Genomic DNA, 288358 nt, shown 5'->3' with positions numbered 1-288358 from the left:
AATATGATGAGATCTATAAAATACTGGGTAGTCATGAATCACTTGTTTACTCTTTCCCATAATACAAGGACTAGGGGACATGCAATGAAGCTGCTAATTAGTAGTAAATTTAAAACAAATTAGAGAAAATATTTTTTTCACTCAATGTGCAATTAAGTTTTGGAATTCACTGACAGATAGCATAGCAGAATTTAAAAAAGGTTTGGATAATTTCCTAAAAGAAACGTCTTTAAACATTATTACAATGGACTTGGGAAAATCCATTGCTTATTTCTAAAATAAGCTGCATAACGTCTGTTTTACTCTTTTGGGATCTTGCCAGGTACATGTTTATTGTTATTGTTTATTTAAATTTGATAAAACCTCATTTATCACTAAAGCAAGTCAAAGAGGTGTACAATAAAAATAACATAAATGAAAATAACACCAAAAATAAATAGGAAATAGAAACATAGAAATTGACGGCAGAAAAGGGCCACGGTCCATCTAGTCTGCCCACACTAATGACCCACCCCCTAACTTCTTCCGTGAAGAGATCCTACGTGCCAATCCCATCTTTTCTTAAAATCTGGCACGCTGCTGGCCTCAATTACCTGTAGTGGAAGATTATTCCAGCGATCAACCACCCTTTCGGTGAAGAAATATTTTCTGGTGTCGCCATAAAATTTCCCACCCCTGATTTTCAACAGATGCCCTCTTGTTGCCATGGGTCCTTTAAGAAAAAAGAGATCTTCTTCCACCTCGATATGATCCGTGACATATTTGAACGTCTCGATCATGTCTCCCCTCTCTCTGCGTTCCTCAAGTGAGTATAGCTGCAACTTACCCAGCTGTTCCTCATACGGGGAGATCCTTGAGTCCTGAGACCATCCTGGTGGCCATTCGCTGAACTGACTCAATTCTTAGCACATCTTTTTGATTATATGGCCTCCAGAATTGTACACAGTATTCCAGATGGGGTCTCACCATGGATCTGTACAACGGCATTATGACCTTGGGCTTATGGCTGACGAAACTTCTACGGATGCAACCCATGATTTGTCTAGCCCTGGATGAAGCTTTCTCCACTTGATTGGCAGTCTTCATGTCTTCGCTAATGATCACTCCCAAGTCACGTTCTGCTACAGTCTTTGCTAGGATCTCACCATTTAGGGTGTAAGTCCTGCATGGATTTTTTCCCCCAAGGTGCATGACCTTGCATTTTTTGGCATTGAAACTTAGTTGTCAAGTCTTTGACCAATGCTCCAGCAGGAGTAGGTCCTGCATCATACTGTCGGGCATTGTGCTTTTGTCTATTGTGCTTTTGCCTACTATGTTGCATAGTTTGGCGTCATCAGTGAATAATGTAATAATGTAATTTTACCTCAAAGCCCCTTAGCCAAGTCTCTTATGAAGATGTTAAATAGGATCGGGCCCAAGACCGAGCCCTGCGGCACTCCGCTGATCACCTCTGTCGTATCAGAGAGGGCACCGTTTACCACTACCCTCTGAACTCTACCTCTAAGCCAGTCCCTAACCCATGCAGTTAATGTTTCACCTAATCCCATCAAACTCATATTGCTCAATAACCTGTGGTGTGGGACGCTGTCAAACGCTTTGCTGAAGTCTAAGTACACGACGTCCAGGGACTCCCCTATATCCAGCTTTCTTGTTACCTAGTCAAAGAAGCGGATCAGATTTGATTGGCAGAACCTTCCCTTCGTAAAACCATGTTGATGGGGATCTCGAAGATTCTCCTCGTCTAGGATCATATCTAATTGGCGTTTGATTAGTGTTTCCATAAGTTTACTCACTATCGATGTGAGACTCACCGGTCTATAATTCGCAGCCTCTGTCCTGCATCTCTTTTTGTGGAGTGGAATGATGTTAGCCGTTTTCCAGTCCAACGGGTCTCTTCCTGTACTTAAGGAAAGATTGAAGAGCGCGGATAACGGTTCTGCCAGGATGTCACTCAACTCCCTGAGCACCCTGGGGTGTAGTTTGTCTGGTCCCATAGCTTTGTTCACCTTGAGTCTTGTTAGCTCATCGTAGACACTGCTGGACGTAAACTCGAAATCTCGAAATGGGTCTTCCGAGCTTTCCCTTGTCTGCAGCTGAGGGCCAGATCCCGGCGCCTCGCAAGTGAAGACTGAGCAGAAGTATTCATTTAGAAGTTTGGCCTTATCAGAGTCCGATTCTACATAGTTCCCGTCGAGTTTCCTAAGGCGTACTATCCCATCTGTGTTTCTTTTTCTGTCACTAATATACCTGAAGAAGGATTTATCGCCCTTCTTGATGTTCTTCGCTAGATTCTCCTCCATTCGGAGTTTGGCCTCTCTGACTGCTGTTTTGACTGGTTTTGACTTGGCCAGATAGTCTTCCTTAGATTCTTGCTTCCCTGATTGTTTGTAGATGAATGCTCTTTTCTTCTTTTTTATGAGGTCTGAGATCTCCGCAGAGAACCACTGTGGTCTATTGTTTCTTCGCCGTTTACTTACCGATTTTATGTAGCGGTTGGTTGCTTCGTGTATGGTTAATTTCAGAGTTGACCACATTACCTCTACATTATCTCTTTCGGCTTGGTTTTGCAGTGCCCGATGGACGAAATCTCCCATGCTTTCGAAATTTGTGCCCTTAAAGTTGAGGACCTTGGTTGATCCTCAACTTTAAGGGCACAAACTTCGAAAGCATGGGAGATTTCGTCCATTGGGCACTGCAAAACCAAGCCGAAACAGATAATGTAGAGGTAATGTGGTCAACTCTGAAATAATACAGTCGTTCAAAAGAAAATGCAACCAAACTTGATAATAAACAAGAATTGTATGCCTATCTCACAGTGATGTCCCTTTGAAAAATAATTAAGAGAGGTTGGGTATAAGTGTCCTGAAAGCCGGCAGCCACCTTAAAAACAGCTGCCGATTGTGTGTCAGTCAAGCAATGATGCCATTTTTAGAATTGCAGCTTTGGAAAAGGTAAGCACTGGAAATGTAGGATAGGGTTTTCAAGGCTTACATTTTTGGCACCTGCCTTATACATGAATCACACCTAAGGAGGTGCTTTATGACACCTAACACCACTTTTGTACTATTTTGAACTGCCAAAAAGACATTTCAGATCTGAAATAAGGAGGAAGGGAATTCCATAAAGAAGAAGCTGTAAAATAAAAGGCAGAATTACAAGCTGACTCCCAATAAGCTTTCATGGGGTTGGGGAGAACAAGCCTATGGTCATTAACCTGCCCTTTTACAAAATTGTAGTGCGGTTTTAAGTGCCTGCTGCGGTGGTAACAGCTCCGAAGCTCATAGAATTCCTATTTTTTTCGAGAAGTATGAATTTTGTTTTGTCTGGGTTCAGTTTTAGTTTGTGGTCTTTCATCCAAATTGCCACTGTTTCTAGAGTTCTGTATGGTGTGTCTGTCATGGTGGGTGTTGGCTGATCAAAAAGAAGGAGAATGGTGATGCCATCTGCATAGCTATAGGAGATTAAGCCTATTTTATCTAGGCAGGTGCCGAGGGATGCAATGTAGAGATTGAAGAGTGCTCGAGGCCCCTACCTACCTCAGCTTCAGAAAGTTACTCAAAACGCACCTATTCCGCGAACAGGACCTTTAACCCCCGTTCCCTCCGCAATAATCCCAACCCCTGCCCTTCCCCCTCCAACTGCTCTCCCCCTTCCTCCCTCCCCTTATTTGGTTTCTTGCTCTCTCTCTCTCTTACCTTCCAACCTAACCTTTGATGTTGCTGGTAATTCTGACAAACTCTGTTAAAACGTCCCCTCATACCCTTTTTTGTTGCTTGTAACTTTGACAAAATGTTGTAAATCCGTGTGTCATCACAGATCTTAATTAACTGATGTGAACCGCCTAGAACTTGGGTATGGCGGTATACAAGAATAAATTATTATTATTATTATTATTATAATGGTGATCCTTGGGGTATGCCACAGGGGTTGGACCATGGTCCTGATTTTTCTTTGTTTGTCTTTACTCTAGGTCCTGGATTGTAGGAATCCTTGAAACCATGTGTGTACTCTGCCTGTGATTCCTATTGTATCTAGTATTTGTAGTAGGATGTCGTGGTCTACCAGGTCAAATGCTGCGGTGAGATCTAGTTGAATAATCAGCATTTTTTCGCCTGTGCTGAGGTGTTGTCTGTGTCCAGAAGGGAGCCTAGTAGTGTCTCAGTGCTGAAGTTGGTTCTGAATCCAGACTGTGTAGGGTGACGATGATTTCGGAGAGGTTTTGTGGGAAAAGGCCATCTGTGAGTAAGGTTTGTATCCATTGCATGAGGAGAGTTCGGAATTTTAGGCTGGAGGTTTTTAATAGGTATGGAGGGCATTGGTTGAGGTCGCAAGATGCGTGGCTGTATTTTTTATAGAGTTTGTTAAGGATGGACCATTGTATTGTGGAGAAGTGGGACCAGGTTATGTTACGTAAGTTGCAAGCAGATCTTCCACTGCAGGTAATTGAGGCCAGCAGCGTGCCAGATTTTAAGAAAAAATGGGATAGGCATGTGGGATCTCTTAGGGGAAGAAGTTAGGGGGGTGGGTCATTAGAGTGGGCAGACTTGATGGGCCGTGGCCCTTTTCTGCCCTCATTTTCTATGTTTCTAAGGTATGTGGGGAACACAAAATTCAGGTAACCATGAACTGATAATAGTTTGCATAAGGAAAAAAAAAAACAACTGGCTTTGACTACTGAGGAAATTTGAACTGAAAATGTTCATTTAGAATCCAACCATACCCCCAAATAAAGGAATTTCTCAACTGAGGTACTAGAGAGATTCAGCTCTGCTTTCAATTCACTTTCTGCTTCTCATATTCAAACGCAAAGCTAAGTCAGGGGAGGAGTGTGGCTGGAGATCCAAAATTTTCTTTTCAGGATTGAGAATGAGATGATGTTGAACTAACCAAGACGCTACTTGCTTCAAACAATCCTGCAAGGGGGAGATGTCAATGTTATCAGGAAAGGTGTAATGAATATGAAGAATATCGTTCGCATAGTAGAAGCCACTAATGCCTGAATGTTGGACAAGGGATACAAATGGACTGAAGAAAAGATGAAATAAAATAAGGGAGAGACTAGACCCCATGGAACACCATGAGGAAGTGGGAGGAGAGATATATCAGAACCTTCGGTAGTGGAAATGATCATAAAGATCTGCTATGTAAATAAAAGCTAAACCATTTATGAACTATACCAAAAATACTTACTGCAGTGAGTTATGAGAGCAAACGGGTATGGTCAATGACATCTAAAGCAGCTGAGAGATCCAAAGAAATAGCCAATGTGATATATCCTTCACCTAATTTACTGTAAACTTCACTTAGCATTGCTGTGAGTACTGTTTTTGTATTGTATCCACTCTAAAACCAGACTGAAGAGGGTGGAAAACAGATAGCATAGCTGGTTTTAAGGAAGGTTTGGACAAATTCCTGGAGGGAAAGTCTATAGTCTGTTATTAAGACATGAGGGAAGCCTCTGGTTGCCCTGGATTGGTAACATGGAATGCTGCTACTCTTTGGGTTTTGGCCAGGTACAAGTGACCTGGATTGGTCACTGTGAGAACAGGTTATTGGGCTTGATGGAGCATTGGTCTGACCCAGTAAGGCTATTCTTAACATTGAATCAAGATGAGATTGTAATTGTAATTAAACAGTAGTCTCAATCACTTTGGTTATAAACGGAAAGTTTGAAATTGGTTGGTAACTTGAAGGAAGGCTAGGATCAAGTGATGCTTTTTTTTTTCTTCTTTTTTTAAACCAGGTGACAACTGGTTAAAGAGTTGGGTATAAAGCCTTCCTCAAGGCTGAGAACAACGAACTGGTATAAATTAGGAAGTAGATCTAAGTGAGATATTCTGCACCAGTATGAAGGAATAAGATCTAATTTGCAAGCTGTAATATTCATATGAGAGAGACATTTTTCAAAAGAGTCAAATGATGGAATATTGAATGAGTTCCATATTGAACTCAGAGTAGAAGGTTTTAGGGGAGAGGAAGGATTACAGTCAAAGCCTCAAATTTTGAGACAAAATACTAAGCCAAAACATTTGCTGGAGAGGTGATAGACAGCTGAGGGTCAGCTAAAGGTCTAGACATGTTTGACAAAACATAGAATAATTCATTATTAGATTTATCAGCCAGCTGAATTTGGTTGGAATAGTAATTGTGTTTAGCTTTCTTGAGTTCAAACTTATTGGAAAAGTGGCTATTCCTTACGAACCTGAAAGAGGTCAGGAGTGTTACATTTTCTCCATATCTGCTCAGTCCTTCTAACCCAGGGATAGGGAACTCCGGTCCTCGAGAGCTGTATTCCAGTCGGGTTTTCAGGATTTCCCCAATGAATATGCATTGAAAGCGGTGCATGCATATTCATTGGGGAAATCCTGAAAACCCCGACTGGAATACAGCTCTCGAGGACCGGAGTTCCCTACCCCTGTTCTAACCTGTCATTTAAGAATGGTGAGACCTTTATGCTTAGAAGTTAGTTTCGAGATGTAATGCCATGGAGAAGGAATTCCAAGCTTAGGCTGGCCACTGTAGGAAACAGGATACTGGGCTTGATGGATCTTGAATCTGTCCCAGTATTGCAATGCTTGTGTTATGTTCTTACAGATATTCAATGGCAGGCCTAATCTGTGCCCAGCAATGACTATCTAGGTCATAGGCAGCTGTCGGAAGCCATCAAGTACTGGTGATATTCAGATTGGTACCCAAGAAAGTTGCCGCATTTAGTTAAGGAAAAACATTTTGCTGTCTTAACATTATCCAAGCACTTACCCAGTTTGTGAACTAAATATATTACTGGGCAAATCCCAGCCCCCCCCTACCCTGTTCCAGACTATCCTGTCTCTAACTGGATAGTGCCACAGCAGTCACACCAGATTTTCAGAGTTAGATGCTGCTGAGAATTCAGAATGGCCCTCTCAGTGCAGTTTAATCATGCAGGAACCTCTCCTGTCTGGTTAGATCATTCTAAATATCTACCCCTAATATTTTGTTGGAGTTAATACAGCTTCTCTCATGTTTCATCTTCTTATTAACCAACCGTACTCCGATTCCCTCTCCAAAAGTACATGAGAATATAAGATGTGCCTTAGTGGGTCAGATGAAAGATCCACCAAGTCCAGAATTCTGTTTCCATTCCAAGTCAAAAGGACTCAGCAATATTCCAGTTCTTTCCTTGTTATTTACACTCATGGATAAGCAGGGGCTTTGCCAAGTCTACCTGGCAAATAATGGTTTATTGACCTTCTTTTCAGGCAGGGCTGGATTAAAGGTTAGACCTAATAGGCACATTCCTCAGGCCTGAAGAGGTCAGGGGGGGGGGTCCTGATGCACTGCTCCAATGAGATCACTTCATCTGTTGGGTCCTGGGCCCCATAGCTCCAGGGACTCCTGCGTCCATCTGTATCTCCAAACTAACTTAACTAATTTGGCTAATCTGGCACTGTCTACTGCATTGCACACCAGGGTCGAACATAGTATATTGCTTCTTCCCACGCCTTCATACCCCTACTCATGGCAACCCAGTACCCTTATGCCTAAACCTCCTGAGAAATCTTCCTGCATCCCTAATGCCCTGTTCATTCTTTCTAAGCCACGTAAGAGGGAGCATATTGGGTGTCCTCAACCCATTAGCAGCTGCCTCACCTAAGTCATGAGGTTTGGACTCATAATGGATATAGGAGAGTCTATGGGGCTCATAATCGAAAGAGAAAAGCGTCCAAAAACCGGCCTAAGTCAACACTTGGACGAACATTTCTCAAAACCGTCCAAGTGCCGATAATAAAAACGGGTTTTGGACGTATTTCTAAATGACCTAGGCCTTCATAGTCCCGCTGAATGACCAAAGCTAAACAGGGTGTTTCGGGAGGCGTGTCAAGGGCGGGAGTTGGGCGGGACATGGGCCGGCTTAGACTTAGTCGTACAGCATGTATAGCCAAAAGTTATATAGCCCACCTAAAGTCACCAGATAAGCACTGCAAACACATAAAACAGACCCATACACACTACCTCAGTGATCACCAACCCCCCCACCCCCATAAAAATTTTAATCATAACTTTAAATTTCAGCCTCCAGATCATCATCACCTGGCCGCTTGGCATAGGAAAGCCTAGTCGTGCTGCACAGAGGCATCTTAAACTGTCTTGGGGTGGGTTAGGGACCCATGGAGAGGAGGACCCATGCCCATAAGCCCCTGTAATCATTGCATTGATATTGAAACATGTGCACTCCCCTATACACCCCCAAAACCCTTTTGTACTGGCATATAAGTGGCTCCTGCAGCCATGAGGGCTATTGGGGTGGTAGATAAGTGGATCTAGGGGATTCTGGAGGTGGTTCGGGGGCTCACCGTAACCTATAAGGGAGCTGTAGGGAGGAGAAACCTCATCTGGAATATTGTGTACAGTTCTGGAGGCCACATTACCAAAAAGATTTGCTGAGAGTCGAGTCGGTTCAGCGAATGGCAACCAGGATGGTCTCAGGACTCAAGAATCTCCCGTATGAGGAACAGCTGGGTAAGTTGCAGCTATACTCACTCGAGTAGTGCAGAGAGAGGGGAGACATGATTGAGATGTTCAAATATGTCACGGGCCGTATCGAGGTGGAAGAAGATATCTTTTTTCTTAAGGGACCCACGGCAACAAAAGGGCATCCGTTGAAAATCAGGGGTGGGAAACTTCATGGCGATACCAGGAAGTATTTCTTCACCGAAAGGGTGGTAGATCATTGGAATGATCTTCCACTGCAGGTAATCGAGGCCAGATTTTAAGAAAAAATGGGATAAGCATGTGGGATCTCTTCATGGAAGAAATTAGGGAGGTGGATCATTAGAGTGGGCAGATTTGGTGGGCCGTGTCCCTTTTCTGCCTTCATTTTCTATGTTTCTATGAGAAGCCACGGCACCCTTTTTGTGAAGTTCACAGCAGTGCCCTGTAAGGTAACCCACTGTTTAGGTGGCATTTCTGGGTGTGCAGTCCATCACTTTGCAGACCCCTCCCACGTCCAACAGGGCTTGTTCTAGGCATTTTGGACTTGGACGGAAAGTTGGACGAAAATGTGGTATAAAGATGGACGATTTAGTGGCTTGGACAATCAGATCGGAAGGGACGTATAATTAGACGATTTTCGAAACGAAAAAAAAGTTGGACGTATCTTTCAAAAATGTGTCTTAAGCTCTTTTTAACTTTGGACGACTTGCGAGATGGACGTAAACGGACTTAGACGTCCCTTTCGATTATGCCCCTCTATGAGTCTATGTTGTATTATTATTATTTATTTTGTATGTTGTTTTGTAAACTGCCTAGACTTTAGGCAGTATATCAATTTTTAAATCAATAAATGAGAATTGCTTATCTCCACAGCCATGGAGACAGTATGTGCAGGATAAGGGAACCTGCTGATACAGCAAAATATGAATATGTAATATTGGAGGTGAGAGATAAGCATCATAGAATGACAAACTGGCTACCACAGGCTTGCCTTCATTAAAAAGTGTAGGGAATGTCAGCATTCCTGCTGGCTACTACTATTAAATATTTCTATAGCGCTACCAGACGCACCCAGCATTGATCAGAGTGTCAGCAAAGGATCCTGGGAAATTATATTACACTATCTGATCCTTGAGAATTTTTTTTATTTTATTTATTTATAAAAAATTTTTTTATATTCCATATATCCCACATTCTATGCAGATTACAGTAAAACATCCAGAATCATGAACATACAGGTAACATATTGTGAACTTACATTAATAACATATGAAAAACTTAAAACAACATAACATCACATAAAATAAAAAATCCCAGTCATTGGTGCCTGCTTGTATCCTTCCCAGAACAGAGCCCCGAGACAGTATGAAACAGTCTGACAACCTCCAACGGAGAAGGCTGGCTCCATAATATCCTATAGTGCTGGGTTAGATAGAAAGATTCATGGCCATTTTCCATGTCTTGGGTAGATTTATGGGATTAGAGTGTGGCAAATCCTTGCTGTGTTTCCTTTGCTCTTAGTAACTTAGGCCAGGATTCTCAAAAATCCACGTTAAAAAGTAATGGTCTGCTAACGCAGCCGTTTTGATAGTGAATCCAAAAAAGCGAGACATTCTTAATAAATCACGCATGTAAATGAGGTCGGTGGACAGGAGTGAAGATTCGCTATATTTGTATGTGCCCATCGCTGGTGATAGTGATGGCCACATGTGCCAAAAAAAGTGCCACGTCAAGAACCCCCCCCACACACAACAGCAGGAAAGATGTCCATACCCTCCCACTGCCCTGAAATCCTGGCCACCCCCCCAGCTTCCTGCAGCGGGAGAGATGCCCACTCTCCCCCACTGATAAATGATCCCCCTGCCATAGAACACCTCCCCTTACCTCCAAATTGATGCATGGAGTGATGCAGACTCCCTCCTCCCAGAAGTCTTGCATCATCAAAAATGGGCATTCCACTTCCCAGTGCATTCTGGTTATAGAATCATGGCTTTGGGGAGTCCTTGTTGCTCAGCTGATGGGGGAGGAGGAATTCCCCTGCCATGATCATCTGAGTGCGGCTGTGGCAGGGAACCCCGGATCCCCAGCATAAATCAGCCAGCAGGAGAGATGCCCACTCCCTCCTGCCGCAAATCCCCGCTAACCTCCCTGGCAGAAGGGATGCCCTCCTTGAGACTACGACGGGAACTCCCTACAGCCATTTCCTATTGGCGATCTACACGGGGCAGGAGCGAAGGAAGATCGCTCCTGCCCCGAAAGTCCATTAGACCACCAGGTAAGGCCGGGATGCCAGGGGGAAGGCAAAAATATGGTTTGTTTTTTCCCCCTTCCCCATAAAAAAAATCACGATTATGTGAAATCGCGAGTGCGGAAACCGCGAATGGGGAGGGGGAAATAAAAAATAAACTATCGTCTCATAGCAGTAGTCCATGTTGATAACGTACCCCCCATAAATCTCTGCACCTAATTTACCTCCCATTTTTTTCATGCAACTTAAAATGTGCTGCATGAGAAGTGCGAGAGCAGAGGATGAAATTATTCATTGAACAGTGATAGCCAAAGCTGCGAACTGGAGAACTCTCTGGAGAACTTGGGCAGAAAAATCGGTGTCCTACGTTATATAGACAGCTATCCAGATATTGGTGCTGGATATCAATTCTAGCCTGAAAGCTATGAAGGTTGACAATCTATCCAGATCCAGATAACGGTCAGTGTGGACTATCTTGGAATATTTGTAAATGAAATGCCAACCACAGGGCTCCTTTTACTAAGCTGTGATAGCGGTTTTAGCGTGCACAAAATTGCTGCGCGCTAAACGCTCAATGCTGGCGTTAGCGTCTAGCATGCGCGCTAAAACCACTATCGCAGCTTAGTAAAAGGAGCCTACAGTTTCAGGATTCATCAGTTATTGTGTTAAAATCCTATCTGCTACTTTTCAATAGTAAAGAAAAAAAAAAATCTCAGGGAGGAACATTTATCAAAGTTTGGGAAGGAGTCGTAAGTAAACCTGGTGCAGATTTTATGCTGGGGACAAATTGCCCACAGTTTGTATGAATTTAATGGCAGAATATGGAGGGGAAAGCCATGAGAAGATGATTAGGATTGACACTGCCACATACCCATGGTCAAATTTTCTTTTCTAGCTAAACTGGGCTTGGTTCATCCAACCTCCAAATATTTCTATCCAAAGTCAGCTGCAGCACCACTGCAGTCTGGGGAAAGCAGAGTGACCATAACTGTTCAGTTGTGTCATTTCTAAACTATCACAGATGGTTGTTAAGTTCCAGTTGTTCTTCAGATTTATTGTTCAGCAAATCACCACAGCGTTACTACTGAAACAAAAGTATGAAATATTAAGAGTGCAGATCACTGGAGACTTTAAATTTCGCTTCTAAAATGAATTGGTCTCTAGCAAAGTGCCAGGTTCCACTCTTGTGATCAGTTAAAAGCAGCTGCAATTTAGTTAAATGATTCCTGCAACTAACACTTTCAGCCTGGATGCAGCGACATCCAAGAAAACATCTGTGTGCCTCTCTAAAACAGGCTCTCAGATCCTGCCCCCAATAGCACACAAATGCCAACACACAGATTTGCACCTGCTCCAAAGTTGGCATAAACGAGCAAATTTATACACTTGTGCGCACAGTATTATGCTTAGCTGGTAAAGTTTCACACTTACGGTACAGAATAGTGTCAGTAACGTGTGCATAATTAATTTAATAATTAGCTTTAATTAACATAACATAACTTTATTTTTCTATACTGCCTCAATCAAAAGAATTCTACACAAAAGAGAAACAACTGGACAATCAGTGAAGTACAAACTATTAGTAATAAAAATACAGCATATTAACTAAAAGGTCTATAAAAAATTTGAGTTAATATAGTAAAACTATTATGTTAAGGATAAAACATCGAATTAAGAGATAAATTTATCAAATAGTGCTGTCTTAATTTCTTTTCAAAAGGCACCATACAACAATATAATTACCCAACCAGGACTGTTGTTTACTTGCTTGAAATGCAAGCATCCTGTCTAAGAAAGACCTAACTTTACAGCCTAAAATCTTCGGGTATGCAAATAAGTTACAATTCCTGGTTACCCTCATGGGGTTATATAGCACGAAACGAGATAACAGGTAGGTAGGGGCCACCCCCAAACCAACTTGAAACAAAAGCATGAAAATTTGAACATTACTCGTGCTTCCATCATGGGTAACCAGTGTAGTAATCGGTAATAAGGACTGATACGATCGCTTTTCTTCAGCCCAAATATCAGGCGAACAGCCGTATTCTGCACCATTCTCAATTTTCTCACCACTTTCTTTGGTGAGCTCAAATAAATAATGTTACAGTAGTCCAATATAGAAAGTACCAATGCCTGCACCAACAATTTAAAAGATAGAGGGTCAAAATATTTTTTGATGGTCTTTAATTTCCATAGTGCAAAAAAGCACTTTTTCACCACCAAATTCGTATGTTCTTCCAACCAATTATTGGCGCTAATAGACAGTGATCTGCAATTACACGTATAAAGGTTCTCAGGATTCTACAAAGTAAGGCCCTGATTCTATATAGTGTGACCAAAATTGGATACGCAAATCTATGTTGTTACAAGCCCGGCACTAATACCAGCCTTGTGCCAGGAAGAAAAACCCAGTAAGCTTGACAGGGCTGATCAGTGTGGATCTGACATACACAGCATAGCCCACAGAGAATTTGAAGCCTGGAAGCCTCAGTTGGAAAGGCAGCCCAGGGAAACAGAAACACTTGGAGAGGCTCCTGAGATACTGTAGACTGAAGATGTAGTAAGGCAGGAACCTGAGGAGGAGACACAGGCATAGGCTCCATAGCCCAGGATAGGGCTATGGAGCCTATGGAGGTTTTGGACTCACCTAAACCACTTTATGAGGAGACAATGGAAGTGAGTTGATTTTCTGATTTGAACAGAACTGTTAGTGCGCTGCCAAAGATAAAGGGCTCCTTTTACGAAGGTGCGCTAAGGCCTTAACGCGTGGAATAGCGCGCACGCTAGCTGCTACCGCCTCCTTTTGAGCAGGCAGTAGATTTCCGGCTAAAACCGCTAGCACATCTTCGTAAAATGAGCCCAAAGTCTTTTCTGAGTTTGGTGTGGAAAGCTGAGTTTTTCTGTTGTGAAAAGTCTATGGACAAATGAGAAGACAGGAAAGCTGACTGGAAGGGTGCGGCTCAACATCTTTTGCTGTTGCTGAAGAATGTGTTTTTGGTTTCACCCTGTCTGCTGGGCAGTACACAATATGGCTGCCATAAGAGAAGGCAAGTAATGAACTCTTCCAGCAGAAGATGAAAGCTGGCTGATGAACTTTTATTATTTGAGGTTCAGCTGTGTTGCCCTTTTGGGCACAGCTGAAGAAAAGGCCATGTTGGTTCAAGTGGAAAAATTTCCTGTATTCTTATTTTGTGTTTTCTGGACTGTTTTTGGAAAGTTTGTGTATTCTTTCATGTGAGGAAATGTTTCACGGACTATGAAAAGGATTAAACCTCACTTGTACTGAAAGGAAACTCTAAGGAGGGCAAGTAAAGCCCAGAGGTTCTGCTAGGCCAGAGCACTGAACCTTTGGTGAACATCCTAATCTAATCTAATCTAATCCTTAGGTTTGTATACCGCATCTTCTCCTCGTTCGCGGAGCTCGGCACGGTTTACAGGAGATGTAATAGGAAGGAACTACAATAAAGGGTTAGAGGTCGAAGTATGAAAAGTATTTAGAGAACTTGGGATGCCAGATATGAAGAGATTTTGAGGACTTGGGATACCAAAATTGGAGAGAGGCTTACATTTTTGAGAAAAGCCAGGTTTTCAGATGTTTGCGGAAAACTAGGAGAGAGCTCAAGTTCCGAAGAGGGGAGGTGAGGTTGTTCCAGAGCTCAGTGATTTTGAAGGGAAGGGAGGTCCCTAGCTTTCCTGAATGGGAAATGCCTTTTAGCGAGGGGAAGGAAAGTTTTAATTTGTGGGAGGGTCTGGTGGTATTAGGGTTTGAAGAATTCCAAGACAGAGGGAGGATACCGTGTAGGATCTTGAAAACTAGACAGGTGCATTTAAAGTGGACCCTGGCGATTATCGGAAGCCAGTGAAGTTTTGACAGGAGCGGAGAGACATGGTCAAATTTACTTTTAGCGAAGTATCCTGAATATTTTTGGTTTTGATCAGCTTGCTTTTTTTCTTGTTGAAATTGCAGTATTCAATAAATTTGACCCTGTTGAATACTTACCTCTTGATACTGCCTGTATTGATATTGAAATTAAGAATTCCACCTTAACAGGGACTCCCTCCATCTTGGGGAAGCACGTTGGAGCCTATATGAAGTGGCGTGTGCCTGTCCCTAACGTTGCCCGAGAGACGGCCACTATCCTTTAATGCCTCGAGGCTTGCTACCACCAGATCCGCCCACAGACATAAATTATCCTTCCCCTCTCTACACGGTATTCTGGGAAAATCCCTTCTCTTCAAAATCACGGGCCTTTGGAACGATCTCACTACCCCGCTGCGGAACCTGGGCTCCCTCCAATTATTCCGCAAACAACTGAAAACCTGGCTTTTCTCTAACATATAACTTTATTTCCCTGCTTATATTCCCTCTATTTATATGCTCCTGTAAATCTCTCTCCTTTCTCTTCTTATATTTTTAAGCTTTGTAAACTGTGCCGAGCTCCACTTCCGTGAAGAAGATGCGGTATATAAACTTAAGGCTTAGTTTAGTTTAGTTTAGTTTACAATACGCAGTACTGATTTGCGTGCACAGCTTAATTGTTTAACAAGCTAATCAGTGCCGACAGCAAGTAATAATTGGCACTAATTAGAATTAGAAGACACAACTTTCTAAATGTATTCTATAAAGTGTTGTGCACAAATTCTAGTGGGTGAATGTCAAAAGGGGTGTGTGGCCAGAAGAGGATCATGGGCGGGTCGGGGGTATTCCTAAAACTTAGGTATACTGTTATAGAATACTCCTGATCTATGCATAACTTAGGCACAGGTATTTAGGCTTAGCTTTCATTGACTTAAATGGGTATATCTAAATATTAATCACCAAGCATGATTCTATAAACTGTGCATAACTTCAGAGGCATTTAATAGAATCATAAGAACATAAGAACATAAGCAGTGCCTCCGCCGGGTCAGACCATAGGTCCATCATGCCCAGCAGTCCGCTCCCGCGGCGGCCCAAACAGGTCACCTGTCTGAATCACCAGAAGGGGCCCCCTTGCCACCCTGGTTTCCCATTGAAGTCCTATCTTCCCATCGAAGTCCTAACCCTCCGGTTTTGCACATGCACGACCTGGTCAGGATTCTATACTTATTTCCTGGATACTTCTCTCAGTATCCCACGATCCCTTTATCCCTCAGGAATCCGTCCAATCCCTGTTTGAATCCCTGTACCGTACTCTGCCCGACCACTTCCTCCGGCAGTGCATTCCAAGTGTCCACGACCCTCTGGGTGAAAAAAAACTTCCTTGCATTTGTTTTGAACCTATCTCCCTTCACCTAGGCGCCATCCTTACTGGTGCCGATTTTTTTAGGCATCATATATAGAATATGGCCCTGAGTGCACAAAATCCATAACATGCAACTACATATAAGGGAATATGGACCTGGGAAATGCATACGCAGGGTGGAGGCATGTCTAGAACTTATATGACAGCAATTAGGTGCAGGCATTTACAACAGCCTTTGAACTAGCATAAGTGCTTACACCTTATGCTAATATTCTATAACAGTAATGATGTGCAATGGTGTAGCCAGACCCAGAATTTTGGATAGGCCTTTACATACCCCCTCCTGGAGATATAAAAAAATAAATAAATGTGTTTTACATTCATCCAATATCTCTCCTCTCTCTTTTTCACAGCATCTCGGCATCTGCCTTCCTGTCTCTCAAGCCCGTCCCTCCATGGTATCCCTTACATGCATCCCTGGCACCTGCAGTGACTCCCAGAAGGCTTTCCTCTGCCACATCTCATCCTCGCTGACATCACTTCCTGTTTCCTCTCTGGTGGGTCACAGCAGAAGGAAGCCTTTGGGGCCCAGTGTTGGCAGCAAAAATGAGTTGCTGCAGGCGCCGGGGACGCATGTAAGGTACACTGCGGAGGAACGGGCTTGAAAGACAGGAGGGCAGATGCTGGGATGCCTCAGAGGAAAGAGGGACGAGGGCAGTGTGGTGCTCCTGCTGGCCACCCAGGCCTATCCATAGCTATGCCATTGATTATATGCATAATTGCTGATATAGATTTGTGCTTAGTGTGCATCATTTCAGAGCATAACATAAGTGACCTTTTGAGAATTACCTCAAAAGGAGGTAATTCAATAAACAATGCCAAAATTTAGGTGCTAAAAAAACTCTACGCTAAGCGTTATTCTTTGAAGAATGTGTGCCTTATATAAAATAGCATTGAGTGTGTTTCCCATGCCTAACTTTTGAGTGCCGGACTTACATTTGCTGAAACCTGGTGTAAATTCTGATGCCCAAGTTAGGTACAGTTAGGCAGTATTATATAATTTTGTATACAACCTTTGGGAGAGAGTATGACAGCAGTTTAGAATTTAAGAATGTACCCGGAGCAATTGCAGAGTTGAATTTTTGCCACCATACAATACAGATAAGTAACAATCTTCTTATCTATGTAGAGTTTGTAGATGTAATGAGAAGCAGGTGGCAGAGACAGTGAACATGCTATGACGGTCTCATTTGCAACTGGCTCTGTGAAAAATCACTAGAGTTCAGGTTGTGGGTCTGAGCGTTCACTTAATAGCACTTTTTGAAGCCAGTTTGATAGTATAATTTTACTATATATATATATCATATTTATTATTATCTATTTAAAGTGATCAGTGATAGAGCAGGCATAAATTTTAGACACAGATCAGGTGCCTAAACTTATATGCATAAAATTAAATTAAAACCAATTACTGCTAACAATTGCTTGTTAAGAAGCCATTATCAGCATTATTCAATGCAAATTGGGCACCATTTATAGAATTCGGAGGATGCTGGCATTCTGTTCATTTACACGTGTTCTTAATGCCTGAATGTTGATGACTTTTTAGAATTACTTTTTGAGTGGCTACACTTAAGCACTTAAAAAAAGCACTTAAAAAAGTGGGCTGCTCTGGAGTAGAGAGTTGCACGGGGACAGAAATCCCACCCATCCCCGCTCGTCCCTGCCAGGATCCTCTCCGTCCCCACCTGTCCCCGCCAGGATCCTCTCCGTCCCCACCCGTTCCCGTCAGGATCCTCTCAGTCCCCACCCATCCCCACAAGGAATTACCTCCAATCCCGCCCATCCCCATAAAAAGCAGCAATTACTTCTGACAGGATCATCAATTCCAGTTTCTTTTGTGTTTGCACTGCTGTTTTCCTTGTGGAATCTCTTTGGTGGAACCATTTTTTTGTTTTCTGTTCAGGTAATTAACTTATAAACCCCCTCTTTTACTAAGGCTGACGTGTCCATTATATTATATGGATGAACCCTGCTTCCAAAGCTTTCCATCCCCATGGGAGTCCCATTGGCTAGAGGGGGGTCCCGTGGGAGTCCCATGGGTTAGGGGGGATTCCCCCGATCCCCGTTCCCGTGCAGACCTCTACTCTGGAGATGTTCCTGGGATTTAGGAAGAGTTTGGAAGGGGAAATGTAGACCCTTATTAGCAAAGATGATCAAAATCAAGCGAGTCATTTTCAGAAGCATTGTGCAGGGAATGCAATGCATTTTGGACAGAAATAGTATAAAATTATACACCCAAAGTTAAATGTATACAGCCTGTGCGTGTGTAATATTCTCTGAACTGAGAGGAAGTATTTCAAGTGGCGGGGTAAGGGAGCAGTTTCTATTTAAGCATATACATTTTAAAATCTGGTCATATGCATGTAAATTAACAGAAAAATGTGTATAGATGTAAACACATAATTTCCTTGGACAGTATTAGAAAATTATTACTATTCCTTATGACTAGGAGTGAAAAAAACAGTTCAAAAGTAATTGCCTCACTTCATGAAGAATTATCTCTTAACAATAAGTTTTCATTAGTCAGATCACGTTGGATACTGCAGACATTTTGACTTCTGCACTACATAAATGCAGTCATTTTTTTTTTCAACTTAGCCATTGCTAGGCATGTCCTTCCCTATTGTTGAATTCCGTCCAAGAATTCTTTCTACATCAGCAGATCCAGCCAGACGACAGCACAGAGAACTGGAGGATTCACTTGTAAGAGGCTTTGCAGCAATGCCTCACAGTACAGAGCTGCAACGGGTCGCACTAATTCTGAACAAAAGGTTCTAGTGTCCTCAAGTGATCCAGGACTTTCGACAGATGATTTTTCTGTAAAATATTCTTGTTTGTATTATTTTCTGTTTTGCAATTTTATTACTGTTTCTTGTTTTTAGTAAGGCATATCCATTATCTACTACTGCCACACCTAATGCTTGCAAAAAAAAAAAAATAAATAAATGAAGGGGTCGATATTGAAAGGGATTTAAGCGGCCAGAGGAGGTTCCTGGCAACTTAAATTTCCTGTCTGTGGCTAACCAGGGCTATTCAGTGGCTCTTAACCAGACAGTGCCGCTGAATATCCCCTCTGACTGCCCTTGCGAAACCAGTTAGTTTGTGGTGGTGTGGAGACAGGGTGGTACGGAAAGCTAACAGTTTTAAATCTGCTAACTGGCTGAGCAACCACTTAATGTTAGGACAGTAAAAGGGCTGTCCTTATTTTATGTGGTGAATGCAAACGGGCACCAGTGTGAATATTGGCTGATACCCTTTGCCAGGCCATTGGCAGCACTCAAAGCCCCCACCCCCGGACCTCCCTGAAATGCTCCCTCTTCCACCCCTGGCCCAACAACTTAATTACCTCCCTCCCATCCCTCATCCCTCCCTCCAGGCCTACCTTCTAGTCCTGTAGGCAGTCATCCGGCACCTGTGCCTCCTCTTCTCGTGGGTGCCTCTCCTGCTCCAGCACCCCCCACTGGCGGCTGAGGGCCCTCTCTGGATGGCCTTTGCACATGTGCAGAGGTCAATGTGATGAATCACACATGCACGTGACATCATCGCATTGACGACCATGCATTTACGGGTGCCCTCCAGCTGTGACCCAGAGTTTGCTGTGCCGCCGAGTAAAAACGTTTGTGGGACACTGGACTAGAGTATTGGGCAGATGCATGGGCAGATGCAAATTGACACCAATTATCCCCAATTAATGATTGTTAACACCTTGTCAACTAATTAATTTGTGTGGGGGGGAGGGGGGTAAACACCTTCTGGAAAAGGGGAAATTGGAGAAAAGGAAGGAAGGAAGAAAAAAAAAAACCTGTGCACCTCATGGGGGGGGGGGGGGTGTTAAAGGAGGGAAGGAGAGAGATGAAGGTGAGGAGGAAGGAAGATAGTGAAAGAGAGAAATACTGGACACTATGGTGGGGTGAGAATAAGGGAAAGAGAGCGATTCCAGATGTCATGGAGGGCTGATGCTAGACTATGGAATGGTAAGGAAAGGAAGGGCAGATGCTGGAAATGGAGGAGGAGAAAATAGGTGCTCTTTGGCAGGTGGTCCCGGTGGCCAGAATTGGTCAAGACAGCATTCTTGGATTTTAATGTACATTCTTGGATTTTAATGTACATCGCTTAGTATTTTATGTATAAGCGATTCATCAAATTTCGAATAAACTTGAAACTTGAAGCTCCCACCACTCGGCAAGGGATTTCAAGGTACTGGGAATGGTAAAGGGAGGCTGGGGACTGATAAGGGGGCAAGTAGGAGGAATAAGCCAGGGCATGGAGATGAGTCTGATGTAGGGGCTGAGGTTGGGAATGGAAAATAGGGGCAAATGCTGTGGGTGGCAGAAGGGGGCTGATACTAGGGCTGGGAGAAGGGTCTGATGTTGGGATTGTGAGATGAGAGCCTAGAGATAATATAGGGACTGAGGATATGGGTTGCAGAAGGGATCTAACGCAGGGCACGGCTGGGGACTGACAAGGGGGCAGATGGGAGAAGGGGGCTAGAGGTTGATGCAGGGGATGTAGTGAGAAAAGGAAGAAAAGTACATACTCGATATAAAGGGTAGGAGAAGCAAGGGCATAAGCAGGAAAAAATGAAGATAGAGGGGTTGGGCTGAGGGCAGAGCTGGGCTGGGGACAGATCTTGAGCCCTCTAAAGAAAAAAAGTGTCCTGTTGCTCCTGGGCAGAGCTCTCACTTGCACTCTTTACTTACAGAATACTATCAGTTACTCATGTCCCCGCCTCATTTGTTCAACGGCAGTTATACCAGGACTGTGGCTGGTGTAACTGCGGTTGCATATATATTAGGCACACCAATACAGAGTTGGAGAGGAGGCGTGTCTTAATGGTTAGTATGGTGGGTAGCTCCTTCAGACTTTGGGTGAGTCACATGACCCTCTCATGCTCCAGATACAAAATCTTAGATTGACAGAGAGAGTACCTATGTGTATTACCACAGCAAGCCTATATATTACCTATATATATAAATGGCGGCTGGGGAAGAGGACATACCCTGAGAAGCGTGTGAGAGAGCTGAGGCTAGAAGCTAGCTGGTATGTTCAGTTGCACCCGCCGGCTCATCCTCAACCTCCCTGGGTCCTTCATTGGCTTCGCCAAGGCCGCCTGTACTTCGGCGATTCCTGGGTAAGAGTGGGGAAGCCCTGGTAGCTGCAAGATCATGGCAGGAGAGAGAGATTCGCGTGCATGTGCACTCCTACCTGAGGTGCCCTACATCTCACGGAAAACGGACGCACGCAAGTGGGAGTGCACATGCGCGGCTTAGTCTTTTATTATATTAGATAGCAAGCCTATCTCAAATACCTATATATTGTATCTATATGTAATACCACAGCAAGCCTATCTCAAATACCTATATATTGTACCTATATATACCACAGCAAGCCTATCTCAAATACCTATATATAATACCAGAGCAACCCTATATATTACTTATATATTGTATCATAGCAAGCTATTATATCAAATTCATGACCCCACCCCTTTACACTTGCGTTCTGCAATGGAATTTGAGTGCCCAGATGCCTTTATAGAATAGGATCTCACTGCATAGCACTGGGGCTCCCACTTATAGAATTGCCTCATGTGTGTACCCATATGTTTTACAAAAAAATGCACATATATCATAACTCCATCTCTGCCTAAACTACTGCCTAGAGAATGCCTACTCTCTGATTGTATAAAAATAGGTCTGCTCTTCCCATGTGCCCATTTGTTACGCTATATTAAATAGGTTGTACGCACAAAAAAGAGCTTTATAAAATGATCTTTTAATATGAACTCATATCTACTGATTACTGAGGGAAAAGCTGAGTATGGGAATCTTGAAAGATGGTTTCTAAAAATATGAAAATACTTCAGGAGGAAAAATGTGGGTTTAATGCTGACTGAATTCTTCTCAGTACATTAGTCACCCTTCATCCTTTAAACTTCAGCCTGCATGAAAATTTGACTTAATGAACTTTTCAGTTTCAAGGGTCACAGAAACCATTGTGATTTAAGATATTCATTCCTCTCTGAGAAATTGGCATTTGGTGCTTGTGAGAGAAGCATTAATGTCTCAGTTGACATCTTGTTAAAATATGGGACATCACGAAATGATGAAGTTGGTGAGGGTAGTCAGGATTGTGTGTTTCTTCTGCAGTGTAATTAATAGTGTGAAGATTAAATATAAAATCCGTCCCGGCCATTAATAATTGAGCTGCAGCGCAGGGTTCATTATAGCACTGCATCATATCCTCACCAAGCGTATTGCATAAAACTCTTGTCAGAAGCTTTTCCATCTGTCTCAGGATTGATAACAAACCCCTTCCTTTCTTTAGAACACCCATCATTAGAAAGAAACCTTTTAAAAGCCAGCATAGTTCTTGCAAGTGTTTGATGGGGGACGGGGGCACATTATTAATTTTAACTTATTAACTCAATGTAATATCCTGTGAAAGCAGCCAATGAAACAGTGGGGCTTAGACAAGTAGTCTTGGGCATATGCCACATCATTTTTAAATGTTTATTATTCTACAGTACAATATATGGGACTCGTGTTTTTCCTTATGATGCTAGTGTAGAGCTCATATACCTTAATATTTATTTATTAAAATTTATTTACTACCTTTTTGAAGAAATAAACCCAAGGTGGTATACAGCAAGAGTAATCCAGCCATAGGCAAAAAATAGACAATTTCAGCAGTGAAATTATTCAAATAAGAATGCACAATACATTGTGGCACAATGGGGTCTTTTTACTAAGGTGCGCTAGCCGATTTAGCGCGTGCTAAATGCTAACACGTCTATTATATACTATGGATGTGTTAGCGTTTAGCGCGTGCTAAGTTGGCTAGCGCGCCTTAGTAAAATAGGGGGAATATGTCTCTTAGTAAGTCACCACAATACACATTAAAACACCTTAATAGACAGCATAGGATATAGAACTCCTTTTACTAAGCTGCGCTAGTGGCTTTAGCGCATGCGGCAATGTAGCACACGCTGCATTGCCGCGCTCACTAGATGCTAACGCCACCATTGAGTTGGCGTTAGTTTTTGGCGCATAGTGCGCGCTAAAAATGCTAGCGCACTTTAGTAAAAGGAGCCCATAGGGTAAGCCAGTGTCTCTCAAACTTTGTTAGCTCTGGCACACTAAACGGAGCAAATGGTTTTTTTTGTGGCACATTATAATTGAAATTATAAAACCAACAAAAAAATAAAATTTGAGAGTTATTTATTTAAAGATGCTTTTAATCTTAAAAATTTTTTTTTACAAACTGTACAATAGTTACGCTCTAGATATCTAATATTCCTTCCCTATTGGTTTTCCCATATATGGTTCTCTTCTCTACTTTAAAACAACAAATTGTAACTTTCTCTCTCCATTCCTTGTGTATCAATAAATCTGTAAATTTGTCAGTCTAACCAACTAATTTTAAATTATAAATATTATGTTCAGTTGTATGTTTATTATTATTTTATTGTAACTGGCTTAGTAAATTTGAATAAGCGATTTATCAAATCAAAAATAAATTTGAAACTTGATTTAAAGTTCTTTAAGCTATATATGGGTAATTGTAACAACAGTGAAACTAAAGTAGATAGAATAGAATTGCTAATCAACGCGATGGATGTACTTGTTTTTGAGTGCAAATCAACTCAAAATGCGGCTCAATAGTCGACAAGCAAACATGCATATTTCATCATCCCCCATCTGCAGTCACTCTCTTTTTTCAATTTAATTTCTGTCAGCTGAAAATCCTAGTTCGCAAAGATAAGAAGATCTGAACGGTAACAAAGCCCCGGTTGTTTTGTTGCTCAAGTTAGGATAACTACTTCATAAAAAATAAAAATAAAATTACATGCTGTTAGTTTTCAGGGACCAATCACAAATCAAATCAAAGAATGATGCTTGTCTGGGCACACAGATGCTCATAACAATGACAGATTCTTGTATACGTGACGCCCATGTCATCTATTCTAGTATATACTTATAAAGGTAGTATTTTTGATAGCATTAATGAGTATTATATTGTTTCTTTATTATCTTTTATATTTACATATGAAATTCAAGTTTTGATGCATTGTATTGTATGGAAATTTTAATAAAAATTATTGAACTAAAAAAATAAAGTAAAATTCTGGAATCTCGCTTGGCATACCCAGAATCTCTTCAGGGCACACCACAAATTGCACATGGAGTCAGAAAAGATACAGGAAATTGATTTCAACTAGGGTAGGAGTGGATAAGCAAGTCCTGCTATAATATGTGCAGCTGATGTTAGTCCTTCTGTATATCACGAGCTAGTTATTTACTTCATCCATTAAAAGCTTGGGAGATAATTGAGTTAATTGAAGCCTTTCTGGGAGTGCATTCTAAAGTGTAGAGACACACCAGAGAAGGCTCATTAGCAAGTGTTATGTTGCATAATTTCCTTTGGAGGAGGTATGGTTAGGTATATTTTTGGGAGGACCTTAATGATCTTGGAGATGCATAGAGGGAGATTCTATTATTCAAGTTCTCTGGCTGCCAAACTTTTATATTATGTTATTGATGCAGATATCTTCTCTATCCTTTATATCAGTGTATCTCAAACTGTGTGCCTCCTGAGATTCCAAGTGTGCCGCGGCACACTGAGGAGGAAGAGAGGCGCCTGCCAGCTGACTTCCCTATATGGTACAGCGACAACGCTGTCTGATTCGCCGAAGGCCTGCATGTTCCCCCCTTCTCTCTAGCGTCTTCTGGCTTCACCCCTGGCCTCCCAGTCTCACCTTTAAAGCTAATTACATCAGCCTGCAGAGGATTGCCCGTAGGTAAAATGATTTTATTTTCAATATAGTGATTGAAATGTGTCAGTTTTGAGAATTTATATCTGTTGTGTATATTGTGTGTATATGAGAAATGAATGGAAAAAATTGCATTACAATTAGTAAAGGGATGGGATCTGAAGCAGAGCTTGGGTGGGCCTAGGGAGGTCTGTGGTTGGGGTACTCAGCTGATATTTGTTAGACTTAGGGGGTACTTAGCTTGAAGTAGTTGAGAAACACTGCTGTAGGCAATCAGCTGGCGCCAGTGCCTCTCCGTCTCTCCTGGCCCTCTTCCCTGCTGGCACCCCCTACTGGCGTCTCAGGGCCCATCTGGAGAGCCTCTGCACATGCGCGGATGTTGACGTGATGATGTCACGCATATGCATGATGTCATCATGGTGACGTTCGCGCACATCTGGGTGCCTCAACTGTGGCCACTACCTTTAGTGTGCCCCGGCTCAAGAAAGTTTGAGAGACACTGCTTTATATGGTATTACCAAGTGGATTAGCACTATACAGAGATAAATAAGAGAAAATCCTTGCTCCTTGGAGTTAAGACAGATGGACAAGACACACAGACAAAAAGCAGTTAAAAGGTTTTGAGTTAAAATATTGAGGCTGTGGCTGTGATTGGGAGGAACTAGATTGGGGACTGAACTGAGGAAGAGGCAGTTTTGATTTAATGAAGCTGCAGGGCCTGAAACTTTTGATATCTTCTCTTTGGTAGAAATCTAAACCAAAGAAATTTGGGTTCTTGACTAGGTGAACACCATGGCTTGAACTGTAACAGCTGTTTTCACCAGTAGGAGGTGCACCTCTTTCTCATCCTGTTTTCATCCTTACCCTAGAAGCAATGCCATTCTCATGCAATCAGGTTTTGCTTTAGCACAGAGATCTCAAAGTCCCTCCTTGAGGGCCGCAATCCAGTTGGGTTGTCAGGATTTCCCCAATTAATATGCATTGAAAGCAGTGCATGCACATAGATCTCAAGCATATTCATTGAGGAAATCCTGAAAGCCCGACTGGATTGCGGCCCTCAAGGAGGGACTTTGAGACCCCTGCTTAGCAAGTTGGATTTCCTAGATATTGTTGCCAGTCGCTGAAGATGTGTAAAGGGTAGATCTGTTTACTAGTGCTGGAGTTTTCTTAAGAGCATAAGAATTGTCGCTGCTGGATCAGACCGGTGGTCTATCGTGCCCAGCAGTCCATTCACACGGCAGCACTCTGGTCAAAAACCAGCACCCTAACTGAGATTAGCCCAACCTACGTACATTCTGATTCAGCAGAAACTTGTCTAACTTTGTCTTGAATCCCTGGAAGTTGTTTTCCCCTATGACAGACTCCGGAAGAGTGTTCCGATTTTCTACCACTCTCTGGATGAAAAAGATCTTCCTTACGTTTGTACGGAATCTATCCCCTTTCAATTTTAGAGAGTGCCCTCTCGTTCTCCCTACCTTGGAGAGAGTGAACAACCTGTCCTTATCTACCAAGTCTATTCCCATCAGTACCTTGAATGTTTCGATCATGTCCCCTCGCAATCTCCTCTGTTCGAGGGAGAAAAGGCCCAGTTTCTCTAATTTTTCGCTGTACGGCAACTCCTCCAGTCCCTTAACCATCTTACTCGCTCTTCTCTGGACCCTTTCAAGTAGTACTGTGTCCTTCTTCATGTACAGTGACCAGTGCTGGATGCAGTACTACAGGTGAGAGCGCACCATAGCCCAGTACAATGGCATGATAAACTTCTCCGATCTGTTCATGATCCCCTTCTTTATCATTCCTAGCATTCTGTTCACCCTTTTCGTAGCCGCTGCACATTGCGCGGACGGCTTCATCGACTTGTCAATCAGAACTCCCAAGTCTTGTTTCTGGGAGGTCTCTCCAAGTACTGCCCCGAACATCCTGTATTCGTGCATGAGATTTTTGTTACCTACATGCATCACTTTACACTTATCCACGTTGAACCTCATCTGTCATGTCGATGCCCATTCCTTGAACCTGATTATGTCATGTTGCAAATCTTTGCAATCCCCCACGTCTTCACTACTCTGAATAACTTCGTATCGTCTGCAAATTTAATTTCCTCACTTGTCGTACCAATGCCTAGATTGTTTATAAAGATGTTGAAGAGCACGGGTCCAAGTACCTAGCCATGCGGCACCCCACTAGTGACGCTCCTCCAGTCCGAGTATTGTCCATTTACTCCCACTCTCTGTTTCCTATGATCCAGCCAGTTTTTAATCCACGTGAGTATTTCACCCTCTATTCCATGGCTTGCAATTTTCCGAAGTAGTTGTTCATTCGGAACCTTGTCAAATGCCTTCTGAAAATCCAGATTTACAATGTCGACCGGGTTGCCTTTGTCTATCTGCCTGTTTACTCCTTCAAATAAGTGCAGCAAGTTCGTCAAACATGATCTGCCTTTGCTAAAACCGTGCTGAATGGTCCTTATCAGCCCATGTCTGTCAATGTGATCAATGATGCGGCCCTTTATCAGCGCCTCTACAATCTTACCCGGTACCGAGGTCAGACTCACTGGTCTGTAGTTTCTTGGATCTCCCCTCAAACCTTTCTTGAAGATCGGCGTAACATTTGCCACCTTCCAGTCTTCCGGAATCTTTTCCGATTTGATCGACAGATTGGCTATTAGTTGAAGCAGTTCAGCTATGGTCCCTTTCAGTTCCTTGATGACCCTTGGGTGGATGCCATCCAGTCCAAGTGATTTATCGCTCTTAAGCCTATCAATCTGCCTACATACCTCCTCTAGACTGACCATCAATACTGTCAGCTTTCCGTCTTCCAGATCAAACACCATGTCTAAGGTTCAAGCCTGCAACAGCAGCATAGTTTAGCTATGCATTTATGGGGCTTCATTTAACGGGACAATGTGAACAAAAGAGCAGCAATATTTTCTTGAGCTTAAGCTGATCTGAGATAAAACTCATCAATCATGTTATCATTAGGTATAAATCTCTATATGTCTGGAGTCATAGTTCAAACCTAATATACAATTAAATCAAGTAAAGCAGGCACAGCATTAATAATATATTTTAAGTAAATGTATTTAATATATTCCCAGGAGGACCTTCATCAGAACCCTATGGGAACAAAATGTCAACTCAGTTTATACTTATATTTTTTTATTTATTTTAGAAGTGTTAAGTGCAATTTACATAGGTAAGAAGATGATTTACATATTTAAATCTGTGCTTGTTGCAAGATACACACAGAAGTAGCACTTGTTCAGCCTTTGCTTTTCATTCTGTCACTTAGGTATGCAATTGGAATGTCAAGAAACACAGCTTTCAATTTTCAAAGTGCATTACATTGACGATCACTACCTTGTAATGGTCCCTTGTGTTACAGGACTTAGTAATAGCTTAAGAATTAATTGTTTCTCCTACTAAAGCTTCTGTAAGCACTCCTAAGATTAAACCTGGCTCTTGTATCTATAAAGTGAACGGATTCTCTATAGGGCACTGATATCAGCAGTCGCCTAAAAAGCGGCCGTCAATCGTGTGTCAATCACATGATGGCGCCCAACAGAGAATCACGCCTCCGTGAAAGGCGCCGGAAATGTAGGCCAAGTTTCAGGGTTTTCCAGGCCTACATTTCCGGTGCCTATCTTTGCCATGAATCACACCTATGTAAGCGCTTTGGGCCGCCTAGCACCACTTCCGGCATTAGGCACACCCATAGTGGCATTAGGTGGCCTAAAATGTCTACGCAGGTACAATTCCAGCAGACGTATCCAGTGGACTTGAACTGTATTTCTGAATTGATCATTTAGGAATGGCTCTGGGCTTAAGAGAGACATGCATTATTAAATTATTACTGGTTAGGCCATTCCTTTAGATAAGCTCAAAGTTTTAGGTAACATGGATGTGTATTCATTTTCAGTTAATTAGCATGGTTTAAAATTTTTACTGCCTGCAAAACTGACCGAGAGTAAAATGAATTCATCTGCATACATTAAAAAGTTCTAATGCATGTTATTAAACAGAATATACAAGATAAATTGAAAACATTGAAAATTGAGAACATTTCTGAAAATTTCAACAACGAACTGAACATTTTGGTGTCAGGTCAAAAGCGCGCCGGGACAAAAGCGCGCGTAATTGAGCGCAGCGCGGAGGTGCGCGTCGCAGAAAATTACTGTTTTTACGGCTCCGACGGGGAGGGCGTGGGGGGAACCCTCCCACTTTACTTAATAGAGATCGCGCCGCGTTGTGGGGGTGTGGGGGGTTGTAACCCCCCACATTTTACTGAAAACTTCACTTTTTCCCTGTTTTTAGGGAAAAAGTAAAGTTTACAGTAAAATGTGGAGATTTACAACCCCCGAAACCCCCCCACAACGCCGGCGCAATCTCTATTAAGTAAACTGGGGGGGCTCCCCAACAAAAACCCCCGTCGGAGCCCCTAAAAACTGTAATTTTCTTCGGCACGCGCCTCCGTCTTGCGCTCAGTTGTCGGCGCGCGCCTTTGTCTTTCACGGGGTTGTCTATGAACCGAACATTTTTGCCCATACACATTTATTTATTTTATTCAATTTTCTATACCGTTCTCCCAGGAGATCTCAGAATGGTTTATATGAATTTATTCAGGTACTCAAGCATTTTTCCCTTGCAAGCTTTGCCTACAGAATACCCCTCTTTTCTTGAAATATGGAGTTAAAAGAAAATGGAGGGTTTTTTTTTCATTGGATGCAGACCTTGTGTCTAAATTATAATAATAATAATAATAACAGCTTATATACCCAATACCGTGAAGTTCTATGCGGTTTACAAAGATTAAGCAAAGGTACAAATTGATTGACTTTAAGAGGGAGGGAAGGAAGAAAGAGGGTTAATAGGACAGGAAATCCATTTTTGAGTGATCAATAGAACAAGTTAATCGCTATAGAGGGGAGAGAGAAGAGAGGATCAGTTGTCTAGATACTTTAGGAACAGGTGTGTTTTCAGACGTTTCCGAAATTCCTCATAAGTAGTGGGCGAAAGCAATTGTTCTAGGTCTTTACCCCATGATGCTGCTTGGTGCGAGAGAAGATGTTCATGGTGTTTTTTCAGTTTACAACCTCTCACTGGGGGGGAAACGAAGTTGGAATGTGAGCTTCTCTTGTGTCTGTTGGCTGAGAAGACGAAAAGGTCAGTTATATATTTAGGGGCAATTATGTGAAAAGAAAGCTCTAACACTAGACCTGGAGGTCTAACCAGGTTCTGTGATATTGCACCAAAATGAACCAGAGCAGACTGGATGGATCTTATAGGCCTTGATTGCAAAGCCAGTGCAAGGGTGGTGGGTGTCCTAGGTAAATCTTCAGCCTTACAGCCCCCTACATTCCTCTTGAATTAACTCTCAGTCCTCTATCCTGTACCCCCTTCATTTTGATCATTAAGCTCAAGAATCATGATCATCACACAAACACCCTACAAACATGCAGGTTAAAATAGGTGCTGATGCCTCTTTGAGTTTGTGTGGCCATCAGGGCCTATTGTTTTGCTTTTGACGCCACCACGAAGCTGCTGCCCTAGTTGACTGCCTAGTCTTACCTAATGGTTAAGCTGGCCCTGCTTGTCCGTGTCATATTTTGTTACTATATTTACCAGTTTAATAGTAAGAACAAAAGAGAGCAAAATAATGATTCATCAAGACTTAGGAAAAAAAGTTCTGAAGCTCTGTGCTTTGTTGTCTCAGATTTCTTTTCTCACCTTCCCTTTTCAATGCAGCTAGAACCTGACATAATGTAGTAGTAGCTGGTGTAGTGGAAGGATTAGCAGTTAAAAGCAGGGCTGCACTATGGCGTTGTTCCAGTCTAGACTGGGAGAAGACGGTGCCTTGACTATGCTTCAAACACTCATGACAGACACAGTAGTCATGACTATTCTCGTGGGGCCAGCGAGTGCAGCCACCCCCCCCCACCACCACCACTTTTGTTTTGACATCAAGCTTTGCGGAGAGAAAGTGCATGCGTGGATCGCCTCTCCAGGCAGAGGATGGTCTGCACATGCATCTGGATCACTCTGCAGCGATCCATGGCGTGTGTCCGATCAGGTCATTTACATGGGGACTGTTTAGTGAATCGATCGCCTGGTAAGACTCAGTCATGGATCGCCCACGGATCGGATCAGAAAGGTGAGTTTAGTGAATCTAACCCTTTATCATGAGATAGACTGTTAGTTGTCTATATTATAAAGAACACATATATATTGTGACTCCACCCATGAGGAATTCAAGCAGCGCTCCTGAGTATAGGTTTGCACCGGCTTGCACTGCACCTACTTTTAGGTGTACATTTCTCCCTCCGTATTTGCGGTTTCAGCATTCGTGGTTTTGATTATTTGTGGTTTTTAGCTTGCTAGCTCCTCCCCCCCAAACTACATCAGCTTGCATAGAGAAATCGCTGATTCCAAGCGTTTACAGAGAAAATCGCTGATTCCCAGCACTTTCTTCACCGTGCTTTGCCTCTCCTTCAGGAACAGGCCAGGTCTCCCACCATGTTATTCGCGGTTTCACCATGGTTTTTAATAGAAAACAGCGAACAACATATGAAAAAGTTATTCGCAGTTTTTCTGTAGTCACGGGTCTGTTAATTCCCTATCACAGCGAATACGGAGGGAGAAGTGTAACCTAATTTTATACGAGCCCATTTAGGTGCATAAATCAGCTATTCATATGCAAAAATGGTTAATAAGACTACTCTCCATATGTTCTAATCACCTACTTGAGTGTATGCACTGAGGCCCTGATTCTATAAATGGTGTCTAAACTTTAGGCACCGAGGAACATGGCGCATAATGCCTGTCAATCTTCAAAACCTGCGCTACGCGTTAGTAAAGGAGGGGGTTAATTCATTTTAGGTGCACCAAACATGCATTTATTTATTAGCATTTGATATGTGTGGTAATTGACTGTGCCAGTTTTCAGCCAATTAAAAAACAAAACAAAAAAAACAACCCAAAACATTAATTGAGTTTGGCACCGAACTCTTAGGATGCCTAGTGATGCCTAGTGGAGGCGCCCTCCCATGCCTAAGGATGCATAAGGATACTTATCTGAAAAAGTAGGCGTGGTTATGGGGGCAGAGAATAATCATGGTTGAGTTAGGCATCCGACATAAGTGCTGCTAAATTAGCCCCTCCCCTTTTACAAAACCGTAGCACGGTTTTTAGCACCAGCCACAGCGCTATCAGCTCCGATGCTCATAGAATTTCTATGAGCATCAGAGCTGTTACTGCCGCGGCTAAAAACCATGTGCCTTAGTAAAAGACCCTCTTTATTTTAATTTAGTTAAATTTTTATTAAATTATCATGCTACATGCAACAAAAGAACTGAATATCAAGAAAAAGAGCCAAAAGATTGAAAATAACCCCCCCACCCCCCCAAAAAAAACAAAAAACAACCTAATCAAACAAAGAAAATAAATGCTGACTTATTTTTCCTTTTCTTGATCCAGGTGGACTAAGTTATTAAACTAAATAGAAATAGATTTACTTGGAAATGCTGAAAATTGTCTACTGCACTGCCTCCCCCCTCCCCCTGGCCTCAAGGAAATTTATCAGCTGTTTAGGTTCAAAAAACCCAAAATGTATGCTCATTGAGTGTCACAAAACATCTACAGGAAAGATTTCATCAGGAATACTGTATTCACAGCGAGAACTCTTGCTTTTAAAGCCAAGAATTCCTTATGCCATTTTTGCATATCCCTAGAAAAATCATAGAACAATGCTTAGCATCAGTTTCCACACCCAGGTCTGGGCGCCAGATTTAAGCCTGCAGAAACCTGGAGAAAATCCCAGCGCCCATTAGGGGTAGAGACTCATAACACTTCAGGCAACTTTTGGGAAATGACCCTGACCTGCCCAAGTTTATTGTATTTAATATCCCGCCTAAAAACCTAAGCAGTTTACGTAAAAACAAACTTTTATACAAAAGTTTGAGTAAGTAAAAACAACAAAGGGAAATTGAACATAATCTAAAACTACAATGGATATCACAAGATACAGAAGGAAAAAAATGGGAAAAGGATGCATTGTATAAAATAAAAGGATGGGGAAGAGGATAAGCAAGACGTACAGAAGAGCCCTAAGAATGAAAGAAACTCTAGGGAACAGGGGTTGCTTTAAACGTGGAAAGCATCTTGAAATAGAAAGGTTTTTAGGCCTGATTTAAATTTGGAAATAGAGTAAAACCTTGGCGTGCAAGTAACTTGGTATGCAAGTGTTTTGCAAGACAAGTAAAACATTGTATTAAATTTTAACTTGATATACAAGCAAGGTCTTGCAATACGAGTATATACAGTATACAAGCGTCACATCATCAGAACTGAGCCGATGGTTCTTCTCTCTCTGACGCTGAGGGAGTGTAGTGTCTGTTCTAAATGAGCAAAGTCTTGCAATACGAGTATGTACAGTATTTTGTACTAAAGTTTTTGGGTTGTGGAACGAATCGTCTGAGTTTCCATTATTTCTTATGGGGAAATTCGCTTTGATATACAAGTGTTTTGGATTACAAGCGTGGTTTTGGGACGAAGTATGCTCGTAAACCAAGGTTTTACTGTACAGTGTTCTTGCCCTAGATAAAGAGAGAGTGGGTTCCACAGGGATGGTGCAACTCCTGAAAAGATGGTGTTACGAAAGGTATCATAAACTATTTGGCACATGGGTTGTGTGCTATAGAATTTGAGCAGCCAGATGCACATGCAAATCCTAATTGGTGCTAATTAACATCAATAATTGGTTGTTAGCATTCAATCATTGCTATTTAATGGCTCATGAGCCAATTAAGTGGCATGTGTATCTCAGAAGTGCATTCAAATCCGTGCGATAATGACCATTCACCATCAGTGGAAGGTTTAGGTCTTGCAATGTTCCATTCGGATTCTCCAAACTGGCCTGGTTCTAGAGAATGACATGGGGACAAATTTGTCCCCATCCCAGCGGGATCTATCTCCATCCCTGTCCTGGCCCCACGAGTTCTGGCCCTGCACCATCCGTGCAAGCTCTGTCCTCATCTGCACAAACCTTGAACACTTTAAATCATAAGGGGTTTGAGGCTTGTGCAGACAAGGACAGAGCTTGTAGGGATGGGGCAGGGATAGGGCAGAACTCGCAGGGACAGGATGGGGATGGAGCCAGATACTGCAGGGACGATGTCATTCAGACCACAGCAGGGATGCAGCATATGCAGCATAAGGGAACATTGCCCTCACCTCTGCCTACAGGAACCGCTCTGTGGGTGCTTGAGAATCCCCGATATTGAACAAACTCCTTGAGTGTGTCCAGAGGGAGGTGATTTCCATTGGATGTAGAACATAAGAACATAAGAAATGCCTCTGCTGGGTCAGACCCGAGGTCCATCGTGCCCAGCAGTCCGCTCACACGGCGGCCCAACAGGTCCAGGACCTGTGCAGTAATCTTTTATCTGTACCCCTCTTATTCCCATTTCCAGTAGGAATTTGTCCAATCCTTTCTTGAACCCCAGTACCGTCCTCTGCCTTATAACGTCCTCTGGAAGCGCATTCCAGGTGTCCACCACACGTTGGGTAAAGAAGAACTTCCTAGCATTTGTTTTGAATCTGTCCCCCAATCATTTTGGAAGTAACATACATAGAGCAAATGTTAATCAAAAGTTGTATTGTAAACTTAACAAATCAACATATTTTCTCCTGGGGCAGGTGACCATCCTGCTTTGTCCTTGCTATAGTGTTTGGGTTATCCTTAATTACAATGAGCTAAGTTACAAATTCTGGGCAAACTGCACTTTTTTTTCTATCTTCAAAATTACCGGTATGTAGCCTATGGTTTTCTTAGCAATAAAATCTCCACAATGAATGCCAATAATAGTCAGAAGAAGTTATGAAAATGTGTGTATGTTGGGGAGGGGGGGGAGGGGGGACTCCCATTACAAATGATTGATAATTTAAAACTAAACCACAACTGGCATGGCTGGCACTGAATGTACCCCAAATAATGATGGATGGATGTCCCAGTGAAAAGGATTCATTTGATTCAAATTCTTTTTGAATTAATTCTTCAGACTTAAAAGGGCTAGAGGAGCAAAGAGAACGATTATTAATAATGCCTTCAAGAGGCATAGATCTCCTGATAAAAGTGTCTAGACAGTAAGAATACATAGATTTGGCGTGCAGTGGTCCCTTATGGGAAGTAAGTGATTTGGCTGTATGCTAAACAGAGCTCTGTATCAAATTATGAATAATAGAGTAACAGCTTCAAGCAACAGTGACATCTATATTTCTCAATAAACCAGTGTGTCCAGTTCTCAGCTTGCTTGCCTCCTCTGATGGGTTTTCTCCTCGTGTCCCGGTCTCTTTTGCTCTAACACGTTTTACTTGCTTTCACATGTCAATGGAATAAGAGGTATGCACCCTTTTTATGGTCGCTGCTCCTAATTTAAAACTATCCTCAAGTCCATTTATCAGTGGCTTGCAATTTACCATGCACGTAGGGTGTAGCTTTCCTATAAGAGGCAACACATTCTTGCAACCTCCTTTTCTTGAACATTCAGAGAAGTGAGAAGCAAAAGATGCTTTCAAATCCGCCGATAATTTAACGATGAGATGTCAGGGTGTTTGCATTGAAGCTCAACTGATTTTTTAAAGCTAGGGGAAAAATTTTTTGTGGCTGCTTTGAAACTTTCCTTTCACCCTTATGTAGGAAAAGGGATTTATCTTAAACTAAGGCCCCAGCGTTCTAAACCTACCGTTGTGGCCACCGGGCCACAACCTACCGTTGTGGCGTGCTGCTCGATAAGGAGACAGTCCCCACAGGCAAAATATCAAAACAGTCAAAAGGAAACCAGGTAATTGGTTCAATTCTAACCAGGTTTCCTTATTCCACCAAAACAAAATCAGAATGGCAAATAAGAAACAAAAAGGAAAAACTCAAAGCAAAAATCCTGGTCAGCCAATCAGGATATACAAACACTCTGGTGCCTCAGCAGTACAGCACAGCTTTCTGCAGCTAGGCCCCACCTGTAGGCCTCGTTCTGGCCCTAGAACTGGGCCTTGCTCAAAAGAGAGTTAAGTTCACTTAGCACAGTGCAATAACAAAACATAAATGCAAAAGAAAAACATTCAGGGTGCTCTCAGTTCTCTGCTTCTGAGCTGGGGCAGGAGAACTGCCAAGTTTGCCATCAAGCTTCACATAACATTCAATATTCCCACCCGAGGTCTTGACAAACTTCTCCCTCACTTGACCAGTTCACAGTCCCTGTACATTGCTGCATTTCAAACCAAACCAAAAACAAAACATTTCTCTAGCAAAACAAACTGTGAAAGCACCAGCCATAGTCCTTTAAACATTGCAGCTAAAGAGCCCTGCCCCTGCCTGGGACCTTGCATTGAGCCAAAGTAGAGCTGTGAACCCAGGAGAAAGTTAAAAAAACAAACCTCTTTCTCCCTAAATTGCAGGCTGCAACACAAGCCCTAGTAATTGTCCATAACCTGCTGATAAATATCCTCAACATCTCAAAACTTCAGAAACCTCAACATGTAACCTCCATTTGTAACAAGAAACCTGCTTCCTTCAACGTTACGTAATTTTCTTTTGTAACCTGAATGTTATGTTATTCTCTATTGTAACCTGAAATATTCTTTCTTCTTTGTTATGTAATCTCCTGGATATGTCCAGATATCTTCTAATGTAATTCGCTTAGAACCGCAAGGCACAGGCGGAATAGAAATCACTAATGTAATGTAATTCAAAAACAGTTCACTTCAAAACAGTGGCTTGCTTGGAAAACTTCACAAAAGAAAACAGGCAATACCAATTTCCATTGCTTCATGTTCTGGAAATATCTGTTCACAAACCTCCATTTATTCCACTTGAGGTATGGCCTCAGCTTCCTGGCATGGAGTTAAATTATCCACTTCCATGGGTTCTAGGCTATTCAGTTGCTCTGGATTGGCTGGCTGCTGAACCCACGAGAAATGACCTTTTCCCTTCCTTAGCCTCTCTGATTCTGAAGGGAAAGCAGCTGGCTTTTCAGGGGGAAAGCCACTCCCTGCTCTCAGTGTGCCTATGCTGTTCTGAGGCTCTCTTGGGCTCCCCCTGTGGATGTTGTGGTAACTGCAGGGTTTTCTCACAGGGGCATTTTGCCTAAACCTAATATTCACAGGTTTGGGAACAAACCTAGCAGAGCTGGGCTGAGTTTCCATGTCCTCAGCTTCTGAATACTCAGATAGGACCTCATCTTCAGTGGAATCCTCCCTGGTGTACTCAGGGAACCTAGGCTGCTGGGCTCTGCGGGACTTAGGAACAACTTTCCTAGCCCTGTCTCTGCCTCTCCTGCGGTTTCTAGCTGGGAATACGTCAGGCACAGAGTCTGATTGGTCACACCATGCATTTAATGATCAACGCTAAACCAGTTCTAACTGGTTTAGTGTCAAAGTATTTTATCTATCGATGCTCATCATGGCTCACCGCGGTCTTTTCCATGCTTCGTAGCAGCCTCCGACTCAGTAAGACAAATGTAGTACAACGAGGTCATTAATATTAAAATGAGCATTCCGGGTGATGCCCTAACATTGCCTGGTGATGCACTAAATGAAGCGCTGACCTTTAATGAACCCAAAATGACCAACAGGTTTGGAGGTGCCAGTAGTGTGTTAAAAGCACATGTGTGTTAAAGGCACATCTCTTGTGCACTTGCGTCAAAGTGTACATCGGCAAATCTAGGCTGCACATTCTAGAAAATGAAATAATAGGATTCATTTTTCATAGGGAGGGCCTTATAAGCATACATTATAAACACGTCTCAAGCATGTGTTTTAAAGGCATGTGTGCTCATTAAAAGCTGCCAATTGTATGAGATTTGGAAGTTCAAAAATAATTGGGGGGGGAGGGGAGGTGAACGACAATATATATGTGCTATAGAAGCAGTATAGAAAAAAAAGCATTTGCATTGTTTGCTGGTACTTCTCTGCCTCTTCCCTTCCCTCCGCCTATGGCATGGATGGACACGAATGACGTTCATTGGCAGTTACTTGCTTTTTAAATCGCTTTTGTGATATGAGTGCCTAACAGCTATAGATGCATATGATGCGTGCCCATTCCCCTTTGCTGTGGAACTCTATTCCAGCCCAGTTACATGAAGAATCATCATTAGATCGATTTAAATCTAAACTAAAAGCATTCCTATGTAAAGACGCCTTCAACCTGTAATTTTTTTTCACATTAAACCTTTATTCTATCAGACGGGCCCCCTTTTCATGTATCACCCCTAAAGGTCTTCCTTTCCTATTTTGATGATGTAGTTCTTCTCTCTCTTTCCCTCTTGTTTTCGTACGACTGTGTGTCTTATTTTATGTCTCAGCCCTATTTTAGATTTTTGTACGCCACTTAGAAACCTGATAAGCGGATTATCAAATTTTTAATAAACTTGGAAAGTTGGATGTGTGCCTATGACATGCAACTATAAGGCACGCCTATGATTGACGCTGATGTGTAACTATGACGTAGCTTTTCCTGGCAAATGTGCACATTTGTGCCTCTGTCCTTAAACTGTTCTGCACATTTGTCAGTCGCTTTCTCCTATGACCAATCAGATGGGATTATGGTGGATCTCTGCAAAACTCATTTGCGTGTGAAGTTGCTTGAACATCGATCATTGTTTCCAAATTAGACAAGTTACTGACACCACAGCGACCCGCTGGATTTAAACGACGATTTTAGAGCATCGGGGACTAAATCCTTCAAAAAATGTCATTCTTCCCTGAGTAAATGAACAAGTTTGCAGTCAGGATGTGATAGTTGACATTAGTGAAGCCTCTGGGACTCTCACACATCATAGGACTGGGAAAGGTCAGAACTGTATTAGAACAACCTCATCAATGGGGTGTGAAATGAGATGTCATTTGTCGAACATCTTAAAATACAGCGTAAATAAGACCTCATTTCACACACACCTTCAGTGGTCCTGCATGATGCATTTGGAAACAAATCACCTTTGCTTAATGTTCATTTTGCAATGATTATGATACTCTGTAGTATTAACATACATATATATTTCATTATATACTTCATCGTTATTTTCATGTATTTTGTATTCATTGTCATACCAGTAATTTTATGTTTGGAGGTAAGCCCTGTATGCCATAGAATACATTCTCTGAAGGTGTTATGCTTAGAAAAAATACATAATCCCATTTTTTTCAGTCAATCCAGTACATAGTTGGGGAGTTCTAGCCCATATTTGTCGTGCACATCAATCTCCGTCTCAAATATCATACTTGGCAGATTCCATTTTACAGTCTCAAAATACAGAGTGATGTCTTATCTGACATAAGGCTAGATGCACTAAAGTCAGCGATCATCGCTAAATCTGTTATCACAGCTTTAGAGATGATCACTTTTACCGACCGGATGCACAAAACGTCTTACCCCCATGTTTTTCCCCTCCATCGCCCATGTTTGATCCGGCCATGCAAATTAGCTAAAACCCCATGCAAAGTAACCAAGCAATTGATACACTAACATCGCTTGGCTATGCAAACCCCCCTACCTCCCAAAAAAGCAGGTGTTTTAGCTATTGGAAAAAAATGACAGTTCTAGTAGACCTGTCGGTAACTGCGTTACTGACAGGTCTGCCTGATTTTTTTCATTTTTTTTTTCAATGGCACAGATATTTTGTGTGTTACACATGCAAAATATCTGTCCCATAAAAAAAAGGTCCCCCACTTCTGATGAAGGCCCTCTCCAATGACCCTCTGATGAACGCGGCACCGAGAATCCCCCCCCCCCCCCCGCATAAGAGAAAATTGGCAGGAGTAATGCCTACTCCCTCTGCCAATGAAGACCCCCCCTTCCTCCCGAAAAAAAGGCAGGAGGATTGCCTACTCCCTCCTGCTATCTGCTGTTATCACATCCTCTGGCAACAAGTTCTGAAGCTTAACTGTTGTATTTGTTGAGTGAAAAAAATATTTCCTCCTGTTTGTTTTTAAGTTATTTTCATTATTGAGTGTCCCCCTAGTCTTTGTAAATTTTGAAAGAGAAAAAAATCGATTCACTTTTACATATTCTACACCACTCGGGATTTTGTAGACCTCAATCATATCTCCTCTCAGCCTTCTCTTTTTCCAAGTTGAAGAGCCCTAACCTCTTTAGCCTTTTCTCATATGAGAGAAGTTCCATCCCCTTTATCATTTAGATTGCTCTTTTTTGAACCTTTTCTAATTCTGTTATAGCTTTTTTGAGATATGGCAACCAGAACTGGATGTAACCAATAAATCTATATAATTGTCTGACCAAGTGGTCCAACGTTACTATAAACTAGAAATATCCACAGTGGAGTTATGCACTACTGAGATATCTACTCTTTGTCCATGTTTAATTATATTTATATAATTACATTCTTAAGGGGTAAAAAAAAGCCTCAGAGCATGGAGCAGTTAACTCAGCTGGGTTTTCAAACGTGATCAAGTCAGTAGCTCCCAATCAGATCATAGACAAAAAAGCCCTACCTATCCTTTCAGACTTAGAAACCTTAATATAGTGGTTTTCATTGCAAGGCCTGCAACTAATGGCGGCCTGCACAGCATCAATCCACCCACGGGATCCAATGTTTCTTCCTGGCAGCCGCTCTTTCACTCTTTGGACAGCCAACAGCATGAGTGAACTAAATATGCTGCCTTTGGCGGCCCAGAAGCTTACCATAGTCTCTGCTACTGCTTCCTGTCCCCATATAGGCAGAAGCAATAGCAGAGGGAAAGCTTCTGGGCAGCCGAAGGCAGCATGTTTACTTCACTCATGCTACCCGTGGCTTGAAGAGCAGCAGCCAGGAAGGAGAAGGGTGAGAGATTACCAGATCCAATGGGGGGAGGGGGGCAGGGAACACAGGGGGAGTGGTTATTAGAGAGATGCTGGACCGTAGGGATGAGGAGGAAAAAAAAAGAGAAAAAGATGCCAGACCACTGGGGGAGGGAAAGGGAAGGGGAGAATTCCTAATTCCCACTCAGCAGTGCTTCTATCAATAAAGTGAACTTTGAACTTTACACCCATGGCTGATTTATTGACATCTCATCCTCACGACTCCTTTGTTGTGCCTTCTACCCAGAACATGCCCACTTTTTGATAGGTGCCTTGGACTAGGCACCTACCTGAAAGTCATAGGCACCTACTGAGTTAGATGCCTAACACCCAATTAATTTTAATTTAAACCAATTATGAGGTGCTAATTGCTTGTTGGTACTGATTAAGCTTTTCAAATAATTAAATTAGGCACCTAGATTGGCTAGGTGTGCCGATCTAGGTGCCTAACTTTAGGCATCTTTTATAGAATCAGGGCCTAAGGGAGTAATTTTATAAGGGTGCCTATTTTATTCCTTTATAGAATTCTAGCATAGCAGGGTGATATATGTGCTTATCATTTAGGTGTGAGCACTTATGCTAGCCTTATGTGGGGCCAATGGCGTATCTAGCATATGTGACACCCGGGGCCCATCATTTTTTGACACCCCCCCCATCTATATGAAAAATATGATTTTTAGTAACAATCCACATATCGCACAACAAGAGTGTACCTAGGAAAAGGCAGCATCTTAAACACTGCAGTGAGCACTAGAACACCAACACATACATTGTAAAACTAAACAAGCCAGATCCTGCACAGACAACTGATCCTGTACAGTCGATGCTATCAGAAAGCCATGTCCCTTTCATACACACAGACAGATATACCCTCGCCCAATATGCAATAATCACAAACTAAAAATAGAAATATGTAGACAAAAGTTAAACTGAACCGCCAAGAAACCAGACTCTGCATACAATGCAACACTACAACATCACAAAAACAGTAATACATGTCCTCTAATACTGTGCAAAATATAAAGACAGTAGATGTAAATTTGAAAAAACTGATACATAACAATCACCACTTTACAAATTAACAAATAAAAATAAAACAAATAATGAGAAATAAGAAAATACCATTTTATTGGACTAATCCATTTTTCAATTAGCTTTCAGAGGCCAAATCTTTCTTCAGAACAGTACTGTTATGGTATCCTGTCCTGACCTGAGGAAAAGAGGGTTTAGTCCAAAAAATTGCCTTATTTCCATTTCCTATTTATAAAATTTTATCAATACAGTTACAATACTACTTGATTCTAAGTAAAGCAACAAAAAAATCTTTCTATCTTTTGTCGTTTCTGCTTTATTCAACTTCTCTTTGCTCTCTTCTTTCTATACAGCTTTTGCCCTCTCTCCCTTCCATGCAACATCTGCCCTCTCTTTGCCTCTTCCACCCAGCTTATATCCTCTCTCTCTCTCTACCCCTTCCATCTACTGTCCACCCTCTCTCTGCCCCTTGCATCCACTGTCCACCCTCTCTCTGTTCCATATGGCATTTTCCCTCTTTCTATGTCCTTTGAATAAACTGTATATCCTGTGCACTTTCTCTCCATTGTACATGATTCATTTTGGCTTCACCCCCTTCCCTATGCTCTGGCATCTCTCTCTTCTCCTTTCCTTCCTTCCTTCCTTCCTTCCCACTCCACTCCATGGTCTGGCATCTCTATCCCCCTTCTCTCCCCCCATGCCCTGTCATCTCCCTCCTATCTCTCCCTCTGGCACCTCCTCTCCTTTCTTTCCATCTGGTCTGGCATTTTGTCTCCTTTAGTTTCCCTTCCTTCCCCCCATGCCCTGGCATCTCTCTCCTCTCCTTCTGTCTCTCCCTCCCACTCCATTATCTAGCATCTCTTCTCCTTCCTTCCACCTGCTCTGGCATCTGCCTCCTCCCCCTCGACATCTCTCCCCCCCACGGTATGGTAGCTCCTTTCCTTTCCTCCCATGGTCTTGGCATCTCTTTCCTCTCCCTTCCCTGGTGTTCCTTCTCCCCACTTTCTCTTCTCCATTTCCCTTCAGCGTCCTTAGCCCACTCTCTCTCGCTTCATTGAGCTTGTTCTTCAGTTTAGATAGGCGCCTATCTAGTTGGGCACCTCTGAAATAGGTACCTAACTTTAGGCACTGGTTACAGAATTTGGGCCTTAATCCTCTAGTGCCTATCATTTTGAATGTAAGCTTTGAAATGCCAAAGCCACAAAGAGGCAGTATACAAGACCCCTATTCCCTTTCCCATATGTATGTCTATCAAGACTCTGTGCAATGTATATATTGATACTGATAACCCAATAAAACAGAAAAGTGACTTAACTTGAAAGTGCCATTGCTGGTGATATATCATGAATCCCACCAACTATGGCCAAAGTTGTACCATGGCTGCTTCAGGGTATGATATCCATTTGTCAGCTCATTCACACTGCTTCATTCTCAGTGTCACTAGGTTCCCCCTTTTTGTGTTTTACTCTCTGGCATGCTGTATGTAGCTTGAGCTTAATTGATTGTTAAACTTTTATCAAATATTTATTTGTCAGCAATACTATATAAGTTTAGCACTTATTGGCAGAGTAGCGCTCAAGTATCATACTGGCATAGATGTATGTATGTGCACAAGGAAACCACTGAAGGTTTACAGAATCTTGCTAGAAAGTGTGGAACTTGCCAGAATTTCTGGAAATATGTGGTCTCCTGCTGCTTCTGTTGCTGACAGTTTTCTATTCTAATTTTCATGGTTAAATACACAAAGGACTAGTGCTAAGACAAATTCATTAATGACACCAACTGAATTCCCTTTTCTAAAGATTACAACAGCTGCTAATGTGGTTGCCATTCCAATAGGACAGTCTGGTATCCCTGTACAGTTTGTGGGAGCTTCTTCATTCCATCATTCTTTATACCTCATATATTAGTCATGCAGAAATAGCAGATTAACTTGCAATTAATACCCTGACTGAGGCCCAGATTCCCAAAACTTTAATGCTATCGCTAAACTGTTTTCTGACGGTTTAGCCTGTACACATTGTAGCAACAGATTATCAAAATGGCTTATCCCAGAAACGGCATCCCAGAATGCACCGGGGAGGGGAAGGCTCATTTTGGAAGAGGTGGGACAGCTGGCCGGAGGGAGTAGGCATCCCTCCAGGCAGCCATCTAATTAAAGATACGGGGTCGAGGGGTCGGAGGCGGTGGGGGTGGGAGGTTGTAATGCAAAGGGAAAGAATAGGCATCTCTCCCGCTGCGGTGGAGGTGGGGGTGTTGGTTGGCTGTTGTGTTTTTGCTTTTGTTTTTATTTTTGCATTTTTTTCTGCACATGTGCCCATTGCTACCACCAGCGATGGGCACATGCAAATTTAGTGAGTCTTCACTACTCTCCGCCAACCTCATTTACATGAACGTTTTTTGGAGAATGACTTGCTTTTTTAAATTCGCTGCCAGAACGGCTTCAATAGCAGCTCGTCATTTTTTAAGAATCTAGACCTGAATACAATGGTTCTCTTGGGTCTTTTACATCAAAAGGGCTTATAACCAGCAGCCTGTTACAACTGGGTGCCAGGGTTACAATGAAGACATTTGGACATGAAATAAGAACTTAACCCCGAATTGTGAAATGTATCAAAGGAAGACTTTAGAAAACTGGAAGATTGGGCATTCAAATGGCAGATGAAATTTAATCTGGAAAAAATGCAAAGTAATGCACATTGGAGAAAAATACACCGAATCATAGTTACCTGATGCTAGGGTCCATGTTGGGAGTCATCAGTCAAGAAAAAGATCTAGATATCATCATAACACTATGCTAAAATCTTCTGCTCAGTGTGTGGTGGTGGTCAATAAAGCAAACTGGATGGTAGGAATTTTTAGGAAAGGGATGATAAATCGTCTTATTTATGGAGTGATACAGAAACATTATAGCATTCTTAGTCTTAATACTATAATGTCTCTGTATCACTCCATGATGTAAGCTTACCTTGAATATTGTCTTCAATTCTGGTCACTGTAACTCTAAAAAGATGCAGAATTAGAAAGGGTTCAAAGAAGAGCAACCAAAGTGATAAGGGGATGAGGAAAGGCTAAAGAGGTTAGGGCTCTTCAGCTTGGAAAAGAGGCAGCTGAGGGGAGATATGATTTAGGTCTACAAAATCCTGATTTGTGTAGAACAGGAAAAAGAAAATAATTTTTCACTCTTTCAAAAAATACAAAGACTCAATCACGTTACATGAAAATACTTTAAAAACCAATAGGAAGAAATATTTTTCACTCAAAGAATAGTTCATTGCCAGAAGATGTGGTAACGGCGGTTAACATAGCTGGGTTTAAAAAAGATTTGGACAAGTTCCTGGAGGAAAAGTCCATAGTCTGCTATTGAGACAGACCAGGGGGAAACCATTGCTTGCCCTGGATTGGTAGCATGGAATGTTGCTACTAGTTGGGTTTCTGCCAGGTATTTATTTTAACCTGGATTGGCTACTGTGGAAACAGGATACTGAGCTAGATGGACCATTGGTCTGTCCCAGTATGGCTATTCTTATGCAACTCTATAATGGGTACTAAAAATTGGGAGTGCAATGGATGCACAGAGGTCATTTATATGTATATATTAGCTAATTGTTGTTAAATTAGCATCAATAAGTATTAATTGACACTAATTTACAGTTCCACAACAGGCTCCAGGGTCTGCAGAAGTCAGTGTATGTGAATTGCTGTCACTGGCTTGCAACCTCTACAGAGAAACACTGTTTTAAGGTGAGGAAAGGGTTTCAGAAACAGAGGAGCATAATGGATCACCAGGGCTCCACAACTGGAAAGGTCAGCCCTGGCTAGGCCCAAGGTATTTGACACCCTAGGGCAGGGGTAGGCAATTCCGGTCCTCGAGAGCCGGAGTCAGGTCAGGTTTTCAGGATATCCACAATGCATATGTATGAGATAGATTTGCACGCACTGCCTCCTTGAGATGCAAATCTATCTCATGCATATTTATTATGGATATCCTGAAAACCTGACCTGGCTCCGGCTCTCGAGGACCGGAATTGCCTACCCCTGCCCTAGGCAAACCTTCAGCAGTGCACCCCTCTCTACTTCGCTCCATGTGGTTAGCATCTACCCTTCTTCCCTGTCTATTCTTCAGCTTCTCCCCATCTTTCATTGCTCTTGACAGACCTGCACTGCTCCTCCCTCTTCTGGGGTTGAGTGGTCAAGTGGATTCAGCACCAATGCAGGCCGTTAACCAGAGGCCTGTGCTTCAGTTCCATTGAGTTCCACTCCCCCTCTGAGACAGGACTTCCTGTTGGAAGGGTGGAGGTAGTTAAAGACCACAGTGCCAGTGCTGCATCCATTCATCGCTTGGACCTAGAAAGAGAGATAGTGACAGTGGCAGTGGCAGTGGCAGTGACAGAAACAGGGGGAAAGGAAAAGAGGAAGATGAAATGCTGCTGGCCTGTACAGTTGCCTAGATGATCTAGTGGTAGGACTGGCCTTGTCTGGCCCCTCCCTTCATGAAGCTAAATAGTCAATAGTAGACAATACACCAGTTGATGACTGAGAAGGAGAATATGAAGGATGAAGGATGATGAAGTAGAATATGTTCCCAATTTTGGATTTAATCTCCAGAAATTGTTAGTAATTCTTACACCCAAACAAGCATTGGTCACTGCTCCTGTATCATAACACATTGCACAGTCTATGGGCTGTGCCTTGATCCATCTTTAAGGAACAAAACATGGTGAGGTTGGTTTTTATTTTGAGATAGAATCCCAGCAGGACAGCCAATCAGCTAGTTTCTCTTGTAAGTAATATACACAGCTAGAAAATAAAGGGTGAGATATCAGCGTCCGCAGTCCTAGGCATAAGATATGTAAACATCTTGCTTTTCAGAACTAGAAATTACAGAAGAACCTATGTTACCTGACCAGAATCCTCTGTGATAATAAATACTAACTGCTGATTCAACTCACACCTTCCCGCAGCAGTGCCCAAGGCAGGTTACAACAAAATGATAAGCAAATGTTACCACTCTAGAGAGCTCTGCTTGCCTAAAGGCTCACAAATGTACAAGCAGGCATAGGGGATAGGGAAACCATGATTGTAGTATTGATTAGCATGACATAGAAAGGCCTGATAGACTATCTGATCATCACAGAGGACGAGGAGCACTGATGCAGAACACATCCCAAAGGTCAGCAGTGCAAAAGGCTTATCGGGATCAAGCTGGTGGGCAGCTGGTGTTGACTCAGTCAGCGTGCCTCATCTGTCAGTTTTTAAGTAGAAGCGAAAGTGATTCCTAATGCCATACACAACTGTAATCAAAAAGGGGTTCATTTCATTCTGAAATCTCATGTTTCTTTTGATGAAGAGATAAAACACTGTGATTTTGGGTAAGTTACTTAACTGCTGCCTTAGGTACAAACCTATTATAAGCTTTCTGGGAATAGGGAAATATCTACGGGTCGATACTCAAAGTGATTCAACCAGCCAGAAGCAGCTCTTGTCTGGTTAAATTGCTTGTTTGGGGCTAACCACTCACATGATGTACTGGGGAGGGGTCTAAAGCCCAGTGTCATCACAGAGGAGCCAAAGCAGGAGGTGTTTCCAGTACCTCCTGCTCCCAATGTCAAAGGTACAGCAGCCTGGAGGGGGAGCGGGACCTTGGGTGGCAGGAGGGAGTGAGCATCCCTCCTGCCTTTTTCTTTGGGAGGAAGGGGAGCTATTTGCAGGGAGGAGGGAGTGGGCATCCTTCCTGCTATTTTTTTTCGGGGAGCAGACAGACACCTTCGGGTCAGGAGAGTGTGGGCATCCCTCCTGCTGTTTTTTGGGGGCAGAAGCGGGCAAGCACCTTTGGGACAGAAGGGAGTGGGCATCCCTTCTGCCTTTTTTTTCATGGAGGATGGAGGTCTTTTCGGGCATGAGGGAGTGGGCATCCCTCCTGCCATCTTTTTGGGATTTGGGGGAGGTGCAATGGCTCTGGAATGCTAGCACGGGTGGCTTTTTTAATGAGACAGATGGCATGCAGAACATCTGTTCCATTAAAAAAAAAAAAGCTGAAGCCCTGACAGCTGTGACAGGAGGCTGCTTCCCCTGTCACTACTGTTAGAGCTCTGCATTGTGTCAATCTCTCACTGAGCGACTGAATCGGTGGGTTTACATGCAAATGATTTGCACCTCCATGCAAATCATTTGCATGCAAACTTGATAGTGAATCAATGGCTGTTGGATAATCGGCCAGAGAATTGGTCAACAGCTATTGAGTCGCTATTGTTAGTGAATCTAGCCCAAAGGGCCTTGCTCAACAAAGATTTTTTTTTGCCAATAGACAGGGGGGCATGCAGAAGAACTCATGGTACAGCTATATGGGGATGTCTGAGCACATAGCTTCTACCCTGAATGCAATATTGTGGCATGCAAGAAGTTAATTGCATGTAAATTTCTTGCATGACAAAACTTGTACAAACTTCTTCCGCTTATATAAGACAAAAACAGCACTTAATTGTGAAAGATTGACAAGAAATCCTCCCCACAAAACCTTATATGCCACCCTTGACTCTCACAAAATATTCTTGCACTTTTATACACATAAAAAATGGGTGGCATACCCTCTGCATTATACGAAATACCTTAGTTAGATAGCATACTTTTAGATAGCATACTTTTTTTTTTTTTTTAAATTAAAAAAATTTGTATTGAATTTTAATAATAAGGTGAACAAGAAAGTGGAAAACTGCATATAGAATATACATGACACGATGTGCATATACAAGTTATACAGGAGTACATATTAATAGCAAGTACCAAGCATGTGCACATTAGAGCAGAGGTTCCCAACCCTATCCTGGAAGACCACCAGGCCAGTAGGGTTTTTGGGATAGCCCTAATGAATAAGCACGAGAGAGAGTTGCATATAATGGAGGTGACAGGCATGCAAATCTGCTCCATGCATATTCATTAGGGCTATCCCAAAAACCCGACTGGCCTGGTGGTCCTCCAGGACAGGGTTGGGAACCACTGCACTAGATGACATTTCAACAGCAAGAACCTTGTAAAACTGTGCAAAACAGTAATATGTTATAAGGCCTGAGTGCCCTAATAAGAGATGCTAAGTATCAGTGTATAGCATTGAACAGGAATACTCTCCTGTGATACTAATAAAACCTGATTAATAGGAGTCGGTAAGTTTTGTTCAATGAAGGTGGCGAGATCCTCGGGATTAGTGTAATCCTTTGTTTGATTGTTGTGGGTTACACGCATTCAGGGTATGGAAGGCCAAATTTTGGGTTCAGTTCTTTGAGCTGGGGCCTATAGGAAAGGAGTTGTTTATGATGTTTAGCTGTATTCTTGCTGCGGCACAAACATTAAGGTAGCTCCCTCGTATTTTACTGGGGATTTGATATTGGCTCTTTGCATAATGTCTGTTACTTGTTGGTATCTAAGTCATTTGATAACTTCAGGCCTGGGGTACTTGTCATTGGCATTGCAGTAAAATGGAATGCAATGGGCCCTCTCAATTTCAAAGTCTTTTTGGAAAGTGAGGTCTAGGATTATTGGTAGTGTGGCTTCCAGGAATTTAATGAGATTTAATCATTGTGACCTTCCAGTAATCCCAGCAGTCTGAAATTACATCAATGGGATCTGTGGTTACTGTCCTCCAGCACTTTTTCTAGTGTGGATATGCGCTGTGTCTGACGCCACAAATCAGCCACGTTTTGTGTAGTCGCGTCCATCTTGTGCTCTAAGGTAGACATACGTGTCTAAAGAAGAGTAAATTCTGCATTCTGCATTCTGGTGAGTTCTACTTTTATCTTTTCAGTGTCAATTTTGGTATCATCCATGAGTGTTTTCACCGCTTTCAGTTCCGTAAGGATTTCGCGATTGCAATCATCTGCGCTGGGCAGGGGAACTTTCGAAGGTGAGGTTGGTTTCAGTTTATGTCTTTTACCGACTTTTTTTCTCGGACATAATGGAAGAGATGTTATACACAGTTGTTGCATATCGTTACAGGTTCCTTCATAGAGATAGAGATCAGTCCGAAATGTAGTTTTCAATGAGTAGTTATTTATTTTGACGAACGGGTGCGGGAGCTCTGAAATCAGACTCAGTAGCACCCCCAGATAGCATACATTTCAATGCAATATGTGCTATGGGGCTCATAATGATAATAATAATTTAAAAAACGTCTAAAAAGTGGCCTAAATGGCCACTTGGACGATCAAAAAGCCTGATCGTCCAAGTACCCATAATCAAAGCAGGTTTTAGACGTATCTAAAACCAGCTTAGACCTTTCCCCTGCCTCTAAACGCACAGAGAGAAAAGAGGCATTTTTAGAGGAGGGGAAAGGGCAGGCGGTGGGCGGGAGGTAGGCCGACCTACACCTAGGCGTACAACACATATAACCAAAACATTTGACAGGTTGCCTAGTCGGCACTTATACGTTTTGACTTAGACCAAGTCAAAACAGGTATAAGGACCGAAAAAGGGGCCACTAAGCTGATGGCTGCTAGCGTGATCAGCTCAGCGGCCTGGCAACCCCACCGCAACCATCGGGGCAGGAGAGATGGGTCATCTCCCCTGCCGCAATAGCGATACCACCAAGTGCCGCCAAACACGGCACATGGGATCGCTAAAGCGGCAAGAGAGATGACCCATCTCTCCTGCAGCGATCCACCCCTCCAATCAGACCAGGAGAGAGCCCAAGCCCTCCTGGCCCTGCCGAGTCCGACGGGTCCAGGAGGGAGCCCAAGCCCTCCTGGCCCGGCGATCTCCCCCCCTCACCCCCCACCACACAATCCGGCCAGAAGGGAACCCAAGCCCTCCTGGCCCGCGACCCCCTCTAACCCTCACCCCCCACTAAAATATGGGCAGGAGGGATCCCAGGCCCTCCTGCCCTCGACGCAACCTCTCCCCCAATGACCGCCCCTCCAAACCCCCAACTGGCCCCCCCCCCACTGACCCGCGAACCCCCCCCGCCATTGGAGGGTTGTGTCGAGGGCAGTAGGGCCTGGGCTCCCTCCTGGCCAGATCATGTGGTGGGGAGGGGGGAGATCGCTGGGCCAGGAGGGCTTGGGCTCCCTTCTGGCCGGATCATGTGGTGGTGGGGGGGGGGAGATCGCCAGGCCAGGAGGGCTTGAGCTCCCTCTTGGCCAGATCGTGTGGTGGGGGGGGGGGGTGAGGGGGCGAGATCTCCGGGCCAGGAGGGCTTGGGCTCCCTTCTGGCTCCAACGGATTCGGCATGGGGGGGTTTGGGGTTCATGGGGCAAGAGGGCTTGGGCTCCCTCTTGCCCCAATGTCATCGGTGGGGGTTGAGGATCGCGGGGCAGGAGGGCTTGGGCTCCCTCTTGCTCCATCGAGTCGGGGGGGGGGGGTGGTGGATTCTGTAACCGGTGTTGTTTTTGACAGACACCGGTTAAAGAATCCAGCTTTTAGGCGAAGGACTGGCTCCTCCTTCGCCTAAAAGCCCTTGTTTTGGACGTTTGGGGCTTAGGCTTTTTTTGGGTTGATTATATGGTATAAGTTTAGATGTAGTGGTGGTCTGGGCGTTTAAACAGCTGAACGTAGAGGCAGGCCATTATCAAAAAAACCTTCTTTTGGATGTTTTTTTTTTATAATGGACATTTTCCCTGCTTCTACTTTCAACTTTTAAGGCCTTAGGCCAAAAGGGGACTTAGATGTTTTTTTTGATTATGCCCCTCCACGTCTTTTCCCAACTGAACTAACTCTCATGCACAGTTCCTCTATACTCTACATCATTCAGTGCATACAATCCACATTTAGCCCACGGGAAACCCACAGCTAAGTCTGTGGGCAGTTTCTGCATTGGTCCCAGAATTGGGAATAGCTCCAATGTAATAAAAAGGCATGTTAGATTTGTTACAGATTTTAGTTCTAAGAAAGCCAATAATGCAACTTTTTTTGCAGAGCTTAAATTTCCTGTGTTTTCACAAAATCACAAAGAAATACGACAAGCTCTTTGGAACTTTTGGGGAGCAGAATGTAAAATGCTGTTTGTGGATGTATCACCTTCTCATATCAGCAAAAAACATCCCTGAAAAGATCAGCTGATGCAGGAAGTGGAGGTTACCGGTAGTCTGCATTTACCCGAAAATCATTATCCTTTGTTTATGTAATGCATAACTTCTAGAGGATTTCAAGCAGATCTGACCTTTACCATGTCTTCAAATAAAACATATCACAACAATTCAAAAACACTGGGCCTAGTGTTCAAAATGATTTAAGTAAGCAGGAAAGGCTGCTGATATTCAGCAATCTAATCTAATCTTTCGTTTTATATACCTCATCATCCCTGCAAAAGAGAGCTCGATGTGGTTTGCATTAAGACTTTGCACAGTATATTAATTTAAGAATTTTGTGTGAATTATACTATTCAAAAAAACCCCAAACCTAATCTGAAATAGCAGAAAACAAAGTCTTTAATCTTCTTCGAAAGATTTGATAGGTAGTTCATGACCGCAGACTGATGGGTAATTCATTCCATAAAGTAGTAAATTAAAAAGAGCAAGAATGGAAGACTTGACTCCTTGATTGAACATGTTTAAATGATGGAAAAGGCAACTTATAAGCAGTAGAAGATCTACGGCCGCTTTGTCATGGCTGACCTAAAGGAATTTAACTGGGTAGTGCTCCTGAATACTGGCAGTAACCAGCCATTTCAAAAGTGGGCAAGAGAGAGGTGTTCTGCAGGCAGAGTAGGGTCTGGAAGGAAGACTGATTATCATACATGTTCTATGTCTTAATAGATGATTGTATTCGATAAACTCACTTTTATCTCAGGTTGATGTGTACTGTCCTTTTCCCCACTTTTTTTCTTTGTTATATTTGTTGAAGGGCATTTGCCTTGTTTCTTGGATTGTGTTAGAGTTGGGGAGGAGCCAGGAGTTACACGGTGCTGCAATATTCAGTACTGGTGCCCACATAGCTAACTAGGCATGCAAGGCTGCATATATATCAGTATATAGGTGCTGGCACCTTAATAACTACCAGATAGCAGCCTGCAGCTGATCCCCCTCATTCCTGCCCTTCCTCCCCTGCCAACAAGGTCCAATCCTTCTCCCTTTCACACCCCTTACCAACAAAGTCCTCTCCATCCATTTCCTGACCCCCTCCCCTGCAATAAGGTTAAATTATCATCCTTCTGCAACAAGATCCAATCACCCTTCCCTGATGCCTCCCTTGCCAACAAGGTTCAACACTTCTTCCAAATCCCCAACATTATCCAACTCCCTTCCCTATCCCCCAGTAGCAGATTCCTCACACTTGTCAGCCCCACTGAAAACAGACTTCCCTTCACCTAGGCACATGTAGGCCCCTCGAGCTTACCTTGAGCTCTGTGGTAGTCTATTGAAGTAGACTGGGCAGGAGTGAACCCTACTTGCTTCTATCACTTACTCTTCCATCTGTAAAATGGCTACCATTATCTCTTGTGGGAGTCTTCAAGTTTCAAGTTCAAGTTTCAAGTTTATTTGAAATTTGATGAATCGCTTATACATAAAATACTAAGCGATGTACAATAAAATCCAAATTTGAATGTAAAATAAAATACAGAATAATGATAACAAATAAAACACTAAGCGAATTACTATAAAATCCAAATTTGAACATATATTAAAATACAAGGTAATAATAATAATAATAACAATAAATCAAAATAAAAAGGGGATTTGACCTACAGACCAACAAACTCAACTGGAAGGAAGGGAAGAAGGAATCAGGTTACAATATTAATCATTTTAAAAAGAGAGAAACATAAAAGGAAAAAACAATAGGAGGGTTACTTTTTTTTTATTTTTTTTTTGAGGTTTTAACACTAGAGGTTGTGGCAGCCATTTTACAGATGGAGCCATCAGGGTCAGGAGTGAATGGGATTTTTCTCCTGCCCTGCCTCTCCCACTAGACCACCAAGGAGCTTAAGATAAGCCAGGGGAGTGGGAGGGTAAGGGGAAAGAGGAAACCTAAAGTTGGCTAGGTGGGTCACTCTGCTATTGGGGATCAGGATTCAAAAAAGTAGTCTGTTCTTAGGTTCACAAGGGGCTCAGAATTTGGAGGATGGGGAGGGGAATGAGTGATCCCCTTATTTATTTATTTGAAACATAGAAACATGATGGCAGATAAAGGCCAAATGGCCCATCTAAGTCTGCCCATCCGCAGTAACCATTATCTCTTTCTCTATCTGAGAAATCCCACGTTCCTATCCCAGGTCCTCTTGAATTCAGACACAGTCTTTGTCTCCATCACCTCTTCTGGGAGACTATTCCATGCATCTACCACCCTTTCTGTAAAGAAGTATTTCCTTAGATTACTCCGAAGCCTATCACCTCTTAACGTCATTCTATGCCCTCTAATTGCAGTTTCTTTTCAAATGAAAGAGACTCAACTCGTGCACATTTACATTACGTAGGTATTTAAACTTCTCTATCATATCTCTCCTCTCCCGCCTTTCCTTCAAAGTATACAGATTGAGATCTTTAAGTCTGTCCCCATAAGCCTTATGATGAAGACTACATACCCTTTTAGTAGCGACAACTCCATCCTTTTTATATCTTTTTGAAGGTGCGGTCTCCAGAAAAAAAGATATAAAAAGAATGGAGTTGGTCCAGAGGATTTATTATCTGCCTTTTTCATGAAGAGATTCACCCAAAGTGGTTTACAATACACTGAATAGTAATCCCATCTGATTTTCAACCTGGATCTGCATAAGTTTCTCTTATGGATCCTGAACATGGCCCAGCATTGAATATGCAGGTCTAATTTAGCTGCTGACAGTGCATAAAAAAATTCTGACCGACACTAGCTAAATATTGACTGGACTGTGTTTGAACAGTTGTGATGTACACATGGAAGGCAATTCTATAAAGAAACACCTATTCAAGGTGCTAAGAAGGTATCTGTTCCACAACAAAAGGAAACTCTCAGAAATTTAAACTGTCTTTTCCATCTTTAAAAGGAATAAAATCTATTGGTAATATTACTTGATCTTTCTCATATTGTCCCTCTTGTGTCAGAACTCTTTTCTCCTTCCAGATTTTCCGTAAATCTAGAAAACACTGTTATTTCAACAGTTCTTAGAAAATTGTTATAAGGAAAATTAGTTATTTTTTCTCTAGGATGTTGGATGAGGGTCATTAATAAGTTATTTTCTCTCTAATCTAACTACTTTCACTTCGATTATCGATTTTGATGTGAACCGAATTGAGCTCCTTTTGGGAAGATGACACGGTATATAAATCCAAGATTTAGATTAGAGTAGACTGGCATAATAGTGTAAATAAGTGTTAATAATTTAGGCACAACCACTTACATCTTCATACAGCTGGTGTAAATGCTCATGCCTAGATTACTAAAAAAAATAAAATGTAAATAATAATCTCTAATTTACCTGCATAACTGTACACCTCATCCACACTCTGCCTAGACTCTGCTCATGAATACATACATCTTGAAGCTATGTGCCATAGCACTTAGGTGCCATGTTGGGTTTTTTTTCCTAAAATGGTCAATTTCATATATTCATTTATACTCAGGAGTTATAAGGTAATCAATTTATGATATATCCACCAAGTCAATTTCAACCTCATATAGCTTTCTCTATATATATATTTTTTGGCCTCAGTTTCACCACCTCCACCGCTTAACCATAATCTTTTAGTGGGGAACTTCGGGTGTTAAATCCTCACTGGCTATCAAATAATTTAATCTAAAACTTTAGAATTAGCCCTATTTTGCATTTTTTAAGAATAAAGTTTTAACTTATCTCAGTTTTGCAGCTTCACTGCTAACCATAATTACGACCTGGGAGACATAGAGTCCAACATGTTTCGCTATCGCTTTTTCAAAACATAACATTCAAAATTACTTTACAAACATTAACCAACTTTATTTTAACTGATCCTAAAGTCTTCATTCATTAGCTCTTTAGGAAAGGCAACAAAGTTGCCTACCAGTGCCGCTTATATCACCCAACTCTCCCTAACTCTCTGAGCAAGATGGCGGTGGCGTTCTTACCACTATTTAAATATCTGATTGTTAACGTGCATTTAAAGAGACAGCTCTCGAAAAAACCCCTGGGAAAACCTGGCCTGGCCCTACTGGATTAAATTAGACTAGCCCATTCCACCTTAGCATTCAGAAACAGAACAGAAACCGGCGCTCAGTCCTGTTCAGAAAAAGAAGTTGGTTGAGGGAAAAACCATGAATTACTGAGTCCGCTAATTTGGAACCGCAAATTTGCAAGGGTATATAGGGTACTACCACATGGTAAAGGAAGCCAACAGCAGTTAACCTTTGGTCAAGAACTGGGCTAGATTGCAGAGGGAACTGAAGTGGGGATATTCCCAGGGATTTAAAATAATAAATGGATAAATCCCTTGGGTAGTTATAAATGAAATATCATGGTGTAATTACTGCTGTAGAGATCTTTTGTAATTAATCAGGAAGCCTAGAAGAGAAGTGGGAAGAGTGTGGTGCAGTGGTTAAAGCTACAGCCTCAGCACCCTGAAGTTGTGGGTTCAAACCCACACTGTTCCTTGTGACCCTGGGAAACTCACTTAATCCCCCCATTGCCCCAGGTACATTAGATAGATTGTGAGCCCAGGACAGACAAGGGAAAATGCTTGAGTACCTGAATAAATTCATGTAAACTGTTCTGAGCTCCCCTGGGAGAATGGTATAGAAAAATAAATAAATAAAAATGAGCAGGAGGGAATCACAAGGTGACAGGGAGGGATCGGCTCTGCTTCTGCCCCTCAGAGCCCTGTTTTCCTCCCAGCCTCTGGGGATCGCCGATTCAAAAGGTTCCTGCCTGTGCAGGACCACCCGGGCTGACTCTGCCCGCTTCTCCTTTGAATTCTCTCCAGCGCCGGATTCATCTTCAGCCCTCCGAGGGCCGCCGAAAGATTCCAGCATCGGATTCATCTTCAGCCCCCTGAGGGCCGCCGAAAGATCCTCCCCCCAGCGACTTTCCCAGGCAGAGGAAGGAGGAAGCTTTCCTCCATCTTGTCCCTCCTTCCTCCGCCCGCCGCCGCTTCAGCGAGAGGGATCGGCTCTGCTTCTGCCCCTCAGAGCCCTGTTTTCCTCCCAGCCTCTGGGGATCGCCGATTCAAAAGGTTCCTGCCTGTGCAGGACCACCCTGGCTGACTCTGCCCGCTTCTCCTTCGAATTCTCTCCAGCGCCGGATTCTTCTTCAGCCCTCCGAGGGCCGCCAAAAGATCCTCCCCCCAGCGACTTTCCCAGGCAGAGGAAGGAGGAAGTTTTCCTCCATCTTATTCCTCCTTCCTCCGCCAGTCGCCGCGTTAGCAGGAGGGATCGGCTCTGCTTCTACCCCCTCTGAGCCCGTTCCCTCCAGCCTTTGGGGTCTGCTGGAAAAGCTTCCCGCCTGTACAGGACTGTTCCCTACCCATTTCAGCACTGGAGCCCCGGATTCCCCCTTAGCTCACTGAGGGCGGACAAAAGCTCTCCCTTCAGTGACTCCTCTAGGCAGAGGAAGGAGGAAGCTCCCTTCCAACCTGTTCTCTCCTTCCTCCACCTCACATCTCTTAAACTTGAAGGATTGTTTTCTGATTTACCTCAAGGAGACCTCATGCTATGCCTGACCTTGTTCACAGTTCTTACTAGCCACTATCCAGCTGCTAAGTGCTTTCACTGCTAAGTTCTCTCCTACCTAGGCTAAGTTCCACCTTGCCTGACCTTTGCCTGTCCCTGCTCACAGTTCTTACTAGTCACCATCCAGCTGCTAACTGCATTTATTGCTAAGCTCTCTCCTACCTAGACTAAGTTCCACCTTGGTTATGCTAAGTTTGTCTAAGTCTTCCCCCTACTCGGCTGTCTAGATTCTCCCTGGCCTCACTCCCCAGGTAACTACCAGATATCAGCTGGGCATATTCCTAATTTTTCACCCTGATTAGACACCCAGCCCAGGCCCCCCCACAAAACAAGGGAATTTACTAACTTCATTCACCGCCAAGGATCGGGCTCTGTTGCTTAGCTCTTCCTCCATCCTAGCTTTCTTAAAAAAAAAAAAAAAAAAAGGAAGAAGTCATGCCTCCCCATTCCAAAGGCTCCCCAATTCTCACCTGCCTCCCCACTCACAAAGGCTTCCCAATCTCTCACAATGAAGCCACCCTCGTGGCTCCTTCTCCTCCTACTCTGCTCCTCGCTCAACAACACCCTCTGCTTATTACCTCCCTCTCCCAACCTCCTCAATTCCGCAAGTGTCAGTAATATCTGCCCTGGTTTCAGAATACACACCAGAAACCATCCCCCCAAGAAAAATCCTCGATGAACCAACCTTGCCTCTCTAAAGCCTATTCCCCCTGCCAACCTCCCAAACCTCGCCTCCGACTCTCTCACCCCAGTCCCAACACTTTATTGCAACGTCAGATCCGCATGCAACAAGATCCAAATTTTGAAGGATCTACTTGAGGATTCTGACCCCGGATTCCTATGCATCACGGAATCATGGATCACAAAAGATGACCAATTTACTCAAAACGAACTCTGCTCCCACAGCTACCATGTCCTCTTCTCTCCCAGAACTAACCATAAAGGAGGTGGCCTGGCATTACTCTACAAATCATTCTTCGATGTCCAGCTCCTCGAAAAAGGCAGTCACACCTCACTAGAATACATGCTAGCCTCTGTCAACGATGAAATCCACCCTCATGCACTGGGTATCCTGCTTCTATATCGCCCACCTACCCCTTGGAACAAATCCTCTAAACTCGTCCTCGAGACTATAACAAATGCCTTCCTCAAATTCCAAAGACTACTGATTATCAATCTCCACCTAGACGACCTCACCAGCAAGGACACAACCGAATTTATTAGCTTCCTCACCTCCCTTGGCTTCCCCCCCTGCCCCATCCCCAACCCATGAAAAGGGGCACACACTAGACCTCATTAGTTTCCTCGATCTTACCGCCCACAAAACTTTAGCCGGTGACACTCGCTGGGATCATGTACCCTGGTCAGACCACCTCTTAGGGACCTTTTGTCTCCCCATTTTCATGTCGCCTTTTGGGGCCCCACCCTGCACTTCCAATTCCATTACCTTCCACAAAAAAATTACGAACGACCTGTTCTGGACCAAATTTCTCAACCTATTCTCCTCCATTCCTCAGCCTGCAGACCCAGAATCCAACTGGCAAAATTGGGTCACATTCTCCCAGTCCACCTATCTCTCCCTCGCCACTCTTTCCACTAAAATCATCTCCTACTCCCGTAAGGCCTCTTGGTGTCTCCCCTATCACAGAGAACTAAAGCAGAAATGAGCTCTGGAGCACAAATGGAAAAAATCTAAATCCCCTATAGACAGACAGTCCTGGAGGGTCAATATCAAGTTCTACAATACAGTTCTGAAAAAAGCAAGACAGAACTTCTACAGAGATAAAAATCACCAGATCCAACAACCAGAGCAGTACTCTATTCAATATCTGGCATTCCTTAACTTCCAAAAAAGGCTCCACCTTGGTCCCCTCCTCTCCCTCAGCTGGTGTTCTGGCGAAATTCTTCAATGATAAGATCACTACCTTGAGATGCTCCTTCCCACCTACAGTCCCCTACAACTCCCTGGTGCCCACTGACTCCAATTCTACCCTAACGACCTCCAACCCCATCCCAGTCGACAGATCCTGGTCCACCTTTGAACTCGTATCCAAACCCATGGTCCTCAAACTTTTCCTCAAACTGAAATCCTGCATCTGCTCCTTAGACCCATTCCCCTCCTACCTATATGAGAAAATCCCCGCGCAGGCCATCTCTTCTATTATCGAACTTATTAATTCTGCCTTACACTCGGGCCTTTTCTCCCTAGAAATAGGTCATATTGCCCTGACCCATCTACTGAAAAAATCTGACCTAGACCCCTCCACACCATCCAGCTATCGCCCAATAGCAAATATCCCTCTATTAACCAAGTTGCTCGAGTCCATCATAGCCACCCAACTCGCATCATATTTAGAGAGATTCTCTATTCTCCTACCTTACCAATATGGATTTCGTCCCAATTTCAGCACCAAATCCCTACTGACCTCCTTAATCTCAAAGGTCCAACTACTCCACTCTCGAAATAAGTTCGCCATCCTCCTTCAATTCGACCTTTCCGCTGCTTTTGACATTGTTCACCATGACATCCTAGTCTACCAACTCTCTGAGATAGGCATCAACTCCACAGTCCTAGACTGGTTCTCAAAATTCTTACGTTCTCATTCTTACACCGTCAACATGAATGGCACCTCATCCGCCCCCTGGAAACCAACTTGTGGAGTCCCGCAAGGCTCTCCTCTTTCCCCTATTCTTTTCAACATCTATATGTCCTCCCTTAAACTCCTCCATCTATCCCCCCTAGAAACAATTTACACTTATGCTGACGATATCCTAGTCCTCCTCGAGACCGACCCAAACCTTACCAACCTCTCGGAGAACATATCCTCCTGTATAACGAACCTTCAGTCCTGGGCCCATACTGTCAAAATGAAACTGAACGAGTCCAAAACTAAACTACTTTGGCTCGGCCCAAAACTAGACCAAATTCCCACCTCCATCCCTCTGTCCTCTGGCTCCACTCTGCAGCTGGAGTCCTCAAGCAATGTTTTGGGCATCATCATCGACTCTACTTTGTCTTTCAATGACCACCTCAATTCCTTGGCAAAAAAATGCTTTTTCAGCCTTCACATACTGAGGAAAGTAAGATCCTATTTCCATCAAAATCACTTTACCGTCCTCGTCCAATCCATCATCCTGTCCAGATTGGACTATTGCAACTCAATCTACCTAAGCCTTACCAAGAAAAACCTTCATAGACTTCAGCGGATCCAGAATGCCGAGGCTAAGCTTATCTTCGCAAAAAGTAAATTCGACCATGTCTCACCGCTCCTGTCCAAGCTTCACTGGCTTCCGATTAACGCCAGGGTCCACTTTAAATGCGCCTGTCTAACTTTCAAAATCCTTCACGGCATCCTCCCTCTCTTTATCCCACTTTCCTGGAACTCCACAAATCTTAATACCACCAGACCCACTCACAAACTAAAACTATCCTTTCCTTCATTAAAAGGCATTTCCCGTGCAGGAAAACTAGGGACCTCCCTCCCCTTCAGATTCACTGAGCTCTGGAACAACCTTACCTCCCCCCTTCAGATCCTGAGCTCTCTCCAACTCTTCCGCAAACATCTGAAAACCTGGCTGTTTTCAAAAATGTAATACTTACTCCATCTTTGGCATCCTAAGCCCTCCAAATATTCTTCTCACTATATCCTTTAACCTTCATTGGAGTTCCTTTCTCTCCCAACTCTTGTAAACCGTGCCGAGCTCTACGATTGTAGAGAGGATGCGGTATACAAGCCTAAGGTTTAGTTTAGTTTAGTTTAGTTTAGACAAAGTAAAGAAGATGCTCCATTTTTCTCATCTCTACGTTGTCTGCCCTTAGACTACAAGGGATTTTTAAAAAAATATATTGCCAATCAAATGTAGGATTTCCTATGCCAGGACTGATCTGTTTCCTGCCAAATCCATGCTGTTTTAGAGCCTGCTACATTACCTCAGCATTTCCCTATTTACATATTAATGTAGGGCTTAACCAATGGGAACCAGCTTGAACAATTCAGCATCAAGCTGAGAATAAAGTATTTATGTTTATCAACTAAGGAATAATATATTTGGGATTTTTTTTTCTGCCTTAAGACAGAGATCCAATAAAATGTTATATTTCTGTTGTGCAGAGACATTCACAGCACAGTGTCACAGTGAGCTAAGTTTATATCTGAGGAGATTTTAGCACTGTCTTGTGGACTTTACAACATGTGGTATCATTTCACAGCACACTGCATGCGTTGGAATCCTAATGCATATTTCATGATTGCTCAGTCCCAGCAAGACACACACCACCGCAGTCATAAGACAGTCCTGCAATTGTGTGGCTTTAATAAGACAGTCTGACATAACACTACTCCCCCTCCTTTTCTTCCTACCATGTCTTTCCTGAACAGATTATAGCCCGGTATAACTACATACCAGTCATGGTTCTCCATGAACCACGTCTCCATGATCGCCACTATATCCAACCCCTCTTCTTCTATCACAGCTTCTAGATCCCGAGCATTAGTATATATTGCTTTCCAGACATTGCTCGCTTTTCCCATCCCATTCAATGATTTACTTACCTGAGGGCTTATACTCACCCAGGAGCTTTGATCACTCTGCTCCATCATATCTAGTTTAAAGCCCTCTTCAGTAGTTTAGCCAGCCTGCCAGCAAAGACACTTCTTTCCTTCTTTGGTAGATGCACACCATCACTGCTCAGCAGCCCTTGGAAAATCATCCCATTGTCCAGGAAGCCAAAACACTCTCGACACCATCCACATAGCCACGCATTCATCTCCAGGATGCTAGCTTCTCTGCCCTGACCTTTACCCTTGACAGGGAGGATGGACAAGAATATCACCTGCGTACCTGACTGCTTCACCTTCTCTTCCAGAGCCACAAAGTCACTTTGACATGTTTGTAGGGCTGGCAGTATCGTTAGTGCCAATGTGGATGAGCAGCATCAGATAATAGTCATCAGGCTTGATGAGTCTCAGCAAGCTCTCCGTAACATCTTGGATTTTGGCACCAGGTAGACAGCATACCTCTTGTGACATCATGTATGGTCTGCAGATGGATGCCTCTGTACCCCTTAGAAGGAAATCGCCAACTACCACTACCTTACGCCTCCTAGTGGTCACGGATCCAGTAATTTTTGGGATCTCAAGCTTTGGGCCTTCCTCTCCTTGGGATGCTTCCATCTCCTCCACTTCCAGGACAGCATACCAGTTCTTCAGTTCAAGGACAGTGGGAGTAACATTACCAACCTTGCAGTGTTCCGTAATCTGAGTCCAGCTGCCTTCCCTCAGCACAGCCTCTTCTTCCCCTTTGCTGGAAATTTTTGACGCCTCATGAACCATTTCATCGATGAACCTCTCAGTCTTGCCACTTCCTTCATGAGTAGCCTAGTGGGTAGTGTAGTCAACCCTAGAGATGGGGACTCAGTCCCATATCCCACTCTAAATGCTACATGGTGGCATATATGAGCCTTCCAAAATCCACTCAAACCCCACTGTACCTACATATAGGTGACACCTACAGGCATATGGGCTATTGTGGTATACAGTTGAGTCTAGAAGGTTTTGGGTGGGTTATGGAGGACTAGGGTTACCAGACGTCTGGATTTCCCCGGACATGTCCTCCTTTTGAGGACATGTCCGGGGATCCGGTCGGCCTTTCAAAACCCGACACTGTGTCCGGGTTTTGAAAAGCTTCTGGCAACAAGCGACATCGGGACGGCCTTCACGCATGCTCAGATGCAACGCGGTGCCATCACGTGCATGTGCGTGACATCATTGCGTCACACCCAACGCATGCGTGAATGATGTCAGACTTCGCTCGTTGCTTGTGAAGGTCGAGGGGGGCGGGGCCATGGGTGCAGATTTTCCATTTGGAAAATCTGGTAACCCTATGAAGGACTCACCATACACTATAAGGGGTTTTTGGTGAAATGTGTAACTAGGCCTTTTTATGTGAAGTTGGAGCTATTTTAGAAAAGGCTTTGAGTTGGCAATCCCTTTATAATATGCTGCCAGATTCAAGTACTTTCTGACTTGGACATCTCAACTATGATAACAACATAGGAACATAAGCAGTGCCTCTGCTGGGTCAGATCAGAGGTCTATCATGCCCAGCAGCCGCTTATGCGGCGGCCCAATATGTCCAGGACCTGTATAGTAACCCTGTATCTATACCTTCTATGTTCCATGTACCTCTAAATCTTCGCCAGTGCTAGTAGCTTCTGCAGCTGTTCCTCGCGCCAGAGTTGGATTTCCCTCTGATGTCACTTCCTAGCCCCATGGCCCGGAAGTAATTCAGAAGGGAAACAGGCTGGTGTGAGCAACAGGCAGAAGTTGTTCATACTAGCGAAGATAATACAGAGGTATGGAGTGGGGGCAAGGGATGGCGCGAGAATGGCATGGTGTGGCAGGGTGGGGCAGAGAGGTGCCAGTGTCCTCACCGACTCAGCACCCGGGGCAGTCTGCACCCCTCCATACTCCCCCTTACTATGCCACTGGTTGGCGTGTCCTCTAATGTCACTTCCTAGGGGCGGGTCCAGGAAGTGACATCAGAGGAAGAGCCAACACTGGCATGAGCAGCAGGTTAAGGTTGCTGCTTGCTTAGCGAATGTTAGAGGTATAAGGGAAGGGGTGCATGTACACGTGGTAGTGGGGAAGGGAGGGGAAGGAGCAGGGGGGAGGCAGAAAGGAGGATGGGTGCCAGCGCCCCACCAAGACAGCACCTGGGGTGGACCACCTTCCCCACCCCTCCTTACTATGCCACTGCACCCATGTCCCACCAACTGTTAAGCCATCTTTGCAGATCTGCAAGGACATAAAAACACTAGTCTAGAAATGGGTGTGTAGGTATGTTTTTTTTTGGGGTTTTTTTAAGCAACAAGAGAAACAAACAAAGTACATAAAGAAAGTAACAAAGCATGGCAGCATCAAAGAAGAATACAATGGTCAACAGCAAAGTCATGGAGAATAGCAATAAGATGCAGAGATATCAAAGAGCAAAAGCAGTCCATTTCCCTCATCAGCTCCACAAATTTTTCATTACAACATTACAACATGCTCACCCCAGGATTCCCCCCCACAAGGGACAGCACTCACACCACACTAATCAAACCAAACACACCTACTCACATACACCACACACAGACTCCCAGTCAATCACTCCCCACCCCCCTACCCCCAAGTCTGGAAACCAGAGGTAACCGCAGGAATACCTTCCAGAGGGCGAAATAGGCCAGCACCTCAGGGTTGGAAGAATGCTTATGATAGCAAAGCTCAAAACGTGCCAGGTCAATCATCTGATGAAACCAGCAATCCAAAGGGATAGGCCCAGCTTGACGGTTAAACGCTTGATCCTGTAGGTATGTTTTTGAGTGGATCTGTTGTTACTGCCCCTTTTCAGCACCTAGAATCAATTAGGACACTTTTCCATGCCCAAAACTTGGCGCAGAAGCAGTGCCTAACATGTGTATAACTCATAGTAATCTATAAGTTGTGTGTGTAAACTGGAGCATTATAGAATAGCCCAAAGTGAATATACATGCATTAGTTCTGCTATTCTGTATACTTACATGTGCAAGGGATGTGTAACATGCAGCCAGTTACAGAGCTGTTCTTCATGTGTATTTGCGCTTGCCCACCTCCACACACATCTCCACTCCTCTCTCCCTCTGCTTCCTTCATGGTGGTCCTATCCTTTTTTACCTTCACCTTTCTTCCCTCCTAACCTGGATGGATGGAGTACTGCTAGACTCTCCCAGCTTTTTATCGGACCCAACTGGAAATGCAGTTATTCTTCAGTCCTCAAATAGCTTTTTGCCCTAGGTAGCTACCCTTCCCACCCTACACGTTATAACCCCGTTTGTAGATTGCACTTTCTTTAAGATTCAGTGGCATTGTTTCTGCTGTGCTGTTTCTTTTGCAAACTTATAGCCAAGACACTAATTTCCATTCCCTTGTGCTCCCCATCTTCATTCCAGTAATACTATTCAAGACATGGTACTAATGGATAACCGCAGTAGAGAATGACATGGTGACAAAATTCATCACCATTCCTGTCCCCGCGGATAACTGTGGAAAACCATCCCGTGACATTCTTTAGTGTCTATCGCAACCTCAGTCTTTCTACACCAGCATTCTTCAATTCAAGGCTTGAGGGTCAGTGGCTTACTCTGATTCTTATGTGAGCCAAGTACAGGATAATGAAGCTATTGTGACATCACTGATGTGATTGGCTCTTAGGCATTGGTGGAATGAGGCATTATGACATCACAATATCTGCTCTGGATACCAGAGACTGTCATTCTTTCGTGTCTATCTCAATCTCAGTCTTTCTACACCAGCATTCTTCAATTCAAGGCTTGAGGGTCAGTGGCTACGCCCATTCTTACTCTGATTCTTCCCTCTCTCCTTAAAGAATGACATGGGGATGGTCAGGGCTGGATTTAGATGAAAAGAGGCCCTAGGCTATTCCACTTATGAGGCCCTTTCACCTCCCATTTTTAAGTTTGTAAATTACATGAGAGATAATAAAATACATCATTACTGTGATATATATCAATATGTTAAATGAAACATGTTGTTATTGGTACTAACCTTTATAAAAGATGTGACACGATCCATGTTTTGCCTCTCTCCCCACGGGGCTGGGCTTTGCCCAGCTGTTTACGGACTGACATCTTTCCCTCCCCGATCCTCCTCCCAGGGCGAGAAAAAGAAAGGGAGAAGCCGAGACGGCGCCCCGTTGCGGCTGGAGCCGGTTCCGATCCCGAAGCGGAACCAAGGTAACTGGGGAGCGGCTAAAACCTGAACCGGAGGCAGGATCGGACCAGGGACCGGCGCGCGCCCCAACCCGGGGCTGAGACCGATTCCCCTCTGGAGCCGGGAAAGGGGTGGGGGCAGGGAGAGAGGAGCAGCGGGATCCGATCCGGAGCTGGAGCACGTGTGCAATTTGGATTCCCCACCTCTGGCTGAATTTTGATGAGTCGCTGGCACAGGCGCCGTGAGGAGTGACACAGAAACACACCTCACGCCACCAGGACTCACGATATTTCAACAGCGCATGCGCACTCTAGGATTTTATTATTTATGATATAATCATGAAAATATAAAATAAAGCACGTAATATACATTTTAAAATATGCAAATTAAAACATATGTTAAGAACTTACTTAGAATTCCGCGAAATGAAGATATTGTCACAAAAAAATTTTTCAATAGTCTATAAACACTTCATTAAAGTATTGAACCTACTGAACTCAAAAGGCGAGAATCAAATGATCGTGTACGCAATCCTAAAATAAGAATCTTTTCTAATAACATTAACACGTGTTTCATATTATCGAAATAACACGAATATAACCGAACGTCGGGATATCAATAGGTCTGTTCGTTTGTCTGTTCCAATCTACACTTTATTTATGCAAGAACAAACCAGAGCTTAGTAGCATAAGACACGTCAATATTTGCCATAGCAATCAGTGAACGTATGAACTATACTTTGATGCAATCTATTATATACAAACGAACAGATCCAATGAGCCGAACGCGTTGATCTTAACCAATACATTTTTATGTTTGTTTATTAGTCATATGCGTAGAATTTCTCCTTATTTTCGGTTCAGTGTTTTAGTGTTCACTGTTTTTAGAATAGTGTAATTTTAATTTTGCTAACAACTTGAATGTAGGCCCCTCTTGATCTTGAGGCCCTAGGCTGAAGCCTAGTTAGCCTATAGGAAAATCCGGCCCTGGGGATGGTTTCCCACTGTTATCCATAAGGACGGGAACAGTGATGAATTTTGTTATCGTGTCATTCTCTAAACCAAAGATCTTGATGTAGAAATTTGTGTTATCATTTCTCACCAAATCAAGTAGGAATTGACCTGCCAAGTTTTTAGGATTCATTGATTATTTTAGCATCTGCATTGGTCTCTCAAAAGTAGGATAGAATCATATTGTGGATTAATCTGCCTTTTAAAAAAAGAAAAAAAGAAGAAGGAACGGTACAGATCTAAATTATATTGTCTTCATTTTCATCAACTGATCTGATTTCATTTGTAAAATTAAAGGAAGTGTTTTTGTTCCACATGCTAATGTTAAGGGGAACTGCCAAATTTGTCTTATTATAGACCATTAAAATGCATTCAGGTCAGCTTAACCCATCTTCCTCATTTAAGAACTTGCACATCAGAAGTGTTATTCCTTGACTGGGAATGAGAATTTACTGAAGAACACCTTGTTAATTAATTGTTGAAGATTATCGCTTTCTCGCTTTATAAATAGCCTGGTGGAACTGAATGTGCTGAAGGTGAGAGAAGGTGCTAATGGCAGGCATTCATGAATGGGACTCTAGATGCTAATCTGATTTATAATATTGGATGAATTAGTTTATTTAGCATTCAATAGGTAGATTTTTTTTTCTGTTACAGCTACTTTTATCATATAGACCTTGAATTAGCAAAGTTCTTCAGCTACAGTATATAAATGGCACATATCTGCAAATACTGAGCTTGTAGACTATCACTGACGGTGTTCTCCTGCTTCTTTGGGCTTCTAAGGTAATAGAGGAGTAGCCTAGTGTTTAGAGCGGCAGGCTGAGATCCAGTAGGCCGATGCTCAGAACCTAACGCTGGTGTTAGAAGCAATTAGAGCCAGACTAGCGTTGGCGTTAGGCTGCACACATGTTCAGAGGGCACCAGCACAGGGAACTGCGTGGGCTCTGCAGATCAGTGAAAATAACATGCAAATGTTAGTCAAACAGATGTAAACAAGGTGCTTATTATTCCTCCTGATGTTCATAAACAATGCACGAGTCAAACTCTGCCCTTTCTACTGGAAACCTTAATGCCAGCTCTGAGCTGGCATTAGGAATAGGATTTTTAGAGAACAGGGGAAGTCAGAGTTGCCTTGCTTCTGCCCATGGCCTCCTCTTTCTTTTCAGGTGGCAGTTAAATCTCTCCAGTTCCTTTTCCTCATTCTCATTAGCCTGCATCAGCAAGGGGAAAGAGCAGCTGCATGCCATCAAATTAGTTAAAACTAATAAGACACGTTAGCATGTGCACACATACAAACTTACTTGTGCATACATGCAGTACAAACAAACACACAGACATAACCTGTTCACAGGGATAAATATAATTCTGGTGCACAGGGCATATGAGTGGGTTAACTCCTTTAACCACTTGCTGTGCAGAAGGCATCATCTACAATTTCTTCAGTTCCGCCTCCTTCCTTGGTGGGCTGTACTGACTCTCTTCAGTTTTTCCTTCTGCAGGTTAAGGTATCTTTCTGATCTGCTCAGAGTATGTATTTTATTATTTTGGGGTTTTTAAAAAATCTGAATCTGGAGGCTTTTGATGCTCAAGAGATCCCCAGTAGCCTAGGGCATCTTTGCCTGAGAAAAGACACAGACTCAGCAGCAGTCTGCAGCTAACAGAGCGACCCTTCAGGGAACCTGTTTAGCCAGCCTGCATTTCCATTTGTGGAGCTTGGGGTCCATTCCCCTGGAAGCTAGGCTTGCCCCTGATTGATCAGGCGCTTGAGCACAGGCTATTTGGCTCATGGCTATTTGGGACGGGCTTTAGCATGTGTCAGCTGTGGTCCCTTCACCCGTTGCATCTGTGCAGGTCTGTGGAGGTCTGATGTCTGAGGCCTGTTCGACTGGCAGCCCAATGATCGCAGTGTTGTGGACCCTTTCATATGCTTGTTTGAGACTGTGGTTTTCTCCAGATTTTAGCTGCAGTGTGAGCTGAAGTAGGCAATAAGCACCAGTACAGCACAGTGAGTACCATATTTCCCCATATAGCCGCGAGTCTCACGAGTTCCGATGGCAAAGGCAAGTTACACATGTAACTTACATGCGCAAGTTACATGTATAACTTACAGTCGAAAACGCGCAGGACAATCGAGCGCCGACAATACAGAGCAGACAATCGCACACAAGACATCAGCACGCCAGACTTAAACTTAATTTTAAAGTGCTCCAAGGGGGGGGGTATGGGGAGGGAACCTTCGTAGTTAAGTTAGTACTGTTTGCGCTGCCGTTGAATGGGGGTGTTTGGGGGGAATGCCCCATTATAGAGGGAAGTTGCTCCGGTTAATTTTAAGGCCAGTTTACTGCTTTGGATCAATTTTTTATTATCTACACTACAGGGATGTTCCCTGAGAAACTTGGTCAAATTGTGATTACACCGATTAGAAAAAATATTAAAGAATCTTCTAGCATTGCATCTAATTTTGGACCTATAGCTAACATTCCCTTAGCTACTAAGTTATTGGAGGGGTTGGTTAATTTTGAATTGGTTACACATTTGAATAAGTTCAGTATTTTGCATGACAATCAATCTGGTTTTCGGTCAGGTTTCAGTACCGAAACTGTTATGGCCTTGTTGTTAAATTACCTACATTTATTATTTAGCCAGGGTACAAGTGCTCTTATCTTCCAGCTTGATTTGAGTAGTGCATTTGATTTGGTTGATCACATTATGCTCTTGGACTGTCTAGAATCCATTGGAATTTCGGGAAATATCTTGAACTGGTTTCGCGGTTTCCTGGGTAAAAGATCGTACCAGGTGTGTAAGGACGATATTTTGCCATTTCACTGGGAAAATGTCTGTGGGGTGCCGCAGGATTCCCCTCTCTCCCCTATTTTGTTTAACGTTTATCTTGTTTCTCTGGGAAATTTGTTACAAAGCTTATAGCTTAAATTCTACATCTTTGCAGACAATATTACTATAGTCATTCCACTTGTCTGTCTTCTGAATTTATAAATTTTCTTACAACTATTATAAATCAGATTGAGCTTTGGATGACGGTTTTTAAATTGAAATTAAATAAGGAAAAAACTAAATTCTTTTTGGCAACACCTAATGATAAGCTCAGAGAAACAAAGATACGTGTGAATGGGTTGGGCTACAATATAGAACAATCCATTAAAATATTGGGGGTAATGTTGGATAAACACCTTACATTGGAGAAACACACTGATTTACTTATTAAGAAATGTTTTTCAGTGCTCTGGAAGCTTCGTACCATCAAGAAATATTTTGATGAAGTCTCTTTTCGGTTGTTGGTGCAATCTTCTATTTTAAGTATACTGGACTACTGTAACGTTGTACATTTAGGGTCATATTCGAAAATTCTAAAGAGATTAAGGGTAGTCCAGAAAACTGCTGTTCGCCTCATTTTTGGTTTCAAAATATGGGAGCATATCACCCCTTTCTATCAGAAATTACACTGGCTGCAGGTGGAGTCTAGAATTTTGTTTAAAGTTTTCTTGCATCTGTTACAAAGTAGCATTTGGTCTGTCACCAGGTTATCTTCTTTCTCATTTTTCTTGGAGTCATTCTAATAAAAATAAACGGAGAGCGCAGTTATTTACTTATTCTTCCATAAAATCCTGCCGTTATAAGAGGTTCCTTGAGAAAACTTTTTTCTTTTCAGGCCGCTAAAATGAATATATGGCTCAGAAAAATGATGTTAGAAGCTTCTTCTTACTTAGATTTTAGGAAATTACTGAAGACTCAATTATTTAAAAGGCTGATATCGTAATGTCTTTGTCTTATGCTTTTCATTTTAACCATGTTGCATCTTATTCCTACGTTTCTTATCTGCATGGTTTGCAACTTAAATTTTGATCAATTTTACTGAAATGTCTGTACTTTTATTCTGATCAATTTTATCGAAATGTATGTATTGTCTTTTTTGCTATATTTTATTAAGACTTTTTATTGAAATATATATATTGTTTTTTTTCATGCTGTGAGCCACTTAGAACCTCCCCGGTATGGCGGCATATAAATAAATTATTATTATTATTATTATTTTTCCCTTTTTTGGGAAAAACATCAATTTCCTCTGTAATGTGTGTGGGGGGTACCCCCTACACACCCCCAATGGCAGCGGCAACAGTACTAACTCACACACACCCTTGGAGCACTTTAAAATTAAGTTTAAATCCAGCGGGCTGATGTCCTGCGTGCAATTGTCTGCTCGGTATTGTCGGCGCTCGATTGTCTCGTGTGCTTTTATCCTGTCACCTAAATTACACATGTATTTGTGGTATTTAGGTGCTAACACACTTGCTCTGTCTGACACCTAACATATAAGCACGTATTTAAGCTGTTACGCTAGTAGCATGTAAAAAAAAGTAGGTGCCTTTACATAATAGATTCCAATCAGATGCCCAGTTGTAGAATTGCTCTTCATGTGTCTTTTATTTTTTGCTCTATGATAATAGTTATTTTGAGTCTCAAGACAACTTTAAAAAAAAAATCTTATAGTTCAGAACCCCATTTCTGTCCTGGACTGAGTTATTGAATACATGTGTAAATTACAAGCGCAAGTTACATGTGTAACTTATAGATATACTTACATGTGTAATTTATAGATGGTTATACATGTGTAATAGTTATTTTGAGTCTTAAGACTTTTTTTTAAAAAATAATCTTTTAGTTTAAAGCCCCATTTCTGTCCTGGACTGAGTTGAGTATGTATGTAAGTTACACGCGCAAGTTACACATGTATGGTTATAAATTACGGTTCATAGTCAAAAACGTGCAAGACCATTGAGCGCTGACAATGCAGAGCATACAATCACATGCAGGACATCAGTGCGCTGGACTTAAATTTAATTTTAAAGTGCTCCGAGGGGGGATTTGGAGAGGTGGGGGTGTTGGGAGGAACCCCCCATTATAGAGGGAAGAGGCATTTCTCTCCTTTTTTAGGGAAAAACGTCAATCTCCTCTGTAATGTGGGTGGTTTCCCCCACACCCCTAATGGCAGCGGCAACAGTACTAAATTAAAGTTCCCCCCACACACCCCTTGGAGCATTTTAAATTTAAGTTTATGTACAGCGGGCTGATGTCCTGCGCGCGATTGTCTACTCGGTATTGTCGGCACTCGATTGTCTTGCGCGCTTTTGTCCTGTCACCTAAATTACACATGTATCTGTGGTATTTAGGTGCTAACACACTGGCTTTGTCTGATTCCTAACATTTAAGCATGCATTTAAGCTGTTATGCTAGTAGTCTGTAAAAAAAAGTAGGTGCCTATCTTCAGTTGTGTACTAAGGGGGGGGGCAGGGGGGCGGTCCACCCAGGGTGCATGCCCCAAGGGGGTGCACAGCTGGCCACCCACCGGGGAATAGGCTGCCACCGGGGAAAGGCTTCCACTGCCGTCATCGGGAACAAGCCGGCCGAGTTCTCCCTTCTTTTCTTCCCTGCGGGGCCGACCAACTCTCGCCGCCCGATGTCAATTCTGACATCAGAGAGGACGTTCTGGGCCAGCCAATCACTGCCTGCTGGCCCGGAACGTCCTCTCCAACGTTAGAATTGACATCGGGTGGCGAGAGTTGGTCGGCCCCGCAGGGAAGAAAAGAAGGAATATAAATAATTAACTTTTTCTCTGCGTACAGTGTGCTTTGTGTTTTTAAAATTTTATTGTTGGTAGATCATTTTGACTTGGTCACGAAGGTAGGGGAGAGGGAGGGAGGGGAGCTGCTGAAAGGCATCTAGTAATCCTTGCAGGGAATTATTTTTGTATAATCATGTTTTGTTATATGACTTCTCAAAACAAAAAAAGGCACCAAGATTTCGTTATCAAACAGTAAATACCAGTTCACCACTATTCATGTGTTCAAATCACATATGTTCCTCAGAATGCCACACGATAAAATTGTGTGGTAGCCGTCCTCATTGGAACTTTTTATAATGTGATATTTTTGAACTAATGTGCAATTATTTGCAGGATATATTTTATAAAGTGTCAGTGCTTATCTAAAAGTAGACATTTTAAGATAACAGCTTTTGAACCGGGTCTGCCTCATTCCCCACCGACGCGTTTCAAGTTTTTCTTCAGGGTCAGGGACATGAAGAGCTGAGGTACTTAGCATGGACATTGCAACGACTGTGCTTGACCAGCAACCATGCACCATGATCCCTTCCAGATACTTGCAATCATGAATCCTAAATTTGGCCACTAGGTGTCACCATTACATGATGACTATGATTCAGTCCCTCTGCATTCTACCCCATGAGCTGTGAGCACAGTATCTACAGCATCCTCAGGAGGCTCATAGATTGAACCAGGCTCCCTCTACACGAGCCAAAGGACCAACCAGTCCACAGGATTTTATTTGGTACTAAAAAAGAAAATAAAAAGAAATTTTCAGGCCACCAGAAGGGATATTTATTTAGTTTTCTCCCATAGAGACTTATTTCTGTGTATTTTCCAAATTTCACAGACTACTAGAGGGCTTAGTGTTTTCCAAAATAATAGTCTTTACATTTAGGTTCCTACAAAAGTTTGACTTTATTTTAAAACCTACAAGTTTTAAAGTAATGCTGCTTAAGGCTCATGACAAATGGAATGGTGGAGGGAACTTGCAGTGAATTCCTTTCGTGAAAGAATGTAAACTCAGTATGTTCCAGGAATGTACAGTGTCCCCATTAGTCCATATGAAAATCAGGACCAGATCTTGGTCATACTGATTAACAACCATGTAGTGGCATCGCAGCTGCCTCACTTTGTAGCTATGAGAGTGGTAAGAGAAATGTCTCAGTTGGCTTTATTTGTGCTTCTCTGCAGAAGTTTTTAACTCATCTTAAATATGTTGAAAGGAGATTGGCTTAAACATAGTGAATGCTTCTTAAAATCCTATCATATAAAACTAGAAGCTTGAGCTCTTGGATATATGGAATACGGATTGGCAGTCAGTGATATACATTATTATGATTGCCTACCTCTGACATCAGGGATGCACAGCCAATGAACAAATTCATGTGTTACATGCAGACTTTGTGGGTATATAAGGTGGGATGTCAGCAAGTTCCCAAAATAGCAACCATGGCTGTCATGGGGAAAAAAGCATGAGCTCCTTATGACCCTGGATGTTACTTAATCCCCTCCCATTGCCCCAGGTACATTAGATAGATTGTGAGCCCACCAGAACAGACAGGGAAAAATGTTTGAGTGCCTGAATAAATTCATGTAAACCATTCTGACCTCCCCTGGGAGAAAGGTAGAGAAAATTGAATAAATAAATACATTTATTAGATATTGAAAAAGGTATGATCATCGTCTACCGGGTCAAGGACAACAGCATTTCAGAAGCAGTGGAGTTTGTGAACTGTTCATGGGCTGCTGTGGTTAAAATATACTATGGGTGGACAAATGGAACCTTTTCATGAGCCGGCGTGGTAACTGTGGGGCAGCATAAGTCATCGATGGGAGAGATGACTGTCAGCTGAACAAGTTAGTGCGGGCTGATTGGCACACCACCATGGAGCAACTCACCGTCCAAACAAACCAGGGGGCTTCCAGAAGTGTGTCCAAAATGACTGTGTAGTGAACCTTATTGCAAATGGGGCTCTGGAGCAGACAGCTGATGACTACACCCATGCTCTTGAAGTTTTCATCGCAAAAAACGGCTGTAATTTGCACAGGAATACCAACATTGGACTTGCACCAACTGGCAGAGGGTTGCCTTCTCTATGTCATGTTTTGAGCTCCATGAAACGGATGGATGCTGGCATTTCAGATGTGAAACCACCAAGAACAAACCATTGTTGGACATACACAAGCTGGTGGTGGCAGCATTATGGTATGGGGAATGTTTTCTTGGTATGATCTGGGTCACTTGATAGCTCTGGAAGGCACTCTCAACTGATTTGAGTATCTCTCCATCCTTGCTGATCAGGTACACCTGTACATGTTGATGATCTTCCCTATGCTGATGGGATCTTTCAACAGGACAATGCGAAATGTCATACCACCAGAATTGTTTGCGAGTGGTTTGCAGAGCATGACCAAGGCTTCCATCTACTTGCCTGGCCTCCGAATTCCTCAGACCTTAGCCCAGTTGAGCACATTTGGGACCATCTCGATTGACATGTTTGGTGACTGGATCCACCACCACGCACCCATCAGCAACTGTCACTGCAGTCTGCATATCTCCAGATACCTCTAGCAACCTTTCAGCATCTTATTGAGTCACTCTCATGGCGTCTAGCTGCCATCTGTGCTGCCAGAGGCGGTTATTCTGGATATTAGCAAGTGGTTTGTCCAAATATCCCCAAATAGTGACACTCCTGTGTGAATCGAGAATTAATTGGATTTTTGGTTTCTCTCTGTATATTGTAACATCATTGTGAAAAGAATGTTCAAAAACTGTTAAAAGAGAATACCTTAGTTGAATATTTACAACTTACACTTGGGCTCTCGCTGTTCCTTTCACTTTTTTTTTTTTAGTCAAGGTTTATTTATTGGAAATTTTTGAAATAACAAGAAAACACCAGTAATCACATAACAAGCAATGTGAGAAAGAAACATAATATGAGTACTGGAGTACTGGAGTACTGGCACTCAAACTGGAGTACTGGAGTATAGGCACTCAAACTGGAGTACTGGAGTACTGTGTCCAGTACTGGTCACCATACCTCAAAAAGGACATGGCAATGCTTGAGGGAGTCCAGAGAAGACCAATTAAATTGATAAGAGGTATGGAAAACTTATCTTATGCTGACAGGTTGAAAAAACTGGGGCTATTCTCCCTGGAAAAGCGGAGACTTAGAGGAGACGTGATAGAAACCTTCAAAATCCTGAAAGGCATAAAGAAGGTAGACAGGGACAGATTCTTCAAACTATAGGGAACCACAAGTACAAGGGGGCACTCGGAGAAATTGAAAGGGGACAGGTTTAGAACAAATGCTAGGAAGTTCTTTACTCAGAGGGTGGTGGACACATGGAATGCACTCCCGGAGGCTGTAATAGGGCAGAGCACGCTACTGGGGTTCAAGGAAGGTTTAGATAAATTCCTGCAGGATAAGGGGATTGAGGGGTACAGATAGACATAGAGATAGGTTATAGGAAAGTCAGGGACCACTTCAGGTCATGGACCTGATGGGCTGCCGCGGGTGCGGACCGCGGGGCGCGATGGACCTCTGGTCTGACCCAGTGGAGGCAATTTCTTATGTTCTTATGATACATGGTAGAGCATAGTAGATGAACATGGCTGCAATCCATGGGTACAACAAGAAGCATAAAAAGAAATCTCACATGTGCGTAACAATTTCTAAAGAAAGGAAAAAGCCACTAACGGAACAGGAATCTGTACATGATTCTAAGGCTTATACATAAAAGGCAAAGAAAAATAAAAGAAGAAATCAAGAGTTCCTTTTTCTTTTTCTTTTTTTTTAAATTAATTCTTTATTCATTTTCAAAAATACATTAAGTGTTAAATATATTCATTCATATTAACAATAAATACATCATTTACAAACAATCATTGATATATTTCATAAATTCTTATCCCTTCCCCTTTCCCATCCCTCCCTCCCATATATTCCATTATCATATAAAACATAATAATAAACTTCCCCCCTCCCTATACCTTAAGTTGATAAATATAAGGGAAACAAATTCAAATTAATCTTTAAAATACTTTGTCAATGGTTTCCACACATCCTGAAACTTCTTAAAATATCCCCGTTGTAATGCAATAAACCTTTCCATTTTATAGAATTCCACCAGAAGTTGTAATTTAATCTCCTCCAATCCTTCCAATTATATGTAATTTGCTGAATGGCAACACCAGTCATTATAAGTCATTATTGTTATTCGCAGAAATCTGACTTTTTGCTCTCATTTCCATACCAAATATCACAGTATCATAGGATAATGCCACTGGGTTATCTAATAAATTATTAATTTGGTCCCAAATTGATTTCCAAAAATTCATAATACATGGGCAATGAAACAATAAATGATCTAAAGTTCCTACTTCTAGATGACAATGCCAACATCTATTAGACAAAGAACTATCTAATTTTTGTAACCTAACAGGGGTCCACAACGCTCTATGCAACAGAAAAAAACAAGTTTGTCTCATAGATGCTGACAACGTACATTTCATCCTCGAAGACCAAATTCGTGGCCATTGAGATGCAGTAATTTCATGCTTAATCTCAATGCTCCAGTTTTTAATTTCTTTTTATTAAATCCACATAACATTTTGTACCACTGGGCGGCCTGGTGACCCAAGAAGTCTGTCTGAAAACACAGAAACTCCATACTATAATGATTATTAAGGTTTTTCCAATCAGGGAACCCCGCCTGAATGGCATGCTTCAGTTGCAACCATCTAAAATTATCTGAGTTTTTAAGACCAAATTTATGTTGCAACTGTGAAAATTCAAGCATAGTACCATTAGAAATAACATCATCCAATATTCGTATTCCTGCTACCATCCAATGCTTCCAGACTAGCCTTTCTCCGCCAATTTGGATCTTGGAGTTTACCCATATAGACTGTTTTGTAGATTTAAAAATTGGAATAGATGTTAAATTACTTATATATCGCAATGTTTTCCATGTATCTACTAGTATTCTATTATCTTTACTGTAGCTAGGCATTTTGATACTGAGTACATGGCACAGACGCAATGGAGATATGAGTTGCCATTCTAACCATAACCAGTCAGGGAGTTTTTCCATGAGTTCTGGGAGGACCCAATACATACCTTGGTGTAAAATATAGGCTTGGTGGTACCTATAAAAATTTGGAAAATTTACCCCCCCCCTCTGAAATTGAACTTTTTCTAAAGAAGCTTTTCCAGGCATCTGCTTAGATTGGAGGAGGAAAAGATTTGCTTTTTAAAGGGTATTTCTAGCATGTATATCTTTTAGAAAGTTTTTCATAGGTATTTCCTCTGTAATTAGCTACAAGATGCAAACTTAATAAAGTGTAAATACAAAAAACAATGGCGACATACTGGAAACTGCCTCATAATGTTTAGATCAGCTTATAGTTTAATGATTTAAATGGTTTTCAGACTGTATTGTCTGGCCCAACAGTTTCTTTCAGCAACATTAGAACCAGCATATTATGGACAACTGCACCATGAGCATTCACCTTGCCTTGACTTTCTGCCATTCCTAGCTCTTCTTGACCCACTCCAATCAGGCTTTCGCCTCCTACACTCTATGGAAACTGCCCTTGCTTAAATTCATGGACCCACCAATTCCTCTTACTCCTCGTTAGTAGAATCTTGCAACTAAATTGCTTGCTTAAATTCAACACTACTTATGAGACTGATTTTGTGGTATATTGTATTGTGTGCCCCTGCTTTAAATTGTATATTGGTCAGACCTCAAGGAAATTTCGGCTCTCAATGGAATGGAGCATCAGAATTCTTTAATGAGGGGCAATGTGGAGGCACCCATAGTACAGCATTGTTTACAATATTCACATGCCTTTGAACAACTGAGATGTTTCATTTTAGATCACATCCCAGCCATGGAGCGAGGAGGTAATTGCCAATTCACTCTTCAGAGGAAGGAACATTTTTGTATATATACACTCAATACTCTTTAACCAACAGGTCTAAATTTTCGTACCATTGATTAGTTTTATTTTTATGAAATATTTAAGTCATAGTCAGCATTGAAATATGATAGGCTTACTGCCATGGTTGTCAGTCCAATCAGAAGTGGTTGAAGATGATTGACTGATGGGACATTAAAATGCCAAGGCACAATATTGAATGAACTGAGTAGGGTACAAATTGAAGCAATGGGTACTCGATATGCATAAGTAAAGTACCTGAATAAATGATTAAAGAATGATGATTTATGAGCATTTACTGAATTCTATTTTCACAAGTTTCTAGATGCCCTGAAGCAGCGGCTTGTACGCCGTGAAACACTGGCCACCATCAGAGGGATCCTACCTATGCGGAGATAAGCACATTTTTGCATTTTTGAGTGGAGTGTGTGAATAACATGGAAAGAATTCATGAGGGATGGAGGAGTATGTAGCGCAGTGGTTGGAGCTACAGCCTCAGCACCCTGGGGTTTTGGGTTCAAACCCCATGCTGCTCCTCATGACCCTGGCAAGTTACTCAGTCCTCCATAACCCCAGGTATGTTAGATAGATTGTGAGCCCACCAGGACAGATAGGGAAAAATGCTTGAGTATCTGATTGTAAAACAGTTTTGATTATCTTGATAGGCGGTATATAAAAACCTAATAAACTTGTTTTTTTTTTGCCGATGATGTTGAAGTTGAGCAATTTTTTTGACTGAGCTCACTTTTCATGGTAAAACACTGTTTGCTTTCTTTGAGGTCTGAGGCATTTTTTCTCCATATTCTCCAATAATTATTTGTAGAGTTATACAGTAACTCATGTAAATAGAGCACTCCTAAACTGAAGAGATAAAACATTTTCAGTGAAATATGCCAAGAAATATGTTCACTTATGCACAGGCTTTTACTTCAAGCCATTGAGATTTTCTTTTTTTTTTTTTTTTTGTAATTTTTTATTGATTTTTAAACTAAAACAGTGCAATACAAATAAAAGAACAATAAGTACTACATACATTGCACTATTAACTGTACAGGTAATTTATATATGATTAAATTCTCCCCTTTTTCTTACTTTTATTAAAAACATAACATATGACCTAATATGTATTGATAAAAATAAATTACCCATGTGTAACCATCAAAATTATATCCCTCCCTCCAACCCCCCACCCTGGATGTGTATAGGTAAATGAGCAGAAGAAAAGAAAAGATAAATAACATTATTATAATTTCACAAATTTAGTCAATGGGCTCCATACTTTATTAAATGCACTACTAAGCCACCTATATTCTGCGTTGATTCTTTCATCATAATAATAATAATAATAACAGCTTATATACCGCAATACCGTGAAGTTCTATGCTGTTTACAAAAGATTAAGCAAAGGTACAAATTGACTGACTTCAAGAGGGGAAGAGGAAAGAGAAGTAATTAGACAGGAAATTCATTGTTGAGGAGAAAAGTGATCAAAAGGACAGTAGGTCGCTATTGAGAGGAAAGAGATAAGTGGATCAGTTGTCAAGATGTTTTAGGAACAGGTGTGTTTTTAGACGTTTCCTAAATTCCTCATAAGTAGAGGGCGAAAGTAATTGTTCTAGGTCTTTACCCCATGATGCTGCTTGGTGTGAGAGAAGGAATTCATGGTGTTTTTTCAGTTTGCAACCTCTCACTGGGGGGGGAAACGAAGTTGGAATGTGAACTTCTCTTGTGTCTGTTGGTTGAGAAGGAGAAAAGGTCAGTAATGTATTTGGGGGCAAGTCCGTGTAATGCTTTAAAGCAGAAACAGGCAAATTTGAACTTTACGCGTGCCTTCATCGGCAGCCAATGTAGCTGCCGGTAGTAGGGTGTCACGTGGTCAAATTTTTTTAGTCCAAAGATTAGTCTGACTGCCGCATTCTGCAACAGTTGTAGGCGTCTCATATTTTTTGGGGAAATTGCCAAATAGGCGATGTTACAGTAGTCAAGCAGGCTTAGTACGAGGGATCACCTTAGTACACAAATTCACCCACCAAATAGTATAATTTAGTCTGTCATGGTTTTTCCAGTTACTCGTGATCAATTGGATAGCTACACCTGTCATAATCATAAAAAGATGGCTCTTATTTTTGTCTAAAGTGGGTTTAACATGTAGTATCGTTCCACATATTATAGCTTCATATGTTAGTGGAACATTTGATTCAAGAACAAGATTTATTTGTCCCCATATTGACTTCCAAAAAATAAATATCAAAGGACAAAAATATAACAGATGATCCAAAGTCCCTATATTAATATGACAATGCCAGCATCTATTAGACTTAGAGCTATCTATTTTATTTAAACGAACAGGGGTCCAAAAAATCCTATGCAATAAAAATAACCATGTTTGCCTCATAGATGCTGACGTTGTGCACTTCAGTCTCCAAGATTTTCAATATACATTATCCTACTGCGTTTTCCAACCCAACTACTTCTTGAAAACACCCAAGAAAGATTAACATAGGATTTTTTTAAAAAAATGTAAATCTTTTGTTTTGGTTTCCAAGACTTCTTTTATACATCAACAATAAGGGCCTGTTCTGTAAATGGTGCTATAAGTTAGGCGGTGGTAGGTACCCTATTGCCATCTAACTTAATTGTTTTAATTAGCTTTAATCAGCAAGGTAATTAACTGCCCCATAAAAAATCAATTAAAAAACTCATTAAAAAAGGCGCCATAATCACATCCACAGCGAGGTGCCTAATGGCACCTGAGGTCAAAGTAGGTGTGGTTAGAGTCAGCATTATAGTATTATTTCTAATAATTTGGTTATCTAATTTTGTCTCTTAATTGTAATCTTTAAAATTTTTTGTAAACCATATAGAACTTTACAGCCCTGCGATATATAAATTGATTATTATTATTATTATCTTAGGCACCTGTAATGTAGGCCAGTAAAACCCTGGCCTACATTACCGTTGCCTAAGTTTTCTGATAGGTGCAGTTAGCCACGATTCTTTAAACAATGCCTGAGCATTAAACACACGGCCAGCGCCATTTTTGTGTGGCTTGGCTGTGGTTCTGATTTGGTTTGTCTGTCAAATTTCACAACTTATCCACCCCCCACCCCCAATCTTAGAAACATAGAAATATAGAAGATGACGGCAGATAAGAGCCATAGCCCATCAGGTCTGCCCACTCTACTGACCCACCCCCAAGTCTACTATCCTAGGGATCCCACTCCTAGTGACAGGTTCCCTTGGCTTAACCCTCTAAGGGATCCCACATGGGCATCCCATTTGCTCTTAAATTCTTGCACGCTGTTTGTCTCGATCACCTGCACCGGGAGCTCGTTCCAAGGATCAACCACTCTCTCGGTGAAGAAATATTTCCTGGTGTCGCCATGAAATTTCCCGCCCCTGAGTTTGAGCGGATGCCCTCTTGTGGCTGAGGGTCCTTTGAGAAAGAGAATCTCTTCTTCCATCTCGATACGACTGGTAATATACTTAAACATCTCGATCATGTCTCCTCTCTCCCTACGTTTCTCGAGTGAGTACAGCTGCAAATTTTTCAGCCTTTCCTCGTACGATAGATCCTTGAGCCCCGAGACCATCCTGGTGGCCATCAGTTGCACCGACTCTACTCTCAGCACATCTTTTCGGTAGTGTGGCCTCCAGAATTGCACACACTATTCCAAATGAGGTCTCACCATGGTTCTATATAATGGCATTATGACTTCAGGCTTCTGGCTGACGAAACTCCTGCGGATGCAACCTAACAACTGTCTTGCCTTAGATGAAGCCTTTTCCACATGATCAGCAGTTTTCATGTCTGCGCTGATGATCACTCCCAAGTCTAGTTCTGTTGAAGTTCTAGCTAAGGTCTCACCATTCAAGGTATAAGTTCTGCACGGATTTCTGCTGCCGAGGTGCATGATCTTGCATTTCTTAGCGTTGAAGCCCAGCTGCCAGGTTGAGGACCAAAGCTCCAACAAATGTAGGTCCTATGTCATACTATCGGGTGAATTGCCGTCTCTCACTATATTTCCACTGCAACAGGGACAATGTATCAATGGAGTCAGTAAAGACACTAAATTGAAATTGAGAAAGACTGACTCAGTAAATAACACAACCAATGAGAAGGGCCCGCTGTACAAAAACTCAGCTCAGAGACATAAAACTCTGAAGAGGGAGAGATAACCCCCTCTTAGGAAAAGAGTTTATCATCCAATCATCGCTTGATCAATGTTAAAAGCAAGTCCAGCTCAAAGGTGTGAAAAAATCTCTTTAACTGTATATATATCTCTTAATTGAAGTACTGTATACAATAAGTTCAAAAAGCTTTTGCACTCAGGTTGACACTGGAAACTAAAAAACCCCACTTAGCTTAGTTTGAAGGAAAGCTCATCGGGGTCCCAACGTGGCCCCGTTTCGGTGTCTTCTTCAGGAGACCCCGCCAACTGGAATTTTAATTCTGCTGAGGAGTGATACCGTGTGAGATTCAAAAATAATCTGAAATGCAAAAACAATCATTTCATTTCAGTCTCTCACTATATTGCATAGTTTGGCGTCATCAGCGAATAACGTTATCTTGAACTGAGTTAACTAGTGCATATCAAGAATATTCTTCTCCCTTGGGTGGGAATGGACCAGCTTCAACAGAAACATAATTATAATCAAACCTTCAAGCTCCAAAGAAGAAAGGAAGACCATTGCTGTTTAGGAGCGCTTTAGGAAATACTGTTCTTCATATCACCCAGTCCTAATGGTGTCTTATGACTCCACTCTGTTATTAAATGTTTTCTTGAGAAGTATGTGTATAAATAAGGCATGTCATGGTGTCCTCTAAACGCAGAGACAGTGATGGTTTCTCTGTGCTGATTTATAGCTCTGCTCAGTCTTTATTTATGCAATAAATCTGTTCCTCTTTCTTGGTCTGCAGTGGCTACAGATGTGAGAAAACTGTAATGCTCTCTCTAGTGTTGATGATACGTTCAGTTGCAGAGTGGTCCTATGTGCCCATTGGCGTAAAAGTCTACTTCTACTTGTGGGTTGTTACTGCTTTCTTTTTACTATTACCTGGGTTCTGAAGATGGACTGGGGCTTGCTGGACAGAAACAGCAAAGAAAACAAGTTTCTCGGGGATGAAACTGTTTACCCAAAGAAAGTAAGGAACATAAACCTTATCCATGAAATAATCGTGTGGACTGAGCTGCATGAGAATTGTCACACCTGCACCCTGAGATGCGCAGTGAGTCCACGGGATCGTGACAAAACTTCTGGCCTGGCGTGTCCCTTACAACCAAGGGACCCTTCAGGACTGTATCTGGCTAGTTAATAGCCTAACATGGTCATGCAAGTAATGAGTCTTAGTCAGAAATGGCTTTATTTCAGCCACTGGCCAAATAAACCATAACACAAGCTTCAGCCCTGCGGGTTCAAGAAAAACACTCATTCCATGAAATCATATTTTCCATACAGAAATAAAACACCAAAATCAAAGTTTTCAAGTTTGTCAGTAATGGCTTAAACACAGTCCCCTGCTTCTGGATTTTAATAGTAGATTATAACACAGTCCTCTTTACCAGAGCAGTTAGTTGTGTATTTTAGGCTTGCAATGTTCACTTAGTTGTTTGTTCAAAAGAGCATCACCAGTCCTTGGCCAGACAATGAACAGAGAAAGAAATCTTACAGCAAACTGAGTAGCATAGCATGCAGGTATATTACATTGCTTCACTTCAGCATAACCTTTCCTTAAATAAGCTGCTTCTTTATAAGCAGAACTTGTGATTAGAAACACAGGCACTGTAAGGGAAAACTTACAGCCCAGTATGTAAAGAAGTTTAATTCAGTTCTGGTTAAGTGCAGAGATTCTAAGGATGTTTCCTTCTGAAACATTGCTGTAGCAACTACACACAGCTGTGAGAGAGGAACATGATTGCCTAGCCTGGCTGCTAGCAGGGAAAAACATACAAATGCTTGTTTGAATCAAAAACAATGCTTTAAGGCAAAAATTCAAAGTCCAGAATTCTAGGAGAGGAAAACTAAACTCTCCGCAAAGAAAAAATAAAAACACAGCTTATCTTGCAGCTCAGCGTCTGCAGGCAGAAAACAAACACATATGTTTCACTGCACTTCCATGTCCACAGGAAAAGGTTCAGTTCCTACCAGATTCTCCTGAATGTCCATTGCTTCTCCTTGGTCCTGCTCACCAATTCCAGAGGGAGAAAACATCTCCTCTGCATCTGCCTTATACCAGTCTGTTTCCCCAGCCTCCTCTGGCTGGTGAGAGAGTCTCACTCTCTTCCTGCCTCTTCTCAGTTCCAGCTTGCCTCTCTCCTTTTCCTACTCTGGACTACCTCGCTTTAAGCTGTGGAGAGACCCTCCCCCCGAGCCTGGATGGGGGAAGGGCTCTCCACACACTAGCTTTGTCCGTTTGTCTACCTACAAGTTTTTTCCTAGCCCTGGCTCTTATAGGAACAGGCTGCTGGAAAGGTAGTAATCTTCTGGCAGTGTCAGGGACAGGTTTAAACTGGGTAAAGCTTTCCGGCCTGTCCTTTTCCTGCCATTCCTCATCTGATGCAATCTCTCTGTCTAAGTAGTAGTCAGCTAATTCTGTAGTCTGAGTTTCAACTTGATCAGCTCTCCTGCATCGGGGTTTAGTGAATTTTCTCCCCATCTTTGGAACAAAACCAGAAATGGACTTGGGTTTGTCACAGAATTTAGTGAGAGTATTACTGCACAGACTGATATTTGTATTTATTTATTTATACCCCGCCTTTCCCAAGGCGGTCACAATAAAGTACATAAATAAGCAGAATCACATACATTACAACAGATAAAACATCAATAAGACATAATAATGATAATGTAAAGCCTCCTAAAATTACAGAGGCTACCAGCGCCTCTTTTACTGACGCGTAGTGTAAGTTTTAGCGCTGTCAGTGGTGGTAACTGCTCCGACGCTCATAGAATTCCTATGGGCATCGGAGCAGTTACTGCCGCTGCTGGCGCTAAAACCCGCACTATGCATTCGTAAAAGAGGGGGGTATAAATCAAGTTCCATATTTCATCCTATAGAAAAGGTATTTCTTCAACATTTTCTTATAACTACTCAAACTTGAAACTAGATGATATATGAGCAGTCCTAGAAAGTCCAATGTATGGATCTAGTAGCATTCAGGTAGCATGACAGCTACAAGATGCCGCACACACAGTATTCCCTTGTTGTACTTCACTAAAGAGAGTGCAGGAAAGAGTAGGGATACCACAGAACTCCAGAGAAAGGAGGACAGATTGAGACATCCGGGTTTTACTTCCATTGAAAGGAATGGAAGTAAAACCCGGATGTCTCAATCCGTCCTCCTTTTTCTGGAGTTATGTGGCAACCCTAAGAAAGAAGCCAGAATGGCGGGAAATTGATCCTATGAAAACTAGACACACACAGCAATATAATTATACTGGAATCATCACTAGTATTAACTGCAGCATGTTCAGGGGCCTATATACATGCGCTAACAGCTAAGAAGGCACCTGCAATTTCTGCACGCTAATTCTGGCACTAATTGCAAATCCTTATTAGATCGGGCCGGGATAACATTAGGCAAAGAATGTGATCACATGGGATAGTGGCTGTTGGGGTGACGGCAAAGAGCAGCTACAGTCAAAGCTGACTAAGGTCCCAAAGCTCAAAGTCTGATGCTAAAGCCAAGAGTACAAGAACAGTGTTGAAACTTATCCTGCCAATGCTCAAAGCAAATGGTATTTAAATTATATGTATGGCTATGAAACCAAAACCAAGACAAAAGAATGTGCTTGGAGCATGTGTAAATGAGTTTAAAGGTAAGCACAGCTCTTGTGCGTAAACTCAGGCAAGTACAAGCACACATCAGTGCCATTCTGCACCTTTAAATATAAACATTTCAATTTTTTTTCATTTGAAAGGCTCAAATTTAAATGTAGAGGTGTCAGTGTGTGCTTGTACTTTTTGTTTTGCTCAGACTTGCACACCCGCGGCTTTGAGCAGGGGAGCTGTCCAGAAGCTGAACAACCGCCGGATTGAGCACCCGTGGACACCCCTGTTTACTGCCGCTGCTGCTGGTTAAGGAAAGCAGCAGCGGCAGAATAGGGAGGGTGGCCGGCTGTGTACCCCCTTGGGGCATGCACCCAGGGTGGACCGCCCCCCCCACCCCCTCCTTGGTACGCCACTGCAACTTCCTAAATTCTGAGCGTTATTTTGCCACTGAACTGAAAAGAGCGTTATCTTATTTCATTAAATGCTAATTTGCAGAAACGAAATTCTGTGTTTTGACATGGTTTCAGATGATTGATTGAACCATATCCATGTCATTCTCTTCTTGGTTGGGCTGCACACTCGGTTGGGTTGCACACTTTTTCAACTCTATGTTAGCTTGTCACCAAAGCACTATTCTGTAAATATGTGATTATCTTGCAGAGGGAAAACATACAAGGGAGGGTGAGGAAAAGCAAAATGTAGGAAAAAAGTGATGGTGGCACAAAGGATAAGACTCAACATGACCATGAAATCCAACAATTATGTCACCTAGGGCTAGTAGTAAGCTTCTGACGGTAGTTGATACAAGTCAAAACAAACATTAAAAAAATATTCGGTGTGTCAGCCATCGACCAGATTTTCAATTATGTCTTCAATCGTAATCTGGCTGACAGCTGAAACACCAAAGCTCCTTTTGCTCATGTGACCCTCTTCTGCGTTGGATTTTGGTTCATTGTTTTAAGTTTGAACAATTTCTTTTTGCAAGGAACATTTTCCATTTCTGCAAAATAAAAAGGAATTCACACCATGCAGCCAGTGATTAATGTGTTGAAGCCCTGAAAATCAAAGAGCAGAGCACAGATCTGCTGATTAAAATATCGGCTTTGAATGTTGCATGAGCTGAAAAGAGCCTGTTCTGAGTAACAGCTTCATTTCGGGCCCATAAGTAATCAGTTAGTTTGATCTGAGTCTCTTTTGGCAGTGGAACAGCACCTTTAACGATTATCCCTATCTTCTGGCTGGGAAAACTCTATAGCTCTTTAACCGCATGCATACCGCTGATGCCCCACTTCAATTTAAAAAAGCAACTCTTAGACTGTTCCTAAGAATCTCCTCACCTAGACAATGTTTTGCTACGGAAATAGCAACCATGGAAAGTTTGATGTTTGTCATGCTGTAATGTAAATGATGCTAGAGCCACTACTTGATTCTGTTTCTGGAGTGAGGCTTTAGGCCAGGTCTGTTTTTTTGATCTTGCATTCTACTACATTATGACATTTTTAAGCTAGTGTCTTTCGTGGGAAACCAGCGCCATGAGTGGGGCATTCAAAAGTTGGAAATGACTTGTGAACATCCTCCAGTGTCACGTCCTTCTCTGTGCAAATAAAAACATGTCATCTCTCGTTCTTTGTAGAATTTATAAGTTTATTTAAAATGTGATATTCTGCTTATTGAATTTCTAAGTGGAGTACAAGTAGATTTACATTAAAAACTAAAATCTGGGGGACACGAATGATATAACAAACTAACATACTTGTACACTAGGTAAGAGGGGTAGAACTACATAGCCTATAGAAAAGAGAGACAATAAAGGGGAGAACAATTGGATGGGACTCTTCTGTAAGTAATAATCATAATACAGGGAAGAAAAAGTAAATGTGAGTATGTTAAATTAAAGCTCGAAAACGTCTTTAAATTAAAATGTTTTTTAATTTTATTTTAAATTGTTCCAAAAATGATTCCTCTCGTAGGTCTGTGGGCATAGCATTCCAGAGCATGGGAGCTATAACAGAAAAGATTGATGATCGATGCATACTAAACTGGCGTATTGATGGGATGTGTAAGAGGCAGTGGCGTAACAAAGGTGGGGTGGGAGGAGGGGGGGGGGTGGACCACCCTGGGTGCACGCTCTAGGAGAGTGCACAGCTGGCCGGATCCGGAACCTCCTGGGACCAGCACTTCAGCGAGGCTGCCGGTCTACCCCTGTGGCCAAGAAAAAGGCTAAGAAGTCGGCGGGAGCAGCGAAAGCGTCCTTTAAGGACCACTCTCCCGATCTGGCTCTATCCCATTCCCTTCGTGATGCCACCAGACAGCATTCTCAGCCATTGATTGACCTCGCCTTAAAGGACGCTTTTGCCGCTTCTGCAGGCTTCTTAGCCTTTTCCAAACCATAGCAGTGGTGTACCAAGGGCGGGGGGGGGGGAGGGGGGGGTGCCAAAAAAAATGATGTGCCAGGGGTGTATCAAAAAATGATGGTCCGGGGGGATGTCACAATTGTTGGGCCCCGGATGTCACATACACTAGATACACCACTGGTAAGAGGTGTTGGACATTAGATTTCAGGGTTCTAGCCTGGGTATAAGGGACCAAAAGTCTGTTTAAGAATTCTGGAAGATTTGTATTGCTTGTTTTAAATGTCAAAAGTAGAATTTTATATGTAACTATTTTTTTAGCCCGTTACATTAGCAGGTGCTAGAATAGATGTGTAGACTTAGGCATTTCTTTCTTTTTTTCTCTTTCTTTCTGTATGTCTGTCTTTCTTTCAGTCTCCCTGCCCCCATTCTTTCTTTCTTTCTATCTTTCTTTCTGTCTCTCTCCCTGGCCCCCTGTCTGTTGGTCTGTCTTTCTTTCTTTCTGTCTTTCTCCCCCTGTCTGTCTTTCTTTCTGTCTCTCTCCATGCCCCTTGCCTGTCTGTCTTTCTTTCTGTCTCTCTTCCTACCCCCCTGCCTGTCTGTCTTTCTTTCTGTCTCTCACCCTGGACCCTGTCTGTCTTTCTTTCTTTCTCTCTCCTTGCCCGCTGTCTGTCTTTCTTTCTGTCTCCCCCCCTGTCCAGCAGTACCCCTTCCCTGCTCTCCCTGTCCAGCAGTAGCCCTTCTCCCTTCCTTTTACCTCCCCCTTTCAAGCAGCACCCCTTCCCTGCTCCCCCTGTCCAGCAGTAGCCCTTCTCCCTTACTTTTACGTCTCCCCTGTCCAGCAGCACCCCTTCTCTGTTCCCCCTGTCCAGTAGTACCCCTTCTCCCTTCCTTGCTCCCCTGTCCAGCATCCACTAGCCCGGGCAGCCTCGGGGCTTTTGCTAGGCCAGCCCGCCTCGCACTATCAAAGTGGGCCAGCCTAGCAAATGCCCCGTGGCTGCTTAATGAAACCACAGCTGCTGCCACTGCTGGTCTGGGGGTGAAAATAAGAGGCATCCCGGCAGCGACAGCGTAGTCAGAAGGCAGAAAGTCAACCAGTGTCAGAGATCGGGGCAGGAAATCAGCTGAGGCAGGAACTGCGCATGCGCGGCAAGGAAGCACGGAGCACAGAGACACGCAGATTGAAGTGCGCATGCATGCTAAGGGTTTTATTATAGTGGATCTTGTATGTTACTGGCAACCATTAGTGGCTAGGGCAGTTGCCTGAGAACCTGGAAACAGGGTTTGATTCCTACTGATGCTCCTTGTGACTCTGGGCAAGTCATGCAACCCTCCATTGCCTCAGATACAAAATAAGTACCTGTATACATAGGTGTCGGAATGGGAGGCCACCAGGGCCATGGCCTCCCCCCAAATTGGCAGTCGCTGCTTGGTGCCCACCCTCCCACCTATTTCCCGGCGTTGTACTTTAATGCTTTGGGGCAGCGTTAATGATCATGCCTGCCCCGGAACTCTTCATTCTACTTCCGGGGGCAGGCCTGCTTGTTGACGCTGTGTGGCGGCTGCCACGAAGATTTAAAGTACAATGCGAGGAGGAGGTTGGGGGTGGAGTCAGGAGCCGTGCATCAGGGTTCCGCCGGGGCTAGGGCGGAGCATCTGGGTCTTCCCAAACAGTGTTCTGCTGCCTATGCCTGTATAGAATACAAGGGGCTGCTGAAAAGTTCTCAGCTCAGCCAACAAAGTCGGGGCAGTCTCCATTGAGGGCTATATACTTAGTCAAGTTTCAAGTTTAATAAAAATTTGATTAATCGCCTATCTTAAATTCTAGGCGATATACAGTAATAAAATAGGGGCATTACAAATTTAAAATACTGGACAAAAAACTAATAACAAAGACAGATGAACGAGAAAACAAAAGGGAGAAGGGTGAACTACAATAAAATCAAGAAAAGAGAACAAAAAGGGAAAAACAAGAGGAAAGGGGTGGGGTTTCATTCAAAGCTGCCTTTATGGATTCGAGGAAGGGGAACGAGCGTCAGTGCTCAAAAGCGTCTCTATATAGGAAACATTTTAAAGCTCCTTTAAATTTATCTAAGTTTGTTTCCTCCCTGAGGTAGGGGGGCAGTTACTGGAAAAGAAGTTGTACAGCGAGTGCTGAAAATCTTGAATGAGGGGACAAAAAGAGTAAATTTGGGGAGGAAGATCTGAGAACTCTAAAGGGAACATGAGGGATGAATAATTTGCCGATGAAAGCTTGTTCTCTGATTTTATCTAATCTAATCTAATCTAATCCTTAGGTTTGTATACCACATCATCTCCATGTTTGTAGAGGTCGACGCGGTTTACAGTAGGAGAAATAGGAAGGAACTACAACAGAGGGTTAGAGGTAGAAGTGTGAAGAAAATTTAGAGGACTTGGGATGCCAAGATATAAGAGTTTTTGATTCCTAAGTTGGAGGGAGACTTACATTTTTTGAGAAAAGCCAGGTTTTCAGATGTTTGCGGAAAACTTGGAGAGAGCTCAAGTTCCGAAGAGGGGAGGTAAGGTTGTTCCAGAGCTCAGTGATTTTGAAGTGGATAGTTTTATGTGTTTTAAAAGTGAGTAATGCAATTTTGCAAGTGATTCTATGAGGGATGGGAAGCCAATGGGCGTTTTAAGTGACGTGATCATATTTCTTAGAGTTTTTTCTTCTGTATTTGTCCGTATATTTTAGCTCTCCTATAGAAGGCATGACAGTGCTAAATAGCAAGACCCCCATTCCTGTTGGGCAGCAGAAATAGTCAGTCCACTATCCATATTGCTATCCAAGAGTATTCTTACTCTTCTCAAGCACTCTCTGAATACTGCCAGAGAGGTCTGTAATGATTTTCAGTGGCACTCTCTGTATAGATATCCAGAATGCCTTTATATCATACCAATACTCTCTGGGAGACTGCATCAAAATGGCAGATGACGTTTAATGTGAGCAAGTGAAAAGTGATGCATGTGGGAAAGAGGAACCCCAAACTATAGCTACATGATGCTGGATTATATGTTAGGAGTCACTGCCCAGGAAAAGGATCTACATGTCATTGTTGAGGACACGTTGAAATCCTCAGCTGAATGTGTGGCGGCAGCTAAGAAAGCAAATAGAATGTTAGGAATTATCAGGAAAGGAATGGAAAACAAAGATGAAAATGCTATAATATCCTTGCATCGCTCTATGGTACAGCTCCAGTTTTGGTTGCCCTATCTTAAAACAGACACAGCGAAATTAGAAAAGGTACAGAGAAGGGTGACAAAAATGATAAAAGGGATGGGATAACTTCTCTATGAGAAAAGGCTGAAGCGGCTAGGGCTCTACAGCTTAGAGAAGAGATGGCTCAGGGGTGATTTGAAAGAGGTCTATAAAATACTGAGTGGAGTGGAAAGGCTAGATGTGAATTGCTTGTTTACTCTTTCCAATAATATTAGGACTAGGTGGCATGCGATGAAGCTATTAAGTAGTAGATTTAAATCAAACTGGAGAAAATTTCTTCACACAGAATGCCTTCATATCATACCAACCAATACTCCCTCTAAGGATTGACTGGATGCATGCAAATTTTTTTTCATGTGAGCAGGGCCGGATTTTCCTATAGGCTAATTAGGCTTCAGCCTAGGGCCTCAAGATCAAGAGGGGCCTACATTCAAATTGTTAGCAAAATTAAAATTACACTATTCTAAAAACAGTGAACACTAAAACACTGAACCGAAAATAAGGAGAAATTCTACGCTTCGGGATCGGAACCGGCTCCGGCTGCAACGGGGCGCCGATTTGGCTTCTCCCTTTCTTTTTCTTGCCCTGGGAGGAGGATCGGGGAGGGAAAGACGTCAGTCTGGAAACAGCTGGGCAAAGCCCAGCCCCATGGGGAGAGAGGCAAAACGTGGATCTGTCAGGACAGGGCGGCCCAGACTGGCATCGGGGGTGGGTGGAGGGGTGGGGGGTTTCAGTGGAAGGGGGATGGGAGGCAGGCAGGCTGGCATCGGAGGAGGGGTGGGGGGGGGGTTAATGGAAGGCAGGCAGGCAGGATGGCATGGGGGGTGTTCAATGGAAGGGGGATGGGAGGCAGGCGGGCATCGGAGGGGGGTGAGGTGAGGAAGGATGCACTGGGGCACTATGGACATAGGAAGGGGCAATGTTGTGTGTTATGTTTGATTAGTTATTGTTACAAGTACTATATATGGTGCTGAGAATAAATGTCCAAATAAGTGTTCTCGACTTTTTTTTATTTATTATCCGTGTCACATTTTTTATAAAGGTTAGTACCAATAACAACATGTTTCATTTAACATATTGATATATATCACAGTAATGATGTATTTTATTATCTCTCATGTGATTTACAAACTTAAAAATGGGAGGTGAAAGGGCTTCATAAGTGGAATAGCCTAGGGCCTCTTTTCATCTAAATCCAGCCCTGCATGTGAGCAACAAATTCTAAAAACCAACAATTTTTGATCCCATTATTAGCAATGCTTTTCTATATATAGTACAAAAAACTATCACATGGCAGTAAAGATGCTTCTTTTCATGAACCGGATCAATTCTAGTCTCAAATTTTGACAGACCTTGCTCCAACGTACCTTACCTCAGAATACCTGTATCTGCTAACCAGTTCTTCTACCATTCACTGCAAATATGTTAATACCCATTCGTGACTCTATGATTAATTTTCTTAAATTCTGCAAAGCATGTGTTCTTAGTCATATTCTCTATAAGTTATTGATTCTATAGCTTTGTGTTTTGATTCTGTAGCATGTTATTGACTCTGAAATGTATGTATCTATGTTCCTGAAAACTTTGTGTATGTATCCTTGTAACCCGTTCTGGGCTCCTGGGGAGGATGGGTTATAAAAATGAATGAATAAATAAATAATAATTGATTTAGCTTAGTAATTAATTTTTTATAATTTTGTTTGAAAGTAAGGTTGGGTCAGTATTTTTGTGAGTGACCATATAACAACCAGATAAAATGTGAGCGATTGCTCGTATTCTCTGCTTACAGGGAACTGATATATCAACAGTCTCTGGAAAGTGCCAGGGCAGTCTGTAATGATTTTCAGAGTGCTCTCTCTCTCTCTCCATTCCAATACTCTCTGGATGGTGCCAGGGGATCTGCAATGATTTTCAGTGGCACCATAGCTATCCAGAATGACCATGCTTCACCCTGACACTCTCTGGATAGTTTTAGAGCACTCTGTAATGATTTTCAGCAGCACTCTCCATATAGCGCTATTCTGACATTGCATTTTGCCAGGGCAGTCTGTGATGATTTTGAGGAGCACTCTCTGTAAAATATCACCCTGACATTCTCTGGTTAGTGCCAGGATTGTCTGTGCTGATTTTAAGTGGCATTCTCTGTATAGCTATCCAGACTGCCCTTGGTCCACCCTGACACTCTTTGGCTAGTGCTAGGGTGGTCTGTAAAGATTTTTAGCTGCACTCTCTGTAGAGTGCCACTGAATATTTACAGGGTCAGCTAGGACACTTATTTGGATATGTACCTTTGATATTGATCTGTGCTATGAATTCCAGTTTTGGACGTATATCACTCAGTAAAATTTGAATTAGAAGTTAGACTATAGACAATGTTCACAAACATTTTAGTACGAGGGTTCTCCAAAATGTTTCCGCGCTTTCATATTTTTGCGGGAAATGGTTGGGGTGGGAGAAGTGGTAAGAGGGCGTGTCGTAGAATGTCATGTGACTAGTCAGCCAGGCAAGTCGGCTCACCTTGCAGGTAGTGCCATGGAGGTGCTTTTGAGATTATTTAATAAATAGTGTTTAAAAAAAAATAAAAGTGTGGAAACTTTTTGAAGATCCCTTGTGTGTGCATGCCTTCAAGTTGACTACCTGAAGCAGTGGCGACTTTGCCACGAAACAATCGTCGGCCCTTATCACTGCTACCTATGTCAAAACAGAGTGGGGCTCATAATAATTAAAAAAAATATCTAAAAGTGGCCTAAATGGGTACTTGGACGATCAAAAAGCCTGATCGTCCAATTACCCACAATCAAAGCTGGTTTTAGACCTATCTAAAACCAGCTTAGGCCTTTCCCCTGCCTCTAAATGCACAGAGAGAAAAGAGGCGTTTTTAGAGGAGGGGAAAGAGCAGGCGGTGGGCGGGAGGTGGACCGATCTACACCTAGGCGTACAACACATATAACCAAAGATTTTGACAAGTTGCCTAGTCAGCACTTATACGTTTTGACTTAGACCAAGTCAAAACAGGGTTAAGTGCCGAAAAAGGGGCCGCTGAGCTGATGGCGGCTGGCGCGATCAGTTCAGTGGCCCGGCAACTTACCCATCCACCCCCCCCCGGCAACCATCGTGGCAGGAGAGATGCCTTATCTCCCCTACCGCGATGCGATCACCCCTCTACCCTAACTGCTGCGACTCGCGGCAGGAGAGATGCCCAATCTCTTCTGCCGCGGGTTGTGGCAGTTCAGGTAGAGGAGTGATCGCATTGTGGCAGGGGAGATGGCCAATCTCTCCTGCCACGATACATCATCCCCCCACTGCCATCGGGGCAAGAGGGAGCCCAAGCCCTCTTGCCCCGCGATCTGCAGCCCCCTCCTCCCCACACGATCCAGCCAGGAGGTGCCACGATCCAGCTCACAGGTGGGGCTTGAGGTGCCTGGGCCAACCGGAATCGGCCCAGTTGTCGTAGGCCCCTCCTGTGGGCAGGGCCTTAGGCACATGGACCCAATCCTTCTACAAATACTAGACTCTATTGGAATCACCGGCAAGGTACTATCATGGTTCAAAGCATTTCTACAATCCAGAACCTACAGAGTCAAAACAATATAAAATCAGAACCATGGCCCAACCCATGCGGAGTACCCCAAGGATCACCTCTATCACTCACGCTATTCAACCTATACATTGCCTCCCTCAGCTTCCACCTAGATAAACTAAACTTAACCTCTTACAGCTATGCAGACGACATAACCATCCTCCTTCCTTTTGACTAACCAATATCCTCCATGGCAGACACAATACACAGAACTCTCAAAATAATAGCAACATGGATGAAAGAACACAAACTAAAACTAAATCCTGACAAAACAAACTTCATTCTACTAGAAAACAGTAAAACCACAACCATAACAAACCTAGTCATAAACTCTATCTCATACCCCATTCAACCCACTTTAAAACTCCTGGGCGTGCTAATAGACAGATGCTGTACCATGCAGCCACAAATCAACAAAACAATAAAAAAATCATTTGCTGTTATGAGAAACCTAAGGCAAGTTTGAAAATTCTTTGACAGAAAACAATTTCAACTCGTGGTACAATCCCTAGTCCTAGGACTAATAGACTACTGCAACATACCCATGCCCAGCAAACATGATAAAATTTAATTTAATTTAATTTAATTTAATTCTTATATACCGCTAACAACTTCAAACAATACAAAACACAGCCCTAAGACTTATCTACTCACTGAAGAAATACAACCATATCACAGAGGCTTACCTCGAAACACACTGGCTCCCTGTTCAAGCGAGAGTACTCTTCAAATTCTACTGCCTACTATTTAAAGCCATAAACGCAGACAGCCCAGAATACTGGAATAATCGACTAAATCAATCCTCCTCAACCAGACACAGGAGAACCCACACACCATTCATGTACCCGCCAACAAAAAACGTCAAACGAAGGAAACTATATGACAACTTCCTAGCTACTAGAGCTGCAAAACTGGACCACCAACTCTCCAACCTACTAATCATGACCACAGACTTCAAAACCTTCAAAAAAGAAACAAAAACCCTACTAGTCAAAAAATACATTAAACTAAACTAACACAACCAAATGCACACCACCTGCAGCACTCCCTGATCCTTCCATCTTAGTAAATTTCCAGATTGCTTCATATGTTTCTCCAATTGACCTAATACCTCATATGTAATATGTAATACTGTAAATTGTAATAATGTAATCCGCCTTGAACCGCAATATAATGGCGGAATAGAAATCACTAATGTAATGTAAACTATTTAAAATGTGTGCATTTGAATATTTTTATGGAAACCAAAACAGAATATGAGTCTATTACCAATAATAAAGTATAGCTATGAAATTTTCAGAGATTTGATTTGTGAATACTTGGGAATAAATCTGCCCTTCATTTTGGCGTTTCATTTTATTGCTCAGTACTAAAGTAGCTTCACTTTCCGTGCTTTGCACGGAATTACAATGGCAGCACATTCCACTGCCATTCCTCTCTGAAGGGAAGCTATTGTGTGCTCATGGAAGTGCTACTGGCACATTATGACATGGCAGCCCAGTCACACATAGATTGGCAATGTGAATGTTAGCCTGCCTTGTTACTGTATCAAATAACTCTAACAGAAGCTTTTGTTTTGTTGGCCAAGTTTTTTTTTGTTTTTTTTAAATCACCTCTGCGGAGTATACCTTACATTGAGTGTTGATTGTTATGAGTGAATAAAAGTGTTACAAAAATCCACAACCCCTGCCTTCAGATCAATATCTTTTATTCTCACCTGGTATTATAGCATTTTAAGAAAACAAATCATGGTACAAAGTAAAGTACAGTATAGCCACATTGACTCTGGGATAATAAAGATTATTATTATTATTATTATTTTATTTCTTATATACCGCTATACCAAGATCTGGGATTGTTTGCAGGTTGCAAGTGCAAACTATCCAAAGAGCTCTTGGGACTATATCAAGCCTTTCTTCATGGGGAAAAAATTGAAAAAGAATATCTTACTGAAGAAAAAACTCTCGTTATTTGGACCTGCTTGCTCCCCAGTCTGTGATAATTTCTAGTTGATTTTTTTCTTAAAAATTCTTATGTTAATTACATTATTGCAAAGTAATTGAAGTTTGTCCATAGTTTTTGAAAATCTCTGGCTATTTCCCTTTCTCTCCTGACCTTTTAAATAGGGGATTTGGCGCTGCATTCAATTTAGTCTAGATCTCATAGTAGATGACGGCAGATAAAGACTCGAATGGTCCATCCAGTCTGCCCAACCTGATTCAATTTAAATTTTTTAATTTTTTCTTCTTAGCTATTTCTGGGCAAGAATCCAAAGCTTTACCCAGTACTGTGCTTGGGTTCCAACTGCCAAAATCTCTGTTAAGACTTACTCCAGCCCATCTACACCCTCCCAGCCATTGAAGCCCTCCCCAGCCCATCCTCCACCAAACGGCCATATACAGACACAGACCGTGCAAGTCTGCCCAGTACTGACCTTAGTTCAATATTTAATATTATTTTCTGATTCTAAATCCTCTGTGTTCATCCTACGCTTCTTTGAACTCAGTCACAGTTTTACTCTCCACCATCTCTCTCGGGAGCGCATTCCAGGCATCTACTACCCTCTCCGTAAAGTAGAATTTCCAAACATTGCCCCTGAATCTACCATCCCTCAACCTCAAATTATGTCTTCTGGTTTTACTATTTTCCTTTCTCTGGAAAAGATTTTGTTCTACGTTAATACCCTTCAAGTATTTGAACGTCTGAATCATATCTCCCCTGTCTCTCCTTTCCTCTAGGGTATACATATTCAGGGCTTCCAATCTCTCCTCATACATCTTCTGGCGCAAGCCTCCTATCATTTTTGTTGCCCTCCTCTGGATCGCTTCAAGTCTTCTTACGTCCTTCGCCAGATACGGTCTCCAAAACTGAACACAATACTCCAAGTGGGGCCTTACCAATGACCTGTACAGGGGCATCAACACCTTCTTCCTTCTACTGACTATGCCTCTCTTTATTAAGCCCAGCATCCTTCTGGCAGCAGCCACTGCCTTGTCACACTGTTTTTTCGCCTTTAGATCTTTGGACACTATCACCCCAAGGTCCCTCTCCCCGTCCGTGCATATCAGCTTCTCTCCTCCCAGCATATACGGTTCCTTCCTATTATTAATCCCCAAATGCATTATTCTCCATTTCTTTGCATTGAATTTTAGTTGCCAGGCATTAGACCATTCCTCTAACTTTTGCAGATCCTTTTTCATATTTTCCACTCCCTCTTCGATGTCTACTCTGTTACAAATCTTGGTATCATCTGCAAAAAGGCACACTTTTCCTTCTAACCCTTCAGCAATGTCACTCACAAACATATTGAATAGGATTGGCCCCAGCACCGAACCCTGAGGGACTCCACTATTCACCTTTCCTTCCTTCGAGCGACTTCCATTAACCACCACCCTCTGGCGTCTGTCCGACAGCCAGTTTCTGACCCTGTTCACCACTTTGGGTCCTAACTTCAGCCTTTCAAGTTTGTTCAACATCCTCCTATGAGGAATTGTATCAAAGTTCGTTTGGCACGATTTACCTTTTGTAAAGCCATGTTGCCTCGGATCCTGTAACCCATTAGATTCAAGGAAGTACACTATCCTTTCTTTCAGCAACACTTCCATTATTTTTCCAACAACAGAAGTGAGGCTCACCGGCCTGTAGTTTCCTGCTTCATCCCTGTGACCACTTTTATGAATAGGGACCACATCCGCTCTCCTCCAATCCCCAGGAATCACTCCTGTCTCCAGAGATTTGTTGAACAAGTCTTTAATAGGACTCGCCAGAACCTCTCTGAGCTCCCTTAGTTTCCTGGGATGGATCCTGTCTGGTACCATTGCTTTGTCCACCTTCAGTTTTTCAAGTTGCTCATAAACACCCTCCTCCGTGAACTGCGCAGAATCTACTCCATTTTCTCATGTACAGGGCCACCATCAGGGCAGTACTACCAGTCCTGCATTCAGGGGCCTGGAGCTGACAGGGGGCCCGGGCTCCCCCAGGGTCCTAGGCCACAGTTCTTCAACTGCCGGTCCCAGTGGCATACCTGAGGGGGGGGAAGTCCGCCCCAGGTGCACAGGAGAGAGCTGGACGGGGGACCCGCGGAGTTAAATACATCTCAAGCCGCGAGGCTTGTCTTCTGTTCCTACCTGCCCTGCCGCTCACATATAGCCGATCGGAAGTGTTCCCCGATGTCAGCGCTGACGTCAGAGGGAGGGCTTAAGCAAAGCTTGCCCTCCGACGTCAGCGCTGACGTCGGAGAATACTTCCGGTCGGCTATTTGGGTGCGGCAGGGCAGGCAGGCAACAGGAGACAAGCCTCTCGGCTCGAGCTCCGTTTTGCTGAGAAAATTGCAAAGATGGGCTGGGAGGCAAACGCGGAACACAAAAGGGGGGAGGGAGTGCGTTTTGGACATAAGGCATGAACTTGGGAGAGAGGAAGGGAGGGAAAGAGATGCTGAGGTGGGGGAGGGAATGGGTTTATGGACACAGAAGGCATGGACTTGGGAGAGAGAAAGGGAGGGAAAGAGATGCTGAGCTGGGGGAGGGAATGGGTTTTTGGACACAAGGCGTGAACTTGGGAGAGAGGAAGGGAGGGAAAGAGATGCTGAGGTGGGGGAGGGAATGGGTTTTTGGACACAGAAGGCATGGACTTGGGAGAGAGGAAGGGAGGGAAAGAGATGGTTGTGTACACGGGGAATAGAAGAAAGGAGAATTTTTGGTCATAGGGATGGAGTGAGGTACAGATAGTGGCATACCAAGGTGGGGGAGGGTGGAGGGGGGGCGGTCTGCCCCACCCCGCCCCGGGTTTACGTCTCAAGGGGGTGCACAGCTGGCCACCCTCCAGTGTTCTCCCTAGGCTGGCAAACTGCGGCTCTTTAGCTACTTGAGTGCCACCGCCGCCATCGGGAACAGGCCGGTGCAAAGTTCTCCCTGCTTTTCCCTCTGGGGCCGACCAACTCTCACCACTCGCATCAATTCTGACATCGGAGAGGACATTCTGGGCCAGCCAATCGCTGCCTGGCTGGCCTAGAACGTCCTCTCCGACGTTAGAATTGACGTCGGGTGGCGAGAGTTGGTCAGCCCCGTGGGGAAGAGAAGCAGGGCGAACTCGGCGCCGGCCTGTTCCCGATGGCGGCAGTGGCAGCCTATTCCCCAGTGGCAGTGGCAGCATTTTTCCAATGGTGGTGGCATAGGGGAGGGCAGGGAGAAAGAAAGAAAGGGGGGGACAGGAAGCCAGAAAGAAAGAAAGGGGGCAGGGTGAAACAAAGAAAAATGGGGCACGGAGAGAGAGAGAAAAACAGACATACAGAAAGAAAGAGGGTATGGAGAGAGAGAAAAAGAAAGAAGGGGCAGGGTGAAACAAAGAAAAAGTTTGGGGAGGGAATGAGGTCTGGAGGAGAGGAAGCATACAGGAGGCTGAAAGAAGGGAAGAAATATTGGATGCACAGTCAGAAGAATAAAGTGCAACCAGAGACTGATGAAATTACCAAAGGTAGGAAAAATGATTTTATTTTCAATTTAGTGATCAAAATGTGTCTGCTTTGAGAATTTATATATGCTGTCTATATTTTGCACTATGGCCCCCTATTACTAAACCGCAATAGTGTTTTTTAGCGCAGGGAGCCTATGAGCGTTGAGAGCAGCGTGGGGCATTCAGCGCAGCTCCCTGCGCTAAAAACCGCTATCGCGTTTTAGTAAAAAGGGGGGGGGGGAATATTTGTCTATTTTTGTATAGTTGTTACTGAGGTGACATTGCATAAAGTCATCTGCCTTGACCTCTTTGAAAACCCATGGAATATAAATGATAATTAACATTTTCTTTGCGTACAGCGTGCTTTGTGTTTTTAAAATTTTATTGTTGGTAGATCATTTTGACTTGGCCACAAAGGTAAGGGGGAGGGAGGGAGGGGAGCTGCTGAAAGACATCTAGTAATCCTTGCAGGCTTGACTGTGCAGGGAATTATTTTTGTAAAATCATGTTTTGTTATGTGACTGGCATTATTTAGACTTTAATTTCTATGAATGAATAGAATGAAAATGATATAAATTACTTGCTTGTTTTTATGTGCGTGCGCTGAAGGAAAGTGGAGAGAGAGAGTGGGCTGAGGACGCTGAAGGGAAATGGGGAAGAGAGAGTGGGGAGAAGACGCTGATTTATAAATTGACAATTGTACAGAATATTGTTTCTTTTTTATATTCATCCATAGCTGCATGTTAATGATGTGCTCATATGCACTTATTTATCATCATAACATATACATCATCATTAACATGCAGCTGTGGATGTGTAAGGACAGGCTGAGGAGGATGGATGGGAAGGAAGGAAGGTGCACATATCAACATATCGTACATTTTTAACATGCATGATGCAGCTATAGGCAAGCTGAGGAGGATGGGATCATACAGATGTGTATGTTCAGATATGCGCTCAGATGTGTAGTTTTTTCTGATATATTTATTAAGCTTACAGTATTTATAAAAACACATTTAATACTTGTTACAAAAAATATTGTGCAATTGTGATCTACTTCTGGCCTACAAAGGTCAAAAGAAATCCTTAACTGAGATTTTACATTCAAAAGTGAATTATAGCTACTAGCACTATTATTTATTAGTTCTTTATTATGCAGATGTTTGTTAGTTTGTTATTAGTTCAGTATTAGACATATGTTAGTTTAGAATAGATAGGTATAGATTAGTTTAGTTTAGGTTAGGTTAGGGCCCTGCTGAAAGAGTCTACCTTGACGTGGTTGCAGGCTTACAAATCTTTTGGTCAAAGAGTGCGGCGACAGAGAAAAGTATGTGTGTATTCGGCCCATGGAAGAAGGGGAGTTCGGGGGGGGGGGGGAGGGGTGCGTGGGGGGCCCAATAGGATTGCTCAGTAAGGGGCCCAGAAATTTCTGATGGCGGCTCTGCTCTTGTAACTTTGCCAGACAATCTCGGTCCTTCTCCAGGATTTTCTTCTGTGAACACAGAACAGAAGTATTTGTTTAGCACATTTGCTTTCTCCTCATCACTCTCCACATATTGGTTCCCAGCATCTTTTAGCCTAGCAATTCCATTTTTCATCTTCCTCCTTTCACTAATATATCTGAAAAAATTTTTGTCTCCCTTTTTTACATTTTTAGCCATTTGTTCTTCAGCCTGTGCTTTCACCAGACGTTTCTCTCTCTTGGCTTCTTTCAGTTTCACCCTGTAGTCCTTTCTGCTCTCCTCTTCTTGGGTTTTTTTATATTTCAAGAACGCCAACTCTTTCGCCTTTATTTTCTCAGCCACTAGGTTGGAGAACCATATCGGCTTCCTTTTTCTCTTGTTTTTATTGATTTTCTTCACATAAAGGTCCGTAGCCATTTTTTTATCGCTCCTTTCAGCTTAGACCACTGTCTTTCCACTTCTCTTATGTCCTCCCATCCTAACAGCTCTTTCTTCAGGTACTCTCCCATTGCATTAAAGTCCGTACGTTTGAAATCTAGGACTTTAAGTATCGTGCTTCCGCTCTCCACTTTAGCCGTTATATCAAACCAAACCGTTTGATGATCGCTACTTCCCAGGTGAGCTCCCACTCGAAAATTAGAGATACTCTCTCCATTTGTGAGGACCAGATCCAATATCGCTTTTTCCCTTGTGGGTTCCGTCACCATTTGTCTGAGCCACTTGAAAGGCATCCACAATCTCCCTACTTCTTTCCGATTCCGCAGACGGAACATTCCAGTCCGCATCCGGACTTCTGTCATTCTGGGTAGCAGGGGATAGCCAGACACCCAATTTTTGGGAAGGCCTGAGTCCAAAGTGGGTTGGCATGACAACCTGTCCTTTGCTGCTCCCTACTCAGCATCTCTTCCTTCCCCCAGGCAATTAGGTGATCACTTAACTCCATTCCCCCTATCTCCATCCAGGACCATTTAATCCTTTATGTCTTCACTGGCAGCAAGTAGAAACTCATTCCCCTTTCTCACGCCAGCTCCAAGCTTTTGCTCTGACTCAAATTTCTGGCCCTGCAAACAGGAAGTTGCATCAGAGGGAAGGCTCAGGCTGGCAAGAGCAGGGAGAATATGTTGCTGTTTGCTGCCTCAGGGAGTGGAGTTACGTGACACTTGATCTCTTGGAAGTAGAGATGCTGGGAATCTTCAGCTGGTAGGGCTTGGAGATCCCCATCAGCCACATTTCTGCTATGCTGCTGTTGGGTGGGCCTATTTCCAAAGTGGGTGGTGCCACTGCTGAAACTAAAAGCTTATAAACTCCCCATACTCAAACCAATTTGGTTCCTTCCTTCTTCTTTCCTCCAGTGTCTTTTACTGAACCTCTCTAACCCATTCTTATACTGGCTTTCTATATCTATCCCACCTATATTTAAATTCTGTCATACCACTGGTTTCTGTCACCTCTGCCAGTCAGCTATTCCAGACATCTGCCACCCTCTGAGTAGAGAAGGAAACATTTCAGCTAAGGGATGTCTGCATTTTACCCCAGAGCTGCAGCAGGAAAATGTATTTTTGCTTGGTTCAAGCCGGTCTTGAACCAAAATCAGCAGGGCCTACTTTTAGTCTAATGCTTTTCCCTCCCTATGCTGAAACTAAAAGTGGCACGGACCTCACAGCAACACTCCGTGCCATTTTTAATCTCAGCATAGGGAGGAAAAAGCATTAGGAACTGTCAGAGCTAAAGTGTCATGGAGGTCTGTCAGAGCCATGACCTATGCTGAGACTAAAAGTGGCAAAACTTTATCATTTCACAAGCGATGAAAGTAGCCTAGAGGTTAGGACAGTTGTCTTGGGCCCTGCTGATCTGGGTTCAAGACCAGGTTAAACCAAGCAAAAGTACATTTTCCTGCCGCAGCTCTGGTGTAAAATGCAGACCTCCCTTAGCTGAAGTGTTTCCTTAAAGAAAAGAAAGAGACTCCTTAAAGAAAAGAAGAGACTCTAAATAATCCAAAATACTGCCATAAAACTCATTCATAAAGCAAAGAAATATGATCATGTAACACCATTACTGATGAAGTCCCATTGGTTGCCCATTAACCGTCGAATTACCTTCAAAATAGCATTTTTAGTTTTCAAAGTACTATTATTTAACGAGCCACAATTCATATCCAGAATGATTATCCCATATCATTCATCTCGATCTCTCCGATCTTCTTATCAAGATCTACTATCAGTTCCATCTTTAAAAATAGTGGGAACAAGGAGAAATGATATGTTCTCTGTTTTAGCTCCCCAAACTTGGAACGCACTGCCACTTTTTATTAGAAAAGATAAAGATCTTATCTCTTTTAAAAAACTTTTAAAAACATTTTTATTTAATGACGCTTTTACTGACTAATTATTCATGCCAAGGCCCCTCTTTCTATTTTTAAAATTTTGGGTTTTTTTTCTTTTTTTCCTTCCCCCCTCCCTTATGTTTTTTTCCCTTATATGTTTTTTCTCTATTCTGAGATATTTGTAACTTTATTTCCCTCTTCCCTTTACTTCTTGTTTGTCACTAAACCTCTTGTATAGAAAAATCTTTAAATCTCTAGAGTTTTGTTTTACATGTGTTGTTAATAATTTTTGTTTTCTCAAATTGCTGGGTTTTTTTTTAAAAGTGTCTGTTCCCCATAAGTTGTTTTTAAATTGTACATCGCTTAGAATGTTTTATATAGGCGATTCATCAAATAAACTTGAACTTGAACTTAAATTAATTATTACTAATAAGATTGTCAGCACAGATCAGTGGGGTCAGAAACGTCAACAGTTACAGCAGTGGAATGAGGGGATAAAATGTGGACCTGCAGACATGAAATCTGAAACCTCAGTTGTCAATAAATGAAGATTTTTAAGGATGTGCAGTTAAGATCTGCTAGGTCCACGTTTTACCCCTTCCCTATTAAAAGCAATGGAAGTAAGGAGGACAGATCAAGACATCTGGGTTTTACTTCTATTGCTTTTAATGGAAGTAAAGCCCAGATGTCTTAATCTATCCTCCTTTTTCTGGAGCCATATGGTCACCCTACTTGTAACAAATGGACCCTGCATATCATCTGGGAGCATGCTGAATACATTTTAGCAATTAAACCTCTGCTATAAAATAATCATAGTTATTGCTGAAAGCTAACATACTGTGCATGATCTGCCTTAGGTTGCCATCCTGACAGCCTTTAGTGCAATGTCATTTATAATGACAAGAGAATGGGGACTTGTATACTGCCTTTTTGTTGCTTTGGCATTTCAAAGCTGACATTCAAGGTAGTGGACACTGGAGGATTAAGTGACTTGCCCAGGGTCACAAGGAGCAGTATTGGGATTTGATCTCACAACCTCTGGGTGCAGAGGTAGAAGCTCAACCAGTGAGCCACAACCCTTCCTTTGTTGCTTTGTTTTGGGTTGTTTCCCATTCAAACTGAGGCAAGACTCCCCCCCACCCCACAATTTTGTTTCTTGTTTGTGCATAGCACTATGGGGGGGGGGGAATGGAGGTGATGGTGGGGAATGCAATAAAAAACCTACTAGAATGAAAGTCCTTGCTACACAATACCCCTGTAAAAGACGAAACATGCCAGAGGGTTGACTTCCAGTGATACCCTAATAAGGCAAAATGGCTGGGTGGATCAAAGCTAAGCTAGTAGCTGTAGCTTTGGTACCAATGAGGTCAACATGTTCTCTGTTTTCTACCATGGGGGAGGAGCATGCTGACATCACTGTGGTGCTGCTCTCAGTAGGGGGAGGCGCCTAATACTCAAGATGGGAGTATTGAGGATGGGAATACTGCTTGGGTTTACATTTCATTGTCCAGCACAGGGGCAGCGATTCCTACCCACTTGCAACGGCTGAACCGGAAGCCTTCCCTCTGATGAAAAATCCCACTGCCTTTCGAAGCCTGTGAGTTCGGCTACACTGAATAATGAAGATGGATGGAGAAGGTGCTGCTTGGACTTCTGGAGCCAGGCATGGTGGCAGGTCCATTGACATCATCAGACCGTTAAGTGTTCGGGGCCCCCCTGAACTCTTCTTGCCCGAGGCACGTGCCTACTTGGCCTACCCTTTAATCCTGCCCTGACTACTAACATGCTAGGTCACTACCTAGAGATCACCGAATGGAAGAATTTGCCCTCACCATGACCCAGATAAGTCAGTAGAAGGGCAAAAAATTCCCCATGCACACACCAAACAAGAAAATATAAATTAAAAAACCATCCGACGTTTACTTTTGTGGCAGATTCATAAAACCAGCTAAGATCAAGGACAAACAGGCATCTCATGCTAGATACCAACAACAGTTCAGCAACGGTTAATATTTGATGCTTAAACAGCATTGTTTAAAATCCAAATCCTATTTCCATCGCAACAGCATGCCATAAACTTTTTTTCCCCCGACTCAAATGTCTTTAGTAAACACAGCAGCTCATAGGCAGCTGCGCTGTCAGCTCTTTGAATTTCCTTCACTGTCAAATCTATACAGCAGTATAAATGTACGCAATGTTTATAATGGCTTTGCATTATAAAAGGCTACATTACACTGCTATTAAAGGGTCTGTGTTTTCCCCCCCGCCACATTATGGAGCAATAGCTTTCGCTTTTTAAAGATCTCGTTTGTCTTATGCACTCTGATGCTCATAATCCGCCCACACTTCCAACACCACAGAATAAGGAACTAATTTTAGAAATGGAGTTTATAAGCAATCATTTTGAAATATTGGTGTAGCTTTATAATAGTTTTCTAAAGAGCTGACGTTTGCAAGAAAGCTGCCATTTGACGGAAAATTCCGATTATACAAAGAGTTCACTTTCAATAAATCTGGGATGTTTTGCCAGATAACATGGGGCTGGGCCTTTGATTTCAGAGCTTTCCTTGCCGTGAGAGGAAGCTAAGAGAAGCCCTTTTTCTCCCTTTTCTTCAAGACTAGCTTTAGATATCTGAGATTTTAAAAAATAGTAACTGTTGCATAGAGCATTCTGGACCCCTGTTCATTAAAAAAAAAAATTAGATAGCTCTAAGTCTGATAGATGTTGGCATTGTCATCTTGAAGCAGGGACTTTAGACCATTTATTATTCTATTGTCCATTTATTATGGAATTTTGGAAATCAATTTGGAGTCAAATAAATCGTTTATTAGAAAATCATGTGGCATTATCCTATGATACAATATTATTTGGCATGGAGATGAGAGCTAAGAGTCAAATATCCTCTACAAATAATAAATTATTGCTCATTTTGACAGGAGTTGACATACAACAAAAAACACTTAATTGGAAAAGTAGGAATAGATTGAACTTTAGTTTTTGGTGGAATTCAGTATGCCATATTTATAAAATGGAAAGAACATTAGCCATTCAAAAAGGGAACTTTAATAAATTTCAGGATGTGTGGAGGCCATGATCAGATTATTGTAAAGAATGAGTATATATTTTTCTTCCCTGATTAGTACAAATGGAAATTGGGTGGGGGGAGGGGGGTATTTATTATTGGAAAATGTTTTTATGAAATATAAAAGGATGAGAGGGAAGGGGATAAATTTAATTTGATAAGATTAATTGTAGAATTTCAAGTGATATATCTATGTTAAAATGTTAATACCAATGTTGATGTACTTGATGTAAGTTATAAAATGAATAAAGAATTATTTTTAAAAAAAATAGTAACTTTGTTATTTTCTGGCTGAGTTTCTTCTGTATCCCTTAGGGTAGTTATTAAGAGGGGCTATGAGTCAATTCACCCCCTTACTTAATCGGAATAATCTATATATATAAAATCGGAGGTATGTATGTATGTATGTATGTGTGTGTGTGTGTATGTGCCGCGATCACGCAAAAACGGCTTGACCGATTTGAACGAAACTTGGTATGCAGATCCCTCACTACCTGGGATGATATGTTCTGGGGGTCTCGCGGCCCACCTGCACACGTGGGCGGAGCTACAAACATAAAATCAGATTTCACCCATTCATGTCAATGGAAAAAATGTAAAAAGCTGCCATTCCCACAGTAATTCAAAAACGGCTTGACCGATTTGAACGAAACTTGGTTTGCAGATCCCTCACTACCTGGGGTGATATGTTCTGGGGGTCTCGCAGCCCACAACTCTATGTTGCTTGCTCAAGGCTGGGTTCACCCAAGAATTTAAATACCTACATAATGTAAATGTGCATGAGTTGAGCCTCTTTCATTTGAAAGGAAAGTCTGCAATGAGAGGGCATAGGATGAAGTTAAGAGGTGATAGGCTCTGGAGTAATCTAAGGAAATACTTTTTTTTACAGAAAGGGTGGTAGATGCATGGAACAGTCTCCCAGAAGAGGTGTGTCTGAATTCAAAAGGGCCTGGGATAAGCACATGGGATCTCTCGGAGAGAGAAAGAGATAATGGTTACTGCGGATGGGCAGACTAGATGGGCCATTTGGCCTTTATCTGCCATCATGTTTCTATGAAAAAGGTGAACCAGATGATATTGTGTATTTGGATTTTCAAAAGGGATTTGACAAAGTACCTCATGAAAGACTTCTGAGGAAATTAGAAAGTCATGGGATAGGAGGTAATGTCCTTTTATGAATTATGAACTGGTTGAAAGACAGAAAACAGAATGGGTTTAAATGGTCAATATTCTCAATGGAGAAGGGTAAATAATAGGGGTCCCCAGGGATCTGTGCTGGGACCACTGGTTTATAACATATTTATCAATGATCTAGAGATGAGAATTATTAGTGAGATAATTAAATTTTAAATTTGCAGATGACACAAAGTTGTTCAAAGTTGTTAAATCGCAAGATGATTGTGAAAAATTGCAAGAAGACCTTGTGAAACTGGATGACTGGGCATCAAATTGGCAGATGACGTTTAATGCGAGCAAGTGCAAAGTGATGTATGTGGGAAAGAGGAACCCAAACTATAGCTATGTGATGCAGGGTTCCACCTTAGGAATTACTGCCCAGGAAAAGGATCTAGGTGTCATTGTTGAGGAAATGTTGAAGCCCTCAGTACAATGTGCAGCGGCAGTTAGGAAAGCAAATAGAATGTTAGGAATTATCAGGAAAGAAATGGAAAACAAAGATGAAAATGTTATATTGTCCTTGTATCACTTTATGGTATGGCTGCAACTTGAATACTGTGTGCAGCTCTGGTCGCAGTATCTCAAAAAAGATATAGTGGAATTAGAAAAGGTACAACGAAGGGCAACACAAAATGATAAAAGGGATGGGACGACTTCCCCATGAGGAAAGGCTAAAGCAGGTAGGGTTCTTCAGCTTGGAAAAGAGATGTCTCAGGGGTGATATGATAGAGGTCTATATAATACTGAGTGGAGTGGAAAGGGTAGGTGTGAATCGCTTGTTCACTTTTTCCAAAAATACTAGGACTAGGGAGCATGGGATGAAACTATTAACTAGTAGATTTAAAACAAACTGGAGAAAATATTTCTTCACACAACATGTAACCAAACTCTGGAATTCGTTGCCCTAGAATGTGGTGAAATCAGTTAGCTTGGCAGGGTGTAAAAAAAGGCTTGAATAATTTCTTAAAGGAGAAGTCCATAGGCCATTATTGAGTTGGCTTGGGGAAATTCACTGCTTAGAGATATGGCAATCAGAACTACACACAGAGAGTGAAAAAGGGCAGACCCACAGAATGGGTAGGGGAAATAGATGGTGGAGCAAAAGCAGGGTGGGAGGGGAGATAGATGCTGGACCAATAAGGGAAGGAAGAAGAAAGTGACCCAGATCAAAAAGGAGGATGGGAAAAAAAGTAAACATGAGAGGTGGTGGTATGGAGTGGGGTGAGGGGACATGGATGCTGAACCTACAAGTGGGGGTGGGGGGAATGGTAGAGAGAGGAAAAAAGAGTGACTCAGTCCAGAAAGGGGTGGTGGGAAGGAGGAAGAGATCTTTGGCTGTGGAAAGAGGGAGACAAGGGAGGTGGGGGATGGTAGAGAAAGGAAAACTGTGACCCAAACAAGAAAGGGGGTGGGAAGGGAGGAAGAGATTCTTAGCCAGTGACAAAACGGAGATATGCCATACCATTGGGACCAAAGAGGGGATTTAGGGTGCAAGTGAGAGAGAGGTGGGATTTAGAGGGAGATAAAACTGCAGCTGGAGTGAGACAAAGAACAGAGGAGCTTGGAACCTGAAAAAGGAAAAGGTAGGAAGGAATTTCAGGCCATAGGAAAGGGGAATTCTATGCAAAACACTTCAAAATACTATCAATAGGGGCAAACCCTTGGTGTTACATCCAACTATTAAGATCCTGGGAGTGACCCTAGATCAGAAGTTTACCATTAGAGAATGACACAGTGACAAAATTCATCACTGTCCCCGTCCCCGCGGATAACCACGGGAAATAATCCCATGCCATTTTCTAGTGTCTATTTCAACCTCGGTCCTTCTACACCAGCATACTTCAAAGCAAAGCTTGCGGGTCAGTGGTTGTGCCCAATTATACTCTGATTCTTCCCTCTCTCCTTAAAGAATGACATGAAGATGGTTTCCCGCGGTTATTCGCGGGGACAGGAACGGTGATGAATTTTGTCACCGTGTCATTCTCTACTTACCTTGAAAGCCGAAGTAGATGTTGTTATATGTAAAGGCTTTGCCACACTCTGGAGACTATGATCTATTTGCACTTAGTTTGATGTTCTCCCCTTCCGGATCCTCTCTCAAATCATTGATCCTGAGCATCCTAGATTACTGTAACATTGTTTACCTCTCGTGCCCTCAGAAGCATTATAACAGACTCCAAATGATCCAACACTCAGTTGTATGTCTCATCTTTGGACTGAAGACCACGTTACGCCCTATTATAAACAACTTCACTGGCTCCCCATCGAGGCCGGCCCACTGTTGAAATTTAGCTGCTTCATGTACAAGGCCCTCCATGGCCTTCTACCAAGCTACATGACGGAAGCATTTGAATTTGCCACCCCCACCTGATTTTTGCGCAATAATTCCATCTTTTCCTTTCCCTCCTTGAAAGGAAAATCACAAAAAACATATGTATCAAAACTGCTATTCTTCCAGGCAGCCCATTTAAGCCGGGAGTTACTTCCCATTATATTGTCCTCCTCCTTGTACATACACTTCAGATGTAACTTGAAAATCCATCTGTTCAATAAGTTTTTGATGAATCATTGATTTATGTTTCCGTCTATCTTGCTGACTCTGCTCAGCCTTTAGGTCTCTGTACTATGTGCTGGTTATGTTTAGCCTTTAGGTGGTGGAGACAGAGACTATGTATGATTTCAAGAAAGCCTGGGACAGGCACATGGGATCTCTTAAGAGAAAGGAAGAGATAACAGTTACTGCGGATGGGCAGACTGGATGGTCCATTTGGCCTTTAACTGTCATCATGTTTCTATGTTTCTATAACCATAAAGCTCTATGACATCACAATGCAAGTGTTAAGAGATTTAGCCTATAACATTAATGCTCTAAGTCGACCTCACAATGCAGGTGTAAAGAGCCTTAGCCAATAGGGAGAGGAGGAGATGCTGTGGATGGGCAGACTAGATAGGCCATTTGGCCTTTATCTGCCATCATGTTTCTATGTTTCAAGATAATTCTGTTAACCGCATCAAACTACCAGGTATATAGTGGTATATAAATAAAATAGTATGTTTAAATAAACTGTGCAGAATTTTGCAATATTATGTGAATTTTCAAAAACTTTGTGCAAAATTTTCAATTTTTTTTTTTGCACAGAATTCTGCCAGGAGTAACAATTTCACACATTAAGATCATGTTGTGTTTGAAGGCATACCTAGGCAGGACATGAGAAAAGAATGAGCACGGAGTGTACTATTTGCAGTTAGCACATGACAACTAGTAAGTGCTGACCATTTTGCAGTTAGTGTAGGCCCACTTAACCCCTTCTAAATAGGCAGAACTTTATGTATCCACCCTGTGACCAGGGCACCACATGCGGATGGACATTTCAACAGTGACCAGCAACAGAAATGCGGGGCATCTCCCCTAATAGGTGTCCTATTAAATGTACACTTACTTCACTAATCCTCCCCCCCTTTTACTAAACCATGATAGTGGTTATTAGCGCAGGGAGCCATGCTGAATGCTCCATGCAGCTCCTGATGCTCATAGGAACTCTATGAGCATTGAGAGCAGCATGGAGCATCCCTGCTTTTCTACCACCAAGACGCAGAACCATAGAATTCCCTCCCAGTGGAGTGGAGGAGTGGCCTAATGGTTTGTGCAGTGGTCTAAGAACCAGGGGAGCTAGGTTTAATTCCCGTTAAAGCTCCTTGTAATTCTAATTCACTTAACCTTCATTGCCCCAGGTACAAAATAAGCCTCTTTATATAATATGTAAACTGCTTTGATTGTAGCCACCAGACAGGTGGTATACAAATCCCATCCCCTTTCCCTTTCCCCCCCCAGTCTTTGAGATCCACCATTGGGTACATATTTAGGATATCTGTAATGAATATGCATGAGAGAGATTTGCATGCAATGGAGGTAGTATGCATACAAAGCTCTCACATGCATATTCATTAAGATATCTTGAAAAACCTAACCCACTGTCCATTGGAGGCCCTCAAAGACTGGGACTGAATACCAAGGAGGTGTTCCTAGGGGGCGGAGAAGGTGTGGAGCAGGGGCCAAACTGGCACTTATGAGGGGCCTGTAAAAGAGTCAGGGATTCTCCCTTAGTAATGATGTCATTAACACTGAGCATAGGGCACTGATCCAGTGGTGCAGAAACTACAGCTCCCAGGATGCACTGGGATAAGCAGTCTTGTTGAGTCACAGGGGTGGTCCTCAGGTAAGGAGGAGAATATATACAGTACCTGAGCCTGGAATAAGTTCAGTGAGGTCCCTGAGCGAGGGAGAAGAACTCCTGATTTTTCCCTAGACATCAGCTGAGACAAGAGCTGTGAGAAAAAGACTGATGTCTGTAACTCCTTGACTGAGGTAAGCCAAGCTGTGTGAGGCAAACTAAAAGAATAAAAAGTGTTTTGTGATGAACTGGTGTTAGGTCCCAACCTTTCTTGAGTGTACAGGCTAGCTTGCCGCATGAGGCTAGCATATTACAGGCCACTGAAAAGTTCTCAGCTCAACCAAGAGAATGATGTGGAACCATAAGAAGTTATTCCACTTTTTTTTTTTTTTTACACTTTTTGATTCAATGATATGAAACGAAAAGTGTGAAATAACTCATAAGTTTCATGGCTCTGCATCATTCTTGGGCTGAGAACTTTTCATCGGCCCCTCCTATGCGCATATTTTCCAAAATCATTTTTTAAATGCTACCCACGAGTTGTTTAAACAGCTGCACTCTCTCTTCTCAGTTATGAAGACTTGCTTTATGTGGGTCTATCTAAAACAGTGGTCTCAAACTCGTGGCCCGCCAGGTACTATTTTGAGGCCTTCGGTATGTTTATCATAATCACAAAAGTAAAATAAAACAGTTTCTTGGACATATGTCTCTTTAGCTATAAATGACAATGTCATTATTAAGACTTAGCCAAAAGGAAAGATTTATAAACTATAAAGAGTTTTACCTCATGAAAAATTGTCATTTCTTTAATAAGACATTAACTATTTTTCTGAGGCCCTCCAAGTACTGTACCTACAAATCCAAAATGTGGCCCTGCAAAGGGTTTGCGTTTGAGACCACTGCTCTAAAAATATAGTAGTCCAAGCTGCGGTATACAGTGAAGAAGCATTTGAGGAGAATAAATTACCTTGCCTCTTGTCAATCTTACCCCCTCGTCTATGAAGCAGCGCTAGCATTTTTTTTAGCACAGAGAGCCGCGCTGAATGGCCCGTGCTGCTCACGACGCTCATAGGAACTCAATGAGCATCGGGAGTAGTGCGGGCCATTCAGTGAAGTGCTCTGCACTAAAAACGCTAGTGCGGTTTCGTAGAAGAGGGGGTTAGTCTGTTTCAAGCTTCTTAGGGCTCCTTTTATCAAGGTGCGCTACGGGGGTTAGCGCGTCGGACAAGCCCCCGCGGCAAGCCAAAATACTAACGCCTCATCAACGGAGGCGTTAGCGGCTAGTGCGGCAGGCGGTTTAACGCGCGGTATTCCGTGTGTTAAACCCCTATCCCGCCTTGATAAAAGGACCACTTAGGTTTGTTTTGAGGTATATAGAACACAATATGAGCAGCCCTGTTTTATTAAGTAGGTTGTGTTCACAAACAAATTTGAATTTAGCTGTTTCATCTCCATTAGTTTCTGCTCTTCTCATGAGTACACAGTTTCAAAAAAAAAAAAAAAGGCACCACACATAAAATGTTATTTATTTAATTAATTTACCACCAGAAATTAAGGATATAAATTTTGCCCAGGATACAATCCATTATTTTAGAAACTTATCCACTCGGAAATTGATAGTGCATTTTATTTAGGTAGTGACTTTCAGAAAAACTGAAACTTGAATGTCTGAAAGGTGCAGAATAGGTAAGCTGGAGGGAATGAAAAACTTTTTTTTTAAAAATGTACTGTATATATAATCAACTGAGTTAAATGGGGAGGGGGGAGGGTGCAAAAGGAGGTAACAGAGGGTGGGGGGCATACTGCTTAGCTGGAAATACTGTTCTAATGCAGCTGCGAGTTATTGGGTTGCATTATTTACAAGGGCAAAGCAACTTTAGAAAATCCAATAGCTTTATTTTGATATTAAGATTACTATAATTAGAGATATTCTGAGAGAAGAATAGAAGTTGTATGGTGAGCACACTGGTTTGTGATTTGGTAAATTTATTTATTCAATTTTCTATACTGTTCTTCTAGAGGAGCTCAGAACAGTTTCCATGAATTTATTTGGATACTCAAGCATTTTTCCCTGTCTGTCACAATCTATCTAATGTACCTGGGGCAATAGGGGGAGGGGGGATTAAGTGACTTGCCAGGGTCACAAGGAACAGTGTGGGTTTGAACCCACAACCTCAGAGGGCTGAAGCTGTAGCTTTAACCATTGTGCCACTCCCTCCCCCTGCATGCTGAGTTTGAGGAGGAATCCCAAGGCCCACTGCAACTTGTGATTTTGGAGGGGGGATATTCCTCCCCCACCGGAGAGATGCAGCCTACTGTCTCAATGACTAGGGGAAGCCAGAGGGTTAAATCCACTGCTATGTTTTTAGATTAGGTGAATTTGCTGGCTGGAATTGTGTTGTAAATGGCTTTTTAAATGTATAAACTGCTTTCTCTTATCATGTAAGAACGGTCAGTCAAGTGTAATATATTAATAACATACCAAAATGGTATTTATAAGCAACAAGGCAAAGCTAGAACATCAACATCAAAGGACAACCACATGATAAGAAAAATCTATTTTTAATGTAGTTTAGGGAAGTTGGAATTAAAAAAAAAAATGCTCCCCCCCCCCTACACCTCCCCGATCAGGCATCTTATCAAGCACTTAGGTGACTCTTCTGAGCTCTTGGTACAAAATCTTGCCGCATCCAGGTGCTGAGTTCTGACATGGTTCAGGATCTGGCCTGTAAAAGGAACATTTTTCTCAGCCATGTAAATACAGTATTTAGTCACAATTAGAAGCCAAATCTCCGATCCATGGTAGGCAGTGCACAGAATACAAAATCTTTAGAATGAGACAAAGAAGGAAGAGCACAACTCCCCCTCTAAAGTTTGCAGCTCTCCAGGGAGGCATTTCACAGTACTGGAGCCTGTCTTGATGGCATTTATTGTTCAAAACACCAACGCCCCTGGGAACACAATGCTTCACCTGGGATAGGACATATGACAGGTCACACTCTAGAGTCACAGATTCTGCTGAGTCACAGAAGAGGGTAAGCACAGTAAAAATGGGACAATAAAAGTTAGTGATAAGAGTGGCATCCGTGTGCCAGGGCTCGCCCCATGACCCAGCAGTTTTTCAACTTTTTCTATCCATTGCATCAAAAAAAGGGAAAGAGGCTTAAAGACCGTCACTGCCCAGACAAAAAACAAAATCCAGATGATCTGTGTCTATGGAAAAATCTCTTTTTAAAATATGAGCCCCTTGAGATATGTTCGCTGTCTGGGCTACTAACCCCAGCTACTTTTCATAATAGACCAGCCAAGGGAACTCATCCGCTCAAACAATCCATTTTCTTCTCACAGAAATTTAGACAAGAGATGAATAACAATTGTTTGGGTTTCTTGGCCAGCTCCAAGAGACAAAGTGTAATTTAGGTGCTAAACTTTGTAACCATGTGAACTACTTCCACAATATTATACTGATGATATTATACAAATAATATATCTCTACCAAGACATTAGCCTAATGTATACAAGACCCCTATCATGCCTCTGTATCAGCCGCCTATGATAAAAAGGGTTCTAGTATGAGTTTAGCCACAGACAGGACAAGTCATTGACGCCATACATTATTATTTAAAACAACAAAAAAATATCTCCTTTATTCTATTCAGCACCAAAAAATTATCTTCTCCTCTGAAAGCTTGAAACCACTCCCCCATGCTAAACATGTTGTTTCATGAATTATGCCCCCCAAACCTGCTCTCAGTTCTATACTCCATTTCATTGAGTTTTACAAAAAAAGTATATAAGAATCAGGTGTGAAGGATATCAACAAGGACAACTGGAAAAAAGGGCAAGGTTTATTTTATCAAATACAGACAGACCTACGAGGGGCCTATGTTATAAGACCCAAATAAAGAGCACTCAAAAGGACTTGGCATAACATAGCATAACAAGATTCTCACATAGAACCTCACGGTTCTGTGCAGTTTACAGATCAAGAAATACTAACAATATGGCGGATCACAGGGAATCAATCATGATATTTACCAAAGATATGTTTTCAACATTTTTCTGAAAGCTGAATAGGAGGTGAAAAATGATATACAAGTACCAATTTATTTTTCCCACAGAGCTGCCCGATACGCCAACATTTTACCAAGGTATCGTTTGTAGACACAACCCTTTACTGATGAAATATCAAAGAGGCGTTCTATACGTAGATGTTTCCTGTTTACAAATTTGAAACTATCAAAAAGATAACTTGGCAGTAATCCGTTCAAAGCTTTAAAACATAAACAGCCAAATTTGAAAATCACGCTAGCCTCCATTGTCAACCAATGTAATCTATGATAATGCTGCGAGACGTGGTCAGTTCGTTTCAAACCAAACATTAACCTTACCGCAGAATTTTGAATGATCTGCAACCTTTTTATGTTTTGCTGAGAGATCGAGAGAGAAAGAATATTACAATAATCCAATAAACTCAAAATAAGAGACTGTACTAACCGTCTAAACGAGACAAAATCAAAGTATGGCTTTATTGTTTTTAGTTTCCAGAAGAGGAAATAGGATTTTTTTTTAACAAGAGTAGTAATGTGAAAATCAAAGGATAATTTACAATCAAGGTAGACTCCCAAAATTTATATAATCGGCGAGATAGAATAAATGTTACCGTTCAAGTTTAAAAGAGTCCTCCTTGATCGCATCAGATGGAGATGCCAAAAAATTATTGTGTTATCAGAATTGAGTTTTAGCCGAATTTCAGTACATCAAGAGTGGCAGCACTTTTGAGCACAAATCAAAATAGCAATGGCAATCAAGTCAACAGCAAAATGTTTTCGGCAACAGGTCTGTTCCTGTGCATTGCACCAAAGAGCACTAATTGATTTTTACATGCCCGTTCTCATGCCACTCAGGTGTGGCATTGGTGCCGATGAGACCCTGGAATGAAACAAACTGCCTCATTCAACATTGTAAATCTGCAGGAACATTAAAGACCCTCTTGGCACTGAACCAGAGCTTGACAACAACTGGAGGAATTTGTCTTTCTTCAGAAAGGCTGGGGCAGGGCCAGCCAAGAGAATTCTGGGAAAGTAACAGGACATGCTGGCTGGTCTTCTGTTCCTTGCTTAAGCTTTATCCATCCCGGAACAGTTTTCTATCCTGGGTTTTACTGGTTCACATTTGCTTGCCTGGCTTTTTTTTCCTGGTTCTGATCACACTACTGTGCTGCTCCAGAACTGAATGTGGAATAGTTTGGGTTCATACTAAGAAACTACAAGGGGGTGCTGAAAAGTTCTCAGCCCAACCAAGAAGGGAATGACATGGAGCCATGAAACTTACAAATTATTCTACATATTCACCCCTAAGTTCAACACACTTTGCACATCATGTCTGAAGTTTCTGCAACCCTTCAAAAAATACTCTGTCTGGTCATTAAATTACTGCTCTGTTGCTGCAATCACCTACAAATCATTCAAAAATTGTCATCCTTTCAAACTCTTTTTAAGGAATCCTAAAATAGTCAGATGGAGCAAGATCTGGAGAGTAGGGTGGATGGTCTGTACACTGAAACCCCAACTGCATCAAAACATCCACAGTTTTGCCAGCCTTGTGAGCAGGTGCGTTGTCTTGCAAAAAGAGAACTGCTTTCTGCAGCTTTCCTCCCCTTTTTTTCTTTCAATGCCACCTTTAATCGACACAGCAAATTACAGTAGTGTTCTGCATTAACTATTTGGCCCCTTGGAAGATAGTCAGTCATTACAATACCTTCATGATCCCAAAACACTGTGGCCATGACTTTTTCTGCCGACTTTTGGGTCTTGAATTTCCTTGGCCTTGGAGAACTTGAGTGCCACCATTGTTTTGTCTGAGACTTTTTTTTGTCTCAGGATCATAGTAGTGTAACTATGTTTCATCAACAGTAACTAGTCATTCCAAAATGTTGCTACCAGCTCGCTGAAAATGCTACAAAATCAATTTGGAATTGTCCACTCGACTGTTTCTCATTAGCAATCAAACATTTGGGCACCCACTTGGCTGACAGCTTCTGCATACACAACTGCTCGTGGATTATACACTCAACACGTTCCCTGGCTATCTGTAGTGTCTCAGCAATGGTTTTAGCTGATATTTGCCAATCTGCCAAAATTAGGTCATGGACATGGTCAACAAGTTTTAGGAGCTGACACCGTTTGAGACCTCCCAGACCTTGGTGCAACTTCGGTCTCAAAATCTCCATGGTGAAAGTTTGCACAACACTTCACTTTGGAGTATGATGGGTAATTGTCACTCAGTGTTTGCTTCATACATTCATGAATTTCCTTTGGTGTTTTCTTCTGCAGGAATAGGAACTTCATGATGGATTGGAGTTCTACACTTGAAAATTCCACACTTATCATTGAAATGGGGATTTTTCTTATCGTGCGGTTGTCCTTTGATGTCGATGTTCTAGCTTTGCCTTGGTGCTTATAAATACCATTTTGGTATGTTATTAATATATTACACTTGACTGACCGTTCTTACATAAGAGAAAGCAGTTTATACATTTAAAAAGCCATTTACAACACAATTCCAGCCAGCAATTTCACCTAATCTAAAAATAAAAACATAGCAGTGGATTTAACCCTCTGGCTTCCCCTAGTCATTGAGACAGTAGGCTGCATCTCTCCGGTGGGGGAGGAATATCCCTCCTCCAAAATCACAAGTTGCAGTGGGCCTTGAGATTCCTCCTCAAACTCAGCATACAGGGGGAGGGAGTGGCACAATGGTTAAAGCTACAGCTTCAGCCCCCTGAGGTTGTGGGTTCAAACTCACACTGTTCCTTGTGACCCTGGGAAAGTCACTTAATCCCCCCCTGCCCCCATTGCCCCAGGCACATTAGATAGATTGTGAGCCCACTGGGACAGACAGGGAAAAATGCTTGAGTAGCCAAATAAATTCATGGAAACTGTTCTGAGCTCCTCTAGGAGAACAGTATAGAAAATTGAATATATAAATAAATTTACCAAATCACAAACCAGTGTGCTCACCATACAACTTCTATTCCTCTCTCAGAATATCTCTAATTACAGTAATCTTAATATCAAAATAAAGCTATTGGATTTTCTAAAGTTGCTTTGCCCTTGTAAATAATGCAACCCAATAACTCGCAGCTGCATTAGAACAGTATTTCCAGCTAAGCAGTATGCCCCCACCCTCTTTTACCTCCTTTTGCACCCCCCCCCATGATCTGAAACAATGTCAAAACATAGCATTATGATTCTGCAAATTGGCACATTGCAAAATAAAAGAACACTCTTCAGCTACTGTGGCAAAATACACAGAATTTAGAAAGCTGGTTTGCTGAGAACTTTTCATCACCCTTCCCCCCCCCCCCTTTGGAGAGAATATGTGAGGGGGAGAGTACTACTGAATTAAATGTATGTAAATGGATTCCTGTGATTAATTCATACTGCCATCTCCTATGAGGAGCCGCTGAAAAGTTCTCAACCTAACCAACAAAGTTGGGGCAGTCACCATTGAGGGCTATACACTACACTTAGTCCAGGGATTTTCCACTTTTTTTTGTTCTGTATTTTTCCAACAGAACAAAAAAAAGTAGAAAATTATTGGACAAAGTGTATATATAGCCCTCAATGGAGACTACCCCAGTTTTGTTGGTTCAGCAGCTGATGGCAGAATGAATTAATCACAGAAGTCCATTTACATACATTTAAGTCAGTACATTTCTCTCTCAATATTCGCAGGGTTTAGGGGCAGAGCTGGCCCGCAAATGTTAAAAAACTGCGAATAATATTCGGGCTGGTTCTGACTCACCCCCTGCCTTCCTGGACCTTACCTTAAGCCCTCTTGAGACTCCCCGGAACTGTGCCTGGTGGTCTAGCGGGCTTTCGGGGCAGGAGCGATCTTCCTACACTCCTGCCCTGTGCAGATCACTCATAGCACATGGCTGCTGTGAGCTCCCGTCGTTGTCTCGAGAGACTACGGGATCTTACGACAGCCATTTCCTATGAATGATCTGCATGGCGCAGGAGCATAGAAAGATTGCTCCTGCCCTGAAAGCCCGCTAGACCACCAGGTACGGTTCCAGGGAGTCTCAGAGAGCTTAAAAATAGCTCAAAAAATTAAAAATCGATGTATATTTTAAAAAAATCGTGGATAACCGAATCCGCGGATACTGAAACCGCGGATTTGGAGGGAGAAGTGTAGTACTCAGTTTGGAGTAACTAATTCAAATGTAAAACTACTTCCCAGAGGAGGATTAGTTACTCCAGATAATACTTTGTAGTGTGAAGACATACTGGAAGAGATTTTAAACCAGAATTTAGGGCTCCTTTTACGAAGGTGCGCTAGGGTTTTTAGCACACGCACAAAATTACCACATGCTATAGTGCACGGTAGCCGAAAATTTACCGCCTCCTAAAAAGGAGGTGGTAGTGGCTAGCGTGCTCGGGAATTTAAGGCATGCTATTGCGTGCGTTTAAGGCCCTAGTACACCTTTGTAAAAGGAGCCCTAAGTGTGTATTTCAGAATGGGATCTGATGCCAGAAAGGTTTGGTGGTTAAATGGCATTTGTTGAAGTTCTGTATTACTGATGCTAATTCAACTCTAATTTGGTATTTTGCAAAGACATGTTGGAGCTGAATTACCACGTGTGAGTATCTCACTTTAATAAAATGGTCTCAAACTCGCGGCCCGGGGGCCAAATGCGGCCCTCCAGGTATTATTTTGAGGCCCTCGGTATGTTTATCATAATCAAAAAAGTAAAATAAAACAGTTTCATGATCATATGTCTCTTTAGCTATAAATGACAATATTATTATTAAGACTTAGCCAAAAGGAAAGATTTATATACTATAAAGAGTTTTACCTCATGCAAAATTGTCATTTCTTTAATAAGACATTAACTATTTTTTTCTGAGGCCCTCCAAGTACCTACAAAACCAAAATGTGGCCCTGCATAGGGTTGGAGTTTGAGACCACTGCTTTAATAGGTCCTGCAAAGTTTACACACATGCATGCACACAGTTCATAGAAACATAGATGACGGCAGAAAAGGGCTACAGCCCATCAAGTCTGCCCACTCTGCTTACCCACCCCCTGTCTATACCCTAATGACCCAATTTCCTTATCTTGACCCTCGTAGGGATCCCACATGGGTATCCCATTTATTCTTAAAGTCTGGCACGCTGTCTGCCTCGATCACCTGCACTGGAAGCTTGTTCCAATGATCAACCACTCTCTCTGTGAAGAAATACTTTCTGGTGTCGCCATGAAATTTTCCGCCCCTGAGTTTGAGCGGGTGCCCTCTTGTGGCCGAGGGTCCCTTGAGAAAGAAAATATCATCTTCCACTTCGACACGTCCCGTGAGGTACTTAAATGTTTCAATCATGTCTCCCCTCCCCCTACGTTCCTTGAGAGTGTAGAGCTGCAATTTGTTCAGTCTCTCTTCAGGTCCAAACTTCACATTTTAAATATTTGGTCAAATCTTACGGGTGCCCACAGAAACCTGTTTGTTTTGATAAAAGCTCACCTAGGCTTCTCTGATGCCGGGACATCTTTCTTTATCATACAGTGATAGAGCTGGCTCATACAGCAGTATTAATCCCAAATTGTCTGAGCCCAGTGCTTAAAACAGAAAACACAGCTCTCGCTTTTGTATTCTTTCTCCTGCCAATCAATGCTTTAAAACATTCTTTTTATAAACTGTTCAGTGAAATCTTCAAATAGAAGTCCTCAGATCCTTGGAGTATATAGACTGTATATCTATGAAGTATGGTTGTTGGGGGGGAGGGGGAGTCCCTAAAGGATTCAGCCTTAGAGGGGGGTCTTAGATTGTTAAGTTATCTGACTCCACCGCTAGGGAGAAAGGAAGGCTCAAGAGATCTAAGATAACAACACCTTGATGTTTAAAGTTGAATTTATTTTTGTAGATGTGAATTTTACAAAGCATTTTACAATTAAATGATCACATCTTGTTTATGCATTCTGAGGTTTTGTTTTATTTTCCCCCTCTCGCCCCGTGGTATGAAAACAGCTATGAGCAGACTGACTAGCAGGGATATTTTTTTTTTTTAAGTTAAGGAGATCATTGTGACAGCTATGGCTAAAAAATAACAGTCTGAACTATACATAGTAACAGCACATAAATACCAGTGAATAATAAAATTAACAACAAAAAAAAAAAAGCAAACATCTTTTGTGACTGAAATGTAACTCAACAGTGGTACTGTAAAGTCTCTCTTACAGCAGAAGGGGGGAAAAAATAGAAGATTTAACAGTCCTGGTTTATAATACAGTACTACTCCAACATTCAATACAGACTCCTTAAAACAACCTTGCACTCTCCAAATCTCTTGTTTCCAAACATTCTGTCCATACGATTAATGTTTCGTTTGAATTAAGTGCCATCCCGAATGTTCAAGTCAAAAATATTTATACTTGGTTTCGTCTTCTAAAAATAGTATTGCAAGTTTTGGCTTTTTTTTTTTCTGGCATAAAAAATCACAATGTGCAAAAAAAGCATCAAATGGAAGCGATTTATCGAACAACAGCAGGTTTGTCTTGAGTGCTTTAAAATGTCATTTATTCTTTTTTTTTTTTTTTTTTTGAGCCAACAAGGTTCTTACTTTTTTTTTTTTTAAATCACATCTCATAGCAGATCATGAAACAGGCTGTCACAATGAACGTGGTTTGAGCTTGTCCTGTGGTATTGATGGACAATTTATACAACAGGCAACATTTTGAAACAATGCTTAAAAGCCTAGAATGGTTCTCAGTGCAGCGGTTAGAATGGACTGTTTGGGGATGCACACATTGACTCTGCTTCCACTTTCAGCTGCTTAATGGGTCATATACCCTCCACTCACTGTAAAATCTTTCCATAAAAATAAGCAATCTAAATAAAATCTTGGCAGTAAAGTGACTGCTAAAACCCATCAGTCCTTTATAGGGTATACTACTGAATGCTGTGGCTTTTGAAAAGATTTGTTAAATTCCAAGATGGAGAAGCAGTTTTTTAAGGTTCTCCTGTGTGATTTTTTTTTTTCCCCCACACACAGCTTTCTTTCTGTTTGCATCTTGAAAAGCTGTGATGTGCTATTTTTGGCCACAGAATAATGCAATAAATCACACACTTCCCAATCTCATTGGAGGGAAATTAACAGAAAACTAGATACCCTGTCTGCTGACACAAAATGAAGCGAGAATATTCTTGAAGACAAAAGTGGGAAAAACTGGCACAGTGGAAGCAGCATTGGCATCTTTTAACTGAAATACTCGCAGTACATTGCCAACAGGTGTAACTCAGGATGTCACTGTGACCACAAGCCTCTGGTAGATAGTGAATTTGTTATCAACCAAGCTTTATTTATCTGTTCTACTCAACTGCACAACTAAATACACAAACTGGGTATTTCATTGCCCGTTAACTATAGAGATTTGAAGAGCCAAAAGAAGGGCTTGCTCAAGGAGAAGAAATGGCAAACGGATATTCATGGTGCAGACAAGGGTCAATGTCCCGTATAAAGCATCTGCTTCTACTTGGGGCATTTTTGATGGAAGGAGAAAAATAAGGCAAAGAAACTCTTCTCCACGAGCTTACGTTGTCTTCAATAGCAGACTCTTCTATTTACAATTGTGCTGTCTACATTCAGAAGTGCTTTAGAAATGATAACATAATGGAGATGGCATGCAAGAGAAAACAATATCCAGAAAATTCTATAAGGAGAGTAATGCAGGACCCTGTAGCACCATGGAGACAAAGGCTGGATTCACCGGGGCTCGTCTCTCATTCTGGGGGAAAGAACCCCCATCAGTGAATCTGACCCTTTGGTCCTGATTCTATAAATGGTGCCTAACTCATAGGCAACATTGAGTGCAATTGTCAATCATCCACTTGGCGTCATTTATAGAATCATGCCTAGCAGAACATAAGCATTCTTAGGAACTGGTAGGCATTGAAACCTTAGGCACACTCCTATTTATGCCAGGGTTTTCTTGGCCTAAATGAGGGCACCCAAGTCAAACCACACCCAAAATCTGCCTCTAACAATGCCTACTTTCTGGAATAGACAACTATCTACCAGCTAATTATTATTTTCTTTTTAATTGGTTTTTTTTAACGGCACTTTTCAATTAATGGTACCAATTAAGCCTAATTAAATAATTAAGTTAGGCGCCTAGATCGGCTAACTTCAGGTGCCATTTATAGAATCTGGGCCTTAAGGCTTCAGTTATCCAGACTTTTCTTTTTCTTCTCCTCCCTCCTCACCCCCCCCCCCCCAATAGAACTGTTTTGTCAGAAACCTTTGACATACAACTGGAATCCCAACAGCAGCCAATATGGAAAAGTGAAAGTAGAGCTCATGGTGCCTTTTAATAAAGAAGAATGCTAATCTGAACGGAATTAAGCATGTGTTGTGTGGTGATTGGGGAATCCCAGGTAGCACAGTTAAGGTTTTTAGTTCAATGCACTTCCATGAAGACTGCATGTTCCAAGCTCAAACTCTGTTCAGATTTTGGGAAAGCCATTTCATAAATATATAAAAATATACACACATTTATGTACACACATGCATCTCTATATGTATATGTATATATTGCTAACAGTCAAACATAGGAATAAAAGGTGCAGACATCTGATAAATACTGGTAATGAATTTTGTATTATTCGACCTCAACAGAAGGTCAATTCCTATTAATATCACAGCAGTCCTAATTCTTGCATTTTCTTTAGATTTCAAATCAGGCTGTAAACACAAGGAGGGATAAGTAGGTTGTCAATTTCCTTGGAAAATGATCAAAAAATTCTAAGGCACTCCAGAAAGTCCCCCCTCCCCCCACCAATAAAATCTAAAGACTGTCTTGCTTCCACTGTACATTCAATATCTTAAGGGACTGCATTATTTCTCAAAGACAACAATGATCATTCATCAACACACCATTCAAGCATGTCCATCTTCATTCTCCATATGCAGAAATATTAGTGCAAAATGCTTGCCTCATCCGCCAGATAAGGAAAAGCCCTAACTCTTCACATTTTAAAGTTTTACATACAGAACTTGCCTCTTTAATCTGTGAGGGAGAAAAAAAACAACTAAATATATAGGAAGTTCCACTAGGTATAAAAAATATATATACATATATTTTCTTATGTGCAAGTTGACAGTTTTTTTCTGATTTGTCCACATGAGTACTTGAACCTTGTCCGCTCTGGGTTTCCGATTGCTATTTCAGAAGGGCGCTCTGGTTACACATGATTCTCTACCCCCTTGACCTTTTTTTTGGTCCAAGATGGTTTTTAGCCAATGGCGCAATGTAAATCAAGTACTTTCTTTTTTCAAACACACAGTAAGAATACATTTCAGGCTTGGAAAATTTCCTTAGATTGGCTTAATGCAATCAAAGGTCGGTGTGGATTTGAACACTGGAAGCTGACAAGAGATGTGCATTCATTTTGAAGCAAAATGAAAAGCACAAGAAGGTAGGCTTATTTCATTCTGTTTCCAAAATAAAATATACAGCATTCATATTTTTTAGTTCTTTTTTTTTATAGTGCGTGCTATTTGTAAATTGTGTGTATTGAAAATAAAACAAAAATAAAATAAAACCAATAACAACCCCCCACCCCTTTAAAACTCTATGAAATGAAGTAAAGAAATCCTTCTGGAAGCTGATACTTACCTGCCACCCAGAGTGGAGACAGCCCTATGGGAAGTAGGATCTAATAACCCAACCGATCCTGCCTGTGAGGCACACGCCTACAACAGGGAACCTGGATCTGCACCATGGCCCAGATTCTATAAATGGCACGTGAAGTTAGGCGCGCTTAACTGATCTAGGTACTAAACTTAATTTTTTTAATAACCATAGCTTAATCGGTTCTGTTAATGAGCAATAATGAGCTCATACTTGGCAAAAATTAAAATTAATTGGGCGGTAGACACCTACCAGAAAGTGGGCATGGTTAGGGGGGCATATCATGGGCGGATCTTGGTCGCGTTTTGCATCTAGACGCCTAATTGGACTTAGGTGCTGGTATTTAGGCCAGGAAAACCCTGGCATAAATAGGGGGCACCTAAGTCCAATTTGGGCACCGCCAGGCACGATTCTGTACATGACACCTAACTGAAGACTGATGAGCGCTATGCATCTTTTAGGCACTGTTTATAGCAGTGCTATCGCAAACTGTGTGCCGCGGCAGATTCCAGGTCTGCCGCAAGATGCTCGAGGAGGAGAGGCGCTAGCTGACTGCTTACAGGATGCGCCTCTCTCAGTGAGAGGAACGTCCTATAGGCAGTCAGCCGAGGCAGGTGCCTCTCCTGCTATCTGCACCTCTCCCTCTCTAGAGCCCCACCACCGGCAATAGGAGTTTCGGGGCCGCAGCTGGAGCATGTGCGAATGTCTACGTGATGTCATGCACGTGCGTGACATCATCATCCATGCATTTCCGGATGCCCTTTAGCCGCGGGCCTGCATCTAGTGTGCCGTGGCTTTAAAAAGTTTGCGGCATACTGGTTTATAGAATCAGGGCCCATGTGACCACTAGATTTGAGTGTTCTGGCAGGACTGGTGGACTCGTAAAACTCACTAGCAGATCTAGCAATGTTCGGTCCCCAATCCCTGCACTGCTGCAGAAAGATGCATTTCTAATTTTCACCTTGCTGAACCCCAGGCCAACAGCTGCCAAATATCAAAAGAGCATCGCTGCATTTCCCCTGGTCCAAATAAATCCAGTTTACATGGACTGGATCATTCTGCTCAGAACCAGACATACAGAACTTATAATAAATAAAAAGGAACAATCCCTCAGCTCCCCAGAGATACCACTGCCAAACTCTGTGTGTGGACTCCCATGTTCTCCCCCCTCCCCCACTATGATTTGCCAGTCTTTGATTTGAAGACCTTTATATGCTCTACTTGGGGTAAATACAAGGTCAATTTTATAAAATAAAAAATCTCCAACACATCATACTCCATTAAGAGAGAAACAACTTCAAGTATTGATCAGAACAACCTTCCTTTCATTGTCCCGGTAAAATACATTAAAGAAAAGACTTTGAAACGGATTCACAAATCAAACAATACAATCACTGCTCATCTTCTGAAGTGACTGAGGCTGCATTTTGCATACATTTACGGTAAAAATAAAATCAGATTTAGTACAAAAATTTTTTTTTTTGTCAGTTTGGCTAAAAAAAAAAAAAAAAAGTAAATAAAAGGGAGTTCTGTATCATTTGTGGATACTTTGCAAATAGTAAGAAACTGAATCTGCCTCAGGACACTTAGTACAGGGTAGTGAGCTATATGACAACCTGTCACCAAAAATGTAAGCGGCATGTGGCACTTTATAGAGTACCAGTTTGTTGAGGCATAAGCTTTCAAGGACCAGGGTTGCATTGGTTAAGCAAATAAATTTGACCACGTAACTCCCCTTCTGATAAAAGCTTACTGGTTACCACATTCTCACATTATTACCTATAAACATTTTACTTCTCTCATTTAAAACAAAAATTTTCCATAGTCCAGGGTTCACAGATAGACTAATTATTCCTTATTGCTCCTCAAGAGTACTAAGATCAAGTAATAACAATTACTCAACAATTCCTTGCTTATGTCATTTATTCTGTAACACTACGCGCGAAACGATTCTCTCTGTGACAGCGCACACTCTATGAACTCATCACTATCAATTTTTCGGGAAGAATCTTCTATAAACAAATCTAAATCTAATCAAAAAACTTTCTTGTGTCTAAATTCAAGAGGGCCTGGGATAGGCACGTGGGATCTCTCTGAGAGAGAAAGAGATAATGGTAACTGTGGATGGGCCAACTGGGTGGGCCATTTGGCCTTTATCTGCCATCATGTTTCTATGTTGCTAAAGATGCCTACATCCAGATTCCTTCATCTACAATTTCACATGACGAGCTCATCCCTTTCCTATTGTACTCATCCTTTTTGTAAATCTATCCTATTAATTATTGTATTCCCCCCTTACCACATGTATAAGAATGTTTTGTTCCTTTTTTGTAAATTAGTATGCGACATCCCTGATTTTTATACTTTATTGTACACCGCTTAGACATTAAGCGGTTCTATCAAATTTTAAATAAACTTGACTCTTGGTCCTCGAACGTTCACACCTCAGTTGGTTATCTATGAAGTGCCGCCTGCCTCTGCCATTTTTGTTACAGCAGACTAATATGGTCACCTTTATGAAAGTTTTTATAATCTTACTACCATAAGTCTCACAGTGGTTTTTCTGGAACCCATCGGCGAAAGAGCACAGTCAATGCAGACCCACCTAAGCCGCAAGCCATGCAGCAACAGCCACTGCAAATCCTTTCCACACCCTCCCTCTCTGCTCCCTCCAAGACACCCTCTAAAGTCCTCCAGTTTTTGACGCCTCCGGATAACCCTTGATGTTTGCTTTCCTCGTTTCCATTTCCAAGGAAAATAAATGTAGTATGAGGCATGGATTGTATCCACACCAAATATGCCGAAGCACGTGGAAAACTGTACATGGAGGTCAAATTTACAAGATTATGCTGCCACTGAGGACTTTCTGAGGACCACGGAGGACTTTCTGACTCTGTCTAAAGCACTGAGACAAATGATGGGTGCTTGGTCCCCATCATGATGTCTCCTGGGTTGGATGGATGGGTTTTAGCATTTCAAACTATTGCCATCAGCACTTCCAAGGATTTGGTGCTGTACACTTGATTTAGCTTTTTTGTTAAAAAAAAAAAATAAAAAATTAATAATAAACAGAAAATTTTCATTTGCTATGCTGTTTTCCTTACTCCACCTATTCTGGGAGCTGCCTTGAACAGACTTAAATACTTCACTCTGCCCAAGAGGAGAAACTTGTGATCAAGGCAAGTCTGGAATTTCTAGAGCTAATTATGCCACAGCTTACCCCTATTCTAGACTGAGGCACGATCTGCAGAATGTTAACTCATACCTGGAATTAGACTATTCACATTTTTGTCTTCCCCCCCCCCCTGTGAAATGAACTAAATTTACCCACTTAGCAGCACACCAACAACTCAACACCTACTGAAATCTTTTTTTTGCACGCCAGCTCCATCACATCTTTCTTCTAACAGGTTGTAGCACACCATTGCAGCTTGAAGATGTATAGTACCAGCCAATGTAAATCATCTACAAATTAACCCCTCCCCCCTTTACAAAAGCGTAGCGCAGTTTTTAGCACCAGCCAGGGCGGTAACAGTTCAGACGCTCATAGAATTCCTATGAGTGTAGGAGCTGTTACCGCTGCGGCCGAGTTCAGCCCAGCTCCTAAAACCCAAAAGAACCAGCAGATCAACACATCTGACAGGAAAGATTCTTTGGCAACCAAGTGGGTTTCCATATACTTTTTCTAATAGCTTTAACACAACACCCCCCCTCCCAAACCCAAACAAGCCATATTTTTATCTTACAATTTTCTGCTGATTAACAACTAAAACCTTGGAACTACTCTAAGACTGGACTAGAATAATTGGAGAAGATGTGGCACCTCACATCAAGAGGTTTCTTCGGAAGGAAAAAAAAAAAAAAAATCAAACTGTTTCCTACATTTACCCCAGCCATCACCATGGGGATTTACAATGCCTTAAAAAAAATAAAAAAAAATAATAAACCAGACCACATTCCCATGGAATGACAGCAAATCTTTCTCTTCATGACGAGGTAAAGAAACAATATGAAAAGCGGACATCACAGCGTGGAAGGGGTGTCATCTCATCCCTCCAAACTCCCTCCCTCCCCATCTCCTCCCAAAAAAGGCTACAGTTTTATAGACTAACTTCAGGTATATAAAAAAAATGGAGCCTATTAATTGGGTTTTTTTTTCTTTGTCTGCTTAAATAGGTCATAGAAGACCTAATCATTTACAGTGTAACAAATGCAATTATTTCCTTGATAATTTTTAAATACGAGCAGAATAAAAATCACATTGTTCTCAGGCAACAGTAGCATTTCAGTAGGTTAAGTGGCTTGATCACATTGGTTTCTATTAGTAATGCATGCAAGCAACTGAGTATTACAGCTCCCTTATAGGTCTCCAATTTTATATTTTTACTTTTATATTCTTTTTTTTATATTCTTTTTATACAGTCCCTCCATAAGTACCATCCTGCCTTCTCACAGGTGTCTCGGGCCTGCTGGTAGAAGCAGAGTCCTGCTCAAAAGGCGGAGGAGTGCTTTGTGTCTCAGATGCAGGGGTCTCTCCTGTGCCAGCCACCTCCTGGATGATAGAGCCATCCCGTTCTGCATCCTCTTTCTGTTCGAAGGGCTGCTGGCCAGACCGGCTGCTTAGCTCCACGTTGACAGCGCTAGTTCTCAGAGACACAACCGTTCCAGATTCGAGTCTCCTCTCTGCGTAGATTCTCTGCTCAAAGGCCTGAGCAGGAACGGCCTGGAACTCGGCATCCAGAGGGATGCTGGCCGCCGTGGAGCCCATCACTGTGCGGTACATCTCCATCCCTTCAGGCAGCATGGATTTGATCTTGGGTAACCAGCGCTTGCGAACTCTCCGGGCGTTGGTGCACATGTCTGCTGCAATGACATTCATTTCGCTCTCCTTAAAGGTCGGGGCAAAATTCTGACAGTATACTGCAAAAACATGAATGCAAAAGTTAAGTGCTTATAGGCCACCCATGTTACCAAAAGATTAAACTTAACACAATTTAAATACCACTGTGCTAAAATAGTGAGGATGACTTGGTTTTCTTGCTCTAGAATTTGCCATTTTGAAAATACCAAACTTATTTCAAATATACACATATATGCCAATTTGCTTTTATAAAACAAGTCCTCAGAATCAGTTCCTGTAGTGGTATAAATGTGAGCTAGCATTTGAATATCTGACCGAAAGTAGCTCTAAGGCCTCAATTCTGTGCAAGACCCCTAAAATTAGGTACCTAGATTGGAGCGTTTAGCTGTTCTCTGTGCCTAATTATTTAACAAGCTTTAAATGACACCGGTAATTGTAAATTGTAATTAATTAGATGGTAGGTGCCCTACTTGGCAGGTTGCCTATCACTTCAAGGTAGGTATCTACTCCAAGGCACCTACCAGACAGCAGGCATGGTTGGGGGGCAGATTACGGGCAGATCTTGGGTGTGTTTTGACATTTAGGCCAAGAAAACCCCGGCTTAGAGTGCGCTTAAAGTTTCAATACCTCTGGTGCCTAAGACTGCTTTAGGCGCCACTAGGTATTATTCTATAAATGGCACCTAGCTTATGATTGACATTGCCTAAAAATTAAGTGCCGCCTATAGAATCAGGGCCTAAATGTACATGTGTATTCACGGATTTTATACAATGCCCCCAGATTCTATAAAGTTCATCCAAAGTTGGGCGGCCGTATTTGGACATGAATTCCAGATGCGTATGGAAATTAGTCAATTAGATGGTAACAATCAATTATTAGAGTTAATTGGCACTAATTATGGGTGTCAGGTCAAAAGCGCGCCGGGACAAAGGCGCGCCCAGACAATTGAGCGCAGCGCGCGCCGTCGCGCCACTCTAAATTACTGTTTTTAGCTCTCCGACGGGGGTGTGTGTGGGGGGGAACCCCCCCACTTTACTTAATAGACATCGCGCCGCGTTGTGGGGGCGTTGTGGGGGATGTGGGGGGTTGTAATCCCCCACATTTTACTGAAAACTTCACTTTTTCCCTGTTTTTAGGGAAAAAGTTCAGTTTACAGTAAAATGTGGAGGGTTACAACCCCCTAAAACCCCCATAACGCCGGCGCGATGTCTATTAAGTAAACTGGGGGGGGTTCACCAACAAAACCCCCCTTCGGAGCCCCTAAAAACTGTAATTTAGAGTGGCTTGTCGGCACGCTCTTTTGTCTTTCGCGCCGTTGTCTATGAACCCTAATTATGAGTTACAAGCCTACGGCCTGGCCACCATGAATAGGCCCACTCTTACTATCGGAAACTAAGAAGGGTTGGGCCTGGCTAGTGCCTGTATGGGAGACCACCTGGGAAAATACCAGGTGCTGTAGGCTGAGGGACCCTATGTTGGGCAGCAGTGACATAGTGGAGCTGCACACTGCATGGAAAAGGGCAATGGCAAACCACTCCTGCACTCTTGCTGTGAAACATCCCAGGGTGGATTCCTCACTGTGTGGGTTGCCATGAGTCGGTGGCATAATCCATCCATCCATGAGTTACAAAGTACTTTCGGATTTTATCCCAAAGCAGGTTCACAGTATCATGATAATTAAATGTACCTTCTTAAAAGTTAATCCTTTTATCCGCATAACCAAAGAGAATGAAAAAACAGAAACAGAGAATTTTATTATTTTATTTTGTTTGCCTTTATGCATACATTTATTAAAAATACTTGTATTTTGGGTGGGGCACAATTAATTTACCTAATTAATTTATGGGAGAGTCTGCTCTGAGGCAACTATTTGATGATTTTCTTTATTTTTTAATTTTAATGTTTTATTTTAACTTTTAATCTTTTTTACTTATTATAATGACGTTCTTTTCTTTTATATATTTTTGTATACCGCATTGATGTTATAGTGAAATGCGATCTATAAATTCTAACAAACATAAACAAACATATTCAACTGTTGAGTTGATTCTCTCTTTCAAGACCAAATGTCTACACTAGAAATTATTCTCAGAAATTATTCTTCATCTATTCTAGACATTAGTGTAGCTCAAAAGTCATCCTGTGATAGGGGAAGGAGCCAGAATGGCTTAGAGCAGGGGTGTCCAACCTGTGGCCCGAGGGCCGCATGCGGCCCCGTGAAGTATTTTGTGCAGCCCCGGTCGAGGGTGATGCAGTGTTTTCCTCTGCTGCCCCTGGGTGTTTACCGTCTTGCCGGCTCTCTCCTCTGTCTTGCTGCAGCGTTTGCATTGTGCAGCCCCAGAAACATTTTTTTTTGGCTAATGCGGCCCAGGGAAGCCAAAAGGTTGGGCACCCCTGGCTTAGAGGGATGTGTCTGGATGTAAGGGAGCAGGAAAAGGGGCAAATTCATGATATTGTTTAAAAATTGATGTACTAATGAAGAGAAAAAGTGTACTGCACAATAAGTGAATTCGGAACACAGAGCAGTCAAAAGTCTGAATCAGCTGGAGTTTTTAAAGTCTTACATTAAAAAAAAAAAAAATAACACCACTTTCCAAAAGCTGACAACGCTCAAACCAAATCCGACCTTATAAATTGCCTGCCAGACATTCCACTGCTCTGCACTCTGGATCTATTAAAAAGCCCCCCCCCCCCCAATTTTCAGCAATTTGAAACAGTTCAGGATACAGTTAACGAGTGAATGCAGAGTAAATGGATTTGGTCAAATCTAAAGGGATAAATCTTTCCTGCTTACATTTCACTGCATTCAGGATCCTGCTGTCCAGTGGCTTCCTGCTGGGATCGCTGGTCGAGGACCGGATTCCAGTACCACAGCTATTAGCAAGTGTGTTCCTGTGAGAGAGACACAAATGCTCAATCATCGCAAAAGTCTGTCTTAGGACAGAGTTCAAGTAGCCACCTTGAAACTGAAGTAAACTAGATTATCTCTAGGCTGAGACACCTTTGATGAAATAGCATGAAAACACCCCAGAGAAGGTGACTTGCACATGTGCACACCTGTAAAGAAAGCGCCAGCATGATTTCCCAGAAATGGCAGTCTATATCTGTTCAAGGCCCAGATTCTCTAAATGGTGTCAGGATTTTAGGCGCTGATAGATGTTCAGTGAAAAATGCCCTTTAAATGATGATTTTCAAGGTACCTAAAATATCAGCATCAGAATTGCACCTCTGTAGGTGCTTTATGGCGCCTAATGCCAGAAGTGATATTACATGCCTTAAACCTCACATCAAAGGCAGGTGCAGCAAAGATAGGCCTGGAAAACTCTGGCCTACATTTCCGGCATCTACCTTTGCCGGAGGTGCAATTCTCTAACCAGTGCCATCACGTGATTGGTGGCCGCTTTTAAGGCGCCTGCAGACAATGGTGCCAGTTAGAGAATCTGGGCTCAAATGTCTAAAGAATGGACCAACATGGTCTCCAAAGCTCATTTACATCATCATCTTTGGTCCTGCAGATAATCCAAAAGTCTGTCCTAACACAAGTCTTAAACAGAGTTTTCCCACTGAACCTAGTAATGCTCCTGAGTGATGCTTCCCTAGGTCATAGTCGAGTGGCTTCTTGGTTGACTTTGATGTTTTTACACCATCAGATTTCTGTTAGGCTTCCTTTCCAAGCTTGAGCTTTTTACCTAGTTCATAAATATTCTAAATAAACTTCAGAAAAGGAGGTTCTAAAGCTGGCACAGAAGCAGCTGCAGAAGGAAGGAAAGTGAACCAGGGCAATCAAACTTAAGATTTTCACCAAACAGCAATGTGTGTCATTGGCAAACAGCACAGGAAAAGTATTTCTACCCTTTAATTCAGCTCCTCCCAGACTTGCTAAGACATTTCAACATTTTTTAATGCTTTGTCTTTCTGCTGTAAACAGAGTTTTCCATGTTTTTGCCTCATTAATCAGAGACAACAAAAAAGGCAGAAATAGTCACAAAAAGGTTCACTAAGGGGGCGCTCAGGACCAAGACTGTGCACACCACGCAAACCGCGTGAAAACTATCATGGATAATACCAAATTAAAGGGTGCTCTCAGTGTGAGCAAGCAGCGATAGGAGTCAAGCTCCAACACTTCACAACTTAGGTAGAGGTAATATACCCCCACCCGCACACCATCATTGAGCACCCTGTAAATAAAAGTGAAAATATCCACAAATCAAAACTAATGAATCAAAACAGGTGAGTAACAGGTGGAACCTGAGCGACCCCTAAATGAACCCTGCCAGCCGAAACCCCGACAAAAATCAATCAAAATGAAAATCAAAAAAGTAATAGACTTAACTGAACGATGAAAAATCACATTACTGAAGCACAGTATAGAAGCGCGTCAGGAAAACAGGTCCAACCGCGCTGGTTTCGGGGAAGAACCCTTCTTCAGGAACCCATGAACCCGACTAAGAAAAATGGAGTCGGCTGGAGGGCGGGGTCCTGAGCGCCCCCTTATTGAACCTTTTTGTGACTATTTCTGCCTTTTTTGTTGTAACTAGTTTAGGTTTTTGGCAGTTTTTTGGAGTGTATTTTGTGTTTCATTAATCAGAGATGCAAAAAGGGAAAACAAGCTGTGATGTAAAAGCTAGAAGAACAGTAAAGAAGTGCATTATACTAAAGGAGTGAGGGCTAGATGCACACAACACGGTCATTAAGACTGTACGGGTCACTGTTGGCTGATTTTTTCTTGGCCGACTCTGGAACATCTGAGAGCAACTGACATGCCGGATGGTCAGTAAAATCAGCTGAGTGATGCACCCAACAATATCAAATATCACTGAGAGAACCCTGAGAAAGGGTGGCTGAGGCACATGTACACAGGTGATTATGTTGAATGGATGTGGCTCATAAATACTCGGAATACTAAGTACTGAATGCATGGGAGTGTACATGTACGTATATCAGTCAGTGGGTAGTATTAAGGATATGGTCGGTGCACTTTTTCACACTTGAATTGTTCACTAGCTACCTCTTCCCTCCAGTGACTTAAGTGCCCTTTCTCACCTCCCAATCATTCTCCCGCATCCCACATTTTCTCCTCTCCTCCCTCCAACATCCCTTGTAGCCATTCCTCCTCTTCCCCCAAATCCTTTCCTCCACCCACATCCTTTGTTCTCCCTTGTAGTCGTTCCCCTTCCCCCATGCCCCTCCCCCTTCTTTCCCTCTTCCCCTTTCACCCACTCTTGCAGACGGCTTTCCTCTGACCTTGATTGTGGCAACGGGTCCTCCACCCCTGGGGTGCTGCCTCCTCTTCTTCAGCCGGCAGGGACTGTGTCCTTGCCATACACCTACGACTGCACCATGACTACTATGCATTTCCTTCAGCTTTTGTGCCAATAAGCTTGGAATTACTATAGCACCAGCTTCTCTGCCATCGCCCCACAATATCTTCGGGTGGTGGGGGCTTGCTTTCCATATCACCATCCTGCTTTCTAATGTGTTTGAACCTCTGAGTGGACAGACAGACAGATGCACAGACCCTCTCCAATAGATGCTACTGCTGTAGTAAAACATACCTGAAAGATCCTGACCCCACATAATGTATATCACATGGAATTAAAAAAAAAAAAAAAAAATGCACATGACATTATATCACATCAGCCTAAGTTACTTTGCTGCAAGATTTATAATTTTGAAGTTTATTAATTGTGAATTTTTAAGATGCAATTCAAAATTGCAAAGAACCCACCGGTCAAAGAAAGTAGCCAGCAGACGTCTCAAGAGGACCTTATGCTTGACCCCGGCACACAGATGACAGTTCATCAGCTGACCTCGAGTAATATAAACCCCTGAACCTGAAACAGATCATGCAGATAGAAAAGACATTATACATCAAGATGGCAGGACTGCCCTGGGCGTTGAATAATTTGACACATGCTCCGAGACACAAAGTACAAAGCACCCGTGTCCAAAATATGTTTCTCTGTGTGGTTCTGTCTACATATTCTTAGAAGTTTAAACTTCAAGCCAAAAAGCAGAGTAATATAGTACATAGACGTAATTTGACTTACAATTTGTTTCTCATCTAGCTAGCGGAATATTTTGATATTTTGTTCTTCCTCACAAGACTTCTCTTTCCAATCATCCCCATTCTGGTCCCATGATGAAGCTATTGGGCGTTGGCAGTAGCAATGGCCCATCACCCCTTCGACCACTACAAAAATGGCTATTAACAGAACTAGCTAAAGCCTGCAATCTCCTTTTATGTAGTGTCCTTCTGTTTGAGGTTCCCAATGACAACACTCACTTAGAGACCTTCAACCTCTATGGATCCCAAGCTTAGTAGCTCTTGCTCAGAAGGGATTTTAAAAATGGCTACTACACATCCCAGCAGCCTCAGCTACATTGGTTAAAAAAAAATCCCCGTGGTATATCAAATAAACTAACTAACTAACTCGAAGAACTTGGGCAGACTTGTGTACCCAGTATATTTTAACTGCTAATTCTGTGCAATACCTCAAAGCACACTGTGTAAAGCTAAGCTGTGGCTGGAAGAATTTCACAGCAGGATAGAATTAGAAGTGAGCACTTTGCTTTCCTATGGGTCCAATAATACAGTAATTTGTGATCATATGAGGTTCACAGGTTCAAGGCCCTTCAAGGCCAGCATAGCCTTTCATTCCTGAAAAGTAAACAGAATGCCTGGCAGTCCTAAGAATGCCAGAACTGTGTCAGCTGTCTGTACAGAGTAAAGAGACCTTCAGAAACCAAGCGTTAGACATTTTTCTCATGACTATTGGCTAAACTAAACTAAACTAAACTAAACCAAACCTTAAGTTTATATACCGCATCATCTCCACGGATGTTGTGGAGCTCGGCACGGTTTACAAGAACTTAAAATATAGGAAGAGAAGGAAAAAAAAAAAAGGTTTACATGAACTTATATATAGAAGAGAAGAGTAAGGGGGGATAGAATTACATTTTAGTGAAAAGCCAGGCTTTCAATTGCTTGCGGAATAATTGGAGGGAGCCCAGGTTCCGCAGTGGGGTAGTAAGGTCGTTCCAAAGACCTGTGATTCTGAAGAGAAGGGATTTTCCCAGTTTGCCTGCATAGCGAATACCGTGTAGAGAGGGGAAGGATAATTTATACCTTTGGGCGGGTCTGGTAGATTCAGGACTCGAGGAGTTATAAGATAGTGGGATTAAGGGAGGAAGGATGCCGGAATGATCTTAAAAGCTAGGCAGGAGCATTTGAAATGGATTCTGGAAATCACTGGGAGCCAGTGAAGTTTGGCTAGGAGGGGATAATATGTAAATATACAGGCTGGATGAGGTGAGGGGTATGGTATGAAGGTATTGGCTGAGGCGGCAATTTTCTTTCATTTATTCAGTTCTTATTTGTGGTTGGTGTGGTTCCTCATGCTATTTTATTTTAATTGTATATGACTACATAGATTGTGTATGTGAAATTGGAAAACTGTAATGTACAGTCTTGGTCTCTCTGCGTGCCATATAGGCTTTTCCAAATGATGAAAAATCCAACCTTAATTTTAACCATCAGTAACTTACTATTATTATTATTATTATATTTTCTTGACTGATTTTGCAAGCAAATAGCAAAATAGTTCACAAAAATTTTACTGTATGTAATGTAAGCAACTGACAGAATGAGAACCATCCAAAATAAATTTTTTAAAACTTGCTACACCCAAATTTATCACCACCAGTTTCTTGCAGATTTACATCTTTGACCATGGATCTAAACACGTGGAGGGGCATAATAATAAAAAAAAACCAACATACGTCTAAGTCCGTTTTAGGCCTAAGTGGCTAGTCACCCAGAGTCGGCAGTGTCTAAAGTCCATTCTCGAAAAATACATCCAAAATATTTTTGAAAAAAAAAAAATTCAAAATATTTTTGTTTTTCAAGAATCGTCTACTTGTACATCCAGCCGTTTGATCGTCCAGACTGCTAAGTCATCTATTTTTATACCCCATTCTCATCCAAAAATTCATCCAAGTCAAAAATGCCTAGAATAAGACCTTTTGGATGTGGGAGGGGCCAGCAAAGTGATGGACTGGCCACCCAGAAATGGCAACAGAGTAGTGGGGCACCTTACAGGGCACTGCTGCAAACTTTACCAAAAGGATGCCACATAAACATCTCACCAACTCCCTTATAGGTCACGCTGAGCCCCCCAAAACCTACTAGACCCACCTGTCTACCCCCATAGCCTTTATGGCTGCAGGTGGCACCTATATGGCATTACAGTAGGGTTTGGGGGAGATTGTGGGTGCACATTTTTCAACAAGAATGCAGTGGTTAGAGTGGCTTATGGGCCTGGGTCCTCCTCTCTATTGTTCACTGTTCACTAGCTCCCCCCCCCCCCTGACAACTTAAGCCACCTCTGCGCTGCTCTACTAGGCTTTCCTATGCCAAGTGCTGATGTTCTGCAGGCAGGTATGTACGTTTTTATTACAATTTTTATGGTATGGTGGGGGGGGGGGCAGTGATCACTGGGGCAGTGTGGTGGGGTCTGCACTTTGTGTCTGCAGTGGTTATCTTGTCACTTTGGATACCTTCTGGGCACTTAGACCTGTTTCTAGATCGCCTAAGTCACAACGTACAAGTTCCAACTAGGCAGTCTCATTAAAATTTCAGTTATATTTGCAGTACGACTAAGCCTAGGTCAGCCCACATCCCGCCCTCACTTCTCCTCCTAAAACGCCCCTTTCAGCTCTGGGCGTACAGCAGCACTGACAAGGCCTAAGCTGTTTTAGATACATCCAAAACCCGTTTCGATTATCAGCACTTGGACGACTTGTCTTTTTGAACGTCCAAGTACCAGTTTAGGTGGGATTTTACATGTATTTCCGTTTTATGAGCCCCATACTGTACATATTAACTAAAGTTATTAAAATTTCCAAGCAGGTCCCCAAGTGCCTACTGTAAATGAAGACAGTGAAGGGTGTCTAATTTGTGCCAGTTCTCTCAGCTGTATAGGATACAACTTAGAGGAAAACATTAGTGGGAATCTCAGCTTATAAAATCTAACAAATCAAATCATCATCTCTAAAATTAAACTCTCTCATCTTCTACCATCTCATTCAGAGTTGGATTTTACTGATGTTCCTTTACATAGTCATAATACACAGGTCAATCAAAAGAATTCATCAGAGAATAAGGACCATTTGGCCCAGCAAGCCTGCCCAGTTAAGATTGAATATCTTGAACATGGTAACAACAATTTCAAAAACACGACTTGAGTTTAGCCATTGGTAAATATGCTCTTTGCCTACCCCTTCCACTGCTTCAGTGCTTCCCCCTCCCCAAAGCACTGCTGATACACCTCAGTCTCAACCTGTATCATTCTTCCAACTGAAGCGCTCTCAGGCACACCCAGTCCCGGCTCTAACCAGGGCACCACAGCTGCTTGCATCTAGGACGGAAACTGTCACTGTGCCCGGAAACAAAAATCATATGGTAAAAAAATAGACATACATGTCAAAATAGAAAAGGGGACACAAGAGAGTCTCTTTACAGGACCCTCCTGGCCTACCTATTTCAGAAAGATCACAGAGGTCTGGACTTCTGCTGCCATAGCAGAAAAGCTTGCATTTTGTTCCCAGTCTACAACAATTATTACTTCTTCAATATATTGGTGCATTGGATAGGCAGGAAGGGCACTGCTGAGAGGCCAAATAGAAAACATGGTGAGTTAGAGAGAGTTGACAAGCCATATGGAAGACAAGGTTGGAGGTGGTAGAGGAGTTTTAAAGGCCAAGTGGAAGATGGGGGAGGGGGAAGAAGGGATGAAAAGCCAAAAAGAAAATATGGTAGTGGTGGGGGGATTGAAAAACCAAATGGAAGACAAGGTTGGAGAAGGTAGTGGGGATTTAAAGGCCAAGTGGAAGATGGGGGGAGGGGAGAAGAAGGGATAAAAAGCCAAAAGGAAAATATGGTAGTGGTGGGGGATTGAAAAACCAAATGGAAGACAAGGTTGGAGAAGGTAGTGGGGATTTAAAGGCCAAGTGGAAGATGGGGGAGGGGGGAAAGAATGGATGAAAAGCAAAAAGGACAATATGGTAGTGGTGGGGGATTAAAAAAACCAAATGGAAGACAAGGTTGGAGAAGGTAGTGGGGATTTAAAGGCCAAGTAGAAGATGGGGGAGGGGGGAAGAAGGGATGAAAAGCCAAAAGGAAAATATGGTGGTGGTGTGGGGAAAGGGCTGAAAATCCAAAATGTTAGATGTTAGATGAATATTTTACTGCTGTAATTGTTTTTTGCTGTACTCCATCCACCTTGAGTTAAATTCTTCAAGAAGGTGGTAAATAAATCCTAATAAATAAATCAACCTACACTGTAAACAAGTGCTGATTGACAGCAAGCAATATCTGCTGGACAAATTATATATTTCTTAGTGCAATAGAACAAGTCAATAATCAAAAAAACCTAGCCTATTCAGTGCCTGGAAAAACCAGGGACAGAAGAGAAAGGAGAAAGTGTGTCATGTCTCCACCCTCAGTATATATGTTAATCACTTTATTTTGCTTGGGATCTTGATTTGTACTATACAGCATTCACACTATATGCATCAAAAATATAATGCTGTAATACTTCTTATTGTTTTTACTGCTTTTTAAAAATATTTTTTCTTATTCTTTCTTAATGCTCTATATCCACAACCTTTGTTAAGTAAAAGACTCTTTACAATGTACTCAATGCTCCTCCACCCAGATCATTAGCAAAACGCTGTAACCGTGTGTGTGACTGCTGGGAACCATCATCGCACATGAATGTTCCCACTATATACCTACTCAACTTCACAAAATACCAACTTTAAATTTCTACTTATCTTTTCCATGGTGATGATGTGCAATAAGAAGTATTACAGCATTATATTTTTGATTCATATATATTAATCACAACAGATTATCCTTGTTGTGGCCTGCAGGTGTTACATTCCTCATTCACATACATAGATAATAGTCTTGGGACTGACAAACAAAGGGCTGGATGCACTAAAAACAATCATTAAGACCGTGCTCGTTGTGGGCCAATTTTTTGGCTGATTTCAAAACAATGATTGATGCTCAAACGTCTTCCCATGCAAATGAGTTTTCCTGAGGTCAGCCAAAATCCCATCCGATCGCTCATTTTGAAAGCGACTCTCACACATGCGCAGAGCCGGCAGGGAAAGCCTGAACAGCTAAGTGACAGGGGGATCCCCAAAGCAGCCTCCTGCCACTCAGCTGTTCGGGGCTTTTTGAGGGGGGCACAGATGTGCATATGTTACACACACACACACACACACACACTACTGTTCCCCATTTTAAAAAAAACAACCCGTGCTGGCTTCCTCCCCCCCCCCCACATTCCCGACCCTCCCCCCCCCAAAGATCGCAGACCCACAAGGATCCTTGGCAGGAGGGATGCCCACTTAATCCTGCATCGACATATTTTAGTGCATCTGCCCCCCCAAGACACCACCATACCCATCTGAAGATCGCAGCCCCCACTTTACAAAGATCCTTGGCAGGATGTATGCCCACTCCCTCCTGCCTTGGCAGATTTTAGTACATCTGGGGCCAAGAAGGAGGCCTAAGGTTATGATTGGCCCGGGTGCTTAAGGCCTCTCCCATAGGAGGGGCCTTAAGTATCTAGGCCAATCAGGACCTTATGTCTCTCCCAGTGCATCCCAAGAAGGGGAAGGCCTGCCATTTTGCAGAGGTGGGGCCTGCCAACAGAAGGGTGTAACATCCGTCCTGTTCGATTCCAATGACGACATACCAACAATTTACAGGGGGTTGGGGGATGCCTTGAGCTGGGGGAGGGCTGACCTGACCCCCCAGCCCACCAGGGCCTTCTTTTGGGGACTTTGGTGGGTTGGTGGGAGGGTCAGAAGGGGGGGCTGTGATGTTAGGAGGAGGTGTGGATGCACTAAAATGTGTCGAGGCAGGAGGGAGTGGGCATCCCTCCTGCCAAGGACCTTTGCGGGGCAGAGGGGGCACGATCTTTGGAGGGGAGGGTCTTAGTGGTACAACGTGGCTGTGAGGGGGCTGTCAATGAGGGGGGGAAGCATGGCACAACTTATTTTTTTGATGGGGACAGATATTGTATGTATGTAATACACACACACACACAATCTGTGGCCTTCCCCCCCCCCAAAAAAAAAAAAAAAAAAAAAAAAGAATAGAGCAGACCTATCGGTAACACAAATTTCGGGTCCTTAGCAGCCATTGCTAGATGCCTTTGCTATGTTAGGGCATCAATCGGATGGCTTGTTTTAATATTAATGACATCATTTTAATACTAATAAGGTCACTAAAATCTTAGGCACTTGAAATGTAGGCCTTTAAAGCTCTCGCCTACATTTCAGGAGCTTAAGTTTTTACATAGGTGCCGCTAGCTGCAATTCTGTAAATTGCACCTAAGTGTGACTAGACATGCGGTCTGTGCCATTTATTTAGACACCATTTATAGAATCAGCCCATAAATCCATTAGTGCACCTTAGTAAAGGACCCCTTGGGGGTCCTAAGATTGGATTACAATGGGGCACAGATTTAGGGGCATAAATCTAGAAGCTCAGCTTTAAAGTCTGCTGATGAATCCTAGAGCAGAAATGAAGAGGAAGGGGCATCTGGGTATTATGAGACTTCCTCTATTGCTTCTGATTCAGATTCTACATAATGTTCAGACGTTTTACTGGGCCTTTGCTAAAGGCGACTTATAACTTCCTACATTATACAAAAAGAGCTTTAGAAATCCACTAAACACATGAATTATTGCCACTATTTGGATAATTTTTGGGGTGTTGCCTTCTCTGCGCCCCTCCACCACAGATAGTGCCTGGGGAAAGCCACTGCTTATCCCTGAGGTTAAGTATCATGAAATCTTGCTGCTTTTTCGGACTCTACCATGTACTTTTGACCTAAACTAGCCACTGTTAAAATCAGGACACTGGGCTAGATGGACCCTTTGACCCAGTTGGGCAACTCTATGTTCAGTCAGATATATTTTCAGTCCAGCACTATCCATATTACTTTTATTATCCATATGTAGGGAAACTGGTAAACAGATCCCATCCTTTGAGAACTGACTCCATAATTCTTACAGAACTCTGAGTGAAATGGTGTGTTAGTCCACTTTTCAAGATAATATAAAGAAATAAAACAATAACAAAGGAAATAAGGTAATACCTTTTTTATTGGATTAACTCAATGCATAACTCAAAGCTCATCATAAAATGCATTGAATTAGTCCAATAAAAAAGGCATTACCTTATTTCCTTTGTTTTATTTCTATATATTACCTTACAGAACTCTGTAAGAATTATGTGGCTGGCACAGCATAGTGCTGGTCATTGCTTATAGCAGTAGATCTCAAGGCAATAGACTAGAACTCAGAAGTGGATCATGGAAACACATAAATGGAACACAAGATGCTTCACTGTTAGCAAGGCCAAGATTAACGAGTCAAAGATTGCAAGCAGGTTGGTGTTTCTAACATGACAAGGACACAGTCATAGTAAAAATCTGAAGTTGTCGACAATCAATTGCCTTACATACTGGGAATTCTCTTCCTCAGAAGTTCCTAGTCTTTGTTCCAGTTATCTCCCCAAACATTCCTGCACATTTTCCTGTGATGAAAACATTTATACTTCAAGCTACTGAACTCCACATTAACTATGCAATTCATTACCTGCAACAAGCTCCAGCTTCTCTCCAGGGTCTCCTTCTGAGTACAGCTTTGGGTGGCATCGGTATCCAATTTGACTGATGAGACTGGCTGGGAGGGCGACCAAGTCTCGCCGAATCAGCACACATGAGCGACTTTCCAATGAAGCTCCATTTTGCTCTGATTTCTCTTGGACTACTTTTGAAAGGGAGGGAGGAAAAAATGGAGGAGGGGAGAGAGAGAGAGCGAGATATCTTAGATGCCTTTTAAAAAGGGAAAGGGATATTTTCTGTGGCTGAATGATACAACTTTTCCTTTCTCTTAATAGGATGTACCTATCCTTTGTATGCTTTACGTTTACTAAATGTTGATCATTTAGCTTTTTTTTATTTTTTTTACTTTTTTTTAATGCAAAAGAAAAGAACATATTCATCATCAAAGATTATAAGAAACCAAGCACATATACATAGCCAATATCTTTTCTCATGACCAGTATGACCGTCTTTTCGAGGTTTTAAATATATATAATTTTTTTTTTTTTAATATGTATTTTTGAATGTTTATATATTGTTTGCTTCTTATACTGTAAACTCCTGATGAAGGCCGTCTTGGCCGAAACACGGATGCGTCAAGTCTTTCTTGGATATAAATAAATGTTTCTAGAACCCAGAGGTTGCCTTCACTGTGTTTTTAAAAAATATTTGAGGTCTTCGAGGTGTCACCACCGCAATGCCAGTTGGCCATAGAGTAACAGTAACTCTAATACTTAAAAGCAAAAACAACATAGGAGAAACATATTTGTTCTTTCAAACCACCTACACAGCACTCTTAGAAATCATCACATTCAGCCACCTAGACATTTATCCCTCCCCTCTGACTTATGAATCTGGGAATATGTTGTTTTTTTTTAACTGGTTGGTCTTCTTCTGACATCCAGTATTCCAGAATAATTTTTTAAAAGCAATATCAGGGAAATTTATATCCATTTTCTTTCTGGTAAGGTAAGTTTTTGCTCAATAAAGGTGCGTGAATCCCCGAGAGGAGAGTGCAATAATACCAATTGCTGTTGTTGTAACATGCCCTCTATCACAGACACCACATAGTTAAGGTAGAGCATTCTAGAAAAGAATGCAGCATCAAGTCCTGCTTATGTTTACATTTAAGGCAGGTTCCCTCCACCCACTGTCCAAGAATTGCTCCTTTGTCCCTAGTTAGAAAGGCCTGTTGAAGTATTTTAAATTGGGTTTCCTGTAAGTCTGTAGACTCAGGGCTCCTTTTACTAAGGTGCGCTTGTGGTTTTAGCGCACGCTTTGCGTGCGTTGCATTGCCGCGCATGCTAGACGCTAATACGAGCATTGAGCTGGTGTTAGTTCTTGGCGCGTAGCGCGGGGTTAGCATGCGTGACAATGCAGCATGTGCTAAAAACACTAGCGCACCTTAGTAAAAGGAGCCCTTAGTTATGTTCCTCATAGGTATATAAACTTATAAGCAAACAAGTGAGGTACAAATAAGTCCAAGGCGTCATGTCCTCTCAAACCAGTCAGTTTTTTTTTTTTTTTTTTTAAATCAATAGTGGTTCCAATGTGGTGCAACAGAGGGATGATTCGACAAGGCCATGTTTTGGCAAAACTGTCAGAAGTCTTTTCTACTAAACCACGAAGTCTTCTGATGCAAAATGAAAACAAACCAACCGTAGAAACCCATTTGTTCTCAGGTATGGAGAACTCCTACTTTCTTGGGCTGTCATGCCTCAGTTAAACATGCAAAAAATAGTTCTCTGAAGGGTAATAAGATTTTTTTGCCTTGAGAGAGCCTGATGATTAAGGGCAAAACCTACTTGTTCCATCAATGTATCAGGTTTACTTGGCATGTATTTGATCAACAATCTTTTCAGTTATGGTTCCAAAATTATGGAATCCTTTGTCTATTTGTAATGAAAGTTCACTTGCAATTTTTAAGTGGAGCAGTTAGTGCGTATTTCTGAGCTTGACTGGGATGGATGACAGATGACATTCTTGTATAATTTTTATATTTTCCTTTGTTTATACATGATAATGTAACTCTTTCTTTTTCCTAATAGTTTAAAATTGATTGTAAACTGCTCAGGTGGCTATGTCAATGGAACGTATATCAAGTAAAAAATAAACTTGAAACATGAAGCTACAGAACATTCACCCAGTCAACAAACATACATCTTTCAGGCCATATTCCTTAATACCCAGAATAGACACTGCCATGATATGCTATTTAAAAGCCTTATCCATATCAAGGCTCAATTGCCGATGTATGACAATTATCTCTGTTTGTGCAAAGGCACCAGCACTTTGATTAGCTTAATAGTTATATACTTCCCCAGTAAAAAAAAAAAAAAAAAATCCTGACTTGATCAGCATGTATGATGTGAGATAAATACTTGTTGAGTCTATGAATGTACCAGAACTGATGCCCAAAATTTTAATATCTTGGTTTAAAAGTGATATCAGCCTGTAAGCACTTACCTATTCTAGATCTTTCCTTTGCTTTGGGATATGCACACTGTGTACCAAGTTTTGTTTTCTGTTTCCCCCCATCCCCTGCCAACCCATTACACATATCCCCCATAACGGGAAGACTATCAATCAGCAAGCATTACATAAAATTCAGGGCTATACCCATCTGGGCCTGGGGCTTTAGTATATTTTAGGTGTTTAAAACTAAATTTGAACTCTTCTTCTGTAATAGAATTATTTAGCCACCAAATCTGATTTCTGTGAGCTAAGAAAGAATTATATCCTGAAAAGAGCTCTTTTCTAACCCCCCTCATACAACTTCCTCTGATCATAAAGGCCCTTGGAAAGCTTAACAAACTTTTCCAGAACCTTCTCATATGTATCTTTAATAGATGAGATGACTTGTTCACTTCGCTTCTTTTATCAGATTATAGGGATATTCTAACCAGGGAGGAATGCACTATTTATAGATGTACTGGAAATCACGTGAATATATGCCACCCACATGTACCGGTAAATGTCCTTTTTATTTGTCTTTGGTTCCTGTTGTTGATATAAAATTTCAATAAAAAAATTATGCAAGAGAGAAAGAGATAGAGAGTGAGTGAGAGAGAGAGAGAGAGAGAGAGAGAGAGAGAGAGAGAGAGAGAGAGAGAGAGAGAGAGAGAGAGAGAGTAGGGGGGGGAGGTCTTAAACATACTTTTCAATATATTTTTTAAAGCCTGTTTCATTCATTCAGTGACATACCACAGAAAGTTGGCCTATTTTCTGTGCAAAGTCAAACATGAAAAAGCAATGACCATTACAAAACCCACCCAGAAATGTGAAGGGGACAAGGAATACTGTTAAGAGAAGTTAAGATTTTATTTATCGAAATTACCATTAAAAAAAATTAGATTCAGCTCACACCTTTATAGTAGTAGCTTGAAGTGAGTTACATTCAGATACATTAAGGGCTCCTTTTACAAAGGTGCGTTTGGGCCTTAAAGCGCGGAATAGCGTGTGCGCTAGCCGCTACCGCCTCCTCTTGAGCAGGCAGTAGTTTTTCCGGTAGCGCGTGCTAATCTGGTACGTGCACTAAAAACGCTAGTGCACCTTTGTAAAAGGAGCCCTAAGTTCCTCCCCGTCCCCAGAAGGCATACAATTTAAGTCTGAAGCAATGGATGGTTAAGTGACTATCGTAACACCACAAGGTGTGTCAGTGGGATTTGAACCCTAGTTTCCCTGACTTTAACTTGCTCTTCTAACCCCGAGACTGTTCCTCCCCTTCGCCTTCATAAGATTATTAAAACACTATTTGAATTTTGAAGAAAAATATAATTGCATTAGATTCTAGTTTCTCACAAGAAATCTTTGCATGGCATTGGATGTTAAACAGTGTCAAAACCCAAGGGCACCATCAAATTCAGCAGCAGAGACTCTGGAGGAAAATGTTTTCAAATGAGTTAATTTTACTCATACACTGACAGCAATGATCGTTACTCCTAAGCCGGGATATGTTGAATATGATCTCACTCTCTCAAGTTTACTGCTAATGCTGGATGTATGACTTGCACCATATATGAGGCCAAAAACAAAAAAAACCCTAATGTTTGCCAAAAATTATAAAAGAAACAAACGATTGGTAAAAGACTTTTTTAAAATTCCTACCCTCAAAACGAGCACCTGTGTCTGCATTCACTAAACAAATGATGATGGTGATTTTAAGACCTCAGTACTGGGGGAACTGCGATAATCATTCCAGTTTTACCCTGGGCTGGCGACTCATAGGTGACAATCACCAGACTACTGCCTAAATGAGTCCGCCACTTACATCAAGTCTTATTGAGTTTGATTTGCTTTAATAGTAAAAGGTATACATGTGTCTGTGAAAAAACATTTTAATACTATTTTGCACAAAGTGTTCTTTTGAGTGAGAAGAAATCAGAATTGCAGATCCACAGACTGCTCTAGTATCTTGTAATCATAGATGTAAAGATAAGGCAATCAAAAACTTATCTGGATCCCAAAAGGAATACTGTTACTGATCGACAGAGCTCTGTTTCGCTATCTTCGGCAGGAGTGTGTCGGCAGGAGGGACTAAGCTAGATAGATTCTTGGGACCTGGGTTGGCCAATATTGGAAACAGGGAACTGGGCTTGATGGACCTTCAGTCTGTCCCAGTATGGCAACTCATGTTCTTATGTGAGCCAAGTGTAGGACAATCAAGCCATCGTGACATCACTGATGAGGTTGTCTGTTAAGCACTGGTGGAATGAGGCATTATGACATCACAAGCTCAGCTCTGGAATTGCGTTTCTGCCAGGTACTTGGGACCTGGGTTGGCCACTATTGGAAACAGAATACTGGGTTTGATGAACCTTCAGTCTGTCCCAGTAGGGCAATTCTTATGATCTTATGGTCTCTCTTTAAGCAGCATAATGTCATCATGTAACCTATAATTTTTACCTCCATTTTAGAACGAGTATACCAAATCAGGAGTCCTTACACTGAAACAAGTCATAGATAGCAAGTCTAGAGACAATGAAAAACAGCAGCTAATTTGCTGATTATAAAACTCCTTGGATGCTAATCAATTTGTCTTCCTCAATTAAGCCGACACAAACTCCAGAATTCCCTTCCCCCTACTTGTAACCTGTAACAAGTAGGGGGGTGAATTTGGGAGGGGGACAGAGCACAGCAAGAATCAGCCTGCGTTGATTACATATTTATCTCATCTAAGACAAAAAACAAAGCTGATTAAATGCATTTTTTTATTTGAACCTTTGGTTTAAATACCTTGTCACTTAGACTTTAACAGCTCTATTGTTTTCGAGATTTCTTGCAAGAAGTTAAAAATAAACTGGGTTTTTTTTAAATACATATAGCAAAGCTTGGTTCTTTGTATACAACATTACAATCAATTTCTCCCAGCCTTCTGACTCATTTACCACATCTCAGCAAAGTACAGGACAACCAGATTTTGAAGACCAAATCTGGACAGAAGCACCACTGTAAAATGAACTCATGAATCCAATGCTGCCATGCTTACATAAATTTGACCAGAATTGAACAGGGTAAAAGCTGTGCTAGGTCAGACCAAGGTCCATAGAGTCCCAACATTCTGTGTCCGACAGTGCCAGTCTGGGTCACAAGTACCTGGCCAATCCCAAAATAGATCTAAATCTTACAGCTGTTATCCAGGGATGAACAATGGCTCTCTTAAGTCTACCTGGCTAAATTTGATATGGAACCTGTCCAAACTTTCTTTAAGCCACACAAAGCTAGATGCGTTAACCGCATTCTCTGGCGGTAGATCCCACAGTTGAATAATGCTCTGTATAAAATATAGCTTTCCAAAATTTGTTTTCAATCTGCTGAATCATTAGTTTCATGAAATGTCCTCATGTTTTTGGGCTGTTTCACAGGTCATTCTCCCATTTCCTATTTAACCATTCTTCCTCCCTACTTTGATCATATTATCAAGCAGCTTTCTCCCCAGAGCTGCCCAATGTCATCCGACTCGCTATATTTTTCAGATTTTTTGACTCTGGGGAGAATCCTTGAGAAAGCTAAGGCGAAACATGTTGGATTCAACCTTCCCAGGTGGAACCATGAAAAGCATTATAAGATAAGTTAAGCTATTTAAAAGTTTATAATAAGAAAAAATCCCCAATACGTATATAATTAATGTTTAGAAGTTTACACATAAAGGATGGGCCAGTGATGAGAGGACACACAAAACTCGCCTCTATGAGCTATTGTTGAGCGGTGGAGTTGTGTCGCTGAGGCCCGGAAGAAACGTATAAATCAGATTTGAGAAACTTTGTTTTATAATAACTTGGGGTATACTTATATAGTTACATAGATAGAGCTATATTTACCATTTAAAAAATATGGAGGCTTCTAAGGGTGTCTCCAAAAAAAGCACCGTTATCACACCTACGGAAGTATCTTACAATACCTAACATCACTGTAGGTGTGGTTAATGCCACAGGGCTCCTCTGTGGATACGATTCTGGTGAAAGGTAGGCACCATAAATGTAGGCCTTGAAAACCTTGGCCTACATTTCTAGCACCTACCTTTCACATAGCCGCAATTCTGTAAATGGCACTGTTGCATGATTGACATGCAATCGGCAGCCATTTTTAAGGCGGCTGCCAATAATGGCACCATTTACAGAATCTAGGTCAAACTGTATAGATTCCATTCTAAATACAGTATGTCCACCAGTAGAGTATCTCATTTTCACCATTCAAATATCTTCAAGTAATAAACCCATGACTTTCAAAATGCAGGCCTACTAATATAGACTATACTGGAGGTTTCTTTTCAAGTGTTGTGGATTTGTGGCAATTGAGGTATGATCTGATAACTCTAAACAAAGCCATATTACCTACAAAACTTCTAGCATCTCTCCCTTAAAAATAGGTAGTACCTTAAAGTGGAAGGGCTTCTCTTGGACAAAAAAATAAGTTTATCAAATTAGTTCACTAGACTTATCAGTCTATAGATTTCTGCTATGGAGACTTATTAGACTTGTTTCTGGGGCTCGAGGCAGATCTTCACCAATTGATCGATTCAAGTCCAATCTGGTTGGACTTTTTTCCAGCCCCTCTGAGAGAAATCCAAAAATTCTGTCAGACTGAGTGAAATATGCTTGGTTCAAGTTTGACCCTGAATTGTCCACAGTATCCGTTTCCTGCTTATTCCCAGTCAACCTCTTGTTCTCTAATGCTGAACCACACAGACATTTCTTAAGAAAGTATTGGAAGCCCACCAATTTTTTTTTTTCTGTGAACAAGTACTTTTACAATTTAATCCTCAAGCACTTAAACCCCATAGAAAAAAATATATACTTTAAAAAAAAAACAACAACAACTCTATCCACTCATTTCCAACCAGTGCAATGTAAGAAAACATGTATTTCAAGATTATTTTCTTTGGCTTGTCTTTTTTAACCACAAGAAATGTATTAAATATACATACACAGTTACTGGATCATATCATTCAAAGCAACACGCCAACATGAACACTCTAGGCTGTCAAACATAGCTAATTCCTAGAAAGGGCATGTGTATATAAGCCATGCAAAGATCAAAAGAAGTTCTCTCAACTATCTAAATCTTCATAACAGTACCCTTCTTTAAATCAACGGGCTATTAATTATATTAGACTGCACTGACAAAGAGAGGGGGGGATAATATGATGAATACATTTAATTCTGTCTAAACAAAAACATTTGTTTGCAAATACTGTAAGTTATGTTCAGAAAGCAGCAGTAGCACATCTTCTCAAGAGAGAACCGAGTGGAGGATTTCCCCGTTCCCCCGCCCCAGTAGGATAAAGAAGCACAGCAGCAATAGAATGGAACACGAGGAAACAGGGTTCATATAGTAACACAGTGAATGACGGTGCCAAGTAAGGATGCCTAGGCAGTACCTGGGTTTTTATTTTTTTTTTTTTTTGGGGGGGGGGTATCTGCTGCACCATGTATGTTAAATTCCCCCATGGTCTCTTAATGGAAGCACAATAGTCATGTCACAGCTGTTTTAAGTTAAGTGCTGCTTTCTTGGTTTCTGTTCTGTTGTCCCTTAGGGTTCCCACAGCTTCTATTCTACTTCCTTTCGAATTACTACAGAAGCAAGAGTATAGATAAAGAATGAGGCGAGTCTCTTTCAATTGAAAGGAAACTCCAGAGTAAGAGGGCATAGAATTACATTAAGAGGTGACAGGCTCAGGAGTAATCTAAGGAAATACTTTTTTACAGAAAGGGATGGTAGATGTGTGGAAAGGTCTCCGGGTAGAGGTGGTGGAGACAAAGACTGGGTCTGAATTCAAGAAAGTGTGGGGCAGGCACATGGGATCTCTTCTAGAGAGGTGGAGATAGTGGATGCTGCGGATGGGCAGACTGGACGGGCTATCTGGCCTTTATCTGCCGTCACGTCGCTATGTTTCTATGAAGGAAACAGATAAAGAAAACCATTTATCATCTTATCTAAATGTAAGAGCCAGTAGTGGGATGATTCAGACTGGTTTGCAATCATTAGTATTGAAGCAATCATTAGACTGAAGCAATCATTAGTACTGTATTTTTAAAAATATGGCGGAAGGCACATAACCCCGACAATGAGAAGCAATGAGAGATATGGCTACAGTGTGGGTTGGTGGAAAGTGGCAAGAGACGTCCTGAGTTGGAGGCATGACAACCCGAGTAGCAGTAAAGGATGCTGTAGCTATATATCTATATTAACTTTCATCCAGTTTCAAATCTGCCTTTCTTCTCTAAGGTATTAGAAAAAGTAGTATTTAAACAACTTTCAGGTTTTGCAGAAGCTACTAACACTCTCCACCCTTTCCAGGCAGGTTTTCATAATAACCACAGTACAGAAACTATTCTCTTAGTTTACATGACTCCATTTGTGTCAGTTTGGATGCCCATTCTATCGTTTTAGTCTCTTTAGATCTCACCTCGGCCTTCGACCTTGTTGACCATCCTCTACTTCTTAACAGACTACAAGATATTGCTATTTCTGGTCAGGTTCTATTCTGGTTGACAAGCTACTTAACCCAACAAAAATATCAAGCCAGCTCCAATAGCTCATCTTCCACTATAAAGAGCTAATTTCAGGCTTTCCTCAGGGATCTATCCTCGTTCCCTTACTATTTAATATTTTCTTGGCTCTTCTCCTTATGGTCATTCAAATCCAAGGTGGTCTTCCTTTCTGTTACACAGATGACATTCAGAATTTTTATAAATTCAATGATCCCTTGACCACCTCTAATAATTTAAATGATTGCATATCTTATGTTTCAAAATTGCTTAAAATCAACCTCTTTGTATTGAACACCACAAAATGTGAATGCATCTGTTTCTTGCCAACTCTTTGCAGATAACCCTTGCCACCGCTTATTAACAGTCACTCTCTCAAATTTTCTTATACAATTAAGATACTGGGTGTTACGTACCTGGGAAAAGGAGTTGAGCTTTAAACCAAAAATCAACTCGGTTATCTGTGCCTCGTTCTATGCACCACAGTGAATTCAATCTATTCACTATATCTCATCACCAGTTCTTCTACACTCTCTAATTCACACCCTTTTCATCTTACAAATAAATTTTTGTAAGTCCTTATATGAAGGCTTACCATTCTCATCTATCAAACAATTATAACTTAATCAGTCTACAGCTGTCAGACTCTACTTGGCAAGCCACTTCTCTATGTTACTCCTCTATTGAAGTGAAAACATTGGTTCCTCCTTTCCAACTGCGTTTCATTCAAGATTTTGACTTTGGTTTATAAATTGCACCCAATATGTCTCATCTATTATATCTCAATAAGCTGATCTCAAGTCACCCACCCATTCTAAATGCAATATTACCCTTCCACCATTATCAAAAATTTGTTTATTTTCTCACCTATACGCATTTCATTACACTATGGAACGACCTTTTCCTCAAGACATTTAACACATCCGCTATAATAAAACCCTTAGCGCGCATGCACACTTCAAACTCCATGCGTCTGTGATCTGTGACACGCATGCGCAGTGCCTGCCTCAACTGATTTCCTGCCCCGATCTCCGACGCCGGCAGACTTTCTGCCTTTTTACTATGCTGCCACTGCTGGGTTGCCTCTTCTTCTCACCCCCAGACCAGCAGCAGCAGCCGCCGTGGTTTCATCAAGCAGCTGCAGGGCATTTGCTAGACCAGCCCACTTCGATAATGCAAGGTGGGCTGGCCTATCAAAAGCTCCGAGGCTGCCCAGGCTAGTGGTTGCTGGACAGGGGGGAGGTAAAAGAAAGGGAGAAGGGCTACTACTGGACAGGGGGGAGCAGGGAAGGGGTGCTGCTGGACAGGGGGGAGCAGGGTAGGGGTGATTCTGGACAGGGCAGAAGTAAAAGGAAGGGAGAAGGGCTACTGCTGGACAGGGGGAGCAGGCAAGGGTGCTGCTGAGATCTATTTGCATGCACTGCTTTCATTGTATGCTAATAAATCTCATGCATATTCATTGGTGAAATCCTGAAAACCCGACTGGATTGCGGCCCTCGAGGAGGGACTTTGACACCCCTGGTCTACCCAGTCTGCCCATCCATGCTATCTACTATCCCTTTGCTCTCCCTTAAAGATCTTATAGTCATGTGCGAAGCTTGCTTGAATTCAGACACAGTCTTCACCTCCACCTCCACCCCCTCCACTGGGAGACGTTTCCATTAATTCACCCTCCTTTCCTTGAAGAAATGTTTTCTCGGGTTACCCTTTCACCTTCATCCTATGCCCCCTCATTCCAACAGAAACATAGAAAAACGAAAGCAGATAAAGACCATATGGCCTATCCAGTCTGCCCATCTGTGCACAATGTCCATATCACCCCTACTTATGAGCCTTCCCCAAAAATGTATTTCACTGAAGAAGCCAGGGATGATGGTACAAATGTGGCAAAGGAGAATCTTCTTTCGTAGTTTGTATTTTAAATCTCTCTCTCCATGTCAGCTTCTCCTGGACTATCACCTTCCTTAACCCACTCCCCTTATTTAAATTCCCTGGTGTAGTCTTTGAAACTCCAGTGTCAGCATTAATGAGCCTAGGCCCTGTTGTAAGCATGAGGCAAAGGAATACAACTCTGTTCTTACATTTTAACAGGTGACTGGAGTTCAAGTTCAAATTATTTAATATACCGCAAAGATAAAACCAGAAGTCAAATCTAAGTGGTTTACAATAAAAAATTAAAATAATAATAATTTTATTCTTGTATATTGCCCAACCATGAGTTCCAGGCGGTTCACAATCGAGATGAAGCATACATAAAATAGGATTAAAAACAATGATCATGTTACAAACTTATCAAACAAATGTTTTCAAGGACTTTCTGAAGACATAAAAAGAATGCATTTGTAGAATCAAAGGACTTAACCAAGAGTTCATTTTAAAAATCTCTTGTAGCGACAAGCCTTTACAGAAAGTTACATGAACATACAGTTGTTACGGATATTTTTAGATGATCTATATAATTTAAATTGGGAGGATAGGTATCCCGGAGCCAGACCAAAAAGAGCTTGAAACCAAATGCAGCCAAATTTTAAAAGAATTTGCACTTTGAATGGTAGCCAATGTAACTGCTGATAGAAAGGACTGATATGGTCTTATTTTTTAGGCCAAAAATTAGGCGTACTGACGTGTTCTGTATTACTCGAATACAATTTAAGATTTTTTTATAAGATGTCAAGTAAATAATGTTGCAATAGTCAAGAGCAGACAGAATTAGGGACTTAACTATCAGTCTGAAAGAAACTAAGGGCTCCTTTTATCAAGCCGCGCTAGCGGGGTTAGTGCACGCAACTGTTAATCACGCGCTAACCCCTGCGCTGGCCAAAACACTACCGCCTGCTCAAGGCAGGCGTTAGCGGCTAGTGTGGCCGGCGGTTTAACGCGCGCTATTACGCGCGTTAAACCGCTAGCGCGGCTTGATAAAAGGAGCCCTAAGTCAAAATATTTTTGAATAGTTCGAAGTTTCCAGAGGATCCTAAAACATTTTTTTTTATCATAAGGTCTGTGTGAACTTCCAACGTTAAGGGCTCCTTTCACTAAGGTGCGCTAGCGTTTTTAGTGCACGCAGGATTTTAGCGCACGCTAAACCCGCGCTACGCTTCTAGAACTAACGCCAGCTCAACGCTGGCGTTAAGGTCTAGCGCGCGGGGCAATTTAGCGCACGCTATTCCGCGCGTTAAGGCCCTAACGCAGCTTTATAAAAGGAGCCCTAAGTGATGGTCTAATGTCACCCCCAGAACAGAAAGACAACAAAACATAAAGGAAAACAATTGAGAACATGGGAAAAGAGTAGCCAGGGCTGATGCTGCTGCAACTATCAGAATACAGAAACCACTCATTTATTTTAGAACAGACATGGGTAACCCAAATATGTGTAATAATATAAACTAAAAGCACGCCAGACATTATTTAACGTACAATTCCAGACTTCGTTACTTTCATCTAGCTGCCCCCTATACCTGGAATAAATTACCAGAGTTTGTCCGTCAAGCCCCTTCCCAGACTGAAAACTCACCTTTTTGATGTAGTTTTCAATCCTTAACCCTACTCCTCTGCCCTCCAACCCATCCCCTTAACCCTTTCAGGACCATAAGGATCGTAGGCCAATTTTTGTGGTTTTGATGACATTTTTATGGTAAAAAGGGCTTGCAGATGCCAAAAAATTGATTTTTTTTGTGAAATATCATTATTTTTTTTTTTTTAAATCACACTTCTGGCTTATGGACAGTGTGGCAAGTGAATCTTCTCGTCAATCTGGCAACGACGCTAACGAATGAATGTCGGAACCAGTTTGTTTACATAAAGGCAGTATCATATGGAATCCGTACATATCAAATTTAGAACTGTAGACTATCCCAATCAAAATTTATAGGATTTTAAAGTTATGGGACAAATATGTCCCTTGGTCCTGAAAGGGTTAACTCTATCCATGACATCCTGTTTGTCTGTCTTGCCTGTTTAGATTGTAAGCTCTTTCGAGCAGGGACTGTTTTCTTACTCTTTATGGACTCTGTGCAGCGCTGCGTGCGTCTGGTAGCGCTATAGAAATGATTAATAATAGTAGTGGTAGTACAGGCAAATGAAAAGTACCCTGGATGAGCAAAACTGTGCCCTGTGCTTAAAAAGAAATCACATGATTGACTTGTTTTTTTAGATAACAGATAGAAATACAAAAATATGAGTAGTAACAGTTAGGCCCGGAATCAAACCATTTTGCCCTGGTGGCAGTTGGCTATTTACAAACTATCTGCCAGTCTCCAGCATATTTGCTAACGAACATTTTTGCCAAGCATGATCCAGGCTCTCCTGGTTTTAAAGGTTAGAGATTTGTAATTTGGTCTACTGTATATAGACCTGCTTCCAAAGGACTAGAGATTATTATAGAACACTGCCGCCAGAACAGTGGGAAGGTTAGACGGGAGGGATCACGTCTCTGCAGTCATGAAAAAGTTGCACTGGCTGCCAACAGAAGACCAATGTAAATTCAAGCTTATTATATTGATGTATAACATCCTCAGTGGGCTCGGGCCAGATAACTTGCTAGACAAACTGGTGCCGTACTCACATAGTCATTTATGATCTGTTCTGAAAGAGCTTCTTGAGGTTGCTGGGAGGAAGGAAGTTTGATGGGAATCCAGTAGGAGCAAAGCATTTTCATGCATGCCCAAGCTATGGAACGGTTCAGAAAGACTCTACAGTTCAGGAAATGTGTGTACTAAAGCTTGGTTAGTAAAACAGACCTATCTTAGTTTCATTAGATATATCTAAGGGGTATAGAATGGTCAGCATTTTTTTTTTTTTTTTAATGTGGATTGCCGTGGTTAAAGTTACACCAGATATTCAGAGCTGGTATCTTGATATCAGCTGGCGCTAGATATCCAGTTTCAGCGCTGACTGGCTGCGTTATCTTATCATCAGTAATATTCAGATGGCTAGCCAGAAAGTTAGGAAAGCCAGTTTGTTATCTGGTTAGAACTACAAATATGACTTCTAACCAGATAACCGCTGGCTCCAACTTCAGCCTACTTCAGAATACATTTCAGGAGCATTATCTGGTTAATTCCACTGAATATCCATTTCACTGGTGATTTATCTCGTTAGCACTGCTGGATAGTTGGATAAGTGCCTTTGAATATTAGCTCCATAGCAGTCAATAGAGGAGGGGGACATTGATAATATTAAGTTAAAGGAAAATGAAGCATAACTAAATTTATAGAAGCACTCTAGGTGGATCGGCTTACATGATAAGTGCTGTATACCACAGTGTTTCCCAATCTATTTCTGCCTTTAGCCCCATGATTACAGCCAAATAAAATTGTGTGACCTCCTAAAGGTGTAGAATAATGATGTACCTATGGAAAGCCCACTTAGGTTGTGATCCCAAAAGCAGGTCTTGTGACCCCATTTGGGGTCTAACCCAATTTTGGGAAGTTGTGCTATAGAAGTCCCTGGGTCAGTCACCATGTCTGACCTTTCACTCCCTAGGGTGGGCAAAGGAGCTGCTTAAAGGCAGAATTCAAAGTACCTGGGAGGAAGGAGGTATACTCGCTGTTTAATGGTGTCACAAAAGGAGTACTACTCTCCCTAATATATTCACACCCCCAGATTTAAATTGAATCAGGTTGGGCAGACTGGATGGACCGTTCGGGTCTTTATCTGCTGTCATCTACTATGTTATGTTTTAGGTTGCCCAAAGTTGGGTGCAGTTCCAAGATTCAGATGCAAAGTAATTAGTTAATGAGCCATTAACAATCAACAAGTAGTGTTAATTTGCACTCAGTTAGGGTGTAGCATGATACAATTAATTTTGCTGGAGGTAAATTATTTAATGTTGCTGGAGTTAAATTATAAATTTACTGCCTGAACCAAGAAATGATTTCTAACTTCTGAGAGACAGTGTTAAGTACAGTACACCTATTCAGGGGATGACAAATATGGCCAGATGCAGCTCACTAATAATCAACAAAGCAACAGTGTCAGAACTTAAGCCACTCAGACTAAATTTAACCGAATGACATCATCTATCTGGAAACAGAGGGAAAAGCTGGAATTGAAATACTGCTCTGTGATTGGACACAATGCCAGCCTCAGGGTGGAGACATAGCCCCCGAGTTCCTGGCTTCGGATTAGACGCTCCTGGATTCTGATGCCTCGTGGGACCAGATTTCAATCCACCAACATCTATAAAACCAGAAGATTCACCCATGTTCTCTCTTTCCCTCGGACCAGTGCTGGAACCATGTCTCTCTCTCTCTTCGGCCCATCACTGAAACATGTGCCCAGCTGTACCATGCGGTCTCCTCTCCGATTAAAGGACTTTTCAACCAGAAAAGCCTACATAATGAGTAACTTTTGAAACCAGCTAAATTAATCATTCTGCTTTAGCAATATCTTGTCTTGTGGCACAATTTCTCATTGTTGAAAGATCCTATCTGTAACCTGCTTTATCTGCCTGATTTTATAAATCCTGTTCTGTAATAAATAAAATTCTAGTTTGATTGCAAATACTCTGAATCTCAGTCCTTTAATATATATATAATATTATAAAGCTAAATTTTAACAGGTAGGGCTTTCCCCAAATTAATATATATTTATAAAATATATTCCTCTCTTTGAGGGCGATATATTTTATTGGTGGAGATTTATCCTAATAATCCATCCATTAATAAGGGTTTATGCATGGATCTGCCCTGTGTTTTATGTTTATTTTTCATTTGATATCCTGCTTAATGCAATAGGTCAAAGCAGCTTACAGAAATCAAATCAAATTGAAAGGAACGCCAATAATCAAAGAAAAGATAATACAATCAAACAAGAAACACTCATATAATCAAAATAAACAAAATACAAAATAATTAAAACATAATTAATACTAAACTTACTAAAGCCTTGAATTTAAGCACCCACACTATATGGTGCACGCCTAAATTTTATGACATATTCACAATAAGGGGCATGCCAAGGGAGGGGCAGGGGTATTCCCAGAATAGAATAGGGTCATTATGGGCCTAGTACTACCTAACTTCTGAATCTGCGCTCAACTTTTTTTTATTAATTGGCTTAATTGGCATGGTAATTGACCACACCACTTTTCATCCAATTTAAAATGTTTTTAAAATAAAAAATTTAACAGTTTGGCACTGAACTTTTAGGACACCTAGGGTTGCCTAAGTGAAGGTGCCCTCAAATGCCTAACGATGCCTACCTGAAAAGCAAGCGTGGTTAAGGGTGGAGAATAGACATGGTTGACTTAGGTACCACTAGGCATCTGAGTTAGGCACTGTTAAATTAGGCCAAATAAAATCTAGCCTAATATACCGACGCTTACCTCTATGACACCTAAACACGCCTAGGCAGGATTCTATAAGTGGTGCCTAGTGGTTGATTACACCGAGTGGCATCTACAATATAGGCATCGTTTATAGAATCCAGCCCTATGTGTCCACCTACCATTAGCTGTGCACCAGCATTTACATCAGATTTTACCAAACGTAAGTACTGCACCCACAATTGCAGAGCACCATTTGCCGAGTACTAGTTTGGTGTAGATCTTCCCAGCATCTAACCTTGAACACCATTATTGAATTCCCCCCATAATGTCCATAAAGAAGTTCCATCAAAACCACTCTTTTGAATTGCCTTCAGCCTTTAAAAGAACCTTTTCCTGACCCGTCACGTTCTTCCTGCTCTTTTGTACTTCCAACCAGCTGAACTCAGGGTTTCATTCTGCATTTCACTCATTAGTGGGGGACATTTTCTGCTATTGTGTTGTCCTCCCCCTTAACATGTCTGGTCTGGTTAATGCAATGACAGTACAGCTGGGGTTGTGCACCAGGCTCTTATTGGAATCCCACAATCACAGAAATGGAATCTAGCCATAGCAAGGGAAAATTATATAAACTAAACACTAAGATTTAAGTGCCCACAGGCTAATGTTTAGAATATTAGCATGGAACAGCCTACCTCCTCATATCAGAGCCCTTAAAGGTCTTAACTTTAGAAAAACTGTAAAAACCTGCCTTTTTGCCTAGTCACTCCCTCAATCCTTCACCAGCATCAGTAAGTAATTCTATATGAAGATATATTGCAACATACTATATGTAAACCCTATATTGTAACACTGTGAATGAAAACTCTTCCACTTTCCAGAACTGATTCATCCATGGTTCCTGTTTCTGAACTCTCTGCTTTCAATCTACCACCTGATTCTCTAGTAAGGAAGGTTGTTTCCTCATTTCTATCTACATCCTCTCCAAATGATTCATTTCCATCTTTTCTTGTTAAAAAGATTTCTGGATTGCCTCTTGCAACCCCTGCTAGCTATTGTCTCCAATAGTCTTGATTCTGGGACATTCCTTGTACCATGGAAGCATGCAATAATCACTCTTGTTCTTAAATCTTTGAAGTCTGACCCAGCCGAGGTTATTAATTACAAACCAATTTTTAACTTACCTTTTCTTTCTAAAATATTAGAAAAAGTAATGTCTGAACATCTTGACCAAATACATGCTCTCCATTCACGCCAGACCGGCTTCCGTCAACATTATTCCATGGATCCATGAAGCACTCTCTCCTTGGATTAATTATGTATAAATCTTAGATGGTAATCACGACGTCGTACTTTTTTCCTTGGACATGTCAGCGGCATTTGACTTGGTTGATCATACAATATTGCTAGACTGATTGAAGGACCTCAACATCACTGGTACGGCATTCTCATGGTTTAGTTCTTACTTGACAGATTGGACATAATCTATTTCTCATTCTGGTACTGTTTCCAGTTCTCACCCACTCTTATCTGGTGTACCGCAGGGTTCCATTCTTGGGCCTATTCTCTTTAACATTTTTCTTGCTTCCCTAACACTACTATTATAGGCACTGGGGTTTGTTTACCTTTTTTATTTATGCTGATGATATACAGTTACTACATCCTTTCAATTCTAATGATCTCGATGATTATTCTTCGATATTCACGAAATTAGACAAGGTTTTTGACTGGCTTACCATAAATATGCTGAAAATCAACTCTCAAAAAACTTCTACCATGATCTTTTCTCCAATTAAGTACGCATTGAACCTTCCTGGTCATACCTTTAATTTGAAGGGTAATCCTTTGCCATACTCAACTTCGATTAAAATCCTTGGTGTCACATTGGACTCCACGTTATCGTTTCACTTGAATATTTCCAAAGCTGTTTCAACTTCTTTTCTATTCTTTATCAGCTCTGCTCGGTTAAGTCATTTTTAAATCAGAATTCTTTACGAATCCTTCTACATTCATTAGTTATTTTTCGATTGAATTATTATAATTCATTACTAGTTGGACTTCTGCAGTACCAACTGCGTTGACTCCAACCAGTACAAAACACTGCACTCAAGACTCCTCTACTGTTGCTCAAAATTCAGCCATATTACTCCACTTCTCAAAACTAGGCACATGCAACCTATCTCTTTCAGGATACTTTATAAATATAACCTCCTTACTTTTCAAATTCTGGTTCTCCTCTACAGTGGAACCTTGGTTTACGAGCATAATTTGTTCCAGAAGTATGCTCGTAAACCAAATTGCTCGTATATCAAAGCGAGTTTCCCCATAGGAAGTAAGGGAAACTCGCTTTAATCCGTTCCACCTCCTCCCCCCCCCCCCCGAGGCTACCGGCGCTGCTCCATTCCCCCCCTTGAGGCCACCGATGCTGCTCCATACCCCCCTCCCGCGATCCGGCATCCCCCTCTGCGAACCGGCATCCTCCCCCCCGCTCACGTTGCCCCCCATCCTCCCCGAGCACCAAAACGAAATCCCTTACCCCGATTGGGCATCGGCACCAGCACCAACGCATAGGACATGCCGGTGCCCGAAGATCCTCCCTCTTCTGGGCCGGGCGGTGCTTCGGAGATTTGCCTGTGCTGGGCTGGACTGGGCTTTGAGCATTTGCGCATGCTCAAAGCCTTCTGGTCTCGCGCTCTCCGAGATTCTCAGATTCAGAATCTCGGAGATCGCGAGACCAGAAGGCTTTGAGCATGTGCAAATGCTCAAAGCCCAGTCCAGCCCAGAACAGGCAACAGGGAGGATCTCCGACGCACTGCCCAGCCCAGAAGAGGGAGGATCTTCGGGCACTGGCATGTCCTATATGTTGGTGCTGGTGCCGGTGCCCAATCGGGGTAAGGGATTTCGTTTCGGTGCTCGGGGGGATGTAGGATCATGGGGGGGGGAGGGGGGATGCTGGATCGCTGGGGGGGATGCCGGATCGTGGGGATGGCGCTCGTAAATCAAGTCAAACTCGGTTTCTGAGGCACTGATTTTGCAAATGTTTTGCTCATCTTGCAAAACACTCGCAAACCGGTGCACTCGTAAACCGAGGTTTGACTGTATTATTATTTTCTCATTTGATTCTATATTTTCCTCCAATCAATCCTTCCTGACCATTCCATTATTTAAGCAGCTTTTTCTAGATATTTACAGAGATTCTAGTTGCTCTGTAATGGCTCCAACACTTTGGAACTCCCTCCCATTGTATCTGTGCACTGAAATATCTCTTAAATCATCTCTTGAAAGCCTATTTCAAACTGGCGTTTGACCCTAGTCCTTAACACTTCAGTTTAGTTCTTCCTTTGCTTTCTTCTTTTTGCATTTTTAGCCCTTGTTCTTACCTTATTTGTTCTTACCTCTTGATATTGTAAATCTTTCCTTCCCTTGTCATTTTGTGTCTAGTATTGTTAATTGTACAGCGTACATTTCCCTGTTGTGTTTATTTTATCAATTTTAATTATTTCACATTTATTTCTTTTATCTATTGTTAACTGCTTTGATTTTACTTTTTTTTTTTGTTAAAAATGCAGTATATCAAATAAAATAAACTGTAACTTGTTCTGAGCTCTTTGGGGAGGACGGGATATAAATTTAAATAAATGAATAAATATACATGTATACGTATACACTTATACCCATGTCAATATGCCACCTAAGTGCTATTCTGTACACTCCCCTTTAACTTACAAAGTGCAGATTTGCAAGGGTCCCCCCAGGGGCTGGCTCCCACTTACACAACACGAAGTCAGTGTTTTCCCAAGTCAGTCCTGGTGTACTCCCCTTGACAGTCAGGTTTTCAGGATATCCACACTAAATATGCATGAGATTGATTTGCATACACTGCCTCCATTGTATGCAAATCTTTTCCATGTACTGTATATTCATTGCGGATATCTTGAAAACCTGACTGGTAAAGAGGTATTCCAGGACAAACATGGGAACTACACTTCTCCCTCCGTATTCGCTGTGATAGGGGATTAACAGAAACGCAAATACTGAAAAATAACAGAAACGCAAATACTGAAAAACTGTGAATAACTTTTTTATATGTTATTTGCTGTTTTCTATTAAAAACCATCGTGAATACGGTGAAACCACGAATAACATGGTGGGAGACTTGGCCTGTTCCTAAAGGAGAGGCAAAACACAGTGAACAAAGTGCTGGGAAGTAGCGATTTTTTCTGTAAACGCTTGGAATCAGTGATTTCTTTATGCAAATTGATGTAATTTGGGAGGAGGAGCCAGCAAGCTAAAAACTGTGAATAATCAAAACTGCAAATTCTGAAACCGCGAATACGGAAGGGAGAAGTGTATTACTTTACGTTATGGATTTTCCACCTGCACTTACACCAGCCATAGAGCTAGCATAAGTGTGGGTGCTTAGATGTTAGATGTGTCGATACCAGGTTATATTAGAAATTTAAGGTCTGAAGAAATACCACCATGTGACTCCACTTTATTGTGAGTTGCATTGGCTCCCAGTGGAGGCACGATTTGTTTTCAAGTTGGGATGTCTGCGCTATTAAGTTGATTTTGGATTAGCTCCATTATATCTAGTTGATATATTTCTTATAGCACCTTACAAGAATAGTAGAAAAGTCACACGCTCTGTTCGTTTTTCCATCAGTTAAAGGATATAAAAGTAGGAAATATCTTGACCACAAGCTGGCCTATCAAGCAGCACATTATGATAAAGATTTCTGGCATTTAATGCGTATATCTTTTTCTTATGAACAATTTAGAAAACAACTGAAACCTTTTCTCTTTTCAAAATTTCTTACAAATAATTTAGAACATAATTGAAAACTCTCTTTTTTCCAAAATTTTTGCTCCTATATTTTTTTATTGTATCTTTTTGATAAAGCTTTGTAAACCGCATAGAACTTTTGTTGGTTATGCGGTCTAGAAGTCCGGTGTTATGTTATACTAGTAATCTATAACAGAACCTAGATTCTAGGTTCAATTGTAGAAGGGGCCTCAAATCCAGTCCCCCAACCTGGTACTCAGGATTTCCACAATGAGTAAATATGATCAGTTTGCATAAAAATCAAAAAGGAGGACCATTGGTCTTCCCAAATGCAACAAAAAAGACAGGATTACCAGATAGTAGAGGGAAATCTATATGAAAAGGCCAAAGGATTGTTATGATGGATTGACTCAACATGGGTGCATGTTTTGGTGAGAACTGGAATACACTACTTGAGCTTGTCCAACATGCCCCTTCCCTTGTTTAAAAGCAGACTGAAAAGCCACCTTTTTGATAAAGCCTTCAGTCTTTATAACCTTACTTCCCACTACTCACCACCCTAGCCAGTATATTTATCATCCCCCCTAACTGTAACCCCACCCTGGCATTCTGTTTGTCTATCTTGTCTATTTAGATTGTAAGCACTTTCGAGCAGGGACTGTCTCCTTCGTGACTCTGTACAGTGCTGTGTACGTCTGGTAGCGCTACAGAAATAATTAACAGTAGTAGTAGTAGTAGTAGTAGAACCCTTGTATCAGGAGTAATAACTAGAGGGTCTCAAAAATGGACTGAGTGCCTCCACAATAGTTTCAATAAGGATACTGATTAAAACTGATGAATTTTTTATGATTTTTACTATCCACATTATGATGCTTTTATTATGTACCTGTTTTTACTTTGTCTTCTTTTTAATATTGTGTATGTACATTATGTAAACTGTTTAGTTTTAAACGGTATGTAAATTTTAAAAATAAAAATAAATAAATAGATCTCATAAATATTCATAGTGGAAATCCTGAAAACCAGGCTTGGTTGTGGATCTCAAGGACTGAATTTGAGGACCCCTGCATTATAGAATAGGGTCCTAATGCCCATCCCTGGGGTATCTAAATGGAAGTACCAAGTTATAGAATTGCCCCCTTAGAGGGTAATTTTTTTGTCATGTTTTATGATACAACAACCAGCCTTAGCTTAGAAGTCCAAGTAGATGCCTACTTCAAGGCTATTTTATAAAGATACATAGGTGTCTATATCTCTATAAAATAGATGCACACATCTGGTACAATTGAGGCTAAAATACACCCATCTACATTTATACCTGCGCTGTAAAGTAAGGGGGAAATTAATTGGAAAACGCTGTTAGAAACGGCAAAAACCGTAAAGAATGAGGCGCCTACTAGAACTTAAATAAAAGGTGCATGGAATCACGCCTATGTAGGCAATTTAGGATGCTGAATCCCAAAGCAGGCATGGCCAATGCTGGATATGGTGGTAGGTGGCCTAAAGTGCCTAGGTAGGTGCGATTCACACAAAGATAGATGCCAGAAATGTAGGCCTGGAAAACCCTAGCCTACATTTCTGGGGGTTCATGACAATGGTCTGCAGCCTGCCACCAGCTGATCACAGCAGACAATAGGTGTAGCAACATTCCATGCTACTGACCCCAGGGCAAGCTGTGTCTTCCTCCATGTCTGCCTCAATACACAAGGGCCAGACAAATGTTCACAATAACACTACACTTACTTCTAGGAACATAAAAATTACACCCTAGGTTATAAGGCATCATTCACATATGTAAAAGAAAGCTAATGCACAAAAAAATCCTTTATAAAATAGTCGGATATTAGAGTGATATTCTATGTAACAGAGAGGAATTATAGAGCTATATACTACAGAAAAGGGAGATATATAATGAGCATAGTTACTACAGTATATACAGTACAGTGATATAGCTTATGTTATACAGAAACACAAATATGATTCATATTTATGTTTGTTAATTTATTATTATGGAAAGGTTATGTTTTGTAGAGAAGAAGATTTATAATTCCATTCAGCAATTTGTTTTAACCATATATTCATGCTCCCTGTAATTAACAATGGCTTGTCTTAGTTCATCAATGTTTCATTTGCCATGATAAATGAGATTATTGATAACCAAGGCATTCTATTAACCTCACACCATCAGTCCATTGACCACAAGCATGATCTATGCCAATGGACAGGCAACATCTGAGCCATGTCCATTGGCAGTGCTTCCATCAAGACCATTAGATCCATATAGCCTACACAGTTTCATGTCTGGTACAATGCTGTAGACTTCAGCTGATCTCTTGATTTCCCCTTTATTTCTTCATAACTAAGGATTCCTCAATGTTTATCTTAGACATTCTAGGTGAGGAACAATGCAACTGATTTACATCTCTCCAAAACTTCAATGAAAGATTCAGGCCACATTGAAAAATGTGTTCCAAAAAAATAAAACCTGGAAAGTTGAAAACCTATCCTTGTCCTCCCTTTCTTCTTCCTGTCCCCTACAAAAATGCAGGGAATATTTCTATGGCAACAGTTCTCAAACATAACTAAATTCATAGAATCTGGAGAGGTAAGGAGGCGGCAATCAAAAGTACCAAATTGACTCTTTACTGGGGCTACCATGGTACTACCAAGGACGACTTTCAGGACCAGCTGAAGGTTAGAAATAAGCCTAGTCCATAAAAATCCCCCAATTACAATAAACCCAGATTTTTCTGAGAGCTTTGAGTTCATAAAGAACCTTGTAACTCATGAAAAATAAATCCATCCTTCTAATGGCCAAAGAAAGCAATGTAAATACAAAGCCACCAACATTTGCTTAGCATAACTATTTACCATGAGGCATGCCATCTGAATAAAACAAACCTAGGACCATGCATAAATGTCACATATATATATAGATACAAAGTTGGGGTGTGTATGTTCAATGCTATGGAACTTATTCCCCACATTCAAATTTGATCCAAGATATGAAATAATTGGTTTTCTGCTGCTATTTGGCTGATCTGATCTTAAAATGCAATTAAATGAAAAACATGTACAAAATGAAAGGAAATTAAATCTTCAATTGCCTTAATGTTGTACTGATTAACAGTTAGCATCTCTTGTAAGCTTCCATGGTTTCATTTTATATCAGTGATAAAAAGGAATGCAAGGACATTTTAATACAGGGCTTCCCATATGGTTACAGGCCCTATTCACACTGTCCACTGATGGCTAGAGAGTACAGAGTAGAGACAGAGTACAAAGGACCATGATGCCTATGACATCCAGCTTACAAAGTTTGCTGTTTAAAGCTCTTGCAGGAGTAAACTGGCTTCCAAATGAAGCCATAAAGATCTTAAAATCTCTCCATCCCTCTGTGCATGACTACTCATTACATCTTAGAAAGCTTTTTAATTTAATATTTCTTTAGCACATTTGTTGGGAGTGTCTGACTTTAGGAGAAGTGAAATTGCCAGCTCTGAGTTGATAATTTTCCCGTTGATCCATAAGAACATAAGAGTTGCCTCCGCCGGGTCAGACCAGAGGTCCATCATGCTCAGCAGCCCGCACCCGCGGTGGCCCATCAGGTCCATGACCTGATTTGTGTCTCTGCCTTTCCTGTACCTATCTCTATGTCTATCTGTCCCTGCCTTTCCTATACCTATCTCTATGTCTATCTGTACCCCTCAATCCCCTTATCCTGTAGGTATTTATCCAAACCTTCTTTGAACCCCTGTAGTGTGCCCTGCCCTACCACAGCCTCCGGGAGTGCATTCCATGTGTCCACCACCCTCTGAGTAAAGAAGAACTTCCTAGCATTTATTCTAAACCTGTCCCCTTTCAATTTATCCGAGTGCCCCCTTGTACTCGTGGCTCCCCACAGTCTGAAGAATCTGTCCCTGTCTACCTTCTCTATGCCTTTCAGGATTTTGAAGGTTTCTATCATGTCTCCTCTAAGTCTTCGCTTTTCCAGGGAGAAGAGCCCCAGCTTTTCTAACCTGTCAGTGTATGAAAGGTTTTTCATACCTCTTACCAATTTAGTTGCTCTTCTCTGGACTCCCTCAAGTATTGTCATGTCTTTCTTGAGGTACGGTGACCAGTACTGGTCTACAGTAGGATTCTCTGGAACATGAAATCAATCTGGGACATGAAATCATGAAATCAATGCTCAAAGCCTTCTGGTCTCGCTCTCTCCGAGATTGAGAATCTCGGAGAGAGCAAGACCAGAAGGCTTTGAGCATGCGCAAATGCTCAAAGCCCAGTCCAACCCGGCACAGGGAAGAGGAAGGGTCTCCCTCGCACCGCCCAGCCCAGCCCAGCCCAACGAGGGAGGATCTTCGGGCACTGGCACTGGCACGTCCTGTACATTGGTGCTGGTGCCCAATCGGGTAAGCGACCGATGTCTTTGCGGTGCTGGGGGGGATGTAGGATCGCGGGGGGGGGGGGGGGGGGGGACGCGAGCGGGGGAAAGGATGCCGGTTCGCAGGGGGGATGCCGGATCGCACTGAAAAAAAAATTTTGTATAACGCGCTCACACATATAACACGCATGGTTATACTCGGTTAGTAAAATCGTGTATAACGCACGCGTTATACGCGTGAAAATATGGTACTTACAGGGTCCTTTATGCATCCAGGAATATAGAGAAACCAAGAAGGCATAAGATAAGTGCTGCCTTGGATCAGAAGCAAGATTCTACATATGTTAGGTGCCCATTCTTGACAGCAGAGACATAGCCTTGCAGCATAGACAACAACTAAGGAGACTGGGTGGGCCAATTGATCTTTTTCTGCCATCAAGTTTCAAGTTTATTTAAATTTGTTATCCCGTCTTTTCAAAGCGGTAGGGTACATTTGAGTAGGGTAAAGACAGTTAAGGCAAAATAACATAATGACATCAAATATTAAAATGACATCAAAGTTTAAAAAAAAAACAGCAGCAGTAATAACAACAAAATAACTAAACTTTAAAACAGACAAATATACTGGCACAAAAAGAAAGGGGAAGAACTACAATATTTTTGAAAAAAACAACCAAAAATGGAAAAAACAAAAGGGAGGATAGACACTGCTGTTTTTTCTTGAGCATAAAGGCTGGTCAGAAGAAAATTCTACTATTTGGTTAGAAGAGAACATCCTTAAAAGAACGGTTGCGCTGCAAAAGCATTTTCAAAAAGTATAGTTTTAAAGCTGGATTTAAATTGCTATCAGGCAAACGAAAGGAAGTTTGAATTATAGTGGCCAACAGTGTTGAGTATATACAGACACCCCAACACATGCTTGAAAATAGCTAATTTCTATTCTAATGGAACTGCACTGAAATCAGAGCAGTACTGGCAAAGTTACCAACAGGATCAATAAACCTCTCTATTGCATACTAAATAAGAACACTAGATCCAATGCCTCAGAATACAATTTTTATCATTTATGTGTACCCAGGAGACCAGTCATTGTATATTCTGGCAACCAGCATTTTTAGGTTAGCTGCAGATCATGCAGAAATTAGCTCAAATAGAGCAAAGCTATTTACACTGTATTTGGATAGGAAGAGATAAGACATATATCACTCTTCAAGTGTACGTATTAAACATGCATTTATTTTCATTTGTCCACTGGAGCAGAGGAAAAGAATTTCAACATATTTTGGACTGTTAGCAAAGTGAACAAACAGGGAAGTTAAACTTGGACTCAGGTAAACTCTGACTGGTTGTCTACCAACCACATACATTCCCAATTAACCAAGTAAAATGATGCAAAAGTTAGACCTTCGCCTTCTCTCCTTACCCTCCACTCCCCAACATGCAGGCATTGCCAAGGAGAACAGACTACCTTGGATGCGTGTGTGTGTGTGCGTGCGTGCGTGCGTGCGTGTGCGTGTGTGTGCGTGCGCGTGCGCGTGTGTGTGTGGTGGGGGGGGGGGAGGCAAGTCCATACATAGAACTTGCCCATTAACACAATTAAACAGCTTCAGGGCGACAGGACCTGAGATTTCTCTCGCATCATTATATCTTGTGATTCTCTTTCTTGCCTACGCTTTCTTCCACTTTCCTTTAGAAGACATTAAATGTGTTTCTGATAAAGCTTTTCAGCAAATATCTCCTATGTACCTAAGCAGTAACTGCAACTGTGACACAGACATTTTTAAAAATGCATAAAATCATGGCATCCAAGGTAGTCTGTTCTCCTTGGCAATGCCTGCATGTTATGTAAGTTGTCTAGACTAACTGCATTGATATTGTAGCATGACTGCAGCAGGCTGAACAGTATCTCAGTGCAGAGCTTGGTAGAAGCCAGGTGCATCATTCAAGCAGTATTTATTCTAAAATGTCATAAGAGTAGACAAAATGATGGCTCCAGAACATAAAAGAACCAGCAAAGAAGAGAATAGGATAATGCAAAACCAGTATTCTTTATCAGTATATAGAGAGTAAGAGACACTTTTTCAGGGGACTACCCTCAAACATTTCTGACTATCTTAGTCCAACAAGCCTAGCGAGAGAGCTAAGAAACTTGATGTCCGACAACAGACTCTTTAGTTTTGCTGGCTAATTAGATGATTAAAAATGCCTTGATATTTGACATAGCAAAGAAGCAGCCTGGAAGATGGATTACTTATAGGGTCCTGTATGCATCCAGGAATATAGAGAAACCAAGAAGGCAGAAGATAAGTGCTGACTTGGATCAGAAGCAAGATTCTGCATCCGTTAGGTGTCCATTCCTGTCAGCAGAGACATAGCCTTACAAGTACTACTGTGTTTCCCCGAAAATAAGACCTACCCTGAAAATAAGCCCTAGCATGATATTCAGGGTAGGTCTTAATATAAGCCCTATCCCCAAAAATAAGCCCTAGTTGTAGGCAGCCGCGCTTCCCCGCGCCCCGTCCCCGAACTCCCGCTGACCCTCCATCCTTCCTTCCCAAGCAATCCCCGCCGACCACAATCATAAATACCTTGCTGCAGAGGATCGTCGGGTTCTGCTGCACGAGGGATGGGAGGGAGGGAAGGATGGAAGCTGGGCAAAGGGTTCTGCTGCACAGGGTGATGGGAGGGAGGGAAGGATGGATGCTGGGCAAAGGGTTCTGCTGCACAGGGGGATGGAAGGGAGGGAAGGATGGAAGCTGGGCAAAGGGTTCTGCTGCACAGGGGGATGGAAGGGAGGGAAGGATGGAAGCTAGGCAAAGGGTTCTGCTGCACAGGGGGATGGAAGGGAGGGAAGGATGGAAGCTAGGCAAAGGGTTCTGCTGCACAGGGGGATGGAAGGGAGGGAAGGATGGAAGCTGGGCAAAGGGTTCTGCTGCACAGGGGGATGGGAGAGATGAAGGGAATAGAAAGATGCTGCAGAGGGAAGGCACAAGGGGATGGGTGAGAGGGGAAGAAAGATGTTGCACATGTGGGGGAAAGCAAAGAGGAAGAATAGGGGTGAAGGAGAGGAAGGGAGAGATGATCATGTACATGAAAAAAAAATAAGCCCTACCCGAAAATAAGACCTTGTGCCTTTTTTGGCCCCAAATGAATATAAGACACTATCTTATTTTCAGGGAAAAACGGTATGTTTCTTTGCTAACCTCATGAAAAGAGAATAGATCTCAAGTGCTAGTCAGAAATGTATTAAGCCAGTCCAATAAAAAGTAGTACCTACAGCTTATTTGTCAACCTTTGTTTATTTGGACATGAAATACTTATGTAAGTAAAAGTAGGTAAAGATGAATCCATAGGAATCAAAACAAAACGTGGGATTGTTAGATAACTAGAAAAGTCCACAATCCATGCTTAAGATGGACTTGGGACAATCCACAGCTCATTTCTAGGATAAGCAGCATAAAATCTGTTTTACTCTTCTGGGACCTTGCCAGGTACTTGTGACCTAGAATGACCACTGTTGGAAACAGGATGCTGGGCTCGATGGACCTTTATTCTGTCTCAATATGGCAACTGTTATGTTAATGAACTAATACACAGAGAATAGAACTGAGCTTCCAATATGTCTGCACTCAAATCCTCGTTATCGCACCCATTCGCTAGCAAAATTGCTCTCTTCTTCTCACTGGCTTTTGGGATTGCATTTATTGGCTTATCCACACATTACGCAATTGCTGTGTCCAAATAAGAACTGGGTCACACCAATGGTCCATCAAGCCCAGTAGCCCGTTCTTACGGTGGCCAATTCAGGTCCCTAGTACTTGGCCAAAACCAAAGGAAGTTGCAACATTCCATGCTACCGACCCAGGGCAAGCAGAGGCTTCCCCTATGTCTTTCTCAATATCAGACTATTGACTTTTCCTCCAGGGAATTTTCCAAACCCTTCTTAAAACCATCTACGCTATCCACTCTTACTACAACCTCTGGCAGCGCGTTCCAGAGCTTAACTATTTTCTGAGTGAAAAAAAATTTCCTCCTATTAGTTTTAAAAGTATTTCCCTGTAACTTCATCGAGTGTCCCCTAGTTTTTGTAATTTTTTATGGAGTGAAAAATCAATCCACTTGTTCTCCCCCATTACAGGAGTGCACGAGCTCTGTCCTGGAGGGATGCAATCCAGTTGGGTTTTCAGGATTTTGATAACAAATCTATTTGCATGCATTTGCCTCCATTGTTTGATATAGATCTTATACACATTCAGTGCAGATTCCTGAAAACCTGACTAGGTTGCAGCCTTCAAGGACCAATTGACTATCCCGTCCTATTCCCTTCATCAAAGATCAACAGCCAAGTGCTAAAAAGCAGCAATGACATCTACCCTAGAGATGCTCCATGCACAGTAGGGATGTGGATTCATTAGCACACATTGGGCTCCTTTTATGAAGGTGCGCTAGGGTTTTTAGCGCACACACAAATAGCGTGCGGTAGCCGAAAATCTACTGCCTCCTAAAAAGGAGGCGGTAGTGGCTAGCGTTAAGGCCCTAGCGCACCTTTGTAATAGGAGCCCATTGAGTTTGAACATCTAAAACATTTTTGTTCATGCAAATCGATTATATGGATGTATACCTAAAAATTAATGGCATACAACCGATTTGCTCCAATGCACATTAAAAGCAAAAATGTGTGAAATGAGCTAAAACTATCTGAAAATCTAGAAACATTGGAAAATACAAATATTAATTTTTTTGATTGTGTATACCCCTAATGCAAAGTGCCATAACAATAAAGCGCCTTGTAGTCTATGAATGCAACATAGAAATCAGACTAAATTCCTGTTACCTGAGTATCCTCCAGTTGACTTGATGTACATCTGTCCATACTGCTCTTCCACCATAGTGTCGTACGCTTCATCATCTTCCTCGTCTTCTTCATTGTGGTATGAAGTGGGACTGTCAGTGGTTGGAATGCTACTGGCTCCCGGGCTTGTCCGCTCCCCCTGGGAATACTGCATTTGGTGGAGATTGGGGATGAGGGAAGCCAAACTGGGCATCCCATAGTACGAGACCCGTGATAACTTCAATGGAGCAGAAGCAGCACCACTTGCAGCTGAAATGTTCCCAACGGTACTGTCTTTGGCCTGAGCCTCCAGGGGCCGTTTGGCAGGAAGGCTTGGTACCGCTGCAGCCTGAAGCTCATGATTTTCATGCTTCACTCGGGTAAGTAGTGGGATAGGCATGGATGGTGACATGACGTAGGGCACTGTAGCGGACTGCAGCTGGTTACAAGGGCTGTGTGGCTCAGAGCTGGGCTCTTCTATCACGGTGCTCTGTGAATCGCAGTGTGGCGAGCTCACTTTGAACATCAAGTCCGTACCTCGCTCCACTATGTGCTGGATCTGAAGGAAACCTGCCGTGTACATTACCACAAGCTGTTCACTTGCAGCCATGGTAAGCTTTCCTGTGTAACAAAAGGAAAGGATTTGCTGAAAGCACGCTGGTGGCACAGTAGCTGGCAGCTCAAATGCACTCTTGCTGTTCCCACTAAATAGGTCTCTAAAGTATAAACTGCTTGCTGCCAGGACAGCACGGTGTGCCTTAAATGCTTGGCCCTTGACCAATATGGAGACATCGCAGTAAAGTCCCATGAGCCTTTGCTCATTGAGGCAACCCAGAACAGTGTTCCCAAAGTTGGGAATCTCTATGTGTAACATCTGTGACATGGTGGGGAAGTATCTGGAGCTTCTTTAGATAGTCAAAGCAAATACATCCAAGGCATGAAACATCTGTAAGGGGAAGAGAAAAAAAACAACATAGCATAAAATAGACTTAGGGATTACTTATAAGTACTAAAGTGAGGCAGTTCTCAAGATAACAAGCACAGCTGAAGCCAGTAAAACAATGTATATTAGGCTAACAACTAGAACTACAGATTCTGAGACCCCCAAATCCTTGTCTTTATGGGCTTTGCACAGCGTACAAGATGATTTTATCTATCTATATTTACAGCTGGAATATACTGTATATTGTTTGCATATGGTGGCAAAAATGGGTATTTTATTTAATTAAAATGCTTTGAATGAGAACTGAATTCTACTTCCAGAAGAATCCTGCTGGAACCCTCTCTAGATCGGGATACTTGTGGGAACCATGTCTTGCACAGAATGTGAGCAGCCAGCCAAGAAGCAATGCACAGACAGAGCAGGGTTTGTCTGTGCTGCAGAACTCAATGGCAAATCAACATTTTCCTTGAAAATTAAAACATTTTAGGCTATGACCAGGAAAATCTGTGCAGCACAAACAGGACCAGAGACAAGAAAACAGAATTTAAAAGTTCACATGCCCAGAGACTGATCTGCACCAGATTTTATTGAGCTTGGCTGCTGAGCAGTCTGAAGAAGCGGCAGCGTCATGCTGCAATGTTAACAATATAGATTATGTTATGTCTGATGCATAGGAGGCCAGAGTCGAGACGGCACCTCTGCGCTGCTAAGGTGGGAATTCTCGGATCTGCTCCATTATGGCAGTAAATAGATACTTGACAGAGTGCTAGACAGTTTCTCGGATGCAGTCATGAACATGTTCTGTGTCCTTCCTTCACCCTCAGTTCCACTCCTCTCCTCCCCCCCCCCAACCCACCCCAACTCCCCTCCTTCACTTCTTCCCCGCCTGGTGTCTGGATCCAAGCTCCAGTTCTAACAAGGAAGCATCTCATGTCTCACATTGAAAAAAAAACAAAACCCAACAACTCCTCAATACCCCTTTGCTTGGGCTAAGGTACTTCACCCAAGGTAGCAGAACCTACAGAATTAATTTGAGGAGAGTTTATTTTGGGCTCAAAAGAATAATTTTTCTCTTTTCCTTTCCATGTAAGACAGAAAGCAACGTCTGAACAGACTCATTAAAAGAAAAAAAAGAACCCCAGAAACAGAGGGAAAACAAGACAAGTGTATATATAACAATATATACAGGAATAAAGCCAAAAGCAAACAACTATGTTACATCAGGGACCTTCAGTTCAACACACAAGGGGTCATTATATCCCAAAATAAATCTTGGATGGTATGGCATAAACTAATCTAGACTGGCTTAGAAAGCTTGTATCCAGGCATTAAAAAAAAAAAAAAGGTTTACCTGCAAATATGTGCATTAAGGATAAAAGAGCAAACTAATGCATACAGCTTCAGAGAAAAAAGAAGAGCAAAGATGACAAAAATAATCACTTTAATGAAATAACTTCTCTGTCTCTTATCTGACCGCCCTCATCCTTACCACCATCCCCCTTCCCTCCAGCCTGGACATACCTTTAAAGCCTTCAGAAGTCCAAACTGCAGAGTGAGCTTCAAAATCGCTTTCTCTCACCCCGTCTGCTCCACCAGACGCAGCAAGGAAGATGTTCAGAGAGAGAGAGAGAGAGAGAAAGAAAGACAGAGAGAGAGAGAGAGAGTCAGAGAGAGGGAGGGAGAAAGAGAGAGGGAGAGAGAGTATAGTATCAAAACCTCTGTTTGTATCTGCTGTAGCTGAATCTTTTTACCAAGTCAAATCTCCAGAGCACTGCACAGCATTTAAAATGAATAGGCCGGATACAGATTAACATGCAGGGCTGCTCTCCGGAATGAATAGAGCCCTTTGATTAGGGACCAGAAGTAAATGCCAGTTTTAGACCGAAGCTTTGAAAAAAAAAAAAAAAACACAACACAGAGAAATATCAGTGCCAGAGGAATGCTCGCAGTGTTGGTACAAGACAGACTTTTGATGAGTCATTGCAATGCAAACAAAGATGGCAGAAATACCGTACACTATGCTGATGAAATGCTTAGTGGTGCCACGGCAACTGAGACAGGTTTTAAATTTATAGTGCAGTTTTGCATATGAATTAGGCTCAAAACTGCCTCCTCTGCCATCCAGCACATCCGAGAGTGTCAAAGCATTTAAACTATTTCAAACAGTCTGCAGAGCTGGCAAGGCTGCTCCTTAACTCCTCAAGGCTTGGGAGAGGAGAGATTGAGCCGGGAACATCAGTTTTTGGGGCAATGTCCAGAGAAAAAGACCCTTCTCCCTTCCCTGGAGTGAGGTGGAATGCTGCACCTTGTTTCAGGATTACCCTGCAACATTTTAAATGTCCAGTGTCCATGTGCTAACACAGCCCTATAGTACTTGTTTCTAGTAGAATGGAAGGGGGAGGGGGAGGAGGGTCTCAAAAGGTGTAAAGATTCCATGTATACAAATTTGGAAGAAGTTTCATATGTTTTTGGAAGTAAAAAACAAAAAAAAACAAAACACAAATCTTTTTTTTTTTTTTTTAGTAAACAGTTTCTGCCCTCTGGTTTCTGAACGTGACCCTCATAAAGGAAATTTAAACAGAGTTCTAGGTGGCGTTCTGGTCTATCCAGGTGTACACAAGACAGTGTTAAAGGATTCCTTTAAGTGGAGGGAGAAAAAAAAAATTATTTGATATCAAGGATCGTCTTCTCCTATTCTGCACTCACATGTGAAGGCAGATTTTAGAAAGAACATAAACGATGAAAGGGAGACATCCAAGCTGGGTCATGTACAAATTCCAGCTGTATTTCAGAAAAAGACCTGCCAATGTAGAACCTTATTTAAAATATGGGGTCCTTTAACTAAGGCACCCTAACCAATGGACGCATTAGCATTTAGCACGCCTTAGTAAAATGACCCCCTATATGCAGGGATGGACATGATTGCACTAGACATGTAAAGCAGCAGAACCCATGTTGCAACTGTCAACATCTATATTATCAACGGAGACCACTCACCTATATGCACATCTATGGATCAGCACTTAACATAAGAATCCATCAGAATAGCCAAAACTTCACGGTAAAAATCGATGGGCCGCTGTCACAGCCGTTTATTGTAGCAATTTCAAAAAAGGGAGTCATTCTAAAAAAATTATTTTTTTAAAAACACGCAAGCGAATGGAGATTGGCGGAGAGTAGCGAAGATTCGCTAAATTTACATGAGATGAGCCACTGGTGATTAGTCATCGGCACAAGTGCAGAATACGCCACAAAAGAGGCGTAGATGTGCACATGTGATGGGAAAAGCAACGCCATAAGCACACATTAGCGTGTGCATGCCTTATTTGAGCATAATATATGCTCATGCCATAGGCGCGCGACACGTGGCTATAGCTGTTGGGCGTTTGTTTTGCAAAAATAAAAGCTACTATAATTCATGTAAATCTTGTAATTTGTGTTTGTCAAATTTTATCATGAACCACAGCCAGAAACGTATAAGACATGGCTCAAGAAGCATGTTTTTGTCCTCCCCCCAGAAGACTATAATCTATTTGAATCTAATTTTTATTTTGTTTCATTAGTCACAGTAAAAAACAAACAAAACAAAAACCCACATGCCAGAGATGTGCTTTTTTGACAGTGCTTGCACAGTACTGGCACCCCCAGACCAATTGCTGATTTTAGCTCACCAAAAGCCAACGCCGTGCTTGGAGAATCACTCGGCGATGTTAAAAACCCACCAGAATGCTTGTTTAAAGATTAATGAGGCTATTTGCAGGGCAGAATCAGAGACTACTAGGAAGTTTGGAAAGACCACGGTAAGCCATTTTGATAATCTGCCGCTAAAATACATGCATGCTACATTGACTGGAACCAGTTTAGCGACCGCATAAAGGCAACCTTAAGTTTTGATAATCTGGCCCTGGGTTCGATCAAATGTCCATCTAGCCTAGTACGTATCTTGTTTCCACAGTGGCTAATCCAGGTCACAAGTATCTGTCAGAAACCCAAAGAGTAGCAAGATTCCATCCTACCAATCCCAGGGCAAGCAGTGACTTCCCGCATGTCTGTCTCAGCGGAGACTATGGACTTTTCTTCCAGGAACTTGTCCAAACCTTATTTAAATCCAGACAAGCTAACTACTGTTACCACTTTCTCCAGCAACTTGTTCCAGAGCTTAACTAGTCATTGAGTACAAAAGTATTTCCTCCTATTTGTTCTGGAATACCAACATATAAGCATAAGTGCCAATATTTAAGGCGTATATGTTTGCCATTTTAGGAATCTACACATCTGCACTTTCCCCAATTAGTGCCAAATGATTATGGGATCTGTAACTATCAATTTCAGGATGAAAAACCACTGGGGGATTAAGCTGGTGACTTTTCCTAATCCCTCCCATAGAGTACTGCCCAAAACAAGCACTTATTTAAAATGGAGATGTCTCTGGGAGCATCTGTAAATCCTAATGCTGATCTAAGGCACAGGTAGTGCTTCTCAATCCAGTCTTTGAAGCACATCTAGTCCCATCAGGTTTTTAGGATATCGACAATGAATATGCATGAGATAGATTTATATACCAAGGAGGCAATCCATGCAAATCTATCTCATGCATATTTGTTGTCGATATCCTGAAAACCTGATGGGACTGGGTATACCTCAAGGACTAGATTAAAAGCACTGATCTAAGGGGGTCACAAACATGCATTCCCCTTCCAAAATAGGGAATACATACACATTTTTTGGCCACACTCTAGCCCACGTATTTAGGGTGACCAGGTTACCCATTCCAGAAGGGAAACTTTTTGGCCAATCCTGGTTTTAAAATTACGATATTTGCAGGGGTTCCATTCCAGGAACCCCCGCGAATCGTGAAAAACCACGAATATGTTTTTTCAATGGAGGAGACTGGAGAGGGCAGCGGGAGAGGCAGGAGAGAGCAGCCGGAGCGCCGGCGAGTGCAGGAAATCACTCGCTGTATGCTCCGACCGCCCCTTCCTGCACTAAGTCGGGCCTTACCAATCAGGAGCTGCGTGTCAAAGCAGCTCCTGACTGGATAAGGCCCAACTTAGTGCAGGAAGAGGCGGTCGGAGCATACAGTGAGTGATTTCCTGCACTCGCCGGCGCTCCGGCTGCTCTCTCCTGCTGCCCTCTACTTGTCGGCGGTTCGTAGTCGGAAAATACCGTGAATGACCGGGACTGCGAACCGCCGTCTGCGAATGACCGGGGGAACATTGTATTTGTAGTCCATGATTCTATCCATTGAAATCAGTGCTGCAGATCCCATAATGCACCAGGATGAAGCTGGCAGAAATCCAGGACTGGCCAAAAAGTCTCACCTTCTGGAATGGGTAACCTGGTCGCCCTACACATACTCTAGATTTATACATGTAAATTCTGACTTTCTAATATCAGCTTTCATACGTTTGACAGAGACATGTAGATGCCAGCATTTCCACATGGAAACTGCAATTTAGCTTCTGAAATAACCATCTTACTGTTTTGAAAGGCAACTGCTTCATATGTAAGCCAAGAATTGTGTGGATTCCAATTTTAAAAGCAGACTGCATTTACTCAACTAAATTCCCTGTACAAAAGAACTACATGGACTTCTTTTCCCATCTTGCTACAACACTTTTCACATAATGCCAATTATTTAAAAATTCTTATATCCCAACTCTCTCCAAACCTAGGTGGCAAACAAACAAACATAATTCAAATAAATATAATAGATAAATTTTAAAAAATAGACAGTACATCATCATAATGCTTGTCTGGGACCATGATAACAAATGTAAACAGAATTAACTAACTGAGCCATGTTCCAATATTGTCACTGCAGTATGAACATTGAAGGCCTTAGATTAGATATTCTAGGAATATCAGAAGATTATCTTCTGGAACAAAAGGCCTGAGCCAATGAGGCCTGTCGTGGACAAGGCCATGGATTCAATCCTCACTATTGCTGGGTCCATTCAGGGCTGGTTTTAAGAAGGGAGGTGGGTCAAAGACAAAAACATAAGAACATAGGAAAGTTTCCCTACAGGGTAAGACCAACGTTCGTCTAGTCCAGTATCCTGCTCTGTTTCCCTGAAAATAAGACCTATCCTGAAAATAAGCCCTAGAATGATTTTGAAAGATGCTGCCGTCGCTGCTGTTTTTGGAGGCTTTGGAGTGGAGGTAAATCAGTCTCATGGTGGGAGGGTCAGTGGGGTTCTGCTGCACAAGGGGATGGGAGGGATAGAAAGATGCTGCACATGGGGGGGGGGGGAGAGAAAGAAGAGAGGAAGAACTGGGGTGGAGGAGAGGAAGGGAGAGATGATTGTGTACATGAAAAAATAAGACATCCCCCGAAAATAAGCCCTAATGCATTTTTTTGACCCAAAATGAATATAAGACACTGTCTTATTTTCAGGGGAATATGGAATTTCCCATTGTGGCTAGTCTAGCTCACTAATACCTGGTTAAGTCCCAAAAATTGCAAAGATTCTATGCTAATTATTCCCAAGCAGTGGCTTTCCCCTGGTCTACCCTCATAGTGGTTTACAGAACTTTTCCTCTAGGAATATGTCCAAATCTTTTTTTAAACCCAGTTACATTAACTGCTTTTAACACTTGCTCCAACAATGACTTCCAGAGCTTAACTATACAGCGAGGAGTAAAAATATTTTTTTTCCTGTTTGTCTTAAATGTGCCACTATGAAACTTCATAGCGTGTCCTCTAGTCTTTTTACTTTTCAAAGATAAGTGATGTTGCTGAAGCAGGATTTCAACTCACCTATCCCTTCACTGCATATTTCTTGTCTTGGGCTCCAAGTCCTGTTAAGTAATAGTGGGATCTATACTGGCCTGATTGTTTTCCCTCCCCAATCCGTCTCCCTCCCCCCACACCCCAAACCACACCTCTCGCCTAATAACCAGACAACACTCTTCTTGGTATAAATAGCCGCAGCTCTGTTTATTAACAACCAATTAATTTATCACACTCGCATAACAAAAACTGTTTTCCTGAGCTATAAAGTAAACCATAACCAATAATATTCAGCCCCCGATCCTGCCATGCTAACAAGGGTCTGGAGGGTGGCATATCCCTACATGCCCCGTTAACTTGAGACACCAGAACCCCGGGCACAGCTCCCCGCTGATCTCCTGATGAACCCGAGCAGCCAGTAGCTCGGGATAACCGCAAATCCGAGCCACACCTCAACAGCCTACCTCAGTGGTTCCCAACCCTGTCCTGGAGGACCACCAGGCCAGTCGGGTTTTCAGGATAGCCCTAATGAATATGCAAAGAGCAGGTTTGTATGCCTGGCACCTCCATTATATGCAGATCTCTCTCATGCATATTCATTAGGGCTATCCTGAAAACCCAAGTGGCCTGGTGGTCCTCCAGGACATGGTTGGGAACCACTGACCTACCTAACTGAAAGGGTGGGTGGGTGGGAACAATCCGCCTCAGAGGACCCAGGAAGATGACCTCCGAGGTCCTCCGAGGTCTCAGCTTTATAAACTCTGCCCGGCTGTTAGCCTCACGCCCCTCCATCTATCGTGAGGCCACTCAGCGGTGGGACAAACCAGCCGACTGCTTAGCTGCCTCCTCTCCTCCCTGCTCCCGCCTACTCGAGCTGAGCGCTCGTCCCAAAGGTGACAATGCGGGCCCTCCATCTCCAGCATTACAGCCACCGATCGAGACGAAGGCCCTCGGGCTCTCCTTGACTAAAAATAATAGGCAATAGCAGATAAAGACCAATATGGCCCACCTGGAAGGCTCAATAATTTGGTTATGTAAGTATGATTCTGTGTAGGTAACCTCCAGGGTTTAATTTGTATAGAAAAAGGAAGTGGAACAATGGAGAATTGAGAGAGGGCAGGTGAAACAAGCCCAGGAGCAACAGGAGAAAAAGAGCAGGATTGATTTATTTATGTATTTATTTAATTCGCTTTCCATCCCGTTTTCCCTATAGAGCTCAGAACGGGTTACAGGTTAAACATGCTTATATACAGCTACAGTTTTATGCTGCTTATCCTAGGAACATGCAGTGGATTTCCCTCAAGTCAAGATGGCGTATGGCCTTTTGTTTTAGGAAATTGCCCAAACATTTTTTTTAAATCCTGCTAAGCTAACTGCTTTCACCATATTCTCCAATTACGAATTCCAGAGTTTAAAAACACACGTTGAGTGAAGAAATATTTTCTTCAGTTTGTTTTAAATCTACTACTTAGCAGCTTCATCGCATGCCCCCTAGTCCTAGTAGTTTGGCAAAGAGTAAGCAAGCGATTCACATCTACCCTTTCCACTCCACTTGAGTTACAGTGCTCAAAGGTGGCTTAGCAAACCCCAAGACCCTTTAGTGTCCGCAGCTTTCTCAATCCAAGCAAACAGCTTGCCGCCTTCCATTTCCACTCAAAAGCCTACACTCCCCCAACCCAGCTTCCATATCCGGGCTGCAGGAAGCCCCCTCTCCTCTCCCCACAAAAAGCCTAATCCACTCTGGAGCTGAGAGAACTTACCAAGGCCAGCAGCAGCACGAGCAGCATGTACAGCGGCAGCTTCATCCTTCCAGGTGGCCAGTGAAGGTTGTAAGGAAAAGTGCAGGGGCTCATGTACAAGCAGTGACTTTTCTCTGCTCTGCTCCAGGCTCACCCCTCCCCTCCTTTTTCCTAGGGTTGTCAGATTTCAACTATGAAAAAAAGAGAACTGTTGGTCCTGCTCTGTTCTGCCCCCAGCTCTGCCTCATTTCACCCCCATTCTGCTCCCACATGAACCTCCCTGAGCTTGGAACCGAGTCTGTGCATGTGTGGACATCAACACGATGACTTCATTTACATGCGTGCATGCATATGATGTCATTGCGTTGACGTCCATACATGCACAGATGCCCTCCAGACACAGGTCGGGGACTTCCAAAACTCAGACAAACTGTTGGATTTTGGAAATCCCTCCGGGCACTCGGACAGTCCTCTAAAAAGAGAGCATGTCCGGGTTTTCCCAGATGTCTGATAACCCTACACTTTCCTCCAGGATTCCTGGAAGTGAGGTGGTTGGAGCAGAACACTGAAAAGAAGTAGCAGAGTTGCATTCCTTCCCCCACTCAAGACATACTGTCTTCTCTGAGGGAAAAAAGTTATTTCCCTGTACCTTCTCAGGCAACGTCCTCCATATCAACAGCCCATGTATGAGCAGGCAAGTATAATATTCCTTCAAATGCATCCTCAAGCTTACTAAAAAGAGGACCTCTAGGGGGTGCCAACTTTTTGAAAGAGAGAGACCTGAACATGGAAGGGGAGATGCCATACTTTGTTGCCTTCTTTTTCCCTTTTCCCCAGCAGCCACTGTCCCTACCTCTTTTTCCATAGTTCCTTCTCTTCATCCCTAGCATCCACTAACTTATCTTTCTTCCACCTGAACCCCAACATCTATCTTTGTGCTCTCCTATCTTCACCTTCCCCTGCATATGCCCATGTTTCTGTCCCTCCCCCAACAATATCTGCCCTTCTTCTCCTTCTCCTACCACCAATGCTGTCCTCTCATCCCATGTATCAGGCTCATCACCAAGCCCCCAGATCACATTTCCCACCTGCACCTAGTCCCTTTTACCCACTTTACGCACTTCACCTATATACCCAGCACTACTAAATCCACTGCAGAGAAGGGAGTTCCTTTCTTTGCTCAATCCACTCTAGCTGTAAGCACCATACAGGAGCTGAAAGTAGAGAACAAATATTTCCTGTACCACACATGAAGCAGGAAGTAGATTCTCTCTGTGCAGAGTTGGCAGCCAGAGCAGCTGGAATGAAGAAATAAGCTTTTACTCTGCAGCTGATTTAGTGGTACCAGTCCCGGAAGGTAGTAGAAAGGTGCAGCTGGCACAAGTTTTGGTGCAGCCAAGAGGTTGGTGCACCACAATATGAAAAGGATGGTCCATCCCAAAGAGTGTCATTCATTACCACAATTACAGATTTTCCAGCTGCACATCTGGAGCATAAATTTGGAAAGACATGCTTCTATGACATGTTTCTATGACAATGATTCTCAACCTTCTTCCAGTTAGGACACAGAGAAGCAATGCTCATATATGTGACACACTGCTTATACAACCCTCAGGGACCTTTGGTCTGACACAGTATAGCAGTTTTTACAAGTCAAAGATAAACATGCTCTGCATCCGCAAAAGTCCAACCTCCTCCCCCCCCCCCCAACAAGTGAAGATCTTAACTATATTTCTCCATGGAAGCCACAATACAATTATTCCGATTTTCATATCAATGGAGCAATAGCAAAATAAATCTCTCTACCAGGCGCATTGTGAAATGGAAACCCTAAAGAAAATCCACACAACATACATTTAGCAAACATATTATACAACAGTAGCACTAATACTATGATTCAAACAGCAAGAACCTTACCTACCGCGTTTCCCCGAAAATAAGACCTACCCCGAAAATAAGCCCTAGCATGATTTTTAAAGATGGTCCTAATATAAGCCCAACCTCAAAAATAATCCCTAGTTAAGATCGGCCCCTGAAGCCACCCCAACACTGCCCAATTTGCCAATCATCTCTCCCTTCCTCTCCTCCATCCCAATTCTTCCTCTTTCCTTTCTCTTACCCCCCCCCCACCCGTGCAGCATCTTTCCTTGCTTCTCACCCATCCCCTTGTGCAGCAGCTCCGAGGCCTCCAAAAAGATCAGCAGCGCTCTGAACGGCCCTTCCCTCTGCAGCGTTTTACTATCCCTCCCTCCCATCCCTCTGTGCAGCGGAACCCCACCTGACATACCTTCAACTCCAAAGCTTCCAAGACAGCAGCTCTGAATGGGCTGCTTCGCAGCTTTCCCTGCCAGGGCCTTCTTTCTGCCGCATCACTGATGATGTCATCATCAGAGATTTAGGATCGCAAAAATCTGGAAACATTTCCCCCTACACTGTGCAAAATATAAACACTGCAGATATTAAGGATGGTGTTAGGGAGGTACAACTTTCTGGCCAGAAAGGGTCCCAAACATGTCTGAAAAAATGCATAACCTGGCAGCAGGCTTTGGGGTCCCCTCTCAAATTTATGCCCCGGGCCCCAGCACTAACCCCCCACCAATAACACCAGGAGATAAAGACTTGAATGGTCCATCCAGTGTGCCCAAAAGTCACATCAGGAATTTAACACCACAATCAAACCTACAACGTTAACTCATCCAATGTAGAAATCAACAATGATTGTGCACTATGATATTTACAAAAAACATATCGGTGAATATTCAGTACATCACATGTCTGTAGATGATTATCTAATTGATTACAAACCTCTTACTTTGAGAAGAATCACTAGAGGGAATGAGGGACTCAGCTGAAACCAAAGTTTTTCTCTTTGTCTGGCTTTCTCCATCAGTGAAATTTTAACAAACCAGTTCCTGTAAATGAGCCCTGGAAAGCTACTATGAGCAGAAAGGTCTATTTGGCAGGGTATACCTTAATCTCTCGGCAAAGTCTTATTGATTATCAGGCAGGTTTTGATGGCATGTGCACAGTCTCTTCAGAATCAAAGGTCAAATTTTTCCTTGTCCAAGCTTGAGGGTTACAAGAAAGGGAGGCAACCATATTCCAGAAAAAAACAAAACAAATTAAAATTGCTTGGCAGGCAAGAGCAGTAGACTTCACCATACTGATCTTTATTGCCATCATGTACTACCGTGTTTCCCCGAAAATAAGACAGTCATATATTAATTTTGGGTCCAAAAAACGCACTAGGTCTTATTTTTTTCTTGTACAATGATCATCTCTCCCTTCCTCTCCTCCATCCCAATTCTTCTTCTTTCCTTTCTTTCCCCCACATGTGCAGCATCTTTCCTCCCCTCTCACCCATTCCCTTGTGCCTTCCCTCTGCAGCATCTTTCAATCCCTCCCTCCCATCCCCCTGTGCAGCAGAACCCTTGCACTGTGTACAGCATCTTTCTATCCCTCCCATCCCTCGTGCAGCAGAACCCTTGCCCTTCTGTGCAGCTGCAGCAGAACCCTTGAGCAGCCCCCCGCCACGCAGCCAAACCTCCGCTGACCATCCCATCCTTCCATCCGAACCCCACCGACTGCGACACCTACATACCTCCCTCCACAGAACAGCATTGGCAGTACTCTAAACAGGCTGCTTCATGGCCTTCTCCCATCGGGGCCTTCTATGTGCCGCGTTGCTGATGACATCATCAGTGATGCAGCAGAGTGAATGCCCCATGCAGGAGAAGGCTATGAAGCAGCCTGTTTAGCGTGCTGCCGACGCTGCTCTGTGGAGAGAGAGTTGGCAGGGTTCAGACGGGAGGGAGAGATGGAAGGATGGGTTTCAGCTGCGGGGTGGGGGGCGGAGAGAAGTGCTGCTGCCAGCGAATCCAGGGATTAGGATTTCGGGGGAAATATGGTATGTCAATTTGTTAAATCTGAAGGATACTATGAAAACTAATGCAATTGCATTTAACTTAAAAAATAGAGACTAAGAAAAATGAGACAATTATGAAAAAAAACCCACCTTAAAAAGAGAAAATAAAGATTTGCATGAGTTATGGAAACTTTAAATATACCATCCTGGAAACCCAAACCAAATATATTCTGCACATCTAAAAAGGTCAAAAGGAAGACCAAATGACTGTCAGCATGGTTAATGGGTATAGTGAAAGACGCTATTAAAGCCAAAAGGGCATCTTTGAAAAATAGTAAGCAGGTCCAAATGAAGACAGTCAAGAAGAGCATTAACATTGACAAGTTAGATGTAAAGCAATAATATAAGGCAAGCTAAAAGAAATCTGAAAAGAAGCCATAAAGTCAAAAACTTGTAATAAAAATTTTTGCAAATTCATTTGAAACAAGAAGCCTATAAGGAGTCATTTGGACATAGATGACCTAGGATAAATCAGGCAATCAAGCAGGATAAGATTAAAGCAGAAAACCTAAAATTCTTTCCTTTGATCTTTATTGAAGAGGATATTGGGGAGACATCCATGTCAGAAAAATTCTTTGATGGTAATGACTCAGAGGAACTGAAGCAAAACATGATGAATATGGAAAATGTAATAGAGCAAACTGATAACCTAAAAAGTACCAAATCACCAGGACTGGATGGTATGCAATCCAGAGTTCTAAAACTCAAAATGAAATTGCAGACTTAATCTTTAACCTATCATTAAAAAGTACCCGACGATTGGAAAGTAATGCCATTTTTTAAGCAATCCAGGGGTGATCTGGGAAACTATAGATTGTTTTTTGGTTTTTTTTTAACTTTCCTTTATTGATATTTTGAACTTGACAATGTATACATTTGAAAAATCAAAAAAAGCTGTATGAAAATACATTATTAACATCAGAATTACAATAAAGATTTTAAATCCCTTCTTAACCTATAACAGTAATGATGTATATTATACTATCAATATTATAAAATATTATGAAATTTATTCCTCTAAATAAATAATGCACCCCCAACCCCCAATCCACCCTGGATGTGCAAAGGAATCTAACATAAAGAAAAAGGAATCACTAATTATAATGTGACAAAATTAGTTAATGGACCCCAAATCCCCTTAAAGGATTTAATAAACCCTAGACGTTCTGCAATAATCTTTTCATATTTATATGTTGCACATACAGTTGCCCACCAAAAACTAAAATTAATCCTATCATGATGTTTCCAATTAGATGTGATCATTTGAACCCCTATTCCTGATAAGATCATGAAAAGGCGACTATTATTTTTATCCAAAGTGGGTTTATCATGAAGAATCGTTCCAGAAATTATTGCTTCATATGTCAAAGGAATAGAGGATTGAAGAATATTGTTAATTTGCCCCCAAATTGACTTCCAAAAGCCAAGTATCAATGGACAAAAAAAACAAAAGATGATCCAAAGATTGTTGAGTTTGATATTGATGCTGAGTAATATGGTTCAGGTTGAAAATGGTGGCCCTGACCCCCTAGTGGTAGTTTTGTGGTGAATCTGCCAATAACATAACATAACAATTTACTTGTATACTGCAGCTACCTCTCAGTTCAGCACGGTTGACAAAGTAATAAGTTGCCATACATTCACAGTGAATTATAATCCCAAATTTAAAAAAATGTATCAAATAAAAATGTTTTTAACAATTTTCTAAATGCCAGATATGGTATCAGATTACCATTTTGTCCCATTCACCTGCCTGATCCGATAGAATTATGTTAAAGAATTGTTTGTATACACAACCCCTTGCATAAAGAAAAGCAAATAACCTTGAGTCCTGAATAGAGCACATTCTATTGACAAATTCAAAATGATCAAGAAGATAACTAGGTACAAGGCCATTCAGTGTCTTGAAACAGATACAGCCAAGTTTGAACAATATTCCTTTCTTCTATTGGTAGCCAGTGCAATATATGATAATATTTCATCACATGATCAATTTTTTTTTCAAATTAAATATTAATCGGATAGCAGTATTCTGGATGATCTGCATCCTCTTAATTATTATTATTATTATTTTTTTGCATATACAGAAATAAACAATGTTGCAATAGTCCAAAATAGAGAATGTCACAGGGACAAATTTTTCCCCGCCCCATGGGAACTCATTTTCACATCTTGTCCCTGTGAGTTCTTTTCCTGTCCCTGCCCTATTCCTGCAAGCTCCGTCCTCATCTGCACAAGCCGCAACACTTTAAAATCATAAGTGTTCAAGGCTTGTGCGGTTAAGGCAAAGCTTACAGGAATTGGGCAGAGACAAGGACAGTGACAAAACTCACAGGAATGGGACGGGGAAAAATTTGTCCCCATGTCATTCTCTACACTGCACCACTCTAGAAATCAAAATGTAGTAAAAGTGAGCCAAGTTAAGGACAGTCAAGCCATTGTGACATCACTGATGAGGTTGGCTCTTAGGCATTGGTGGAATGAGGCATTATGATGTCACAATACCAGATCTGGTCTAGTTATCAGAGGCTGAAATTTTTCACACTATTTATTTATTCAATTTTCCATACTGTTCTCCCAAGTAGAGAATGACACGGGGACAAATTTTTCCTTGTCCCTGCAGGAACTCATTTTTCCGTCCCATCCCCGCAAGTTCTTTTCCAGTCCCTGTCCCATTCCTGCAAGCTCCGTCCTCATCTGCACAAGCCTCAAACACTATTTTATACCCGTGGGTTCTCTGTCCTGTTGGTCTTTTTGGTGTTGGCAAGTATAATAAGACCAGAGTTATCTTGGCCTAATTTACCAGCACCTAATATCAATGCCTACTGGTGCTTAAGGCAATCCATGCCCAAACTATACCCCCCAAACCACACCCACTTTTCAGGTAGGCTTGGAAAGGCACCTCGGTGTAGATGCATACATGGCGCCTACCGAGTTATGCACTCATTTGATAATTTTTTAAAAAAATTTCAATTGGTTTTTAATGGTGCTTTCAATGACTGTGCTAATTAAGCCAATTACAAAAGAATTAAGGGGCAAATTCTGTTAGGCACCTACTTAGGCACTGTTCAGCGCGATTCAAGTAAAATTGGGTGCTGTTTAATGAATCACGCTGAGCGGAACCTATTTTGGAGGCGCCCAAGAAATAGGCCAGCTCTAGACACAACTAAGACACAAAGGTGCGCTAGCGTTTTTAGCACACGCACCAGATTAGCGCATGCTATAGCGCGTGCTGGACGAAAAACTACCGCCTGCTCATAAGGAGGTGGTAGTGGCTAGCGCGCGTGGCATTTTAGATTGCACTATTCCGTGCGTTAAGGCCCTAACGCACCTTTGTAAAAGGAGCCCTAAAAGTTAGGCGCCTAGCTGAATGCTTAGTCACGCTTATGAGCAGCGATTCTGCAACAAGGCACCTAACATGTAGCTACACCCACGTCTAAGGTGCATAGCGCCTATTTTTTTGAAGGCCGCCTAAATTTTTAGAGGCGCTGTGTTGCAGAATTTGATAGGCGCCTAAGTTTCAATTATTGCTGATTAAAAAGCTTAATTGAACTTGTTACTCGATTTAGATAGGCACCTCCAAAATAAGTTTCTAACATTAGGCGCTGGTTACAGAATTTGGGCCCAAGTTTGGCGCCTAACTCCATAGGCACACCAATCTAGGCACCTACTAGCAAGCGCCATTTATAGAATCAGGGCCTAAGTGTTTCAAGTTTCAAGTTTATTAGGCTTCTTGATTAATCGCTTAATCAAACTTCTAAGCGATGTACATTTTAAAATTTACATTTGTTGGGTGACAATACAATAATGAAAAAAACTTAAGAGGACAAAATTACACTCAATTTAAAATATTCATAACATTAGGTGAGGAGGAATGAAATACAATTCTTTAAAGTAAAGAGAAGACATTAAGGGAAAATATAAGAGGATAACAAATAAAAAATATAATAAAATAGAGTAGGGTAGTAAGATAATAAAATTAGTTTGCAAAGGCATCCTTGAAGAGAAATGTTTTTAAGTTACTTTTAAATTTTCCAAATTCCTTCTCCTCCCTTAAAGATATAGGGAGAGCATTCCAAGTCTGCGGTGCAGTACATGAAAAAATAAATTGTCGTCTAGTATTTATAATTTTCAACGAAGGAATAGACAATAAATTTTGTTCATTAGATCTTAAAATTCTCTTTGCAGAATATGGAATTAGTAACTTAAATAAGAAAGCGGGGGTCATATTATAAAGGGTTTTGAAGGTAATTATACAAAGTTTATACGTTATTCTATGAATAACTGGAAGCCAGTGTGCATTTTGAAGAAGAGGTGTTACATGATCAAACTCCTCAATTTTAGCCAGGTCATCATTGGAGTAATTGAAGGGGCAACTGTTTTTTTCAGTGACTCAGAAAAGTTAAAATTGGACATCAGATATTTGGCTGCTCAAACGGTGTCTGTTGTATGAGTGATTTTGAGAAATCCAGCACTTACATATGTGTACAGTCCGTGGCAGTTTTCACAATATGAAGAAAAACAGAAGAGCAAAAACCTCAGCAAAATTAGTCATTATAGTTATTATATCATAACCAATAAAGATGTCTGCTCAATTTTGGCTTCCTCAGACATCCTTTATGCTGTTGGTAGACTGTTGTCTCTGCTGTTGCTCTTACATAGTTTTCACAACCTACACATGCACACACCAGCACTTGCAAATACCATTCACAAAGTAGTGCCATTAATGTTTTCCTGTAAAAAGGCTGCTCATGAAATACATCAAACCTCCATGATATCCATACTCACTGCACGATATATATATATATATGTTATAAAAAATTCACATACTTGATCCTGACCTGTCACTGCCATTTTTGCAAGAAACCATTTTTAGCCACGTGGATTTGGGAATGCCAACACTTTCCTGTGGTGATGACCAACAAGTAATGGATTTGTTTTTGGGGGGCTCCTTCCAGGTAATTAATTATAACTTGAACTGGCCATTGTTGGATATAGGATGCTGTGCTTGATGGATTTTACGACCATAAGAATTGCCATATTGGGATCAGACTGAAGGTCCATCAAGCCCAGTATCCTGTTTCCAACAGTGGCCAAACAAAGTCCAAATACCTAGTTAAACAGTAGTAAAACAGATTTTTATGCTACTTATCCTAGGAATAAGCAGTGGATTTCCCCAAGCCTTCTCAATAATGGCCTATGGACTTCTCATTTAGGAAATTATCCAAACCTTTTTTTAACCCCCGCTAAGCTAACTGATTTTGCCACATTCTCTTGCAACAAATTCCAGAGTTGGGTGAAAAAATATTTTCTCCGGTTTGTTTTAAATCTATTACTTAGCAGCTTCATTGAATGTCCCCTGGTTCTAGAATTTTTTAAAAGAGTGAACAAGCGATTCACATCTACCCTTTTCACTCCACTCAGTATTTGATAGACCTCTATCATATCACCCTGAGCTGTCTCTTCTTCAAGCTGAAGAGCCCTAACCACTTTAGCCTTTCCTCATAGGGAAGTCATCTCATCCCTTTATTATTTTTGCCCTTTTTCGTACCTTTTCTTATTCCACTATATATTTTTTTGAGATATTGTAACCAGAACTGCACACAATAGCTAAGAAGAAGGAAGATTTAAATTAAGTCAATAATTTAAAAAGTGGGGTAGGGTTGGGCAGACTGGATGGACCATTCGGGTCGTTATCTGCCGTCATTTACTATGCTACAATATTTGAGATGCGGCCGTACCATAGATTGACACAAGGGCATTATAACATTTTCATCTTTGTTTTCCATGCCTTTCCTGATAATTCCTAACATTCTATTTGCTTTCTTAGCAGCTGCCGCGCATTGAGTTGAGGGTTTCAACATATCCTCAGCAATGATACCTAGACCCTTTTCCTGGGCATTGACTCCTATTACAGAACCCAGCATTACATAGCTATAGTTCTTGTTCCTCTTTCCCACATGCATCACTTTGCACTTGCTCACATTAAATGTCATCTGCCATTTTGACGACTAATCTTCCAGTCTCACAAGGTCCTCTTGCAATTTTTCATAATCTTCTTGTGATTTAACAACTTTGTGTCATCAGCAAATTTAATTATCTCACTAGTTATTCTCATCTCTAGATCATTGATAAATATGTTATATAGACCCTCCTTCCCCCCCAAAAAATTTGAACAGCAAAGCCTCTTCCACAGCAGACTATAACAAAGTACCAAAACCAGAGAGAGTGCAATTCACCTTCATACCAGCAGATAATGACAAATATCAACCTAGGAGTATAATCACACACTACAGTTTCTCTTCGGATCAAATCAGCTCGTAGAACAGGGGTGGGCAACTCTGGTCCTCGAGGGCCGGAATCCAGTCGGGTTTTCAGGATTTCCCCTATGAATATGCAATGAGATCTATTTGTATGCACTGCTTTCAATGCATATTCATTGGGGAAATCCTGACTGGATTCCAGCCTTTAAGGACCAGAGTTGCCTTCCATTGTCCTAGAACAGTGGTTCTCAACCCTATCCTGGGGAACTCCCAGCCAGTTGGGTTTTCAAAATATCCCTAATGAATATGCATAAGACATATTTGCATGCCTGCCTCCTCCATTATATGGAAATATCTCTCATGCATATTAATTAGGGATGTCCTGAAAACCCAACTGGCTGGGGGGTCCCCTAGAACATCATTTCCAACCTCTTTTCGGCTATGACCCAAGTTTAGAGTTTGGACAGTGACCTTAGGATATTGTGTACAATATGGGCTGGGGAGTTACAATAAGATTACTTTTCCTGCTTGGGCACCAGTTAACAAAAATATCTAAGTATCCCTGGCAAGTTAGTGGCAACCTGAGACCATTTACATTACTCTGCAAATATGCTAATGTGCTGTACATCATGTAAAAGATGTACTATCAATTTTCATGAATATTCAGTATGATAGTACAAGAAACACTGCCATTAACAGTTGCTTAAGTTTTTAGTTCAACTATTTAGTATGCAAATGTGTTATGTAATCTAATTATAACCGTTATGGAAAGGTTCTCTTTCATGGCAATGTACTTGGACCTGTGTTAATGACTGCTATTATTAACTCTATATTATTTTTATTAATTTAAGACCCTCTTTTACTAAGCCACGGTAGAGGTTTCTACAACAGCCCAGAGCGCTAAATGCTCCGACACTGCTCTGATCCTCATAGGAATTCTATGAGCATTGGAGCAGCGACAGAGCATTTAGCGTTCTAGGCCATGGTAGAAACCTCTATTGTGGCTTACTAAAAGGGGGGGGGGGAATTTATTTTGGTTATGAGCAAAGACCACACATTAAATGTGAAACATTTTTTGCTGTGTTTGTTGCTTGGCCTCATTTGGATCATATGTAGCACTTGAGTCCTGAGAACCTGTGGCGTGGGGATGTCTCACTTCCTAACCCTATTGAGGGGCACAAAATTATTCCTTATTTTCATGTGTCTGGATTTAGCTCATACCTTCTCAGTAGCAGCTCAAAGTGCATTACATTCATGTATACTAGGTATTATCCTGTAGTTACATTACATTAGAGATTTCTATTCCGCCATTACCTTGCGGTTCAAGGCGGATTACAAAAGATTTAAGGTTAGTCTGTTACAAGAAGAGAACAGTGGTCTGTTACAAGAAGAGATCAGTGGTCATGACTAGTGAAGGTAGAGAATGGAGCGGGTATTCTCAGGGAGTTAAGAAGAAGATAGGAGGAATGAGGTAATCGTGATGTTAAGACTTAATCAGGGATTTCTTGAAGAGTATGGTCTTTATTTGTTCTCTGAATAACCTGTAGTCCGTGGTCTTTATCAGCAGATTGGAGATTTGGTTATCCAGTTTCGCTGCTTGGGTGGCTAGGAAGCCGTCGTAAAGTTTTTTTCATTTAACTTCTTTGATTGGCGGGTGTGTGAATGGGGTGTGAGATTTTCTATGTCTGGTTGAGGTATTATGGATGAGTCGGTTGTTCAGGTAGGTTGGGCTGTCACCGTTTATGGTTTTAAATAACATAAAGTAAAATTTGAATAGTATTCTTTCCTGGATTGGGAGCCAGTGTGAGCTCATGAATGCTTCAGTAATGTGGTCGTGTTTCTTTAGGGAGTAGACGAGTCTTAGTGCTGTATTTTGGACTGTTTGCAGTTGTTTGATCAATGTTGCAGGGCAGGGGAGAAAGAGGATGTTGCAATAATCCAGTATACCTAGGATAAGGGATTGAACTATGAGCTGGAATTGTGTATTTGTCTTAGGTTCTTCATAACGGTGAAAGATTTCTGAATTGTTATGTTTATTTGTGATTGCATGGTGCAACATCTGTCTATTGTCACACCTATTAGTTTTAGGGTGTTTTGAATGGGGTAATTGATTGAGTTGATTTCTATGTTGGTAGTAGTTGGGGTTTTATTATTTTCGAGGAGGATGAATTTTGTTTTGTCTGGGTTGAGTTTCAGTTTGTGGTCTTCCATCCAGTTCGCTACTGTTTCCAGAGTTCGGTGTAGAGTGTCTGTTATGGTGGTCTTTGGTTGATCAAAAGGTATGAGGATGGTGAAGTCGTCTGCATAACTGTAGGAGGTTATGCCTAGTTTTTCCATGTACGTTCCAAGGGAGGCAGTATATAGGTTGAATAGAGTAGGAGATAGAGGGGATCCTTGTGGTACTCCACAGGGGTTGGACCAAGGTTCAGATTTTTCTTTATCTGATTTAACTCTGTATGTTCTGGATTTTAGGAAACCCTCAAACCATGAGAGTACATTGTCTGAGATACCTATTGTGTCTAAAATTTGCAGTAGTATATTATGGTCTACCAGGTCAAATGCTGTGGTTAGGTCCAGTTGTATGAGAAGCATTCTTTTTCCAGTGCTGAGGTGTTGTCTAACTGTGTCCATAAGGGAACCTAGTAATGTCTCTGTGCTGAAGTTGGTTCTGAAGCCAGATTGTGTGGGGTGAAGTATGTTATGATTTTCTAGGTAGGTGGTGAGGAGTTTAGCTACTAGTCCTTCTATTAGTTTGACGTACAGAGGGATTGAGGCGATGGGTCTATAGTTGGAAGGTTGGTCAGTTGGTCCTTTAGGGTTTTTAAGGATCGGGGTGATGATGATTTCACTGAGGTTAGTTGGGAAAAGGCTATCTGTGAGCATGTTTTGTATCCATTGAAGGAGTAGAGTACGGAATTTTGTACTGGACGTTGTTAGGAGATATGGTGGGCAGTGGTTGAGGTCACAGGATGCGTGGCTGTACTTTTTGTAGAGTTTGTTGAATTCGGGCCATTGTATATTGGGGAATTGGGACCAAGATCTGTCTGCGGCTATTGAATCTTTTTCAGTGGGGCATATTATGAATTCAATTAGGTGAGGTGGAGTGCAGTTGAGGGTAGGCTCTGGCATTTATGATTTTATTCTTGAAGTGTTTTGCTAAGAGGATGGCTGAGGGAGGGAGGGTGATGAGGGGTTTGGTGAGGGTTGTGAGGGGTTTGGTGTCTGTTAGTTGTTTTAATATTTGAAATAGTTAGACCACTCAGAAGCAGCAGAATCAGTGGCATAGTAAGAGGGGGTGCAGGGGGTGTGGTCCGCTCTGGGTGTGGTCTTCCTAAGGGTACGGCGACACCCCTCCTCCTCTCCACCCCCCTTTCCCACTTGCTCGCTCACCCACTCCTCTCCTTGCTGCGCGCGCCCCTTGCCTTCCCCCACACCCTTTTGGCGCTCTCTCTGATGTTACTTCCAGGATCTGCGCCCAGGAAGTGATGTCAAAGGGGAGCTGACACCAATGTGGGCAACATGCTGCTCATTCCAGAGAAGTTTCAAAGGTATGGGGGAAAGGGAAGGGGGATGCGCACAGTGGGGGGGGGGGGGCGCCACCACTCCAGACGCTGCTCATCCTTACTATACCGCTGAGCAGAACATCAGTTTGGATGGAGTGGTCAAACAACTAACCTCCAGTCCCACCCTAAGCTTTTTAGTTGCTGATGCAGTGTTGGGCAAAATCCTGGTGGGACCAAGGCATACCCCAATTGACTGTCAATGAGGCCACTAACAGAAGACTTCAAAAAGAATCCTGCATTAGAAGTACACGAAGCCTGTCATACACTAGAATTTTTTATTGATTTATTAGCCATCCTCCCAAAGGAGCTCAGAACAGGTTACAAATCAGGTACTCAAGCATTTTCCCTATCTGTCCCGGCAGGCTCACAGTCTTGTACCTGGGGTAGTGGAGGATTACGTGACTTGCCCAGGGTCACAAGGAGCAGCATGGGGGTTGAACCCATAACTTCAGGGTGCTGAGGCTATAGCTCTAATCCAGAGTGCACCAAACTTTTTAGCTCTGGCACTCTAAACGGAGCAAATGCTTATTGTGGCACATTATAATTAAATTATAAAATTGAAAACCAACAAAAAATTAAATCAGAGAGTTATTTATTTAAAGTTCTTTAAGCTACATATGTATGGGTAGTTGTAACAATGGTGAAACTAAAGTAGATGAAATTGAATCGCTAATCAATGCGATGGATGTGATTTGTTTTTGAGCACAAATTAACTTATTTTTCGTTCGATAAGACACACTTTTTTCCCCCCGGGTGGAAATAAGGATGCATCTTATGGAGCGAATACCACAACCTCCCCCCCCCCAGTACCTGTTTTTAATCGCGGCACAACCTTCGCCCCTTTCTTTACCTTCCCTCCTCGCGCTTTTCCCTGCCCTCTCCTCCGTTTCCTTGGAGACTATAAACCCAGCGTCTCCTGCTGCCACTGGAGCCCCCATCGAGGAGCCCCTGCAACGGCCCCGCAGCAGGATGAGGGACCTGTTCAATACCCGCATGCAGAACTGCTGGTGTGAGCTGCTGAAGGGGATGCGCACGAGGTTTGCCTGGAAGGTCAAATACGAACAGGACTATCCAAGAATAGGGGTTCCCGCCACCGTTGCTGCCCACAAACAATGCAAAGCCCCCAACATCATCATCAAGCACGGCCTGCCGAGATTGGAGTCACCCGGACGCAAGCCCCAGAGGAGAAGGCTAGGGCGGACCCTAAATCTCCCACTGAGTAGGTTGGCCTCCTGGGCAGCACTGCTTATTGGAGCTCAGAAGCTTAACAGGGACAAGCTTGGCTTGGATGGGGAACCTTCAGGAAAGACCAGGTGCTGTGGACTGGAGTGACTTTCAGTGACTCAAGGCGAGTTATATTTAGGTACAACAGGCGATTTCCTGTTCTCTGAGGGCTTATAATCTTGTTTGTATCTGAAGCAGTGGTAGGTTAAGTGATTTGCCAAAGTCACAAGGGGCAGTAGAGGGATTTTAGCCCTGGTTTCCAGGGTTCTCATCCTACTGTTCCAACCATTAGGTCTGTCTGAAGATCAGGGGAAAAAAGAAAGAAAAAGGCCAAACCTTTTGTTTTATTCTTCAAAGAAAAAGTCACAGGCAACATGGTGGAGTTGTGATCACCAACCTTCAGCACTCAAAAAAACAAAGAGAGGCTAGAAAGCACCAGCAAACAGTACCATGTCCCTGCCATTTGCCCGGGTAAATTGCTCTCCCTATAAATTGTTCTTGCTCAAAAAGTGTGCACATAGTAACATAGTACATGACAGCAGATAAAGATCTGATTGGTCCCATCCAGTCTGCCATAAGTGATACTCATTTAAAAAATACATACATGATTTGATTAACTTGTCTTTTCAATGATATTTCTGAGCCTTAGACTATAAAGTCTGGCATTGTCCTAGGTTCCAAATGCCGACGTTGCCGTCCAACCCACTCCAGCCTATCCAACCATCCCGTTTGTAGGACATCTACCGTAAAGTCTGCCCAACAACATCCTCCTGTTCCATATTAGTGGAGTTCCCATTGATGCCCACCCCAGCCCATCCTACACCGAGAATCACCATATATGGGACACAGACCGTTCAAGTCTGTCCAATACCGGCCTTAGTTCTTTAATTTACATCCTTCGTTTTCTAATTAGAGATCCTCTATTTTTATCCCACGCTTTTATGAATTCCATCACCGTTTTCCTCTCCACCACTTCCCTCGGTAGGGCATTCCAGGCGTCTACCACCCTCTCCGCAAAGAAAGATTTCCTAACATTGCTCCTAAGTCTTCCTCCCTGTAACCTCAAATTATGTCCTCTAGTTTTACCATTTTTTTTCTTCTCTGGAAAAGATTTGGTTCCATATTAATGCCTTTCAAGTATTTAAACGTCTGAATCATATCATATGTTTTTAGCCAGGCTAAAATGGAACCATTTCTTTGGGACTATTTAGGTCAGAGGAGGAGAATGCTGTGGACAGTCAATTTTTAACTGTAGGAGCAGGCTCTTAGCAACTTGTTTCATGATGGCTAATTTTCAAAAGGGACCAATTTCTCTTTGAAAATTATCTAGAACGTACAGTTTAAATCTGTAATGTCTTTTGACTTCCTCTTATTAGGCGCCTACGAATGGCGAGGACACCAGGATTACAGAAAACATTTTACACTTTGCAGATGAAATGTATTGAAAACAAACAAACAAATATTAATACAATTATTTTACCAAATGTAATTTGATACATGTAATAAAAGGAGGCCCTGACTCAGAATAATTTACACTGGAAAAAAATGAAAATACCCTGAAGCGGGTATAACACTGCACACTGTTACCGTGATTGCCTTTTTTATCTTTAACATTTGAAATGCATTCTTGCAACACTCTTTTATAGACATTAATTCACATCAGATGTTAAAAATACACAGCTGTCACACTGAAGATCACAAGTCATACTGCTTTTACAGAAAGCCCTTTCCAGACGTATATTATAGGCATGACTCAGCAGTACCTTCAGCATAAAAAGCCCCCAAATGAAATAAAATGCCTTAAAGATAAAAAAAAATGAGCTTACAAAACAGACACGGCTCCTCATACCAACTCATCATTACCTAGTAAGGCAGAGTTGTACGGCTGTGTGTGTGTGGCTTTCTTTTTTCTGGGCATATTAACCTGCGAGTCAGGATTAACACATGAGAACATTGGAAATATTGCCTAGCTCTGATGCACAATGAAAATACAGGCTCTTGTCCAAACCAAATGCTCCATTGTAACAGCCTTTGCATTTCACCGAGGCTCTTCAGATTTGTTTAACAATTAATTTCTGATAATTTTGTTAACCGCAGAGAACTTACTGGCAATGCGGCATAGAAATTGTTACTTATGTCATGTTATGTAGGTGATAGATTTTGTTGAACCTTGTGTTTTCGTGGTATGCCATAATAAAATGATGATTTCAAATGTCATGTTTTTTGCTGCTCCCCTACCAGAGACTCCTGCGGGAGGGAAGGGGGGGGGGGGGAGAAAATGATTGTTTTTAGAATGTTTGTATATTTAACGTGCTTTTCCTGATTCGTTTATGTTTAAATTTTTTGCAATGCACTGTTAATATTTGAAAATTAATAAGGATTAAAAAAAAAAGAGAGAAAAAGAGAGAGAAAGAGAGAAAAAGAGAGAGAAAAAGAGAAAGAAAAGAGAAAGAGAAAGAGAAAGAGAAAGAAAAGAGAAAGAGAAAGAAAAGAGAAAGAGAGTTCTGTTTAGCTAGAGGTCAAGGCATCTTGCTGTTGGGTGCACTTCTTTTCTCTTCATTAAACCCCACCCTCACCCCATCCCAAACTTAAGTGCACTGCTGAACAACTAACCCTTCTATTTTGTGTTCTACCATGTCTGGACTGTACCAGGACACTCTCCTGGCATGCGTTCCAAAAACAGTGGCTCAGTCATAAGACAGGTTTTACGAGTGGCAAACCACAAGATGCTACAGAAAGAGAAGGAAACCAAAAAGAACACTGTGGAGTGGCGATATTCCTGAAATGAACTTTATTATGTCAAAGTTCCAAAAGTACAATAAAGCAATCCACATAAAAATAAAATAATCCACATATAAAACGTAAAGGACCTAGTCCGCTGAAAGCGCAGGACCCAACACGGTCTGCGTTTCAACAAGATAGTTTTCTTCAGGAGTCCATGAAAAGTCCTATGGTGGTAAATGCATGTAAAAACTGATATGTGAGGATTCTTGAGAAAAACGCTGCTGGAATCAAGGTACGTTTGAGTGCAGGACAAAAGCGCTCCGCCAAAGCCGCATTGACAATTGCGTGCAGGAACGAATGCATGCCACCGCCTGAAGCCGCTCTGTCCGTTCGCATTAGCGCTGTGAGAGATATGTGGGGGAGGGGGGAGTTCCCCCCCACACTGTCCCTCAGAGCGGAAGAGCCGGTGTTCGGGAGGAGAGTGGGACTTTTCAGTGTATTGGGGGGCCCCCCCGAATGTGAGCAAGAGTATTTCTCACATTGAGGGTGTGTGTGGGGGGTTTCCCCCTACACTGCCCCTCAGAGCGGAAGAGCCGGTGTTCGGGAGGGGAGTGGGACTTTTCAGTGTATTGGGGGGGCCCCCAAACGTGAGCAAGAGTATTTCTCAATGTAGTGTGTGTGTGTGTGTGTGGGGGGGTGTTCCTCAACACCCCCACATACCCCCTCACAATGCTAATGGGAACGGTCAGAACACTTGAGGTGGCGGCGCTCATTCGTCCCTGCGTGCAATTGTTGGTGCGGCTTTGTTGGTGCAACAATGTCCAACGCGCTTTTGACGGATCACCAAAAGAGAATGCCACCTTACTACAAAGGGGACCAGAAGAGGGGGTTTGAGAGCCAGTTTGAGAGCCAGGGAAGCAAGGGCTCAGTTCCATGGGCCAAGTCACTTAAATTTTCATCACATAAGATATAAGACTTAAGTGTAAACCCTCTGGGGGAGGGAGGTGCCTAGTATAATCTGACTGAAACTTACCCTGACCTATTTGAACAGAAACGCTTAAAAAAACAAAACAAAACCTAACTAAAATTCAATCATAGTTCTGGGAGCTCCATGCCAACAACGCCAAAGGGTTAAAAGGAAAGGTTCGTCTTTTTGCTGACGATACGAAAATATGCAACAGAGTGGACACCACAGAGGAAGCAGAAAATATGAGAAGGGCTCTATAAAAATTAGAATTGTCTAAGGTCTAGTGGCTAAAATATGAAGACGCGCCGAGCGATGCACTTGGGGTTTAGAATTCCAAAGATGTACGAGATAGGGGGCGACAGCCCTTGGGATGATAATGTCTGAGAATCTCAAGGCAGCAAAACAATAGGAAGAGTGATGATGGGCTACATACAGGTATAATCAAAATGTGGGTCAATTGCAACTGTGTGTAAACCGGTTTCAATTCAAGAAACAGTTAAAAACTCAACTGTTACTGCTAGTAGTTGGCATTTGAAAAGGAATCTGCTTAACCATGTTTGCTATTGCACTCTTGCAATTTATAAGTTGACATTTGAAGAGAAGAAATTGTTTAATTGCGTAGATTTAATGATATGTTTGTTTTTTTATCCTATGTATGTTTTAATTGATGTAAACCATTTAGTTTTTTTTGTAAACGGTATAAAAAAGTTTTAAATAAATAAATAAATAAATCGGAGAAGTGTTAATACTCCTGTATAAATCACTAGTATGGCCCCACTTGGAGCAATGTGCTCATTTTTGGAGGCCATATTTAGCTAAGGACATAAAAAGATGAAGCAATTCAAAGAAAAGCAACACAAATGGTATGCATGAAAAGAGACTTGATGAACGGAATATGTATACCCTAGAGCAGGGGTAGGCAATTCCGGTCCTCGAGAGCTGGAGCCAGGTCAGGTTTTCAGGATATCCACAATAAATATGCATGAGATAGATTTGCATATCAAGGAGGCAGTGCATGCAAATCCATCTCATACAGATTCATTGTGGATATCCTGAAAACCTGACCTGGCTCTGGCTCTCGAAGACCGGAATTGCCTACCCCTGCCCTAGAGCAGTGTATTGCAAACTGTGTGCCTCCTGAGATTTCGGGTGTGCTGCGACACACTGGCGACTGGCGAGGAGGAGAATCAGCAGCAGCAGCGACAGGCATGTCCTGTAGGCAGTCAGCTGGCACAGATGACTCTCCTCCTCGCTGGCATCTCTCCTCCTCTCCCCGCACCTCCCCTCCTCCCAGATCCCTCCATCAAAGCGGGTCGCGGCCAGATGGATCTCCACACAGGCGTGGACGTCGATGCAATGACGGGTGCCTTCTGGCCGGGGCACTGGGTTTAGTGTGCCGCCGGCCAGAAAGTTTATGAGACACTGCCCTAGAGGATAGGAGGGATAGGGGTGATATTTATTTAGTTATTGGGATTTTTTTAACTACCTTTATAAAGAGATTCGCCCAAGGCAATGTATAGCTTGATATAGATATTTATTTCCAAAGACAGGGAAGCAGTAAAACTAAAGAACACATACTGAGATTATAGAACTCTTGACAAGGACTGCAAATTTCTCTCTCCGCTCACCTCATCTCAGACTCCCATCCACTTCTAACCATCACCACATCCAAAACCCACAAAGTGGTGTTCATTGCTAGGGTTTTTGAATGTGTATGGCAGCAGCAATTGGGACCTCTTCTCTGACACTGGCACTTGGGAGAAGGAAGTGGAGTGGGACAAGGCCAATCGGGCGTCACTCTTTTTTGTGATGCTGCACTGGAGGGAGGAGTTGGGGGAAGGAAGAGGTGGAGAGAGTACAAGAGCCAATCGGGTGACTTTCTTTTGATGCTATACTCTGAAGGGGGAGAGTCAAGGGGAGAAGGAAGAGGAGGAGGACAGGGCCAATGCCAGTGGAGGTAAGAGAGCTTGCTCGGGTTCAGCTTAGAGTTGCGGTATACAGCGTTTGTTTTCACCGCGGGAAGAAAGCTTTTTACTGCTCACACAGGGTAGTAAAAAGTTTTGTTACTGTACCCACAGTAATTGCCCCATATTTTTTTTTGTTTTGTGGTTTCCTCACGATTAACCATGGGAACCAATCCCCGTGTCATTCTCTACCTGGAATGCCCTCTTGGGGGAAGTGGTGGAGATGAAAAAGGATACAGAATTCACAAATGCATGGGATTAAACACAAATAATCTTCAAAATGGAAATAAAAAGGAAGGAATCAAACCAAAATTTAGTGGTGCTTAGACAAACATTCCAGTAGTTGGGAAGTAAGGCCAGGGCCGGGCAGACTTGAATCCGTGTCCAAAATATGGACAAACAGGGTAGGATTCTATGGCCTGTGTCCTGATTATGACCCATGGTAAGCAGCTCTTCTACGGTTCAGTAAAACCCAGCGCGAGTTTATTTCTTTTAAAATGGCCATTTTTTTGAACCTTCCTGTAAGAATTCTTAGCCTTTTTTTTTTTTTTTTAACATTTTTAAAGTTTTATCTTATGTTTATTGTTACTCAGTCATATTTATAACTTCTTTAATAAATAATATAAAAAAGACACAACAGCATAGCTATAGCCTTCAAAGGCAAACTTTAGCAGGTTACAATGCTACAAAGGAGCTTGATGATTCACGTTGGCAGTGATGACATTCCTTGTATTCTGTGTGCTCTCAATCTTTAATTAGTTTAATTATGTACAGAGGGGTCAGAGTTGGAGGTACCATAAATTAAGGAGTCGAAGATTTTGTGTACCGACACCATAGCCCTGGTGGCGATATATTATTGTAAGACAGTTTATCAAATTGTGTAATAACAACATTCAAATCTATAGAGACTTCAGTGTAGCTATTGCTGCATTTTAAGGCATGGAAGAATCCCAACATGGGCCCCTGTCTGCAAGTACTCAAAATAATTTTATTTATTTTAAAAGATTTAAAAACCGCTTACAATCGAAGCCATGTACAAAGTAACATACATAACTAGTATTTTAGCCCTACATTAACAGGTGCTAGAATATATGTCTGTTTGTCTTTATTTCTGTCTCTCCCTCCCTCCCGTCTGTCTTTCTTTCTGTCTGTCTCTATCCCTGGCCCCCTTTGTCTGTCTGTCTTTCTGTGTCTCTCCCTGTGTCTTTCTTCTTTTCTTTCTGTCTCCCTTCCTCCCGCTGTCTGTCTGTCTGTCTTTCTATCTTTCTGTCTCTCTCCCTGCCTCCTATGCAGCAGCATTTCTCTCCCACCACTTCCCTGTGCAGCAGCCAAAGCAGCATTTCCTCCCCCTCCATTTCCCTCCCCCCACACCACTTCCCTGTGCAGCAGCAGTAGGGTTTCCTCTACCCCCCTTTCCCTTTCCGCGGTCTATCCAGCTCCCTTAGTCCCTTCCCGCCCCCCCTTCCCTTCCCGCGGTCCCGACTACGAACCTGGCGATTCCAGCAGCGTGTGCAGCAGTCTTCACACTCTGCTTCGGGCCCTTCTACTGCCCTGATTTACTCTGGCACATCCCTGATGACATCATTAGAGATGCGGCAGAGCAAATCAGAGCAGTAGAAGGGCCCGAAGCAGCGTGTGAAGACTGCTGCACACACTGCTGGAATCGCCAGGTTCGTAGTTGGGACCGCGGGAAGGGGGGGCGGCAAAGGACTCGGGTCCCGGGCGGCGGGGTAAGCGCAAGAGCCGGGGCGGAAAGTTGCTGGGCTCCTCGAGTCTGTCGCGGAGGCCAGGCCGGCTCTGTTTCTCGGTTTGTCCCGGGGAGGGGGGGGGGGGGGAGGAGGTGCTCTTTGTGCCCCAGCCCTTCGGAGGGTGCATGTGAGTAGCCGGGAGGCCTAGGCGGCGGCCGTCTCCGAGTGACACCAACTCTCGCTTCTCCTTTTCTGTCACTTCTGGACCACTGCCCCGCGCGCCCTCTGATGACTATGGTACACTTTTATTTTCCCCCTCTGTGGCTGCCTCTAAATGTCCTGCCACCGAATGCGCCTGTCGCGTCTCTAGTGCACCTTCAGATACGTAGTAAGCACGCATGCGCACTCTTGCCGGCACATCCCGACAGATCAGATCTCAGGGAACATGCAGTGAGAGTGCGCATGCGCGCTTAGCGTTTTATTATTATAGATGACAAACCATAAGTACATCAAACAAAATAACATCTACTTAGCAGGACGGTGAAACTAAAACTCTTACTTATCTCTCAACATCCCTTCATTAACCCATTGGGGCAATATGATGCTAACTTATAGATTATGTCAGCCATTTAGGCGACAAACCTGAGTTTGAGCATTAGGGTTTATTTCTGCACCATTTCCAGACTGCGGGAGCTAGGAGAGAATGGGTTAAACATGACAACCTCCCCCCCCTTTCCAGACAGCATTAACTCTACATCATGGGCTCAAATGCCCTCCCCTCTTTAGAATGAGTAAAAATCTTCCCGAATTTCAGGGTAGAATACACTAAGAACATTTTCTCCTCTTCCCGGAAAATGCTTGTTGAGCATTTCCAGATTGACTGCATTGCTTAAAACCCTCTTAGACAAGGCCCTATCGAGCTGTTCAAGCACAAAGAAAACCCCTTCTACACACGACACCTCCCCTCCCTGAAAACATAGTAGAAAAGTGCTAAATTCAACAACTGTACGTTCAAGACATTTTCTACTATAAGTTACAACCTGAAAAAGAGAGCCCTTCCATCATCCGTTCAAAAGGTGCTCTTATCAATCACCCATGTAATAACCGCCAGGAGGGTGCATGCCAACTGATATGGAGACTATATCTAGTTAAACAAATGTTGCTTGTTTAATGGTCAAACAGATCTCTGATATGAGGATTGAGTTTGGGCACCCTGGCTGGCTCAGGTTAGATTTTGTTTAGTTTAGGTCAGCAAAGCTGTACACATTATTAAATAAAATACAACCGTTAAAATATTCTTAACATAGGGCTCCTTTTACAAAGGTGTGCTAGCATTTTTGGTGCACGCTAGCCGAAAAATGACCACCTGCTTAAAAGGAGGTGATAGCAGCTAGCATGCACTAAGCCCGCTAGCGCACCTTTGTGAAAGGAGCCCATAGTAACTGAGGACAGATATAAACCGACATGGCCCATCCACTCTGCTAAGAAAGGTGACAAGACTTGTACCTGTTGTTCTGTGCAGGTTATGCCCCCCTCCCCCCACCACACACACACTTTTTGTTTCTAGGGCTGAAATGCTGCTTTATGAAGGTTAAACACCCCCCCCCCCACACACCACCATAACTTTTTTGAAGTATGAAAATCATTAAAGTTTTGCTTTGATTCTGCCATCTTTCTATATAGGGATCTTCTGTGTCCATCCTGCACCTTTTTGAATTCTGAAACTGTTGTCACCACCACTCCCATGGAAGAGCATGCCAAGCAACCGATGGCTGTCAGATTTCCTCTATGAAAAAAAGAGGACACTTCTGCCCCACTCTGTCCCCCACTCTGCCCCAACACAAACTTCCCCAAGCTCAGGACCGCGTCTGTCGACGTGATGATGTCACATGCACATGTGCATATATATGATGATCCTAATAAACTTGATGTCATCACGTTGACGTCTGTGCATGCGCAGACGCACTCCAGACACAGCCCTGTGGTTGGGGACTTCCAAAATATAGACAAGCTGCCGGATTTTGGAAATCCCTCCGGATACTGGGACAGTCCTCTAAAAAGAGGACATGTCTGGGTTTTCCTGAATGTCTAGTAACCCTAAAGCATCCACCACCCTCTTCTGAAAAATTATTTCCTGGTTGCATTCAAGTTTCTTGGTCGGTTGTTTTATTTCATGTCTTCTGATTCTACAACCTTCCCATTTTTGCAAAAGGTTCAGGAGCTCATAATCGAAAGAGAAAAACATTCAAAAACCGGCCTAAGTCGGCACTTGGACGAACATTTCTCAAAAACGTCCAAGTGCCGATGATAAAACTGGGTTTTGGACATATTTCTAAACAACCTAGGCCTTCATAGTGCCGCTCAACGTCCAAAGCTAAACGGGGCGTTTCGGGAGGCGTGTCAAGGGCGGGAGTTGGGCGGACGTGGGCCGGCTTAGACTTAGTCGTACAGCATTTATAACCAAAAATTTTACAACAGAGCCTAGATGGAACTTGGACGTTGTGACTTAGACCATGTAAAACATGGTCACAAAAACCCGCCTAAAGTCAGCAGATAAGCACTGCAAACACATAAAACAGACCCACCACACACTACCCCAGTGATCACCAACCCCCCCACCCCCATAAAAATTTTAATCATAACTTTAAAAAATTCAGCCTCCAGACCATCACCACCTAGCCGCCTGGCATAGGAAAGCCTAGTCATCCAGCACAGAGGCGGCTTAAGTCATCTTGGGGGTGGTTAGGGACCCATAGAGAGGAGGACCCATGCCCATAAGCCCCTGTAATCACTGCATTGATACTGAAACATGTGCACTGCCCTATACACCCCCAAAACCCTTTTGCACTGGCATATAAGTGGTTCCTGCAGCCATAAGGGCTATTGGGGTGGTAGATAAGTGGGTCTAGGGGATTCTGGAGGTGATTTGGGGGGCTCATCATGACCTATAAGGGAGCTGTAGGGAGGAGAAGACATGGCACCCTTTTTGTGAAGTTCACAGCAGTGCCCTGTAAGGTACTCCACTATTTAGGTGGCATGTCTGGGTATGCAGTCCATCACTTTGCAGACCCCTCCCATGTCCAACAGGGCTTGTTCTAGGCGTTTTGGACTTGGACGATAAGTTGGACGGAAATGTGGTATAAAGATAGACGATTTAGTAGCATTAGACGATTTTCGAAACGAAAAAAAAGTTGGATGTATCTTTTGAAAATGTGTCTTAAGCTGTTTTTTTTTTTTACTTTGGACAACTTGCGAGATGGACGTAAACGGACTTGGACGTCCCTTTTGATTATGCCCCTCCACGTATTTAAATGTCTGTATCCTAATCTAATCTAATACTTGACTTTATATACCGAGTTTTCATTCTAAGAAAGCTCAACTTGGTTTACAATAGTTAACTTAAAAAATAAGAACCATAAAAGAATGATATTGAAAAGAATTAATGTCCAAAGTGTTTAGTGAATAAAGTAGTTTTCAAAAGCTTACGAAAGAATAAGAGAGAACCAGAACTTCTTAAAAGAACGGAAGATCGTTCCAAAGTTGAGAAAACTTAAAAATCAAAGATTGGCCAAAAATCTTAACTATCCTATCTCCTCTGTCCCTCCTCTCCTCCAGGGTATACTATTCAAGTCTCCTTTCAGATGTTTTCTGGCACAGATCCCATACCATTTTGGTCACTTTCATTGGAATGGCTTCAAGTCTTTTTATATCCTTACAGCGATTCAGTTTCCAAAACTTGAACACAATATTCTATATGCAGTTTCACCAACAACCTGAGAAGGGTATTGTCTCTTTTTTCTGTTGGTTATGCCCCTGTCTATACAGCTAAGCATCCTTCTGCCCTTAGCCATTCCGTCATATTGTGTTGCCGAGTTCTTCAGACACTTGTAACCTCAATGTCCCTTTCCTGGTCCAAGCATATCAGCCTTTCAACTACTGGTTCCTTTGGATTTCTGCCCTTTAAATACATCACATTTCTTCACATTTAAAGTTTCTTTTTCAAGCATTATCCCAAGCTTCTAAATTTTGTAGATCACTTCTCGTGCTTTCCACTTCCTCTGGAGCTTTATGTTATTACAAAAAAAAAAAAAAAAGTTATACTTTCCCTTCTAAGTCTTCAGCAACATCACTCACAAACATGCTGAACATAATCAGCCTTAGGGTGGATCCCTGAGGCACTCCATTATTCATATTTTTTTCCTTCCAAGTGAATTACATTTATCATCACTCTCTGCTACCTCAGCCAATTTCTGATCCAGTTTGTTTATGAACCTCCTATAAGGGTTAGTATTCAAAGAAATCAATTAGATTCATTTGACAAAATCTACCATTGGTAAAGCCATGTTGCCTTGGATCTTACAACCCACTGAATCATAGAATTTTATCCTTTTCTTCTTCAGCGTCTCTATCGTTACCTTTCCTACCTCTGCAGTAAGGCTTACTACCTTGTAGTTTCTCAGCTCTTCTCTGCCTTGTGAAGAGGGACCATATCAACCTTTCTATAATCCCATGGAACTTCCTCTGTCTGTAAGGATCTGTTAAACACATCCTTAAGAGAACCCATCAAAACATCTTGGAGCTCTCCCGGCATCTGGAATATGTCTCATCCAGTCCCATGGCTTTGTCCACTTTCAGTTTTGCAAGCTGTTCCATAAACACTTTCTTCTATGAACTTTCTTCTGCAAACCTTCTCCAGGCTGCTCTTCCAAGAACACCAAACAGAAGTATTTGTTGAGCATTTCTGATTTTCCCTCATCGCTTTCCACACATTTCTCAGCACCTTTCAGTCTTACAGTTCTACCTCTGGCCTTCCTCCTGTCCCCCAATATACCTGAAAAAGTTGTTACATCTTTACAGGCAGAAGAACAAAAAAGGCTATTTTTGCTGTCCTGGTGTCTCTCTTTCAACTTTATCCCTAACATCCACAGAAGTAGTCTTATTTATTTAAAAATTTATATACCGTATATTACCTATACGGTTTCCATAGTAACAAGTTGGTTGTTAAAAAATGGTCAATAAAACATCAGAAGTCTTCAAATCTAGTTTGAATACAAAATTTCAACTCATAAAAGCCTTCACAAACAGTTGAATTTTTAACATTTTCTTCAAATTCATTCTAGTCTGACTAGGGTACAATGTAATAGGACAAGTTACAGTCAAATATGAAGCAGCTATTATGGAAAAACGGGGGGAAAAAAGCAAAATTTGACATAGTATATGGTTGCCTGTGAAAAAGTATGTGGGAAATAATAAATAAAGGATAAATGTAATGGATGTGTATGAGTAGATATGAATGTGATAATAGGTGTATGCATGATATTACACTCTCTGCTGGGGGGGGAGAATGGGGGAGGGTTGTTGTGTGTAAGATACATATGTATCCCTAGCTTATTTTTATGACCGTTGTATGGAAATATTTTGAATTGCATATTCTTCTGTTTGAATGTTTAAAAAATTTTTTTTCAAAATAAAAATTATTTGAACTTAAAAAGGACAAGTTACTGTCTTTTAAAATGGCCATTTTTTAACCTTCCTGTAAGAATTCTTAGCCTTAGCACTTCATGCCCCAAATCGAAAAGTATCACTACAACAAATCTTAAAACAGTATTAGCTCCCCCTTCTCCTCTAATCAAAAGCCAGTTCAGTGGCTGTGCTCTGCCATAAGGAGAACCCGAGTACAACTCCTAAATCAGAATTTTGTTCCTTGGGCAGTCAGGAATAGGAATGCCACTGCTCAGTGATGACATCTAGTAGCCAGATTTTGGCTGCACGTACAATGGGTTCTGGAGGGAGCTGTGGGTTGTGGTTGCTGGATGGATTGGTCAGTGCCAATGGCTCTGCAAATGAGAAGGCGGTGGGGGTGGGGTGTATTAAATTAAGAAAATTCTTCCCTGGGTAGTTGCAAATGAAAGCTTCTGAGATGCAACTCAAGAGGCCAGTTCTGAACAAGCTAGAATTCCAAACAAGCAGGAAGAAACGGCCAAGCTGAGAGAAAAAAAAATAAAATAAAAAATAACCCCATGGGGCTAATGCCTGGTTTTCTTCTTTAGTTCAGAAATGTATAAACTGCTATGACTACTAATAGATATATTAGCGATAGAAAAAAGTGCAAAAGTGACATTGTGAGACTCAAAGGTGAAGGGAAGAAATATGTAGAAGCTGATAATGATAAGGTTGAATTGGGCCGCAGAAGACAAACGCAAATAGGGCAAGAGATGTGGGAGACCCTGATCAATTTTCAGAAGACTGTGTTCGTGAGGAGCTAGTTACACTAAAAACATAGTAACATAGTAAATGACAGCAGATAAAGACCCGAATGGTCCATCCAGTCTTCCCAACCCTACCCCACTCTTTAAATTATTGACTTAATTTAAATCTTCCTTCTTCTTAGCTATTGTTGGTGCCAGAACCTACAGCTTTGCCCGGTACTATGCTTAGGTTCCACCTACTGAAGTCTCCATCAAAGCTCACTCTAGGCCATCTAAATTATCCCAGCCATCAAAGCCCTCCCCAGCCCATCCTCAACTAAATGGCCAAATATGAACATAGACTGTACAAGTCTGCCCAGTACCGGCCTTAATTTTTTCTGATTCGAGATCCTCCATGTTCATCCCACGCTTTTTTGAACTCTGTCACCGTTAAAGGTGGACAAAGCAATGGGGCTGGATGATGTATATCTGAGGGTACTGAAGGAACTTAGGGAAGTTCTGGTGGCTCCGCTGGCTGACCTTTTCAGTGCTTCTCTAGAGTAGGGAGTAGTACCGGATGACTGGAGAAGAGTGGATGTGGTTCCTCTCCACAAAAGAGAAAGTGAAGAAAAAGTAGGGAACTACAGGTATGTAAGTCTGACTTCTATGGTAAGTAAATTAATGGAAACACTTTTAAAAACATCATGTTAGTTATGTTGTAAAATCCACTTTCTATAGGCTCCGCCAAATTCGTTCAATGGCTAAATTTTTATGCCCAAAATCTTTAAATATACTGGTTCACTCTTTGGTCATTTCCAAAATTGACTATTGTAATGCCTTATTTAAAATACTAGCTCAAAAAGAAATTAGACGCTTACAAATTATTCAAAATGCCTCAATCAAGCTTATTGCGAAAGCTAAAAAATTTGATCAGATGACTCCCCTACTTGAGAAGACACATTGGCTTCCAGTTGCTCATCACATAATGTATAAATTATGTCTGCTTACTTTCAAGTCCATAATATTTAAAACCCCAGCATTTATTCATAAAGTTTTGATTCCATACACTACATTGAGAGTACTACGGTCAAATGACCAACATCTATTGATCGTCCCTTCTTTAAAAGTTATTAATACACGGCGTCAATCTATCTTCTCAGTTACGGCTCCTCAAGCTTGGAATGCCCTTCCAATTTATTTAAGAGAAGAAAGGGTTTTGGATAAATTTAAGAGCAAACTTAAGGGTTTTCTTTTTAAAGATGCATACAAGGATTAAATGAATTGCCTATGCCTTTAATTCATCCTTAATATTATAATAAGTGTCTCTCCCCTTTCCCAATGTGTTATTTGCCTTAATCGTTCTTTTTTGAATTAAATTGTATTTCTTCTTTAAACTTTCCCTATGTTTGACCTTGTATGTATTTATTGAATTTTAATATGTTTAGTAATAGCTTTGTTAGTCAGGTGTGTTTCCCTCGACTCTGTAATTTTTAACTGTACATCGCTTAGAATTTGGAATAGGCGATTAATCAAATTTTATAATAAACTTGGAAACTTAGAGGATAGTGATGTTTCTGGAATCCAGTGGATTACAGGACCAGAGGCAACATGAATTCACTAGAGGCAGGTCTTGTCAGACAAATCTGATCAATTTCTTTGACTGGGTGACCAGAGAATTGGATAAAGGGAGTGCAATCGGTGTGCTGTATTTATATTTTAGCAAAGCCTTTGACAGTGTTCCATACAGGTATCTAATAAATAAACTGAGTTCCCTTGGTATGTGCACAAAGTTAAAGATTAGGTCAGGAACTGCTTGAGAGGAAGGTGACAGAGTATAGTGCTCAATGGAGATTGCTCTGAGGAACGGGCTGTTATCAGTGGTGTGACTCAAGGTTCAGTCCTTGAGCCTGTTCATTTTAACATTTTTGTACGTGATATTGCTGAAGGGCTGTCAGTTAAGATTGGCCTCTTTGCAGATGATACCAAAATCTTCAATAGACTAGACATCTCTGATGGTGTGAATAACATGAGGAAGGATCTAGTAAAGCTTGAAGAATGGTCTGAAGTTTGGTAGTTACGATTTAATGCTAAGAAATGCAAGGTCATGCATTTGGGCTGCAAAAAACAGTGGAATGGTACAGTTTAGGGAAGTGTTCTCAACCCTGTCCTAGGGGATCCCCAGCCAGCTGGGTTTTCAAGATATCCCTAATGAATATGCATTAGACATATTTGCATGCCTGTCTCCTCCATTATATGCAAATCTCTCTCATGCATATTCATTAGGGATATCCTGAAAACCCAACTGGCTGGGGTCCCCTCAGATAGGGTTGAGAACCACTGGTTTAGGGGGTAAGAACTTTTCTGCATGAAAGAGGAGCAATACTTGGGTGTGATAGTAAGTGATGATCTTAAGGTGGCCAAACAGGTTGAAAAGGTGACAGTGAAAGCTAGAAGGATGCTAGGATTGGTAATAAGGAAGGACCCTCGATTGGTAATAAGGTTGTATATACCATTAGAGTTTGAAATAAACAGTGCCTGCATCTTGTACATAGTCTGCAGTTGTTTTTGGTTTTTGCTTTTCGCTTGGTTTTGCTGCAGTTCCAGTTGGATTTCTTTCTTGTTTTTGGTGTACAATTCTGCAGACCACATCTTCAAAAAGATATAATCAGGATGAAGTCTGTCCAGAGGAAGGCTTCTAAAATGGTCAGTGCTCTTCATCATAAAGCATTGGGGACAGACTTAAAGATATGTATACTTTGGAGGAAAGGCAGGGGAGGGAAGAGATATAATAGAGACATTTAAATACACACGAGGCAAGTCTCTTTCATTTGAAAGGAAGTTCCGGAATGAGAGGGCATAGGATGAGGTTGAGAGGTGATAGGCTCAGGAGTAATCTAAGGAAATACTTTTTTTTTTTAATAGGAAGGGTGCATGGAATAATCTTCTGGTAGAGGTGGTGGAGACAAAAACTGTGCCTGAATTCAAGGAAGCATGGGATAGGCACGTGAAATATATTTGATTGTCCCTAACCTGGATGTTCCTTGGTACTTTTTGTTGTCTATTTTATCCTTATCCACTCTCACCACATCTCACTTAGACTACTGGAATTTGCTTCTCACGGGTTTCCCACTAAACCATCTCTTTCTCCTTCAATCTGTTCAAAATTTTGCAACACAACTTATCTTTCTCCAATGTTGCTACGCTCATATAAGCCTTCTACTCAGATCATATCATTGGCTATCTGTTTCCATATACAGTTCAGATTCCTCGCACTGACTTACATACATTCTTTCTGCAGTTCCTCAATATCTCTGCTCCCTTATCTCGCCTTACATCCTTTCCCAGGAACTCCAATTATCAGGCAAGTCTCTCCTCTGTATCTTCCTCCTCCTCCACTGTCAACTCCAGACTCTGGTCCTTCCACTTTGCTGCACTATATGCCTGGAATAGACTTCCTGAGCAGGGGCATAGCTAGTATTCAGTTTGAGGGTGGGGGGGAATCCAAGGGTGGATTTGGAGGGCATAGCATTTCCTGTCCACTCTCCCCCTACTCAATCACTACCAGTTGAGGATATCCACTGCCCAACTCACGCCCTCAGCAGTGAAGAAATTGGTGGCCTCTTTTCCAGCCACCAATAACAGCATGCCTCAAACAAGCTCAGTTCATTTGCCAACTGAACACGGACAAGGAGTGCCAATGTCAGTCACTGGAAAAGAGACCGGCAATTTCTTTGTGGTTAAGGCAACACTGGGGCAATTTGTATAGTGGATTTCAATGGCTGGTGGGGATGAGGCACCCCCGCCAGTCATTCAAAAGGAACTCCAGCTGTGGGGAGGGGGGGGGTCTGAGCCAAAAGTGGGGGAGCCCAGGCCCCCAAAGTCCCCTATGCTATGGCTATGCAAGTGTTCTTGAACCAGTACCTCATACTCCATCTCTGGCATATTGAAATCCAGGTTGCTTTTAAATCTGAATCCCTAATTCACTTTTCCAGTTTTAATCATTCCCATAATAGATGAAACTCCCTAATCCCTTATTTTTCCTGTTGTCTTGAATAACCTGTAAGCTCTCTCGAGCAGGGACCGTCTCTTACATGTTTGTGTACAGCACTGTGGTATCTTAAGTGTTGGGAGAGTTGGTGGAATGGGAGTGGAAGACCAGAGTGGTGCTCTGCTATCTCTAGCCGAAATCTGAATGAAATGGGGCAATGTTTCTGGGAAAGGCAGGCAACCATACAAACATGAAAATCTTAAAAGGCCAGTGCTTCCTGCAAGAAAAGCCAAATTACAATTCATTCACTTTTAAATGAGCACTGGATCCCAATCAACCAACGCTGTGCTTTCAAGGCCCTGGTGATAGCACATAAAAGAATCCGCCACCCCCCAGAATACATAGGATCCAAGCTAACCCTGTACACCCCCACCCGCCTCCTCTGCTCTGAAATGGAGAAACGCCTACGCATCCCCCCAGGAAGGACTCTCCTGTCAGAAACCGCCCGCAAATGCTCCTACAGGCACTTCATCCCCCATCTCTGGAACCAACTCCCCTCACAAATCAGACTACAGAACTCTCTGATGACCTTCCGGAAAGCAGTAAAGATCCTCCTCTTCAACTGAAATTCTAACTGAAAACTCCCCCTTGACCCCCTTATATTCTCCCTCCTTTCTGCACTCTCCTGTACTTAAGTTGCTGTATATTGAACTGTCCAAAATGTTTTCCATTGTGAATGTTGGCTTGTAACCCGTTCTGAGCTACTGGGAGGACGGGATAGAAATCAAAATAAATAAATAATTGTGCTGATCTACCATGCAGGTAGGGCGGAAAGGTTTAAACCAGGGGTGTCCAATCTGTAGCCCGAGGGCCACACGCGGCGCCGTGAAGTATTTTGTGCGGCCCCGGTCGAGGGCGATGCAGTGTTTTCCTCTGCTGCCCCCGGGTGTTTACCGTCTTGCCGGCTCCCTCTTCTGTCTTGCTGCAGCGTTTGCACGGCGCCAGAAACATTTTTTTTGGCCAATGCGGCCCAGGGAAGCCAAAAGGTTGGACACCCCTAGTTTAAATGAAAAGTGTACATTCTCAGAGAAACTAAAATGTAGATTTCAGCTGATTCACATTTGTTTCCTTAATTTGTAAAAGCCACAAACAAACCTCTCACTTGGGAACCACAGGGCAAAAATCATACAGTATCACCCACACAGCTATAGTCTCCGTAAGATGGAACGTATTTAACCTCCTCCTCAAAGCTTACAGTGAAGGAGAAGTGAAAACAAGTGCCCTGAGTGGGTAGAGCTCTGTTTGTCGCTCAGCTGCACCTTGGCAACATGCCTCACACTATTTTTAAATCCATTTACTACAAATCCCACAAATTAAAGGAAATACAGATAATGTTGTAAGAATGCGTTTGAGCCAAATAAAAGCTACATGTCACTTGACTTCTCCATCACAATAAGATTTATAATGCTAAAGACATATTTCCCACACCCACCCCAAAAAGCTCCTTTCTAACAGATTAACTCATGCTTCATAAAATAACCAGACTAGTGGATCCAAATGACAAATATACCCTACAGCATGAATAAAGTGTACCAGACATTGAAATTTCATGCACAAGCCAGCTTTAAAACTCAGGCCTCTAACATTAAGTGTCACTAAGGAAAATGAATTCTTCTGGAGAGGAGATATACAATGTTTTGCATCAAAAAGTAGAATAGCCATGTTCGCAAATATTCAGGACTCAAATGTGTTACTCATTCTGCATTAGTTTTCTTGTTTTTTGTTGTTGTTTTTTTTTAAACTAACAAGAATTCACAATTGATTGTACACCATTTTCACACGTGTTGACACTTTTCATTATTGTCAAGAAAGCTTTTTACCAGGTTTTAACTGTGGCATGAAAATTTTAGCATTTGAAATCTGTGGCATAAATTTTCCACAAAAGGTGACAGGAAGGAACAAGTAGTCTCGTGTAATTAATAAGAGGGGACTTACCTTTAGCATATGTGGTATCTCCTGCTGCACTAAACATATTCCCCTCATCTAATATTTAACTAGCAGATCAAAAAGAGATGAAGAAAAGCAGCAAGGAAAGAAAATCCCTTCCCCCTAACTAGGTTATGATCTTTTCGAAGAGAGACCATGAACAGCAAATACTTTTTCGTTGCCTGCTAAGAGGCTGAAATATTTAATTTATGACACAGGTCAGTCAGTCCTGGTTTCTGCCCCTTGCCAAGAGACTCTAGCAACCAGCAGAAAATAAATTCACTGCTGGCCAGTAACACAATGCCTTAAACTGCAGAGAGGAAACACAGCCCAAGTCTCCGCAGGCTACAAGAAACGCTCCCTCCTCTTAAAGAAGACATTCCAGGATTTCAGGGCTCATGGACAAGAGATCCTATTTTCAAAGAGTTTTGCTGTGAGCAAAACATTACACATGCACAGATTGGCTACATGGAATCGGTTACAAAAAGAGGTTGAATAAGCTCGAGTTTGAGCCTTGTGACTGGCTGTAGCAAGCTTCAAGGCCAGTCTTAAAAATTAGCACTACTGCTCACAAGCTTCAAACGTGCTAATAACCCCTTTGTAAAGAAAAGTAGCTGAATGGTTGAACAGTGAGCTGAGAACCTGAGGAACTAGGATCAGTTCCCACTGTGGTGCCTTGTGATCTCTGACAAGTCACTTAACCCTTGATTGCCTCAAATAGAAAAACAGATTGAGCCCACCAGAGCCAGATAAAGTACCTGCATATAATACATAACTGTATTTGGATAAATTCCTAAAAGGGAAGTCCATAAGCCATTATTGAGATGGCTTGGGAAAATCCACTGCTTATTAATAGGATAAGCAGCATAAAATCTGTTTTATCTAGCTAGGTGCTTGGGACCTGGGTTGGTCACGGTTAGAAACAGGATACTGGGCTTATTGGACCTTCAGTCTGCCCCAGTATGGCAACTCTTATGTTCTTATGTGAGTCAAGTAAAGGGCGATCAAGCCATTGCGACATCACTGATTAGGTTGTCTCTTAGGCATTGGTGGAATGAGGCATTATGACATCACAATCTCAGCTCTGGAATGGGTTTCTGCCAGGTACTTGGGACCTGGGTTGGCCATTGTTGAAAAACAGGATACTGGACTTCGGTCTATCCCAGTATGGCAATTCTTATGTTCTTAGGCCCTGAATCAGTATGCCAGGCTCCATCCTGGTGGTATTCAAATCCAGGCTCAAAGCTGCATTTGGGTTCTAACTCTTTCAGCTTGTAATACACTATATCTGTTCTCATTCGCTTTGCTGCCCCTACCCTCGCTACCTCTTCTTCCCTTCTTTGTCCCTTCATGAGCACCATATACTGATCCACCCTACGTTCTGTGTGTCTGTCATAACTTAAATTGTAAGTTCTTTCAAACAGGGATCATCTCTTGCGTGTTTAATATACAGCATTGCATGCATCTGGTAGCGTATAAATACTAAATAGTAGTAGTAGTAGTTGTGTCACAGAAAGGTGGCGTTTGAAATCCATGGCCCCTTTTAGTCTGTTACAATATAGACAAAGTTTAGGAGAATGCGGCTTACTCTTCCACATGGTTCATAGACAATTGCGCACAAGACAATCGCGCGCAGACAACTCAGCGCGAGACAAATGAGCGGAAGACAATTGAGCATTAAGACAAGTGAGCGCAAAGACAATCGAGCGCAAGACATTTGAGCGCAAGACAATTGAGCGCAAATTATTTCCCGAAATGTGCACGAGTGGGACAACTGAGCGCAAGACAACTCAGCGCAAGACAACTCAGCGCAAGACAACTCAGCGCGCAATTGTCTTTAGCGCCATTGTCTTAGCGCTGAGTTGTCTGTGCGATTTTGTCCGCGCGAGATTGTCTTGCGCGCTTTTGACCTGTCACCCTTCCACATAGAAAAGGACACCCAAGTTAAATTGGAGGGCTGAAACAAAAGTTTGCCAGGTGTGAATAAAGATGACCTTGTGGCAGACATCTTTGGGAATAGGGAATGAGCATAGAAATAACAGAAGAGAGAATGAGCTAAAAGGGCAAAGAGATATGCGCAGGTGAGAAGCAAATCAACCAGGATTTCAATAAGAATAACTGTTCAATAAGAATTTTTTTTTTTTAATTCTTTATTCATTTTCAAATTTACAATAAGTATAACAATATATCCAAACAAATTAACAATAAATATAACTCTTATAATCAACAATGGTACAAATAATATGCTCTTATCCCCCACCCTTCCCTATCATATAATCAATACCTTATACAATATGTAACAATAAATTTACCCTCCCCTCCCCCCCCTCACAATCAAACAGGATGTGTGGGAGCCATTTACAAAGTATTGTACCGATTAGATGACATTTTATTTTAATTTTTTTCCCTTAAATTTACAAGTTTGAATAAGAATTTTTAAAAAAAACTACAGGGGGATATACAGTATATTTATATTTCCAGGTCTTTCATATATTCAATATCTTCATATCTTAGAAGTTACTTTCTATACAATTGTTTCATCACTGGTTTTGTTTGCGTTTCTATTGTGTTATTAGTGCTCAGAAAAGGCTGCTCTCTCAGCAGCAAGTGCTCAGTTTTCACACCAACGTGACAAACACTCCTCAATCATCGTGCTAATACATTTTAAAACAGTTCATTCAGAAAATATTAAACTTTTAATTCCTTCTGCTTGTACTTATCTTCGGTTCCAAGCTGAAGCAGTTCTCTTATCTTCTGCGATGATTTTCAGGGTGAAACACAATTTTTCCAATACATTCCTGACTCAGCACTCCATCAAATGATTTCCCACCTGGGATCCCAGTTTCGCCATACTGGCTTCCTCAGGGGATAACTCTAAAAACAATAATAAATGATATATATTCCAAAACCTGATAAGAAAGCTGTTCCTTTAGGCCAGAGGTAGAGTCAAGTAGAAGTTCGAAGCTCCCCCGTTATGTTTGTGGTAAATTAGATTTTCTATACCACCTTTCATATTCATGACAAAAGCAGGTGGAAAGACATGAAAACACAAGGGACTGATGTTATAAAATTGTCTTGAAGGATAGTGAAGAAAAAAAAAAAGTTGAGCAACACAAGGAAACATAAAAATATTGTTATCCCCAGTTTGTCATAAGCAACTGGAAAGGATATCAGAATTGGTGCTACAGAAGGCATAGTAAATGCAGAATCTTCCCAACATCCAACCTCTGCTAGAGTTGGGAGCATCTTCACTCCTCCAGCTTCAGATCACTTATGACCCTTATGGTTAGGGTTAAATTCCTCAACTACTAAAGTGACAGCACCGCTCTACCATCCATTTTTGGTCATGATTTGTACTGCAGAACCCAGCAGCTCATTTCTACAAAAGGTGTCTCCAAATGTTCTGACGCTATATTTACTTTCAGGCAGCACCGCCAAGGAGGTGAAGACTTGTTTTCATTTCACAGTCAACAATGGGTGTCTTCAGGTCAGAAACAAAGACAAGTGTGTGCAATTAGGCATAGCCGGGCATCACTGAATAAACTCCATAACGTCAACTCTGCCTGCAGCTCTTCTGTTTTTCATTCATGTGGGGTTTTATAAATTCTGTTATTTCGATGTCAGAAAAGTACCAGGTGAACACTTTGGATTTGCAAACCTAGAGAAGCGGAATGACCTCAAGTTTCAGCATAAAAGAGAATGTCCTATTTGATTCAATCGGTAGTCTCGTCTTTTAAGAAATCATCTTTTAATTGCAGGAATTGTCTAAAGTTAAATTAGACCTCCGTTAAAGGAGTGAAATATAAGAAAAGGTTTACTTCCACTTTCCAATATCAATCAGTTGCTATATGGAATAGCATTCCATTGGAAGCGAGACAGATTACGAAATCTCTCAGATTTAGAAAGACAGTCAAGGGGATATTTTTTAAGAATATCTAAAATGATTTGAATTTGGGAAGTATAAGGTAGAAATATATGAATGATTTTTATGCAATTCCTGGATGTCACTTGTTATTCAGTATATTAAATTTGTAATTTGCATAGCGCTGAGAGGTTTAATGGCAGAATAGAAGTACTGTATTGTATGGTATGGAAGGGGGGGGGGGGGGGAAAGTCATGCAATTATTCTCAAAGGCCTGGACAAAGGCTTTTAGGCCAGGTTTAAAGTTATTACGGCTTCAGCCCTCAAAACAAGAGAATTCCAAGGAGGAATCTACTACTACTATTATTATTAATTATTTCTATAGCGCTACCAGATGCACACAGGGCTGTACAGAGTCACAGAGTAAAAAAAACAGTCTCTGCTCAAAAGAGCTTACAATCTAAACAGGCAAGACAGACAAACAGGATGTCATGGATACAGTTATACAATGATATATAATATCCAGATATATAATGGCTCAAGCTTAATTTGAAAAGAGGGGTAAAGCTAAGAGGCCGCTCTGAGATAAATTCAAAGCCTGAGGAAGGGTAAAAAGTAAAATTAAGTAAAATTAAGATTAGAGAAGAACACAAGATTGCCAGTAAAATGGGCACAAAGCAGAGCTTTACTGTACATTTAGTTCTCCAACTGTTGAGGAGCAAGTGTTGGAGAACTGGTAGAGACAGGGCTGGTGTTAGGAGGGGGAGGAGGGGGCATACAAGGCAGCAGCCCTGGGTCCCACAACTCCAAGGGGCCACCATGGACTGGGACATCATTCCCTTCTCCCCACCCTGAAGTCTGCTCCCCCTCACCTTTTAAAATGTAAAGAGGTCGCTGGCATGGCAGTGACTCTCCAGCGCTGCCCTTGGCCTCAGCACTGTTCCTCTGCCACGATCCGCCCATGCGGAAACACAAATTTGCATCAAAGGTAGAGGACCAAGGCAGAGGAACAGTGCTGAGGAGGCCACAGGCAGCACTTGAGAATACCTGCCATGTCGGCGACCCCTTTACATATTAAAAGGTGAGGGGGCTGGGGTGGGGTGGGGAGAAGGGAAGAACATCCTGGTTTGCAGGGATTCCTTGGAGCAGCTGATTTTAAAAATGAAGGGCAAGATGCTGGAAGGGAGGGCATTTGGTGGACCTGGAGGTGGGGAGGGAGGGTGAGAAGGAGAAGGTAGGGAGAGTTGCTGGATGGGAGGGCAGTTGGGGAGTAGAAAGGTGGAGCTGGAGGTGGTTGGGAGGGAGACAGAGTATTGGATAGAAGAAGGAAGGTGGGAGGGAGCAGGGGGAAGAGGAAATAAGGGCCCCCCTCCTTAATTTATGCCCTGGGCAAAGGGGTCACATGACAGAACCCACATGCATTATGAACCTTAAAGCTCCCATTTTACATGCAGGTAATTTAGTACCTCTCAGGCCACTGTAAAGGGAGAGGGAGAGTACTCAATTCTACAAGTGCAAGTGATCATAATTCTCCAGCAGAGACCTTAAGGAACAATTACTAAGTTATCTTACTGCATCTGGGAGCCACCTGCAATTTTCACCTTAGTATGTAACGAAGGACTCAAATAGTGAGTTTCAGAAATTTGCAACACTAGTTTAATACAGCAAGAAGTATATTTTAATAGTTCAGTTACAGCAGAAAAAAAAATATTTTATGCTGCATGACACAGTGAAGATTGATCCATATCAATCCAATTTAATTTAAAGTGTCAAGATAGTTCCATGTAATGGGACAGCCGAGGTACTCTCAGTTTACGCATTGCATCCGTGAACTCCTAGTTCCAGCTACTTAAGAACAGCAGGAACTGCAAGTCCACTGAGACAATAGGGAAAACACTGGCTCAGCATGCAGCCTGCGAAATGGAAGCTATCCAATCGCATTAATCAAATTGCTCTCTGATTATTTACAGATGATAAATTGTGTATTATATTACAGTTTTTGTAGTTTGCAATAGGCAGGAGATGCAGCAGCTTATGCTGCCAAACAGGGGCAGAATTCCCAACAGGTGGCCATTCTGCCTGATTCTGCCCTTGCGATTTCAGGGCATGGCCGTACCATTGCGGAGAGACTCCTCCCCAGGCCAGTTTAGTGACAGGAGGGAGATGGTGTTCTACTTGTCAGAGAGGTCTAGCCCGAGGGATCATCCCGGTACTGGTTATCAAAGTTCACTAATAAGATTTTAACCTTTTTTGAAATCTTTTTTTACAGAGACAATGGGCTCCTTTTACTAAGCCGCGTTAGTGTTTTTAGCTCACGCATTTTAGCGCACGCTAAAACTGTGCTACGCGGCTAGAGCCAACGCCAGCTTAACGCTGGCATTTAGGTCTAGTGCGGGCGGCAATTTAGTGTGCACTATTCCACGCGTTAAAGCCCTAACTCGGCTTAGTATAAGGAGCCCCATGTCTCTAATTGGATTAGTGAACCTAACTCCTAAACCAGGATATGCGCAGTATCATAAAAGCACACCAATGCACTATAGCCTAACAAATTATTTAGTTATTGACAGGATTTATATTCCGCACTATCAGTCAGTTTCAAGGCAGATTACAGAATAGTAATCAGGGATTTTCCCTATCTGTCCTGGCAGGCTTGCAATCTAACTGTGTAATTGGAGTAATGAGTTAAGTGATTTTCCCAGAGTCCCAAGCAGCAGGCTGGAATTGAACTTGCAACTTTAAGGATGCTGAGGCAGCAGCTCTAACCTAGGCCACACACAACCTAGTGGCCTCAAAAAAGGCGAAGTAGACCTCAATTAAAGACACATAGTTTGTCTTTCCTTTTGTAGGGTCTGTCTCTCAATCATAAGCCTCAAAGAAAAAAAACAACAACAACTCTCCACTAATCTTTATATATCAAACAAATTATTTTTGCGAAAGATTGACTATTGAGCTAACAAAAAAAAAAACCAACAAAAAACAGCACTTTTTCTCTCCTTTCTCAAGTGATTAGAGCAATTTGTTATGTTGTCTTGCATTGGTGTGGTTTTATGATTTTTTTTGCACTATTATCACCTTTTGTTCATTTACATATACTATCATGCTCACATTTACTGCTAGTTCTTCCTTAGTACTTGCACTGAGCCAAAGAGCTTTCTTCGGGGAGGGGGATCATTTATAGGCAAATTATCAAGGGGCACTACTATGAAGTTCTTTTACAGTATCTGGGCCAGTTACACCCAATACAATCTCTCTCTCTTTCCTCCACATTTTCTTAATCTCCGATTACATTTGTTGGCACTTTTTCTGTGTCGCTATAAGTTGCGCAGAGTTGCTACGTGGTGTCAACATTTCTTTTAGAAAATGATTTTGTGCTCATATATTTACACTTTCAAACTCGTATCAACAATTTCGACGTGCTTTAAAGACACATCTTTTTATGGAATCTTTCGGAAGTTAGACATTGGATGATTATTCATTTGTATTGCTAATCTTTGTGAACCGCATAGAACTTAGTGGTATCTGTAGTATACAAGTTGAGTTTTTAAGTTATGTTTTGTTAGGCTTTGCTACTAAGTACATCCAGTTCTCATTCAGCAAGCTTTGGAAGAGTCAGAAGTGGAACACAGTCTCTCTTTTTCACACTCTGAAAAGTCCGAAAACTCCGCTTTGTGCCCATTTTACCTGTGTTCTTCTCTAATCATAAGTTTACTTTTTACCCCTCCTGAGGCTTTGGATTTATCTCTTTGGGTCATGATTCCCGATGTACTTCCAATCGTTCCTTCTTTCTTTTTTTTTTTTTTTAACCAAGTGCCCATTTCTATGGTTGAAGTGTTTGGGGCAGATATTCAAATCTATTTAACCAGGCACAAGATTGCCTTTTTGAATCACTCTGGGCAGCCCAGGAGCCGAGGAGTAGCCTAGCGATTAGTGCAATGGGCTGAGAATCTGGGGAACTGCTTACGCTGGCAAAGATTTAAAGAGGCATGGGGGTGGGAAGGGAGTGTGCGAGTGTGGCATGGGGGCGCGGAAGGAGCAGGAGGGGGAGAGGAGGGGGAGGGGGTGGGGGGTGCCACCGCCCCGGGCACCTCCCACTCTTGCTACACCATTGCCCATAGTACATGTTCCATGTAGGGAAACGTGAGACCAGAAAAAAAAAAAGAAAAAAAAAGAATGAACAGCTCAAAGTACGGTCCAAACTACGGTGAAAACTACACCCGACTTAAGTTTTGCCTTTCTGACCTGCATCAGATGGTGAATCATACAAACTTGCACTAGAGCTGGGAAAAATGTTTCTCTCCCTCAGTCAACAATCTGTTGTCAAGGGAGAGAAACATTTTGACCAGCTCTGGTGCTTCTTTTGATTGCCTTCTGGATTATTATATGGTTTAGGCTTATTTAAAAACTTGATATACCATAAGAGGCTCATAATCGAAACAGTAATACGTCTAAAACCCCACCCAAATCAGCACTTGGACGACCTAAAAGCCAGATCGTCCAAGTGCCCAGAGCTGAAAGGGGCGTTTTTGAAGGAGTGGCTAGGGCGGGATGTGGGCAGACTTAGTCGTACTGCAGGGATAATCGAACATTTTACGAGGCTGCCTGGACGGAACTTATACGTTGTGACTTAGGCGGTCTAAAAACAGATCTAAGTGCCCAGAAGATATCCAAAGTGACCAGATAACTACTGCAGGGATAAAGTACAGACCCCCACACACTTCCCCAGTGATCACTGACCACCCCCTCCACACCGCTATAAAAATCGGAATAAAAATGTACATACCTGCCTCCAGAACAAAAGCACCTGACATAGGAAAGCCTAGTAGAGCTGCACAGAGGTGGCTTAAGTAGTCTACGGGGTAAGTTAGTAAACCATAGAAAGGAGGACCCAAGTCCATTAGCCACTCTAACCTCTGCATTCATGATGGAAAATATGAGTCCATGAAAACCCCCCAAAACCCAACTGTACTGCCATATAGGTGGCACCTGCAGCCATAAGGGCTATTGGGGTTGTAGTCAGGTGGGTATAGGGTGTTTTGTGGGGCTCACCATGACCTGTAAGGGAGTCTGGTGATATGTTTATGTGGCACCCTTTTTGTGAAGTTCACAGCAGTGCCATGTAATGTGCCCAACTACTCTGCTGCCATGTCTGGGTGGCCAGTCCTTCACTTCGCTGGCCCTTCACACGTCCAAAAGGTTTCCGGTACCATTCCCGATTCAGTCAGCGGAGCTACTAGAACTTCCCTAAGTTCCTTCAGCACCCTCAAATGTACACCATCCAGCCCCATCGCTTTGTCTACCTTTATTTTAGTTAGCTCCTTATGAACACAACCCTCTGAAAATCGATCAAGATCTATTACTCCTCCATTCCTATTCACGTTTGTCTTTTGTGGTCCTGCTCCCGGCGCTTCAGCCATGAACACAGAACAAAAATATTTGTTAAGCAATTCGGCCTTTTCTGTATCAGCTTCTACATATTCCTCCCCTTCAAGTCTCACAATGCCACTTTTGTACTTCTTCCTATCACTAATATATCTAAAACAATGTCTTGTCTCCCCGTTTTACCGTATCAACTATTTTTTCTTTCATTTGCATCTTTGCTTTCCTGACTACACAACCAGCCTCTCTTAACTTTTCCAGATATTTTTGCCTGTCTTCCTCTTTCTGCAATCTTTTGTAGTTTATGAAAGCTAACCTCTTATTCCTTACCTTCTCAGTTACTACTTTTTAGAACCAAAGCGACCTTCTTTTTCTCACTTGCCTCACAAAAAGGTTTGCCGCCGCATGAGCGGACTGCTGGGCATGATGGACCACTGGTCTGACCCAGCAGTGGCAATTCTTAGGTTCTTATGTACAATCGCTCCTTTCAGTTTTGCCAACCGCATTTCCACTCCTTCCAGACATTGCCATCCAGACAACAATTCCTTGACGTAAACCCCCATCTGAACAAAATTTGTTTTTTAAAAGTCTAGAACCTTTTCTTTTGAATGAGCCCTCTCTATACCCATCTTAATATTAAACCGTACCATACAGTGATCATTGGATGCCAGATGATCACCCACTGCAACATCAGAAACACTTTCCTCGTTTGTAAGCACTAATTCCAGTATGACCACATCCCACGTGAGTTCCATTACCAACTGCTGGAACAGTTCTCCTTGTAGAGAATCCAGGATCTCCCTACTTGTAGAAGACCCCGCAATAGGGATACCCCAATCAAAATCACTTATTAGCAATACTTCCCCTTTTTTAGGCATATTCTGAATGTTTACTATTAAATCTCTATCTACGTCGTCCGTCTGTGAAGGAAGCCTGTATATCACAACAATGTAAATATATTCACCATTCCCTCTTTCCAAATTGACCCACAGCGCCTCTTCCTTCCCTGCAGATCCTGCAATCGTGTGGCTTTAATATTATCTTTAACATATAACACTACTCACTCTCCTTTTCTTCCTACCTTGTTTTTCCTGAACAGATTATAGCCCGGTATAACTACATCCCAGTCATGGGTCTCCGTGATCGTCACTATATCCAACTCCTCTTCTTCCATCACAGCTTCTAGATCCAGAATCATGTTTCCCATTCTTCGATCATTAGTATATACTGCTTTCCAGACATTGCCCCCTTTTCCCATCCATATAGAGGTATTCAGTGATTTACTTACCTGAAGGCTTATACTCACCTGGTAGCTTTGATCAACCTGCCTTCTTGTTTAAAGCTCTCTTCAGTAGATTAGCCAGCCTGCCGGCAAAGACAATTCTTCCCTTCTTTGACAGATGCACACCATCCCTGCTCAGCAGCCCTTGGAAAATCATTCCATGGTTCAGGAAGCCAAAATGCTCATGATGACACCATCCACGTAGCCACACATTCATCTCCAGGATGCAAACTTCTCTGCCCTGGCCTTTACCCTCAACGGGAGGGTGGACGAGAATATCAGCTGCATACCTGGCTTCTTCACATGGTCATATTTACAAGCATGACATAGGCAGCTGTGTTTTTTTGAAGTTTTTTGAGGTTTGCACACAAGCAACCCAAGTAGACAATATTAAAATAGTCCAATTTTGAGAAAGAACTAATGAGCAATATGTATCATGATCAAGGTGATGTCTGATAGAACACAACTTACGGAGGCTTTACTTAGATTTGGAAATTTGCAGTTTGATAGTAAGTCAAAGATAATTCCAAGGTACTGAAATGAATTTACTGGCCTACTGGTGAACCCAAAAAAGTCAAAAGATGTTATAAGTACCCAAAGACCCCCTGTAAACCAGCATGTACTGTTTGCCTACTTGTTTCCTGGGACTATGTTACTATGTTCCATGTAGGGCATGGCTGAAAACCCCCATCCCCCCATCTCACCCCACAATAACCATTGCCCCCCTCTCTCAGTCATTTAAGTGGTATACATAGAGCCCACATAAGAACACAATACACGGAGGGGAAGCAAATTGGAAGAATGCAACAGGAGAGATTGCCACATCAATATCACATAGACACTAAACTTTCCAACCATCCAAAATCAATCTCAACAAAACTAATGAATGCTAGAATTCCACGAGTACCCTACAAATCCAAAGAATAAAATTACTAAAACAAAACAAAAAACAGGCTACTAAATAGATTATCATGAAATATGGTCATTCAGATGCTGGCTTAACCAGGAGCCTTAGGATCATTTAGAGCTGGAAAGGAAACAAGACAACATGTAGCGGTGCCAACGGCCCACTTACTCTGGCAAACAGTCCTGTCCAGGATGTGATCTTTTATAATGCAGAAGCAGGATTCATGTCTCACAAGTTTTCTTTTTTTGGGCTACAGAGATTCTTCTTGCATGCTTTTCCAGACCAATGAGACACTAACGGTTGACATTGTGAAATGCAGGAAACTTTGTAGTAAGATTCAATAACTTTCACAGCTCTGAGTCAAGAAATATAGCAAGCTCCTATTTCAGGCCCGATGCTGATCACATTAGGAGGTTTTGCTTTGTGAAAATCTAAAGCCTGCCCAGCCTTGGAAGAAGAAAGGACAATTGAGCAGCAAGATAAAAGGCCAGATAACTAAAGGGGTTTTCTCATTTTGGAAATGGGAGGCCTTAGAGGGATGCAAGGACAGGATTGTCATGTGCAGCTACTCACTGCAGGGCCTCGTTTGCACAAGCCAGTAGGGTCTGAAAAGCAGGATCATGTATGTAAAACACAGTCACTCTTGCAGGATCTGTCCCGTCCGTAGGAAAATGTGTAGTGCACAGGGCTTCAGATGCTTTCTGTATCCCTACATTCTAAGTGCTCAAGCCTCTATGTAATTATCAAATCAGCTGTTGATTTTAAAACAAATTCTAAAACTGTAGGATCGCACTCTAATCTCTTTCAAAGAAAGCAGTGTTTGCATGGCATTAAAATCAGGGTTTACCTGAATATGTTAAAACAGACATATACTGTAAAAACAGAACCATGCTGCTGTTACCAGTGAAACAACTTGGATCCATTTAGAGCAGTGGTCTCAAACCCAAACCCCTTTGAAGGGCCACATTTTGGATTTGTAGGTACTTGGAGGGCCTCAGAAAAAAATAGTTGTCTTATTAAAGAAATGACAATTTTGCATGAGGTAAAAACTCTTCATAGTTTATAAATCTTTCCTTTTGGCTAAGTCTTAATAATAATATTGTAATTTATAGCTAAAGAGAGACATATGATAAAGAAACTGTTTTATTTTACTTTTGTGATTATGATAAACATACCGAGGGTCTCAAAATAGTACCTGGTGGGCCACATGTGGCCCCCGGGCCACGCGTTTGAGACCACTGATTTAGAGGTTTGGCTTCACTGCCATCAGCACAAGTGAGGTGAAGAATGCAGATTAGAAGCATTGGTCAGCAGCCCACACACAACCTGCTTAGCCAGGGATTTATAAACATAAGGGTGACCCTCCTCCCCCCTTCTCCAAGGGGACATGGATTAAGAGATTCACATTTCAGAGGTGGAGATGCAGGCATTAAGAAGTACTTTTAACGAATAGGGTCATCATTCCCTCGACTAAACAATATTGGGAGGTGGATTTAGTTGGGGATAGGGAGGGCCAGTGTGAACACCCTTAGACTTGACAAATATCGTCTAGAATGGCTTAATTATACATGGGTGCTATCCACAAGTGAGGGGAGGAAGGAGGGGAAAAGAAACTTGATGACCTCGTTTGGTCCATTTTAGCCCTAGCTTTCTAGAATTCAGATTCTGTAACCCTTTGTTCAGAATTTAATTTGAACCCTTTAAGGGCAATACTATAAATTGGTGACTCAGTCAAGGTGCCCCAATACCATGTGCTTGGCACAATATGCCATTATAGAACACTAATGTAAGGTCAGCACTAGTGCTCCCATGTGTTGACACATACTCTTATGCCATGTCAATGGCAAGCATAAGTTGGCACACACAGGTGCACCAAGTGATTCACAAAACTGTGCATGTAACTGGAAGACAACACCCATGATCCAACTACTCTCTGCCCACCTACAGTATATTGTTTCCTTGCTGATAGACACTAGGGCACTTACATGCGCTAAATAAGTTAGCACATAAGTGACACTTTCTTCTACACACCACTTTATAAACTTGCTCCCTTTGTATTCAGACTAAAATCAAATAGGAGAAATATTTTTTTTTCACTCAGTGCATAATAAAGCTCTGCAACTCATTGTCAGATAATGTGGTAAGAGCAGTTAATGTAACTGAGTTTTAAAAGGGGTTGGATAAATTTCTGGAGGCAAAGTCCATATATCATTATTAAGACAGACCCAAGGAAAGACACCACTTATCCCTGGGGGTAAGCAGCATGAAAATCAAGCTCCTTTTGGGGATCCTCCCGGAACTTGTAACCTGGACCAACGGTATAGTAAGGCGGCCGGGGGAGGAGGGGGGGGTGGAGCACCCCATGCACCATCTTCAAGGGAGGTGCCGCACCTCTCCTCATATCCACCCCCTCCCCCCATGTACCTCTTTAAATGTTCACGGCACGAGTAGCATCTTCCACTTGCTGCTCAAGCCGGTCTCTGCTCCCTTCTAATGTCACTTCCTGGTCATAGGACCAGGATGTGACATCAGAAGGGAGCTGAGGCCGGCGCCAGCAGCAAGTGGAAAATGCTGCTCATGCCGGTGAACATGTTAAGAGATACGTGGGGGACGGGAAATGCTCAATTGGTGAGGAAGAGGGGGGGGACACTGAAATGGGGGAAAAGAGTGGGGGGTGCATTGCGCGGCGAAGGAAGGGGGAGGGGTTTCCACTGCCCCAGGCACCAACCTCCCTCACTACACCACTGACCTGGACTAGCCATTGTTGAAAAAAAAAAGGATGCCGAGTCAGATGGACCCTTGGTTTGACCCAATATAGCAAATTTTATGCTCTTATGATCAATTGTAAGTTCTGTTTGGCAGAATCTGGCTAAACCTCTACTGAAACCCAAGGAAACGGAGCTCTCACAAAAACAGGCAAGGACACATATGGTCTCCTAAGACTAGATGGAAACGAGAGTAGGCACAAGGCCAGTCCAGTGGGGGGTGATGTTGACTACCAAGTGGAGAACTTGGGTTCAACCTACAGTTCAGATCTTCCATTCTCTGGGGTGAGAATCCTATAGAGAGACAACTTTCACAAGTCTCTGAGGAAGAGTCTCAGTCACCGTTCAACGGAATTGTCTCGTAGATATATTTAGGTCTCAAAGTCGCAGGTTCCTGGCCACTGGACAAGGACAGCTACTGTGATGATAGGGCAGAATTATGAGGTGATATAAAACAGAGGAACTCATCCTTTGGGTATTTGCAAAAATATGCTCATAATCTGAAAGAACAAACATAACATAACAATCCACTTATATACTGCTATACCTTTCAGTTCTAAGCAGTTTACAAGGGTCAAGGAACTGTACATGCACAGGGAATACAGTACACATATACAATTTTATCAAATAAATGGGTCTTCAACATCTTTCTAAAAACCTGATAAGAACTAGAACCTGATTCTAACTTACTGAAATTCTTATCCCAGCATGCCGCTAGGTAGGCTAAGACTCTCTGAAAGTAACGCTTATAAGTACAACCTTTCATTGTGGGGAAACGAAAATATGATTTTCTTACGCAAAGATGGTTTCCTGTCTGCGAAATTGAAACGGTCAACAAGTTGGCACCAAGCATGCGATGTTTTATAACAGAAACAAGCCATTTTGAAAAGTATCCTCGGTTCAGCTGGGAGCCAGTGCAGTATTTGATGCTACTGTACTTAGTCACATGATCAAATTTTTTCAGATTAAAAATCAATCGCACTGCTGTAGTCTGGATGAGCTGCAATCTTTTCAAATTCTTTTTTGGGCAAAGCTAGATAAATGATATTGCAATAGTCTATGAGACTTAGGATCAGCAGTAGAAGCCCATGAGCCTCAAAAAAATAGCACTTGTATGTTTATGGCACAAAAGGCTCCTTTTACTAAGCTGTGCTAGTGGTTTTAGCATACGCTTAGCACGTGATAAATTGCCGCACGCTAGATGCTGATGCCTCCATTGAGCTGGCATTAGTTTTTCAGCGTAGTGGGGGGGTTGGCGCGCGCTAAAAACCGCTACTGCAGCTTAATACAAGGAGCCCAAAGTCTTAATTAAGCTTATTCATTTGTTTCTGTATATTTTCTAATCAGCAAGTAAAATCTAATGTAAATAATACAAGCATCAATAATACAGGCCTCTCTCTCCATCACAGAGCATGTGAAATATAGAAGGGCAAGTGGCAACAGTAAATTGACTACAAGTCCAGATTCTTCACACATCATAAACACCAGAGCCAACAGTTAGGATTAACAGATTCAAAGATCCAAAGCTGGTCTAGTTGCACTAAAAAGTCAGTGATCATTGCTAAACCATGTCTCCCCACTCCTAACCAAACTTCACTGGCTCCCAGTGATTTCCAGAATCCATTTCAAATGCTCCTGCCTGGCTTTTAAGATCAATCACGGCATCCTTCCTACCTTAATCCCACTATCTTATAACTCCTCGAGTCTTGACTCTACCAGACCCGCCCAAAGGTATAAATTATCCTTCCCCTCTCTACACGGTATTCGCTATGCAGGCAAACTTGGAAAATCCCTTCTCTTCAGAATCACAGGTCTTTGGAACGACCTTACTACCCCACTGCGGAACCTGGGCTCCCTCCCATTATTCCGCAAGCAACTGAAAACCTGGCTTTTCACTAAAATGTAATTCTATCCCTTCTATATATAAGTTCATGTAAACCTTTTTTTTCCTTCTCTTCCTATATTTTAAGTTCTTGTAAACCGTGCCGAGCTCCACAACATCCGTGGAGATGATGCGATATATAAACTTAAGGTTTTAGTTTAGTTTAGTTTAAACTGGTTATGACTAGTTTAGCGATGATTACATATGCTGACCCATTGCAGAAAATGGTTCACCGTGTGATTTTCTGCTCATTCTCTGATTCAGCCTTGCAAATAAGGTCATTAATATTGAAATGCCATGTAAATTAGCAGAGCGATTGATGCTCTAACATCCCTTCGTGAGGCACAAAAAAAAAAAGCAAAACACTTTTAGCGATCTGAAAAAAGCGACTGGTCAAGACCAGTCGCTTACATGTCTTACTGATAATTCAGCCCTGAAATTAATATAATATTTATAACCGGCACCGGGAAACTCCCCACCCCTGTGAAGATTGGAAGGAGGGATGCCCACTCTCTCCTGCCATGGTGACTCACCCTTCACGAGAGAAAATTGGGTGGTGGGATGCCCACTCCATCCTGCCAACAAACGTCCCTCCTGCGTAAATGAAACAAGGCAGGAGGGATGCTCACTCCCTCTTGTTAATGGAGGCCCCTCCTGCACCAGGCGCCTCTCAAACCATCTCCTCCCCTCCCCCCTTCCACCCAAAAAAACCATCAGAAAGGATGCCCACTCCCGCCGGCCACTGGATGCTCCCCCACCCACCTGTACCTTTGTGAGAAGTTGAGAGCAGGAGAGATGCTCGGTCCCTCCTGTTCTGAGGCCTGCAAATCCAAAATGGTGGGCCTTCCCCTCCTCGGTGCATCATGTGATGCATGGGGAGGGGGCCAAAGGCCCTGATTGGCTCAGACACCTAAAGCCCATCTCAAGGGGAGGGACCTTAGGCATCTGAGCCAAATCAAGACTAAGGCTCCTCCCTCTGTATCCTGGGATACAGAGAAAGGAGCCTAAGGCCTGATTGTGCGTGTGTAACACACAAACAACATATGTGCCATTAAAAAAAAAAAAAAAAAGAACATAAGAATTGCCATCTCCGGATCAGACCCTGGGTCCATCAAGTCCGGTGATTCACACACGCAGAGGCCCCACTAGGTGTACCCTGGCATAGATTTAGTCCCCATATCACTATGTTTCTCAAGGGAGATGTGCATCTAATTTACCCTTACCCGTATCACTCTATGCCACTCTTAAGGAGATGTGCATCTAGTTTACCCTTAAATCCTAGAATGGTGGATTCTGCAATTACTTCCTCTGGGAGAGCATTCCAGGTGTCCACCACTCGCTGCGTGAAACAGAACAGTTGAGGGGCTTCCCCAAACTGCCTCTGTGCATGTGTCAGTCGCTCTCAGAGTGAATGTTCAGACGGGGATTACCACGAACCTTCATGTAAGAACATAAGAACATAAGCAGTGCCTCCGCCGGGTCAGACCATAGGTCCATCCTGCCCGGCAGTCCGCTCCCGCAGCGGCCCAAACAGGTCACGACCTGTCTGAATCACCAGAAGGGGCTCCCTTGCCACCTTGGTTTCTCATTGAAGTCCTATCTTCCCATCGAAGTCCTAACCCTCCGGTCTTGCACATGCACGACCTGGTTGGGTTTCTATACTTATTACCTGGTTAGCTTTCTATACTTGTGTTACATCCCAGCTCCTCCCTCAGTATCCCACGATCCCTTTATCCCTCAGGAATCCGTCCAATCCCTGTTTGAATCCCTGTACCGTACTCTGCCTGATCACTTCCTCCGGTAGCGCATTCCAAGTGTCCACGACCCTTTGGGTGAAAAAAAACTTCCTTGCATTTGTTTTGAACCTATCTCCCTTCAGTTTCTCCGAATGCCCCCTCGTACTTGTTGTCCCCTTCAGTCTGAAGAATCTGTCCCTATCCACCCTCTCTATGCCCCTCATGATCTTGAAGGTCTCTATCATATCTCCCCTGAGCCTCCTTTTTTCCAGAGAGAAGAGCCCCAGCCTATCCAACCTCTCGGCGTATGGGCAGTGTTCCAGCCCTTTTACCAGTTTCGTTGCTCTCCTTTGGACTCTCTCAAGTACCGCCATGTCCTTCTTGAGGTGCGGCGACCAATACTGAACGCAGTATTCCAGATGTGGACGCACCATCGCTCGATACAATGGCATGATGACTTCCCGCGTCCTGGTTGTTATGCCCCTCTTTATGATGCCCAGCATCCTGTTGGCTTTTTCCATGTAAATAATTTGCATGGAGATTTGTTGGTGCATCAATCGCTATTCCAGAGTCAGCCAAAAAATTGGCCAACAGCGATTGACAGGATCTTAATGGCCATGTTTCCTGCATCTAGCCCAATGTTTGAAGAGCAACAGGCTGCCAACTCAAAAGCAACAACCAACCGGAGAATACACATCTCCTCCAATCTAGAAGGCTCTGAGCAACCAGTCTCAGTTGTTGGGTTGCTCCAATATTAATGACAAAAAGGAAATAACAAAAGGCATTTAATGATAAAATATAATGTGCATAATTAACAATGGTGAATGAAAAAGGAAGACCTAGAGCCCAATGTTCTAAACTTACTGTACTTTAAACAATCGGTGCTAAACTAGTTCTAACTAGATTAACATCAAAGTATTTTAGCTCCTGATACACAATGGCTCTGCGTGGTCTTTTCCTCCAATGCTATCATGTAAATTAAGTACAACGAGGTCAATCCCTCAAAAGAATATGTGACGATTGCAACTAGTGCAAAACACTGCGGTCAGACTAATCTTCGGTCTAAAGAAGTTCGACCACGTGACGCCATACTTCAAACAGCTACACTGGTTGCCGATGGAAGCTCGTGTAAAGTTTAAGTTCGCCTGCCTCTGTTTTAAAGTTTTCTACGGTCTAACCCCTAAATACATCACTGACCTATTCTCCTTCTCAGCCAACAAACACAAGAGAAGCTCCCACTCGCACTTCGTTTCTCCCCCGGTTAGAGGATGCAAACTAAAAAAAACACCATGAGCATCTTCTCTCACATCAGGCTGCTCTATGGGGTAAAGACCTAGAACAACTCCTATTGCCCACCACTTATGAGATATTCAGGAAACGCCTCAAAACCCACCTATTCCCAAAAGACCTAGACAGCTGACCCACTTTCCTCTTTCCCCTTTCTCCCAATTGTTCCCCACATCCCTTAAGTTAATTCAACTTGTACGTCAACTCAACTTGTACCCCAATAATCTTTTGTAAACCACATAGAACTTAACGGTATTGCGGTATATAAACTGTTATTATTATTATTATTATTATTATTAATATTCAAATAAGCATGCCAGGTGATGCCAAAATTACTGGCAGGTCTGGAAGTGCCAGTAATGTATTAAAAGCACATCTCAGGTGCGTGTGTTAAAGATGCATCTCATGCACATGCGTCAAAAGTGTACACCGGCAGTTCTGGGTTGCAGATTGCAAGAGAGATGAAGACACATTTATCATACTTGATGGGTGCAGGTGGCATATAGGTATGTGTTAAAGGCATGGTTTGTTGGTAAGTTCTCTACTCCTCACCTCCTCCAATGACATTGACGGATGCTTACGACATGCGCCACAGTAAGGCATGCCTATGATTGATGCTCATGCACACCAGCATAGCATTTTCTAGCGCATGCACGCATTTATGCCTCTTTCAGTGGACTAGTCTGCGCATGTGTTAAGTCGCTTTCTTCATGGACCTTCCTGAAACTCATTTGCATGCTTGTCTTTTTCAAATCGGAAAATTTACCAGCAATTCAACGACCCACAGGATTTTAATGGTAAGTTTAGAACACTGGGGGCCCTAGTGCAGTAAAGGACCCCTTGCACCAGTATGCTAAAAAAAATTACTTTCAGCCCATTGCATTAAAATTTTACTGCCTTCTGTATCTCTTAGCGGCCAGCGTTTGCCTGCCCTCCAAAGTCTCATATACTTTCAATTTTCCTAGATTCTTTGCTAAATTGCAGAGTCCAACATCAGTGCTTCTCATCTAAATGCTTTTTGTCTTCCTTTTAACTTGACCATTGAATAAATCTCACTCTACAGCAGGGATCCCCAAAGTCCCTCCTTGAGGGCCGCAATCCAGTCGGGTTTTCAGGATTTCCCCAATGAAGATGCATTGAAAGCAGTGCATGCACATAGATCTCATGCATATTCATTGAGGAAATCCTGAAAACTCGACTGGATTCAGCCCTCGAGGGACTTTGGGGACCCCTGCTCTACAGGGATTATCAGTATATGAGGGCTTGTAGGCCCTAAGTTCAATTACCTGGTAGGAGCTACCCCTGCAGAACCAGGGGAGCAGAGCAGGATAGTGGCAGAGGTGAAGGGGAACACTGGGAGAGGAAAGCATCTGGATAGGAGTGATCCAGAATCTCCCTCTCCCCCATTGCCTATGAGTGCCTACCATTTAAGTCCAGCCTCATCTCTAACTTGCTCAGTGGGTCTATTATATGGCAATAGTGCATCAAATAAGACACTTTTCTACACATTACTATTATCCACAAGGACTATTTTTCTATTTTAACACTTTTAGAATTCCTTTTTGGATTTTTAACAAAGAATGCTTCCTGCGCATAACCCATTTCATTACCTAATTTTCAGCCAGCACTTACAGCTGCCTTCATAACTGGGAGATTTTTGTGGCTAACTTTATTAAGCCTGTCAAATGTAAGAGAGAAGAATGACGCTGCCTACTTTATGAGTGCAATAACTTTTAGTCCATCAGACATGCATGCTGACATGAAAGCAATCAAATTGATTTTTTTCCTATTAGAATGAAGAACTTATGTGTGGAAATAGTCTTTTTGGCAGAGGACCGGAAACCTCAGGAACCTTGTACTCACTCAGGAAATTAAGAAATCACAAAAGATACAGCTATGAAATACAATCCTTCTGGTTACGGAAAGGTTAATTCTCCTTCAACAACACAGAACACATTAGCCAGCTAAAAGATCAACAAAAAACAGTGCAAAGGAATAATTTGAGGTTTTCAGAGCAATGCAGACATCTGAGAAGAGAATTAACTGGTTTTGCAATGCCAAGAATACTGTTATTGTTAATGCAGGGTTTCTTTTTTAACTTGCTGAATCCTACACACTGAATCCATCCTATAATATAACAATCTAGAGTCTTTGGAAGAAAAAAAAAAACCCACCCAATGTTTAAACATTTTTGCTGGGTTTTAGTAAACAGCGGTGGAGGTTTCTACTGCGGGCCAGCGAGGCAAATGCTCAGACACTCAGAGAATTCCTATGAGCGTCGGAATGTTTACCTCGCTGGCCCGCGGTAGAAACCTCTACCGCCATGCAGTAAAATGAGCCCTTAATTTGAACAGAAATCCAAGGAATTTTTAGACAACCATTTTTGGAATTTCTGCTTTGAATTATAGAACATGTCACAAGCCAACTGGATAGGCCTCCTGATGCAGTGGTAGAAATGCCCATGAATACGTAAGAGCCTGGTGGCTGCATTTTGCTTCTGCAGTAGAAGTTCAGCCCCAGAGAATGAAAAGTGTGCAATAATTACCATTATTGCATGCTAGCCTGCAGGCAAGATCAGAAAATGTTACCTACCAAACTGTAACTAGTGTCAAGGAACAGCAGCAAAAAAGCCTTGTAGGTCAACTTCCCTGATGGGGTAAGGGTACATGGAGAGCTGAGGAAAAACGTTAATGCATATCGGCTTCCATCTTGACCTCTCCCAGAAGAAATGCTGATGTAGTTTCACCAGTCTTGGCTCAGGCTGCAGCATGTCACTTTATTAAAAAATGTGGAGGCAGACAGCAGGCTTTGGACCAGTTACAATGTCCTTCTCCAAGGGCTATATACAGTATGTATGCTTAGACAGGGTGGAGCAGGAGGGAAATGACAGGGTCATAGCAAAGACAACTGTCCCAGGAATCAAGATGGTAGGGAAGGTGGGGAGGTAGATTCATATCACCCTTTTTCAGTTAAGTCTGTGGAAATTACGAGTTTAAAAGGGAAGAATGGCACCGAACTAAGCACTGCCTAGGAAACTGTTTGGTCCAGAAAATGCCCTCTGCCCCTGCACATTCAAATATACTCATCCATTACTAAGTGCACACAGCTGGCTAATGCATCTTCTATTTGCTCAAAATTAATCGCTGTATTTTTTAAAACTCTGCTACGCTCAATCATTTTTTAATGGAAGTAGGAGAATTTCCGCGAGCACCAAACTTATCCACCACCTCTAGCACGGGAAGCGTGGCAATAATGAATTATTTCCTTGCAGTATTTCTCACTAAACTGAAGTTGTTCACCACAACAAAAGGCTCCACATAATTACAATAAAAGTGAAGGGGGATTCAGGATCTACTCATTGTAACTTTTGTAGACTACCTGGCCCTTTCTAATAACTATCTCTGCATGGAAGTTTCTCTAATCACGGTTGACCATAGAAGCCATATCAAGGCTAAGCCTGTGTCTTCAAATGGATCCTGGTAGCTCAGAGGTTCAGGGACTTTGCTCAAGGTCACACACAGGATCAGTAGAAGAACGTATTAGTGTAGGTCTTATGCGACAACCTCTACATGTGTCTTGTAGAACTCCATTCATTGGGCAAGTCTTGCCTAAACCCACCTCCCCACTTCCCCTGTTCTCTGTGTCTGTGGACAACACTCTCATCCCTCCTGTCTTGTCTGCTCGCAATCTCGGGATCATCTTTGACTCCTCTCTCTCCTTCTCCATCCAGACACAACATATCGCTAAAAACTGACGCTTCTTCCTCTATAATACAACCAAAATCTGACCTTTCCTCTCTAAGCATACAACCAAAACCCTTATCCACGCCCTAACCACTTTGCACTTAGATTACTACAATTTGCTACTCTCATTCTCCCCTTCAATCTGTCCAGAATTCAGCTACACGACTCATATTCTGTGAGAGCTGCAATATTCACATTACCCCTCTCCTAAAATCACTTCTATGGCTTCCCATCCGTTTCCAAATACAACTGAAACTCCTCTTATTGACCTACAAATGCATTTACTTGGCTGCCCATGATTATCTCTCGTCACTTATCTCCCCCTATGGACCACCCCACCACACACACAGCTGGTAAGTCCCTCCGATATGTGCCCTTCTCCTCCTCTGCCAATTCCAGTATGCCTGGAACAAACTGCTAGGCTCAGTCTTTGGCAGTGTTCAAAAGTCCACAGAGTATTCGAGGTGTGGCCGTATCATAGAGCAAACCAAGAGCGTTATAACATTTTCATCTTTATTTTCCATTCCTTTTCGGATCATTCCTAACATTCTATTTGCTTTCTTAGCAGCCACCGCACATTAAGCTGAATCCTCAACAATGACACCTAGATCCTTTCTGGGCAGTGACTCCTAACAGAGAACCCAACATTACATAGCTATAGTTCCGATTCCTCTTTCCCACAAGCATCACTTTGCACATTAAACATTATCTGCCATTTTGACGCCCAGTCTTCCAGTCTCACAAGGTCCTCTTGCAATTTTTCACAATCCTCTTGCGATTTAACAACTTTGAACAACTTTGTGTCATCAGCCAAATTTAATTATCTCACTAGTTATTCCCATCTCTAGAACATTTATAAATATGTTAAAAAGCAATAGTCCCAGCACAGATCCCTGGGAAGCCCCACTATTTAAAGGATCTATATTACAAGAAGAAAACTTACTCTTAGAAAACCGTAGTTTCCTAGTCAGAAAAGCAAAATACACTCATCTCATCTCATTAAAGGTTGTAGTGAGTTCTCAGAAGTGTGGATCCTTAAATGTGTAAGCGTTTTTTCTAAAAGGAGGAAAAGCCTCAGAAAAATAACCTATTGCAAATGAATGTTTCAAGCATAAACCCCACTATTTACCCTTCTCCATTGAGAATATTGACCATTTAAATCCACTGTTTTCTGTCTTTCAACCAGTTCTCAATCCTTAAAAGGACATTATCTCCTATCCCTTGACATTCTAATTTCCTCAGAAGTCTTTCATGAGATACTTTGTCAAATGCCTTTTGAAAATCCAAATAATATCAACCGATTCACCTTTATCCACATGTTCATTCACCTCTTCAAAGAAATGCGGTAGATCTGTGAGGCAAGATTTCCCTTGACTAAAAAAAAATACGTTTGCTTTCTTTCATTAATCAGTGCTTATGTATACGTTGTAATTTTGTTCTTTATAATAATCTCTACCATTTTGCCAGGCACCATCAGCCTCACCGATCTATAATTTCCCAGATCACCTCTAGTTTTAAAGAAAAATTACAAATTACTAACAATAGCTCTGCAAATTCATTTTTCAATTCCATCAGCACTCTGGGATGTATACCAGCTGGTCCAGGTGATTTGCTACTGTTCAATTTGTCAAATTAACCCATTACATAATCCAGTGCTACAGAGATTTGTATGAGTTTCTCTGATTCATCAGAATTTAATACAATTTCTGGCACCAGTATATCACTAGACATCAACCCAATGTCAGAGCTTAGTGCAAGAGTACTGGACACACTGGGTAAACCTTCAAACTTACACTCCCTTCAAACTTACAGATCCCTTCCCCCTCCAAACTTTTGATAAGTAAACAATCATTCCACTACTGTTTCTTGAACAATCATGTAGAGATGCAAAACTACACATCATACTGCACTTTTAAATAACGAACTTTGCTTTGCACTCATGACATATACATATTAATTCAGTAAATGGTGCCTAAATTTGGGTGCCAATAAAATAAGCACTGTTTTATAAACAGCATTCTGAGTTGGCTGCTGTTTATAGAATAGGGCTTAGCACAGGAGCTACATCCAATTCTGGGCATGAGATTTACACCAACTGAAAACTGGAGAAAATCCTCACGCCTAAATTATCTGCTGTATTTTATAAAACTGAGTGCAAATTGTATGAAGGCTCCTGATCTACCCTTGCCTCCTTTTTGGATCCATGCTTAAAACTTACATGTACAACTTTATAAAATACTCCATGATATCTGCCATCAACCTGATGAATGGAATCAGTTTCAACACTGAAAAATCCTCAAAGGCTCTAGGCTTCATTCTAGCCAGCTCGCTAAACTTTGAAGAGTTTGTAAATAACCTAACATGGAAATCATTATTTATGCTACAGAAGTTAAGTATCAGCCCCTGCTTTTTCCAGCATCAATACAGAATACTAGTACAAACAACCATTCTATCCATCCTAGACTACTGCAATGCCCTACTAGTGGAAATCAAGTTTCAAGTTTATTAAAAAAAATGTATACCACTTAATCAAATTTCTGAAAAGACTGATGAAAAGAATTCAACTATTACAGAACACTACATCAAAACTGATATTCTACAAATCAAAATTCCACCACATCACATCGCTACTCAGAGCTACACTGACTCCCAATAGAAAAATGAATTGAATTCACAGTATGTTGCCTAGCCTTTAAAACCCTATATGGAGACCTCTCAGATGGCTTTCCCCAAATTCACCAATTAGGTAGAACTGCTAAACATCAAAACACCTAATGATATCCTTTCCATCACCAAAAGGCATAAAATATTCCACTGCAAATCTTTTCATTATCAAATAGCAAATGTTTGAACATTCTTCCCATACTATTGAATATACCGCTTTTCAGAAACAACTGAAACTTGGCTCTTCACAAACCTCTGAGGGATGCAACTTAAATTAGACTCCACCAAAGATCTACCCTATAAAACTGAAAATACCTTGTAACCACTGTCTACTAAAACAGTAATCTGATTGTTATTATGTATTGTATATAAGGTCCTATGTTATATTAACAACATCTGTAACCTGCCTAGAACTCTACCTTATGAGGATTTGGCAGAAAATAAGATGATAGCATAACGATACTAACAAGGAATATGCATGTGTAAATGCAAACTGTTGCCAATTAGCAGCAATAATTGATTGCTAGTGGCCAATTCTTGGCACAAAATTGGTTCCTTATTCAAATGAATTTTGTGTACAAATTGGGCAAGTGCCCAAATTTTGAATATGCAGTTTGGAGCACCATATACAGAACATGGCAGTCAACTTCCAAATAGCTTATTTACTTGGGTAAAGGATATTTTCAAACTGCCTACCACCCCTGCAGGTAAAAGAATACATTGATGGTTCTTTGAGAGTGTACCACTTATCAAGATCTATTGTCTTGCTTTCACTGCAGTTGTTATTTGCCCTATCTAGTGTCTAGTCTTGCCCAATAGTTCAGCCAGCCTACCAAGTGCACCATTGTCCTTTATTTATTTATTCAGTTTTTTAAACCATTCTCCCAGGGGAGCTCAGAATGGTTTATATGGATTTATTCAGGTACTCAAGCATTTTTCCCTGTCTATCCCGGCGGGCTCACATTCTATCTAATGTACCTGAGCAATGGGGGGGATTAAGCGACTTGCCCAGGGTCACAAGGAGCAGCATGGATTTGAACCCACAACCTCAGGGTGCCAAGGCTGTAGCTTTAACCACTGCCACACTCCCCCTTTGACTGCAGAGCTCACTCTTTGGACCACACACAGGCTAGTCACTACAGTCAACAGCCAGTCATGTGAAACGTGCGATTCTGGGCTCTTCAGCTTAGTGGGAGAGGAGGGATTCTCAGCCATCACTCATGGACAAGATGGGGCTGATTCTTGGGAGGATGGATCAGTCACAGAGAGACTCCATATTCATAGCATATTAACAGAGAAATATCAACAAAGTATTCATTTCACTGCCATTCTCATCATCACCAGCTCCTAAGTTACAACCTCCAATATATATATTTGTAATAAAAGAAAATAAGCCCCTCACCAAACTGAAAAAGGGATTATTCTGTGCAACCTTATCAAAGGCTGAGGAGAGAGAACGAGCATTTACGCTTCAGTTTCATGACCAGATAACCTCGGGGATCTCTTAGGAAGAGGAGGAGATAGTGAATGCTGAGTATGGGCAGACTGGATGGGCCATTTGACCTTTATCTGCCATCATGTTTCTATGTTTTTGCTCTGTGTGACAGAGAAAAGGCTCCAGTGTAGAAATACCTGCAGGCACTGGAAAGCAACTTCAAAGAAGATGCCAAAGTCCCTGCCCCAGACCATGCAATGCAGTTCGATCACTGTTAGTATCAAAAGCCTGATGAGTTGGGGAGAGGGGTTGGGAGGGGGGAGGGGAATAGTGGTTCATTTTTACCACTGCTTTAGTGGGATTAGTACTTCACCTACTGTTCTGCATGAGAGGGTTGCAGAATGCTGGTTTTCAGCAACAATTTGGGAAACCCATCTAGATAAAAGCTACTATGAGCCCACTACTTGATAACAACTCGCTACCTTCAACTCCTAGCTCTTCTCACCTTGGGTTCCGCATCTTTAACTCTTTATGCATTGTCCGTCCGTCCGTCTGCATCTTTAACTCTTTATGTCTTGTCCGTCTGTCCAAGTTAGATTGTAAGCTCTTCTGAGCAGGGACAGTCTATATAAACTGTCAAAATGTACAGCGCTGCATACGCCTTTCAGCGCTGTATAAGTGATAAAAGAGTAGTAACAACAATAAAACAACTAAATTCAACTAGTACTGTACCGTCATTTTGGGAAATTGTCTGTCATGCACAGATCTGCAATCTTCATGGGGAATCATGCAGGACAAAGAGCGAGCTGAAGTCATATTGTGCCGTAAGGAACAGATAAAATTACAGATTTTATAGGCCCAAGCAAAATCACTTAGTTCATTAAAATCCCTCATGTAGCAGGCCTCAGTTTTAAACAAGTCATTAAACTTCAGCCAAATGTAATCCCAGTAAATGTCAGCTCCCTAGATATTTTCCAATACATCGAGGTCTAAAATAAGTGTTCCTAAAAAAGGGGTGGAAGGAATTATTAAATTAAAATTTTTTAAATTATTTTATTTAAAAACAAAACCCAGGAGGTAGTCGCCGATTCCTGCTTATTATATTTTTGAGCCAGTTACAGGGAAAAAGGTTCAACAAGCTTTAAGAATTACAGTAGGTTGAGTAGTTCATATGGGGGAGGGGGATAGTTTTATAAAATGAAAGGGGATTAGGACTTGTAAAACTACAAAGAGGAGGTATACAACTACACACAATGTGGTTTACATACAAGTACTTCAAGCATTTTCCCTATCTGTCTCGGTCAGCTCACAATCTATCTAATATATCTGGGGCAGTGGAGGATTAAGTGACTTACTCAGGGTCACAGAGATATAAGGTTACCAGATGTCCGCAAAAACCCAGACACGTCCCCTTTTTTGAGAACTGTCTGGGTGCCCGGATGGTTTTTCAAAAATGGGGGGAATCTGTCCGGGTTTAGCTGGCTCTTCTGACTCCCCTACCTACCTCCTACCTGGGCCTAGCCACTGTAATTAGTCTTCTGGCAGCCGGCAGCAGCAAAGAAGTAAACCTGCTGCTGCCGGCCTGTCCCGAAAGTTATCTTTATACAAAAACTTTCTATTTCTGCTTAGGCAGAACTTGCAGAGAGGCACCTTCTGGGAAAGACCGGCGACAAACAGGCTTACATCGTTACTGCTTCTGGTTGCCCGAAGATTAATTATAGCGGATAATTTGTAGGAACTGTGCATATATACGAGGGACGCTCAATAATTTATCTACCTCAATAGGAAAGAAAGAGTTTAAAAAAAAAAAAAAAAAAAAAGTTTCTTTTAATTTTCCAATAGAGTCCCCTGAAAGTTCCAAACACTTCATCCACTTTTTCTGCAATGACTTTATCTCCTGTGAAAAGAATTCTGTTTGACCTTCAAACCAGGGCTTCACAGCTTTCTTGACATCTTCATGACTTGAAAACTGCTGTCCATGGAGAGATTTCTTCAAAACTCAGAACAGAAAATAATCTGAGGAAGCCAGGTCAGAACTGTAGGATGGTTCAGCTGCTGAAACCCACATTATCGATGGCAGCCTGCGATTATCTTGAAATGTGCACCGGTGCATTGTCGTGAAGAAGCAGACTGCTGTGAATTTTCCTCATCTTTTTTCCTTGATTGACTCCAGAAAAGTGATCATTGTGTTGGCGCAACTCTCCCTATTATGGTTGGCTTGTGTGGCATGAACTCCAGAAGCAAAAGTCCTTCATCATCCCAGAAGACAGTTGCCATGATTTTGCCTGCAGATATTTCTGTCTTGAACATTTTTGGGATGGGGGATGACTTGTGTTTCCACTGAATTGACTCCATTTTGGACTTGGGATCTCTGTGATAGACTCACATTTCATCTCCAGTCACCAACCAATGAAAAAAATTCACTTGGCAATGGTTTTTTGACTCTGTAATTTACACATATGATTTGTGCACTCCCCAACCCCCACAATCTGCCCATTCTTCACCTATGTTTATGGCCACTTCGAACTATGCTGCATCACATTTAAGCTGACACTTAATATCAGCCAGAACCTGCATAGCTTCTAGATAGCAGCCAAAAATGTATCCCGGCCCAGGTCCTATGCACTCAGAGAGGAACGATCTCCACTCTCAGCATCCTATAACCCACGGCTATCAAGCGCCTCTTACCTGCATCCTCCCGCCACCGCCTCTTCGCTCCCCCAGCCTGACACCGAAGTGGGAAAAGAGGAGACTGAAGCACCCACACTGGCCCCCCCGTAAACATGCAACATGCACGGAGGGAGGCGATCGGAGGCGGGTCAGAGCCGGCACAAAGTTATTAGCGATTTTTCACACTTCGCGGTCCGGCTCTGCCCCTAACCCCCGTGAATACCGAGGGAGAAGTGTATACTTTGGAGGAAAGATGGGAGATATGATAGAGACATTTAAATACCTACATGGCATAAATGTGCACAAGGCAAAATCTCTTTCATTTGAAAAGACGCTACGGAATGAAAATACAACTGGGATAAACAAAAGGGCCATCAAGCTCAGCATCCTGTTTCCAACAGCAGCCAACTCAGGTGCCAAGTCCTTGGCAGAAACTCATTCCAGAGCTGAAATTGTGATGTCATAATGCTTCATTCCACCAATGCCTAAGAGACAACCTCATCAGTGATGTCACAATGGCTCGATTGTCCTATACTTGGCTCACATAAGAACATAAGAGTTGCCACCCTGAGATAGACCGAAGGTCCATCAAGCCCAGTATCCTGTTTCCAACAGTGGCCAACCCAGGTTCCAAGTACCTAGCTAGATCCCAAGTAGCAAAACAGATTTTATGCTGCTTATCCTAGAATAAGCAGTGGATTTATCCAAATTTTTTTAAAACCCTGCTAAGCTAACTGATTTCACCACATTCTCCAGCAATGAATTACAGAGCTTAATTACACATTGTGTGAAGAAATATTTTCTCCAGTCTGTTTTAAATCTACTACTTAGTAGTTTCATCACATGCCCCCTAGTCCTAGTATTTTTGAAAAGAATAAACAAGTGATTCACATCTACCTATTTTATAGACCTCTCTCATATTACCCCTGAGCCTTCTCTTCTCCAAACTGAAGAGCCCTAGCCACTTTAGTCTTTCCTCATAGGGAAGTCATCTCATCCTTTTTATTGTTTTTGTCAACCTTCTCTTGACCTTTTCTAATTTCACTATATCATTTTTGAGATGCAGCAACCAGAACTGCACACAGTATTCGAGATGTGGTTGAACAAAGGCATAACATTTTCATCTTTGGTTTCCATTCCTTTACTGACAATTCCTAACGTTCTCTTTGCTGTCTTAGCTGCAGCTGCCACCACACACTGAGCTGAGGGTTTCAATGTATCCGCAACAAAGACACCTAGATCCTTTTCCTGGGTAGTGACTCCCTAACGTGGAACCCTGCATCACAAAGCTATAGTTCAGGTTCCTGTATGTCACATTAAACATCATCTGCCATTTTGAAACTCAATCTCCCAGTCTCTCAAGGTTTTCTTGAATTTTTCACAAACCTCTTGTGATTTAACAACTTTGAACAACTTTATGTCATCATTAAATTTAATTATGACAATCTACTGGCCTCCAGAGCAGCAAAACTGGACAGACAACTCACTCTACTGTCTTCGACCGCAGACTACAAAACCTTCAAAAAAGAAACAAAAACCCTACTCTTCAAAAAAATACATAAAACCTATATAAATCACAACCAAATCCGTCCCAAGCTTCACCTACAATACTACCTACTCCTTAGCAAATCTAAAAATGTTATGTATTTCCTAATATCATGACATGTAATCCGCCTTATGTATTTCATAATGCCATGATAATTCTTATGTAATCCACCTTGAACCACAAGGTAATGGCAGATTAGAAATCACTAATGTAATGTAATTATCTCACTAATTATTCCTATATCTAGATCATGGATAAATATATTAAAAAAGCAGCAGTCCCAAGTGTGGAAGGAGACTAACAAAGATGGCAATCTGAATGCGTTTGGCAGAACGGTGTTGAGCATTTCTATATCATTATGGTTAAAAAGGAAATCCAAGACCCGGGTATTTCCATCGGAACCCGGATCGCAAACAAATTTATCTGGCCTGATGGACGAGTTCGTCATACGGGAGCCCAGAGGATAGCAGGCTGAGATGTCCTCGGCGCGAGGTGGAGACGTATCGGAGGGTCTATGCGCCTCATTTGGGGAAGCCAGCTTATTGCCGGAGGAGCACAGGCTCCCTGCCCAGCCACTCCCCCGATCCGTGCCGGTTGATGCAGAGAAAGAGGAGAGCTTAGCAGCTACTCCTGAGAGCTGCGAGCTTGAATAGGAGGAAGAACGAGCAGTGAGGGAGGTTTTAGCTGCTTCTGCTTCAACATCGCTGTTACAGGGAGATTTGGATATGGCAGGAGAGGTGCACAAACCACTGCTGAAATAATTTCCTACAGGTACTGTGCAACTCAAATAAATGGAATTTAAATGCTTTTTAACCCCATTACTTAAGCCACCAGTTATTGACTTAAATTCAGTTTGGGAAGCTATTTCTAATTTACAACTATCCCTGGGAACTCAAATGCAAATCCTAACAACTAATTGCTCTGGGGTACTTTCTGAGACTTTAAAGTTACAACAAAGAGTGGACAAACTAAAAAATAAAATTTTGGATCAAGAAAAAAAGTATTGAGGTATTGGGAGCACAAAATCAGCTCCTAATAAAGGAAAATGGGATTATCAACTTTTAAGATGGAAGTGCTGGAAAATATAACAAGAAAACAGAATTTAAGACTGATTAATTTTCCTAAATTACCTACAATTTCAGCATTAGACATGATTAAAAGGTATCTTCTGGAGGTTTTGAAAGTCCCACAAAATTCTTTTCCACCCATTTCAAAAATTTACTATATTTTCTTGGAAAAGAAGACGACTCCTGAAGATCAGCAAGATCTTACTTACTGGACTTGGACAAATATTCTTGAAACATCAGAGTCAGAACAAATTAGTTGTGGCAACACTCTTTGTTCAATTGGAACTTCATTCAGATAGAGAGTGGTTACTAAAAATGTTTTTTTTAATATAAAGATGCTACATTTCTAAATCAAAAAATTAGAATGTACCCAGATGTCTCTAGAATAACACAAAGAAAGAGGAAACAATTCTTGTTTTTGAGACTCCAGGTTTTAAAACTGGGGGCAACTTTTGTATTAAATGTTTGGTATATTTTCTTCAAGTCTACACAATTATCTAGATTTATTGTGGATTATGCAGTGGTGACAATGAGTATCCCTACCAATAGACAAGTGTAACGCTCATATTTGGGAACTCTGGGCCTAGCTCAGATTGCTTTCATTTTTCCTGGAATGTTTAATTATGAAGCGGTAATAATATCCGACTATTGTAACTCCTTCTCTATGAATAGTGGACTAATGTCCTTGCTTCTTATTAAGAATTGTTATTTTCAATTAGATTTGTGATCATAAAAAATTGAAATTCAATAAAGAATAATAAATGATTAAAAAAAGCAGCAGTCCCAGCACAGACCCCTGGGAAACCCCACTATTTAAACAATCTCATCAAAATTGGACTAGAACTGGACGTGGTTTCTCATCTTGCAGCTGGCAGCAAAGTTCTCATGTGAGATCATTTCTATACAGGAAGACACAATTAGGTTGCGTGTCTCCTCCACTGAAAACTTTGTAAACACAACAACAAACGCCATAGCAGAAAAATACTGGCATCACAAACCTAAGAGAATTAGAGAAAATGAAGACATTGCAATTACTTGCCTCGTTCTTTATTTATTTATTTAAAAATTTATATGCCGCATATAACTATGCGGTTCCCATACCACATACATAAAATCTTGTTTCCCTCCAATTATCTCAAATAACAGACATGTCTAAACAACATCGTTAAGCGTCGCTGTTATAATAAGGATAGAGCACAAATTCAAATCAATGCAGAAGTACAAACAAGCTTTAAATCGTATATTGATGTCAGAAAAGTTCTAAAAGGCGGTCAACTGAAATATATCTTAGCATAAGAAGGCATTGGCAAATAATTGAGTTTTCAGCATTTTCTTAAAATTCATCCTCCCCTTACAAACCGCAAGGCACTCTATAGTTCTACGCCAGTCACAGATATTGTGCTTGCATAGTCGACATTCTACCCTCCAAACTTAATTTCATCCCATTTATGTCTCGAAGCTCTCTTCTCAGTTTATAGATCTGGAAGAATTCTTGTAAGATCTTTGGGGAAGCATGATACAATGTCTGACATATAATCACAACAGTCTTGAACTGCACTATTAATACTGTAACCTACTACTATTTATTATTTCTATAGCGCTGAAAGGCGTATGCAGTGCTGTACATTTTAACATACAACAGACAGTCCCTGCTCAGAAGAGCTTACAATCCAATTTCGACAAGACATTTCAGGGTTGGGGAGATTATGGTAGAGGAAATGAAGACATTGCTTGCCTCGTAAGAAAGTCAGACATTTGGTCTTAAGCTCGGGTACCGTAATATCATTATAGAAACTCAGGTATAGTAACACCATTACTGAAGGTCAAGTATCATAGCACCGTTATAAACTGTTCTGAATTGACTACCCAGCCATTAGTAATGGTATAGAAACTTTCAATAAACAATAAACATAGTGGTAAAAGAAAAAAAACATAATAAAACCCTTAGCGCACATGCTATTCTTATGTTCTTAACATAAACATAAGAACATAAAAATAACTTTACCGGGTCAGACCAATGGTCCATCAAGTCCAGTAGCCCGTTCTCATGGTAGTCAATCCAGGTCACTAATACCTGACCAAAACCCAAAGAGTAGCAACATTCCATGCTACCAATTCAGGGCAAGCAGTGGCTTCCCCCATGTCTTTCTCAATAACAGACTATAGACTTTTCCTCCAGGTAATTGTCCAAACCTTTCTTAAAACCAGCTACTCTATCCGCTCTTACCACAACCTCTAGCAACGCGTTCCAGAGCTTAACTATTCTCTGAGTGAAAAAATATTTCCTCCTATTGGTTTTAAAAGTATTTCCCTGTAACTTTGAGTGCCCCCTAGTCTTTGTAATTTTTGACAGAGTGAAAAATCAATCCACTTGTAGCTGTTCTACTCCACTTTATCCTCTCTATCCCATAGTCTGGCATCTCTCTCCCCTCCCTCCTGTCCCTTCTCCCCCCTTTGTGGCCTGGCATCTCTCCGTCTTTCCCTTCTTCCCGGTCTGACATCTCTCTTTTCTTTCCCCTCCTCCCATGATCTGGTATCTCTGTCTGCCCCTTCCCTTACTTCCCCTGGAGGTCTAGGGCATCTTTCCTTTTCTTTCTTCCCCATCCCTGCAGGAAGAGATAATGGTTACTGCAGATGGGCAGACTGGATGGGCCATTTGGCCTTTATCCGCCATCATGTTTCTAGGTTTACTACTGAATTACAAGATGGCTTCAGAGGCCAATAAATGAAAGCAGTCACATGATTGGCTGAGAAAAGTATATTATGGCATCACTACTATACTAAGGCATGCAGATCAAAGTACCAATGTGACATCAAACTCAACTTTGACATATCCTTCTACAAGATCACTTAGGTTAGTGTATCCTTTGCAACAGTCACAACAGACAACTTACAATGGAAACCAGCTGCCTTTTAAAGTCCAGTAGACTCTGATGTGGAGCAAATAATTATATCACTATTCCCGATGTACCACTCTGTAAGATGTCAAGGCACTCAAAGATTTCCCACCTAATTTGTTTACTCCTATATCACCATCCTCTACAACTTACAAAAATAAAGAGAATAAAAATGATTGCTATTTTAAAATTTTCAAAACAATCTCACACGATTGCGTTCAAAATTTTTTTTATTGAATTTAAAACAATAGCATTAACATACAGTAATAACCCTTCACCCACCCAATATAGCATGACTGTAATGTTGTTAAATTACTTCAAAGACTGGAATGACTCAGCTAAGTCTTAAGTGGCCATATAAGAAATCCCTTATTAGTCTGAATCAGCGATTCCCAACCCTGTCCTGGAGGACCACCAGCCAGTCAGGTTTTCAGGATAGCCCTAATGAGGGGCAGATTTGCATGCCTGTCACCTTCATTATATGCAAATCTCTCTCATGCATATTCATTAGGGCTATCCCAAAAACCCAACTGGCTGGTGCTCCTCCAGGACAGGGTTGGGAACCACTGGTCTTTAGTAATATAGACCAGTGGTCCCCAACCCCGTCCTGGAGGAAAACCAGGCCAATTGGGTTTTCAGGCTAGCCCTAATGAATATGCATGAAGCAAATTTGCATGCCTATCACTTCCATCATATGCAAATCTCTCTCATGCATATTCATTAGGGCTAGCCTGAAAACCCGATTGGCCTGGTGTTCCTCCAGGACAGGGTTGGGAACCACTGATATAGACCAAGGCAATGTGAACACCACCTAATCATACAATATCATCATACACCAAATCATAACATGTCATAATCCTTTGCTAACACAGTATAACAGCAATAACCTTTTATTGAGAGTAAGATGTCTTTACCAAGGACAATACTCTCAGGCCTAGGCACAAAGACGTTTGGACAAATTATGATTTGTAACCAGGATATCAATAATACATGTAAGCCGGGCTTTATGATCATAGACAGAGAACAAGAAAAATGACTATAGAAAACTGCTATGAATTCTATAAAATTTGGGATTCCATAAAACTAGCTCCATTAATTCTCATGAAAAGCTGTTTTGTCCACATCAAAGCTAAGTCTTAAAAAAAAAAAAAGTGAACAGAATACAGACCTGATTAAAGCTACACACATCCACTATTCACTCAAAGTGAATCAAGCAAAAATAATCTGTCAAATGAAATAATGTCTAGGGAATAAAGTTCTGAGAAGGCAGTTTAAGCCTGTGTGGATGTTATACATGTGTATCCCACAATCCTCTTTTAAGAGGGACATTAATGGAAAGACCAGTTTCATCCAGCATGCTTCCACAGAACTTCGATTCACTTATCTGGAAAAAGCAGCCAGCTAAAAAAAAAAAAAAAAAGGTCATCTTAACTTACCTCAGCTTTTGCCATTAACTCTAGAATTTCAGTAGATAAGGACAGACCCTACAGAGGCTACAAAAACCTCAACTGTACATTCCCAAAAGCTGTTGAAACAATCAAGCAGCCACCATGGACTTCGAGATGAGAGGTAATGCTATAATGGAGAGCAATCCAGCTAATTTTCAATGAAGATACATTGAGCACTTAATTTATCTTCTTAATTTGGGACAGCTGATTATGAAAGCAGCAATTAGGCATTCCAGTTAAAAGGCCTCGCTTAGCGTGGAAACAATTCCAAGAAGAGGGATCATAAATGATCAGTAAATTCATACTCAGCTCACCAAAATCTACCTGCGAGGAAGGGATTTCTTATTTTGCAGCCAAATCTTCCTCTGCCTCATTGGACAATACTAATGTCTCCCCTCTCTGCTTTTGTGGTCCCTAGTGCATGCTGTGTGATCTCACAAAACATTGTGAGATCATCAGGCATTAAATATACTGCTTTGCCATTGGTGGGCATTCAAACATTCAGATACCATATGAGGAGGAGTATGGATGTATGGCAAAGCATCTGCATAGAAATGGCAACCAATAGCCCTCCTTCTTCATAACTAATCACAGGAGATCTATAGAAGATAAATTACATACAGGAGGACAGTAAATTGCGATTCCTTTAAACATTATAGTTGTCAGTTTCCTAACAATGAAAGAGAATCACATTTATCTCAGTTCTATCCAACCATTTCTGGAAGACATATTAAAAGTGCTTCAAGCTAGCTCAGAAGCTGCCAGGAATTCTTTGGGTTTGCAAAAGAACACACTTTCTTCCCTTCATTTTCTTTATTCATGAAAAATAAAATAAAACATTGGTTAGGTCTCCAAGTAAGATAAAAGCACCAACCAATATTACAACACTGTCCTCGGGAACAAATATTTAAGAGCATGTTGACCTAAAATCTTTTAATTACAAAGTGAATGGAAGGCAAAGTGTAGCAACCTCGCCAAAGCCAGAACTAGATCATGCAAAATACTGACACGTTGGGTCAAGGCTGCCTTAGAAATGCCAACACTAAACAAATAAAAAGGGCAAAATGTACATAGAGCCTTACAGGATGTCACCAGAATAGCAAACAATTCAACCGGTTGATTCGGCCTTATTTATGTATGATCAAGAATAAGATAGGAGATAAAGCATGCAAATTGTATCCAGCCTGCCCATATCTCCTGCCTGTTCCAATACCACAGAGCCCGCTTGACCTTGTGTTTCTTCTATCTCCCCACCAGAGTAAGGAACCTCCCCATGATTTCCTGAATTATGATACTATTTTTTGCTTCCACAATCTCCACTGAAAAGCCTGTCCTTCCATCTACTACCCCTTCTGTGAACAAATATTCCCTTATGCCTCTTTATTTTCACGTTTAATCATAGAAAGTCAATTACTTTGTCGGAGAACAAAATGTTTAAAAAAGTTAAAAAAAAATAAAAAAAACAACCAAAAAATACTTTGCATGTGTTTGGGTACCAGCCAGTGGCAAGACATTTTTACAATGTTCGATGATGTCACAATGCTTTACAACATTAGAAAGTACATAACTGTGCTACACTCAGAAAGTGATAGGTGAGTGCTGATTTAGTTACTATGTATTCTGACCCTCTGTGGATAATCTACAATAAATTATGCATCTAATAAACAAAGGAAAGCAATGACCAAACCACAAAGAATCAGATTTTCAACTGGCATGGTCACCAGGTTGACTTAAGCACTGACAATAAAAATAATTGGTATATGCAGTCCCTGGATTCTATATAAGCCACCCAAATTTGAGCACAGATCCACATGCAAACTAATTAATGAGCCATTAACAAAAATATAAAGGGTGTTAATTGGCACTCACTTGGGTTTATGCATGGCTCTGTCCCAAGGCTGGCTTAACCTATGGACCAGGTGAGGCTCTGGCCCAGGGCACCAAGGCTAAAGGGTGCCAAACGCCCAAGGGCCGTGATGCCACCGGCTCATAAATTAAGCTGCCATGCTGCTTGAACATCTCTCTCCTTCGTTGCTGCTGCCCAGTCCCGGCAGGGTGCGGCTTCATAGGCCAGCTGCCATGAGGGGGGGAGGGGCAACATCAGAGGAGGGAAGTGCAATATTTCCCTCCTATGATGCTACTACTCGACACCGATGCTGGTCCCCCTTCCTCGAAGCGGCTGGCCTATGAAGCCGCATCATGCCGAGATCAGACAGAGGAGAGAGGAGGGAACTGGCTGGGGGTGGGGAATGGACTGGGCTATTGTAATCTCTTGAGCTGACCCTGCTCTGCCCTGTCTTACAAAATGCATACCTAGATTTTGTGATGTGCAACTCAAAAGTGGTAGGGCTGTGAGAGGAACATGAATGGGTCAGGGGCAGTTCCAGAACTTGGGCGCAATGCTATAGAACAAGGTCATTTATACACCTAACCGCCATTAGTTGTGTATCAGCATTTACACCAGACTTCAGCAGGCTTAAGTATGATGCTCAAAGTTAGGCGTGAGATCCGCATTAAACTAATATTATACAAAGGGTGCCCCAAACAAAGATTCCTTTGCAAAACACCAGTTTGGCACAGATATTCCTGATCCTTAACTTAGGATGCCATTTATAGAATTCCCTCCTATCCATAGAGATGGTGATGCTAAATACACAGATAAACCAGTTTGGTGACACGTCAAAAAGCACGTCGGACGTTGGCGTACCGACAATCACGCGCCGACTGCACTCAGGATGAATGCTCGCCGCCAGTTCTGCCGCTTTTATGCATTACCATTAGTGTTCGGAGGGGGAGTGTGTGGGGGGGGGTAACCCCCACTACACTTATAACTGCTCATGCTCCCACTGGGGTGTGGGGTGTGGAGGGGACCCCCCCCACTACACTGAAAACTCCCAAACAGCGAGAGAACAGAAGTTTTCAGTGTACCAGGGGGGGGTGTTTTCCCCCTCCCAACCTCCCCCCATGGGAGCGCAAACAGTTCTAAGAACGCTAATGTGTAAAAGCGGCGGAACTGGCAGCGCGCATTTGTCCTGCGCGCATGATTGTTGGCCTGCCAATGTCCTGCGTGCTTTCATCAGTGTACCTCAAGTTTAGGTTTCCTATTCAGCAAGATAACCAAAACGGACAACCTGTTTGGATAGCACTTGAAAATCCCCACATCTGTAATCTGGCCCACAACTGTACAGATAGCTAAACAGCCGGATACTATTTAAAGCTCTTCTGAGCAGGGGCCGTCTGTTGCATGTTGAATGTACAGCGCTGCGTATGCCTTTCAGCACTACAGAAATGATAAATAGTAAAAGCAGTAGTAGAAATAATCTATAAAAACTTTTGAAAATTCTATGTATTGGCCATCCCAACGGCCAATGCATAACTTGTTTTGAATGCTAGCCCATAAGTAACCACCTTGATCAATAGAACTGAAAGAGCCCAAGGATGAATTGTTTACTTTCATTGTTTGTTCATGAACGTTAATTCTCGTTGATATTGTTGATCCACCACTTGCAAGATGACAATGTCTCTAGGCTCAGCCCATCAGCTATGCATCAGGCACACCTCACGTCCCGAGTGAAACCAGTGTGTCGGTGCAGGAAAATAAATTTTCCAAACAATCTAAGGAGAGATATTCAACGACCTGAGGCATCTTGAATGTAGAGAATGGTGTAAATTTAGTGTGCTGGATTTTATTTTATTTTTTTAATGGTGCACTTAGGCAAAGGGGTCATTCATGTGGAATGTCCTCACAGGGGCAGTGTCTGTTTAAACGCGAACCAAATTTGCTGAAGTGTTGGAAGAAATAAATTTCAGAAAGGAGGCATTCCTGATGACACAGATTATGTGCTCTACTGAGAATATACTAGTGGAAGAAAGCTCTCCTAAAAGGGGAGGAATCCAACTGTAGAAAATAAACTAAGAAAAATATATTGCCAATTTTAAAGGGTGTAGTTATCAATGTGGGCTACCTTTTAAGAATAGGGCTAGAGAAGTTGCTCGTGCTGGCGAAGATTTTAAAGAGGTATGGGTCATGGAAAGGAGGGCCCATCTCCACCCAATCTCCTTCCCAGACCCCACCCCCATAATAGTACTAATTGTAACACCATTTTTTCCATTCATTTTTCCTATATATACACACACACACAATATAATTGTATTAACAAAACATAATGGTTAACCACAAAATTAAACTACACAAAGCACACAAAGTATGCTTTTCAACATTCATTCCTACCAGAAAACAGATAACCCCATGCAAATACGGGACCAAAAACTAAAAGTACTAATATATACAAACAAACCCTAAGGTTCAAGACTCTGCATGCAGTACAACCCCAGAGGAAAAGAAACAAATGCATTTCTTCCTGAACAGACAGCAGATGTAAATCAATCACTAGATTAAAAAAATCATTCCCCCTAATGTTGTTGTCTCCCTCCCTCCTTGCTGTGCCTTGCCTTCTGGCCTGCCCCCCCCTGCCCCCCCCCCCCCCCCCCCCCGTGTTATCTTCATGCCTGCTCCCTCTTCCTCAGTGCTGCAGTGCACAAAGCTGTGGGCAGCGGCTCCTCGCACGTCTCGCGCCTCATCTGGAAGCCTTCCCTCTGTCTCGGGCCCGATGCATGTGCCGGCCCTGTGGACTGGCAGAAAATTTCTACTAGGGCAGAAGCGGTGCCCATTTTCTCCCGCCCCAAAATTGCTGTCACAGCCTCTAATGGCAATCTCACAGTATGACCACACACTCCTGCCCATTGCAGCTCTAGCATCAAAATCGCTGCTGCAACCTCTACTGGTAGTATTAAGAACAGCCATATTAATATTAGTATTGCGAGATTGCCACTAGACATTGTGGCAGCCATTTTGAGATGCAGCCCTGAAGAGCAGGAATGAGTGGGCATCACTCCTGACCTTAGGATCCCCTCCCCTAAACCACCAGGGATATCAAAGGGGTAGGCCTAGGAGGACCTAAGGGGGTGAGGTAGGAGTACACACCAGAAACTCCGCCTGCTGGTACCCAGAAGTTAACTGGGCTCCAGCCAATATTCAGTTCATTGCCTGATTAGATTAGTGGCTAAAAGCTAGAAGAGCCTTTTAGTATCCTAACTTTAGCCATTATGTAACCGGTTAGCAGACTGAATATCCCTGCTAAATGGTTAAATTAACAGCTCCTCCCAAGTTCCATCCATACACCACCTTGGCAGTAACTGGACAGTGGCCTGGATTGGCCTCCAATGGAATAAGGATTCTGGGCTTGATGGACCAGTATGGCAATTCTTATGTTCTTAGAATCCACTGAACCAGGAGAAGCCTCCTGCTTTCAGCAGGGGAGTACAATATATCAACTTAAAAACAGTTTAAAAATGCCACAAAACAAAAGCAATATGTAACATTGTAAAACCTACAATCGCTCAAAGAAATCCAAAATTCTCCAGTCTCAATCTGCCTCAAAGCAACCCAAAGCTAAAAGACAGCAAGGCACCCTGGAGAAATATATATTGTACCAAAAGGGAGAGCCAGATTTCCCCTCTTCCCTCCTAGACTCTTATTGCATGAAAGGCCTCTGAATAAAATCTGGGATAAAATCAAATCCACTTCTCTTAAACTCTGTGGTAAACAATTGCCCAGTTACAGTGTGAGTAGAAGAGACTTCTGCAATACATATTATCAGCCATTGCTGTTGTGCTGTTGCTGGCTAGTGTATGGCCAAATAAGCTAGCCAAGTACGGTATGCTGCAGCCCTGCTAGTGATGCTGAATCTGCAACACGCATGAGAAAATAGCTGTAACTTCTAAGAATGGAAACCCCAAATCATGAAAAGGCAAGGGAGGTCTCTTTTGGTTAAGCAACAATAAATACACCCACAAAACGGAGCAAAAATACAAACCAAACAATAAAATACATAGGTGACCAGCACCTCTTCATTAACCACACAGTCTCACACCGTGTATGTCATCTAGCAAAAAAAAAGATGCCTTTCCAAGCAGTTTTTTGTTTGGTTTTTTTCCCCCCATGAAAATTTATTGAGTTTCCAAAAAGTTACGTAAGAATACAGGACTAGTCTCCCTATCAGCGCACAGTAACGGATTTCCCCGCTTTTGCACTGACTGTAAGCATAGACAAGTCAACTTAGGGAAAGAAATAGTCTCCAATAGATACTAATGCCCTAGGTTTTCAGCAGGTTTTTGTTTTGTTTTTAAATTCTGTATGTTCTGTTGTCGACGAATGTACACCACGAACACCTTCTCTCTCACCAAGCAGCCTTATGGGGTAAAGACCTAGATCAACTGCTTTCGCCCACTACCTACAGGGAATTTAGGAAGCTCCTAAAAACTTACCTGTTCCTGAAATACCTAAACAATTGACCCGCTCTCCCCTCAATAACGGTCCCCCCGACCTCCTACCCTTTTCCTCTCTCCCCTCCTAAGCCCGCATGGAATTTCATGGTACTGTGATACATATAAACTGTTATCATATCGTAATTTTTCGCTGTATTTTCTGAAATGTGCGGCCTATTCCAAACAGGTCCTCTCGGACATTACTTACCAAACTGTATATCTTTTACTCTTGCTCAGCAAATTGCATTTCTATATTCTTGCTTTCTTAAAGTCTCTGCTCTCTGTATTTCCTCTGACTATCTGCATATTGTAATTCACTGAATGTCCAGCTCTCTTGACTGTAAACCGCCTAGAAGTCGCAAGATTGTGGCGGTATAGAAGAATAAAGTTATTATTATTATTGTTATTATTATTGTTCTATTCCCTAGGCCCTATGCAATAGAATATACTATCCCTCGACATTGTTAGCCACAGCTCTTTTACAGATGGAATTTGCAGCTCTAATTGTCAACCAATAAGACTTTATTATTGGTTGAAAAGACACCTCCCTTACCTTTTGTTGTTGTACTGTCTATAGCCCAAGGTGAGGTGTTCTTCTGTCCTGCCTGTCTGCTCTAAACCCAAAATCATGTAACAAATCTTTATTAAACATTAACTACCTCAAACATCTCACATTACATCTTTACTAGGACAAAAACAGGAGGCAATTCTTAAGTTTTTCCGAACATATTTGAATATATTACCCCCTCTTTACAGAGATCTCCGGGGAGAGGGGGGTGGGAATGTCCTTTCTAGTTGTTCCCTTTGTTCATGTTGGCATTATTTTTAGTCTTACAAAAAAAAAAAAAAAAACCCTAGAAGGCCAAGAATATACTTACTGAGAAAGCTTAGAAAGCACTTGAACTTGTTACCACCCCAGAGGTCTGACCAGAAGTCTCTGAGCCCAGTACAAGTACTGCCAGTCCATCTACTTGAATGAACAGGGTGGGGGGAAGACCTTTTTACTGGGACTTACTAAATTAACAGGCATGCAGGAGAATTTATATGAGTTAATCCAACAAAAAGGTTGTCTATTGACCTTTATTTCTGCAGTGAGACTGTGCATTTTCTCACTAGTTTGATGCCTTAGTGCATAATTACTTTATCTTTGGTGCTTCCTAGCGAGTACATGAAACTTTTTTCATCTCTCCTTAGAGCTATGCATTGCTCTGCTATTCAGGGTTACAAGAACTCAGGCAATTAAAAACAAGGAGAGAGTTGCTCTGGCATGCTATCTTATAAGAAAAACCCCACTGCCCGATTACTGGGGTTTGTTGGGGTTGGTTGTTTTTTTTTTAGTATTATTTTATTTTAAAACAGAATTCACCACCTTTCCTGAGGAATAAATTGTGTGAGAGGCTTGTGCCCAGAACCCTAGCCAGTCCTGGAATTAAACCGACGGCACTGAAAGAACAGCCATAATTCAACCTTGTTTACTGATTTCAACTTGCAGTGCTGTTTAATATTTTAGTTTTAAAAGGGTAAAACAATGTGTCAGATCATCAATTACTCAATACACAAGAAGCAGGCTTGGCAAGCACATGGGCACCAGGCTACCCACACCACCACATAAAATGCCTTTTAGCAGGAAGGCAAGACACCATCAAGCATTTTCAAATGAATGAATCAGCATGTAATGGAGGTTTTGTATTAAGTGATTCTGTTCCTTAATACAGCTGAGTACATTCCGTATGCTGGAGAACACAGTGTACTCCTGTGGACTTTCTTTTCGGGGAGGGGGGGGGGCAGATTTAAGATGTTTGCATTGTAAGCACTAGAGAACAGCAAATATGATTGAAGTGCAGAGTACCGTACAGTGTGTGTGGGGCTGGGAGGGAAGCACACTGTTTGCCAAATGCTATAATGCTTTAAGTCCCTTACTGGCACATCCACTGACAGATTGATGTGCATTAGAAAAGCAAGTTGCATTGTTTTATAGCATGGAAACCGAAGGTGGGCTGATTAATTATGTTATTACACCTAACATGCAACAGACAATGAAAGTGCATCCCTCTCATCTCAAAAAAATGTCTGAGTATATAGACTGAGGATCATGAAATCATACAGAAACTTTGTCTTAGGGACGTTGTTATGAAAAGGCTCCTTCTGCACGAGAAAATCTTGTGATGATTTCATGTTTTAATTAAACTGGAACACAATTCACCAGGTATGGGCTGAGAATGCACCAGAGCATCCTTCTAACAGGCTGTATGTATAGCACGGTAGTTTACTTCTGATTTAGCATTGATTTTTTTTTCCTGTGCTAAGATCACTCCCCGAGTGTCAAGAGTTTTAATAATTCACCCCCCCCCTCACCCCACATTAATCGGGAAGGACTGAAAATGCATGCTGATAAGGTTTAGCACAGTTTTATACTTCCACAATATCTACTGTATTTTCACGCATATAGCACGCACGTTATACACGATTTTACAAACCGTGCATAACCATGCGCGTTATACGCGTGAGCGTGTTTTACAACTTTTTTATACATAGTTCCCCCCCCCTGACGCCTGATTCATCAACCGGAAGGACCGCTCGCACACCCACCCTGAAGGACCGCTCGCACTTCCACCCGAAGGGACCGCTCGCACTCCCACCCGAAGGACCGCTCGCACCCCCACAGCCTCCCCCCCTCCCCCTCCCGCATGGAAAAGCTGTCTACCTTGTTTCCGGATGCCAATGAGCCCAGCTGCTTCCTCTGCCGGTGGTCCTGCCCCTTTTCCGAGCCCTGCGCTGCGCTGCGCTGCTTCCTCTTCCAGCGGTCCCGCCCTTTCTCTGACATCAGGGCTCAGAGAAGGGGCAGGACCGCCGGCAGAGGAAGTAGCTGGGCTCACTGGCATCCGAAAACAAGGTAGAGAGCTTCTCCATGCGGGAGGGGGAGGCTGTGGGGGTGCGAGCGGTCCTTCGGGTGGGGGTGCGAGCGGTCCTTTGGGGTGGGGGTGCATCAGGCTTTCAGGGTGGGGACAGGACTTCAAGGGGGGACAGGACTTCAAGGGGGAGAGGAGAGTCGGGGCGGGCGAAAGGAGAGTCAGGGCGGCCAGAGGAGAGTCGGGGTGGGCGAAAGGAGAGTCGGGTGGCGACGGGAGAGTCGGGGCGGCATGCGCGGTATATGAGTGTGTGCGGTATATAAAAATTTTTCTACATAAATTACAGTTTCCCGCGCGCTATACCCGTGTGCGCGTTTTACACGGGTGTGCAGTATATGAGTGAAAATACGGTATTTATTTATTCATTCAATTTTCTATACTGTTCTCCCAGGGGAACTCAAAATGGTTTACATAAATTTATTCAGGTACGCAAGCATTTTTCCGTCTGTCCCGGTGGGCTCACAATCTATCTAATGTACCTGGGGCATTTGAGGGATTAAGTGATTTGCCCAGGGTCACAAGGAGCGGTATGGGTTTGAACCCACAACCTCTCAGGGTGCTGAGGCCGTAGCTTTAACCACTGCGCCACACTCTCTCCCTTCATTGAATCTTTACCTCTGGAAATAAGAACGTAAGCAATGCCATACTGGAATAGACCAAAAATCTATCAACACCAGTATCCTGTTTCCAACAGTGGCCAATCCAGGTCACAAGTTTTATTTTCCCATTCTTAATTTCAATTCAAAGGTTCTCTTGTAGATCTTGTGCTCTCTTTGTTTTCCCGCCAGTCATGGGTTGTAAATTTTAAAAATATCATGAGCGCGTTCTCTCTTACCAGGCGGCTATTTGGGACAAGGATTTTAAACAATTGTTATTGATGTCTATCTCTTATTTACATTTTAGAAAACAACTAAAAACTCATTTGTTCTCCAGATATTTGAGTAATTGATATTTCACTCGAGTTATAGGGCTTTTTTTCCATATCCAATTGTAGGTTATTATTTAATCTTTTGTAAACTGCATAGAACTTTACAGTTATGTGGTCTAGAAATTGATTTTATGTTATGTTAATGTTATGATTCAATGGAAATTTAGACAAAAATCAGCCATCAGAGGCTGGATATCCCCAAGCTGGAGACCCTGGAGATGAGGTTCTAAATTTGGGGATCCAAAGACATAAGAAATCCTAGAGATCCTGGCCCAGAACTCCCCTCCCCTCAAGCAAGAGCATCCTGGGACAACAGATCCTCCAACCTTACCTTACTACTCATACCTGCATACCCCCTCCTTTCACCATCACCTGTCTACTCACTCACTAGCCACCTATCCCATAGGTCTCCACAAAGATCTGTTCCATACCATATCTGGGGAAAGTATCTTTCTTCAGCATCTTCTCCTGATAACCGCCATTTCAAAAATAGGAGGAAGAGGGGGGGATAGAGGTCAACTGAAGTCAGTGAGCTTGACTAGTGAGCATCCTGTAATGCCAGCAGCAGCCATGATGGTGGATGCTTTTCAATTAAAATGCTCCCCTGCTACTATTGAGGTAAAATCTGCAGTCAGAATTTGTTGAGAAGATAACAAGAGAGATTTGAAGATATAACTAAGCTTGGGCATTAAATAAAGTGGACTTTTTTTGGAAAACAGGACATTAAAAAATTGGATTACTTCAAATAAGAACATAAGAACATAAGAAGTTGCCTCCGCTGAGGCAGACCATAGGTCCATCCTGCTCAGCGGTCCGCTCCCGCGGCGGCCCATCAGGCCCATTGACTGAGCAATGGTCTATACCTATCTATACCCCCCAATCCCTTTTTCTTCTAGGAATCTATCCAAACCTTCTTTGAAACCATTTAGTGTTTTCTTGTCTACAACAGCCTCTGGGAGCGCGTTCCATGTATCCACCACCCTCTGAGTGAAAAAGTACTTCCTAGCGTTTGTTCTAAACCTGTCCCCTTTCAATTTCCCCCAATGCCCCCTTGTGCTTGTGGTGCCCCTTAATTTGAAAAATCTGTCCCTGTCTACTTTTTCTATGCCCTTCAGGATCTTGAAGGTTTCTATCATGTCTCCTCTAAGTCTTCGCTTCTCCAGGGAGAAAAGTCCCAACTGCTTCAATCTGTCGGTATATGGGAGATTTTCCATTCCCCTTATCAGTTTGGTTGCTCTTCTTTGTACTCCCTCAAGTACCGCCATGTCTTTCTTGAGGTACGGCGACCAGTACTGGACACAGTACTCCAGATGCGGCCGTACCATTGCACGATACAGCGGCATGATAACTTCCTTCGTCCTGGTTGTAATACCCTTCTTAATGATACCCAGCATTCTGTTTGCTTTCCTAGAGGCTGTGGCGCATTGCGCCGATGCCTTCAGTGTTGCGTCTACCATCACTCCCAGGTCTCTCTCCAGGTTACTAACCCCTAGTGGTGTTCCCCCCCATTTTGTATGTGAACATCGGGTTCTTTTTCCCCACGTGCATGACCTTGCATTTCCCCACGTTGAAGCTCATCTGCCATTTTTCGGCCCACTTTTCCAGCTGCATTAGATCCTTTTGGAGATCCTCGCAGTCTTCCTTGGTTTGAGCCCTGCTGTATAGTTTGGTGTCATCTGCAAATTTAATGACTTCACACTTAGTTCCCGCCTCTAGGTCATTTATGTAGATATTGAACAAGAGCGGTCCCAGCACCGACCCCTGCGGAACTCCGCTCGTGACCCCTTTCCAGTCTGAGTAGTGGCCCTTTACGCCAACCCTCTGCTTCCTGTTTGACAGCCAGTTTTTGATCCATCGGTGGACCTCCCCTTGTACCCCGTGGTTCCATATCTTTTTAAGCAGTCTCTCGTGTGGCACCTTGTCGAAGGCTTTTTGGAAGTCAAGGTAAATGATGTCTATAGATTCCCCTTTATCCACCTGGCTGTTCACTCCCTCAAAGAAGTACAATAAGTTTGTGAGGCATGACCTACCCTTACAGAAGCCATGTTGACTTGGTTTTAGCTGCCCATTTTTTTCGATGTGCTCACAGATGCCATCTTTAATCAGTGCCTCCATCATCTTTCCCGGGACTGAGGTCAGGCTCACCGGCCTGTAGTTTCCCGGGTCCCCCCTTGCGCCCTTTTTGAAGATGGGCGTGACATTTGCTATTTTCCAATCCTCCGGGATCTCTCCGGTTTTTAAGGATAGGTTGCATATCTGTCGAAGTGGCTCCGCTATTACGTCTTTTAGTTCCTTGAGTACCCTTGGGTGAATGCCATCCGGACCCGGCGATTTGTCGCTCTTTAGTCTGTCAATCTGCTTGAGTACATCCTCTTGGCTTACCTCTAAATCGACCAGCTTATCTTCTTGGTCTCCTATTACGATCTCCTCGGGTTCTGGAATGTTGGTTATATTCTCCATCGTGAAGACTGACGTGAAGAACTCATTTAACCTGTCAGCTATCTCTTTCTCTTCTTTTACAACTCCCTTTCGGTCTCCATCGTCCAATGGTCCCACTTCTTCTCTCGCCGGTTGCTTCCCCTTCACGTATCTGAAGAACGACTTGAAGTTTGTTGCTTCCTTTGCCAGTCTCTCTTCGTATTCTCTTTTTGCTTTTCTAATCACTCGGTGACACTCTTTCTGGTGTTCTTTGTGCCTTTTTTGGTTCTCCTCTGTTTGGTCTTTTTTCCATTTTCTGAACGATGCTTTCTTGTCGCTTATCGCCTTCTTCACTGCACTTGTTATCCACACTGGGTTTTTTGTTCTATTTTTTTTGCACCCTTTTCTGAACTTGGGGATGCATATGCTTTGTGCTTCGTGCACAGTCTCCTTGAGTAAGGTCCAGGCTTTTTCTACGGATTCTGTCTTCCCTATGTTGCCTTTGAGCTTCTTTCCCACCATTTTTCTCATGGCATCATAATTTCCTTTTTTGAAGTTGAGTGCCGTCGTTGTGGTTCTTTTCCCCTTTGATGATCCAATTTCAAGCTTGCACTGGATCATGTTGTGATCGCTGTTACCTAGTGGGGGTAATACCGCCACCTCCTTTGCTGGCCCCCCTAGTCCGTTAAAGATTTTATTCGTGAAGGGATATAAGTGCAGCATGGATTTTGATTAAGATAACTGAAGAATTATTTTTGGTGGATTTTTTGGAGTGAATTATTTTTGGACAATAAAAAGGAAAAGTGAATAGTAACATAGTAGATGACAGCAGATAAAGACCCGAATGGTCCATCCAGTCTGCCCAACCTGATTCAATATAAATTTTTAATTTTTTTTTTCTTAGCTATATCTGGGCAAGAATCCAAAGCTTGAGTCCAACTGCTGAAATATCCGTTAAAACCTACTCCAGCCCATCTACACCCTCCCAGCCACTGAAGCCCTCCCCAGCCCATCCCCCACCAAATGGCCATACACAGACACAGACTGTGCAAGTCTGCCCAGTACTGGCCTTAGTTCAATATTTAATATTATTTTCTGATTCTAGATTCTCTGTGTTCATCCCACGCTTCTTTGAACTCAGTTACAGTTTTACTCTCCACTATCTCTCTCGGGAGCATTACAGGCATCCACCACTTTCTCCTTAAAGTAGAATTTCCTAACATTGCCTTTGAATCTATCACCCCTCAACCTCAAATTATGTCCTCTGGTTTTACCATTTTCCTTTCTCTGGAAAAGATTTTGTTCTACGTTAATACACTTCAAGTATTTGAACTTCTGAATTATATCTCCCCTGTCCCTCCATCCCTCCTTTCCTCTAGGGTGTACATATTCAGGGCTTCCAGTCTCTCCTCATACGTCTTCTGGCACAAGCCTCCTATCATTTTCGTCGCCCTCCTCTGGACCACTTCAAGTCTTTTTACGTCCTTCGCCAGATACGGTCTCCAAAACTGAACACAATACTCCAAGTGGGGCTTTACTAATGACCTGTACAGGGGCATCAACACCTTCTTCCTTCTACTGGCTACACCTCTATTTGTACAGCCCAGCATCCTTCTGGCAGCAGCCAATGCCTTGTCACACTGTTTTTTCGCCTTTAGATCTTCAGACACTATCACCCCAAGGTCCCTATCCCCGTCCATGCATATCAGCTTCTCACCTCCCAGCATATACGGTTCCTTCCGATTATTAATCCCCAAATGCATTATTCTGCATTTCTTTGCATTGAATTTTAGTTGCCAGGCATTAGACCATTCCTCTAACTTTTGCGGATCCTTTTTCATATTTTCCACTCCCTCTTCGGTGTCTACTCTGTTACAAATCTTGGTATCATCTGCAAAAAGGCACACTTTTCCTTCTAGCCCTTCAGCAATGTCACTTACATACATATTGAACAGGATTGGCCCCAGCACCGAACCCTGAGGGACTCCACTAGTCACCTTTCCTTCCTTCGAGCGACTTCCATTAACCACCACCCTCTGGCGTCTGTCCGATAGCCAGTTTCTGACCCAGTTCACCACTTTGGGTCCTAACTTCAGCCCTTCAAGTTTGTTCAACAGCCTCCTATGAGGAACTGTATCAAAGGCTTTGCTGAAATCCAAGTAAATTACATCTAGCATATGTCCTCGATCCAGCTCTCTGGTCACCCAATCAAAAAATTCAATCAGGTTCGTTTGGCACGATTTACCTTTTGTAAAGCCATGTTGCCTCGGATCCTGTAACCCATTAGATTCAAGGAAATACACTATCCTTTCTTTCAGCAACACTTCCATTATTTTTCCAACAACAGAAGTGAGGCTCACCGGCCTGTAGTTTCCTGCTTCATCCCTCTGACCACTTTTGTGAATAGGGACCACATCCGCTCTCCTCCAATCCCCAGGAACCACTCCCGTCTCCAGAGATTTGTTAAACAAGTCTTTAATAGGACTCGCCAGAACCTCTCTGAGCTCCCATAGTATCCTGGAATGGATCCCGTCTGGTCCCATTGCTTTGTCTACCTTCAGTTTTTTCAAGTTGTGATGTAGTAGTGATGCAATATTATCTCTGTGATTTACAATTTAAAAGAAAAAGTCCATGTCTTACTAAAGTGCAGGGAGTTAACCTTCCATGGGCGCTGCTGTTGTTATTTCTTTTTCAAGACGTTTCCCTGAGAGAAAACCAATTAATTGAGATGGTTCTGTAAAAATATACTTCAATGATAAATATCTAACCACACATTTACATGGATATCTCAAGAAGAAAATGCCACCTATTTGAGTCACTCCAGGTTTTAAAAGTAGAAATTCTTTCCTTCTTTTTTGAGTCTCTCTAGAGACATCAGGGAAAATCTGAATGTGCTGTCCCAGGAAGTCTTTGGACCTATTTTTAAAGTAAAGTTTCATTATCCAATCCTTGTCTGGGGCCAAAGCGACAGACAACAAGAGAGTGGCTGGAACGGCCAGTTCTCTATCTGATTGTTCTAATATTACGGAAATGTCCAGTGACCTCTCCTGGGGTTCTTCAATTTTTTCTTCTTTAGATTGGGGTTTGGCAGGAAGATAATACACTCTTGTAAGAGGAGGTAAGGAACTTTCAGGAATTTCCAATATTTCCATAAAATACCTTTTCACCATTTCTCTAGGAGAAATTGACAGGATCTATAAAAAGTTTGGATAAAGAATTAAAAGTACAAAAAGAAGAATTAAATGACCTAAAGCAGGATATGTCACAACTTAAAACAGAGTCACAAAATACAAATAAGGAGCTAATGCTTCTGAAACAAAATCAAGATTTGTTGGTTAAAGATAATATAATACTCAGGAAGAAGTTGGAAGCACATGTGATTTACAATTTATGTGAAACATATTCTTCTTGAGGTTGATTTTGAGCCTCTTTTCCACACAATATTTTTATATTATTTTAATCCAAACATATTAAGAATCAGTGAGGAAAAATTGGTATTCAGCATTTTATATATTTAAAAAACAAATTTTGGAAAGAATGACTATATCTGAATGGTTTCTCTGATTGAAATATTTGTTAATAAGTGAATAAATGATCTAGTGATTAAGGAAACTGTCATGACCTTTATCAAATACAATAGCTCAGTGTTAAATTGTTTAATCATATTTGATATATAATAAGTTTCTAAATCTCAACAGTTCTGAAAATGGTGGCTAGCTAAAAGTGGTGATGGAAGAGGAAAAGAAGGTTTCTTTCTCTATATTATCTCCAAAATCTGACCCGTCCTCTCTGAGCACACTACCAAAATCCTTATCCATACCTTTCGCCTAGACTACTGCAACGTCTTACAGGTCCTCCACGTAACTATCTCTCTCCCTTTCAATCCGTTCAAAATTAAGCTCCGCAATTTATATTCCCCTGAGTCGCTATGCTCACATAACCCCTCTCCTCAAGTCACTTCATTGGCTCCCTATCCATTTTTGCGTACAGTTCAAACTCCTCTCATTGACTTACAAGCGCATTCACTCTGCAGATCCTCAATATATACTCCTCCCCAGGAACTCCATTCATTGGGCAAGTTTCTCTTATCTGTACCCTTCTCCTTTACTGCCAACTCCAGACTACGTTCCTTCTCTCTTGGTGAATCATATACCTGGAACAACTGCTTGAGTAAGTACATCAAGTTCCATCTCTGGGAGTATTCAAATCCAGGCTAAATGCCCACTTTTTCAAGGTTGCTTTTATCTCATAACCCCCACTCGCTTATAAAGTACCCATGCCTGAAAAACTCCCTAACCCCCTACCTGTCCTGTTTGTCTGTTTGATTAGATTGTAAGCTCTACTGAGAAGGGACTGTCTCTTGAATGTTTTAATGTACAGCATAGGTCTAGCAGCACTATAGAAATGATTATTATTAGTAGTAAAAGTAGTAGTATTTACGAGTATAATAATTTTTTTTTACTTCAGTGCTATTTGTGCATTATTAGTTTATTAAATCAAAGTAATGTAAAAAAAATATATAACCTGGAAGTAAAAAGAAATTATATAAATTTAACAGTCTTATAACGCTAGCCTCTTACATTGCAATTGGTCCCAGTTGCTAATGAAAATGACAGAGACTGGCTGCAGTTTATAAGCTGCTGGACTGGCAATGGGAAAAGCAGAGCACTAGTCCCAAGTACCACAAAAGACTGTTGGAAAAGTGGAATGATGTCACTAAGACAGCACTTCAGGGATATTGGGCACTGGTTGAGCCACTCTTTAGATTCTGCCCTGATCACCTAACAAACAAGAGGTCTGTGCTTAAGAAGGCAAGCAGCCACTTTGCCAGATACAGGAAGTGAGGTGGAGGAGGCGGCAGGGAGAACCTTTCCTCACAAACTCCCTCCATTCTCCAGTTGTCTAGCTTGTATAAATATCCGTCTCCTCCAATGCAGCAACTAAATCTTTCAAAGTGGGTGCTTATTTTTAGAAGGTCATGCTTTAGTGAGGTCCCGATTTATTGAAACTTAACTCATTCTGTATCTCTTGGGAAAAAGCTGTATTAATAAAAAATAAAAAAGGCCCTTAATCAGTCGCTAGGTTATAAGGTGCCATCTGCCTTTGCAAAACATGCCCACATTTTTATAAACCTTAAATGAAGGAATGTTATAAGACAATCCTTAAGATGTTTCACATTCTTACCTACTAACAAACAGAAGGCAAAGGGAACCCCCTAGTATACCTACTTCCCAGAAAACAAGTACATATGGTAAGTATGTACCCGTCTACTCCCATGTGGATGTATGTAGCTCCTGGACAAAATGCTTCTATCAGGAGAGTGTGCAAAACTCCCAGAGAAAGAAACACATGGAGGGTTCAAACCTATGCTACTCCTTGTGACCCTAGGCAAGTCACTTAATCCCTCCCCCCCCCCCCCCATTGCCCCAGGTACATTAGATCAGTGTTTCTCAACTCGGTCCTGGAGTACCCCTTTGCCAGTCAGGTTTTCAGGATATCCACAATGAATATGCACGAAAGAAATTTGCATATAATGGAGGCAATGTATGCAAATCAAGTTTATGCATATTCACCGTGGATATCCTGAAAACCTGATTGGCAAAGGGGTACTCCAGGACTGAGTTGAGAAGCACTGCATTAGATAGAATGTGAGCCCACCAGGACAGACAGGGAAAAACGCTCCAGTACCTGAATAAATTCAAGTAAACCGTTCTGAGCTCCCTTGGGAGAACAGTATAGAAAACTGAATAAATCAATCTTATGAAATACTATGTACTGCTCCCAGGGCAAGGACTGTGAACTGCTCAATTCAACCAGGGCTAGAAGTACTCAAGGTGTGTAAGCAGTTCATGGAGATCACTGAAAAGGCAAGAGTTTTCAACCCAATCCTCAGGACACACCCAGCCAGTCAGGTTTTCAGAATACCCACAATGAATATGCATGAGATAGATTTGCATGCAAGTTTCAAGTTTATTAAACATTTGATGGATCTCCTATTAAAATTACTAGGCGATGTACATATTCCAGGTAAAAGAAACAAAGAAACTAACATATTTATCCATAAAATTACATAAAGCACATACTTGAGATGGGAGGAAAGGAATTAAAAAGTTACAATTTTGGGTTTAATAAAAAAGGTAAACACAAAAGGTAAGGGGTAAAATCCAAAGCATATTCATTATAGATATCCTGAAAACCTGATGTGTCCTGAAGACTTGGTCAAGAAACCCTGCTGTAAGATGTTATGTTACCTAGGATACGGGTGTGCATTTGTTCACATGCATTCGGTTTTTGTATACAGCAAGTAACTTGTGAACAATTGATTGCATGCATGAAAATGTTTGAGAGCGTGTGTATATGTGCAATCATAATGAAAGGGTGAAACACACCCACCCACCACTGAGAAACTGTAAAACTTAGAATCCAAACACAAACTCTTATTTTTTGGCTAAGCACATCTTAGTATTTGGAGTTGTGGGATGTAGCCTGCATCCAGGGATGAGGGGGAGGGGGGGGAGAATGGAGGAGATGGAGTGGAGAATATACTGCTGCCTAATTTAGGGATGCTCAGAGAAGCTGTAAAATGTGCCAGTGCTCTGGGAATGAAGAGACAATCTGTGCCCAGTTCTGGGGATGGGGAATAATCAGAGAGGTGAAGGGTTCCTACACCCAGGGATTGGGGATAAGAGAGCTGGAGAATGCCCTGTCCTCAAGTATAAGTGAGGTTGTGAGATGCGACTTGCTCTTGAGGATAATCGGAGGAATGGAGAAATGCCCTATTCCCGGGGTTGGGGGCTGATCATTATCAGAGGAGTGGAGAAAGCCCTGCTCTGGGGGAAGGGAGAATGATCGAAGGGGTAGAGGATGTCCTCATTCTGGGGGTGGGGGATAGTCGCGAGGAGTATGCCCTGCTCCCGAGGACAAATATGATCAGAGAGGGGGGGGGGGAGGACACTATACTCTTGGGGAGGGAGAGATGATCAGATGGCTAGAGGATGCACTGATCCTAGGGACACGGAGTGATTGGAGGGGTTGCGAGCTGGGCAGCTGAAAACCTGCCCCGATCCTCCCGATCGGACCCACGCTAAAGAAGCGAGCACGGAACCGGCCCGCAGAGTTGCGGCATCAGCCGCCTTACCTGCTCGAAAGGCCCGGGGGGAGCCGCCGGAGTCCCAGCCGGCAGCGGCGGCGGCAGGAAGTGATTCCAACTCACATGGACTTTCTGTGACCTCGCCCAGCATGACAGCGGGGATTTAAAGAGACAGCCCCCGGCGCCGCAGGTGCTCCAGCCAGGGCTTCCCCCAAATCCCCCCCCCCCCCGGCGACCCGGAGAAGTTCTGCCGGGGACTTCCTTTTAAGATCAGAGGAAGGGTGCTGGCTGCACGAAAACCGGCTTCCCGGGGGGGGGGGGGAGTCGTGGAGGCAAAACAGGATTCGGCTGAAAACCAACAATAAACCCAGGGGAGCTCAAGGGAGGAAAAGTGGAGGGAAATTCAGAGGGGGGGGGGAGGCTGATGCTAAGGGAGCGTCGGGCAAGTGGCAGCATTTTAAAAACAATGCAGGGCAGTGCTTACCTGGGTTTGCAAAGTTTGCAAAGGCTGCAGAGAGCACAGGCGCTTGCACTGAAGACAGAAACCAGATGCCAAGTTACCCAGTTCCAAGAGGGACACTTTTTGGCCACTCCTGGATTTGAACGTACAACCCAGAGCAGTGTGGGATTTATAATCCTTGATGTTACTATTGGCATCCATGTTACAGGTCCCATAATGCATCAAGACAAGGTTGTCAGAAAGCCAGGACTGGCCAAACATTTTTAAGCTTGGAACTGGGTAACTTGGCAGCTCTGAGAAACGGTAGCTAATCCAAATACAAAAAATGCCACACTTTCTATATGAAAACATGAATATTCAAACTAAGTACAAAAAAGTGCTCAGAACCAATGCAATGGTAGTAAAAAGATCATGCCGGGGTTTTGCCCCCTAGAGCAGGGATCTCAAAGTCCCTCCTTGAGGGCTGAAATCCAGTCGGGTTTTCAGGATTTCCCCAATGAATATGCATGAGACTTTGAGACCCCTGCCCTAGAGAAAATCTTCACTTGTTCAATCATCGCACTTTGCGTATTGTACTATATTGATAACTATTCCAACTACTCATTAACTCTTGATAAAATTTGTTTTGCATTTCTAAAGCTGTGGACAGCTGCAGAAACATGGGCCTGATATTTTGTTTAAATGGACAGGCCATGATGTTACAAAAAAATAAAAAGGCTTGCAATATCTTATCCCTCCCCTCAACTCCTACCCCACCCGCAGTAATTTTTCCATTTGTCTAATCCAGGGGTGGCCAACTCCAGTCCTCGAGGGCCAGAATCCAGTCAGGTTTTCTGGATTTCTTCAATGAATATGTATGAGATCTGGGGAAATCCTGAAAACCCAATTGGATTCTGGCCCTCGAGGACCGGAGTTGCCCACCCCTGGCTCTAATCCCTTCACTTTGCCTGGCCCCTATGTACCTGGTTTCTCAATTAGGTTTCTCAGTTCTATTAGGCCCACACGCAGAATTCATATGTTCGCCTATCCATCTTTAAAGGACTGCCTGGACAGAACTCTTGCCTCCCAGGCAGGTAAATGCATTCCTCATCCTACTTCAATTTTAGAAAATCAATAAAAACGAATTTGTTTAATCGATTGTAACTTAAGAATCTTATAGTAACATAAAGACCCGAATGGTCCATCCAGTCTGCCCAACCTGATTCAATTTAAATTTTTTCTTCTTAGCTATTTCTGTGCAAGAATCCAAAGCTCTACCCGGTACTGTGCTTGGGTTCCAACTGCCGAAATCTCTGTTAAAACCTACTCCAGCCTATCTAAACCCTTCCAGCCATTGAAGCCCTCTCCAGCCCATCCTCCCCCAAACGGCCATATACAGACACAGTCCGTGTAAGTCTGCCCAGTACTGTCCTTAGTTCAATATTTAATATTATTTTCTGATTCTAGATCCTCTGTGTTCATCTCATGCTTCTTTGAACTCAGTCGCCATTTTCCTCTCAACCACCTCTCATGAGAGCGCATTCCAGGCATCCACCACCCTCTCCGTAAAGTAGAATTTCCTAACATTGCTCTTGAATCTACCACCCCTCAACCTCAAATGATGTCCTCTGGTTTTGTCATTTTCCTTTCTCTGGAAAATATTTTGTTCTACGTTAGTACCCTTCAAGTATTTGAACGTCTGAATTAGGGGTGTCCAATGTCGGTCCTCGAGGGCCGCAGTCCAGTCGGGTTTTCAGGATTTCCCCAATGAATATACATGAGGTCTATTTGCATGCACTGCTTTCACTGTATGCTAATAGATCTCATGCATATTCATTGGGGAAATCCTGAAAACCCGACTGGACTGCGGCCCTCAAGGACCGACATTGGACACCCCTGGTCTGAATCATATCTCCCCTGTCCCTCCTTTCCTCTAGGGCAGGGATCTCAAAGTCCCTCCTTGAGGGCTGCAATCCAGTCGGGTTTTCAGGATTTCCCCAATGAATATGCATTGAAAGCAGTGCAGGCACATAGATCTCATGCATATTCATTGGGGAAATCCTGAAAACCCAACTGGATTGCGGCCCTCAAGGAGGGACTTTGAGACCCCTGCTCTAGGGTATACATATTCAGGGCTTCCAGTCTCTCCTCATACGTCTTCTAAAAAAAATAATAATAGGCGATCGAGGAACTTTTGGGAGCCCGTGGTTTTAAACCCGCTTAAGCCCGCTGGTTAAAACCACGGGCTTGCAGTGTGGGGAAGGGTGGGAGAGTTGGGGCAGGCAGCATGTTCGAGGCTGCAGGATAGGGGCTGACAAAGCAGAGAGCAGGGCAGCCGGAGAGGGCTTCAGCGACTGGTCCTCAGCAGTTGCTTTTTTTGATCGGCCAGTCCAGTCGGTGTTGCAGGGTTTTCTTTAGTGAATTGTGTCCCTGCCTATTTTGCATACCGTTGCTATCATTTGAATGCGCGGATCGGAGGATGGTCGGAAGACAGGTAAGTTAATCGGGCTGGGGTCGCAAACCGATTGGTACACGATCGATTTGCTTAGTGAATTTGGGCCTATGTCAGCAGCTTCCAATCCCAGCCCATAAGCAGGTATAGCAGGAGCAATCCTTGTTGTTTTTGAACTGCCAGATAAAAGCTTCTAATTAATTCTATTGGTGCAGCCTGCCAGACAGACCTAGTGATGTGTGTTTTTGTGTTTCTGTTACGACTTCTAATTATTTGTCTGTCTGTTAGGCAGATCAAGCTGCTAGTTTAGAGCTATCATTGCAGCCTAATTTACTTGGATTTCAGCAAAGCCTTTGATATAGTTCCTCATAAGAGGCTGTTGAACAAACTTGAAGGGCTGAAGTTAGGACCCAAAGTGGTGAACTGGGTCAGAAACTGGCTGTCGGACAGACGCCAGAGGGTGGTGGTTAATGGAAGTCGCTCGAAGGAAGGAAAGGTGACTAGTGGAGTCCCTCAGGGTTCGGTGCTGGGGCCAATCCTGTTCAATATGTATGTAAGTGACATTGCTGAAGGGTTAGAAGGAAAAGTGTGCCTTTTTGCAGATGATACCAAGATTTGTAACAGAGTAGACACCGAAGAGGGAGTGGAAAATATGAAAAAGGATCTGCAAAAGTTAGAGGAATGGTCTAATGCCTGGCAACTAAAATTCAATGCAAAGAAATGCAGAGTAATGCATTTGGGGATTAATAATAGGAAGGAACCGTATATGCTGGGAGGAGAGAAGCTGATATGCACGGACGGGGAGAGGGACCTTGGGGTGATAGTGTCCGAAGATCTAAAGGCGAAAAAACAGTGTGACAAGGCAGTGGCTGCTGCCAGAAGGATTCTGGGCTGTATAAAGAGAGGCGTAGTCAGTAGAAGGAAGAAGGTGTTGATGCCCCTGTACAGGTCATTGGTGAGGCCCCACTTGGAGTATTGTGTTCAGTTTTGGAGACCGTATCTGGCGAAAGACGTAAGAAGACTTGAGGCGGTCCAGAGGAGGGCGACGAAAATGATAGGAGGCTTGCGCCAGAAGACGTATGAGGAGAGACTGGAAGCCCTGAATATGTATACCCTAGAGGAAAGGAGAGACAGGGGAGATATGATTCAGACGTTCAAATAGTTAAAGGGTATTAACGTAGAACAAAATCTTTTCCAGAGAAAGGAAAATGGTAAAACCAGAGGACATAATTTGAGGTTGAGGGGTGGTAGATTCAGGGGCAATGTTAGGAAATTCTACTTTACGGAGAGGGTGGTGGATGCCTGGAATGCGCTCCCGAGAGAGGTGGTGGAGAGTAAAACTGTGACTGAGTTCAAAGAAGCGTGGGATGAACACAGAAGATTTAGAATCAGAAAATAATATTAAAGATTGAACTAGGCCAGTTACTGGGCAGACTTGTACGGTCTGTGTCTGTGCATGGCCGTTTGGAGGAGGATGGGCAGGGGAGGACTTCAATGGCTGGGAGGGTGTAGATGGGCTGGAGTAAGTCTTAACAGAGATTTCGGCAGTTGGAACCCAAGCACAGTACCGGGTAAAGCTTTGGATTCTCGCCCAGAAATAGCTAAAAAGAAAAAAAAAATAATAATAATAATTTAAATTGAATCAGGATGGGCAGACTGGATGGACCATTCGGGTCTTTATCTGCCGTCATCTACTATGTTACTATGTTACTATGCCTAATCTAAGTAACTACCCATATTAATGTTCAAGTAAATGAAATGAAGGTGCCAAAATAATTTTAACTTTCATTTTGCAATGCTTTTAATTCTAAGGTACCAGAGGAAAGGGAAAGGAGATGGGATTTGATCTATCACCTTTCTGTGGTTACAATCAAAGCAGTTTGCATGTTATAGACAGGGTATTTATTTTGTACATAGGTCAAATGGAGGGTTAAATAACTTGCCCATAGTCAATAGGAATCAAGCCTGGTTCCCCTTCCAGGCCGCTTCCCATAACCTCTAGGCTTTTCCTCTTCACATGAGCCTAGCTAGAAATATATTCTGGGCCTGATTCTGTATATGTAACTGAAAAAAATTGTGCTTGGTGCAATTTCGTAAACAATGCCTAAAGTTAGGTGTGGTTTACAGGATACACGTAGTGGCGGGCCCCACAACTAAAATTTAGGCATGACCATTTACACCAACTAAAACCCATTAAAAATGCCTGTGCCTAAACTCTGCGCAGATCGGCCACAGCGGTGTAGTGAGTGTGAGAGGCACCCAGGATGGTGGTGCCCTTCCCCGCCCTCCTCCACCCCCCACCCCCATCTGCTCCTTCCTCGCCCCCTCCTGCCGCATGTGCCTCTTCCCTTCTCCCATGCCTGTTTAACATTCCCAGCGCTAGCAGCAACCCCAACCTGCTGCTTGCACCAGCGTCGGCTCTTCCTCTGATGTCACTTCCTAGGCATGGGTCCAGGAAGTGACATCAGAGGAAGCGCTGATGCTGGCGCGAACAGCAGGTTAGGGTTGCTGCTCGCACTGGAAATGTTAAAGAGGTACGGGGAAGAGAAAGGGCATGCACGGTAGTGGGGGGGGTGGCGGGAAGGAGCAGAGGGAGGGTTAGAGAGGAGGATAGGTGCTGGCACCCCCACCAACATGGTGCCCTCCCTTACTAAGCCACTGATCAGGCATATTCTCTAACAGTGCACATAATTTATAGGAATGACCATGGCCTGCCTATGCCTCTCCCATGGTAATGCCCCCTTTTGAGATTTGCCATTTAGAATTTATGTGCACAGCTTTCTAAGCATCCGCTATAATAAAACCCTTACCATGCATGCGCACTTGAGACTCCGTGTGTCCATGCTTTGTGCCTCCGCTACGCAGTAGGAGCCTGCACTGATGCATGGAGTTTCAAGTGCACATGCGCGCTAAGGGTTTTATTATCCCCATTGCAAGAAGGAGCCTGCGGTGGTTTCCACATCGCCCTCCCTCCGCGATGCTGCGAGCCCAGAGCCAGTGTAGATGGCTGAAGCCTGGCTAGAGAAGGACGAGGAGGAGCTGCGAGAGCTCCGCAGAGGCAGGAGGTGCTGGATTTGGGGGAGGGAGGGGGAGAAGGGAGAGATGGACCCAAGTGAGTTACAATATCTCAAGTGAGGAAAGGAGAGAGAGAGAGAAAGACAGATGGATGAGAAAGACAGAGGCGCTACAAGGGGGACAGGAAGAGATGGTAGGGGATAGGGAGAAATATACTTCAGGGAGGATGGAGGGGGCAGGAAAGAGAGATATGGCATTGGAGAAGGACGGGGGGGGGGGGAACGACAGGAAAGGAAAAGATGGCAAAAGGGGTGAAACAGGGTCAGAGAGAGATGGTAGAGGGTGTGAATGGGGGAAAGGGAGAGATGGAAATGGTAGGACCGTTGCTGCTTTGGGGTACAGAGGGAGGAAGGGTTGGTACGTCAGGACTGCTGCTGTTGCCTCAGGTAAGTAATGGGGTCCAGGAGGCCAGATCCACACGGAGCGAAAGGCCCTGTCAGGTGATAAATGCAATGGAGGATCTACGAGGGCCAAAAGGGTACAGAAGACTAAGGAAATGTTGAAAGGTGAGGTGGTGGAACTGGGATCAGTGGGAGGCAGGGTCCGGTAGAGACGGGGCATGGGTGGGGTCAGGGTCAGGGTATAGGTGGAGCTAAAACACTAGTATTCTATAATGTGATGCACATAGATTTTAAATAGTGCTGATAATTTCTTTTTAGTGACCAATTATCAGTGCCAGCTTGGCTCATTAAACAATTAAGTTGTGCTTGCAATTTGGCCACATGCTCAAATTTGTGCATGCAACTTTAGTCACCATATATAGCAGTTTCCCAAGTCAGTCCTGGAGTATCCACTTGCCAGTCAGGTTTTCAGAATTTCCACAATGAAAATGCATGAGATTGATTTGCATACACTGCCTCCTTTGTATGCAAATCTCTTTCATGCATATTCATTGTGGATATCCTGAAAACCTGACTGGCAAGAGGCTACTCCAGGATCAACTTGGGAAACACTTATTTGTAGAATCTGGGGGAATCTGTGTGATCATTGTTAGGACCAATCTTGTAAGCTTCAGGAAAGCTCTAGAAATTACAAAATAGCATCAGTGTTAAGTGATTTCTCCTATTGTGTGTTTATGAAAAAACAGGAAACATCTTCAGCGTATATAATCTTTTCTTGTAAAGTCTTGTACTGGACATAAGAAACTGTTCATCAAAATACAGCAGTCTATTATCTGGTTATGATTTTGGGTGGCAAGTCTAAGAAAGTGGGGATAGATTTTGGATGGGCCTATAGAAAAAGTGTGCAGATAAAAGCCAACTGTATTTATACAAATCTTTGCATATCACTTGTAAGGTCTGTAGTTTGAAGATAATTAACCATATTTTAATCATATTTTATAACACCTCCGCTCGCCTCAATTACAACACTGCATTAAGAGGCTTTGATCACATGTTTTTATGTATGTTGATTGCATGTTTTATAAATGCCTCTTTCAGTGCATAAAATACTGTTTTAACAGCAGAAATGGTTACTAATATTACCCTTGTAGTATTTCAAAAACCTCAGTAAATAGTTATACCAAGCATTGGGGAGTGGAGGAGTGAGAGAGACATCCAATTTCAATAAAAGTGAAAGAGCTCATGAAAATATTTCATTTCAACTTGCAGAAGTTGTTATCTACGAGGGGGTGCTGAAAAGTTCTCAGCCCAACCAACCAGCTTCCTAAATTTTGAGTATTATTGTGCCTCCTTCAGGGACGACATTAGGGGAGGGCAAACAGAGCAGTTGCCCTGGGCCCCACAGCTCCAGGGTGCCCCGCAGTCTGGGAATCTGTTCCCCTTGTCGGGGTATCTCTTCCCTTTGACAGACCATCTCCCTCCCTTCCCCTCACTTTCGCGGCACTTTTCCAAACCAAAGTTTTCTCTTTCAGAGGGGCCCTGACACGGCAGCCATTTTCACTCCACAAGAAAGGCTCCAAGATGGAGACAGCAAACTACAGACCAGTGAGTCTAACATCGATAGTAAGCAAACTAATGGAAACTCTAATAAAACACCAATTGGATAAGATCCTGGATGAGGAGAATCTACGGGATCCCCGTCAACATGGATTTACAAAAGGGAGATCGTGCCAATCCAACTTGATCAGCTTCTTTGACTGGGTGACGGGGAAGCTAGATATTGGGGAGTCCCTGGACATCGTGTATCTGGACTTTAGCAAAGCATTTGATAGCGTACCACACCGCAGGTTGCTGAGCAAGATGAGTTCTATAGGATTAGGTGACACATTGACGAAATGGGTTGGGAACTGGCTTGGAGGTAGGCTTCAAAGGGTGGTGGTGAACGGCACACCCTCTGAAATGACGGAGGTGATCAGTGGAGTGCCACAGGGCTCGGTCTTGGGCCCAATCCTATTCAACATCTTTATAAGGGACTTGGCAGAAGGGCTTAGGGGTAAAATAACATTATTCGCTGATGATGCCAAACTAAGTAATGTAGTGGGCAAATGCACAATAGATGATGTTTCAATGCCCGACAACATGATGCACGACCTACTCCTACTGGAGCGCTGGTCTAGGTCCTGGCAACTCAGCTTCAATGCCAAAAAATGCAAAGTTATGCACCAGGGCAGCCAAAATCCATGCAAGACTTACACCCTAAATGGCGAGATCCTAACAAGAACTGAAGCAGAACGTGACCTAGGGGTGATCGTCAGTGAGGACATGAAGGCTGCCAATCAAGTGGAGCAAGCTTCATCCAAAGCAAGACAAGTCATAGGTTGCATACGCAGAGGCTTCGTCAGCCGAAAGCCGGAAGTCATTATGCCATTGTATAGATCCATGGTGAGGCCCCACCTGGAATACTGTGTGCAATTCTGGAGACCGCATTATCGCAAGGATGTGCTGAGACTGGAGTCGGTTCAGAGAATGGCCACTCGGATGGTCTCAGGACTCAAGGATCTCCCATACGAGGAACGGTTAAACAAATTGCAGCTATACTCACTCGAGGAGTGCAGAGAGAGGGGGGACATGATCGAGACGTTCAAGTATCTCTCGGGCCACATAGAGACGGAGGAAGATATCTTCCTCTTCAAGGGTCCCACGACAACAAGAGGGCATCCGTGGAAAATTAGGGGAGGGAAACTACGAGCTGACACCAGGAAATTCTTTTTCACAGAAAGGGTGGTTGATCGCTGGAATAGTCTTCCACTACATGTGATCGAGGCCAGCAGCGTGCCTGATTTTAAGGCCAGATGGGATCGTCACGTGGGATCTATTCACAGGGCAAAGGAAGAGGAGGGATCTATTCACAGGGCAATGGTAGGGGAGGGACATTAGGGTGGGCAGACTGGATGGGCCTTGGGCCTTATCTGCCGTCTATTTCTATGTTTCTATGTTTCTATTTGCATGCAGCTTCCCCGAAGCTTCTCCTCTGATGCAACTTCCTGTTTCCGCCAGATTGTGTTAGAGAAGAATCTTTGGGAAAGCCATGTGCAACTAGTGAGAATGGCTGCCATGTCAGGGCCCCTTTGAGAGAGAAAATTTTTGTTTGGAAAAGCGTTCGTGAAGGTGAGGGGAAGGAAGTGAGATGGCCCGATGAGGGGAAGAAGTTGAGTGGCGCTTTAGTTTATTGTGTGGAGAAAGAGGGGGGCAGATGAGGGATGGAAGTTGGGGGGGGAGTGAGAGAGGATAGCAGACACTGAATGGAAGTAGAGAGAGAGGAGAGCAGACTGAATGGAAGTGGTGAGGAGAGAGAAAAAAGGTCACATACTGGATTGGGAGAAGAGGATAAAGTTAGATACTGGAAGGGGTGAGGGAAAGATGTGGCAAGCTGTAGGTAGACGCAATGAAAAGAGGAAAATTGAGGACTGAATAGTAAGAAATAATTTAATCTAGACAGAGGCAGAAAATAAATTGAGAAGGAAGACCAGGGAATAAAAGGAAGGTGAAGGGAGAGGAGAGAGAGATGCCAGAACAAGGGGGGAAGGGGAAGAGACAGATACCAGATCTGAGAGGAGGAAAGGAGGAGAGAGAGATGCTAAAATCTGCTGGGGGGCAGGGAGAGATGGAAGGGAAGAAGACAGATGCCACACCATGGGGGGAGCAGAGGGAAGAAAATGGATGCCAGACCAATGGGGAGGAGGGAGAGATGGGAGAGGCAGTTTCTGGAAGAGGCCTAGAACTGATATTTTGTCTGGTGTTTTATATTTCTCGCTTGTATTGTTGGATGTTCCTTAATAAAAAAGATTTACAACCCCCCCCCCCCCCAACAACCAGAAAGAGGGCACACAGTGGATTGAAGGAAGAGAATGATGAGAAGTTGAGGAAAGCAGAAACCAGACAACAAAGGTAGAAAAAAAAATTATATTTCTTTTATTTATTATTGCTTTAGGATAAAGTAGTATTGTAGCTGTGTAGATAAATGTTTATAAATAGAAAATGGAAATAAGATGATCCTTTCTATTGGACTAATTTTAATACATTTTTGACTAATTCAGAGACCAAAACCCCCTTGCTCAGGTCACGACAGGGATATTGTAACAGCAGTATATTTTACTGACCTGAAGACAGAGGTTTGGACCTCTGAAAGCTAATTGAGAAATGTATTAGGCCAATAAAATGGCGGGCACTAAATTTTCTTCCTGCCATGACCCATGCTTCCTACCCTAATGCAAAAAATAAATACCTAAGTTGGTGGGTTTCCCTAAGCCCTGTCGGATGAAGATCTCTTCCTCTAGTTCAACGGCCAGAACTCTTCAAGCTCTGCAGCTGGTGGCAGCTCAGGGACACTGCCACTGGCTGCAGAGCTTGGAGATTACTAGCTGCCAGATTGAAGGAGGTGGTCTTGAACTGGCAGGGTTTTGGGATCCCTACCAGCCACAGCCAGTGTGTGTTCAGCACATCTGTTTTTATTTCTCCAGTGTTGTAATACTTGATGAGTTTAATTTCTTGGGGTTCCCAGTTCAATTTCTATTTGTGATCCTTTGGTAAAGGTCTGTCTGTGTTTTGTGTGTAAAGAAGTCATTTAAAGTTGTGGTAGTAACAGTGAAGGAGTCTGGGACTGGTTTTCCCAAGTGTTGAACTAAGTTTTCTCTTTAATAAAATGCTGAATTATGTTTAGCTGCAGACCTAACTTATCTCATGTTCTAGCCTGCCTGCACTGGGTGTTAGCTGGGGCATTCTAACTTCTTATGGCTATCTCAGCATAAACCAGTACGTACGACCCGAACAAAGTTTTTTATAGATCTCATATGTACTACTTTGGCCTCCCTTTGTTCTTCCTTTCCTAATGTTGTTTACCATAAATGTTTTCTTTAGCCTTCTCAAAATTGTATTTCTTTCCCTTCTCCTTCCCCTTTGTACCCTATGTTCGTCTTAAGTGTTTTGTTTTCGTTTTTTTTACATGAAATTGTCAGTCTCCCCCTATTAACTTATGTTATTATTATACTATGTACATCGCTTAGAATGTTGAATAAGCGATTAATCAAATATTGAATAAACTTGGAAACTTGGATAAACGACATGTAACAGAAAGACTGCAGGGCTTAGATAAGTGACCTGCTAGTGACCTGCTAATGTGAGCTTAGGACCAATGATTGTTAAGAAAAGTAACACGTGAAAAGTTTTTTCTAGAATTCAGTTGTATAGCCAGAAGAATGTATAAATATCTCTGTAACTTCCTGGTTTCGGGACTTCTGAAGCCAGCTTGGGGCTCAGGGGTCCGCATATGCTGAATAAACATCTGTGCTTTCTTCAAGTCTCTAAGTTTTGTGGCTGCCCAAAGTGCCTAAGCTTCAACAGGAGATGGGGATATGGGGGGGGGGGGATGGTGGTTATGTGTGGTAGTAATGGGAAGTGGGGGTATGGGGGTGCAGAGAAGAGAGAGAGCCCCCTCCTTAATTTCTGCCCTGGGCCCCAGCATGTCTAAAACCAGCCCTGGCCACTGTAGCTGAAAAGAGTGCTATCTTATTTTGTTAATTGCCAATTTGCAGAAATGAAATTCTATGTTTTGACATTGTTTCAGATTATTGATTGAACCATATCCACATCATTCTCTTCTTGGGCTGAGAGGTTTTCAGAACCCCCATGTAATCATAGAAATCACTACCAAAACCATGATGATTATAATTTGGCCTTTCACAGTACTCTCATCTATTTGTCCCAATATCTTTTGTCTTCATAGACATCAGTGTCATCATAACTGTTAATATCAATATCTGATGTTAAACAAATCAGAGGATGGTCGCCCCGGGGGCTTGCTACAGACATACAGGAACTTGAAGTAGCACAAGGGTAAAAGGGGCCCAAGAATCCACCAGGATTATCCTTGTTTTCATTATAATTCTTTGTAAATCACCTGGAGCCAAAGGGACAGGCATATAATGCGTAAAGGGCCTGATTCTGTAAAGTGTGCATAAAATGTAGGCACTGACTCGTGCGGCGCTAAACGCGAGTCTATAAAAATTAGGCACACTTTATAGAATCACACATAAGAACATAAGCAATGCCTCCGCCGGGTCAGACCTGAGGTCCATCGTGCCCAGCAGTCCGCTCACGCATCGGCCCAACAGGTCCAGGACCATTGCAGTAATCCTCTATCTATACCCCTCTATCCCCTTTTC

The 288358-nt window shown here is 42.3% G+C and overlaps 1 protein-coding gene across 5 annotated transcripts; it reads right to left on the bottom strand.

Moving 5' to 3' along the window:
• Positions 1-123663: 123663 nt before the first annotated feature.
• NACC2 (NACC family member 2) lies at positions 123664-276424 on the bottom strand. 5 transcript variants are annotated; one of them, XM_033961083.1, is made up of 7 exons: positions 276315-276415; positions 178161-178223; positions 175700-176642; positions 145437-145610; positions 137482-137587; positions 134548-134645; positions 123664-131812 (listed from the first exon to the last, which is right to left on the bottom strand). In XM_033961083.1, exons 3-7 carry the CDS (start codon positions 176577-176579, stop codon positions 131307-131309), a joined length of 1764 nt encoding a protein of 587 aa, XP_033816974.1. In that variant the 5' UTR covers positions 176580-176642; positions 178161-178223; positions 276315-276415; the 3' UTR covers positions 123664-131306. The 5 variants fall into 5 exon arrangements, with proteins under 5 accessions (XP_033816974.1, XP_033816973.1, XP_033816972.1 ...); XM_033961082.1 differs by lacking the exon at positions 276315-276415 and adding an exon at positions 275879-276084; XM_033961081.1 differs by lacking the exon at positions 178161-178223 and having other exon boundaries at positions 276315-276424.
• Between the last annotated feature and the right edge of the window lie 11934 nt (positions 276425-288358).

Source organism: Geotrypetes seraphini, chromosome 10 (assembly GCF_902459505.1).
Source record: "Geotrypetes seraphini chromosome 10, aGeoSer1.1, whole genome shotgun sequence".
Classification (NCBI taxonomy): domain Eukaryota; kingdom Metazoa; phylum Chordata; class Amphibia; order Gymnophiona; family Dermophiidae; genus Geotrypetes; species Geotrypetes seraphini.
Note: the sequence above shows the minus strand (reverse complement) of the source record. Positions and strands in the feature narration are given on the sequence as shown.

Bases quoted from the DNA above. Each gene is read 5' to 3' on its own strand.
- NACC2 (XM_033961081.1), bottom strand. From the start codon at position 176,579: ATGTCACAGATGTTACACATAGAGATTCCCAACTTTGGGAACACTGTT. The intron at 145,611-175,699 runs GTAACAGGAATT...CCCTTTCAAAAG, and splicing joins GTCAACTGGAGGATACTCAG to TAGTCCAAGAGAAATCAGAG. The intron at 137,588-145,436 runs GTAATGAATTGC...GATCTGTTTCAG, and splicing joins GAAGCTGGAGCTTGTTGCAG to GTTCAGGGGTTTATATTACT.